This window comes from Bubalus bubalis, chromosome 2, assembly GCF_019923935.1.
Source record: "Bubalus bubalis isolate 160015118507 breed Murrah chromosome 2, NDDB_SH_1, whole genome shotgun sequence".
Taxonomy (NCBI): Eukaryota; Metazoa; Chordata; class Mammalia; order Artiodactyla; family Bovidae; genus Bubalus; species Bubalus bubalis.
Genome location: NC_059158.1, coordinates 84,869,645 through 85,158,002, shown reverse-complemented (window position 1 = coordinate 85,158,002; position 288,358 = coordinate 84,869,645). Strand labels below are relative to the sequence as shown.

General features: G+C 37.4%; 3 long non-coding RNA genes across 8 annotated transcripts; all 3 read right to left on the bottom strand.

Moving 5' to 3' along the window:
* Positions 1-142,946: 142,946 nt before the first annotated feature.
* LOC123331198 lies at positions 142,947-161,006 on the bottom strand. The gene is made up of 2 exons (XR_006547724.1): positions 160,944-161,006; positions 142,947-143,592 (listed from the first exon to the last, which is right to left on the bottom strand). It is a non-coding gene; the product is annotated as an uncharacterized LOC123331198 (long non-coding RNA).
* A 58-nt stretch (positions 161,007-161,064) lies between these two features.
* LOC123331196 lies at positions 161,065-184,654 on the bottom strand. The gene is made up of 3 exons (XR_006547718.2): positions 184,194-184,654; positions 162,226-162,313; positions 161,065-161,256 (listed from the first exon to the last, which is right to left on the bottom strand). It is a non-coding gene; the product is annotated as an uncharacterized LOC123331196 (long non-coding RNA).
* Positions 184,655-207,712: 23,058 nt separating this feature from the next.
* On the bottom strand, positions 207,713-264,894 carry LOC112582017. Of its 6 annotated transcripts, XR_006640460.1 has the most exons (7): positions 264,807-264,854; positions 243,075-243,260; positions 229,411-229,475; positions 227,504-227,601; positions 222,730-222,841; positions 208,496-208,624; positions 207,713-207,999 (listed from the first exon to the last, which is right to left on the bottom strand). It is a non-coding gene; the product is annotated as an uncharacterized LOC112582017 (long non-coding RNA). The 6 variants fall into 6 exon arrangements; XR_006547711.2 differs by lacking the exon at positions 222,730-222,841 and having other exon boundaries at positions 243,075-243,181; positions 264,807-264,894; XR_003106623.3 differs by lacking the exon at positions 222,730-222,841 and having other exon boundaries at positions 264,807-264,850.
* Positions 264,895-288,358: the final 23,464 nt, after the last annotated feature.

The window sequence follows — 288,358 nt, the reverse complement described above, 5'->3', positions numbered from 1 at the left end:
TGGCCGTGGGAGTATGTATAAATCTCAGAGATGGTGCCATGGTTTGTGTGCCCCCAGAGATAGACGCTGAGACAAGGGTTCCAGTGCAAATAGTTTATTTGGGAGGAGAAGAAACCCCATGTAGGAAGCAAGAAAAGGAGACAAAGAAGGAAAGGCAGCCCAAAAATGTTCCTTATTAAGCTGTCTACCACTGTGGGTGACTGGACTTAATCCTGTTGGGGAAAAGGGAGCCAGTGTGAAACACACACCTCAGAGTTATTCTCCCCTAAGGACTGGGGTATTTATGTATCATTGCTGTCAATCATTGGTTAAGGACTACTCCCAGAGGCTATTTCTTGGCACTTTTGCCCCAAGAGATAGAGGTAAATATGCAGGTGCTGAAAGTTGGAAGTTGAATGAGGCCATATGGGCAGGCAGGGCACCAACATTATTTACTCCAGTGGAGTTTTGATTTCCATTCACTCTGGAATGGACAGGAATTTAAGGAGAAGTTCACTAGATTTCTGAAGGTCAGAGGAGCTCCCAATGTCTCCTGAACTGCATTACTGTATTTTATTTAGTTTTAAATTCACACCCACAAAGCACTGATTTTCCTTTAAAGAAAGTCTTTACATAGATATGGCTGGGAGATAACATTATGAGAGAGTGGGTTAGATATGCATTTTCCCCTTGAATCATTCAGTTTCTAATGATTCTTTTCTAAATGTCCACTTTCTTTGTCCAAAATCCTCCAATATTGAGATGGTTTTCCTTTTGCATAGTGCCACTAAAATTAGTTTAAAACCCTTCACTCTCCAATTTTAATACATAAGCTTTAAAACGATATTTAAAGATATCTATTTTCTCTAAGAATTGCATATCTATTTGAAATGTTGTTATTTATGTCTCTATTTCTATAATTTCATAATCTGCAGTATTAAGGTTTTATTCTTCTTGGTTTTGAAAAGAAAAAAAAAATTCCAGATGTAGCCCAAACAGAAAAAATTCCTAGATTTATAAAGAAATGTAGATATCATTCCATTGTCAGCTTAACACTTTTAAACATATGCACATCCCCTTCTCCAATTGTAAGCAGCTCAAAGATTAACTGTTTAACCATCTCACATAACATCGAGTAGTCTCTGCAGGCATCATGTTTGATATGTGTAAATGTTCAATGCATACCTATAAACTGATATGTAGGAAAAAGAAAAATGATCAATGACTTCATTTATCTTGCAATGATACACTTAGGTCTGATAGAAATGTGAATAAATTCAATAATTTGGGGAATATGCATTATCTTTCTTTCAGTCACCTCTCTAGAAGTTATTAATTGTTGGTTTTCCATCTAGTGTTTCATATATCTTTTTTATTTCTAATAGTTTCAACCCCAGTATTGAATTTTCTTTGGCCTGAAAACATTTCATTCCTTTCCCAGTGAACAATGATTTCCTTTTCTTCCATCCTTTAACTTCCACAATAGAGTCTCAATACTGGGGGCCATTCCACTCTCCATGATTATGAAGACAGCTCTGTTTCTCTTCCTTCACAGTTCCACAAGGGTTGTCAACCTGCTTTCTCTCCACTTCAGGTAGAAGTTTTTCTTCTGAACCAATTATCCTCCCTATCTTTGTCCTCTGAAGAATTGGTTTTCCACTCCCAGCTATTTTCTCTCTTAGGGTAACTTTTCTGTCTGGGTCATTTTGCTTATTTCTCTACCCTCTTAAAAAGTGGATTTCTCTGCCTTAGAGAATTCTCAATTTCACATAGTATTTGACATGTTTAAAATTTATTTGATTCAGAGGGACTTTTGTTTTGCTACTATTTGAGAAGTGCAAAGCAAGTCATCAGTTCAAAAACACAGAAACATATGTTACCTAAAGAAAGAACCCACAGCTGTATTTTGCAGGTGTTACAAAAATCATCTTGTGAATTATCCATCTGGGTTTTACCTCCCCTTAACCACCAATACGGAGAAGGCAATGGCACCCCATTCCAGTACTCCTGCCTGGAAAATCCCATGGACGGAGGAGCCTGGTGCGCTGCAGACCATGGGGTCACTAAGGGTTGGACACGACTGAGCGACTTCACTTTCACTTTTCACTTTCATCCATTGGAGAAGGAAATGGCAACCCACTCCAGTGTTCTTGCCTGCAGAATCCCAGGGACGGGGAGCCTGGTGGGCTGCCGTCTATGGGGTCGCACAGAGTCGGACAGGACTGAAGCGACATAGCAGCAGCAGCAGCAACCACCAATAGCTACAAACTCTGGAAATTATTAAACACTGCAAACATTTTATCAATGATTAAGAAATGTTTCTTAGTTTAACAACCAATTTTTGTAATTTGTTGGCTATACCCTAATATTTATCTTATTAACAACAAAAGATGATTGAGTATGTACATCAAAACTGATTCTTTATGTAAATAACTCTTAACACCTAAATATTTGTCTTAAGAACTCCAATATTATGTTAGGAAAGGTTGACAGTTGTCACAAACCCATAAAAGTAGGACAGACTGCAATAGCAGCGACACCCAGAAGACAGGAAGGGACTATGCAACGGCTTTTTGATTCACCCATGAAATCATCCTTCTCATATAATTAATTAAGGAGAGAGAACCCTGGCAGTTACACAGGCAAACATATAATCTTTTTGGCCATGGGGCAGAACATGTGTTACTTGGAGGGATTCAGACTTCTCAAACAGTAGTAGTAGGTAATAGAGAATTCAAGTCAAAGCAAAAGTTTCTGAGATTGCCTAGAGGCTCTCTCCACTCATACAATGGACTTAACATTAAAACCAAGAAAACACATACAGCCGTAAATCTGGCAAGGAGAGACCTTGGCCAAGTTTTTTGTCCTGGACCACCAGGATTATTTTCCATTTAACTCATACACTTGAAGCTGCTATGGTTTCTTCATCCTTCTCAATATAGTCATTGTAATTAGAAGAGTATTCAAATCAAGATCAGTGTCAAGCCTGTACTTCAGGAGCTGAAAGCCCCTCAGATCACAGAGACTGGAAAGGGAGAGAGAGTTGGTCCTTTATACGTGATTAGGCAGTGATTAATTTTTGCTTCCCTGGTGGCTCAGTGGCAAAGAATATACCTGCCAAGCAGGAGACATAGGTTCAATCCCTAGGTCAGGAAGATAACCTGAAGAAGGAATTGGTAACCCATTCCAGTATTCTTGCCTGGGGAATCCCATGGACGGAGGAGCCTGCTGGGCTATAGTCCATGGGGTCACAAAAGAGTCGGATGCAACTTAGCCACTTAGCAGCAGCAGCAGCAGCAGTGATGGCGATGGTGACAGGAATCCAGGCCTCCTAGTGGATGACTAAGAGATATTTCTTGGTTACTGTTATGTTTTACTTCTCAAATATGTTACTATTATTTGATATGTGATAATAGATTCCAGTCCTGTCCTCCACTTCCTGCTTTCTGCACCCTTTCTGCACGGTTAGGCAGTGTTTTACTATCTTCTTCTAGCCACTCTATACCCATGTACTGTAAAATACAGAGGCATTATTCAACACTCATTGAGAGTAGAAGATTTTGCATCAATATGCAAATCTACATGAAAGATACTTGGTCGTGTCTGACTCTTTGCAACCCCATAGACTGTACAGTCAATGGAATTCTCCAGGCCAGGATACTGGAGTGGGTAGCCTTTCTCTTTTCTAGGGGATCTTCCCAACCCAGGGCTCAAACCCAGGTCTTCCACATTGCAGGCAGATTCTTTGCCAGCTTAGCCACAAGGGAAGCCCAAGAATACTAGTGTGGGTAGTTTATCCTTCTCCAGCAGATCTTCCCAACCCAGGGATCAACCTGGGATCTCCTCCATCGCAGGCAGATTCTTTACCAACTGAGCTATCAGGGAAGCTAGCAATGTTCTTAATGCCTCTAGATGAGCTCTTTCAATTTTCACAACAGTAGATACCATTTTTACCCTCACTATTTTACACAGGAAATCTAATTGGTATCTTTGTTGGTGGTTTAGTCGCTAAATTGTGTGTGACTCTTGTGACCTGTGGCCTGCCAGGCTTCTCTGTCCACGGGATTTTCCAGGCAAGAATACTGGCGTGGGTTGCCATTTCCTTCTCCAGGGTATCTTCCCAGCCCAGGGATTGAACTTGGGTCTTCTGCACTGCAGGCAGATTCTTTACTGACTGAACTACCAGGGTTACTGATTGGTACTCTTGAAGTCACAACAATAGAAGGAGTCAGAATTTGAACATAGGCAGTCTGTTTCTAGAGTCAGAACAATTAACAACTATTTCACCTAAGTAGGATGAAAACCAGGGAGAAACCATGTCACAGGAACCAGTGTAAGGAAAAGTTTCAAGAAGAAGATAATGGTCAATAGTGGCAATAGTGCTCAGGTAGGTTATGTAGGATAAGGGTGGAGATGCCTCTGTTGGATTTAAACACAGAAAAACCACATTATTGAGGATGGTTTGAGACAGTGGAGATCTGGAGTAGGGTAGTGAGGTGGGAAGATGAGTTTAATGAGAAGATACAGGACTAGGAGGCGAGGCCGTGAAAACACCAACTGTTCAATAGTCTTTCCGAAAATTGAACGCTCAAAACAAAGTGAAATGAGATGGCTATGAGAAGGAAGACACAAGTATGGTTTTTAGGTAGCAACTCCAAATCACTAAGGCACACATAGACTTAAAACTAACCGGGTTTGCAGATTTACCCAGTATAAAGCTGGGGACTGTATTGAACTGATTTTTTATGTCAGATGCCCTAAGAACCTGCTAGTTTCCTACTTTGTTCAGTAAAACACCTGGAAATGTTGCCTAAAGAGCACACCAAGAAATGTTTTTCAGTTCATTAACAAAAAAATAAATAAATAAATCTCATGCTAAGTCTAGACCTTACCTTACGTAGGCAGTATGAGAACCCAGTCCCTTCACTATTATTAACAGATGGCTTCACCTAATCTATAATAAAACAAAAACTACAACAAAGAAACTATTCAATATGAGATTATCAATTAAATAGTCCACTTTCCAAGTTAAGCTTCCAAACAAGTAAAACATATTTCTTATTTTGAAAACATCAGCTAGCTCTAGACATCTCAGAAATATATGAAAGAAAACCAGCATTCTTGGTAGCCATAAAAAAGTAAAAAGTATTGGAAAATACTGCTGCAGAGAATAGCACAAGCGTTCTGTAATGTGTTTTCATGGGACAGATGTCCTCATAAATTCTTGATAAAGAAAAAGAAAAAAAAATGATGTGATGGCAAAAGAAGAAAAAGGGATGTGTTGAAAGGGATGTGTTGTAGTGGTTCCAATGGAATAAATCAAATGTATATTCTGTGTTTGTGTGTATGTGTGTATTTTTCATGGGGTTCTCAAGGCAAGAATACTGAAGGAATTTGTTATTCCCTTCTCCAGTGGACCACATTTTGTGTATATGTATGTATATATATTTAACTCCAACAAAATTCTAGAAAATATCATTAGGAGAGTAATTATAAATATATAAATATTAATATAAGGTAGTACATAATGCTGCTAAGTCACTTCAGTCGTGTCGGACTCTGTGCGACCCCATAGACAGCATCCCACCAGGCCCCGCCTTCCCTGGGAGTCTCTAGGCAAGAACACTGGAGTGGGTTGCCATTTCCTCCTCCAATGCATGAAAGTGAAAGTGAAGTTGCTCAGTCGTGTCTGACTCTTAGCGACCCCGTGGACTGCAGCCTACCAGGCTCCTCCGACCATGGGATTTTCCAGGCAAGAGTAGTGGAGTGGGGTGCCATCACCTTCTCCATAGTACATGATAGGAGAAGGCAACGGCACCCCACTCCAGTACTCTTGCCTAGAAAATCCCATGGATGGAGGAGCCTGGTGGGCTGTAGTCCACGGGGTCGCTAGGAGTCAGACACGACTGAGCGACTTCACTTTCACTTTTCACTTTCATGCATTGGAGAAGGAAATGGCAACCCACTCCAGTGTTCTTGCCTGAAGAATCCCAGGGACGGGGAGCCTGGTGGGCTGCCATCTATGGGGTCACACAGAGTCGGACACGACTGAAGCGACTTAGCAGCAGCAGCAGCAGTACATAATAAGTACTCACTAAAGTAGGTATTATTAATTCTATAAGATAAAATTCAGTTTCAGATGGCTGAAGGTTAAAAACAATATATTTAAGAACACAAGACTTAGAAGTTCCAAGGCATAGCAAACTATCGACAAAGACTAATTTAGAAATACCACAACCAAATGTAGAAATCATAGGTTCACAGAATATTAGAGCTGGGAGGAATTTTAGGAACATTTAGCTATTTCTTTTACAGATAAAGGAATGACATAAATCTGTTAGGTTTCCTATGAATGGCCTACATGTTGAATGGAGAGCTTGCCTCCCATGACATGTGATATTTTACTAGAGAAGAAAAAAATAATGTACAGTAGATGGACAATTCATTTGTGGCTGACTTTGAATGTTTTACAGGAAACAAGAAGAACATGTTTAAATTACTTATAAGAGAAAGTGTCCTAAAGGCAAGAGCAGTTTAACAATGGAATAGCCACCCAAAGAGGTCATTGAGGAAACATCAATAAGACATTCAGAAAGAGATTAAATATATTTCTAAAGGGAATAATAAAACTGCCTGGCAATAGCGTGCATTAGGTGCAGAGGTCTGACTACAATGACCTGTCATTTTCCCCATAGTCCCGGTGTCTATGATTCACGTAAAATAATTATGACAGCAAATAGAGGTAAGGTGAATATCAAAGGGAGAAAAATCATGAGAAAAAAATCTAAAAGGACTACCAGAACTGACACAATAGCACAGAAGAAAATCTTTTTCTGGTTGAAGAGCTTACTAAGCAGCATTCTGTTGGTACTTTTTTCTGCTTCTGTCTAGAGGAGCAATGGCAAGACGCTCACCATTCTGTCAAAAGACAAGATGTTTCAGAACTGTTTCCAATCCTTAAGAGAAGCACAGGCTGCCTTCAAGTTATTATGGTCTCATCATTGAAGGGACCAAAAATATAACTTCCATAAGAACGTATAAAGAGTCAGAATAAGCATTCAGTGCATTTAGTAACTTGTGAAGGTTTATGCTGATAGCAATAATGTTATAATGCAGGATCATAAAATCAGAAAATGTTTTAGCTGTAAGAAACTTTAAAGATCTTTAAGCATAAAACCTTGTGTGATTGGAAAACCTCATTTGATTGGAAAAGAGTAGTATGGACTTACGATCAATGCTAAGGCACATTTTAGAATATAATCACACTTCTCTAGTGGCTAAGTAGTAAAGAATCTACCTGCAACGTAGGAGATCCAGGGTCAGGAAGATCCCCTGAAGGAGGAAATGGCAACCCACTCCAGTATTCTGGCCTTGAAAATTCCACAGACAGAGGAACCTGGCAGGCTATAGTCCATACGGCCACAAACAGACACGACTGAGAGGCTTAACAACAAAAAAAAAATTGGTAGTTTCTACTTTTTAATGAAAAGTAGTAAACATTCTGTCCATTGACTTTTATAGTTATGTTGTCACTTAATTCTAAATGCTTAAATTAAAAGAGCACTGAAACAAAATATCACAGAACAAATACAATTTGCTTAAATACGGAATGATTTCTTCTTGTTTTTAAACTTTTGAAAAACAGAACAGTTCTTAAGTAATATTTGTCTCTTTAAATTTTCTTGTAAAATGGGAACTTGCCACTATGGTGGTGGTGGTTTATTCATTAAATCTTGTCTGACTCTTTGCGACTTAATGAACTATAGTCCACCAGGCGCCTCTGTTCATGGGATTCTCCAGGCAAGAATACTGGAGTGGGTTGCCATTTCCTCCTCCAGGAAATCTTCCTTACCTAGGGATCAAAAACATGTATCCTGCATTGCAGGCAGTCTCCTGCATTACAGGTGGATTCTTGACTAGCTGAGCCACCAGGGAATCTTATGGTATACTCTTTTTATGTACAAAGTAGTGCACAATACTGGGAATGGACTTTCACTATTAATAAATATATGGATGGTACAGATATTGGTTCTTTGGTGAAAGAAAAACCAAATGGCAGAGGAGACTGTACCTTTATCTTCTATATTAGTTATTCTGTTATTAATTAAATAGGAGAAAAGGAAAGATATACCCATATGAAAGCAGAGTTACAAAGCATATCAAGGAGAGATAAGAAAGCCTTCCTAAGTGAAAAATGTGGGGAAAAAAATAGAGGAAAACAATAGAATGGGAAAGACTAGAGATCTCTTCAAGAAAATCAGAGATACCAAGGGAATATTTCATGTAAAGAAAGGCACAAAAAAGAACAGAAACAGGGTGGGCCTAACAAAAACAGAAGATATTAAGAAGAGTTGGCAAGAATACATAGGAGAACTATACAAAAAAGAACTAATGGCCCAGATAACCACGATGGTGTGATCACTCACCTAGAGTCAGACATCTTGGAGTGTGACGTCAAGTGGGCCTTAGGAAGGATCACTATAAACAAAGCTAGTGGAGGTGATGGAATTCAGGTTGAGCTATTTCAAATCCTAAAAGATGATGCTATGAAAGTACTGTACTCAATGTGTCAGCAAATTTGGAAAACTCAGCAGCGGCCACAGGACTGGAAAATGTCATTTTTCATTCCAGTACCAAAGAAGGGCAATGAAAAAGAATGTTCAAATTACCACACAATTGCACTCATCTCACATGCTAGCAGAATAACACTCAAAATTCTCCGAGTGAGGCATCAACAGTACGTGAACCAAGAACTTCCACATATTCAAGCTGGATTTAGAAAAGGCAGAGGAACCAGAGATCAAATTGCCAACATCTGTTGGATCATAGAAAAAGCAAGAGAATTCCAGAAAAATGTCTACTTCTGTTTCATTGACTATGCTAAAGCCTTTGACTATGTGAATCACAACACACTATGGAAAATTCTTCAAAAGATGGGAATACCAAACCATCTCACCTGCCTCTTGCAAAACCTGTGTGCAGGTCAAGAAGCAACTGTTAGAACTGGACATGGAACAATGGACTGGTTCCAAATTGGGGAAGAAGTATGTCAAGGCTGTATGTTGTCATTCTGGTTATTTAACTTATAGGCAGAGTATATCATATGAAATGCCAGGCTGGATGAAGCACAAGCTAGGATCAAAATTTCTGGGAGAAATATCAATAACCTCATATATGCAGATGACACCACTCTTATGGCAGAAAGTGAAGAACTCCATCTCATGCGAAGAGTTGACTCATTGGAAAAGACTCTGATGCTGGGAGGGATTGGGGGCAGGAGGAGAAGGGGATGACAGAGGATGAGATGGCTGGATGGCATCACTGACTTGATGGACATGAGTCTGAGTGAACTCTGGGAGTTGGTGATGGACAGGGAGGCCTGGCGTGCTGCGATTAATGGGGTCGCGAAGAGTCGGACATGACTGAGTGACTAAACTGAACTGAACTGAAAGAGCCTCTTGACAAAAGTGAAAGAGGAGAGTGAAAAAGCTGGTTTAAAACTCAACATTCAAAAAATGAAGATCATATTATCCAGTCCCATCACTCCATGACAAACAGATGGGAAAACAATGGAAACAGTGACAAATTTACTTTTGGGTCTCCAAAATCACTGCAGATGGTGACTGCAGCCATGAAAATAAAAGATACTTGCTCCTTGGGAGAAAAAAGTTGTGAGAAACCTAGATAGCATATTAAAAAGCAGAGACGTTACTTTGCCAACAAATGTCTGGATAATCAAAGCTATGGTTTTTCCAGTAGTCATGTATGCATGTGAGAGTTGGACCATAAAGAATGCTGAGCACCAAAGAATGGATGCTTTTGAACTGTGGTGTTGGAGAAGACTCTTGAGAGTCCCTTGGACTGCAAGGAGATCAAATCAGTCAATTCTAAAGGAAATAAATCCTGAATATTCATTGGAGGGACTGATGCTGAAGCTGAAGCTCCAATGCTTTGGCCAACTGGTGTGAAGAGTAGACTCATTGGAAAAGACCCTGTTGCTGGGAAAGATTGGAAACAGGAGGTTAAAGGTATGACAGAGGATAAGATGGTTGTATGGCATCACTGACGAATGGACAAGAGTTTGAGCAAGCTCCAGGAGATGGTGAAGGACATGTAAGTCTGGTGAGCTGAAGTCCATGGGGTCACAAAGAGTTGGACACAACTGAGCAACTGAACCACAACAATTAATTAAATAAATCTTAGTGAGGGTCTACTTTGATCTACTTACCAACTTAAGCAGGGAGAGTACTTTTCTGACAGAATGTGTTTTAGGATAAAATGAGAAAATAGTCATGAAAAATCAAAATAAGCCATTGTTTTGGAAAATTAGTTTCATAATGAAGATGAATACATAGCGTGCGGGAACCTAGGAGGATTGCTTTGGTCTATCTGGAGACTTTCAGAAGGAGCCACAGAGATGATTGTCTTTGATCTGGACCCCAAGCAGACAAGCTAAGTTTAGCAAGAATGTGTTAGTAGTGTTAGTGTCTCAAACAGAGAAGTCATCTTGATGAAAGACACAGCTGTTTGGAAGCACATGATGTGTTCTGGAAATGCTAGTGCCAGAATATTGCCATGCCAAATGAAGAGAAGCACGAGACAGAACCGGAGGAGTCAGGCAAAGGATGTTCCTGAAATGTAGAGGATTCCTGTGCCTACACAGCTTCCCTGGTAGTTAAGTCAGTAAAGAATTTGCCTGCAATGAAGGAGATGCAGATTCAATCCAGGGGTGGGAAAAATCCTCCTGGAGCAGGAAACTGCAACCCACTCCAATACTCTGCCTGGGAAATCCGAAGGACAGAGGAGCCTGGTCCATGGGGTTGCAAGAGTCAAACTCAACTTAGCAACTAAACCACCACCATCCTATGCTTAAAAGCATAGTGAGATGGCTGGGAGGAGGATAAATAAGCATCTTGGGCCAGGGTATAGACACACTACTTTAAGAATTTACTCAGATATTTCGTTTTTATGAATTTCAGCATGTTTGCTATTCATCTGAGGTATTTCCAGGGCACAGTGGATGGGAAGTCACGGAGTGATGGGTTGTAGAATTTATATATAGATGTTTGCACTTACTTTGGTTACAACTACTTGGATGAATCTCTTTGGAGGAGCCAAAGGGAAGCTGAGGATTGTAATTCACCTCAGCGGTACTTCACCCGCATTCTGTGACTTCACATGCACTGCAGTCAATACAGCTATGGAATCAGTACAGGCTTTTTTGATATTTCAGAGATAACTACATGAGTTGGAGTCAGCAGTAAAGCTTTTGAGTAAAACAGTTAGTCCTGTGGTCAAATCCTGGCACCTCCATTATTCTCTGAGTCCATTTTTTCCCTTTAGAAAAGAGGCTGAAATATCCTACTTTAACAGAGAAGCTGTTTGTAAGAAATGGAGAAATGTATCTGACATTTAGTAGGCAAGTGCTATTTTGATTATTTGGCCTTCCATCACACCAAGAATTAGAATGGGTTCAACCTAGTCTTATATGGCCCTCAGGACCAAGCTTGGTGACGCTGAATTTTTAAAATTGCCTTAATAGGTGGGGCTTATGCCAAGAGTCTCCTAAAGTTTGAACAGCACCTGATGTATTATTTTAAACAGTTAAAATGAAATACATATTAGATCCCCTGCTTCCCTAAGGAGCAGCCATTAGGTTTTATATTCCTACACATTAGCCTCTTGGATCAATAAACACAATAAACAATAGTGCACTTTTTCTGTTTTTTATATTCTGGCAGAAACATCTTGAAAATGCTTTGAGTGTGAATAGCTTTCTAAATAGAGCTCTCTACACTACTGTCTTTTTAATTTAATATGAAACCTATACACAAAGCTACGGAGGCAAAGAGGATTTTCACCCATTCATATGGTCAAATACGTGTGAGCATAGTAGCCCAATTACGTTGATACTTCCACATTCCTTTCTCCCTTCACACCCCCCAGGAAACATGTAATTTATAAGTAGAAATGTGAAATTTTCAATTGAGGCAAAATGCAGTGGTATGTAGAAATACTCAACTGTACTTCAGGCAGAATGAAAGGAAACCTTGATTCCAGAATTTTAACAACTGTTAACATAGTACAGGTAGGGAAAACAGACTGTGGCTTGATTGCAGCAATAACAAAACTCTAATCTTTAAATAACAGCATCAATGTAATTTCAAACAGATTAGAGGATTTGAAAACCTCCCAGAGTAAGCAGCTCGTATTTCTTTTTCTTCCCCTCCAGGGAATACTTATTTGGTATCTAAAGTTTATCTCATAATGTATTTGTTCTCATTTTTTCCAAGGTATGACCAAAACATCCATGGACAAATATAAAATAAAGTATATGTCATTAAAAAATTATTTTTACCTTCAATAATTTGGCTCTTCTGAAACAAATAACTGGAGAAACTATCCAAAAGGATTTTGTTAATTATTGTAAAGAGAAGAAAAAAATTATGTCAGGGGTGAAAACATCTACAGAGAATTTTAATTTCAAGAACTTTTTAAACCATAAAATCTCATAAGTTACATGATTCACAGTTTTCCTTTTATTAAACAGAGACTTTATAATTCTTTTATATTTTCCTGCCACTGTGATAAAGATAGTTAGCAACAGGAGAACAAATAACAATACCATGTATTTATCAATTTATCATTTTATTTCATTTTACAGTGTGTCTCCCATTATGGGAACTATAGATTTTGTATGTGGCTCTGCTTAAGACTAAGCTTTATAAGTAATATATTTTCTTATTTTAATTAAAGGAAGCAGTTGTATTATTTGTGTGGGCTGAGGCATCAAGAGGGAAGAATAGAATACATTCATCAAAGATGTTCTTACAATATGAAACCTTAAGACCCATTTTTAACCATTCTTGTTAATCGTGCTTGTGCAGTTTATAAAGATTTATGTCTTGATATGACTAGAAAAGAAGATAACAATTAGATACAAGCAGGCAGAAATATCTTAAATTTATATGTAAATTGTAAGAAAAAGTAATATAGTGATATACTGTCAATAATCTCAGAAAATTCATAAATATTCCTTTTATATTTCATAGTTAACTTGAAAAGAGTATTGCTATTTCATTATGTTTAAATTTAATTAATTTAAAAGGTAGGTTATAAACACTTGGGAGCAATTCAAATGAGTACCGGATGTGGTAGAATTTCAGTGTTGCTCTTCACTGAGGACTCAGGCACATGAGCACAGCCCGGGCCCTTCAGGGCTGCGAGGTGAGGCACTGCAGCAATCGCTAGGGGGGTGTTTTCTCCGCTCTGTGTCCTCACAGGCACTGAGGAACATCAGAAGACTTCAGCATAAACGTATCAATCCAAGTTTATATGTTTAACTTCCTCCTTTCCTCAAATACTATTGAAAAGTCTAACGAAATATAGAAATAAGAAATACAGAATTAAGGATGGCAACCAGTTTACATCTTATCAAGCAGGCAGATGAAGTAAAGTACCAACTAATAGATAACAGTTTTCATTTCAATCTTGGTGTTAAGGGTTGAATAGTTGGTTCTCAAAATGTATTTAAGTCTAACACTTAGTACCTTAGAAAGTGACAATTATTTAGAAACAGGGTCTTTAAAGAGGTAATTAAGTGAAAACAGGATATTTAGGGTAAATCCTAATCCAAAGAACAGGAAATGAAGACACAGATATAGAGGGAGGAAAGACTACTTGAAGACCCAGGGAGAAGATGGCCATCTGCAAGCCAAAGAGGGAGATCTCAAAAGAAACCAACCCTGCAGATATCTTGATTTGGACTCTTAGTCTCCAAAACTATGAGGAAATAAATTTATATTGTTTAAGCAAACCAGTCTCTGGTAGTTTCTTACAACAGTCAAAGCAAACTCATAAGCCTGGCAAAGTAAGGGCTTACCTCAAAAGTAATTGGAAGCATTTTCCAAACAAAAGTCTGGAAAACTCTCAAACATGAAGTCATATTTGAAAAGATGCTATAAACTAAGTTTGGGGTGGCAAAAAAAAAAAAGGTAGCAGAAAAATGATAGCGGAATCAAATGTTAATAGTTGAGCCGTAGACCAGTGGATGCAGCATTTGTCTTTAATATTTCACTTAATGTAAGTGAACACTAATGACTTCTGATTGAGACACAAAGAGATGAGAGAATGAGGCTAGCAGCATAATAGGTAAATTATCATAAAAAATGACTACAGAAAACCAAAATGTTCAGAACTCCACCTAACTTCTATAGCATCCTTGGTGTTGTGAGTTTCCACTGTCACCCGATGCACCTACAAAATCCAACCAGAAGGAGCTGGAGGGAATGCAGGGGAGCAGTCCCAACAGAGAACACATCAAGAAGCTTTGAGAATTTTACAAGAACTCTGTATCTTAAATGACTTCTCTCAAAGTCTATTTGGCGTAGAGAACCTGAACATTTCAGTGGAGACTTTAAGCATGGTGAGTCTGGTGGACACCCACGCTGAATGCAATAACTTCACTCATTTGCAAGTCCAAGTGGAGACTAAGCCCCAAAAGGAAAAGGAAAACCACAAAATCAGGAGCCCCTAAGAGGGAGACCAAGACACATTATTTTAAATATTCCCATAACTAATGTATACCAGAAGTAGTGGTGAGTAATAAATTCCAAGAAATATATATTTCAGTATATTTTGATTTTTTTCTAAAATTTAATTCTTAAGTTCTTACACTCTAATTCTTAGGTTCTAAATTCTTATTTATAAAGTTCACTTTAAACTTTACAAATACTTGATTGTAATCATTTTAAAAATTATTTGACTAGAAAAGATCTAAGCAACAGTGATGTACTGGAATCAGTTTATACAGTTCACAAGAATTAATTCAGCATGCTTTCCTAATTCCACATCTAGTGGTATGGATGCTTAAAGACTGAAATTTGCCATGGCAGAAATATTTGCATGAAAATCAGCAAATTCTAAAATCAGGGATTTTTTAATTCTTCCAGAGATTTACCTTTTAAGTATTTACCAGTACCTATAATTATAATAATTATAAAATGGAGTTTGCAAGTTTGAGAATGAATGATTCAATTCATCATAACAATTAAAATACAAGATGCTGAGGTTTGATTATAGTAAGAATTTCTTTCTTCCTATGAAGCTATAAAAAGTTATTGAGGAATATAGTAGAAGACATATAAAGTAGGTAGGAAGTCCAAATTTTAGAAAAGATGTAAAATCTCCCCAAAAACTATTCTGTAAATTATTGTAATTCCAATAAAATGTCTACAGTTTGGGAGGTTGATCAGTTGAAGTTTATTTAGTTCATTTGTGAAACAAAAGAAATGCTACAGTATAGACAAAAAATGTTTGGAGCAAAATGATAATAGATTTCTCTAACTGGATATTGAAATATTTTATACACTCATTTTATTAAAAGAATATGACAATGCAAAATAATGACTATATCCTTGGAACAATGTAGAGTATAGGAACTTAAATTTATTATATTAAAAATGATAGCATTTCAAATCTGTGAATGAAGGGGCACATCATTTATAAATAATATTGAAAAATTGGCAAAATTTGAGAAAAAGAGTTAGATCCTTGTTTCACATGACTCTACTACTAATATGTCAAAAAACAGGACTCATAGGTTACAATTATAAACTAACTTTGTCTTTTCTCCTTTTTCCTTTAAATGTGATCTGAAGTCTGTTGATACCTGTCTGCCCAAATTGATGACTCTTAGGGACAAGACCAAAGCTGACCCCACCTCGTATGCTTTTGTGCTGAGGGGCACAGTGAAGAAACTTTTGATTATAGGAAACACTCAGGAATCTCTGCTCTGAGAAATTGTCTCTGCTCTGGAATGCAAATCAGCCAATCGGCAGCAATTTGCCTTCATTCTAACATCAAAGAATCTATTAAACTAGTCACCTGTCCCTTAAGTTCTCCACCATGCATCAGACAATTATTATCCATCATGTCCTGAAATTTTGTAAGACAAACTGAACTTACTAAATAGTCTCCTTAAAGTAAAGGGAGACCCACCTACATCATCCCTCCCCTTAACAATGATAGTAAGATGCATGGTACACTAGGAGCTTTGTCTCAAGAATATCCATTCCTTTAATCAGCAACGTTTGACCTTTATTCTATCCTTGATGCAGTTGAGAAGTTGAAGAGTCCTGAAATCATTAGAATATAAAATTTTAGTGGCTGTATCATGTTCTGGTCCCTCTAGATACTTTAGCATAAGGTATCTATTGTATCTTCACATCTTAACGTAACTTCCAATTGTAAGATCTTCTTACACATATTTATAAAAATAAATTCAAGGTGGATTTAATATACTATGAATAATAAGAAGTATATATGAAGATATATTTATAATCTTGACTAAGAAAGGACCCTCAATGTTAAAGAATCTGCCTACCAAAACAGGACACGTAAGAGATGTGGGTTCGATCCCCAGTCAGGAAGATCCCCTGGAAAAGGGAATGGTTACCTACTCCAGGATTCTTGCTGAAAAATTCCATGGACAGAGGAGCCTAGAGGGCTATAGTCCATGGAATCACAAAAAATCAGACATGACTGGGCAACTGAGTATGCACACAAATGCACACATTAAAGGGTAGAAAAGACCTATAGATTTGAGTATATAAAAGACTACAAGGAAGGAGACATAATTTCAGTTCAGTTCAGTTGCTCAGTCATGTCCAACTCTTTGCTACCCTATGAACTGCAGCAGGCCAGGCCTCCCTGTCCATCACCAACTCCCAGAGTTCACTCAGAATCACGCCCAACAAGTTGGTGATGCCATCCAGCCATCTCATCTGCTGTCGTCCCCTTCTCCTCCTGCCCCCAATCCCTCCCAGCATCAGAGTCTTTTCCAATGAGTCAACTCTTTGCATGAGGTGGCCAAAGTACTGGAGTTTCAGCTTTAGCATCATTCCTTCCAAAGAAATCCCAGGGCTGATCTCCTTCAGAATGGACTGGTTGGATCTCCTTGCAGTCCAAGGGACTCTCAAGAGTCTTCTCCAACACCACAGTTCAAAAGCATCAATTCTTCGGCACTCAGCTTTCTTCAGTCCAACTCTCACATCCATACATGACCACTGGAAAAACCATAGCCTTGACTAGATGGACCTTTGTTGGCAAAGTAATATCTCAGCTTTTCAATATGCTATCTAGGTTGGTCATAACTTTCCTTCCACGGAGTAAGCATCTTTTAATTTCATGGCTGCAGTCACCATCTGTAGTGATTTTGGAGCCCAGAAAAATAAAGTCTGACACGGTTTCCACTGTTTCCCCATCTATGTCAAAGCCTTTGACTGTGTGGATCACAATAAACTGTGGGAAATTCTTCAAGAGATGGAATACCAAACCACCTGACCTGCCTCTTGAGAAACCTATATGCAGGTCAGGAAGCAACAGTTAGAACTGGACATGGAACAACAGACTGGTTCCAAATCGGGAAAGGAGTATGTCAAGGCTGTATATTGTCACCTGCTTATTTAGCTTACATGCAGAGTACATCATGAGAAACGCTGGACTGGAAGAAGCACAAGCTGGAATCAAGATTGCCGGGAGAAATATAAGTAACCTCAGATATGCAGATGACACCACCCTTATGGCAGAAAGTGAAGAGGAACTAAAAAAGCCTCTTGATGAAAGTGAAAGAGGAGAGTGAAAAAGTTGGCTTAAAGCTCAACATTCAGAAAACGAAGATCATGGGATCTGGTCCCACCACTTCATGAGAAATAGATGGGGAAACAGTGGAAGGAGACATAAATAAGATATTTGGCAAAACTAATACAATTATGTAAAGTTTAAAAAATAAAATAAAAAAAAAGAATATTAAAAAGAAATTACAAACTCAAAAAAACACATGCAACATATGTGACAAAGAAACGGTTAATATCCTTATTGTATAAAGATTAGCATAATACAAAATGACAAAAGGGGCATAAACTGGCAAGTCACTAAAAAAGAAATACGCATGGCCTTTAAATACATGAAAAGGTATTAATCTCATTAATAAATGAATGCAAATTAAAACAACAGTGAGGATGTTGTCTATCAGGTTGGCAAACATTACCAAGATTGATAGTTCTTCGTGTTGTTAAAGATTTGGGGCAACAAGCATTCTGCACACTGCTGATGGAATTAGTATATTTTAGCAAATTTGGGGATGGTAATCTGGATCTGGTACAATTTATCAATTTATATATGTATCAAGTTATATGATATGCACTGCCTATGCTCAGTACAGTGACGGGCACACAGACCCCCTTTCAGGACCTCATTGCCGCAGCTGCTGGGAGCACTGCTGGCAGAAAGCCTTCAGCTGTCAACAGTTTTTGGGTGTCTGAAGAGAACCACCTTGCTCAAGGGCCAGCCTCCTTCAATGGGCAGCCTGCATTCATCATCTACCTCACTCCAGCACAAGAAAACTCAAGCCATCCCAGGGCCATCCCAGTTTAAAATTTCCCTGGAAGGCCTACTGAGGTTTCCTTGAGACTGCATGGCAGCTAACTCCTCATCAGTTCTGCTTCCTTCCCTTCCAATCCACAGGCGTTGCCCCAGAAGCACTTCTTGATATACCTCCTAAATGCAATCTTATCCTAGAGAGTGCTATTGGGAGACCCAACATGCAGCACCCAGCAATTCTACAGGTAAGATTTCATCATATGGAAACAGACACAGGTTTATAAAGGTATAAGGGGCAAAATGTCCATTACATATTAGTCTATAAAAGGAAAAAAAACAAAACTAAATATCCATTAATAGGAGTGTGGTTAAATATACTATAGAAACCATACCACAAAGTTAAAAAGCCAAATATAGAATGATACACATATGGTTAAATTTTTAAATATCCCTAGAGGATATGTTTAGATATGTATTTATATACGTGTCAAAGAATTTGGAAAGATAGCACAGACTCTCAGCCTTGTTTATCCAGGTCTCCACATACTATTGATACCTCTCTGTCTGATTTTGTTGTTACTGTTAGTTACATAAAAAGCTACTAAGATAGCCAATAAACAACATAAAAACATGATCACTAAACAGATATAGGCTGAAGGTTTAGGCTTGAACCTCTTCTTGAATAAAGAACACAATATGGGCCTTCTCTAACTTTATGGCCACTGGATCGTCATGTTGCAAGTTGACAAATTATTTTGATTTTCTCAATTAAAAAGTATTTCATTAGGATAATTGTTAGCATGTCTCTAGAAACGAAATCATTTCTCATTATTTATGTACATTCACATAAATGTGGAGACAACAACTGAAAATGAAAAGGACAACAGGCTATAACTTTAAACATTTAGGTTCAAATTCTGGTTTGATCTCCAATTCAGTTTATAACTTGAAATACCTCTCTGTGTCTCCTCAAAGATGAGAAGTGAATGTGAGAATGCATGTCTTCTTCACAGCTATGAGGATCAGATGCAATGACATCTAGAAAGTTTCTTTGAAAAAAGAGGAAAGTGAGATTTTAACATAAAGGTAGAAAATAGGGCATAAGTTTTAAATTGTTTTGCCATCTTGGAGACGTGTTATCTCACCTAAGTCTTAGAGACCTATTTATATTGGGCATTCTCATACAGTTCCAGTTCCCATATAACATCTGTGAGCTCGTTTGTTTGTGCCAGATGGAGAAGTAACTACTAGGTCCATGCATGAGAGAAACAATATTTTTTCCAGGATGTATAATATGTGAGTGGGAGAGTGGTATTCTCATCCAGGCTCTGCCAATAATTCCTGATATGACCTTTACTAGTCATTTCCTTCTCTGGGCTTGTCATTTGATTAAAAATAATAGACACATGCATATATACAGACATCCATCCATCCACACATATAAGTAGTTCAGAAAATAGTGAAGGTATCAAACAATGTAATAGCTAAGCCTTCTTCCAGTTCAGAAGCACTTTCACTATGTGTTTTTTGACCTTGTTTATTGGAGAAGGCAATGGCACCCCACTCCAGTACTCTTGCCTGGAAAATCCCATGGATGGAGAAGCCTGATAGGCTGCAGTCCATGGGGTCACAAAGAGTCAGACACGACTGAGTGACTTCACTTTCACTTTTCACTTTCTTGCATTGGAGAAGGAAATGGCAACCCACTCCAGTGTTCTTGCCTGGAGAATCCCAGGGACGGGGAAGCCTGGTGGGCTGCCGTTTATGGGGTTGCACAGACTCGGACACGACTGAAGCGGCTTAGCAGCAGCAGCATCCTGCTTTTAATATTCAGTTTCTCTGAGCTTCAGCATCTTAATTAGCAAAATATGGACAAATAGTGGGAAAGGATAACCTCTGGGATCACTCTTGACTCTGACATTTAAAAACCTCTTTATGGAAAAACTGTGTCAAATGTGTGGATGTAGGTGTATGTATGTGTCTCACTTTGGCATCAAAAAAGCAAAAGAGTTCTAGAAAAACATCTACTTCTGCTTTATTGATTATGCCAATGCATTTGACTGTGTGCATCACAACAAACTGTGGAAAATTCTTTAAGAGATGGGAATAGCAGACCACCTGACCTGCCTCTTGAGAAATCTGCAGGCAGGTCAAGAAGCAACAGTTATAACTGGACATGGAACAACAGACTGGTTCCAAATCGGGAAAGGAGTACATCAAGGCTGTATATTGTCACCCTGCTTATTTAACTTATATGCAGAGTACATCATGAGAAATGCTGGGCTGGAAGACGCACAAGCTAGAATGAAGATTGCCAGGAGAAATATCAATAACCTCAGATATGCAGATGACACCACCCTTATGTCAGAAAGCGAAGAAGAACCAAAGAGCCCCTTGATGAATGTGAAAGAGGAGAGTGAAAAAGTTGGCTTAAAGCTCAACGTTCAGAAAACTAAGATCATGGCATGTGGTCCCATCACTTCATGGCAAATAGATGAGGAAACAATGGAAACAGTGAGAGACTTTATTTTCTTGGGATCCAAACCATTGCAGATGGTGACTGAAGCCATGAAATTAAAAGACACTTGCTCCTTTGAAGAAAAGTTATAACCAACCTAGACAGCATATTAAAAAGCAGAGACATTACTTTGCCAACAAAGATCCATCTAGTCAAAGCTATGGTTTTTCCATTGGTCATGTATGGATGTGAGAGTTGGACTATAAAGAAAGCTGAGCTCCAAAGAATTGATGCTTTTGAACTGTGGTGTTGGAGAAGATTCTTGAGAGTCCCTTGGATAGCAAGGAGGTCAAACCAGTCAACCCTAAAGGAAATCAGTCCTGAATATTCACTGGAAGGACTGATGGTGAAGCTGAAGCTGCAATACTTTGGCCACCAATGTGAAAAACTATCTCCTTGGAAAAGATCCTGGTGCTGGGAAAGATTGCATGCAGGAGGAGGAGGGGACTACAAAGGATGAGATGGTTGGATGGTGTCACTGACTCAATGGACATGAGTTTGAGTAGGCTCTGGGTGTTGGTGATGGACATGGAAGCCTGGCATGCTGCAGTCCATGGGGTCACAAAGCAATGGACACTACTGAGTGACTGAACTTCCTGAAGCACACTTTAGCAGTCAATCCCCAAGTGACAAACTTCAAGTAGGGAGGCACTGACTCATTCACACATTTTAATAATATTAGTATTTAATTTTGGTAAAGCAGTATAGTGAATGTAAAAGTGAACAACACAAATATCCTCTTTCCCTGAACTAACATTTAAATAGGAAAAATAAAAATTGTATGGAAAAAGTGATAGCATAAGGTAGAACCTAATAAGAAATGCATGAGAATTATAGATGAAACATTAGAAATTCAGAGTTGGGAGATGATAGTGCTCCCACCTGAGGGAGTCCTGGAAAACTTCATTAACAATATGACCTTTGAATGAAGCCTTAAATACGGGGAACAACCATTCCAAAATTCTTTGTCTACAAAGATCACAGAAAAAAATTCAAGAGCAGTATCAGAATTACTTCCTTCTACCAGCAAGTCACATACTAAGTAAGTTGCTGTTTATTACCAATTTTAGAAAGTTCTTGCCTTGTACTGATAGCAAATTAAATGAAAATCTACTGGATTTTTCCCCCTTGGATTTACATTTGAAAAGACACCATATTACATCCTAGCTGACTACTATAGAAAACCTAAATATCAATATTACTCCAAAGGTGACCTGGGGGTCTCTGAGTAGGTGCACTAATGCTACTTATTGATAATACTCTCAATAATAAAGCTATTTGGATGTGAAAGACATCAAACGTGTGAGTTTCTTTCTTGTTTTATTGCCCTAATAGACAAAAACCCCTATAGCCAATAAAGTGAATCTGCTTTTGTTCTTATTGCTTTGTCTTTGAAATTATTGCCCTTGGTATTAAAACCAATGATAGAGTAGTTATAGATGAGGGAAAACAATGGTCACTTTGGAGTGTGATGCTTACTTCCTAGAAATAAATAAGCCATTTCTAAAAAATAAAACTGACTTAACTCTGTACTAAGATCTCAGACTTAATAGCCACTCCAATTCTCTCTGACATTTAAAAATTATAAGGCACTGCAAAAAGAAATTCTTAAATGTCAGAATCCTCATAATTTCTTCAACTTTTGCTACTGAATTCTTAACTCTTTCCCCACACCCCCTGTTACCACCCCCCACTGGAGAGTACCACATATACGGTTCTGCTGGTAGCAAGGCCAGTCAGCCTGAGACCCACTTCCCATCACTGTCCTCCAGCCAGCTTCTCTGAGAGGCTCCTTCAGAATCATTTCACTGCATCATTAGACTTATGTTAACGGTGGAGTTAATGAAAGGAGAAAGGCTGAGAAACCGAGGCACCAGTTCTGTCTCCTGTGTTTCTTTTCCATTCACTTAGCAAGAGAATTCTATTTCTGACCACTGCGGTTGTGTCACACTTGCCTTTTATCGAGTGCAGGCTGAGTCAAGAGACAGCTGAAATCACATGGCAATTCTAAATGGGGAGGCAGTGGCAGGGAATTTGAAAATAATAAGATGATGAAGAAGGAAAAATCAAAGGCAAGAGGAAGACAAGAAGGGGGAAGAGGACAAGGTGGAGAGGAAGGAGCATAGAATTTATTCATATTTACAATAGGGAAGACACTCTGGAATCTTGTATAAACCATGATATCAGCACAGTGCAGATGGCATAGTAACACCTCTTTTATATACAAATAACCAGTGGCTGAGGTTCAGAGGTGTATATAACTCGCCTATAATCACATAACTAATAAGTGGGAGAACTGGGATTCAAACTCCCACACTATGTCTCCCTAAGACAGGAAGAGAGTAGCTCTAAGTAGATGTTTATGTTTAGGAAAATTTCATATAATAGTCCTCAATCTAAAAATACCAACACATTTCACATGATGTATTGAACGTCTCTCAGTATAATAACATCTTCCAGTCCATTTCTTCTAGTTTCAGTCATAACACTGAAATAAAGCAGAGACATTCTCAACTCTTTCTTAGTATTTTATGTGAAATTATTTCTTATAAATTCCAATTTTAGAGACCATAAAATAAGGGAAGGCTGCATTCACTTTTTTCTCCTATCAAATTTCAACATATATTTTCAGAGATGGTGTGCATGCCTGTGTGTGTGAGAGAGAGAGAAAGAATAATATGTACACATTACACTGCACTTCATAAATTATTATTGTTGGGCAACATCTTAGTCAATCCCCTTTTCTCAGTTCCACACTCTGAGGAATCCTGCTGATTCTGTTTTCAGGTTTGTTTTTTTTCCCAACATTTACTGACTGCCAACAAAGGAGATTTTATTTTCTACCAGTTTCCTCAATTTAGAAATATAGTAATTATCATTATGGAGAGTATTGCCTAATGTTCTAAAAAAAGGAGATTTAGAAAAGGAAACCTCATTTCCTAGTCTATCAAACCATCACATTATTATAGGAATGTTTTCTCTTAATTCTTAAAATATTGTCTAATCAAACAATGCAGAAAAACCTTGATTTGAGTGTAACCATTTATAGCAACAGAGCGATTTTGTATTGCCTTGTCAGAAGTAAACGAACTGTATTCGCTCTAAATTCTACCATGTGTACTCATTCTGATTTGGTTTAGTTGTTAGTTATAAAACTACTACTAAGCAATAAAACACAGGTCAAAATATTAAACCCTTGTTGCAAATACCGCCAAATTATAGCAAGGAAATATCAACTGAAAGCCACAATTTCTAGCATTTACTTACAAAATAAAGTTTAAATAACAGGATTCTTTTTCTTCTTGTAGCGGCTTAAGATTTTGCCTTGTTCCCATTGCTTGCCATCCAAATGAAAGGAACTGTTCCTAGAAACTTCTTTATTAAATTCCACTTGACAATAAACTATCTTCAATTATTAAATATTAACAGAGGGTTTGGGTTATATTAATTTCATCTGGCAAGGAGTTGGTGCCATATAACATTTTGTGGCTCAGATGGTAAGGAATCTGCCTGCAATGTGGGAGACCTGGGTTTGATCCCTGGTTTAGGAAGATCCCTTGGAGAAGAAAATGGCAACCCACTCCAGTAGTCTTACCTGGAGAATTCCATGGACAGAGGAGCCTGGCAGAGGCTACAGTCCATGGGGTCGCAAAGAGTCAGACACGACTGAATAACTAACACACAACCATTTGTCGCTAAAGTATAATGAAGGAGGATGAATGTTTTTAATACTTGCTCTAATTCTTCCCAATCCATTTCCTTTTAAAAATGATAGTACAGTTTTGATCTTTTTTATGATGTTTTAAGGTTCCATAGAGCTCTTAGAAATGTTCTCTGACTTGTAGTTCTACATAAGGCTATAACACTCATGTAGACCAAGACAACCAGGGACAAACTAGTGAAACAGTGAGTCACAGGGGAGAGCTTGGGCAAAACCAAGCAAGCAAAGCTAAAAAACAATGCTCTGTGGTGATTCTGTTGACTTTTTATTATTACATGACATCTCTCATTACTAAAAACTTACTCGACCAAATATTTGTTCCATTTTCCTCCTCTAATTTGACATCTCAATAGATTTATGGCTAGCATTTCTCAACATACATCATTTTTTATTGGAGTATAATTGCTTTACACTGCTGTGTTAGTTTCTACTGTATAATGAAGTGAATCAACTATATTTATACATACATCCCCTCCTTCTTGGACCTCTCTCCCATCCCACTCATTTAAGTTATCACAGAGCATCAAGCTGAGCTCCCTGGGCCATTCAGCAGCTTCCCACTAGGTATCTATTTTATACATGGTAGTGTACATATGTCAATGCTACTCTCTCGATTCGTCCTACCCTCCCCTTCCCCCAACCACCATGTCTACATGTCCCCAGGACATGGAAGCAACCTAAGTGTCCATCAACAAATGAATGGATAAAAAGGATGCGGTACATATATACAATGGAATATTATTCAGCCATAAAAAGGAACAAAATTTAGCTATTCACAGAAACATGGATGGATCTAGAGTCTGTCATACTGAGGGAAGTAAGTCAGAAAGAGAAAAACAAATGTCATACATTAATTCATATATGAAGAATCTAGAAAATGGCACTGCTGCTGCTGCTGCTAAGTCCCTTCAGTCATGTCTGACTCTGCACGACCTCATAGATGGAATCCCACCAGGCTCCTCCATCTCTGGGATTCTCCAGGCAAGAGCACTGGAGTGGGTTGCCACTTCCTTCTCCAATGCGTGAAAGTGAAGTCACTTAATCGTGTCTGACTCTTTACAACCCCATGGACTGTAGCCTACCAGGCTCCTCCATCCATGGGATTTTCTAGGCAAGAGTACTGGAGTGGGTTTTCATTTCCTTCTCCGAGAAAAATGATACAGATGAACCTATTTGCAGGGCAGGAATAGAGATGCAGATACAGAGAATCAACATACATTTTTAACAAATGGTTGAAAGAAATGTTAGCAGATGTTAACTTGAAAGTGTTTAAAGATCAAAAAAGTCTGGGGAATACTAGACTGCAGAAAGTTAAACATGTTTTTTTTCCCTCAAATCTTAGAACTTTTAGTATGATAAATATTCACTGTGAATCACAAGAAACATACAGATATGCAACATTTCTTTAATATATCTGTCCTGTGAAAATTTTTTCATACAGTATGTTTATGAGAATAATGCTTGACAGAATCCATTTTGGGAAACACTGAAATATACAACTACAAAATTACTGCTGCGTGCATCTTCACGTGAAAGGGGCAGGCAAAGGGGTGGGTAAATGAAGAGTTTGTTGCTGCTGCTGCTGCTGCTAAGTCCCTTCAGTTGTGTCCGACTCTATGCGACCCCATAGATGGCAGCCCACCAGGCTCCCCCGTCCCTGGGATTCTCCAGGCAAGAACACTGGAGTGGGTTGCCATTTCCTTTTCCAATGCATGAAAGCAAAAAGTGAAAGTGAAGTCGCTCAGTCGTGTCCGACTCAGCGACCCCATGGACTGCAGCCTATCAGGCTCCTCTGACCATGGGATTTTCCAGGCAAGAGTACTGGAGTAGCTCTTCTAATTCTGAAATAATTGGCTAGAAAGGGAAAGGAACTTGAAACCAGTCCAAGAGAAACAATTAATAGAAAAATGAGCATTTTACATGGAAATACTAACACCAACATGATGTGATATGGCATAGATGGGTTTATCTTTATTCTAACCTCATGAGGTCAAACTGGTCACAACAATTGTGGTTACAGTGTAGACTATCTCAAAAGGTGATGAAACTTCTGTCACTGTAGATATGAAATACAAATTGAATGACTATCTTAAAGCAAGTTGAGAGACAATGGGATTTTGTTTGGATGGGTAAGATACTCTAAAGAACCCTTCCAACCTTGACAGTCTATGGTTCCAAGATTGTAGTTTATAGAAATTTGAAACGTGTTAGTCAGTAGTGTCAGACTCTTTGCGACCCCATGGATTGTTGCCTGCCAGGCTCCTCTGCCCATGGAATTCTCCAGGAAAGAATACTGGAGTGGATAGCCATTCCGTTCTCCAGGGGATCTTCCTGACCCAGGGATAAAACCCAGGTCTCCTGCACTGCAGGCAGATTCCTTACAATCAGAGCCACCAGGGCAACTCACTTACAGTAATCTGTTCCTGAACAATATTACTAACCTACAATTGGTAGTACATTTTCCTCTTAGACACCCTTTAAAGAGTGTCAAAATGGATTATTTTGTTTCTTCTCCCCAAATGATTTAGTGACTCTCATAATGTGGGAGCTAGGAATGCAGCAAATAAATATTTGCGATTTATTTTTAAAATATTTGTAAATTATCCATGTGAACTTGTGAAAATTTTATGTTTTTTAAATAGCTGGTAAAACAACTTCATCTAGCACTATCATGGCCAGGTCCTAACGTTAAAGGATTCAACAGCCCACACGCTCAGCCCAGGAGCTGACAAGGAAAACAAGTTCAGTGTTAAGTGGCTGTTGTCACTGCACGACAATGTTTCTCTCCATTGCTAAGCCTATAGCATGAGTGGGAGGAATTATTACTTTATCTCCTCCAAATTAATGAAGCCTTTACTCTTTCAAGAATTGTGTTTATTCCTTACAAATACCCTATCTATTTGAGGAAGATTCAGGCTCCTAGGTCTCTCAGTCTCCCACAGTGTCCCTCACTCCAGAATCATGGGTTGACATTCATTTATTCCTTAAATCCTATATAATTTTTATCATCCTGATGTATTATTTCATTTAGTTACATAATAAGGCTTTAAAAGATAGCTTATGTACATACATATGTCAGGGGAGCCTGGCATATTGCAGTCCATGGGGTCGCAAAGAGTCGGATACAACTCAGCGACTGAACAACAGCAATATTCATATGCCCAACTATTTAAGCTCTTCTGTCATATAAGTAAGTACTAATAATGGAGGATTCCTACCAATTTTCTTCTCAGCATGATATAAATAAACAACCTGGAACTAAAAGTCAAAAGATCTCTAGGACCAATTCTTTTGCACATATATGTGAACTGCGCCTTTAACTCATGTGTCACCAAGAGTGTAATTCTCTCCAAGACATACTCTTCAAAATTTAACAAACTCTCAAGACATAAGCTTCAAACTTAACAAGTTTCCAGGAACGCCCACTTTCTAGACTATTGCTTTAAAATAATTTTATTTAAATGACAATATTCAGTTGACTATGGGTTTCATTCTTTTGTAAAATCAGTAGTGTTATTTCATCTATATCTAAATTTTCTATTAAATATATTTCTACTCAATAGAAATTATAATGAATGGGTTATACATTTGCTTCAAAATTGTCAATGTTAATCTGTCTCCATAAAGTTCATTTCTTTTCATTTATATCTAGGAAAATTCATGACATGTGTATTTGGTTTTATTTGTAGCACGGAAACCCTTAGGCTCTAATGTTGAATCTATCACCACAACCCCAAAAGGAAGAGCTAGAAAAAAGGCAGCCTGCCATACGAGGGTTATCAACACCCCCAACACACACACATACCCAATTTCTCTCTTGTTACAACAAGCAATATTCACAACATAAAGTACAAGTGTGTTGCCTGGGAATCATTGAGAAAAAAGAGAATTCCCAGATTTTGTTTCTCTATTTTATCCATTTTGTTTCATTTTAAATGAGAAATTAAAGTTAATGAAGACTGTGCATTGTTGTTTTGAACTTGATTTAAAATAGTCAATATGCACTTATTAGTCAAATGTACAAATTCAAATTAGCCAATATGCACTTATTAGTCAAATACCTTATTTATTGACAAAGTATCTACTTGGATGATTAATTCACTGTGAAAGCAAAGTGAGAATAGTGGAAAGAGTGAAAAATCTTATTGTGAATAAGATGTAACTTATTATTGTGAATATGACATAACAGTATTCACTTCTTATTGTGAGTACCTTATTAAGATTATGACATAACTTCTTAAAATGCTTGTTCAAATTAATAATAAATACATTGATCTTTAGTCACTACCAGTTGCAAACACTCAAACTTCAACCATATTTTGAGAAAGCAATAAATAAGTAATAGATTTAAACCTATATAGAGTTATAATTTTTTTGTCATACAAGTGAGATATAATTAGTTACAATAAGCATGGGTTATTTAAATTACCAGTCAATGGTTTCCTTCATTTTTTACTTAACATATTTTTGTTTCTATCATTATATATGAAAAGGAATATTTACATAAGAAATATGGTAGACTATAAATCCTGCTTTTTTCAGTAAAAAGTAGAAAAATACCTTATTTTTCATTGTTTTTGACATGATATAATGTAATCAGATGTGACTGATGCAATCTGACAAATCCAGTCACAATATGAAATGTCACAGGAAATAAAGGAAAACTACTGTCTTTATCCAAACTGAAAAGGAAAAATAAACTACTTATGAAATATAAAAACAAAGGTTTTAGAATATGAGAAAATAATATATCAGCATAGAGCTTGTTCAAATGTCTTCTATTTAGCCCTTTTGAGACATATACTATAATGGATATTAGGCTGATATCACAGGTTTTAGAAATTATTTTTTCCACCAGAAAGTATCAGAAATATCACAACCTGAAGCCCTTTTCTGTTTTTAAGCCTGTTTAAATACAACTGGGAAGCCATGATTTCTAAAGGACCTCTCATCTGTGGTGTTCATAATTCAAAGTTTGTGCTTTCTCATAGGTTCCAAGGTAATTCTAAATGAACTTCACTTCAGCTGAGCTGTTTTTCTGAGACTGTACCCTGCCTCTGAACTGTGCTAAAATAACCTTGCATTATCCTAATTAGGATTATTCACAATACACATACATACTGCAAAGGGCCATTTTCATTTTCAATTAGTTGAAAAGGATTAGTTGCAGTGATATTCATATGGTCCTGAATGCTATTATTATTAAACCCAATATTTTTTATTGCTCTTAAAATTATGCTTCTTACAGATGTAACTTAGCTAATGGAGTAAAAAGATGGTCTCTTCCTGACAAATCATTCTCTTATCACGAAAACTGTGAAAGTAACAATACATAAACGGAAGAAAATATATGTGTGGTAAAGAGGCTGTTTAATCACAAGTGATGGCAAACCTAAAATTAGTTCCAATTAGAAGAGAAATGCATGAAAACCAATCTGAACATAGCAGATAAAGGTTGGCATGAGAGATTATTAAGCAGTAGCATATAACAGGCCCCCAGGTGCAGTACTTTCTCATTATACCTATTCTTGAACAGCAATACACTGAATGTACAGTAAACCAGAAAAAAAAATACTTCAAGAAATAATTTTACACAGTGGCTACACTTCAGATGAACAAGTACATGTTTTTTGGAAGAACAACTATAACAACTTGGTTTTTACTTCCAAAATACACTGGCATGTTAATTGCTTGATCAGCCAAATGAAACTAAATGTAATTAAGACTAGTGCAGGGTTAATTTGATCCATAATTATGTTATATAAAGTAAATGAAAATTGTTTCTTTCCTAAATTGCAATTCATTAAAATTACAGATATTAAAATAAGATACTATAAAATTACATGAAGCATGTACACATTAATAGCCATTAGTAATAGCTTTATATTTCTATCTAAGCAATAGTTTATTAGAATGCCAAAAGGTGATATTTGACCACTCATATGACTAATTTTTTTTATTTTGTTTTTCTGCTCTAAGAAATTATTTTTTAATGAAGCGAAGTTTTCTAATCTTACTCTGTTTTGCCATTTTCTAGTTATTTATCATCTGCTTAAATATTTTTGGATCAATCCTCATTGAATCTTCATTAAAATACAAACACAGGTATTTAAAAATCAAAATGGCATACAGGTATGTACATTTCATTATAACGTCAAATGCATACAAGTAATTGGAAGATTATTTTTCAAAGGGCAAAGTCTGCATCTCTAATTAGAATTATAATCATATGTCTATTTATAGAACATTTTTGTCTTAACCTCATTAAAAAAGAATTGAATGTAAAAAATATTAACTGAAGGAAAAGGAACTAACATTTATTGAGTGCTTATCCTGTTTCAAGTACAATGTTTTGTGTACTTTAAAGAAGCTATTGTCACCCCCTTATGAAATTGATGTTCTTTTACTTGTAAGAGAGTTGAGATTTAGATAGATTAAGGATTTTGCCTTAAATCATCATGCCCCTTACTTGTACCATTTACTGTGAGCTGGAGAAGGATTCTGTTTCTATTAGACATGATGGCAAAACAAAGAAAAACAATCAATTTGTTGTGAAACAACATAGTGTTTTAGTTCCCACTTTAGATTCTTTTTCATGCAAGATAACTTGCTTATTTCTATGAAAATAAAAACCAGAAAGTCATAGGATTTAATCTGTGTGCCCATTCATGTGACACTAAATACAATATGGGTAAATAATCCTATCATTCCAATTCTCCAAAATTATCTAACAAAGCCTCTTTAGTAATAGAGAAGGAAATACTGATGGTTATGGATCTATCCTATTGAGTAGTAACAAATGCTTTATACAAGATTCCACACATGGAAAGACTTATTTAGACTAGGAACAGAAATGATTATTATACTGCTCAACTGGAGGAAAAAGAAAGTGGACTGGTGAAAAGGAGTGTAAGACAGTAGAAGGTGTTTCCAGATTCTACTGAAGAAGCCTGGCCTTCTAATATGTATAATGCCTTTATATTTACTTGCTTTGGGATTGAGGACAAGAGTGGTGACTTGAAGATCTGATATAATTTAAAAGGAAAACATTTACAATAGGATTTGCTTATAATACACAGCAACATCAGTGTATCTGTTAAAGACCAGAGATATTAACACCAAGTCTAGCTGAAACTTCAGTGTGCCAAAATACATTTATTTATTGCTTTGAAGCAAAGTATCTGCATACCTGATATACTCTGTTTGCAAAATAAAGTATCACTATATTACTATTAATAGTAGACTGCAAACATTAACAAATATTTCTCAGTAATTGATTGCTCTGTGCTAATAAGGACAACAATCCTTTACATTTCTGGGAAATTGTCTGCATTTCTCCTTAAGTTAAAGCCAGATTTCATCCATAAAAAAAAAAAAAAAACACCTAAAGGATAATCGTATTTAATAAGTTTCCAGAACACATTATTTACAGTAAGCATGTGTGTTTAACTAACCAAATATTTAATATTTCATGCATGAGAAATGGGCAGACATAATTGTCATTAGTATTCCAGGTGAGGCAGAACATGTGAATTTACTCAGCTCTTAAAGAACGAGTCATATGTTATTTAATATAACAAAATAGTTTATGTATATTAGAGTAAACAGTGAAATCACAATAGGAAAAAAAAATGGATTTGGTTCAGATGTTGAGCTGCTCTGTAAACCAATTATCTCTCCGGAGGGAAACTGCTCTGTCTACAACTACTTAGGCTCTAGGGCCTATTACAAACCCTGGAGTGGGCTGTTGTTGATGTTCTCAAGGGAATTTACCACGTCACACTAGAAATAGCTGACAATAATTAGAAAGCCTGCTTCTGCCAGTATTGCACACATTTTTAATACCTTCCTAAGTATTATGGGAGATAATATACAAGGTCTTTAGAATTCTAGTCATGCCACAACAAGCCCTGGAAAGGACAACTAGACAATAGCCCCAAACTGGACTGTGACAGGCTAATTATTGTGGCTTCATTATAAAACCTCTTTTTACATAGGTCACCTGGGAAGTGTAATTAAAAATGCATTATTGGTGTATTTTTTATTGAAGCAATTAAATTAAAAAGCCAAAAAAATAATTATATGAGGAGCAAATAATAATGTTGGTCAACAGCATTTATCTAAGAAAGAGAGAACACGTTAGTGGTTCATTAGCAGTAAATGTGTTAACGGGAATCTGTTTGAAAAATGAGCCATAGAACAGCTTTTAAATACGCAGATTAAAGGATTTATAATGTCAAGTTTAACACAGAAATTACAGATAGTATTACATAACCATGAGTAATAGCACCTTTAATCTGACTTAGTAAAATGATTTACATCATACTTTGTGCTGCTTCAATTGTATGTGTGTTATATGTGCTCCATCTCAGATGGATAATTTCCCTTATATTTTTTACACGCTTACAGATCTATTTTTCCTGCTTTCTAATTATGTGGCACATCTATATAATTAGATGTTAAAATATGTATTATCTAGGGGCAGGATGTTTGTCGTGGACATCCATTCTATGCAGGAATACCAGAACATGACACCGTTTATTCAGGAAAACTTTAACAAAGCCCTAAATGTATCATGTCAAATCAACCTCTTATTTCAAAACTCTCCTGGTACTTCTTTACATCATCATCATCACTCTATAATTATCATGATCACTAATAATTAATGAATGCTTTCTACCTGCCAGGAACTAAACATTGCCTACATTGTTTAGACATTTAATTCTCTGAATAACCTTCCAAGATTGGTATTTTAATCTCCATTTTTTTAATGAGGATAATCAATTAAAATGTAATCGATCTCTCTGGATATATCTATATAAATATTCTCTTCAATAGGCTACTCTAAAATTACAATTATTTTTTCCTCTGTCTTACTGGAAATCTATCATATCTTAAGTCTGTTTATTTTAACTGGATATTTTCCAAATATATAACAGAAATAGTAAGCGTATACTAAGAAAGAATCTCACAAGCAACCCTTATAGTCCCTTTGAAGAGGAAAATCAAATTCAGAGAAGTAGAGAAACATCAATTATGAAGGGCTATGGATTTCAAGATGAATAAGTGAATGAATGGATAAATGAGAACTTTGTTGTTAAAATATGGGAATTTTGATTCAATAAAAACATTTTTATGGTTTACAAAAAAACAGTTCTATTTATTTTTCCTATTAAAGCTGAGTATTGTTCTAGAGCTAGTTTTTGCCTTGTTGCTGTTGTTCAGGCACTAAGTCATGTCTAACTCTTTGCAACTCTATGAATTACATTATGCCAGGCTATCTCATGTCCGTCACTATCTCCTGGAGTTTGCTCATACTCATGTCCATTGGGTCGGTGATGCTATCCAACAATTTCAACACTGAAATTATATCTTGACATATTATGATTAGTTAAATTAACAATTTTAGGATTGTTATGTTGCATTATTTCTTTACTATGATATTATTTTTTAATATCAGTAGCACCCACTTTTGAATATCTACTGTAAATCAAGTCTCGTGCCAGGGGTTCTACATGCATTATTTCTAAGCTTTCACATATCAAAGAATCAAATTATTCTCATTTTAGACATGAGAAATTTGTAGTTCAGTTGGTCCAGTGACTTTTTCAATGCCATGTGACTGATAAATTGAAAAGCTGAGATTTGATTTCCAATCCATCTGACTCAAAATTTGTTTTTTTGCAGTCTTCAGCTTTATTGATGAAAGAATGTATAAAAGGTATCAACATAATTTTTAGTTTTTTACATGTAAATCTTCCTTAACCCAAATTTCAAATTCAAATTCATTAAAAATTCATAAAGTTCAAGTGACCAAAATGGTTTGCTGAGTAGTATATATTGATAATTGAGACTTATCAGGACAACTATAATTATTACAGATTTTGGGGTTTCTGAGGGAAAAAAACAGATGAACTAGAATTGCTATGAATTCAGTGTTAAGTATCTTTATAGTAGAGCTATTAAAAATTGGAAATCCAAAATCCATGATATGCATAACTGTTACTTTGACTATTAATAAATATTCATGTCCTCAATATTAAATACATGGGGAAGTACTGATTTATCATCTATAAAATATGATATACTAAAAACATAAAGTTTACTATGAGTACTTTTTCAACAGTTTGATAGTTTTTTATTATAGTCATGTTTTAATAATACATTTGCTGTTTACAATAGTAGCTGCTCTAAGTTTTTATGGGCCTAATTGTATGTATTGATTGTCAGAACATTATATACAAAATGAATCAAAATACACAATCTATAATTCACAAAATAGGACCTCTTTATAGAGTTTTTCCATTGAAACATCAAACTAATAGCAATGTCTTGGCATAAGATGAACTAAAAATTAAAGTCTAGGATAATGGAATGAATACAGTAATGTTAGATCTTTAAAGCATTTGGCAATAAATTGTGAGATTATAATGAAAGAGAATTAAAGGGCTTGTTCCTAAAGTAAACAGCTCTTATTTTAAGAAAATAGGTAACTGGATAATCATTGGGTGGGTGCATTCTCCAAACGGTTATCTAAACCCTCTTTAGAGCATTATTCTCCTCTTCTGTAACCCAGCTGGAGAAAGATATCATTGTTATAGATAGTCACAGATAACATAGGTGTTCAAATAGAGCACCCAATGCATCAAGCACTTTGGAAAGTTCAAAGTTGACTGTAAAAGACCAGGTTCTGAATCTCAAGGAACTGACATCAAAATTCAAACTAACATACTTGAAATATAGAAAACTCACGTTTATTTGTCTATAACATCTATCACCTCATGTATCTGTTGCCTGTGTCTAGTATAATGCTGCTGCTGCTAAGTCGCTTCAGTCATGTCCAACTTTGTGCGACCCCAGAGACGGCAGCCCACCAGGCTCCCCCGTCCCTGGGATTCTCCAGGCAAGAACACTGGAGTGGGTTGCCATTTCCTTTTCCAATGCATGAAAGTGAAACGTGAAAGTGAAGTCGCTCAGTCGTGTCCGACTCTTAGTGACCCCATAGACTGCAGCCTACCAGGCTCCTCCATCCATGGGATTTTCCAGGCAAGAGTACTGGAGTGGGGTGCCATCGCCTTCTCCCAGTATAATGCTAATGCCTTATAAATGAGTCCCAGAGGCAGTCCAGTTTACCAAACTAAATTAAAGTTACTGGAGTTAATGGAATTCTTTGTGAACCAGCCACTAACACATTGCCTTCCTTTCTTTGTTTGTTTGGAAGAGGAAGCATCATTTCTGGTCACTCCTTCAAGCCTTCTACTTAATATCTGAAACTCTTCCTTTTGATGTTAAAATTTTTAATTGGCAAAATTGCTAAAAATGTTCTCTTGACATACCAGCTCTGATTTCAAGATGTAACTAAAAGTAGGGCTACCTCAAATTTAGTACATGCTAGACACTACTGGCGGAGAAGGCAATGGCACCCCACTCCAGTACTCTTGCTTGGAAAATCCCATGGTCAGAGGAACCTGGCAGGCTGCAGTCCATGGGGTCGCTAAGAGTCAGACACGACTGAGTGACTTCACTTTCACTTTTCACTTTCATGCATTGGAGAAGGAAATGGCAACCCACTCCAGTGTTCTTGCCTGGAGAATCCCAGGGACGAGGGAGCCTGGGGGTCTGCCGTCTATGGGGTCGCACAGAGTTGGACACGACTGAAGTGACTTAGCATAGCATAGCATAGACACTACCGGCAACATGCTTTATATTGTTCAATCGCTAAGTCATGTCAAACTCTTTGTGATTCCATGGACTGTAAGCATGCTGGGTTTCCCTGTCCTTCACTGTCTCCCAGAGTTTGGTCAAATTCATGTCCACTGGGTTGGTGACGCTATCCAACCATCTCATCATCTGCTGCGCCTTTCTCCTCTGGCCTTCAATCTTTCCCAGCATCAGGGTTTTTTTCCAACATATGCCTCACTTAATCCTCAGAGTAAATATGAGGTAGATAGGGCTATTATTCCTATTTTATGAATGAAAAAAATTGAGATTCAGGAAGGTTAAATAGGGCCACACAGATCACAAGTAGTTGAGCTGGGATGCAAAATTAGGTCCATTTGACTTAAAGTCAAATGGTTTAAAACCAGCAGTTTCCAACTTTTGTGGCACCAGGGACCAATTTCATTGAAGGCAATTTTTCCAGAGACTGGGGTGGGGAGTTTGGGGTGGGTGGAGGGAGGGAGAATGATTTGGGCTCAGACAGTAAAGCGTCTGCCTACAACACAGAAGCCAGGTTTGATCCCTGGGTGGGGAAGATCCTCTGGAGAAGGAAATAGCAACCCACTCCAGTACTCATGCCTGGAAAATCCCATGGACGAAGGAGTGTGGTAGGCTACAGTCCGTGGGTTGCAAAGGGTCAGACACAACTGAGCGATTTCACTTTCTTTCACCTTTCAAAACCATTACATTTATTTTGAACTTTATTTCTATTATTATTCCACCTCAGATCATCATCATTAGATCCTGGAGGTTGGATATGGCTGCTTAAACTCTTGTTTTTTTCCATTATGTCCTACTGCCTCAACTAGACTATGAAGAAACAATCTCCTTTCTAGTTTCTTAGGTTGACATCCCCATTCAGACCCTATCCTTTAGAATCAATTTTACAGGCAATACTGATTAGAAGGAACTCATGCCTGTCCCCAGCACTGCTTTCTGTCATAAGGCAAGTGAAACATTTAATTCAAGAATTACACTGAGTCCCACACAATATCTGTGATGCCCAGACTGAAGCTAGAAGCCTATGATTTGGAGAACCTTGGTAGGTAGAAACTTAGGGGGGGTGGGGAGGAAACAACAACAACTAGAAATACCACTTTAAAGTTGCACAAGTTTCTTATCTGACAAGAGATGGAGAATTCTGGACAGATTTCTTCGGAGAAAACCACACTAAAATGGTCCTTTTAGATAAACAAATAAAAACCAAAGACCTCCTACCAAAATGGAAACTAGAAGTCCTTCAGATGCAAGAACATACATATTCTCTATATGTGAGACCAAGGAAACTTTAAAAGAAATTTCTTACCTAGGAGGCATGACAGTGTTGAGATGTCATATTATTGAATAAGATTTAAGAGAGTAAGGGCCAGAAGCCGATGGATCTGTCATCAAAAGAACATTTGTGAGACTTTATACAGAAGTAGAACTTCTAGAAGAGCGCATGGCAATCCAATCCAGTATTCTTGGTTGCAGCATCCTATGGACAGGGGAGCCTGGTGGGCTACAGTCCATAGGGTTGCAGAGTTGGATATGACTGGAGGCACTGAGCCTGCACACACACAGAATTTCTTCAAAGTACAAGATTTGAACTGAGGCACAGAATTAAGGAAATGTTTCAGTCTTCCATTCTCTGCTCCAGCACGTTGATGTTGATAGACTCTTTTGCATGGCATCTTCCTTTTTTTTTCTTTTTTAGCTATTCATTTTAAGTTTTCATGGTATAAATTCTATAACTGACAAATGATGAATATGCTTTCTTCTTAGCCTTAGTTTGCATATTTTTTTATATTATCAGGATCCTGTAATCACAATTATTTTAAAATATTATGAAGTCATTAAAACTGGGTTTTTGAGCATCTTTGGGAAGGATGGATTGAAAAAGAGAGATCAGAAGGAAAATGAACAGCTAAGATGCTATTTTGTAATATGATGATGGTTAGGACTGGGGCAACAGCTATGGCGATCAAAAGGAAGGAATATATCTGAGAGATTTTGGTCCCAGTGAGTGGGGAAATGATTTCAAATTTCCCAAAACTTCAAATGTACATCATAACTTTAATTTATTATAAACAGAAATTTAATATCTTATTTTTATTTTTTTTATTTCATTTATTTATTTTTGGTCATACCATGTAGTATGCAGGATCTTAGTTCCCCAAAAGGGATCAAACCTGTGCCCCCTGCACTGGGAGCAGGGAGTCGTAACCACTGGACCATCAGAGAATTCTCAAATGTATTTTAAAAGTTGATTCTAATATATCCACCAAGTTAAAAGAAATTTATTAAAATGATCATTTTACAAAAGAGCTTAAAAAGATTAATTAGATGATTAAAGAGAAATTAAGATATTTAAATGTTTTATGTGAAAGAGGAGAGTGAAAAAATTGACTTAAAATTCAACATTCAAAAATCTAAGATCATGGCATCCAGTTCCATCATGTCATGGCAAATAGAAGGGGATAAAAGTGGAAGTAGTGACAACCTAGACAGCATATTCAAAAGCAGAGACATTACTTTGCCAACAAAGGTTTGTCTAGTCAAGGCTATGGTTTTTCCTGTGGTCATATATGGATGTGAGAGTTGGACTGTGAAGAAGGCTGAATGCCGAAGAATTGATGCTTTTGAACTGTGGTGTTGGAGAAGACTCTTGAGAGTCCCTTGGACTGCATGCAAGGAGATCCAACCAGTCCATTCTGAAGGAGATCAGCCCTGGGATTTCTTTGGAAGGAATGATGCTGAAGCTGAAACTCCAGTACTTTGGGCACCTCATGCAGAGAGTTGACTCATTGGAAAAGACTCTGATGCTGGGAGGGATTGGGGGCAAGAGGAGAAGGGGACGACAGAGGATGAGATGGCTGGATGGCATCACTGACTCGATGGACATGAGTCTGAGTGAACTCTGGGAGTTGGTGATGGACAGGGAGGCCTGGCGTGCTGCGATTCATGGGGTCGCAAAGAGTCGGACACGACTGAGCAACTGATCTGATCTGAGTGACAGATTTTCTATTCTTGGGTGCCGTAATTGCAGAGAGTGGCTGCAGCCATAAAATTAAAAGACACTTGCTTCTTGGAAGGAAAGCTATGACAAACGTAGTTCAGTTCAGTCGCTCAGTCATGTTCAACTCTTTGTGACACCATGAACCGCAGCACACCAGGCTTCCCTGTCCATCACCAACTGCCGGGGTCTACCCAAACCCAAGTCCATTGAGTTGGTTATGTCATCCAACCATTTCATCCTCTGTCATCCCCTTCTCCTCCTGCCCTCAATCTTTCCCAGCATCAGGGTCTTTTCAGATGAGTCAATTGTTCGCATCAGGTGGCCAAAGTATTGGAGTTTCAGCTTCAACATCAGTCTTTCCAATGAACACCCAGGATTGATCTCCTTTAGGATGGACTGGTTGGATCTCCTTGCAGTCCAAGGGACTCTCAAGAGTCTTCTCCAACACCACAGTTCAAAAGCATCAATTTTTTTGTGCTCAGCTTTCTTTATAGTCCAACTCTCACAACCATATATGACTACTGGAAAAACCATAGCCTTGAGTAGACGGACCTTCGAGGACAAAGTAATGTCTCTGTTTTTTAATATGCTGTCTAGGTTGGTCATAACTTTCCTTCCAAGGAGTAAGCATCTTTTAATTTCATGGCTGAAATCATCATCTGCAGTGATTTTGGAGCCCCCAAAAATAAAGTCTGACACTTTCCACTGTTTCCCCATCTAATTGCCATGAAGTTATGGGACCAGATGCCATGATCTACGTTTTCTGAATGTTGAGCATTAAGCCAATTTTTTTCACTCTCCTCTTTCACTTTCATCAAGAGGCTCTTTAGTTCTTCACTTTCTGCCATAAGGGTGGTGTCATCTGCATATCTGAGGTTATTGGTATTTCTCCCGGCAATCTTTATTCCAGCTTGTGCTTCCTCCAGCCCAGCATTTCTCATGATGTACTCTGCATATAAGTTAAATAAGCAGGGTGACAATATACAGCCTTGACGTACTCCTTTTCCTATTTGGAACCTGTCTGTTGTTCCATGTCCAGTTTTAACTGTTGCTTCTTGACCTGCATACAGGTTTCTCAAGAGGCAGGTCAAGGCTATAATCAGATTTAAATTGTTAAAAGAATAATTTGAATTATCAAGGAGATGGTACTAGAGAAAGATGAGGCTAGAAGCAGTAAGACTAGTTAAAAGTTTATACTCAGGTCCCTATGAAAAATGTGGGCTCTATCGAAGTGGCAATTGGGGGACACACTGAGGAAATATTCAAGAAATATTCAGAAAACAGAAATGACAAGATTGGTTACATTATATATAGGTGGCAAGTAAGAGAAAGGGATTGAGAAAGGTTTCCTAGGTTTCTGACTTGACTTACCCTATGAATATATTGTCTTCTGATTTGGATAGAGAATGCAGGGAGAGGGACAGTTCTACCTAAGGGAGAACAGTGTGAAGTTTAGAGCATCTCTTGGAATGTAGGTACTCTAAATCAGCACCTCTTAAACTTGAAAATGATTCCGTGAATCATTTGAGGATATTGTTAAAAGTCAGATCCTGATTTAGAAGCTCTGTGGTAGGGGCTAAGTTTGTGCATTTCTAACAAGCTCCTACATGATGTCAACATCACTGGTTCTCAAAGTACAGTTTGAATCACAAGACTACAGCATGCTGATATTTTTCATCTAAAGTGCAAGTAAGATTCCTGCTAATGACAAGGTGAGGTTTGTGAAAGGAAGGAAGGGAGGGAGAGAAGGAGGAAGAAAGAAAATAAGAGGAGGAGGAGGAGGAGGGACATAGGTAGAGCTGAGAGAATGATGATACTGCAAGAAAAATGAGAAGAAATGTGCCCTAAGAAGAAAAGAAGCATGGATAAGTAGCAGTTTGTTAGCAACATAACCTTAGTTGCTTTTAAGTCACATCTGTGTCAAAGGATACCTATCCCTCCCCATCCAGAAAATATTATAAAGTGATTTTTTAAAATTGTTAGAATTTGCCAAAGTTTAGTATCAAAGAGCCAATGTGAACAAGAGAGACATAAAGGCTGTTCTTTTGAACCCAAAAGAACCAATTTAATGGTTAAACCATTTTAACCAATTTAATTTAAACATTATTTAACTAATGTAATGAATGTTATAGAAGGATACAGTTGGTACATTTGTAGCAAGATGGTCAATACTTCTTAAGGGTTAACACTGAAACCCAAGATAACATGAAAAAAATTTTTTTTCTGGCAAAAATAAAGAGGAATTCAAGAGATCCAAATCCATCTCCCATTCTATGGGATTTTAGTTTCTAACATTGTTTTGCTTGGTTTTCAACATTAGACTGAATTCTTACAGGCTTAGTAGTTTTTAGTGTGGTCCTGCCAGAAAGGTGGTAACCTCCATGACCTCTCCAAGTCCTTTCCAACTCTCAAATTCTATGGCTGTTTCTCCTTTTATCTGTGAAGGCTTAACTTGTCTTTTCCTATTGCATTCAACTCAACAAATGCCAAGCATACTTCGTTTTTGTAAATTTACTGTTACTCATTTTCATTCAATTATTTATTTTTTTCCATCAAATTGTTTCAAAATGTTTTCAAGCATAACTAAAAGAGAAAATAACCAAATGCCCATAAATGTATTCCATTTTAAGAAGCAACCTCTGGTCTATATACTCTCTTTCTCATCATCTAAACATAGTCATAGACAAGGAAATTACTAGGTTAATAGTAGAAAATAATCATTAACCAGGAAAAAAATCAAAGGCAAGTTATTTTTAGCATTATTTTACCTAGGTAGTTTAGTTCTATCAAATATCTGTTCTGGTGCCAAATTATGCCAAAAATTTAATTTTTACTGCTTTTATATAACATGTATATGAGTACTAAAAAGTAACTATGATTACTGAGACATTCTATGAAAGCCATAAATAATTATTTTCATTTTTCATTCAGATATCCCAAGTGTTTTAGTATTTCACAATAATTAACTCATTGATCCTTACCTACTCTGATGGTACAGGTAAATAATCTGATTAACCTTGCATTGCTGCTTTTTTTTTTAAGATAACTGTAAAATAGCTTGCAGTGCTGTTGTGTCTGGGGAAACAGGGATAATAGCCAATTTTTGATTCTTACAGTCTTCACTGAGACTATTTTACCACCAAGTCTCAGTGGATGAATTTCTGAAAAATTGACTGATATTTCTGTTTCTAGTTGTTGCAATTTTTTCTTTGTTTTTCAAAGTTTATTTTTTAGCAGACCACATCTTGCTTGCCTTCTTACCCTGTCAGCAGTATCTCTTTCATAACTTGTTCATTGGTCTTCTTTCTGGCTCACCTCATTACCAAGTTTTTCTGCTTGAACATTCTTCTGGTTGAACGCTTTCTCTTAGTATTATTATACATTGAATTCTTCCTTCATGGCAGAGTATCTTATTGTGTAATATAAAATTTTATTCCATTTTTTGGCTAATTTTACTTTAAAATTAAGTCATTTGTTCATCCCAGAGGACACTAAATTGAATACTAAAACTTCTGTTCCCTCTCTTTTTTTCTCTTGAAAAATCATTCATATACATTTCAGGATGAATCATCTTCTCCAAACCATTTGGAGAAGATATAAGACAAGATGTATCTTGAGCATAACCCACGAGCATGCTAGCAGTGCCAATTTGATTTTTTTTTTTTTAAGCCACACTTTACTAAATTTACTTTGTCAGTGAGACCTGAAAACATGCAAGGATCCCAGGGCTAGTAAGTGGTAAAGTTCAGTTCAGTTCATTTGCTCAGTCATGTCTAACTCTTTGCAACTCCATGGACTGCAGCATGCCAGGCTTCCCTGTCCATCACCAACTCTCAAAGCTTGCTCAGAATCATGTCTGTTGAGTTGGTGATGCCATCCAGCCATCTCGTCCTCTATCGTCCCCTTTTTCCTGCCTTCAATGTTTACTCTCTAATACTTTAACTACCTCTTCATATGCCAAACTCATTCACTGTTTTCTTCATAACTTCTTTTATAACACAGTCCCCGGAGAAGAATGACAAAAATTTAACTTTTTAAAGTTAAATGTTTTAATAAAATTTTAAATAAAAATTTAACTTTATTTTAGCCAAATAATTCTTTTTTTTTCATCACGTTGAAAATCAGAGCAAAACATCCCAAAGCTTTAACTATCAGTACAGTATGCTTTTGGAATGGAGTTGACAGGGATAGCAGTAAAAAAAATACTGTACAAAAATCTTAAAATAAAATTACAAAATTAAAGCTGATTCTCCATATATTTTTTCAAATTAAGGCCCACCTAGAACTGAAGATTTGGTCCCATCTGTAAACTTTAAATAAATGTGAATCTTATATATGAATCTCTTGAAGTTATCCTCTGCTTTATGCAACTTCCCTGTAAATAAACTGAATCCAGTGCTAATAGTTTTGCAGAACACTGTATAACATGGATTTAGAGTTAGGTCTATTTGTTTGTTTTTATTCTTTCATGTGTCCTTCTAGCTCAGAGAGATACTGAGGGAGTCCTTTTCTGTACATCTTCCTCACCCTCTGATAATCTTGCAAGGTAACTAGTTAAAGAAAGAAGTAGTATATGTAGCAAATATACAGCATTGGTAAATAAAATAGCCTAGCTGGGAAACTATGCTAAAAGAATAAAGACATTAAAGTACTGGGAAAGGAGGAGAATATCTAAAGGCATAAATAGCAAGATGATTGAAAAGATGATCTACTAAGTCATTGGTCCTATCTTTAATTTTAGTTTATCAAGGAAGATTTTCATACCAAAACTAAAAAATTTCTTCCATGTGTCAAGCATTTCTTCTTTGTGCATACCTGTATGCAGGTCAGGAAGCAACAGTTAGAACTGGACATGGAACAACAGACTGGTTCCAAATAGGAAATGGAGTACATCAAGGCTATATATTGTCACCCTGCTAATTTAACTTATATGCAGAGTACATCATGAGAAACGCTGGACTGGAAGAAACACAAGCTGGAATCAAGATTGCCGGGAGAAACATCAATAACCTCAGATATGCAGATGACACCACCCTTATGGCAGAAAGTGAAGAGGAACTCAAAAGCCTCTTGATGAAAGTGAAAGTGGAGAGTGAAAAAGTTGGTTTAAAGGTCAACATTCAGAAAACTAAGATCATGGCATGTGGTCCCATCACTTCATGGCAAATAGATGGGGAAACAGTGGAAACAGTGTCAGACTTTATTTTTTGGGCTCCAAAATCACTGCAGATGGTGATTGCAGCCATGAAATTAAAAGACGCTTACTCCTTGGAAATAAAGTTATGACCAACCTAGATAGCATATTGAAAAGCAGAGACATTACTTTGCCAACAAAGGTTCGTCTAGTCAAGGCTATGGTTTTTCCTGTGGTCATGTATGGATGTGAGAGTTGGACTGAAGAAAGCTGAGTGCCGAAGAATTGATGCTTTTGACCTGTGGTGCTGGAGAAGACTCTTGAGAGTCCCTTGGACTGCAAGGAGATCCAACCAGTCCATTCTGAAGATCAGCCCTGGGATTTCTTTGGAAGGAATGATGCTGAAGCTGAAACTCCAGTACTTTGGCCACCTCATGCGAAGAGTTGACTCATTGGAAAAGACTCTGATGCTGGGAGGGATGGGGGCAGGAGGAGAAGGGGACGACAGAGGATGAGATGGCTGGATGGCATCACTGACTCGATGGACATGAGTCTGAGTGAACTCCGGGAGTTGGTGATGGACAAGGAGGCCTGGTGTGCTGTAATTCATGGGGTCGCAAAGAGTCGGACACAACTGAGCAACTGAACTGAACTGAACTGATATGTTTCTCAAAATGTACCCCAAAAATCTTTCTGCCAATATAGCTAATCAAGTTCATTCCTTACTAGTCTCCTAGGAAACCACTACAACTTCAGAAATGGACAACAGAGAGTGGAAGAAAACAAAGGGGTAACCAAGTCCCCATTTTAATGTCTTAAAAAATGTGCAGTTTTGTCATTATCTAATTGCTAAAAGTTAGATATGTAAACCGATTATATGCAGACTACCTCAAAAATTCTCCTGTAAGGGAGAATATTTATTTAACTTTATCAGTTTAATTTTCACAGGAAAAAAGAAAGATGTGGAAAACTCTTGACTGACTGCTCAAATGTGAATTATAGTAGCCCTTAGTTTTCTACAAATATGTTGTGGCAGTTTTGCTTATGGTTATGTCTCTTCTCAGCAATGTTCTTTTACTTGCCACCATTCAGTAACAGTGGTAAACCATCTGCCTGCCACTGCAGGAGACACACAGATTCAATCCCTGGGCTGGGAAGATCCCCTAGAGTAGGAAATGGCAACCTGTTCCAGTATTCTTGCCTGGAAAATTCCATGAACAGAGGAGCCTGGACAGCTACAGTTCATGGGGTTGAAAAGAGTAGGATACAACTGAGCATGCACACACACCATGTACTATTCAGTACTATAAGCACTGTTTTCATTTATAAAATCCACTCTTTCAGAATTATATCTTCCAAATAGACAGTTTATTTATAGAATTATTAGTATATCCAAAACCTTATGTGCTGAATCTCTTGACTCTAAATCCATAATTCCTTCTCAATAGTTTCTCTAAATTCTCAATGGGAAGAAAAAGAACTACCCAGCACTTCCAAAGAAAAAAAAGTGAGTAACTCCCAAGTAAAATTTCAAACACATACACAAAAAATTAGAAAGTGGTTTCTCCTAAATCTCCTGTTAGGACACACAAATGGGCCTTTGATACCCACCTTCTTTTTTTTTTTTAATTTACTCTCCTCAAGCTATGGCTATTTGAGCAGTAGCCAACCAGTGTGCCATCCCCAGGCTTATTTACCAGGCCTTGAGTACTCTTGTTATCATCGAGTATCTAGTTGTTCCTGTAACATATTCTTTTTTTCAGGTAGTAATAACTGCTGTGAACTAGAGACTAGGCTGAGAGTAGACAACTGCAGAGAGGCATTAGACGGGACATTTATGCATCCTGCCACATTCTCACTGGCACGTGGTTGCGGTAACAGTAGTGGCAATCTGCTTTGACTTTCCACACCCCTACAGTAGGTGTGTCAACAAACAAGTGCCCTTTCCCTTCCTCCTAGGGAAGCAGAAGAGTACTTCTTTTATCTGTCCTACTCCAGGTACTGCCAGCAGTGGGGTGGCAACACCTCCCTACTCCACTCTGTGGCAGCAGCACCTGAAAGGTGAAGTTCTTTTGACTCTCTTGGCTCTCTTTCAGATCCCTCAATAAGAGCCAACTACCCAACTAAGCTCTTACAGTTGCAGCAGTGGCAGCAAAGGCAACTCTGGAGGCCCTCAAACTCTTTTGTCTTGCTGTCTAACCACAACAAAAATTAACAATCCTCTGAGGAACTCAATAAAAGAATTGAAAGAATTAGTAAACCTGAAGATAGAACAATAAAATTATTCATATTGAAATGTATAGGAAAATAACAACTTTCAAAAGTGAACAGAGCCTCAGTTACCTGTAAGAAAATATCAAAATGTCTAACATTCACATCATAAGAGTCCCAGAAGGAAAGGAGAAATAGATTGGCACAGAAAACATTTGAAGAAGAGTGGCTGAAAATTTCCCAAATTTAATGACAGATTCCAAATTTAGCAGACCCAAGAAACTCTGCAAACGCTAAGCCAGAAACAGTTAGACATAAATAAACAAAGAACTTAAAAGCAGTCAGAGAAAAGAATACATTACTGAGAAAAGGAATTATGATTGGAATGACTATGGATATCTCATTAGGAACCATGGAGGCCGTGAGACAATGGAACAATATTTAGAAAGTGATGAGAGGAAGAAATTGTCAATCCAGAGTTCTATATCCAATGAAAATAGCCTTCAGAAATAAAAACAAAATAAAAGAATTTTCAGGTGAGGGAAACTTATGACACTTTGTTAATAGTAGATAAGCTTTAAAAGGAATGTTAAGTTCTCCAAGTGGAAAGCAAATAACAGGAGAGGGAAACCTGAAATATGAAGATTGAAGAAAGAGAGAAAGGGTGAATCATCTAGCTAAATGAAATATATAGGGTAGTCAAACTATATTTCTTTAACCAGTGATAGTTGAACTGAAACTTTAATGAAATAAAGGTGTGAAGCCTAGAGACAGCTGAGTGGAGCACATTCTAGGCAGAGGGAATAATATGAGCAATGGACCTAGTTAGGAGTGTGTTTGAGAAACTAAAAGGAAGCCAGGGGGAAAAGTGGGAAAGGTGGTAAGAAACAAATTATAAGACGTAGCCAGGAGTTTTTCTCATTAATGTAGATTATCTGTTTGATAGGTAGAACCATTTAAGCTACTATGAGAACTTTGGATTTTATTTTAAATATAAAAATAAGCTTTTGAAAACTTTTATGTAGGGGAGGGACATAATTTAATATATACCTCTGGCTGCTACATGAAGAACAGACTGCAAAGGGGCAAGAGTGAAAGCAAAGATACCAGCTAGGAGCATTTTAGATGTTGAGGTAAGGTTCATGGCAAATCGGACTATGCTTATAACATTGGAATGATTAGTTTGGGATACATTTTGAAGACTGAGTTTGACAGAATTTAAGGATTAGACTGAGATATGGGGTGGGGGGAAAGCCCAGAGTGTTTAGTCTAAGTAATTAGGCCAAAACTACCTTAGAGGGAAAAGATTTATGGGAAGTTTATCAATATCAATAATTCAGATTTAGACATACAGGTTTGAGATACGCAGTAGATATGCAAGTGGAGATATCACTTAGGCAGATGAATACATGAGTTTGGAGTTTAAGGACTAGATCAATCCAGGGATAAAAATCTGACAATTATCACCATATTAAAAAAATTTAGAATAAATGGTAAGGTCTCCTATTCAATGACTACAAAAAGAGAACACTGAGGCTTAGGCCCTCTAATTAAGTGATTTGGGTTAGAGGAATAAAAACTTTCTATTTGTTACCAAATGTTTTCAAGATGTAAGAAAGTGGTCAATTAAAAAATCACAATAACAAATATTATATAGATATCTAAGAAGTAAGTATAAAATACTAATAAAATAGAACATAGTAAACTGCCTGAATAGAGTGAACTCTTGATTATAACAACTTCAAAAGTTACCCCACAGTATGTCCACAGATTTTTCCCTGGTAGTGCAGTGGATAGAAATTTGCCTGCCAATGCAGGGGACACAGGTTCTACTCCTGGTCCGGGAAGATTCCTCATGTCTCAGAGCAACCGGGTCTGTGTACCACAAAAACCAAGCCCATGCTCCAGGGCCTGTGAGACACAACTACTGAAGCCCGTGTGCCTAGAGCCTGTGCTCGACAACAAGAGAAGCCACCACAATGAGAAGCCCACACACCAAAACAAAGAGTAGTCCCTACTCATCACAACTAAAAAAAGCCTCACAAAGCAATGAAGACCCAGCATAGCCAAAAATAAATAAATAAATAAATAATTTTAGAAAAAAGTGTCTATATATTTTACCCACAAAATCCCAAGACGACTAATGTTCATAAGGTACTCACTGATCATAATGACCATATAAAAAGCATGGAATTCAGCACTTCTAAAAGCATTATTTAATGATCAACATAGCTCTGTAAGTTATTTCTACCTATCCAGATAACAAAATCCGACTCAGTGAGGTTAAACAACTTGCTGAACATCATATATAAGTGATATAACTAATGGCAGAGGTGAGTAGAAGTGGGGATTATAGAAAAGGAAATGAAAAGGCAATTGGGTGAAAAAGTCTACCTATGGAAGCAGGAAAGCACAGAGCAGAAAGGGATTGGGGGGTCGGGGCGAGGGCGGGGGTGGGGCAGAGTGAATAAGAGAAAGGGAAAAGGGAAAAAAGAAAAGAAGCTGACACTCCCTGGAGTTCAGAAGTACAGATTTACATGTGGTCTCGTAAAGAACACCCCTCCCAGATAGCCTGTGGTTGGTTGGTGTGGGGGTCGCTTCAGGGGTGGTGGAGGGCAACAGCGTAAGTGTCCACATGTCCAGGCTCCTGAGCACTGGGTGTGGATGTCCAAGAGTAATTGGAACAAATGTGGGCCTAGATGTTATGTAACCATCCATGAACTCCATGAACTTGCTCAGTCGTGTCCGATTCTTTGTGACCCCATGGACTGTAGCCCACCAGGCTCCTTCATCCATGGGATTTTCTAGGCAAGAATACTGGAGTGGGTTGCCATTTCCTTCTCCAGGGGATCTTCCCAACCCGGGGATCGAACCTGGTCTCCCTCATTGCGGGCAGACGCTTTACTGTCTGAGCATTAATTCCAAAGTGGAGAGTCCAGGAGAGGATTCTTGAAAAACAAAAAGGAGTAATATTATCTTTCATGAAAATTAGTTAAAAGTAATTAGTCATAAAACAGTTGTCCCCTGAGGCCTGAGGAGCAACGGGCCCTAATAAACTTGCCTGTTTCACCCTGAGGCAAACAAAACAAAAACTGTTTTGATTTTTACAAAATCAAACAAATAAATTATCAATCAAAATCTCTGTCAACTATTGAACACAACCCTTAGGAGAAGCAAATGAAACTCTGAGGATGAAAGTTAATACTAAGTCTGAATCACTACAGGGATGAAAGATATTCTATTTAGTATTTGGAATCCACTGGAAAATGTATAAAGTTCTGGGTCAAGGAAAGATAAAGATTTGGGATAAAAATCATGGTTTTCATAATCTTTTCAGAAATAAAAAAGTAATGGGAATTAATTACAGTCAATTAAGGATCCATAAATATACTCTATATTGTGAATATCATCATATTTAAGTAAAAGAAAAATAACAGTAAGGAAAAAACACAGTTTGCACATTCTAGCTTGAATTTTTTTCTTTGCTTTTTCCTGTATAAAGTAAGTGAGGCATAAAATAATACTGTGGTAAACTGCCTTATCTCAAAAAGTATAATAAAGAATATAGCAAAGTAAAGTAATACATACTGAATGATCACTAATGGTTACATTATACTTTTCATATTTAATTTACATTTCCCCCACAATTTACCTTTTTTCAGCCTTTACCATTTATAATTAATCATGTTTCTAACGAATTGAATCTCCTCAGTTATACCCAGTTTCCAAAAATGCTTGGTAACTATCCTGTTATTTTCTGAAGAAGAGGTTTTTGTAAAACAGTCAGAGATTCCTAAACATGCTTCTAATAAATGCCTTGCATCCTCAGAGATGTTTCCTGAGCTGTTGTCCAGGTTAATACTGAAGAACAGGTTTAATGATTTGTCCCTTGAGATTTTTCTGTTGGTTCCTAGGAATGTATAAAGTCTACGATAATCCCTTTATTAAATGTTTGTGGCATGCTTTGTTACTATTGATGTATTAAAAAAAAAAGGTAATTTTCCACAATTCTTACTTCTATCTACAACAACTTTTGTTAAGAAAGAGAAATATTTCATTGTATATCTATCAAGTTATAAACAGATAGTTGTTATGTCTCCAGATACCTAAACATACACAATCCAAGCACGGCCTCTCCCCTATTTAAATACACTGGATTTTGCTTCCTTGAGGAAAGAAATTTCTTGCACTAAACTTTGTAACATTAGAGTCCTACATATACTACAAATAAATCAATTTATCATAATATTTCATTTCCTAAAATGGTTTGATCTCCATTACATAATTTTCATTTCTATGTATCCAAAAATGTTCTCAATATTAGTTTGTGAGGAAGAGAAAAACAGGAATTTATGTCAACGAAACTAGACACAAAACCCAGCAGCTCATGGGAATGCAGGTGATTAATTCATGCTTTGGCACAATTCTGTGGCCATTAGGAGGCAAGGTCTGAGTTCATCGTAGCATGCTTGATGCTATGTGGCTTTGGCCAAGTTCCCTACTCAATCAAGCTTCTCTATCATGAAATGAAAGTCTATGAACTTTCTGTAAACATCACCTATGAATCTATGAGTTGCTCACTGAGAAAGGCATAGATTGTGACAGTTAGATTTATTTGGTTACCAACAAAGGCAATTGATTGGCTAGCTTACAGAGGAATGGAATTTATCAGAAAGACACTGTGCACTCCACAGAAACTATACAGTTGGACAATAAGGCCCTAAAAAGAACAAGAGAGAGAGTAGCTCCCAGGTTCCATAAGAAATAAAGAGCAACTTCTTCAAGGAGCCAGTTTTTGGGTTTTTTGTTTTGTTTTTGTTTTTCCTATCTTTGCAACATTTTCTCCTGTTAGAAGAAGAAAGAGTTCCATGGGCCTACCTGAGGATATAGGCTAGAGGGCATTGAACCCCCTTATTTAAAGTTTTCCTAAGTGGACTCATAATGATGAAGAGTATTTATTTTGAAGAGCAAGGATCTGTTATTAATTACATTAGATAAGATTAGATTGACTAGAAATTAGACTATCTCAAGGTATATTCAGTGCTTCCCAGGTGGCACTAGTGGTAAAGAACCTGCCTGCCAATGCAAGAGATATAAGAGATGCAAGTTCTGGGCTGGGAAGATCCCCTGGAGGAGGGCTCAGCAACCCACTCCAGTATTCTTGCCTGGAGAGTCCCATGGACAGAGGAGCCTGGTAGGTTACAGTCCATAGGGTTGCAAAGAATTAGACATGACAGAAGCAACTTAGACAAGCAAGGTGAATTCAGAAGTGAAGAGTTGATTCTAAAAAGCAACAGAAGAAGAAGCATCAAACATTTAGTTGGTCTTTTAGTATTATCATTGTATTAGACTTTTTATAATGTGAACACATCTTTTATGGAGCCTAGGATTAATATTACAAATGAAATTAATTTCCAAAGAGTAGAAAATAACTGACCACTTATAAGAGAAATGGTGATTCCATAGAAATTAGGCTCAAGTAGATACTTGGGTTAATAGATTTGCTTTCAATCACTGAAAATAGCCAGAGGAAACATTTAGATATATTGTATCTCCTGGATTTTTCAAACAAGTGAGAAGAATGGTGGGCTATTTTCTTCAAACAGAGGAAACTTTTTAAATTTGATGGCATACAATGCTATTTTACTCCACAAGATTCTCTTTCAAATCACCTGTAAATTCTGTGACCAGAGAACCACCATTTTGCCTCTCTCTTTCATTCATGTGTCCGTTTGTTTCCTGGTCCATTCATTGTTTTTAGCATACAAGACCCCTACTAGATATAACCCTTTATATCAAGAAAACATTAATAATAAGTACTATCTGAGCGCCTTTGTTCTTCATAAAAGGCAGCTTGGACATCTGGGATGTGTGTTAGAAACCTACCAGAGGCACTTAAGAGGCAAAGAGAAGGCAAGCTTTGCAAACAGGGAGGCTGCCTGAGGTCTACTCTACTGAAACTCACTCTGTGGGTTTCTCCACCCAACAATCACACCTAAAATCCTTAGTGGCTGATGAAACTGAAAAACCGAATCTATATGCCTTTTACATAACAGCTAAAGCCCTGATTTTTTTTTTAAAGCCTTGATTTTTGTATCTACTCCCCACTCCCAATTATCTATATTTCTAGCTTGTTTTTGCTTGAAATATAGACCAAATATTTCATAGAGCTAGTTAGCCAAGAACTGTTATGCATGTTGAACATGATAAACTGTGAGTTTTTCCTTCCCTCAGTTATGTCGGTGCCTCTTTAATTTCACTTCAAATTACTGATTTTATTATAAAAAGCTAAAAATTCAATCAAAATGTTCTTTTCAATATAATAAATAAAAAACAAGTCAGTAACCATTTTTAAAATTGTATATCTATCTCAAACTTGAAGTTTCACAGCTCTGTGGTACACTGTAAAATATTAAAATATTATATTATAAAACTTAACAATATGGAATAATCTGAATTTCTTACGGCAAAATTTTCTTTGCGTCACTGAATTTAATTAAAAGATTGTAACAAGCTTACACTTAAAAACATAGAATATGCTTACAATTATTTTCATAATGTTTAAATATCTTAAGAGTAAACAAAATAGATGACCATTTTATTTGTTTGCACGATATTTTTTAAAGTCTGGCTGACTTTTTTCCCCACAATGGATCAACTTACCACTTAGCTTTATTTTATCACAGTAATGATGAATATTTTTCATTTTAAGTACATACAATCAATAGTTAAAATAAAAGTGTTCTAATATTTAAAACTACAGAAAGAACCTCTGAACAATATTCCTCAAGAGTATAAAGGTAACAGGGTATAGGTAGTTTTTACATTTATCCTGGCATTTATAACATACACTGTTTGGATCATCAGACTAAAACATACAGTGACACCAAAGTGAAATTGCACTTTTGAAATCAAAACTAAAAGCAAAGAAGTATGAGGCAGCAGTCACAAAATACGAATAATTTTAAGTAACTTTTAACTTGGAATGGGAGCATAACTATTTACTGACAGAACATTCCAAACTGAATTGCCCCAGGGCTGAGTGCCATTACCTTTCCTGGTTTTCTTCCATCTGTCTCTCACTGTCTAGATTTTTATTTCAGACTTGTCAAATTTTCTCTTTCTCAGTAGTACACATTTTTGACAGTAGAGGGCACTTTGAATTTAGACAAAGCCCACAAAATCTCTGAATCTTCAGAGAGCTTTTGTTTGACTAGAAAGAAATAAAATGCAATTTTAGTGCACATTTAAAATGACACATTTTTAAACTATGTGATGCTAAAGTTTGTTTCTGTCATGTGAAATCAGTCTCTCAGTATATATTATTTTATAAAAATACTGTAATATGAATCTCACAAAAATATCACTGTGTCTAGAAAAGATCTGTAACACAATAAAATAACACACAAATTAGGATCAATCCATGAATGAATAAATCTTTGATTTTCTTCTAGCCAAAAGAGCCAATGAAGAACAAAACTCCACGTCCATATTAAGTGACACATCATAAACTACATCTAAATCCTAAAATTACACTGCAAAAATATAGTGTCTAAATGAAATTGGATACACAATAATTGTATTTACTCAGCTCACCACAGAAATATAAAGACTTTCTCCTTCTTCCTCTTTTTATAGCTACTTAAATAATATTCTTAACAGAATATAAGTTTTCATATAATCTAACATATCATTTTATAAAAATTCCTTAAATTTCACATTGAAAAAAGTATTTAAATGATCTGATAGTCTATTAATTAATTGTCCTTAAGAGAATTCTTTTTAGAATTTTCTAAAACAACAACATCATGTTGTTGAACTATATAAAATAATTTACCTAAATATAGTATAATTGTTTTTCTAATACAAATGAGTATCTTGATCACATTCACTTCTGTAACAAATGCAATGTTACTTGTAATTATTTTACTCCATTTCAAATAACCAAATAATAAAATGTAATGCATTTTAAAACTTCAAAATCGACAATTACTTCTTCTGTATACTTTAGTCACATAAAATAATTACCTCTTCTAATTTAAAGCACCAACTTCTTTCCCACTTAAAATATTTTAATTTCTTCATTTAATTGAAACCAATTATCTTATATGCACAGGTTGAAATTTTGAAGTTTGGCTTATTTGTCCTTCCCACTCAAAAATGCACCTACTTATGGCTAATTGTGAGGCTGGTAGCTTCCAAACTATGGGGAAATCCCCAGTTTTGCTGTACAGGCACTTACACTTTAAAAACAATTAATTTAAATCTCCAGCAAGTGAACAACTTGCCTAAACTCTTCAATTGTTACGTGACCAAGTGTATAAAGACATTGTAATTGTACAGAAGGGTTAAAGTTCATATATATGAAATACTGTAAACTTGTAGGGTAGAATTTAAAAGTCATATGGGATAGGCTTAATGAAGGCAAACAGGTTGATTATAAATGCCGAAAATGTACAGTTCGTTTTGCTTGAATATTTACTAGAGAAGAGAAATCCATACTAAAAAGGCTTATTGATTTTTTTGTTTACCTAATTAAGGAAAATAAAGTTGAATGCCTCCACTCCCCCTGACTTCCAAAAACATGAGAAAAAAAAATATATATATATAAAGATATGTCTCACATATAGGCTTGCCCTAATTTTCATGAAAGAAAGCAAATAAACAACAATTATCACTACTCTGAATGTACCACCGCACTCCCTAAGATTTATCTTTACTCCTTCCCTCATTTATTATTGCCGGTAAACTGTGTATTTGCCACTAACACGGTCTGAATAGATTTGAAACAGTAAGTGTAACAGGCTCAAATGGACGGTACCTATTATCCCTTCCCTCTTCCCTCTTGCCCTTTAATGGCCTATCACTTCATTCAATCTGTAGCTACATTTGAGTTCCTTTTACAACAAAAAAGGTCATAATGTTGTGTCTGATAATACTGAAATTGCCTCATTTGTTCATCTTTCGGTGGCTTGGAGCTGGTCACCCTCTCAAGTGATGCCTAGGTTTATCCCCATCAACTTTGAAAATTAAGGTCTTGTTTAGTCCCCGGCAATTTCACCCACCAAATGCTTTGGGGTTTGATGGGCCACCCCGCAGACAGACGCGAGAGAGGCCCAGGTCTAACTGGCTCAGGCAGCTCACGCCTGAGGCCGCAGGGACACCGACTAGAACAAATCCGGGTGTCACCGGCGTGCTCCGCGGAAAAAAGAAAGGCGGCTTTGCCAATCCCCAAGGCGAGGGAGAGGCAACCGCCGGTCAGCTGACGCTGAGAAGGCGAGAGTGAAGGAATGAGAAGAATGTGCTTGCTCAGAAGATGGAAGCGATAGGGACTCCCCACGCTGACCCCCGGCGCTGCAGCCCCGAGGAGAAGCCGGGCCTCCTCACAGCTGTTGCCACTCGGGCTGTCACTTCGGCGGCCGCTGCCTGCGCCACCAGGACGGGTTTATGCCGGTGTTGGGCCGGCCGCGGCAGCTGCTTCTGCCTTGACTGTTGCCCCTGACCCTTCTGCTGTTTCTTCCTTGATTTCGGCATCAGCTTTTCTTTTCTTCTCCCGCCCCCCACCTCCTGGCAGTACCTCTTGTAAAAGGCAGAAAATAGCCTCTACGTTTGCCAGAGAGCGGGTTGGGTACGGAAAGCTTCTGACAAAGCTGGGTTCCTGGGGCCCCTCCTGTCTTTTTCTCCCCGGCTCTGTTTAGCATTTTGTTTCCCGCAGTATCAATGCTTTGTCAGCCTTGGTCTGGGAACTAACTCCTCGCGTAGTCTCCACCTCCTCTCTGACTTTCCATGATGCTCCATCCCTCACCTCTCCAACAAGGGGAAAAAATACCAAAGGGAGAAAAGGGAAGTGAATCCTCCAAGAGAACTTCATCGTTGGCAATCCAGATTTTACTGGGATTCCTGTAAGAGCAAACGGATCTTTTCAAGTCCTGGAACAATAAAATAAAAATTAAAATGGATGAATATGGCAGGTTGGGGAGCAATTAACTGGGAATTTAAAAGAGCTCTTTTTCAGGATTTTCCTGACCTGCCCACTCAGGTTACTTCCCTTTCTAAGATCCTCTTCCCCTTTCCAGGCTAGAAGCTGGGTATAACTCAGCTCATAAAAATATGTGGCAGCAATTGGAATTTACCCTTTGACCTTCCCTCTCTCACCACCACCTCGCCTACACGCGCGCACACAGTCACACACAGAAGCTGCAATTCACTATCTAGCCCTGTTTTCACCAGATGACTGTGTCACTGTTGAAAACTCCCATTTTGCACAAGATAAAACTTCTAAGATCCTAGGATGGGACTTACTTGCAAAAGGAGTTCAAAGCTGCATTTTCTCTGGTGCGTATGTGAATGCTGAGATAGTTTGGATGAGAGAGAGAGAGAGAGAGAGAGAGAGATTATATACAGAAGTACACACACACATAAAACCCTGTCAGTAATAGCGATCTTTAACACCATTCTCTATGGAACTTGTTTTTGTGGGTCAGTTTGTATGATTATATTCAGAATTTCTTACAGGCGTTCTAGTGACTAGATTTAAAACACAGGAAGGGGCAGAAAGCTGAGTCTAAAATGTATTAGCAGAATTTTCTAGTTTTTCTTAAAACCTGTTCACCTTTCCAGATAATTTTTCCTTGCCTTTGTGCTGTGAAAGCCCTATTACCAGCTATGGAAAAAATAGCGCTAAGTGTTTTGTACAATTTCTTTTTGTGTGTGTGAAGCTTGAAAAGCCAAGAAAATGGGCAAAATACTGAATCAGGCCACCAGGGCCAGTTCAAACGCACAGAGAGACATTTTTATTGCATTATTTGAACTATTACTAAATAAAATGTTTTCTTCCTCGGAGCTTGGCTAAGTACTAATTTTCCAAAACATGAATACAACTTCTGGTGGAAAGTTAGAAATAATTTAAATGCAGGACTACACCATTGTACCCTCTCAAATTAACAATGTTCCCTTAGCCCTTCCCTACATCCTGAGTATACAGACTCACATTACATTAGGAGGGCCTGAAATGTCCAGGAAGCCTCCGAATCTAGAGGTTTGAGAATATAAGGGACAAGTTTAAACACTGTTTTCTCCGCAAATGTGGGGACTAGAAATGATAAATCAAAACAGCTTCCGGTGACTCATTACCAGGTGCCTAAGTAGTGACTAAGTGACAAGTTAAAGAAACTGCCTGACAGCAATTTAGTTTTTAACATTAAAATAATTATACTCTTCTTTTTGAAACAATTATTTTGCTCCTTTGTGTTTCCACAACATGCTGTAAACACTCACAGGCTTGAACCCACAACCCAGAACATACAATAACAACAATGCATACAAAACTACTTAAGGTCTTTACTAAGTAACTCAGCACCATTTTTCTCAAATTGGTATATAAAGCTCAAATTTTCCATAATAATTTTTCACATTTGCTAATACTATCTCTGCTTAGCACAGCATAGATGATAATTTAAAAACATCAGTCTATAGGTAACAAATTTTTCTCTGCTGTTTTTATGTGATGATTAAAGTTTAGGGGGTTTTCCTTCTTTTTAAACTCTCCATTTTGTTTGGAATTCATGGATAAAGATAAATCTGCAGATAAACCTGGATACTCTTTATCATTGTCACTAGCTTAGTGGTGGTCTGCCATTTTTATTGAAACTTGGGCACCAACTGCTGGTTAGAAATTTTTTCATGGAATTCTCTGTACTTTAAATAAACTACTACTTCAAGATCTACCATGTGTCCCTCATTCATCTTTAAGGCACAGAATCTCATGTACTTTCTGTGAGCTTTGACTTTGAAATATCTGTCTCATATGCAGTCTCTAGCACTGTCTGAACTCAATGCAGTTTTATTAATGACTTTCAGCAAATTAGGGCAGAAATATGTTTTGAAGGTTTGTGCTATGATTCATCTTAAGCAAAAAAATAAAATAAAATTCATTTTGAAAAATCAAGCCTATATTCATTTTCCACTCTTTTTGCCAAAGACTAGTTTTAAAAGGTTTCTGTGTGGGTTTCACATAATGAACATCACAGAGGAGGAAAAAATTGCTGTTCCCTTTGGCATTTCTCCTCTTAAGGTGGTCAAAAAGTACGCATCTGCTTTTCCCGTGGAGAGGGAGATAATATGATAACCTTCTGATTATATACATAAGCGGAAACTGATCAGCTTCTCTTGTGGTTCGTTTTTTAAGGGCAAGTTCCAGTTGGATTGTGCTAATGCACATATTCATGAATCTCTCCAAACAGGATTCACGGCTCTCCAGGGAACCCTTGAAGTATGCATCATTGTTTCAATGAAGTATCTTCATTATAAAACATAGGGACTATAAAAGGTGAATACCATTTGCCTCAGCCTAATGTAATCTCTGGCTTGACTTTTCTTCACTCTGATTTCTTTCCTTCCTTTCTTTTGCCTACCATCCTTCCCTTCTTTCTTTCTCTTTTTCTTCCTTTCTTTCTTCAATTTTTTTTTTAACAAACAGAAAAAAAAATGAGAAAAAGTCAAATTAGATATTAGACAAAATCAAGGAAAAGATGTGTTTGCTTTCAAAGTCAAAATTAATCTCCTTTGAAATGTTATGTAGGTAGGGGTAGGAATCTTAACTCTAAAATCCAGAAATTCTTTTATTTCTACAAATGTTTTATTTGATAAAAAGTAGCTAGCTTATGGAAATGTTTGGTCTCTGGGTGTGCATAAGTTTCTTGGAAAAAATAAGGCCAAAGGTGGAAGGTATAAAAAAAATAAGTAGGTAAACACCGTTAAAGCAGGCAAAGAGGAGAGACACTATCATCAGAACAACGTAATGAAAAAATCAGGCACACAGATTTTTCATCTCATTGGCCTTACTGTACAGGGTACAATATCTTGAACTGATCAGTCTTTTATTTGTACCAAATATAAATCTTAATGTTTCCCCCTCTTCTCTTTAGAATTCTTCCAGAGAACCTGAGATTTTAAGGAGTTCTACTAATGTCTGTGTTACAAAGAGGTCTTTATTAGAGAGGACATGAATGGAGGTCTGAGTGAGACTACAAAAGCCCTACACTGCACTCGGGTATAATGGGGTGCTTTATAGGGAAGGAACACTGTCTTTGGGGGATGAAGGACAGTTTAATACAACATCTATTGCAAGGGAACAAAGGAGTTATGTAGCTCACAAATTAGGGTATTCACATCCAGATATATTAGTGGTAGAGTGTAGACACTTGGAATTCAGTGTAAAATGATCTTGTCATCCAACAGAGCACACTGGAATGTGGCATTCCTTGGATGTAAGTTGTATGGTCATCAAAATAGATTGTACAAGTCACAAATAACTGACACTCGGTGACTCTGCAGCGATTAGCTTCCAAAGATAGTAATTCTTAGTGGCACTAAAAATAAGATGAGACATCTATGATTAAGCAGGAAATGACAAATGCAATTCAAGATACTATATATTCCAGTTGTCTTAGTCTCTCAGTGAAAATTAGTTGAGGATAATATTTTTTAAGAGGCATAAGGGGTAGAGCACATACAACGAGGAGTCCATGATTTACTGTTGCAGTTTAAGTCACCACTTCAGATGGACAGTCAAATCTCAAATCTCTATTGTTTGATATACCATGAGATGAGAAAAGGAGACAGGATTTGAACAAAAATTCAAGAACTCAGCACCATGCTACAGGAGCTCCTTCTCAAGTAGACAGGCCAACTATAGTATGCTCCCTCCTCACCACTGAAATTAGCAAGGTCATGGCTAATTCCATGTTGCTAAATCCTCTAGATTTACTTTCAATCCTTGATTTACTGTTACTGTTTTACATCTGACATTTGTATTTGACACTGTTAACCAGACACACTCTCATTCCCTTGTCTTTCCCATACTCAATCTTCATAATTTTACCCCAGACCCCTCTAGCCACTCTCTTTCACCCTGTTTCTTAGAATCCTTTGTCTTCGCCCACTCCTAAAATGGAAGTATTCCTCTTAACTCTGTCTCCAAACCTTTGTTCTGACTGTTCTAAATGTTCTACTTGGATAGTATCATCTGTTCTCTTGACTTTAATTATCTGTATAATGATGAGGCTACCCCAGCCCTGATTTCTCCTCTGAGCCCAACCTCATGAACTCACTCTTTCATTGAAAACCACCTAGACCCCGTTAAGAATCCTGAATTCACTGTTTCCAACACTGAATTCATATTGTCCTCCCCCATCTTCCATATTTAACCTATGTCTGTCTCCTGTATGCTCAGTTTAGAAAAGCATTATCACCCAAACCACTACTTACGTCAGAAAGCTATGAATCATTCCTCTCTTGTATGCTTTATTACAAATCAGTCATTAATTCCTATCCTAAATGAATGGATTTCCCTCCAGATCCATCACCATTCTCTTGGTTCAAGTCACCATGATCTATCATTATGATTATTGCAACAGACTTAATCTGTTCCTCCTTATTGGTCTCCTTACTTCTAGTTATATATATTTTCATCTAATACTTTCTCCCCATTTTCCTTTCCAAAATACAAATCTGACTATGACAAAAGTATAATGTGTTTATGAAGAGTAGAGAAAGCAGGGAAGATAGATATTACATACAGCATGATACTATGAATACCCAGTCTATTAATAAATCCTGTTGGTTCTATCATAAAAATATAATTTAAATTAGATTCTTCACATAAATTACTGCAACAGTCCCTATTTAGTCTCCCTATCTCATCTTTATTATCCTAGAGTCTATTTTTAAGAGAACACTAAGAGTAACAGTGTTACCCCTAAGTCAGATTGAGTTGTGTCTCTACTCAAAAGCCTCTAGTGATTTTCCATTTCATTCAAACTCAAGTCCAACTCTTAATGGGCTACAAGGACCTACTTGACCCAGCTACTGATTTCATGTGATTTCATCCCCCACCATTCTTTCTCTAGTTCACCACAGATTCAACATTTAGAAGCACAGAACAAGAAAATCGAGTTGACCAATGCCAGGGTAATTTGGGGACTGTATCCAGGTTCTATAATTACCTGGTTTGGAAACCTTCAGCAAATTATTTTATCCCTCTGAGCATCAGCTTCTTTATCTTTCAAAATAGAATCAAATGCCCAGTTTAAAGGGCTTTTGTGAGAAAATCAGGTATATAATAAGATGTAAGCCTGCCATTACAAAATTTTATTTTTCCCCATTTAATCACCTTCGAAAGCAATTCAAGGAGGATTTCTACTTTAAACTAGTACAACATTAATTTTTCCTGGAAACAGAGTTATGTTTATTAATTTTTAAGCCTAGTAGTTCATATAATATCTTATAGTAGACCAGATTTCAAAATGAATCTTTGTGTTACTTTATCCTTAGAAAATTCACTGAATTATCTTCACTTATCATTACAATTTAAAAACATATAAGGTACTTCCTGGAAATCCAGTGGTAAGACTCTGTGCTTCTGTTTCAGGGGATGTGGGTTTGATCCCTGGTCTGGAAACTAAAATCCCACGTTATCAGGTGCAGCCAAATAAATAAATTAAAAAAAAAACACACACACACACATAGAATCCTATTGTCTCTGATAATCTTGTTATAGTTTTCTCTTTTTTAATTTTCTAAAATATTATAATATAAGAAAAAAATGCTGACATAACATACTGAATCAATTAATTGAGCTGTATTGAAATTTCTTCAGTAGAATGCTAAATTATACCCTGGAAGAACTCAATTATTTAGGTTAAGACTTTAGAGCAATGTCATAGGTTTCATATCATACATTAAAAGAAAAAGAAGATGAGTCTGTGCTCAAATCCTAATGTCAACTTTTACTAGTTCTGCAACCTCGAGAACACTGTATAACTACTCTGAGTCTCAATTTCTTATTCCATAAAATGTGCTTAATAAATAGTAATCACCACACAGGAAAATTTTGAGAATTAAATAAGATATGCAAGTAAGACAGCTCAATGATGGTAACTAACGGTAGTAGAGGAAAGAGTAATAATCATAGTAGGATATTAGTCTCCTTACAGTAAGACTAGGATTCTGGAAAAGAATGCTGAGTTATCTTGAAAACTCTATATTATGATTGCTTTCTTCATTCTCTTAAGGGACAACCAAGTATTTCTTCACCCTTTGATTTTTATAACTTTCTTAAATTCTCACATATGATTCAAACCTAAAACGTGTTTTTGATAAAGTCAGGAAATCACCATTTGATATTGTTTCTGAAAAATCAAAGGATCACACTCAGATATCTTCAGCCAGATTCTTCTGAGGCCTAGATTCATTGTCATATGAAGAAAACAGCCATCAAGAGACTTGGTTTTAAAATATGTAGGTTTTATTTTCAGGTCTAACACTCACTAGTTGTAGGTACCTAAAACAAAAACAACAACGATGAAAAAACTAAACACACACAAATCCATTCACTGAATACCTATTAAGGGCTCTGGTGTCCACTGGGGGTAGAAGGCAGAGAAAAGGATAAATTTCATGTAGTCCCTGACTGTCACAGCCTAGTACAGTGGTAAGACATATACAAAGGTAAGTGTGTTCCTTCACTTATTTATTTTATGCAAATTTAAGAGCCTCCTGTGTATCAGACACTATTCTAGGCAATGGGGCAAGAACACTGAATAGTTAAATAAATAGACAAACAAAAATTAAGATCTCATCTATTGAGCTTATATCCCAGTGAGTAGAAATAGACAAAAACCAAAATATATAAGTATGATATATGATATGTTTTATATATATATAAATATAAGTCCTCTAGGCAAGAATGCTGGAGTGGGTTGCCATGCTCTCCCCCAGCGGATCTTTCCAACCCAGGGATCAAACCCAGGTCTCCTGCATTGCAGGCAAATTATTTCAAGTCTGAGCCACCAGGGAAGCCATGTTATATAAGTTCTACACAGAATATAGTGCAAGGAAGGAGGATGGAGGCTCAAGCCTTAAATACATTTATCTCAAGAGACCTCACTAAGATGACATTCCAGCAAAGATCTGAAGAAGGTGAGAGAAAACTCAGGCAGATATTTAGAGGAAGAGAATTCATGGAAAGAACAGCAACTACTAAGTCCTTGGGTCAAAAACACGTGTGATGAATGTGGGAAGCAGTAGAAAGTTCTTATACCCAGAGCAGAGTGAGCAAGGGGATGACATCAAAGAGATGGAAGAGAGGCAAGATTGTTCAGGGCCCTAGAGACAAGCTTGTGAACAGATGTCACTTGATATTACAGGGACAGAATGTGCTGAAGATAGAGTACAGGAAGAGAAGGGCAGAATCAGGGAGATGCAGTAGGCACTCGTGTAACAGTCAATGAGAGATGTGATATTGGAAGTTATAAGAAGCTATGACTTCCCCAGTGGTCCTGTGGCTAAGACTCCATGCTTCCAATGCGGGGGTCCTGGTTTGATCTCTGGTCAGGGAACTAGATCCCACATGCCACAACTGCAGCTAAAGATCCTGCAACTAAAAATCCTGCTCACCACAGTGAAGACTGAAGATGCTGTGTGCCACAACCAGGTGCAACCAAGATGAATTTAATAATAAATATGCTTTTTAAAAAGAAGTTATCTGATTCTGGGTAGATTTTGAAGGTAGAGCTGACTTCATTTACTGATGGATAGGAGGAGTAACTCTAATATCACATTTATCATATTACAAAATATGCAACAGTAGTCTGGGTCTCTTTTTTCTCTCTTCTCACAACCTCTAAACATGAATATACCACAGATTAATTTTGTCTGAGAGATTAGGAAAGACTGCACAGGAAAAATGGCATTTAACACTGAGTTTGTTCTTAAAGAATGACTAAAATTTCTGGCTGAGAGAAGGAAAAAATATTACAGGGTTTTGCAATTAGTAAATCAAGGAAAACTTTGACAAAGTCAGTGTCAGTGGGGGGTTGGAATATACTATACTTACAAAACATGTGAGAGTATCTGTCCATGGCCGGAGAGGAGAAAGGCAAAGAAGCATGTGCACGTGGGTGGAGTTGGGCCAGGAGCTTTTGGTTATATAATACAGAACTAAATTCAAATGACTTTATTTAAAAAGGAGTACAGGGAGGGGGATTCAGGATGGGGAACATGTGTATACCTGTGGCGGATTCATGTTGATGTATGACAAAACCAATACAATACTATAAAGTAATTAACCTCCAATTAAAATAAATAAATTTATATTTTAAATAAAAATAAAAAGGAGTGCAAACATGGCTGCATCCAGGATCAGAAAATATTTTTTAGTGTTTGCTCTATTATTCTCCATTTCTTATCTCTGCTTTCCATTATATGTTGCCTTTATTCTGCTGACAGGCTGTCTTCATGAGGGAGTAAAATGACTGCAATAACTTCAGTAAAAAGAGAAAGTTGTTTCTCCCATACTCTAATATTTCCTGTGAATGGAAGAATACCTGTCGCAAGGGAATGGGCAATAGGGTTCGTTCAACCTGCAGCCCATGTCCCATCTCTGTGCCTCACACAGACACTGTGGAATGATGGAGAGGTGACTGGTTTCCTAAGGGGAAATGGAAGTGTGGGGCACATAAAAGAACAGATAGATACTCCAGTTGGCAAAGGAGTTTAGGTCAGATAAAGGGTCTGATGAGCCCAGGAAAGAAGTTTGTATTTTATCTAAAATGCAACCAACAGATTTTAGGCTAGGAATTAACATGATAAAGTTCACATTTATAAGAATTAGTGGTAATAAGGAAAACAGATTGGGTTGGGAAGAAGCTACTCAGTGTGGTAGCTTGTATCATCGGTTCCAATTCTTCATTCTCCTCTGTATCCACTACCTTTGTCATAGGACAAAAGAAGCAGAGTATGTTTCCCCACTCCATGACTTTGAGTACAAGTCAACATGACTTGCTTTAGCAATTAAATAAACTATAAGTTGTGGGCTAATTCCCAACCTAGAACACAAGAAGCCATCAGAGTCTTTGCTTTCACTCATGTGACATTACAATTCCCATGCCTGGGCTATATTCTTGTCCTAGGAAGAGGAAGAAAGACAGGTGGAGGAGAGTCAAACTGCCCCAAAGCTTATCTCAGTCTACATCAACCAACAACCAGATGGAAAAATAAGCCAGCCGAGATCAACAAAACCCCTGAGCTCTGTCAAACATAAAGATCTGACCCATTGATCCGTGAGAATAAATTATTCCTGTTTTAAGCAACTGAATGTGGGGTAATTTGTTATAACAAAATTGTAAGTTTGGCCAAAGTTAACTGGATACTGTCAGTGCTCTGATATTGAAGACTGCTATAATAATAAGCAAGAAATAGCACGTAATAATCAAGACTGTCACAGAGGAGTTACAGAGGGGGCATCTAAGTCATGATAGACACTTAGAGAGTATCTTAGAATGATGAAAGAGTTTCTTATTTAATGATGGTATAAGTAGAGAGAACCTCTGGGGGAAATATTGGAGGTGGCAATACCCAACTTTTGAGCAAACTCCAGGAGACAGCAGAGGACAGGGGAGCCTGGATGCTGTAGTCCACTGGGTCACAAAGAGTCAGATACAACTTGGTGACTGAACAACAATACCCAACTGGTTCCTGGAACTGGGAATCTACTTTAAATGAACAGAACATAAGTGAGGCTGAAAAAATTAATAATATCACCAGGAAGAAGATGCAGAATGTGAATCAAAATCCTTGAGAGCTCCAATAATAATGAGTCATAAATATGAGAAACAGCAAAACATTGTGTTGCTGAAGTCAATGGAGAAAGCATTGGAATGCTTGATTTCCATACTCAATCATTATAGGAACATTAATTTAGTATTTAAGGTTTTTTAAATTATTTAATTGAAGGATAATTGCTTTTCAGAATTTTGTGATTTTTCTGTCATACATCAACAAGAATCAGCCATAGTTTAAAATATACATTGACAATGGAGAGCTTAGTGGCAACCTTGATGAGATTGACTTTAATACAATGAGAAAGAGGGACCAAATTGGGATTGGTTGAGTGTCAATGGAAAAAGATGGCAGGCAGTAGGAAACTTTCACAAAGTTCAGTCATGACAGGAGAAAGTTTGTTTGACATGTCCAAAAGGAACATGGTGCAACTTAATAAGAAGAAACTGAAGATAGAGAAGATGATAACCCAAAAATAAAAACATGCTTTCCAAAAACCTGTGACACCTAAATTAGACAATAATGATGAAATTACTGTGTGAAAGCAAGGCAATAACAACAATAATCAGAGTGCTGAGCATTTTACATGTATTGGGATTCGCCAGGAATGCTAGTGGTAAAGAATCTGCCTGCCAATGCAGCAGACTCAAGAGACATGGGTTTGATCCCTGGGTTGGGAAGATCCCCTAGGAAAAGAAGTAATAATTGTATTTAAATTCTAAAATAGTCCATGAGATACAAAAAATTATTATTGGTGAGAGATCTGGAGCTTAGAGACATTAAATAACTTGAAGACTCTTAAGAGTCCCTTGGACTGCAAGGAGATTCAACCAGTCCATTCTGAAGGAGATCAGTCCTGGGTGTTCATTGGAAGGACTGATGCTAAAGCTGAAACTCCAATACTTTGGCCACCTCATGTGAAGAGTTGACTCATTGGAAAAGACTCTGATGCTGGGAGGGATTGGGGGCAGGAGGAGAAGGGGACGACAGAGGATGAGATGGCTGGATGGCATCACTGACTCGATGGACGTGAGTCTGAGTGAACTCCGGGAGTTGGTGATGGACAGGGAGGCCTGGTGTCCTGAGATTCACAGGGTCGCAAAGAGTAGGACACGACTGAGCGACTGAACTGAACTGAACTAAAAGTTACATACAACAAGTAGTGGGGTGGAATTCTGGAGTCAGAATTCTCTCCTTTCTTAGCATATGAGATATGCAACTTTTTTGAAGCTTTCTAGTGACTGCTCTGTAGCTCAGATGGTAAAGAATCTGCCTGCAATGAAGAAGACCCGGATTCGATCCCTGGGTCAGAAATATCACTGAAGGAGGGAATGGCAATCCACTCCAGCATTCTTGCCTAGAGAATCCCATGGAGAGGAGACTGGCGGGCCACACAGTCCATGGGATCACCAAGAGTTGGACACGACTAAATGACTAACACTACTATTAGTGACTGCCCTAGAGTTTCTTTTTCAATGTATCTTTTTCACTAATCCAAGTATACTTTCAAACACTATACAACTTCATACATTCTACAAGTACCTTACAATAAAAAACAATCTAATTTCTACCCTGTCCTTGTATCTATACTGTCATTCATTTCACTTACACACACATATATACATATATATGCATACATCAGTTCAGTTCAGTCGCTCAGTCGTGTCAGACTCTTTGCGACCCCATGAATCCCAGCACGCCAGGCCTCCCTGTCCATCACCATCACCCGGAGTTCACTCAAACTCACGTCCATGGAGTTGGTGATGCCATCCAGCCATCTTATCCTCTGTCGTCCCCTTTTCCTACTGCCCCCAATCCCTCCCAGCATCAGTGTCTTTTCCAATGAGTCAACTCTTCGCATGAGGTGGCCAAAGCACTGGAGTTTCAGCTTTAGCATCATTCCTTCCAAAGAACACCCAGGACTGATCTCCTTTAGAATGGACTGGTTGGATCTCCTTGCAGTCCAAGGGACTCTCAAGAGTCTTCTCCAACACCACACTTCAAAAGCATCAATTCTTCGGCACTCAGCTTTCTTCAAAGTCCAACTCTCACATCCATACATGACTACTGGAAAAACCATAGCCTTGACTAGACAGACCTTTGTTGGCAAAGTAATGTCTCTGCTTTTCAATATGCTATCTAGGTTGGTCATAACTTTTCTTCCAAGGAGTAAGTGTCTTTTCATTTCATGGCTGCAGTCACCATCTGCAGTGATTTTGGAGCCCAAAAAAATAAATTCTGACACTGTTTCCACTGTTTCCCCATCTATTTCCCATGAAGTGATGGGACCGGATGCCATGATCTTCGTTTTCTGAATGTTGAGCTTTAAGCCAACTTTTTCAGTCTCCTCTTTCACTTTCATCAAGAGGCTTTTTAGTTTCTCTTCACTTTCTGCCAGAAGGGTGGTGTCATCTGCATATCTGAGGTTACTGATATTTCTCCCGGCAATCTTGATTCCAGCTTGTGCTTCTTCCAGCTGGGCGTTTCTCATGATGTACTCTGCATATAAGTTAAATAAGCAGGGTGACAATATACAGCCTTGACGAACTCCTTTTCCTATTTGGAACCAGTCTGTTATTCCATGTTCAATTCTAACTGTTGCCTCCTGACCTGCATACAGGTTTCTCAAGAGGCAGGTCAGGTGGTCTGGTATTCCCATCTCTTTCAGAATTCTCCACGGTTTATTGTGATCCGCACAATCAAAGACCTTGGCATAGTCAATAAAGCAGAAATAGATGTTTTTCTGGAACTCTCTTGCTTTTTCGATAATCCAGCGGATGTATACATACATAGACATAATTGAGACTTAATTGTCTATACAGAATTGTCACCCTGCTTATTTAACTTATATGCAAAGTACATCATGCAAAGTGCCAGGCTGGATGAAGCACAAGCTGGAATCCAGATTTCTGGGAGAAATATCAATAACCTCAGATATGCAGATTATACCACCCTAATGGCAGAAAGTGACGAGGAACTAAAGGGCCTCTTGATAAAGGTGAAAGAGAAGAGTGAAAAAGTTGGCTTAAAACTCAACAGTCGAAAAACTAAGATCATGGCATGTGGTCCCATCACTTCATGACAAATAGATGGGGAAACAATGGAAACAGTAACAGACTTCATCTTTTGGGCTCCAAAATCACTGAGGATGGTGGCTGCAGCCAGGAAATTAAAATACACTTGCTCCTTGAAAGAAAAGCTATGATAATCCTGGAGAGCATATTCAAAAGCAGAGACCTTACTTTGCCAACAAAGGTCTGTCTAGTCAAAGCTATGGTTTTTCCAGTAGTCACATATGGATGTAAGAGTTGGACCAAAAAGAAAGCTGAATGCCAAATTGATGCTTTCGAACTATAGTGTTGGAGAAGACTCTTGAGAATCCCTTGGGCAGCAAGGAGGTTAAAGCATTTTTAACCTCCTAAAGGAGGTTGATTTTCCTAAAAAATCAACCCTGAATACTCACTGGAAGAACTGATGCTGAAGCTGAAACTCCAATCTTTGGCCAACTGATGCAAAGAGCTAACTCATTGGAAAAGGCTCTGATGCTGGGAAAGATTGAAAGCAGGAGGAGAAGGGGACAACAGAGGACAAGATGGTTGCATGGCATCACCAACTCAATGGACATGAGTTTCAGCAAGCTCTGGGAGACCTGGAGGCCTGGCATGCTGCACCCCATGGGGTCGCAAAGAGTCAGACATGACTCAGTGACTGAACAACAACAATACATATTTAAAGTATACACCCATCATAAATATATATGTACATACATATATAAATAAACATACATAATAAAAGTATACATACATGTAAGAATACATAATTGAATGCACTACTGCTATTATTACTTTGAAAAAAACATATCACCTGTTAAACTAAGTATAAAAAATGTAAACTTTTATTTCACCTTCACTTTTTCCTTCTCTAGTACTTTTCCTTTCTTTATGTACATCTAAGTTTCTAACCTGTATCATCTTCCTTCTCTCTGAAAGACTTTTGATATTTCTTGGTAGTAAGGTCTACTAGCAACACATTCCTTCAACTTTTGTTTGCCTGAGGAAGTCTTTATTTTGCTTTGTTTTTAAAGGATAATTTCACAGAGTACAGAATGCCAGCTGACATTTTTTCCCCTTAATAGCCTAAATATTTCAGTCCACTTTTTCTTGCTTGCATGCTTTCTGAGAAGTTGAATGTAATTCTTTTCTTTGCTCCTCTAAAAGTCAGGTGTTTTTCCTTCTGATTTCTTTCAAGATTTTTCTTTTAGCTGTGATTTTCTGAAGTCTGAACATTACATGCCTCCTTTGCAGGTTCCTTGGGCATTTATCTTGCTTGGAGCTCTTTGAGCTTCCTGCATGTCTGGTTTTGTGTCTGACATTAACTTTGGAGAAATTTTCAGTCCTTATTGCTTCATTTATTACTTCTGTTCCTTTCTTTCTTCTCCTTCTGATATTCCCACTGCATGTATATTTCATCTTTTGTAGTTGTCCCACAGCTCTTGGATATTTTCATTTTTTTCACTTTTTTTTTCCTTTTGTTCTTTCATTTTAGAAGCTTCTACTAATACATCCTCAAGCTCAGAGACTCATTTCTCAGTGTGTCCAGTCTACTAATGAGTCCAACAAAGGCATTTCTTTATTTCTGTAACACTGTTTTTGATCTCTAGTATTCCTTCTTGATTCTTTCTTAGAATTTTCATACCTCTGCTTACACTGCCGATCTGTTCTTGCATTACTTTATCCAGTAGAGTCCTTTGCATATTAATCACCATTGTTCTAAATTTCCCCCTTGATAATAACATCTCTGGTAACCTGAGTCTGGTTCTGACTCTTGCTCTATTTCTTTAAACAGTGTGCATTTTGCCTTTTCTTATGCCTTGTAACTTTTTTTGATGACTAAGAAAGGCACTGAGGTAGACAGGCCTTTAGTAATGTGGTGGTAAGATATGAGGGGCAGGGCAAGCATTCTGTGATGTTATAATTAGGTCTCAGTCTTTTAGTGATCCTGTGACTCTGGACTGTGAACAACGGTTTCTCAGTCCTCCCCTCCCCCCAACTCCCTAGGTGGGACAAGATGGTGAGAGTGGACTGGGGTTGGGTATTTCCCTTCTCCTATCTAAAAGCATAGTGGGGGTTGGAACTGCATATTTCCTTCTCCTACACAGACGGCTAAAGCCAACTGGGATTCAGTATTTCTTGCCCTCGAGTTAGTTAGGTTCTGACAGAAGCCTAATAGTTTAGGCTATGGTAAAATATTTTCTTTTGAGGTCAGGTCTTGCTAAGAACAGAATGCTCAGATGTATTTCAATATCAAAATTCCCTCCAGAGGGAATTTTTCTCTAGTATTCACCAGAAGAGCCTGATCAAGATTGTGCAAGTAAAACTCACAAAAGTTTTGGGACTCCTCCCAGGACCAGAATTTTTAACTTTGAGACTTATCCGCTTGAAACTGCTGGCAATTCTTCAATGGGTACTCCAAGTTCTCCTACCCTGATGCTGCTTCCCAGAGAAGTTTCTGCCAAGGGATATGCTGTGATTCTCTGTGTTCATTTTTTTTTAGGGGTAGTGGTTTTCCTTGTGACCTCATTTTTCTGACAAATCTAGAAAGAGTTGTTGATTTTTCAATTTGTTCAGCTTTTTCATTGTTGGTAGGGCAGAGGGACAACTTCCACACTCCCTCAAGCTAGGACCAAACCAGATGTCAAAACTGGCTTCTAAAATAAATTTCTTAAATCTGCTGTTATTTTCATAAAGATAGAAATAGGCAAAAATATGTGCTACTGAGTTTTCATTTATATTAATTTCACCTAGATGTCTTCATATTTATTGGGTAATTGTAGATGATTTAGATTGATATTTATAGTTTTATAATGCCAAAGTCATATCACCATGGCATCATCTTTCTTTACATTTTGGCCAGGCTTTTTAGTTGCCAACAGCAGACATTTTCTCATGTTAACTTAAACTGAAAAGGAATTTATTAGAAGGGTGTGAATTAGCATAAATGAGAATCAGAAAGGTTGGAACACAGGCCTGGCAAGACTCCAAGAGACTAAAGAATAGCCAAAATCCTCTCCATCTGTTTAAGATGTCACCTAAGGATACCGAAGAACGCTCGAGGGGTCAAACCATAAATCCTCAACACCACTGGTTTTGCTATAAAAACAACTTCAGTAGGACTTATTAGCTTTGTTTCAGGTACCTAATATTTAAACTTGGGTAGGAGTGCCTGACAAGACGCACATAGGTCACTTGCCTTCCTCTCTAGGGTGTAAGAGGTGAATTATTTGCCAATATTATGAACGCCATTTACATTTGACTTTGGAAGGCACTGTGTGGTTTGTATAGCAAACTTAGCCCCTGATGATACTTACACTTAATAAGAAACATAAAGTAAAACTAGTAATTCCTTGAGCCCATTCTATTGACCAGTAGGAGAAGATAGTTCAGAGGCCTATGGGGTGTCATTAACTGTCTACATAGACATAGTCAAATACTGGTTAATCAAGGATTAAGGAGTATTTACTAAAGTAGTTTGCTGTGGTTTGGAAGGACACCTAAATTTAGTGAGAGATTTTGGCACAACTTGAAAGTCGCTTATCCTAAGCTTTTTAAAAATTATCTGAACCTGTTCGGTCAGAAAATTGGGCTGTAAATCCCATGATACTAAATATTTCTTATAAGATATCAAGAACATATATGTTTAAATTGGATTGGAAATTTTGCAGAAACAGCATTTTTTACAGTACTGCCATATTTCTGACTGACGCCTGTCCTAATCCAGGCCATGCATGCATAGCTTCATGAAATATGAAACATCAAATAAATTACCAAACTTTTTGAACTTTTAAAAATTAAAAAAAAAAAACCCAAGAGCTTAAAGTTCAAAATTCCTTTATTCAAGCCAAACTGTTCAACCTTTATCACAGCATAACAACCTATTTTAAAAACCTTAAATAAATAAGTTATCCATGTAACCTTGTCACTTCAATTTGCAGATGTTCCTTTTATCTCTGAGCTTGTATACAATATCACACTTACATCTCTGTCTCTTTCTACTATGTGCTACAGACCATATTATAACAGAGTTTCAAAACCGCCAAGCATCATGGGAAAGGTAATATTCATACAAAAAAAAAAAAAAAAAAAAAAAGCACAGGAGCTGATATCTGTTGCCTTGATGTTCACCTTCAAAAGTTCTTCAGGTGCCCTCTTTCTACTCCCAGCCCCTGTTATAGCACAGCTCTAGGATATTCGGCTAAGGAGCCATTTGAAGAATGACAAATAGTGGAAAGTGAGTTTGGGCTACAAATTAACATGCCCCCACATTAACAAAGTCTTTCTTGCATTCAGCACTTTCAACTGGGATTAAAATTAAAAGCAATTTCCAAGAGAATAAGAATTTAAAACTCCCATGTTAATTAAATGCATTTAACAATAAGAGAGTGATTTCTCCCACTAAAAAATAAGAAAATACTTGAATATTAAGAGAAACAGGAGTTGGGACCACTTTAACAAAAGGAGGAAATAGGGATAAATGAATCTAAGAACACCTAAATTTCTAAAAGAAGAGAGATTGTACATTACGACTTTCATGTAAGCTGGCTAATTAGTTATGATGCAAGTAAATAAGGTAAATCAGTAGTAGTCAGTATTCATATTGAGCATCTATTTTGTGCCAGGAGTATGTGCTATGTGATGATACTGTTCAGATGAAGGAAAAATAGTCCATAAACTCAAGAGTTCATATTTTAGTGTAGGAGGACAGAAATGGAAGCAAATGACTCAAACATATTACATTTAAAGATATACTACTATCTTTTATAGAATGTGTGAAATACTTTTTAAAGCTAAGATTATTCAGAGTCTTATATTTATTTTAATGTTTCCATAGATTTAGCCAAGTATTATTTTATTTAACATTGGAACAAAATAAAGTAATCTCAAACTCTACAAACCTGGGCTTCATGCCATGTATAGTGTTTTATTTTGTTTTTAGCCTAGAAACCAAAAGAGAAATTCTAGTTCTCACATTTCATAAATTTTTTGAGTACTGACTAGATTGTACTATCATATCCTTAAAGAACAACAACAATTTTGCTGGTAACAGACAAGTGACTTAGATAAAATCCAGTCCTTGCCTGGGAGACTCTATCAATAAAGAGAAAATGAAAGACACCAGGAAAAGGTGTGTGACTCACATTTTGGGAAAGTAGCTGTTGTTAGTTTCAATTTTCTTCAATTAGGATGGATGTTAGTGAAGATGTTAACCTCGCCATTCTGGCTTAAGTCCAGCTTGGGTAATTACATCCTGCCTACTTAAATTCTCTCTGGGTCCAAAGAGATCCTTCATTCTCACCTCACACTGTTGTGTGATGATGCTGGCATATAGCTAAATCAAGTCCACATTTAACCCTGGAAATGGCAGAGTCTCTGTGGTGAAAATATGATCCTTCTGCACAGTATCAGTATAAATTCACTTTTGGGGTAAAGGTTTTAGAACATATAATGTAATAAAGCAAAATTAGTCATATGACATCCTTAACTAAAGATACAACACAAAAATATCCAATAGAATGAAATGTCTCTGACAGGGTCTCTGCAGTAATGGGAGACTTTTTTTTTTAGCGTGCCCTAGCTGCAAATGTAAGATCATTATCATTAGATCTTTAAAATACCAACAAGCAAAATATGAAGAGATTTAAAGTCACCTTTAAATCACCCCAAAAGTTCATTCTCAATTATCTACAATCAATGTCATTCTCCTTGGCTAGAAATTGGTACCAGAGAATAAATTCTAAGAGGAAAATTTAAAAGTACAATTGATGCTGACAGTTTATCAATGGAAGTGCATTTCTAAGTCGTGCTCATCTATGCACCAAACCTCTGTTTATTTCTCTGCTCCCTCTACTTTGCACTCTTGCCACATTTTTGTAGGGACATTAGACATTGCTCAAGAGTAACCTTTCCTACAAATACTTCAGACCATTTCTGTAAGATTTCATTTGGTGATATGCATTGAGCTTCATGTACTGTGAGATGGGAAAAACTTTTACAAATGTTTGAAAGTTTCCATGGAGATCTTTTTCTGTCTGTAACACCTCTGAATAAAGCTGCTCAAAGTTTATATTGCTTAAAACCAATTTTTTAAATGACAATATATACACAAGATTATACTTATATATTATAGCTATGGTACAATTACCATATAAAGTAAATACCAATTTTAAGATATATTAAGCTAAAAATAGATAAACTGACAAGACAGAGATAACACAAAACGCTAATAGGTAATTGGACAAAGAATTATTATGGGTGATTTATAAAGGTGAAAAGAGCACAGGCAACTTATAAAAGTATTATAACAAAGGCAACTTATGAAAGTAACAAATGAGACATTTTTAATGTCATAAGAATTGCAATAAAATAACCAACATATAATATTTTTGACAAACAGTCAAAAATGGAATGCTCAATAATGATAAATATTTAATAAGCATTTTTACATTGTTGGTGAGAATGTAAATTGGTACAATACACCTGGATGATATTTATCAAGGAGTCCTATTCTCAGCAACCCTATCACTGAGAATCTATTTTAGGAAAATAATCCTTTTAACTAGATGAAGATTTATGGACAAAGGTGTTTATGTTAGTAAACCATAAAATTGCAATCAATCAACTAATAAGTAAAAGAAACACTAAATGCCCAACTCTAGTCCCCAGAGAGCTTACATCTATTTGGGTGAGAAAAACAATAAATAATAATGTGAACTGTAAATTACTTATATAGTATGTTAGATGGTGATAAGTGCTAAAGAAAGAGAAATTCAAGCAGTATAATAGAGAATGGGAGCACTTAAGAATACTACTTAAGTAGTATTAAATAGTGGAGAAGGCGATGGCACCCCACTCCAGTACTCTTGCCTGGAAAATCCCATGGACAGAGGAGCCTGGTGGGCTGCAGTCGATGGGGTCTCGAAGAGTCGCACGCGACTGAGCGACTTCCCTTTCACTTTTCACTTTCATGCATTGGAGAAGGAAATGGCAACCCACTCCAGTGTTCTTGCCTGGAGAATCCCAGGGACAGGGGAGCCTGGTGGGCTGCCATCTATGGGGTCACACAGAGTCGGACACGACTGAAGTGACTTAGCAGCAGCAGTATTAAATAGGGTAGTCAGAGTTATTCCTCACTTATAATCAGATATTTGAGCAAAGTGAGAAGGATGTATGAAAGTCTCATAAATACTCATGCAAAGAGAATTACAGGCTAAAGGCCCTAAGGTAAAAACATGCCCTGTCCTGTTTAAGGAACAACACACATACCAGAATGGTCCAAGTAGGATGAGCAAAGGAGAGAGAAGTGGTACATGAGGGTGGGGAGGCAGAAGACAGCCAGAGCATGGGTCCTTGTGAGCCACTGCAATGACTTACATTTACTTGGGATGGCATGTGAGCCCCAGACATAGGTTTTGGGCAGAGAAATGACTTGGCCTGACATGTTTTCATGGTATCAGTTTAGCTGTAGGCTTGATTTAAAAAAAAAAAAACTGACTGCCAGAATAGCAGCAGAGAGGCTTATTCAAGAAATCATTATGGTTGTACAGATAGGAGAAACTGGTGACTTGACCAAGATGTTATCAAAATGAGAAGTGATCATATTATAAGAATATTTTGAAGAAGAAATCAATAGGATTTCCTAACAAACTGTATGTGGAAGTAAGAAAAGGGAAGAGTAATAGATGATTCCAAGTTTTTTGGCCTGAGTAACTAGAGGGCATATTTGAGGTCAACTGAGCTTGCAAAGGCAGAAGAAATAGGGTTGAGAAAGAGAGATCAGGAATTCCATTTTAAGAATAGACTTAAGAATTAGACATGGACAGAGAGATGTTGAATAGGTGGTTAGATGTGAGTCCAGACCAGAGATCAAGATCAGAGATACAAATTAGTTCAGTTCAGTTCAAGCACTCAGTAGTGTCCAACTCTTTGTGACCCCATGAATCGCAGCACGCCAGGCCTCTCTGTCAATCACCATCTCCCGAAGTTTACCCAAACTCACATCCATGAAGTCGGTGATGCCATCCAGCCATCTCATCCTCTGTTGTCCCCTTCTCCTCCTGCCCCCAATCCCTCCCAGCATCAGGGTCTTTTCCAATGAGTCAACTCTTTGCATGAGGTGGTCAAAGTACTGGAGTTTCAGCTGTAGCATCATTCCTTCCAAAGAAATCCCAGGGCTGATCTCCTTTAGAATGGACTGGTTGGATCTCCTTGCAGTCCAGGGGAATACCAGACCATCTGACCTGCCTCTTGAGAAACCTATATGCAGCTCAGGAAGTAACAGTTAGAACTGGACATGGAACAACAGACTGGTTCCAAATAGGAAAAGGAGTACGTCAAGGCTGTATATTGTCACCCTGCTTATTTAACTTATATGCAGAGTATATCATGAGAAACACTGGAAGAAGCACAAGCTGGAATCCAAATTACTGGGAGAAATATCAATAACCTCAGATATGCAGATGACACCACCCTTATGGCAGAAAGTGAAGAGGAACTGAAAAGCCTCTTGATGAAAGTGAAAGAGGAGAGTGAAAAAGTTGGCTTAAAGCTCAACATTCAGAAAACTAAGATCATAGCATGTGGCACCATTACTTCATGGGAAATAGATGGGGAAACAGTGGAAACAGTGTCAGACTTTATTTTTGGGGGGCTCCAAAATCACTGCAGATGGTGACTGCAGCCATGAAATTAAAAGACGCTACTCCTTGGAAGGAAAGTTATGACCAACCTAGATAGCATATTCAAAAGCAGAGACATTACTTTGCGAACAAAGGTCCGTCTAGTCAAGGCTATGGTTTTTCCTGTGGTCATGTATGGATGTGAGAGTTGGACTATGAAGAAAGCTGAGCGCCGAAGAATTGATGCTTTTGAACTGTGGTGTTGGAGAAGACTCTTGAGAGTCCCTTGGACTGCAAGGAGATACAAATTAGGGAGTCCTCAAAAAATGGGAGATTTATTAGCATATAGATAATATACAAAATAATGACTCTGGATGAAATCACTAGAAAAGTAAATATAAATGAAGAGGAAAGAGATAGAAGGACAGAGCTTTAGGATTCTCCAATGTTAAGATTTGAGTAGAAGAAGAGGAATAAGAAAAGAGTGATCACTGAGGCAGGAAAAATAGTCTGTGAGGTAGGAAAAACAGTCTATGAGGTAGGAAAAAAATGTTTTTGAATTTGAATATGGTAAGTACATGAAAATAGAAGCACTGTATTACACAATGTTGATAATCAAGATGAAAATCAAGAATCGATCATGGCGTTTAGTAACATGGAGATCATAGGTAACTGAGATAAGGGCAGTTCTGTGAAGTGACAGGAATGAAATCTTGTTTGGACCAGGTTTAATATAATATGTAAAGAACTGCATCATTTCTATCAAAGACAGTCACATCAATAATTTTTTTTTTACTGTTTTTCTATTGTCTGTGACTGACCGTATGTGGTGGCTATTTTATTCTATTTTGTTTATTCCTATTTCAGCTATATTCAGAAAATGTATGTTTAAACTGAATAATGGCTCTATATACAACTTCATTTACCTTTTGATAGAAGCATATAAAAAGAAAATCTATCTAAATTTATGCCCTACATGGTTAGTGATTCACTGCAATTTTACTCACAAGAACTTGATATTATTATTATAAAATAAAAAATTTATATACATTTAGCTTTGCCCAAGCACAAAGCTTGAAGCACTTAACTATTCTAGTTAAGATATGCTGAAACTCTATTTCAGTTTTGAGCCTTACCTATGGATCAGCTTTGATACTAGGAGAACACTGTGTAGCTGGAGAATGTAAACTCTGTTCTTCAGAAGTGGTCCTAAATACTCATGGGTCATCAGGCCATCACAGATGGCATATGGGATGGATATGAGGCAGTTCTTTGCCAGTTTTCAAAAGTTAGCTCCCTTAGGGATGGATGGTACTCTCAACTCAAACTTACGCCATCTGACATCCTACCCAATACTTTAAATAGCTTCAGACACTTTGGCAAAGAGATCAAAAGGAGAACATGGATTCTTAAAGGCAGGGGAGAGAAACTGTTGAGGGTTGGCAGGACAAAGTAGCAAAAAATAAAAACCTGAAAGGAGATATTAAAAAGAACAAATTAAGGATACTAATTAATTTTTTAAATATTACATACTTTTCAAAATTGCATGTGACCGATCCCCTCAAAGGGGCTTCCCTCATGGCTGAGACAATAAAGAATCTGCCGGCCAATGCAGGAGACCCCGGTTCTATCCCTGGGTAGGGAAGTTCCCCTGGAGAAGGAAATGGCTCTTCACTCCAGTATTCTTGCCTGGAGAATCCCATGGACAGAGGAGCCTGTCGGGCTATGGTCCATAGGGTTGCAAAAAGTCAGACACAACTGAAGTGACTTAGCACAAAGAAACACTACAACACCAAGACAGAAAATGCAACAAGGCACAAAACAAACAAGTAAACACACCAACACACAAAGATAAAGGATTTGGGGCTAAAGGGAAACCATTCAAATCATAATTAATCTAATGACAAGTGTTACATATGCCACAAACTGTTAAATACTATAAATTATATTATTGAATCTTCATATGAATTCTGTGAGGAAGGTATTTTAAGTTTCTTACTTTTAGATGATGAAATGAAGCCTTAGAGAATTTGAGTTACTTGTCTTAAGTTCACAGTGCGAATGATTATCAAAAGCTGGGATTCCAGTCCCTGGTTGGCTGACTCCAAAGTTGATACTGTTAACCACCTAGACATTAACTTGCATAAAGTGTACATCATAAAGTCTCATACAATTAAAAGGAGTTTATGTTTGGAATCAGAGTCCCAGTGGCCAAAGAAAATAATAAACCACATTACAAGATGTTCAGATGAAATAAATAAAACTTATTCTTAGGAAAAGTAAAATCTTCACTCTCCTACCCCCACAGCCACATATACATCTTCATTTATTCCTGAAAAGGATATGTAAAATGTAGTGGATTCTATCCTCAACGATATCCTATAATAAATATAATACCAAGTTTTGTGTAGTTTTTGTTCATCGAGTTTCTCAATACAAGTTGATGCAAAAATCCAAAATAGACCTATATATAGAAAACTATAAAACACTGGTGAAACAAATCAAAGAGGACACTAACAGATGGAGAAATATACCATGTTCATGGATTGGAAGAATCAATATAGTGAAAATGAGTATACTACCCAAAGCAATCTATAGATTCAATGCAATCCCTATCAAGCTACCAACAGCATTCTTCACAGAGCTAGAACAAATAATTTCACAATTTGTATGGAAATACAAAAAACCTCGAATAGCCAAAGCGATCTTGAGAAAGAAGAATGGAACTGGAGGAATCAACCTACCTGACTTCAGGCTCTACTACAAAGCCACAGTTATCAAGACAGTATGGTACTGGCACAAAGACAGGAATATAGATCAATGGAACAAAATAGAAAGCCCAGAGATAAATCCACGCACATATGGCCACCTTATCTTTGACAAAGGAGGCAAGAATATACAATGGATTAAAGACAATCTCTTTAACAAGTGGTGCTGGGAACTCTGGTCAACCACTTGTAAAAGAATGAAACCAGAACACTTTCTAACACCATACACAAAAATAAACTCTAAATGGATTAAAGATCTAAACGTTAAGACCAGAAACTATAAAACTCCTAGAGGAGAACATAGGCAAAACACTCTCTGACATACATCACAGCAGGATCCTCTATGACCCACCTCCCAGAATATTGGAAATAAAAGCAAAAATAAACAAATGGGACCTAATTAACCTTAAAAGCTTCTGCACATCAAAGGAAACTATTAGCAAGGTGAAAAGACAGCCTTCAGAATGGGAGAAGATAATAGCAAATGAAGCAACTGACAAACAACTAATCTCGAGAATATACAAGCAACTCCTACAGCTCAACTCCAGAAAAATAAATGACCCAATCAAAAAATGGGCCAAAGAACTAAATAGACATTTCTCCAAAGAAGACATACAGATGGCTAACAAACACATGAAAAGATGCTCAACATCACTCATTACCAGAGAAATGCAAATCAAAACCACTATGAGGTACCATTTCACACCAGTCAGAATGGCTGTGATCCAAAAGTCTACAAGTAATAAATGCTGGAGAGGGTGTGGAGAAAAGGGAACCCTCTTCCACTGTTGGTGGGAATGCAAACTAGTACAGCCACTATGGAGAACAGTGTGGAGATTCCTTAAAAAACTGGAAATAGAACTGCCTTATGATCCAGCAATCCCACTGCTGGGCATACACACTGAGGAAACCAGAAGGGAAAGAGACACGTGTACCCCAATGTTCATCGCAGCACTGTTTATAATAGCCAGGACATGGAAGCAACCTAGATGTCCATCAGCAGATGAATGGATAAGAAAGCAGTGGTACATATACACAATGGAGTATTACTCAGCCATTAAAAAGAATACATTTGAATCAGTTCTAATGAGGTGGATGAAACTGGAGCCTATTATACAGAGTGAAGTAAGCCAGAAAGAAAAACACCAATACAGTATACTAACGCATATATATGGAATTTAGAAAGATGGTAACAATAACCCTGTGTACGAGACAGCAAAAGAGACACTGATGTATAGAACAGTCTTATGGACTCTGTGGGAGAGGGAGAGGGTGGGAAGATTTGGGAGAATGGCATTGAAACATGTAAAATATCATGTATGAAACAAGTTACCAGTCCAGGTTCGATGCACGATACTGGATGCTTGGGGCTGGTGCACTGGGACGACCCAGAGGGATGGTATGGGGAGGGAGGAGGGAGGAGGGTTCAGGATGGGGAACACATGTATACCTGTGGCAGATTCATTCTGATATTTGGCAAAACTAATACAATTATGTAAAGTTTAAAAATAAAATAAAATTTAAAAATTAAAAAAAAAAATAAAAAGAGCTAACAATGCAAAAAAAAAAAAAAAAGAATTCTTTAATTGGATTTCAGGTTATGGAAGAAGTAGGAAAGGAATGCAAGCCAGTTGGGCAGCTCTCTGATGGTCTGCTAGATACAAAGTTAACATTGAGAGTATTTAGGATATCTCGGTGGATGGTTCTCAACTGGTGACAGACTACATCACTTGTCTGCTTCATCATCTGCTTGCCCCCTACAAGATACAAGTATCTCAGGAGGGAAGCATGAATTATGAGGCATATTCAAAATTATTACTTAACATTCACAGTATTAAATAATATTATTATTAGAATGCAATATCACCAAAGTAAAGCACAACTTATTGACTGGAAGAAATATACAGAAAATAATTATATTCAATAGATAAGCCTTTAAGATTCTAGGAAAGTATGAGACTTTTATGTTTATGAAGCAGGAGCATAGGTTTAAAAAGGTTGGGAAACACTGATTTTGATGACTTCAGACCACATATTCTTTGCACAGCACTCACTGTAGCAAATCTGAGATGAAATCTTGAAATTGTGTGTTACTGATTAAGAGCAGATACATAAGCTTTAATAATGAAATGAGCTGAAAATAAAGTTTCCATCCTCTCATAACAATTCATAAGTCTAAATACGACCTTAATCTAATCAGATAGTCCCACTTCCACATAGAACTAGGCCACAGGAAAGTTTTTGTAAAATAAACAAACAAAATTATCTTTTCCAAATAGTCCTAAGTCCACTTTATAGACAAGCAGCTATTTGCACTCTTACATATCTCCTCCTTCAAGATTAACATTCTGAGAACAGTTGTATTTAGAGAGTAGTTCTGTTGATCATCATTTGGGAGCATGATCACGTAAAGAATAATCAATTTTATAAGATTTTTGTAAGAATTTAGTAGCAGCTAAGGTCTTGTTGTCACTTGTGAACACATGCTCTTTCTTAACCCTTCCTTAAACAGAAATTATTCTAAACCAAACTATCTTCACTCTGTTTTGAAGACAATGTGGTTTGCCCTTCTACACGGTACACAGAAAGAAAACTGGCAAATTTGAGGCCAACTTGATGAAGATCAGATAATTTCAAAGAAATTTGTTTTATGTATCTTCATAGACATGGGCCTAAAATAAACAAAAAATAAACTTAAAATAAAGAGAAAGTTTAATAATAGCATTAGCTTAGAATAACATTAGCTTAGTCTCTTAAAATCTATGGCAATAGATTTGTTTCTTGGTTCTAATTGTGGTAAATAGACAGTTGCCATGTACCTATAAACACTTGAAAAAAATCAAACAAAAGAATGCTTAGAAGTTAAATAATTTCAGCTCTAACTCTGTTTTCACAAGCTGTATATTTCCAGCCCAGAATCAGAAGGCCAATTTTCTCTCTCTACACTCCAGTCTTGCTTTCAATCTTCATCCATGGTTCCTAAGCCCAAAGCTTAGTCTGTTTTCCCGGTGGGATGTTACTGTTTCCCTTCCATCAGAGAAAATTATATAAGAAAACCCCCAGGGTGAATGGTTAGGTGAGTATTGCTGAACAACAAGGTCTCCCGGATCCTACGTGTTTCAGTGGCACTCTCAGCCTTTAGCACTTGCTCCTGCTAGCCACACACACCAACAGCTCCCTGTGATTTCACAGCTCCACCAAAGAATGGCAGCTTTTTACAGAATCCTGAATAGCTACAGGAATCCTTCACTACCTAAAATCAACTCTAGCCTCCCTTAACAATTTCAGAGCTAATGCTCAAATTTTATTTAATGAATGAAGTTTTAACAAGCTTTTATGCTCTCCCAAAAACTCCAAGGAAAACATCAATGTTGTATAGTTTTCTGTAGAAATAAGGTCATAGTACTTTTGATGTGTGGAAGCCTTTGACCATATGGATCACAACAAACTGTGGACAATTCTTGAAGAGATGGGAATAACAGACCACTTTACCTGCCTCCTGAGAAATCTGTATGCAGGTCAAGAATCAACAGTTAGAACCAGACATGGAACAATGGACTAGCTCAAAATTGGAAAAGGAGTACATCAAGGCTGTATATTGTCACCCTACTTATTTAACTTATATGCAGAGTACATCATGCAAAATGCTGGACTGAATGAACCTCAAGCTTGAATCAAGATTGATAGGAGGAATATCAGAAACTTCAGATATGCAGATGACACCACCCTTATGGCAGAAAGTGAAGAGGAACTAAAGCATCTCTTGATGAAGGTGAATGAGAGTGAAAAAACTGGCTTAAAACTCAACATTCAGAAAACTAAGATCATGGCATCTGGTCCCATCACTTTATAGCAAATAGATGGGAAAATAATGAAACAGTGACAGACTTTATTTTCTTGGGCTTCAAAATCACTGCAGATTGTGACTGCAGCCATGAAATTATAAGATGCTTGCTCCTTAGAAGAAAAGCTATGACAAAACTAAATAGTCTACTGAAAAGCAGACATCACTTTGCTGACAAAGGTCCATATAGTCACACCTATGCTTTCTCCAGTAGTCACGTACAGATGTAAGAGTTGGACCATAAAGAAGGCTGAGAGCCAAAGATTTAACACTTTAGAACTGGGGTGTCGGAGAAGATGCTTGAGAGTCCCTTGGACTGCAAGGAGATCAAAGCAGTCAATCCTAAAATAAATCAACCCTGAATATTCATTGGGACTGAATCAGAAGGAATGATGCTGAAGCTGAATCTCCAATACTTTGTCCACTTATGTGAAGAGCCGACTCATTGCAAAAGAGCCTGATGCTGGGAAATATTGAGGGCAGGAGAAGGGGGGCAACAGAGGATGAGATGGTTGGATGGCATTATCAACTCAATGGACATGAATTTGAGCAAACTCTGGAAGATGGTGAGGGACAGGAAGTCTGGCATGCTGCAGTCCATGGGGTCGCAAAGAGTTGGACACTACTGAGTGACTGAATAACAAAAAGAACTTTTGATATATAAAATGAACATGAGTTTCTATCAACTACAGTGTCACATTTCTAGCTATTTTCCTGGACCTGTTGCTGCTGCAGCTGCTATTGTTGTTTCAGACAGACTAAACTGACATTTCTGTATCTCCCTCCTGGCAATGATCAAATACAAGTATCTAAAGCAGATATTTCTTTTGTCTTGCCAGTTGTAAATTAAGACTGCGAAATACCCCTGAGCCAATTATAGCTGAATAACCTAAAGGTAAAACTATATTTACTCTACACACACACACACACACACACACACAATTTCCTTACTAAATAAAATTTCTCCTTTTTGTACCTCATGAGTTTGTAACATAAGCTTAATTCTGACATCAATATCAAATTTATTCTACTTGCCTTTTTACCCCAATGCAGTGTTCTCAAGGTCCATTTAACATTTTGCATTACGTTATGATTTAGGACCATGACTCAAAAATATATATTACCTATTAGCACTTGCACACTTCCCAGATTTTAGAAGAAACCAAATCATACTATGATTTATTATAGCATAGTACGGTTCCAAATAGGAAAATGAGTATGTCAAAGCTGTATATTGTCACCTGCTTATTCAACTTATATGCAGAGTACATCATGAGAAATGCTGGGCTGGATGAAGCACAAGCTGGATTCAGGATTGCCAGGAGAAATATCAATAACCTCAGATATGCAGATGACACCACCCTTATGGCAGAAAGTGAAGAGGAACTAAAGAGCCTCTTGATGAAAGTGAAAGAGGACAGTGAAAAAGTTGGCTTAAAGTTCAACATTTAGAAAGCTAAGATCATGGCATCCGGTCCCATCACTTCATGGGAAATAGATGGGGAAACAGTGGAAACAGTGACAGACTTTATTTTCTGGGGCTCCAAAATCACTGCAGATGGTGATTGCAGCCATTAAATTAAAAAGACGCTTACTCCTTGGAAGGAAAGTTATGACCAACCTAGACAGCATATTCAAAAGCAGAGACATTACTTTGCCAACAAAGGTCCATCTAGTCAAGACTATTGTTTTTCCAGTAGTCATGTATGGATGTAAGAGTTGGACTATAAAGAACTGAGCACAGAAGAATTGATGCTTTAGAACTGTGGTGTTGGAGAAGACTCTTGAGACTCCCTTGGACTGCAAGAAGATCCAACCAGTCCATCCTAAAGGAGATCAGTCCTGGGTGTTCATTGGAAGGACTGATGTTGAAACTGAAACTCCAATATTTTGGCCACCTGATGTGAAGAGCTGACTCATTTGAAAAGACCCTGATATTGGGAAAGATTGAAGGCAGAAGGAGAAGGGGAGGACAGAGGATGCGATGGTTATATGGCATCATCAACTCAATGGACATGAGTTTGGGTAAACTCCGGGAGTTGGTGACGGACAGGGAGGCCTGGCGTGCTGCGGTTCATGGGGTCACAAAGAGTCAAACACGACTGAGTGACTGAATTGAACTGACGATGCCAATGAGATCAGAAGAAAGCTGAAAAATCAACTGAGAAAATCATTTTCTTAGGGAGTTTTTTATACCTCTGTGTTGAGTGATTACAATCCTTTCTCTTCATTTCAGACTCTAGTCACTGACTGTGCCAGCAGGAAAAAGGCAAGAATCAGTATGCAGAGGTGCCATTCACCTCAGCAGTCATCACCAGAATATATCATTCTTCAAAGTGTTTCATCTGTGGCCAGCCACCTCTGCTATCAATGCACCAAATTCATGATAAGTAACCCCATTGGATTCTGCTAGTGTAGAATTTAGAAAAAGAGGAGAGATATAAACTGATATGCTAATGAAAGCATTAAAGTCATTTAATAATTTAAGAACACACTGCATTATTATCAGCAAGAATGCTGGCAGTTTTATTCCATCACATGGAATATTCCATGACATGGCAGAGTCAGTTCTTCTCTTCCCATTCTGGTGTGTGCCTTCTAGGAAAGATCTAACTCGTTGTTCAAGGTCCTGCTCTCGAACAGGTTCTCTTCTTTCAGCTTTCTTTGAGGACCAGTTGTCTCACAGTTATCCAGATGAAATGAATTGCTTCCTCTTTTGTATTCAGACAATACATTACACAAACCTTAATTTACAGCATTTTCTACATTAAATTATATCCTGCCACCCACACATATCAACAGCTTCCCATGTTTCGGAAGCTTCCTACCATGTAGCATGTCTGCAGAAAAGGAGAGCTTTTGTTCTTCCCTAGTAGGCCATGAGGACAGTATTCTGTCTCATTATCTTGAAATCTTCATTGCCATGTGTTATGCTTAGTACAGAGTAGGAGCTAAGTAAACATTTGTTTCAACTTTTTCTCTTGCTAGTTCTGCTTATAAGAAAAATGATTGCCTTGTATGAACTGTATTATTTATTCAGTGTGTTCCAAAACTATGATACTATATACACTAAGTGATAACAGGAATAATGAAGAAAGAAAAAACTAGTTAATGTTCAAAACATAATGGCTTATTAAAAGATCCATAAAACTATGGATGCTTTGCTAGTTGTCCTGTATTATACTGACTTTCTAGTTTCATTTATTCATTTTATAAGAAATATAAACAAATGCTCACCAATTTATAAAGCAATTGAGTGAGATCTGAGTTCAATTCCAAAAATGTTTAACTAAATGGGTTTATATGCTTACATTCTATTTTTAAAACAGTATCAACTATTGATGTCAACATCATATTATTGGTATATTATATAGCTATGATTACATACAAGTAATTACATATGTAAATAATACTGGTAAAATGTAAATAACACTGGTAAACTAGCAGATATAGAACATACATCAAGCAAAACAATTGGAATCACTAGTACATTAAAACCAGAAGAAAAAATACACATGATTGTCACCTATAGTATTTTTTGAGAGAATTGTTCAGCACAGCAACTTTTCTACTAGGTTCATTCTTAAGGTTCTTTTAGTCACTGAAAAAGAGAGTACAAGATGGAAGTTCTTCTAAAGTACCAAGAATTATCTGTGGCATATATGCCCCCATTAGATCCTGCAAGATGACTAGATGAGTTACTAACAGTTCAAAGTCGTGAACCAAGAGAGGAAGTGCTTCTGCCAATGTAACATGAACTGAAACTTTGAAGTCTATATTATAAAATTCTGAAATTCTTCACTCTACCAATTATAAAGAAGTCCTTAAGATAAGACTCTGAAGACATACTAGAGTAGAATTTAAGACTAACTTCACTTCTCTACAGACTTTATTGTATTTCAGTTCATGATAATTCATGTATATTCACACGTATGTGTGTGTAATAATGCATTTAAACATGTAATATGTACATAATAGCCTATTTGCTATTCCAATCTTTTTTATCCAAAGTAACAACCTATAACTCCTGTGCAAACTGCCAAATTCTGCTAAATAAGCAATATCTACATGTATATCAATCTTTTTAAATATTTTCAATTACAGAAAATAATATAGCCAGTGTACAGGTGGTAAAGAATCACCTGCCAATGCAGGAGATGTGGGTTTGATCCCTGGGTCAGGATGATCCCCTGGAGAAGGGAATGGCAACCAGTATTCTTGCCTGGAGAACTCCCATGGACAGAGGAGCCAAGTAACTACAGTTGATGGCGTTGCAAAGAGTTGGGCACAATTGAGCAGACATGACTGACTGAATATTTCAAAATAGTATATGCTCTTAATCCTACTGACTCCACACAACTGTCACTTTTGTATCAGTTTTTCAGGTTTTTAACACTTGTGTATGTTGGCATAATCATAATCATTGTATGACGGTGAAATCTTTCATTTTTCCTTTACTTATTTACTTAACTACTTCACTATTTGGCTATACAGTTTATAAAAGTATTCGTTCCGCTACAATTTTTTCATTTCACTTTTTCCATTTGCCCCAAAAGTGTACACCAGTTTTGTAATCAATGAATAGAGAAAGGTATAAAAAAGAAAGGAAAAATCCCTTCAAATTCCACAATATGAACACAAGTAACCACAAATGGAATTTTGCTGAATAACTATAACAGTTTATGATTCAGTACAAAAATATACTTATCAACATATAGGAAGTACATAATTCAAGTAAACAAATTCCTTCTATATATGCTCCTTGGCAGCCCACTTCTCTCAACAAGATTTTGTAAAGGTTTTACCATATCAGTGTATATCTTTTTATACATTTCATAATTTACATAGCTGATGATTACATAAAAATCTTTAAGCACGCTCCCCCACTGAATCTTATATTCATGTATATTTATACCTTTGTCTAAGTATTTCCTCCAGATAAATTCCTACTTGGGAATATCTATTTAAAGAATACAAATTGCCCTTTGCAATACAAATATGACATTGACTTATTCAGGTAGGTCTATATTTTAAAATATGTCCCATAAGAATTTTTAACTTCTTCCTCAAAACCATGCCATAGCAAATACTTGTATAGGGACCCTGCCAAGCCCATCACCCCTCTGGAGAAAGTGAGGAAGTGATGCTTTCTGCAGGAAGTTGCTGTGACTCTTACATGCACTGAGGAGACATGCTACCCAGGACCACCCACTGAGAAGAGAGATTAGAGCATAAATCAAAAGGATGCACTCAGCAGCTGGGCCTGAAGAAGGACAACAAAGTTTGCTAAGTCTTAGGAAGAAACAGTCTGATGAAAAAGAGAGTAGCTAAGGAAAACCACTTTAGACAGGTTGATCAGAGAAGACCTCTCTGAGGAAGTGACATTGAGCTAAGTCCTCTATCACCCGAGTCAAGTTCTGTCTGTTCCAGGACAAGAACAAAGCAAACAAGTACAAAGTTCTGGAGCTGAGAAAAAAGCGAAAGTCCAGTGAGTATGGGGTGAGTTGCATGAGATGAAATTAGAGATGAGATCATAGAGAGAAATTTGGATTTTATTCTAAAAGCTGCAGATTGCCACTGAATAAATCTGATTATGTGAAGGGTGTGGGGATGGGGATATGAGGGTGTGTATGTGTGACAAAAACCAGCTTTAGAGTTCTAAAAACTCACTGGTTGCTTTGTAGAAAATGTTTTATGGTGAACAAAAATGAAAGCAGAGGAATCATTTAAGCAGTTCTAGGTGTAAAGAGTTGTTATGCTTTAGATTACGGGGTGGCAGCAGAAATAGAGAGAAGAGCCTGGTTTCTGCAAGATTTTCTGAGTGATCATAGGTTTTTATCCCTCTGAAGCTTTTAAAACTCACAAACAACAGAATAGTATAATTTTTAAAGCTCAGAATCTTAAGATTTTTACGGAAGGTATCAGAGGCTTAGAACATCAAGGAAAGCAGATGTTATTGTACATAGTAGAATTCTGGACTAACTCATGAAAATTAAACGAAGGTGTCATATGGGAAAAATGCAAGGGGATTATGGCCTTTAAAAGCCATGAAATAAAATAAGTAAAACATTTTCATTCTCCAGAAATATTGCGTATGCATGTTTGTGATATTATGCACTGCAGTATTCCCGCAGTACCTTTTTTTGCAGGCAAAAATCATTAACATGTTATCAATGTGTCCTCTAAAATAGGACACTGTCACTACTATGCATATTACTTATTGCTTAAACACTGCGCTTGCTACCAAAGAAAACTGGAATCCTAATCACAATAATTCTGACCATTTAAAGCAATGGGCAAAAAATGTCACTCAAAATTGTGACCTCATTACTGGAGATTTTGCTCCCAAGTTCAAGGGAAGTTGGGGCTGTGTGGACTAATTTTAAATTAACAAGCAGGATGACAGGACATCTTTCTAGAGGTTTTAGATTGGCAGAGAGGAGGCAAAGGATGAAAGTTAACATTATTTAGCCCTATTTTAGAAGGTATATCAAACTCAGTTACTCAGGGCTGATTATACAGTCAAATAACCAGTGTCTTGGCTTCTCTCCTTTCTAAATTCTAAAATGAAAGCATTTCACTAGTCTTTAAAATCCTGGTTTGGACTTCATATTGATGTCTGAGTGCCCTTTCAGTTGAGATGAACAGAGCTCATTCTAGTCACTTAAATACATTAGGAACTTGTTTTAATGATACACAAAGTAATATCAAGAAGTTCCACCATGTTGCCAGGCTTTAAGAAGACAGGACTATGTTCGGGGTCCAAACATAGCTTTAGTGGGATGGCAAATTCCAAGAATATAATTCCAACATGTATAATTATTCCAAAAATGTACAAGTATTCCTGAGAAGCAGGTACCCTTGATTTTTACTTTAACATTCTGAAAATATGCCTTGTATATGCCTCCATTATGTTTACAAATACATCCACTACCAGTTGATTATTTCTTATATTTGGCTACGATTTTAGAAAAAGAGAAAACTGGGCTGGTTGATGGCCATTTTACATTTCTGGGCAGAATTTACATTCAAGGACAAATCACAGATGCTTAGGGTTAGGAATCTACTCTCCCAGTTATCCCTGTTACCAGGCCTATGGGATAAAGCCCAAAAAGAACTACAAGAACTATTCCTTCAGTGAAGACTGTGGCCAAGTGATAGTTACAAAACTGTGGCATATGTGAAAATAACCCAAAGACCTTAATTCAGATGTGAATTCCTACAGTCATCAAATTTTCCTCTTCTTTAGTAGTTTTGCCTGGGTATCCACCAGTCTTCCTTCCAGATAAGGGCAGCCCTTATAGCTCAAATAAGAGAACTTACAATCAACTATAGGAAACAGCTGTATTTGCAGGTCAAAATAGTTTAATATCAACAGTTGCATATGGTTCAACATAACTAGAGGGTTAGAAGGTACTATCTGCCTTTATAAAGTTTCTTTTTAGCTGTTCAGTTACCTCTGATTCATCTTAATTCTTAGTCTCCATTTGCGCCATAGTCCTGTTACTTTGAATATTTCTCCTTAACACTGAAACTCTATACATATACAAACACATAGATATAAACTTTCTACCCATTTAATTTTTGAAAATGTAGCCCCACCCCCAAATTCTTTAAAGAATACACTTCCTGATTCTAAGCATTTATTATTATTCATCACAATGCATTTTTTGAATGTATGTACATTGCTTTATACAATGTACACTGCTTTATATAATCTTCCCTGTTGGCTCAGACGGTAAAGCATCTGCCTACAATGCAGGAGACCTGGGCTCAATCCCTGAGTCGGGAAGATCTCCTGGAGAAGGAAATGGCAACTCACTCCAGTATTCTTGCCTGGCAAATCCCATGGACGGAGGAACCTGGTTAGGCTACAGTCCATGGGGTCGCGAAGAGTCGGACACAACTGAACGACTTCACTCACTTCACTCACGTTGCTTTATACGTTCTGCCTCAGTCTTCAGTGATTTTTGTGTGCATGCAGTCTGAGTTGCCATCATATTTTAAATCCTTTTTAAAGGCAGGAACTCATTTACTACCATTTTTGCCACAATCAGTTCTCTTCACTTCTCCTTGTTCTCAGAAGTATGCCTGTTCTGGATGACTCATTTTGGGGTTGACTGAGGCTTCTCAGGTGGTACAATAGTAAACAATCTGCCTGCCAATGCACGAGTCACAGAAGATTCAGGTTCAATTCCTGGGTCTGAAAGAGCCCCTGGAGAAGGGAATGACTACCCACTCCAGTATTCTTGCCTGGAAAATTCCACGGACAGAGGAGCCCGGTGGGCTACAGTCTATGGGATCACAAAGGATAGGACACAACTGAGCATGCAGGCAGGCCAAGGCCTGAAAAATTAAAAAGCAATTGTATTTTCAGCATTATAAATGTATACTTTGTAAACATTTATATACTTTTCTATTTATTAGAAACTATTGTAAAAGATTTGGAGAGAGAAGAGATTGTAAAACTCATATCTATGTTTTCCTTATTGTATTTGATGATTTTATATAGTTTTATAATGACACTGTAATGAGGATTAGCTATACTGGGAGATTTATTATTCATGATTAACCTTTCAAATATTATTTTAAAATCAGTAGGATTTGGTAGATGGTGAAGCTTTCAGAACCTCACCATTTTAGATGATACAGGATTTCTCAAAAATGTTTTATAACTTAAAAATACAATCAGCCTGTGGTTAAACTGTGTAGCTCTGAGAAGTAGATTGGACCTTTCCAGTATCTACCTGGAAATTACTGAAAATTTTCTAATAATATTTTCTAAAAATGTGTTCAGCTACTCCTGCATAATGATTTATGACTAAAGATTATATTATAGACAATTTTGAGGATATTTTGAGCCTATGATAATTTCATTTTGCAGACTAGTGCTTAAGAAAAAATACACAGTTAAGTAAACTGTATCAATCTGATGGGAAAAAAATATTCTTTCCAACATGAGATCATCTCTTTTTAAGAGGCGCTCAGCTTTCTTATTAAATTTTTAGATAAATAATGATGTTAATGCAAATATTTAAGAGCTGTCTAATCATTTGGCAAGAAGAGATTCCCACATGGAAACAAGCCATTGAAAATAGGCCATGCCTTCAGTTAACACTGTGTCATTTTCCCAAGTGCTCTTAATAAATATTATTTGTTGATAATGGTTTATGAAGTCAACAATATGGATAGTTTTAAAAATACTGGAGATTCTTATTCGATGATCACAGAATGCTGCCTGCATCATTTTGAAGAACTGGCCATTAGTTCTGTGATTCCTCAATGCGTCATTCCCCTTCTTGACCTCAGTTTCTTTTTAACATTGTTGGCCTTGTTAGCATACTTAACCTTGAGTTTCAGGGACAATGAATAATACTGGAAGTGTATAACCAAGAGGTGAGAAGGGCCACTGTGTAAATGAAAGAATGTATGTTTTGTATATTATAGTACAAGTCAGACCAAGGCAAAGCAGTGGATTTAACAGAAGGCAGATTTCAGTTGGAGAGAGGAAAGGACCTTATAATAGTTCAAGATAATGAAGACCAAATTGCTTCTCCAAGCACATTCTCCCCTCACTGGTATGTTTCAGGAAGAACTGTACTCTCGAGGATGGTATGAAAAGAAATCTTGCATTAGTAGGGAGTTTGCACCACTGGATGATTCCTAATGTCCCTTCTACAGAAGCACTTATAAATCTAGGAAAAGCTAGCCACAACAATGTACTTTATTGCTAAAAATATCTCCCAATAAACTCATTATGTCTTTCAAATTTTACCTTTAATCTCAAATCTTAAATTCATAAAATTGGCATAATCTTGGTATTTTTCTTTCATGCATAAAGTTAAAAAGTATCTGAATGTAACATTAGTCCCTTGAACTTGAGAAACAAATTAAAAGTTTTGACTTTTGAGTCAGGAAGACCAAATCCTACTCAGATTTCCAAAGTATTTAGCTTCTGAGCTTTGGTTTCCTCATCAGGAAAGTGGGAATAAAATGGCTAATAATTGTATCCTGACAGACATCACATATTATGCTAGCAAAGATAAGACACTTTGGAGATACAGACACTTCTCTAAGACTTGCCATGATATACAGACTGGTAAGTCTTGAGTTTTCCATCTGATTAAAATTTCTGCTGATGTAAAACACAACATAAAGACACCAAGAAAAATAACACACCTTATAGATGGTCTTCCAATCTGCTTAAGAGCATTGCTAAAGCCAAAATCTTCATCTTATCAATGTGGGCATTAGGTTAGTCACATTTTTTTTCATGGTATTGTTTATTCTTGTCTGTTATTGGTTTCTAAGCAAAAAAAAAAAAAAAAAAAAAAAAAAAAAGGAGTTTCCTCCAAGAGGATGAATTAGCTTTTTTTAAGAAAACATGTCACTCAAGTCATTCAAATAAATCTTCAGCATCTGAGAAACTCCTTAAGAATTGTGCTTTTATCCTTGACTTTGGGAATCAAATATCATCAGAGATGCTGTAGAAATTGGGCTCTAGTAACAAACACTAAAATCTACTAGATTTGAAATATGGCCCAGATTCTTTTAGGGCCAGGAATAAACAGACAACTTGGGCCTGTGGAAAGCCAGATTTGTGCCAACTTCGACATCTGGATCTCCTTAGGTAGGCTACACTGGGTTTCTGTCACTAGGGCCAATGCTAAGGCCATCCTTAGACACAGCAGCCACTTCAGAGTCAACCTTTGGAAACCAACTACAGATCATTTCTTCAGGTGGAAAATATGAAGAAAATTTCAGAGGTGTGATTATCCATGCCTGACCCTTAAAAACAAATAGAATTATTTATACAGAAGAGACTAGATATATTTATAAAATGTATCTTATGTGTCTTGAACAAGTTACACTTGGTCACTTGATATAGTGACAGTAATAAGAGAGACAGAATTTAGGGTCAAGTCAAAATTGACAATTGTTGAAGCCTAAAACCCATCATCTTATTAATCTATGCTATAATTACTGGTTTATCTTCTTTCCTTGCACCATGTTATCAAGTCCTCCTATGGAGAGAAAATATTATTCCCTGAATCTGTCAAATATTTGAGATTTACAAGACACTTTGAGAATGTGCTAATATAACAAAAATAGCAATAAAAAAATGAAAATTGGTAGGTAGCTGATACCCTTTAATGGTTCCATGAAAATAATTATAAGCAACTTTTAGTTTTAAGTACAACTTTAATTATATTTCTTCATATAGAGCATACTGACAGTTTTATACTGATTTATTGGCTTATCAGTACTTATTATTGAATTTAACAAATAGCCAGGAAGCCTGAATCTAAAGATAACTATTGCACAACCAAAAGGACCCTGGATTTGGAGACAAGAATCTGAGATCTGATCCCAATTTCCCTACTGAATCGGTGGATGACAACGGAAACTGATTTCAGCTCTCTGAGCCTCAGTTTCCATATTTGTAAAACAGAGAAAATCATTCTTTCCTTGTTAATCACATACAGTCACTGTGAGAATTGGATGATATACTGGATAAGAAATCATGCTGAATGCCTCAACGAATCATTATCTCTATTTAGCCCTAGACTAGGAATCATTCTTTGCAATTAAAGCAAACCATTTTCTTCACAGTAGCTAGAATCATGTCATAGTATTTTTGAGAATGTTGACTTTAGCTATTAGAAAATAGCTACATTTATAGCATTGACTAATTGAAATAACACAGCAAAAAAAAACCAACAAACGTGTTAATGAAATTCTTCCATTTTCTCTCACCCCTAGGAGATGCAAAATATTAGAAACTGTCATTGTCCTCACATCTCCACAACAAACATACTGTTTGAACTGAAACAGTGCTTTTTAAACAGCAAAAATTGACATGATCTCTTAAATAAACTACTATTATGATCAATAATGGCTATGAAAATCTTTGACTGAAAAGCTAAGCAAGAACTTTACAATGGACAGATAACACTAATAATATGTATGTAAATCCAATGAACAATCTAAATATTCCAAAAAGAGACATAATAGATGTCATATGATACCATGGAAAACAAACACCACTTTTATAGCTTCCTTGCAAAAATTCAATCCTGAGTCTGGTCAAAATGGGATAACAAATGATGTTAAACACCACCACAGAAATGCAATCAGCAAAATCCAGCACATAGGAAATTCTTTCATAAATAAATAGCAATAGAGTGAGAGGAAACTATTCATTTGAATATCTTGTGTTCATCATTCAGTTGTGTCTGATTCCTGGCTACCCCATGAACTGTAGCCTATCAGGCTCCTCTGTCCATGGAATTTTCTGGGCAAGAATACTGGAGTGGGTTGCCATTTCAAGAAACAAATGCAATACTGGAAACGTGTTTGGGGTCTGAGCTGAACAAACAAAATGTAAAATATATATATACACACACACACATACACACACATGTATGTATATATATATGACAATAAGGGAAATTTGTACAATGTATATTTATGTATGCTAAGAATTATTTTAACTATTTTAGATATGATGATGCTCTATCTTATATAAAAGCATTCTTACATTTTAAGGATACAGACTGCAATATTTATGGATGAAACAATATTATGCTCGGAGCTTTCTTCAATATATTCCAATGACAACAGCAGACAGTGAGAATCTTACCCCATGCAGCAAGTAGAACTAGAATCAATGAACAGTTATATTATGTGTTTTATACACATACATATAATGCTCTCAATAATATAATTAGAAGAATATACATAGGATTGCATGAATTCTCAATTACTGGATGTGTTCCTAAATATAGAGTAACACAAGATACTACAAATCTCTTATAATGACACTAAGTAACAAATTCATTTTCCAAAGATGAGAGACTACATCAGTTCAGTTCAGGTCAGTTCAGTCGCACAATCATGTCCGACTCTTTGCAACCCCATGAATCACAGCACGTTAGGCTTCATTGTCCACCACCAACTGCCCGAGTCTACCCAAACCCATGTCCATTGAGTCGGTTATACCATCCAACCATCTCACCTTCTGTTGTCCCTTCTCCTCCTGCCCTCAGTCTTTCCAGGCATCAGGGCCTTTTCAAATAGGTCAGTTCTTTGCATCACGTGGCCAAAGTACTGGAGTTTCAGCTTCAACATCAGTCCTTCCAATGAACACCCAGGACTGATCTTCTTTAGGATGGACTAGTTGGATCTCCTTGCAGTCCAAGGGACTCTCAGAGTCTTCTCCAACACCACAGTTCAAAAGCATCAATTCTTCAGCACTCAGCTTTCTTTTTAGTCCAACTCTCACATCCATATATGACCACTGGAAAAACCACAGCCTTGACTAGATGGATCTTTGCTGTCAAAGTAATATTTCTGCTGTTTAATATGCTGTGCAGGTCGGTCATAACTTTCCTTCCAAGGAGTAAACATCTTTTAATTTCATAGCTGCAATCACCATCTGCAGTGATTTTGGAGCCCAAAACATAAAGTCAGCCACTGTTTCCACCGTTTCCCCATCTATTTGCAATGAAGTGATGGGACCAGATGCCATGATCTTCGTTTTCTGAATGTTGAGCTTTAAGTCAACTTTTTCACTCTCCTCTTTCACTTTCATCAAGAGGCTCTTTAGTTCTTCTTCACTTACTGCCATAAGGGTGGTATCATCTGTATATCTGAGGTTATTGATATTTCTCCCGGCAATCTTGATTCCAGCTTGTGCTTCTTCCAGCCCAGCGTTTCTCATGATGTACTCTGCATATAAGTTAAATAAGCAGGGTGACAATATACAGCCTTGATGTACTCCTTTTCCTATTTGGAACCAGTCTGTTGTTCCATGTCCAGTTCTAACTGTTGCTTCCTGACCTGTATACAGGTTTCTCAAGAGGCCAATCAGGTGGTCAGGTATTCCCATCTCTTTCAGAATTTTCCACAGTTTATTGTGATCCACACAGTCAAAGGCTTTGGCATAGTCAATAAAGCAGAAATAGATGTTTTTCTGGAACTGCCTTGCTTTTTCAATGATCCAGCAGATGTTGGCTATTTTATCTCTGGTTCCTCTGCCTTTTCTAAAATCAGTTTGAACATCTGGAAGCTCACAGTTCACGTATTGCTAAAGTCTGGCTTGGAGAATTTTGAGCATTACTTTACTAGCGTGTGAGATGAGTGCAATTATGCGGTAGTTTGAGCATTCTTCAGCATTGCCTTTCTTTGGGACTGGAATGAAAACTGACCTTTCCTAGTCTGTGGCCACTGCTGAGTTCTCCAAATTTGCTGACATATTGAGTACAGCACTTTCACAGCATCATCTTTCAGGATTTGAAATAGCTCAACTGGAATTCCATCACCTTCACTAGCTTTGTTCATAGTGATGCTTCCTAAGACCCACCTAGGTTCGCATCCGGGATGTCTGGCTCTAGGTAAGAGTGAGTGATCACACCATCGTGATTATCTGGGTCATGAAGATCTTTTATGTACAGTTCTTCTGTGTATTCTTGCCATCTCTTCTTAATATCGTCTGCTTCTGTTAGGTCCATACCATTTCTGTCCTTTATCGAGCCCATCTTTGCATGAAATGTTCCCTTAGTATCTCTAATTTTCTTGAAGAGATCTCTAGTCTTTCCCATTCTGTTGTTTTCCTCTATTTCTTTGCACTAATTCCTGAGGAAACCTTTCTTATCTCTCCTTGCTATTCTTTGGAACTCTGCATTCAAATGGGTATATCTTTCCTTTTCTCCTTTGCTTTTCACTTCTCTTCTTTTCACAGCTATTTGTAAGGCCTCCTCAGACAGCCATTTTGCTTTTTTGTATTTCTTCTTCTTGGATGGTCTTAATCCCTGTCTCCTGTTCAACGTCACGAATCTCTGACCATAGTTCATCAGGCACTCTGTCTATCAGATCTAGTCCCTTAAATCTATTTCTCACTTCCACTGTATAGTCATAAGGGATTTTATTTAGGTCATACCTGAATGGTCTAGTGGTTTTGCCCACTTTCTTCAATTTAAGTCTGAATTTAGCAATAAGGAGTTCATGATCTGAGCCACAGTCAGCTCCTGGTCTTGTTTCTGCTGACTGTATAGAGCTTCTCCATCTTTGGCTGCAAAGAATATAATCAATCTCATTTCAGTGTTGACCATCTGGTGATCTCCATGTGTAGAGTCTTCTCTTGTGTTGTTGGTAGAAGGTGTTTGCTATGACCAGTTGTTTCTCTTGGCAGAACTCTATTAGCCTTTGCACTGCTTCATTCTGTACTCTAAGGCAAAATATGCCTGTTAGTCCAGGTGTTTCTTGACTTCCTACTTTTGCATTCCAGTCACCTATAATAAAAAGGACATCTTTTTTGGGTGTTAGTTCTAGAAGGTCTTGTAGGTCTTTATAGAACCATTCAACTTCAGCTTCTTCAGCACTTCTGGTCAGGGCATAGACTTGGATTACCATGATATTGAATGGTTTGCCTTGGAAACAAACAGAGATCATTCTGTTGTTTTTGAGATTGCACCCAAGTACTGCATTTCAGACTCCTTTGTTGACTATGATGGCTACTCCATTTCTTCTAAGGGATTCCTGCCCACAGTAGTAGATATGATGGTCATCTGAGTTAAATTCACGCATTCCAATCCATCTTAGTTCGCTGATTCCTAGAATGTCGATGTTCACTCTTGCCATCTCCTGTTTGGCCACTTCCAATTTGCCTTGATTCATGGACCTAACATTCCAGGTTCCTATGCAATATTGCTCTTTACAGCATCAAACCTTGCTTCTATCACCAGTCCCATCCACAACTGTGTGTTGTTTTTGCTTTGGCTCCATCCCTTCATTCTCCACTGATTTCCAGTTGAATATTGGGCACCTACCAACCTGGCAGGAGTGGCGGTTGCCACGGTGCAGGAGCAGCCAAGAAGAGCTACCTCACAACCAAGGTCAGGGGCGGCAGCCAAGAGGAGCTACCCCACGTCCAGGGTAAGGAGCAGTGGCTGCGCTTTGCTGGAGCAGCCATGAAGAGATACCCCACGCCCAAGGTAAGAGAAACCCAAGTAAGACGGTAGGCACTGAGAGAGGGCATCAGAGGGCAGACAGACTGAAACCACAATCACAGACAACTAGCCAATCTTATCACATGGACCACAGCCTTGTCTAACTCAATGAAACTAAGCCATGCCCTGTGGGGCCACCCAAGACGAATGGGTTATGGTGGAGAGGTCTGACAGAATGTGGTCCACTGGAGAAGGGAATGGCAAACCACTTCAGTATTCTTGCCTTGAGAACCCCTTGAACAGTATGAAAAGGCATAAAGATAGGACACTGAAAGATGAACTCCCCAGGTTGGTAGGAGAGAGTACATAGTTCTTGGAATAAAACTTCACACCTTTTAGAATGGCTATCACCAAAAAGATAAGAGATAACAAATGCTGGTGAGGATGTGGCCAAAAGGGAACCCTTGTGCACTGTTGGTGGGGAGGTAAATTGGTCCAGTCATTATGGAAACTAATGTGGAGATGCCTCAAAATATTAAAAATAGAGCTACCATGTGATCCAACAATTCCACTTCTTGGTATATATCTGAAGGAAATGAAATCACTGTTCCGAAAACATATCTGCACCCACATGTTCACTGTGGCGTTATTTACAATATTTAAAACCTGGAAAAAATCTAAGTATCCACATATGGATAAATGGATAAAGAAAATGCAAAATACATATATACACACACACACACACACACACACACACACACACACACACATGTGTGGATACACACACAATGGAATATTCTTCAGCCATTAAAAAAGACACAAAGGAAAATCTGCCAATTGTAATAACATGGATGGACCTTGAGGATATTATGCTAAGAGAAATAAGTCAAAGAAAGACAAATTATATATGTTCTCACTAACATGTGGAATCTAAAGAAAACTCAGAAAAACAGATCTGAATGTAATCATATGATTTATTAATATGTACTAATTTACATATTAATAATTGCTGTGTTTTTTTCTGTATTAATTTTTATACTTAAAAAGCTCAATCTGTTTCCAATGGAAAAACATTTCAGAACTGAAATTTAGAGTTTTAAATGTCAAGGTGGTCAAGATCACAAATGCCAGGTTTGGCTAACTGTCAAAAATTTTTCCTCTCTGTTAGAACTCAGCAGGTACTTGTGAGTGCATTGTTATTGCTACTAGAAGGTTTGGGGAATTAAAATAATTATTCTTAAAAAAAGCTAATGTAGAGTTTCTACATTTTAGAACACTGAAAAGGAAAAAAGATGAGCTATCCATTCCTCATGTTAAGAGTTGCTGCTTAACTAACAGCAGTGAAGAGTGCTCTTAAATCTTCTACAGTAAAGTAGTCCCTTCCATGTTCTGGGAAACAATAAAAGTAACGGTTTTCTTAACTTCCTTTAAACACACACACACATACACACACAGCTAATGAATGGCTATTTTAAAGTCAAAACATAAACACCAAATGCTAGGACTAGTCAATTTCTCAGGTGTATCTTGCAATCCATCTGTACCATATGTTAGAATCACTTAATATACCTTAGAAGTCTGTCTAAACCCTTAGGGAACCATAGTTACTTTTTTCTTGGAACTTTCTGTTTATCACAATATCACAATCAAAGAAAGGAATTTGTCCTCTATAGAACAGGGGATAATAGTCACCATAAGAAGTCATTCTGTAACATTTCACTCTTTGTCTTTGAGAATATTTCGATTTTCTTACATATCAGAAAGTAAAGTGTTCCTTTGGATTCTCACTTTTACCAGGCTCAAACAACTTCAAGTAAATCTGTGACTTAAGTAAAATTTATGTGCATAAAGACCACTCAATTCTCAGAAACTTGTCTTAGGTTATCAAAGTCTTCTCAATGCCAAATAGTGGTCAAAATGTATACAACCCAAAATATTTCTCTACTTCAATGGAGTTACTTAATAACCCCATTTATTTCTTTCCTGTATTTCCTGAAAATCTATCTTCTATTTCTACTAGAACAAGTTTTGCAGGTTTAAAGTCTAAAAGCTAAAATTCAAAAAAAATAAAGAAAACCAAAAGCAATCTATTTTCATTATTCTGCAACAAAATTAACTGGATTAATGCACATGACAAGAAAGTGTTACAGTAGAAGTCCAAGCCATAGTGTCAGGGGCATAAATTCTGAGTATACTTTGCAACCTTTATTGTTTTATTTATGTAATTACCTGAAAATATAAAATCTAGAACATTAATGATGAATAATTTTTTTTGGTAGAATCCAGCCAGTTACCAAGCAAAATGGTTAAATTCATTAAAGATATACATCATGAGAAAGGAGAAAAGCCAATGAAGAGTTTTAAGACCAGTAAGCAAGCCCTCTATTCTGACCACAGTATCTGGTGTGATCACAGGCGTGACATTCAGAGACCTAGGTGGGGTTCTCTCTGAGCACATTATTTAAAACACAAAGCTTGATCTGAGTCAGCTAAGCTGACACATAGCTTACAGAGGGTACACCTTTCAGTTTCTCAATGTTCAGTTACTGCAATGGAAGAAAAGTGCTGCTTCTATGAACTGTAACTGACATTAATTGTATGTGTCTGTATTTCATCTTCACTGGGGGAAAAAAACCTGTCAGAATATAAGAATTCATGAAGAGGAAATATTTACTGTATTATTCTTCGGTAGCCTTTTATACTTTCAGAATGTTACAAAGCAGACAAAAACGAGTCATTGTCCAGAGATCACAGAGTAACAAAGGGGAACAAACCTTTCAGAAGTGCTAATATTTCAGAGATTGTTTGCTGCATGTAAATTGACAAAAGAAAAGTAATCTGAATTATCCTCCAATTAAAAAAAAAAAAGTAATCTGAGTTTCACTTTCTCAAACCTTAGTATACTGTTAACTATAGTAAGGGGAACTAGACTTATCTGTTAGAAAAAAAAAAAGTAAATAAAAATGCCCTACATCTGAATCAGAGGAATATAAGTTTACTTTTAACCTCTTCCCAGAAATGGATATTAAATTTGGGCAATCCTGTGTAGTGTTTCAGCCAGTATAGATTAATATTAGAAAAAGTAAACAAAGCCTTGCTCTCTTCAAATATGCAGAGAACATTTCCTTTAAAGAAGTGTGGATATACTGCACTTACCAAACTCAGAGACTTAAGGGATTAGAAGTGGCCTTAGAATTTGTCTAGTCTCATCCCCTGCTTCAATTAACTATTGGCTTCATAGGTGGGACAATGGAGGCCCAGAGAGCATCCTGGACTAAGCCAAGGTCTTAAAGCAGTGACTGCTGCTGCTGCTAAGTCGCTTCAGTCGTGTCCGACTCTGCGACCCCAGAGACGGCAGCCCACCAGGCTTCCCCGTCCCTGGGATTCTCCAGGCAAGAACACTGGAGTGGGTTGCCATTTCCTTCTCCAGTGCATGAAAGTGAAAAGTGAAAGTGAAGTCGCTCAGTCGTGTCTGACTCTTCGCGACCCCATGGACTGCAGCCTACCAGGCTCTTCCATCCATGGGAAGGTGGTATTAAAATTGAACTATGACAATGTGTGTGTCCCCAGAGTTTCCTCTTTTAATGAGTACAACACACTGTTGCTGATATCTTGATATTAAACTCTGAAAACTTATTTTAAACTTCACTGTAAACTCAGTACATTCTTTCAAAATGTTCATATAACTTCCCACAGTTGCCCTTTTCTTATCTTTGGAACAGCACAATAAACTTTAGATGTTGGAAAACACAGACGCTATATCCATCAGCAGACAGTAAGGCAGAATTGTGTTCCTTCCTCCTCATTATGAAAGTTTTGTTGTTTCTACATTTACACAACATAGGCATAAATCTTTAACAAATATTTTCCCAAAATCTGAAATCATACTTACTGAACAGCTGAAATAATCACAATAAAGCTTTGCTGATTTTTAAAAATTGTGAGATGTCCCCCCAGTTCCACTCCAGTATTCTTGCCTGGAGAATCCCATGGACAGAGGAGCCTGACAGGCTACAGTTCATGGGGTCACAAAGAGTCAGACATGACTGAGCAACTCACACACACACACATAACATAATTATTTTCAGTGATAAGGAACAACATTGTTCCTAATCAAAATTTACAAAATGAAGGTAGAATTCACTCCAAAGGAACATGTTTTGTAGACCTGGGATATATGGAATTTATTTTTCCAAAAGGCAGTGACCTCATTGAAAATAGGACTGAAGTAGACTTAATGTGCTTATGTAAAAATAGCAGATACATATTCAGGCTTTATCTATTCATGTTGAGATATACTGAGAACCTGGAGAAGATTATAGAAGGAAAAAAAAAAACCACATATGGGGGCTACAAGAGAATTACAAGAGGTAGGGTTATTTGACCTGAAAAAGGAATAAAATATGATTCTACATGGGCCTCAGCAACTACATGGAGGTCTTCATTATTGAGAGAACATACCTTTTTAAAGCTCTAAAGAAGATCAAAGACAAATAAAAGAGATTAGATTTGTTAATAGAATTTTTAATGAGACCACGAAGAGATTGTAGAATTCCTGCTATATTAGTCCACATCCTCCAAGGAACAAACAACATGACAAAATTAGATGTTCAAGAGATTTATTGGGAAACACACATATGAAAGATAAGAAGAAGCCCAAGCGGGAGTAGGTATGGTAAACTTGCAGGGCGTGATGCAGGTCTGAGAGCTGGAAAAGGACAGAGGGAAGAAAGCAGAACTGAATAGGAAAAGCACAGTTCTGAGAAAGTTTGGGCCAGGCTTAGAGTCCCAGAAAAAGGACTGCCTTCATAGGCCTGCCTCATTTCCTGGATAGCCTGCTGCTAGTACTCCCCACACTGGCTGGGAGAAGCCCAGGAAGAATGCAGCTTTAATCTGAACATTTAGGTAGATCAGAAGGTGTGACCACTGGAAAATGTCTACCAACTATGTCCCTAGCAGCAGCTTCTCCTGAGGGAAGATCTGAGCCAGTTCACCTGAACTGTCTCCACAGGGACTTAACAGATCACAGTCATCAGTAAAGTTATAATTATTCTAATTTTAAAATGCCAGGGATTGAGGAAGTGAAAGTAATAACCATTGGTTAACCCTTCCATCACATTCAATTTTGTTTTCAACATTTATTTGGCAAATGTTTAAACAAAAAGGTACCAAATTTTAAACTGAATTATTCAATCTCAGTCTTATGTTTCATAAACTAAAAACATTTGGTTCATTTTATGTTAAGTAAGCATTTCACAAGAGCTGGTAGATTGAATTAAAATAAATTTTAATTCTTTTTTGAAGATAGATCACAGCATATTGCCTTTTATTCTTCTAGACTGAATTAAAGCACATTGCTTTATGTGCTACAGCAGTTTTAAATGTATTTAAAGTGTTTTTTTTTTAAAATTAGAATTATGTGCAATAGTCTAACAGTTTAAGTTTAAAGGAGGCAATTAGCTGGTTACAACTGAAACTACCATCCCCTATTTAAAATAATGAGGTCTGACAGTTATGGAATCTGAATTATTCATTGATAACTAGCTTTTCCTCATCTGCAAACCACGGCTAACATTAATAACAGAGGTGTAAGTGTGATAACCAAAGAGTCTGACATTAAGAACACACATGAAAAGTGCTAAATTCTTATTTAATTAAAAAGGATCACGATAGCAATATTTTTCCTGAGAGAAAATCATTAGGCAAAATGTGTTTCCTCATATGCTTTATCTTTCCCTTTTCTGATGTAGATTTTGCATAAGGAAATAATTGTTTTTGATTGCATACAACAAAATAATTTCCTACTTAGGTACTGTCAGTAAAATATAAGGAAACATAAACATTTCTAATTGTTAAATATTGAAGATAATCATTTTAGAATTCTAGTTCTCTTGTAATCCCTAGAATCAAGTAAATCATATATTCCAACTTCCTAATTGAAAGAGAAAACTAGACCATAATAAATTACATGCAAAAAGGCAAATAACTCAATTGATGATCATTTAATCGAAGTGAATGCTGTGATTACCATGAACCAATTTACTTATTGGCAGTGTAGTACAAAACTCATGGAATAAATCAAGTTGTTGTCCCCATAATTTTGCAACAAAGAAAGAAAACTTGCAAGAGGTCACTAAGCATAAATCCTTATTGTCCTTTACAGTCAAAGTGCTCTAACTAGAGGAACGACTACCCTCGTATGAATGTATGCATGCGCAAAACTAAAAGGCATGACTACAAACTGTCCCTTTGTATACTGAAAGCAAGGTTTGCAAAAAAAAAGTAAACAAGCAAAACTATAAAACCTATCCCCTGGTTTGTTACCCTGGTGGCCCTATGTACCTCTCAACGTTGGGACAAAATGAGAAATTCAATTTCTAATTTCCCCATGCTCATACTTAGGTTGTCTATAGCCTACAATAATAAGATTGACTATATGACCCACTAAACTCAGGATAGCACTGGCTTATGCCTGTTGTTTCACTGTAATTATTAAAAACATATATACAGTGATCCTGTTTATCTCCAAATTATCCTGATTTGGCCATCCTATTAATAATAGTAATAATCATCCCACTTATTGAGGACTTACTATAAGGCAGGCCCTGAGCTTGGGGCATGTATTACTGTTATCTGCAATTCACATTTTAAGAAAACTGAACTTCTGAGAGGTCAAGTAACTTGCCCATTTAGGTTGAATGTCACTTTTGCCACCCTGAAAAAAAAATAATGCTCTTATTCATTACAGTAGATTCCTGTTGCTCTTCAATTCATGAAAATTCACGCCATGTTATAGAAAATTGTAAAATGACAGACACACATACATCTTATATTGGAAAAGACTCTGATGCTGGGAAAGACAGAAGGCAAATGAGAAGGGAGTGGCAGATGATGAGATGCTTAGATAGCATCTAACATGAATTTGAGCAAACTCCAGGAGACAGTGAAGGACAGGGAAGCCTGGCATGCTGCAGTCCGTGGGTTTGCAAAGAGTCGGACACAACTTATTGACTGAACATCAACAAAATACATCTCATATGTGCCCTGACATCAGAAAGCCAAAGAGTTTTATAAAGCATGAGTGGCAAAATAATTTCAGGCTGAGAAATTTACACAAAGAAAAATATACATCCATATAGATGAAGTAAGATAGCACAGCCAGCTAATAGTGCCAGAAAATTCCATATGTTTCAAGTTTTCTCCCTGGTATTCCTCAGCAGCACAACCTAGAGAAAGAATAAGTGACTCTTGTTAAGACTGGAGTGTCCCAGGAGTCCAAGTAAAGGATATCCCAAAATGGGCTTTCAGATATGTCTCCGTTACTGGATTTATGGCTCAGTGCCTATGCATTTGTAACACAGTGGTCTTTTAGTAAGACTTTCAAAAGGAGGATTTGAAAAATGGCTTTTTTTATTAGTGCAGATATATATGCCATAACCTGATTTTTTTCCAGTACAGATGTCAGTGACAGTATACCTATCATGCTCTGCAGATTGTGTCATTGGTCAAGAAAGGAGAGAAACCCCAATATAATGATTAATAATCAATGTGTCTGGCCTTTAAGCCCACCCAGAGGAGAAATGAAACACTGATACAGAATCTCTCCCTGAAGGAAGAAAAACACTGAGGGTGGAAAAAGAGGGCAGGATGAGCTACCCTTAGAGGAATATAAATAGTGGAGCTGTCGAGTGTTGGGTTCTGCTTGGTTTGGTCTAAAATGTTGTAAGTGAATGATACATGAAGTTTACATCATAGTTTCTTTTTGTAATAAAACCATTAATATAAAATAAAGCAAGTAAAATATAAGAATATCATTTTAGCGGGTTTTTTTTTTTTTTTTCTTTTGACAGCTGCCCTGATGTGTCCCTTTTTTTCCCAGCTGAGCAGCACAGCTTGAAAACAGATAAAGGAAGATTTGACCATTGTGCCTATTACTAATGATATCTGGGCAGGGAATTATTGCAGTTTATTCCCAGACTAGAGTCTAGTGAGGCTATCTCTTTAAAAACACTAATCTGTATGCTTGCTGTTGCCTATCTCCTTAATTTTTAACTCTTTTCTCCTCTCCTTCTCTCTCTGTTTTCCCCTGCTGACTACATTTGTCCCCTAAAAGAAAATCTGGCAGAGGTATCTGAAACTCCAATATACAACTGCACTGATTATTTTATGCTAATGAATGAACTATCTAGCAATATAATATTTCACTTTTTGTGCCCTCCTGGTGGGAGCATAAGATAAATTCTGGAGTATCTTTAATTAACTAAAGGAAGCAGAAAGAAATCTCTGTGGATTAATAATATTTATGGCCCTAAAATGAATAAAATAACAGATGAGGGTGGGAGGGGGCAACTAAATGGTAGACAAATCTTAGAGAGTTAATTAAAACAAAACTCATGCTTATTTTGGCCTTTTTATCTGCATATGGTTCTCATGGCAGGGAACAATAAATAGAGAATTCTAAATGTTCTCATTCTTCCTCCAAGCCTAGTTAGTCTAAATATACCACCCTCCTACACACCTCTTGCTCCCAACCTCCACGGCCATCCCACACACATATTCTGTACATAACTACTCAGACGTGGCCCTCACACCTTCTCACAAAACTCCAGACTTTGTTCACATTGATGGTGGAAAAGCTCCTCAGGCAGGTGCCCTCCCTCAGTATCCGCTTGATTTGCAGACTGAAATGAATTACTCAAAATAAATGAAGCTTCGTCCATGCTAACAGCCTAACTGCTTTGTTCCCAACCATGGAGGGAGACTATCATTGAAGATTCTTTAGAAAGAACAAAATTAACTCACAGAATTTGTTTGACTCTAGTTATTTTCCCAAAAGGTATAGTGAGAACCACGCTATTATCAACAAAACTGGTTATCAGAAAAAAAAAAAACTTTAAAAGATTGAATAGAATGCATGGTTGACAGCGGTCAACTAATCTGAGGCTGATAAAAGAAGAAACAGGGAATGGGTCAAAGACACGCAGATTGGATTGGCCTAGATATCTGGTCTGCAGTAGACACTCAAGTCTTGAAGACAAATGAACAGCATCTTCTTATTTTAACTATATAGGAAAGAAAAAGAAACAGACAAGTTTGGGATAAGACTTGTATCTCTTAATGGGATTGTAAATTAATTTCTATTTCATTCTCAATATTTTTATATTTTAAAAAATTTATACAAGATAAATTACTCCCACAATGACTACTGCTGCTAGCAGTATAAACACAGTAAAAGGATATATCAATATAACTACAACATTGTTGCATATAACTAAGTAACAGGTTCAAGAAATATCCAAGCCCAGTGCCGAAAGAGAAACCTGGAGCCCCTTACCTGGAAATTAAAATAATGCCTTCTTTAAAAAAGAGTTTTGACATCTTCATAGTCTGCTATAATAGTTCATCCTATAGACTAGTTAAAATGCCATGATAATTGATAATCCTTCAGCAAAAAGCTAAATACATCTAGATCATTTTCTAGGCTCAGTATTAGAGGGAGGTCACTCTGACATCATCTTCAAATAACTATGATTCTTCCTGAGCAAAATCTCATATTTTCCACATTAGTTCCAGCTTCTACTCTACAGGGTGGAATGTCAGTGAATCCATAGCTGTGTGAAGCAGCTAGCACTTCTTGCTGCCAGGTTACACCAAAGACAAGTGGAAGTTCCAGGCTTAAATAATTGGTTCTCAAGTTTATAATAAGCATAGTTTAGTATTAGTCGCCCAGTTGTGTCCCACTATTTGCAACCTCAGGGACTGTAGCATGCCTCTGTCCCATGGAATTCTCCAGGCAAGAATACTGGAGTGGGTTGCCATTTTCCCTTCTCCAGGGATCTTCTCGACCCAGGGATCAAACCCAGGTCTCTTGCATTGCAGGCAGATTCTTTACCATCTGAGCCACCAGAGAAGCCTGCTAATAAGCATATCTTTCTTCATTTTACCAGGGGCATATGATCTCCACTGGGGAAAGCTGGGGCTGCCAAGTAAGGTTGTGCAAGTTGTGCACACAAGTACTGAGGCAAGGAGGAATACGTGGAACTGGAGTCCAGCTCAGACCAACCCAAAAACCTTTGTGCCCTGGCTTGAGACTACATCATTTGGGAAGAAAGGTCTTTTAGTATTTCAACCACCCAGAATGAGTGCCTTTTTGTAAATTTATCCTCAAAGAGGGAAGCTTTTATAAATTCACAAAAAGGTGCTATATGCGCTAGCAGTGACCATGAGGGAAGCTCGGTTTGACAGCCTCTTCGTTGTTCAATTTCAAACATCCCCCAAGATTTTGAATCTTTGAACTCACTGTTGCAACTTCCCTGACCTATGTCCCATGCCCTTCAGGCTCTATTTGGAAATAAAATCTGAAAAATAATTCAGACTAAATATTAATGGTTAAGATTATAATGTGTTTGTCTTTCTAGAAAGCATTTTCACATTTTAACTGATGGCTCTGACTTCTTTCTAGAGTCACAGGAGACTATGACAGGAAGTCTACCTACTTAAGGGCACAGCTGGTCCCTCCAGCTCTTCTTTGTACTTCAACGATATACTTTATACATTCTTTAAATTTGATCCAGGGTCTATGCACTCAAAAAATGTGGAGGTTGTACAAAATCATTGGCTCAAGATATAAGAAAATGAAGAAGTCAATATCCGACTATATAGAAAGAGACTTAAAAAAAATCTCAGCTCAGATCCTGAACACTTATAACCTGTGTTATTTTAGTCATGTCACCTCACTTACTTGAACAATATAGGATTATTTTGAAGAATAAATTAGACATTTAAGGCAAAATGGCAGAAAAACAGCATGCACACAAATACAATGTGTAAAACTGGAAGCTGAAAAATTCATAGCTTTATGGATCTGGTACTACATATACTACCAGCATACAAATAAGCCAAAGATGAGTTCATCAGATTGGGTAATTTTAATAGAAAAATGCAATCAATAACACAAGGGTAGTGACTTTTTAAATTTGTCTTTGAATTTATTCATAGTACTTCTGTGTTAAGATGAAAATTAAAGACTATGGGCATAGATGTGTTTGAAACATCACCAACCATACCAGCCTTACCATGGCAAAATATTTCTTTAACATTAGAATTCCTTCTTGGCCTCTCCCCTCATGGGACTTGTTCTTTCACTGGAATTACTCATTTTAATTGAGAATTATAAAACCACATAGGGGGTATCATCATGCTGAGATGAAAATGACTGAAGTTTTTATAGACTTCTTTTGTGTGGTAGCATGATGATGGCAAGCTCTAGCTTAATTTAATAGATAAAACAGTTCTATTTCTTAAATACAGAAAACAGATGAAATAATGTTTGCTTTTCACAGCCCAGGTCTAAATAATTATATTCCTAATTTTCATCTTCCACTAAAACATTCACAGAATCTTTCATCAATAAAGTGTGCCATTTCTTAACATTATTGTAACTGATTTTTAAACTGTTTCTATTAACTTCAGGAAAACACACTCCCACTCATAGTTCCTTTGAGTGTCTTAATATCCTAAAATTTTCCATGATTCCATAGCCAAATTGTACTGTGAAAACCCTGCCCTATAAACAAAACATAAAGTCAGTGAAATGTGTAAAGGAAAAGGTTAGTGGTATAACAAGATCAGTTTGTAACAAAATATTTAAACTCAGACTGGGAATTCCCTGGTGGCTCAGATAGTAAAGCATCTGCCTACAATGCGGAGACCCAGGTTCAATCCCTGAGTTGGGAAGATCCCCTGGAGAAGGAAATGGCAACCCACTCCAGTACTCTTGCCTGGAAAATCCCATGGACAGAAGAGCCTGGTAAGCTACAGTCCATGTGGCCGCAAAGAGTCAGACACAACTGAATGATTTCATTTTCATTCTATACAAAATAAAAACATTAACAATTATATCTTAAAATTAATCCTGCACATAGCATGACTTTGCCCAAAATGAGACAGCAAAAGGAGTATTTTTTTAAAAATTACTAGGTATCGATACTAAGATTCTAGAATTGCAGACATTTTTAAAAACTGTAACATTAGAAAGAGCTATGGAAATGATGTGATTCATATGTTTTCCTCTTAAAGATAAGGAATCTGAGCTCCAAGGGTCTAAGTATTTTGCCCCAGATCAAAAAAAGATTAGAGTCTGAGCCAGAGGAACCTGGTTTCCTGATTCCTATTTGAAGTTTCCTCAGAACACTGTGAAGCTACTGGATCTGGATTCTACTGGAGGAAGGCAAATGGAAGGACATGTTGATGGAAGCTGAAGTTAGAGAAGGACAAGGAAGAAGCCTGCAGGAAAGTAAGAAGGAGCAAGTGCGTCTGCACAGAAATCCATCTTCCCGACTTTCCTCACATGGACCTCTCTCAGTCTCCTTGCATTTGTTTTTCTAGTCTTTGTTCCTTTTAAAAAAAAAACGCCTTCTTATGACTTTGGAAGAAGTCCCATTCACATTAATTTCTCATTTGTCAAATGGTCCATCTTCTTTAAAATCATTTCCAAAATGTTAGCTTTCATTGGAAACCTACTATCATAATAAAAATAACTGACATTTATCGAACAGTCGACCTGTGCTCCCAAGTGAAGAACAAAGATTGATGGCCACCTATAACTGTCACAACTCCTCCTCACAGGCTGCGTACGTAGCATGACTGTATTCCACTTGGAATGCTTACTGTTCTAAGAAGTGTGGAGGCTGCAGTTACAGAGTCTGAGATGAAGTCCTATCAAGACTCTGCATCTTAATAGCCATGCTTCATTAAGCAATTTACTCTTGGCTTTAATTTCCTCATTTATGAAATGGGTTAATAGTATCTCATTGATTAAAGGAAGTGATACTTTTAAAGCATTTAGAACTTTTCCTTGTAAGCCTCTGGTAAGTTTAGATATTATTATTAGTTTATCTTTAGTTATTTAACTAAATTCCGCTTCTAGACAGAAAGCTCATTGAAAGCAAGGACCATGTGTGACTCATGTTGAGTGCTTTTCTCAAAAGAGGTGTTAATTTGAATGCAGTCCCTGTGATAGAGATACACACTCGACATATTGCCTCTTCCTGGGCACACAGCTTAATTATAGTCCCCAGCCCTTTGTACCAAGGTGAAGCCATGAATTGGATCTCACTAATGAACTAGGAGCTGCAGTGACTTGTCTCTTCCAGGATGATTAAGTTAACAATGGCTGTGCCTTAGCCATTCTTTCTGTCTTCCTGATTGGGGGTTGGATGTTGAATTTCATGCATTGGAGATAGTGGAACAACTATCAGCTAGGCTCTCTAAATAGCTACATGGAGCAAGCTACCATCTCTAACCTGCACTGAACCATAACGTGAGAAAGGAGAAAAAAGTCTTTGACTTGTTAAGTACACTTATATTTTGCAATTGCTTGTTACAGAAATTAGCCTGCTCTGGTGAGTAAAGTCCCTGTCAGTCAGACATCTCTGAAGAACATGGAAGACAACAGGAAACAACCACTGAGAAATGGGTTAGTTGCTTTCAGTTTCCCCTGCAGCACTTCTCTCTGAAAATTTTCCTCCCAGAATCACAAGAAATTATTTAAACCCTTTAATATATTTTTCTTATTAAGTGTCCATATCAAAGACTTTTTAATGGCTTAAAAACCATTGGATTGTGGAATAAACTCATATTTTCTTTATTTTCATAGCTTATTTTAGATACTGGGTAAATGTTAAGTAAACAGTGAATTGAAGTAAGAAGTTTAAGGCAGAGTTTTTCTGTCTGACTTAGTTCAGTTCAGTTCAGACGCTCAGTCATGTCTGACTGTTTGCGACCCCATGGACTGCAGCATGCCAGGCTTCCAGGTCCCTGTTCAGTTCCCTGTCTGACTTAACTGAATCTTAAAAAAGACCTGTAAATCAAACCATCATGCTCTACACCTTAAACTTATACAATGCTGCATGTCAATTATATCTCAATAAAACTGGAAAACAAAATATTTAAAAATAATAAAATAAAAATAAATGTTTGGTACAATTCATCAGGGGAGGAAAAGATATCACATTCAGCTGCTTAAAAAATAAAATTAACCATGGTACTTTGTTATATAAAAACCTACAAGAGTTCTCATTTGACAACCTTCTGTCCTAGCATCTAAGGCTCCTTATCTAGCCCCACTTTATCTCAGTCTAGGGTATCATGGTTAAAAACTCAAAGACTGGGAACTGATTTCTCAGATTTTAATCCTGGCTCTGCCAGCACTGTGTGCATGATCTTGAGCAAGTTATATAGCTTCTTCAAGCCTCATCTGCAAAAATGGAAATGTCTCATAAAGTTTTTAAGAGGTTTAAATGGATTAATATATATGCTCTTAGAACAGCATCTGACACAGTATGATCAGTCATATTAATTTTTGTTGTGATTACACATCATTGTATAATCAAATTTTATACTATAATTTATGCTCAAGGGACTGTACTGGTTATGTAGGAGAATCAATAACAACAAAAAGAGTTTTGTCCATTAGAATTTGTCAGGTCAAGTAAAAAAATCTTAAGCTGGAAAAAATATTAGTTTTAGTAGGTTCATGATATATGTTTAATTTAACTGAAAATGTTAAAGAAAGGCATACATTATGTTTTAAATATGTTCTTTGAAAACAAGCTTCATACCAAAACCCCTTTTCATAAAAATTTTATTAAGTTTTTCTTGTTTTTAAACTATATACTCAGCATTTTTCCCAGAGGGAAAAATAATTTTTATCTTTAGAGATTTAAAAATGTTTAATATTAGAAATCATATTTCAGATAATAAAAGTAAATATCAATTAGCCATATTGAAAATGTGAAACTTCCTAAAGCTTGTTAATGTTGCTAAGTGTACTTGTTAGATATGCAAACAAAAAATAAACTGTATCATTTTTTGTTCCACAAAGATTATCTTCAATTGTGAGTTTTTAGAGCTCTGTTCATTCTGAGATTAAATATGCAAATAAGAGCTTTCCCATATTTTATTCCCTTACGATTTTTTAATAAAAGATTAACTTCTGCTATGAGCACTTTTGTGTTTTTTAACTTAAAATATCCTTCTCCTAATTTTACTTTACTATTTCTGGTTCTATCACCTTGAATCAGACCCTTCTCTTGCTGTTTTTCCAACCTTTCAAAAGCTTGTAGACAATGATGGAGGTAGGGAGAATGCCAGCAAACACAGTTCCAAGACCTCTTTGCCCCACCAGCCCGTAACTCATTTAACAGTATACAAATGATTTAACAATAATACCAGCCGAGTTCCCACAGGAAATCATTTCCATTCCCACCACTGCTTGCAGATGGAGGTCATGTTTCCCTCTCTCCTTAGTCACTGCTCAGCCAAACTATTCATATTTACATAATGCTCCCTGTAGTATCAGGTAAACTTTTTGAAATCAGAGCAGTTTGGAGAGTTGTATATCCAGGAAGGGTTGTGGACGGGAGGACTGAAGAGATCCTGCGCCAGGGCATGGATATTTTTTATTTGCTCTGTCCTGGAATATTCTCCATTTTCTCTTCCATATCCACTCCTACCTTTATCCATTCTTCTTTGTGCCCTTGGAGGCTAACTTGTATGGCCTTGTTCTCTGATTTTCTGTCGGGTTTGATCAAACCGAGGCACTGAGGAGATCAGAGGGCAAGAAGAAACTGGAGCTAGAGTATTTATAATTACTGGTTTTCTCTCTGCTGTGCCTCAGATTGGCAAAGAGTATATTCCTACACTGACAGCCACAGTTTATTTCTGAAGGCCATCGCTTACATCTACAAATTTCTAGAAACAGTTTTTTCTCCTTCCCTCTTTAGGCTTTCGTTTGTTAACATTTCTCTTACCATTGCTAGTCCCAGGGTGATTCACTCTCCCCTAGTCTCCCTTAATATTACCTACTTCTTTGAAAATAGTGCCTTTGCTGAAGTCTCTTCTATTGCCCTTTATAAGTGTTCTCTCCTTTGCTTACTGGGACACAGGCTGATACTGCCCTAAACCTGGATTATACAGATAATATCAGGTGGGCTCAACCAGGTTCAAACTAGTGCTATCTAGATGGTATCTAAATAACCAGAAAAGAATGACTTTATTTTTTTCTGAAAATTCAGTAACATTTGTGTTATTGGAAATCCAGAATTACGGATGAATTTAAGGCAAGATTGCTCAGAAAAAAAAAAATTGATTAGAAGTCTATTAACTTCAAAGCTCCTCAGGGAACTTATCATTTCTTTCATGTATTAAACTTCTTAGTCCTCTCATATATCAGCAAATACCTCCATCTGATGAGACCAGCACATGGTACAATGAAAGTGATACTGATCTGGGAGCCAGAAACCCTTGTTTCAGGACCAGCTTTTCACTGATAAATTATTTGACCTTGGACAAGTCACTTAATTTTCCTAACTTCAGCACTTTTTTCAGTCTTCAATAGGACAAAGCTATAATTCATGGCCTTTCAGTTCCCGCTCCATCTTTAACGTAGGCACAGTCCTCTTGACAGTAAAATCCACTGGTGAAGTACTGGCCTGATCATGTGTGCCAAATCCTAAAGTCCATACTTTAACGTGGCCTATAAACCACTCTGCATCCTCATGAGTTATAGTCAATGAGAGAGGAGGGAACCTGCCCTGCGAAATGTGCACTGATGTCTTAGCTTAAACAGGATTTTCTACCTGACCTCTCAAACTCTGTGGCTGATGGGGTGGTGTCTGTGAGCTGAAATTTAAATGTGAATCAGGACTCCTTCCTGACCTAGAAAGGATGGACAAACACTAACGTATCATTATTTGATGCCTATTCTCTAGATAAACAGCTTCTATATCTGATGTGATCACACTGTATTATTTCCCTAATAGGCTAAGCCTTTTCACAACTCTGTAGTTTTGAAAATACTATCCCCTCTGCCCAGAATATTTATGTTTCAGTTTTCTAATTTCTCCTTTATCTTCAAAACCTCATTGAAATATTAACTCTTATGTGAACCATTTTCTTGCACTCCCAATTTTCTCTCCGCTCCTCCTGCCTTTACTATGACTTTATATTCCCTTATGTTTCTCCCTTTACCTATTGCAGTCCAGTTCAGTCGCTCAGTCGTGTCCAACTCTATGGACCCCATGGACTGCAGCATGCCAGGCCTCCTTGTCCATCACCAACTCCCAGAGCTTGCTCAAATTCTTGTCCCTCAAGTCAGTGATACCATCCAACCATCTCATCCTCTGTCGTCCCCTTCTCCTCCTGCCATCAATCTTTCCCAGCATCAGGGTCTTTTCAAATGAGTCAGTTCTTCCCATCAGGTAGCCAAAGTAGTGGAGTTACAGCTCCAGCATCAGTCCTTCCTTCCAAAGAATATTCAGGGTTGATTTCCTTTAGGATTGATTGGTTTTTATCTCCATGAAGTCCAAGGGACTCTCATGAGTCTTCTCCAACAACAGAATTCGAAAACATCAATTCTTTGGCACTCAGCCTTCTTTATGTTCCAACTATCACATCTATACATGACTACTGGAAAAAACATAGCTTTGGCTCTAAAGATCCTTATTGGCAAAGTGATGTCTCTGCTTTTTAATATGCTGTCTAGGTTTTTCATAGCTTTCCTCCCAAGGAGCAAGCGTCTTTCAATTTCATGGCTGCAGTCACGGTCCACCATGATTTTGGAGCCCAAGAAAATAAATTCTATCACAGCTCCCACTTTTTCCCCTTCTATATGCCATGAAGTGATGGGCCCAGATGCCATGATCTTAGTTTTTTGAACATTGAGTTTTAAGCCAGCTTTTTCACTTACCTCTTTCACCCTCATCAAGAAGCTATTTATTTAGTTCCTCTTCACTTTCAGCCATTAGAGTGGTATCATCTGCATATCTGAGGTTGTTGATATTCCTCTCAGGATTCTTGATACCAGCTTGAGATTCGTCCAGTCTGGCATTTCACATGATATACTCTGCATATGCTTCCCTGGTGGCTCAGTGGTAAAGAATTCCCCTGCCAATGCAGGAGACTCATGCTCGATCCTGGGTCAGGAAGATCCCCGGAGAAGGAAATGGCAACTTACTCCAGTATTCTTGCCTGGGAAATCCCACGGACAGAAGACCCAGGTGGGGTACAGCCCATGGGGTCTCAAAAGAGTTGGACATGACTTAATGACTAAACAACAACTCTGCACTTGAGTTAAATAAGCAGGGTGACAATATGCAGCCTTGACGTACTCCTTTCCCAATTTGAAACCATTCTGTTGTTCCATGTTCGGTTCTGACTGTTGCTTCTTGACCTGCATACAGGTTTCTCAGGAGGCAGGTAAGGTGGTCTGGTATTCCATCTCTTTAAGAATTTTCCACAGTCTGTGGATCCACACAGTCAAAGGCTTTAGCATAGTTGATGAAGCAGAGGTAGATGTTTTTCTGGAACTCCCTGGCTTTCTCCACGATCCAACAGATGTTAGCAATTTGATCTCTGGTTCCTCTGCCTCTTTAAAATGAAGCTTGTACATCTGAAATTTCACAGTTAACATACTACAGAAGCCTAGCTTAAAGGATTTTGAGCATAACCTTGTTAGCATGTGAAATGAGCACAACTGTTCAATAGTTTGAACATTCTTTTGCATCCTCCTTCTTTGGGATTGGAATGAAACTGACATCCTCCAGTCCTGGGCCACTGCTAGGTTTTCCAAATTTGCTGACATATTGAGTGCAGCACTTTAACAGCATCATGATTTAGTATTTTAAGTAGTTTAGTTGGAATTCCATCATGTCCACTAGCTTTGTTCATAGAGTTACTTCCTAAGACCCATTTGACTTCACTCTCAAGGATGTCTGGCTCTAGGTGAGTGAGCACACCATCGTAGTTATCCTGATCATTAAGACTATTTTTGTATAGTTCTGTGTATTCTTGCCACCACTTCTTAATCTCTTCTGCTTCCGTGGCAAAGGAGCTTGTATAACTCAATGAAGCCATGAGCCATGCCATTCAGGACCACCAAGACAGAGAGGTCAAGGTGAAGAGTTCTGATAAAATGTGGTCTACTGGAACAGGAAATGATAACTAACTCCAGTATTCTTGCTTGGAAAACCCCATGGACATTATGATAATGCTAAAAGATATGATGCTGAAAGATGAGCTGCCTTGATCAGAAGGTGTCCAATATGCTACTGGGGAATAGCAGAGGGCAATTACTGTGTCCCCTTAGACCTCAAGAAAAAACACAGAATAAAAATCTGTGCTTTGAGTCATCAAACATTTTAATGAAGAAATGAATGAAAAAATAAAACATATTTCTACTGTTAGAGCTGCAAGATAAACTTGCTTTGACTTCCTTTTAAAACCAGTGACTCTTCCTTTGTATAAAGAAAGTGAAAGCGTTAGTCACTCAGTCGTATCCAATTCTTTGGGACCCCATGGACTGTAGCCTGCCAGGCTCCTCTGTCCATGGGAATCTCCAGACAAGAATACTGCAGTGGGTAGCCTTTCCCTCTCCAGGGAATCTTCTCAACCCAGGGATCAAACCCAAGTCTCCATCATTGTAGGCAGATTATTTGCCAACTGAGCCACCAGGCAAGCTCCTTCCTTAGTATGAATCCACCCTAAAGCCAACACACAACTCTCCTGACCAAGAGCAACAACAGCAATAAAACAACTACAAAGTGTAAGATGACCTAAAGTCCTTAGCAGCAGAAGAGAGCTGTGAAAGAAAGCTTTGAAAGAAAGCTGTGCTGTCAATAGACACAGAGCTAGGAATAAGAGAATAAGAGGAAAAGTTTATTTAGTGGTGGTGGTGGTGATGGGGTTGTTGTTCTTACTATTTTCCCAAAGCCTTTTCAAAGCTGAACGTTATGGCCTAAACTAGAGTGCAAAATAAGTCAGCATACAGCTCTCATGACCTCTGCAAAATTTTTACTAGGGTATGTTGTTGCAGTTTCTCTGGTGCAAAATACTCACAAAGTCAGTTTTATTATGGACTTATATGTTCTTAGCTCTAGGAACAAAAATAGTTTTAAGACACATTTGCTGTCCTTGTCTCTGAGGACTCCTTAATCTGGATTGGGGAATTTACCCATAAACCACTTACTCATCTGTATAAATAACTACAAGCATATTTGGAGGAAGAGAAGGAAAGTAGAGTGAGATCTGACAAGAAGAAAATAAAATCAACACAGGGAGATACACAAATACACATCCTAAGGTATAGTAAGAGATATGGCCAGAGATGCGATTTAGAAAAAGGGAGTTGTGGAATGATGTTGGGAAGGTCTCTGAGACACCCAGGAATCATTGACAAAAGATTTGCTCTATGCTAGGAATTTGTGATTCAAGAATGAAAAAATCCCCCAATGCATTAGAAAAGAGCACAAAGGAAACAACTTTACTACTTTTCTTGCTTCTGTTTTTTTTTTATGGATCTTGTGACTAAACCTGATTCCTTCAAACAGCCATTCACTCTGCTCTTAATCCCTGTCCTTATCAATGCATCCTTTTAACCTAACCCTCTTCACTTGACTTCACTATTAGTCATGTAGTCATCATCTATTGCCTACTTGAATGGAAGTTTTAAATCAAATAAATTGTGAGTATTTATGTCTTCCACTCCCCTGGGAGATACTACTTTATGTTTTGAGGAGGATAAACCCAAACCATTCACTGACACATTAATTTATTAGCTTGTGAGGTCTTCAAGAGTAGGAAATCAAGTTTTTAGTTTAATAATGTACCAGCTAGGGAAATTCTAAAATCTAAGCTTAGAATTTTTCAGTGGCTGAATAGTCTTTGCTAAGGTCAAAAAGAATTTCAGATTGGATCATTTAAATATTAAGTATTTTTAATAAGGTATATACTAGGTGTATAAAGAATTTCAAAGTATATTTGTAATTGGTATACTGTAAAGCTTTTTGAACTGTTTTATCCATTCATTACTTATGTTTTATTGCTGTTATTGCCATTATGTATTTGTAGAAGGGCAGAATAACACTTAAGTCTACTATTGCTACTCGTCTAACTACATATAGTCACCATAAGATATGATAGTTACAGCTTTGCAGTCTTTTTTCTTTCTTTCAACGTTTCAGGAATATTTTAAGACCATCAGAAGAAATCAGCCTTACACTGTGCTCAAATTTTTGCTTTATATTTTATTTTCCTATAGTACTGCATGACTTGAAGAAGCTAAAAATTGTCAGAATATTGTCAGGGGCAAAGCATGCAAAAACCAATCTAGTTTTACCAACCCTATTAGCTTTTCCACTTTCCATGCAAAAATTATTTCTGTCAATATTTTAATTTCAACTAGATGGGGTGGAAGGAATGAGTGACATCTAAGCAGATGGTTGTCAGAAAATTGATGACTGCATACAGTAGTGTGATTAAGAATTAGGGAATAAATATATGCAGCTAGTTGTAAATACCTAGCATCTACATACATCCCCTTAAAGAACTCAATCTTAAGAATTATATTTGATTAATAGAAACATATTTTGATAATATATTTTAATAATTACTAAAGTGTTACATAAATATTGGCTATGCTTTAAAGGTCCAATAAAAAATTTAGTTTAGGTAGACATAAATATGACCTTAAAATCATTATTCAGCTTTCTTATTAACTTTCTAAACACCTTGAAAGGTGTGTGTCAGCTGCTCAAATAGAAAGAAGTATAATTAGAATCATACAAATTATTTGCCTGTGGTTATTAGGGTCAGAGAGGACCACCCCAAATCAGTACACTTTATACCATACTGCATCCTTAAATCAATACACAATTTCGCTCTTTTTGAATAGCTTGGTTTTATGGGCTAAATGTGGACAAGGAATGCCTATGCAGAGACTTTCAAACTTTTTGATCATGATCTATCTTCTGAGTTGAACTGGGGCCCAAACAGACATTAAACTCCTAGTTCCCAAGTGTTCCTGAATGTGGATTTATTTGGAAATAAGGTCTCCGCAGATGAGTTAAGAAGTCATTAGAGTGGACCTGAACACAACATGACTATGTCATTATGAAAAGGAGAAATCTGCATACAGAAAGAGAAATCCATATATAGAGAATGCTGTACGAATATGAAGGCAGAGATCTGGGTGCTGTGTCTATAAGCCGAGGAACACTAAAGGTTGCCAGGAAACCAATAGTAAATAGGAGAGAGGCATGGAATAGATTCTCCCTCACAACCCTCAGAAGAAACCAATCCTGCTGAAATCTCCATCTAAGATTTCTAGCCTCAGAACTGTAAGACAATACATTGCTGTTGCTTAAGTCCTCTAGTTAGTGGTACTTTGTTACGGCAGCTCTCACAAAATTTTACAACCCACAATCAGAAAGGCACTGAGAGCCACAACAGCCACACCTATACACAATGTAAAGCTCTCACAAAACAGTGTTTGCCAGTACTCTGTGTGATGTACTCTGATGCTTTCTAATCTACATATTTTTAATTTTTTTCTGGTAAAAACTCATAAAATTGATTTTTCACATTGGAAAATAATAGCCTAATAGGGAGAGCAATATTTAGCTCCTATACATTGGGTCACTTTTATTTGTTGTAACTGAATAAGATTTGAGATAACATTTTATAAGGACATGGTTCATTTCAGTCGCTCAGTCGTGTCTGACTCTTTGTAACCCCATGAATCGCAGCACGCCAGGCCTCCCTGTCCATCACCAACTCCCGGAGTTCACTCAGACTCATGTCCATCGAGTCGGTGATGCCATCCAGCCATCTCATCCTCTGTCATCCCCTTCTCTTCCTGCCCACAATCCCTCCCAGCATCAGGGTCTTTTCCAATGAGTCAACTCTTTGCATGAGGTGGCCAAAGTACTAGAGTTTCAGCTTTAGCATCAGTCTTTCCAATGAACACCCAGGACTGATCTCCTTTAGAATGGACTGGTTGGATCTCCTTGCAGTCCAAGGGACTCTCAAGAGTCTTCTCCAACACCACAGTTCAAAAGCATCAATTCTTGGGCTCTCAGCTTTCTTCACAGTCCAACTCTCAGATCCATACATGACCACTGGAAAAACAATAGCCTTGACTAGACGGACCTTTGTTGGCAAAGTAATGTCTCTACTTTTCAATATGCTATCTAGGTTGGTCATAACTTTCCTTCCAAGGAGTAAGTGTCTTTTAATTTCATGGGCTGCAGTCACCATCTGCAGTGATTTTGGAGCCCCACAAAAAAAAGTCTGACACTGTTTTCACTCTTTCCCCATCTATTTCCCATGAAGTAATGGGACCACATGTCATGATCTTCGTTTTCTGAATGTTGAGCTTTAAGCCAACTTTTTCACTCTCCTCTTTCACTTTCATCAAGAGGCTTTTCAGTTCCTCTTCACTCTCTGCCATAAGGGTGGTGTCATCTGCATATCTAAGGTTATTGATATTTCTCCCGGCAATCTTGCTTCCAGCTTGTGCTTCTTCCAGCCCAGCGTTTCTCATGATGTACTCTGCATAGAAGTTAAATAAGCAGGGTGACAATATACAGCCTTGATGTACTCCTTTTCCTACTTGGAACCAGTCTGTTATTCCATGTCCAGTTCTAACTGTTGCTTCCTGACCTGCATAGGTTTCTCAAGAGGCAGGTCAGGTGGTCTGGTATTCCCATCTCTTTCAGACACCACTAATGGAAAACAATATCAAGTCTAAAAAACATGACAAAAATTATTTACAGGAGATCTTTATTATCATCACTACAAACTCTAGGTGAGTAGAATTCTGAAGAGTCTTCAAGTATTTTACTGACCTCAGCTACCATCCAAAGAATAATTCCATTTGGCAAAACTAATACAATTTTGTAAAGTTTAAAAATAAAATAAAAATTAAAAAAAAAAAAAAAAAACCAAAGAATAATTCCTACCCCAGTCACATTCTGGTTGCAGTTTATCTTGAACAATGTTGAACAGGTTTAAGTAGGAGAAAATCTGTGACCAATGGTTAAATCACTAATCAAATTTTAATAATCTCTAAATGAGAGGTGGTCTTACTCTTTAGCTCACAACTAAAAAAGGCATTTTCTCACTGGAACCCCTACTTATGAATTACCAACACTCTGTGTCCTTATATCTATCATTTTCCTTTTCAATCCTTTTTGCTTTTTAAATTCTTTATGAGTTCTCTTATCTCACACTGGTCAAATTTTTGATTTCTCCTTCATGCTGCTGCTGCTGCTGCTGCTGCTAAGTCGCTTCAGTCGTTTCTGACTCCATGCGACCCCATAGACGGCAGCCCACCAGGCTCCCCCGTCGCTGGGATTCTCTAGGCAAGAATACTGGAGTGGGTTGCCATTTCCTTCTCCACTCCTTCATGCCAGTATACCTCAATCTTAGTATACCTTAATTTCATTGTTTCTATATCTGCTTCCTTGTCTTTTCTTGATAGGGCTTCTATCTTTCCTTCCTCATCTTTCTCTGGGTTTTTACTGCTTTATCTGTCTCTAATTTACATTGATACACAGGGATTGTATAAGGTAAACTAAAATTAATAACATATCTTGATTGTAACATTAAGAAATTGAATTTCATTTTTTTATTTAATGCATTTTTAAAATGTAAATAGTTGCTTTTCATATGTAGTCGTCCCAATGGCCAGTAGCTCTTGATAAGGGAAAAAATAAAAAGGTTCTTATCCCTCCTTAAAAAACAACCCCTCTTTGTAAGTGGTTTCAAAAGTGTTGGTTTGTATATTGTTAACTTATTTAACAGAGAAGGGGAGTTTAAGAGAAACTTTAAAACTAAAGTGATGGGAATTAATGCCAATGAAATATCAACAGAAATAGAAAAGGAAATTCTAATACTTTAATTATAGTCAACGGAAAATTGATTTTCAAAATCTGATTTCTCATACATTTTTAAAACAGATACATAAAGAATCTTGCAACATTTCAAGTATAAAGATTTGCTAGTGGACAATTTAATATCACTCAAAAATATGGTCAAGATGACTCTAAGGAAGCTACACTTTTATCGGGCAAAATTGCTTATTGTGTTTCTTTTGCATCTCTGAGAATAATTCACCCAGTTCTAGCCTTCACTCTTATGTTCCCCTAAACCCTGTTCTCTCCTCTTCTCCAAACCCTAAATCCCCTAAATACACCAAGCCCTTTTCTGTTACTTCCAAATTCCTCTCTCTTTTAATATAGCACATTAAAATAATCATCCTCTGAAGACTCAGAAAGCAATCCATAAAGACAGATTTAGAACATTATTCAGATTTAAGGATTTCACCACTTAGGTTTAAATAGGGGAAATGTACAATACTATATTCTCACTTTCCACAGGAATCTCAAACAAAAGAAATCTAGTTAAAAATATTCTTGAACTAAATTCTACCATCTTGCCACCACAAACCTCCCATATCTACCGTAATCCATCTGTGAGAAAAGAGAAAGTCAGTTATGTTATTGTTTCTTATACTGAGGTCCATATATACATTTGTTTTCTTAGGAGTCTGGAAAAAAACCTATGTGTTTTTCGAAAGGAATCTTTAGGGAGAGGGATTGTGGCAGGTTGAATTAACTTGCCCATGTTTCTACCGCTCACAGATTTCACATTCTAACCATATAACTTTTAGTTTCTCTCTCGCATACACAGACATAGTGCATTTCCTATACTCTTGACTTTTGGCTCAGCTATATGACTTACTTCACCTTTGGAATACTAGCAGAAGCAAGGCAAGAAGTCATCTAAAAGGGGCTTGTGCTTTCCCTGTCAGATGCTGCCCTCTCAGTCAGTGTGGACTACAGAAAGAACACACGTGGAGCATACGCATACTGAAGCCAGGTAAGTACACTTGAAGTCTTTTAGCCCAGCACAGTCTAGCTCAGCCAGGCCCTAGTCAGCCACCAGAAATCTGAGCAAGCCCCCCTGAGATCCTGAGGATGGATGAGAAAAAAAAGCAGTTGTTATTTTGTATGCTACTGAGATTCTGTGTTGATTGAGATTTTTTGTTAATAACTGACTTACCCTATGCAAGAGTAAAAGAAGTTCAAGAATTTTAAGGTCATCACAGTAACTATAAAGTGGTAAAGGTACTAATTTATGTTAGAGGCTAAAAAGGCAAATATATGTGTCTCAATTTTTAAGTAATTACTCTAATGTTAATAAAAGGGTAAACATGATAAATTGATGGGTTGGGATAAAATAACAATGCATGATTAGTCAGAAAAATAAAAGTGAGAAAAAAAGAATAAAGAACAGGTGGGAAATAGAAGACAATAGGTATAAACCCTTAAGTGTAAACAAACTACTTCAATTAAAATACTAATATTGTTTGACAAGTTAAAAAGTTAAACTCAAACTCAGAGTCCTTACTCAACTTTAGTAAGAACACAGAAAGAAAACTCAACTTTAATAAGGATATAGGAAAATTAAATATAAAATGATGGAAAAAAGATTTATCATGTTCAAACTGACTGAAAGCAAGCTATTGATGATACATTAATATCATACAGAAGAAATTTTAAGAAAGTAAGTATTAGCAGAACTAGGGAGAAATTTTTAATAAAGGTAAAGGAGCTAATCACCCAGGAATATATAACTATTCTGAATTTATATGCCTCCAATAACATCTCATCTCACAATTTATAAAGAAATTGACAAAACTAAATAGAAAAATCCACAGTTATAGCAAAAGATAACCATATTTACAATGACAAAATAAGCACCCCAAAATTTATCTATAAAAATATAGATCTATAAAATCTATAAAAATCTGGATCTGAAAAACATGATTAATAACTTTAATCTATTTTACATGTATAGATCACTGAATCCAACAGAGTATATATTATTGTCAAGTGAATAGTGATAGAAATGAATATATACAATAAGAAATGAAAATCACAATCCAACTTTATTATAATATAGAGGCAAAAATCCTAAATAAAAAATCCTAAATCAAATCCAGTGACACATAAGAACATAATGTATCACAACCAATTAGATTTATTTCAGGGATATAAAAAATAAAATGTACTACACTAAGTAAATGAATAGCATAAGGGAAAACAGTCAAGATGGTGGAGAAGAAAGACCCTCAGCTCATGAGCACAAAGAAATCACAACAATCTGCAAAACAACCATCATTGAAAAAGTCTGAAACCTATCAGAGAAGATCTTCTACAACTAAAGACATAAGGAAGAAATGAAAACAAGACTGGTAGGAGGAGTGGACTCACCATATAAGCAGATCCCATAATCCTCAGATGCACAATCCACAAATTGGAGAATAATTATATTACAGAGGTTCTCCCACCACAGTGAGAACGTTGAGCCCCATGTCAGGACCCCAGTCTGCAGGTCCAGCACTAGGAATAGGAGCCCCCAGACCATTTCACTTTGAAGGCCAGTGGGGCTTAATTGCAGGAGCCCCACAGGACTGGGGGAAATAGAGATTGCCCTCAAAGACACATGCAAAATCTTATTCACACCAGAACCAAGGGTGGTGTTTTAGTTGCTAAGTCGTGTCCGACTCTACGACCTCATGGACTGTAGCCTGCAGGCTTCTCTGTCCATGGGATTTTCCAGGCAAGAATATTGGAGTGCATTGTGATTTCCTTCTCCAGGGAATCTTCCCAACCCAGGGATTGAACCCAGGTCTCCTGCATTATGGTACGATTCTTTACCAACTGAGCTACAAGGGAAGCTGAGCCACCTGGGAAGCCCCAGGACAAAGAGGAAAAGCAGTAATTTCATAACAGACTAGGCCAGACCTTCCTGCTCATCTTGGAAGGTCCCCTGGGGAGGCAGGGAGCAGCTGTGGCTCTCTCTGGGGACAAAGATGCTGGTGGTGAACACATCTGGGAGTATTCATCTGCATCTCTCGTGGGGGCAGATATCATGCTTGGGTCATTAGCCCCAAGACTTGGCCCCATCCAACAGCCTCTAGGCTCCAGTGCTGGAATGCCTCAGGCTAAAGAACTGAGTGGGAACACATGCAGACCTATCAGCAGATAGACTGCCCAACAATTTCCTTATCCCACAAGTGCCACTAGATACATCTCTAGAAATGGCCCTGTCTGCCAGAGGGCCGAGACCTATCTTCATCCACTAGTGGGCAGGCACCAGCCCCTCCTGCCAGAAAGCCTGCAGAAACCTCTAGAGTAACTTTGTCCAAGACAGCACAGACACCAGAGACAAGAAAACAGTGTTCCCACAACCTATATACAGAATTCACAAATGCAGGTTAGATACTACTCTGGGACCAGCTGGCCTTGGCACTTGGATGAAAATAAAAGAGTGCACTGTTGGAATATATAGGACATCTCTTACAGAGGGCTACTTCTCCAGGGTGAGAAAACGTAACTAATCTACCACATACCTAAAAATAGCAATTTAGACAAAACAAGATGACAGAGGAATATATTACACAAGAAGGAACAAGATAAAACCCCAGAAGAAGAACTGGCAATAGGAGACAAGAAATCTACCTGAGAAAGAGTTTAGAGTAATGATCAAAAAGATGATCAAAGAACTTGGGATAAGAATGGAGGCACAGGGCAAGAAATTATAATTTTTTAACAAAGAATTAGAAACTATGGAAAATAAACAAACATAATTGATGAATATAACAACTGAAATGAAAAATACACTAGAAGATAACAATAGTAGACATTATTAGTCATAATAACAACTGTATATCACCTTTAGAGTGAATATATAATTTGTGATATTTCCATGTAATGAGAATAAACATATACTGATGCACTTAGCAACATAAGTTAATCTTATAAACACAAACCAGACACAAATTCCATTCACAGAAATTGCATTCACAGAAAGTTTTAAAACAGGCAAACTAGTCAATGGTAATTAGGAGAATAGTGAAGAAGAAAGCCTGCGGGAACTCACTTATGTCCTATTTCTTGATATATGGTAGTTACAAGATATTTTTATGAAAAATTGTATGCAAAACATACAATTTACCCTTTTGCAGTAATACTATAAATGTTTACTTTAAAAATAAGAATTTTAAATATAAATCTATCAATTACTGATTTTTGATAATTTTTGATAATAAATTACATATCAAGAAACCACTCATCTTCACTTCTGCCCATACCAACTGACCAGACACAGTTAAACAAATCTAGAAGTGTTGCAGGAAGGGGGACACCTTCCAGGGCCCAAAACTGGGCTCTTGTCTAACACTCAGAAATGAATTGTCAGAGGAGACACATGAGCTGACAAAGCAAGAGATTTTATTGGGAAAGGGCACCCAGGTGGAGAGCAGTAGGGTAAGGGAACTCAGGAGAACAGCTCTGCCACGTGGCTCACAGTCTCCGGTTTTATGGTGATGGGTTAGTTTCCAGGTTGTCTTTAGCCAATCATTCTGACTCAGAGTCCTTCCTGGTGGTGCACGCCTTGTTCAGCCAAGATGGATGCCAGAGAGAAGGATTCTGGGAGGTGGTTGGGCATGTGGTATCTCCTTTGACCTTTCCTGAACTCTTCCGGTTGGTGGTAGCTTATTAGTTCTGTGTTCCTTACCAGGATCTCCTGTCATAAAACAGCTCATGCAAATGGTTACTATGGTGTCTGGCCAGGGTGGGCGGTTTCAGTCAGTGTGCTTCCCCTAACAGAAGCAGTGTTTAATATTTGTTGAAGGTTTCTATATGCTGGGATAAATGCATCCCATGAATTAGCACAGAAATTCCTCAAACTATGCTATGAATAAATATACTTATCTTAATTTTAGAGATGGCCAAACTGTGGTTTAAAGCAACTACATAAATTACTCAAGGTTATAAAGTCCCAGGCATGTCAACACAATACAATTGTCTTTGCTTAATGTTCAATCCCTTGATCCTCACAGACTCCCTTTCTATGAGAGCACTTGACCTGGAGTAAATAGGGACGTGAAGTATTGCAAAAGATAAGAGTTCCTAGTCCTGGTAAGAGACTGGGGGAAGGGGAGAGGGATGCTTTTGCACTAATCGCATCTAGAGTCCAGGGGTAAAGATGACCAGGTGTGGACAGGAGCCTCCATCTGGGTCCTTCTATTTATTTGCCTCCTGAGTTTTCCAAGTGGATGAACATTAGAGTCACAATTTTGTCCTTCTGCATAACTAAACCATATATAAGATACACTTCAGTTCTAACACTATGGTTCTTCAATTCTTAGAAATGTCATAAGTGTGAGAGATGCTAAAACATTTTTCCTGAGCAAGAGAGTAAACAAATACTGCTATGAGAGTGTTGGATTCAATATTTTCTGAAGTTTCTCCCTGTGGTGAAGAATTGATGTGCTGTGAGTAGCAAAATCGTTTCAGGGATGCACATCTTCAATGCTGTCTCAATCTCAAGGTTCAAGGATTTACACATGCTGATTCATAGAGGCCCTTGCTAGAGACTTTGTCAAAGTAGCATAGATTTGGAATACAAACTAATGGCAATATTATAGAATAAGACAGGTAAAAAATGGACTGCCGTCCCTTCTTCAATAGAGTAAATCGGTAAATCTTTAATATCACAAGGGATGTTATAATTCCCCCAAATACCATCTCATTGTGGGCCTAAATCTAATTTCCTTTCTATTTTCAAATTATAGACACTGATGAAATAAAATGAGCAAGAGGGTACATGAGATATTTTACTTAGAAGAGAACTAAAATAGTATCAATAATTTTATACTACAAATGTTCTTTAACAGTGTGGAAGTAGTTTGCTAAGAAAGAGAATGTCATTTAGAACCAATTCGTACTTGACACCATTCTAGGAACTCCTGCAAAGAAACAAATGCCTTTGGGAAAAAAGGTTGGACTGAAGAACATAGATTGAAATGAATAGGATTTAGCACAATTTTGAAGGTAGAAAATAAAATGGAAGTATCCAATCTTGACAAAATATATGAGAGTCTACAATTAATTTTTTGCATTTTCAAATTCATACGGTGATAGTAACTATGGTGCTTGATATTTAAAATGATAATTTTAAGTTCTTAAAAAGTAGATAATGCTAACTAACACTTTTGCTGTTTATTTCACAGAACTGAAAAGCCAAACTAAAACAGGTGTGGAATTCACCTTGTTAAGACTGAAGCTGAATTTGAGATATTAAAAGAAGTTGCAGAGTTTATTAAAAATAAAAAAAAATCAGGCATTGAAATATGTCCCAATGAGAAACAGGGCCATAGTCCAAACATGTTGAGAAGTAAAAAAAAAAAAAAAAAGTAATTCTGTGAAGATACTGAATGTTTCCCATATATTATTCTGCTATTGTGGTATTATAATTAGATAACATTTTTAGTTAATGGAAAAAATTAATTCTAAGAAATAAAACAGCTTCTTATAGATTCTTCATAAACAGTATCTATCTCATCAGATTGATAAGGTTAAAAAGAAAATTTATACAAAGTGTTTAACACCTTGCAAGGCATATAGTTAGGCACTAAACAAACCTTAAATTCATTATTAAGATCTTATTTGTTTCATCACAGCATGGATTTAAGAGTAAATAAGCAAAACATGTAAAGCAGTGTATATTTAAATCTTTAAAATACAAATGCCATTTTATTATGGAAACTATTTATATTTTATTTGATAGAGTTAAATATCATGGAGTACAATTCAGACTCTTTGAAGCAATGTTTTTAAAGAACAGGTGTCATAATTACTGAAGGAATACATTTATTGAGAAACTACTATGTGCAGTATTTTTTGCCAGATGCTGCTTTAAAACTCAAACTTTAGGCTCTGAAAGTCATTGCTATTTAGAATGTCACTTAACTCAGAATTTTATTGAGGTCTTCCATGAAAACATGTTTCTTCAATATTTTTTTAACCATCACCCTTCATGATGACTGAATTTAGGAAGGAAATTCTCATTTTAAACAGTGTGTTTTTACAGCAACTTATCAAACAGTGGCCTTTAGTGGTTGCTCTGTGACAGTCATTCTATTAAAATCTTGATGTAAACAAGTGGAGAAGGTGAACTAGAAGTGCAGATATTTGCACAGCATTACTGTCAGGTAAAATTTTTTTTTAAATAGGTTTTATGAACCCATTACTTGCAGTCAAGGCTTTTGACTGCAGCATCTGAAATCATTTAAGGAGACAATATGTTTTGTCAAAACATACTGCTGGGAGTCAGTGTGTAGCTTCTTTTATGTAATTCAATTTAGTCCTGTTGTTTGCATGAAAGAGAAGTTCTAGCTGGGCAGCCATAGTGAGCCAGTAAAAGTGACAATATGGTGCACATCAGAGGCAATTAAAATTAAATGCTTTTAGTCTTACATTTTATTTCTTAATAAATGGGCAATTGCGTGTACCTGGAGACAGGATAAATTAAGTAGATACCAGGCATCTTTGCTAGCTCTGTCCATCAAACATAAATTTATTTTTGAATTCTATATCAGATGAAGGAAAACCCTAAGTAAGTATTCTTTCCAAAAATATGTCTGAAAAACGGGGCCCCTATGCCATCAGCGGGAGTTATCTTGACATAGGTAGGATCTAGTTTAGAAACAACAAACAATGGGATAAGATAAAGAAGAAAGAAGATATATTTAGAGCTCAGTCTGATACTAGTGGAAATGTTAAATTATGGTAGATATATAATCAGTACAAAATTATAGTGGGTAAGTAATCCAGAATCCTTGAGTTTCCAATGCAAACTTCTCTTTCTAGCAAAGTATGAAGTTTCAAAAATACATATGTTCTTTAAATTAATATGACTGGACAGAAGTGTGAGGATATGAATAAACTTTGATTATTTCGATCCAACTTATTAAACAATTTATACAAGATTTTATCAAATACCTATTATTCACCAAGCACTTTACTTGGATCTGAGAATGAACGCAAAATTAGATGTGAAATTCCTGCCCTCAAGCAATGCATAGTCTGGTGGGACAGAAAGGCTTGTAAATGAATAAATGCAACAGAAGATTAAAGTATTACAGAAACAGCATTAAAATTTACTATAGAGATTCAAAGTAGCTGTTTCTCTCTTAAAGGCATTGTAGAAGAGATTGTTCAGAGTTCAGGACATGTATCGCAGCTTGGGTAGAGAAGACATTGCTGGAAGAAGGTTCCAAGCAGTAGACATGTAAAACAGTATAAAAAGTTGGGGGAAAAGAGAAGTAGCATGAGGGCGGGGGTGGAGATTTGGGAACTATGATATTTACGATTATGTGTTTACAAGAGATAATTCAGGAGGTCTTGCAGAGACCAGATCATGCTAAAGAGAATATGGAGTCACTGATGAAAGCAGAGAAGAAAAATCAGATTTGCATATTAGAAACATTAGTTTAGCAACAACGCAAAGAATTAAAGCAAAATATAATCAATAGCAATAATTCAGCTGTCATTCATCATAATTATAGGACTAAGGCCTGGACTAAGTAAGTAGAAAGTAGGGACAGAGAAGAAGGTAGAAAAGAGACATATAGAGAAGAGACATTCTGCTGACATAGAACTGACTGCACCAGTGGAAGCTGACATCAAAGAATTTCACTGGTGGTGGCCACTGTTTGGAGTTTCGGTGATCAAGTGGGTGGTGGCATTCTTTACTACAATTGTGTGAATAACGGTAATAACAACTAACCCTGAGAGCTTAGACATTCACATCTCTTTGATTTTTATAATATCTAAATAAAGCAGGCACAATTACTATCTGTCTTAGTGTAAAAAAAAAAAAACAAAACAAAACCATGAGGCTTAGACTGTTTACTAACTTGCCCAGAATCTCTCAGATAGTATGTGATAGAAGCTACACTCGAACCCAGAAAAGCTTGACTCAAAAGTAAGTTATTCTAGGTATTATTATATATCAAAGAAAATGAGCAGGGGTTATTTTTGACACACTGGTTTGAGATGCCTGTTGAGATATTTTGTAGGCAGGTGAATCGAAAAGTCTGGAGTTCTCAGCATGTGACTGATAGTTGAAGCTACAGAGTGTATATACAAAAAACAGAGAAGAGAATTGCAGACAGAAGTCAAGTATTTTATATTTAAATGGCAGGGAGAAGATAATGAACATCTAAAGGAGTCTGAGAGACTAAGAGGAGGAGAAGAAAATAGAGTCTTGGTGATCAATTCCACTTTATACTGTGCTCATGTTCATGCGTGTCTGCATGCTAAGTTGCTTCAGTCATGTCCGACTCTTTGTGACTCTATGGGCTGTAGCCCACTAGGCTCCTCTGTCCATGGAATTCTCTGGGTTTCCAGTATTTTCCAGGAATACTGGAGTTCCAGGGGATCTTCCCAACCCAAGGATCGAACCTGTATTCTCCTGCGGCTCCAGCGCTGCAGGCAGATTCTTTACCTCTGAGCTGTTGGGTAAGTCCCATTCACATCCATACATGTTTGCAAATCTTGCCAGTTGTTTAAGACCTAAGGAAAATGTTACCTCCTCCAAGAGGTTCTTTCTGATATTCCTCTTCATCATTAATCTTTTTCCTGAACTCTTTATACTAATTTTCATAATTTTTACCACTTTCTGTCCTTGCAATGTATTGATATATACATTATTTCCATCCACCTATAGTTTTACTTAAGACGACGTTAATCTTTTTCAGCTTGTATCCCCCCATAATATATTTAGGTGGTCAGTGGCAATTAGTTGAGGGTATGGATTAATGGATACTCTTGTCAAAATGTTAATAAAATTATTGGCATCAAGGAATCTATTGGAAGAACAGAATAACAACCAGCAGACATGATGTTAATCCCAACAATAAAACACAAATGCATATGCAACAAATCACTAAAAAATTCCTATCATCGCATTTCACACATGATATTATGAGATTCACTCATGATATTATTATTACAGAAAAAAACTTAAGCTATCAAAGTGCAGGAATGGTGCAAATATAACAGCAGACTCAAAAAGTCAGTCAACCAGACAGAGAGGGGAAATCCTTGAAGTCTTTAATACCATGAGTGATACAGTAAGTTGAGACCTTAAAAGGTAGTCGGTAACTTACAATTTTGAAAAATCTTATATTTCTTACTTTAAATTTCAATTTTTTCATTTGCCAGTTGTGTGACCTTGGTCAAATTATTTAATACACTGAAGGTTACCTATTCTTTAAAATTAGGAAAATAAATTATAATTTATACAAATGTTAGGCTGAAATTTCAGTATATATCAAACACTTAGCATAATGGGGTTCATTCAACAAATCATTCAACTAATTACTGTTGTTGCTGCTGCTGTGTTTGTTGCTAATAAGTGTTCAGGGAGATGCAATTAGAACAAACCCAAATATTTCCTACTTTACCCAGAAGATTATAGACTACTATAATCCATTATCATTAAGATGTGGTATTAAACAAAGGAAACAGAAAGATTTTAGAAGAGATGTGACAGACATCATAATCCAGAGATGAAGTTAAGTGTACACCCAGGGAGGATGTCATGCCCTCCCGGGAATACTGGGTATTTCCAATTAATACCAACAAGAAGGGAATAGCAGAGGATGAGATGGTTAGATGGCATCACCAACTCAAGGACATGAATTTGAGCAAACTCCAGGAGATAATGAAGGACAGGGAAGCCTGGCAGTCCATGGGGTCGCAGAGAGCTGGACATGACTTAGCAACTGAACAACAAGCATAGAATGCTGGACTAGTAGACCATGTGGTCAACTCTTTCTAATAAATATTTAAGTAAGAGCTATGCTATTGGTTTAATTGTATTTCTAAAACACCAATGTAAGTAAATAATTTTGTGAAAAAAAGAGAATAAATTCTTCTGTATAGAAGAACTGCAAATAATTGGGTTAGACACTCTGTCCTTAGAAGGTAGAACATAATTGCTTCTCTCAATAAGTGCAGGCTGTACAAAGTAATTTTCCAAAGAGAACAGTGTGAGAATGAAGGGGAAAAAACAGTAGGTTTACCGTGAAGAAACCTGACAAATACTACCTCAGCCAAGTGACCAAGGGTAACATCAATGCTGGGAGCTCACATATACTTTTGATATATGTGAAGATAATTTTACTTTATCTCAGTGGTCTTCTCCCCTAAATCTCACAGATCCAGTCTAATCATGATGAAAATATCAGAAAAATCTCAACTGAGGGGCATTCTACAAAACTACCTGATCAATAATCCTCAACACTGTCAGGGTCATTAAAAACAAGGAATGTCCGAGAGACCGTCACAACCCAGGGGAGCCTACAGAGATGGGAGGACTAAATGTTATGTGTGTCCTACATGGGATGGTGAAAGAGAAAAAGGACACTAAGGGGAAACTGAGGAAATCGGAATGCAGTGTGAACTTTTCAAATGCTGAAAACACTGAGCATCAGTATTGGCTCATTCATTGTGACAAATGTACCATACTTACGTAAGATGTCAATAATAGGGAAAATGCAGTGTGGGGTCGATAAGAACTCTCTGTACTCCTTCACAATAATTTTGTATATATTAAACTGTTCTAAAATAAAATTTTATTTTAAAAACTAAGAATCTCTGTAGAAAGTATGGACTTTGGTTAATAATAATGTACCAGTATTGGTTTATTATATTGGTTTACTAATATAAGATGTTGATAACATAGGAAACAACATGTAGGTCACACAGGAACTTTCTGTATCATCTTGCAACTTTTCTGTAAATCTAAAACCATCTTAATATAAAGTTTTACTTTTTAAAATATAAGTGTAATAACATTTTAATTAAGATGTTTTATTTTTCACTTTTCTCAATTATTTCGAGAGGTATATTCTACTCGGATATATCAGATTTTATGACCGTATATCTTTACAATTTTTTGAAAGGTGGAGAAAATTCCCAAAATTCTACAATTCACATGCATATTTAATAAAATATTTTTATTCCTTGCTGTATAGATCTATAAAACAGGATAGTCAATTCAAGTAGATCACCACAGCTGATTTGAAACAAGAACATAAGTCTTAAAAAAAGATAATATTTTCTTTTTTTTTTTTTTTAAAAAGATAATATTTCCACACAATTACAGAAAGGTCACTTTCTCATTCACAATTTCTAGGTTCAACTACACTGTCTATGTCATACATCATAATATTGAGATGCGTTAAGTGAGGATTTCTGTTTAGGATGCCAGAAACTGAAGAAATACCAAAGTCACTTATCCTTTTTTGTCTTTTCTCCCACTTGCATGTTTATTATTGTACTTTTTAAATGGTTTAGCCTTGACATGTCTAGTACTCTTGCCTGGAAACTCCCATGGACAGAGGAGCCTGGTAGGCTGCGGTCCATGGGGTAGCTAGGAGTCAGACACGACTGAGCAACTTCACTTTCACTTTTCACTTTTCATGCATTGGAGAAGGAAATGGCAACCCACTCCAGGGTCCTTGCCTGGAGAATCCCAGTCCGGGGGAGCCTGGTGGGCTGTCGTCTATGGGGTCACACAGAGTCAGACACGACTGAAGCAACATAGCAGCAGCAGCAGCCTTAACATGAGAACCCTGAGGGTTGTTTTTTTTTAATGGTGTCTCTAAGCATCGGATGTGAAGCATGTGTGTCCGCTTTGGACAAGAATTTCATAACTCCATATCACAAGCTGCCAATACAACCTTGGCATTGAAACTTGTCAGACTATAGTCTCTGTGTGTTCCATACCACAGAGAAGTACCTAGTGTCTAAAAGAATATGAATAAAAAGAAAAAACAGTACTAAAGAAAAAAAAATTATTCCTATAACAACTATAGCTAACTATGTCAGTGAGATTTAAAAAAAAAATCATTTTCAATGAAATGTTATTTTTCTCTGTTTTACTGAGTGTACCAAATGTCCAAAAAATTAAATCAGAATAAATCTTGTTTTCAGTAGCCATTACTACTTTTATGGTAGCCTGACAAAATGATTATTTTTGCATGGCATCTTTCTCAGTTCAAGGATTGATCTCTAAGGAAAGGTATCAGGCAAAGATAGATAATGGATAGATGGATAGATAGATGATAAAAGATTCAGTTCAGTCACTCAGTTGTGTCTTACTCTTTGTGACCCCATGGACTGCAGCACACCAGGCCTCCCGGTCCATCATCAACTCCTTAGTTTACTCAAACTCATGCCCATTGAGTCGGTGATGCCATCCAACCATCTCATCCTCTGTTGTCCCCTTCTTCTCCTGCATTCAATCTTTCCCAGCATCAGGGTATTTTCAAATAAATCAGTTATTCACATCATGTGGCCAAAGTATTGGAGTTTCAGCTTCAACACGTATATATTACACATATAACACAAACACTTGAATACAGAAATAGTATATTCTGCATATATTTGTAGCTTTCAGAATATCTGGGCCTCCCTGGTAACTCAGGTGGTAAAGAATCTGCTTGCAAAGCGGGACACCCAGGTTCAATCTCTGGGTTGGGAAGATACCCTGGAGCAGGGAATGGCAATCTGCCCCAGTACTCTTGCCTGGAGAATTCCATGGACAGAGGAGCCTGGTGGGCTACAGTCCATGGTGTTCGCAAAGAGTCAGGCATGACGGAGAGACGACACTTTTACTTCTTTCGGAATATCTATATTCTGCTTCATCAGAAGCCCATTTAGGGTCTCTGTGGTTTCAAGGACACATAGGTGATCTAACTTAAGCCAAGCAAAGCATTTTATCTCTGTGACCACATTAACTGACTCAGGGCAGTCAGCAACTTAAACTGGCTCATTCATGAAGACAATCAGGACTTCTCTAAGAAATACTGCCTATGACTCAGCAATCCCACTGCTGGGCATACACACCGAGGAAACCAGAATTGAAAGAGACACGTGTACCCCAATGTTCATCGCAGCACTGTTTATAATAGCCAGGACATGGAAGCAACCTAGATGTCCATCAGCAGATGAATGGATAAGAAAGCTGTGGTACATATACACAATGGAGTATTCAGTTCAGTTCAGTTCAGTCGCTCAGTCGTGTCCGACTCTTCACAACCCCATGAATTGCAGCACACCAGGCCTCCCTGTCCATCACCAACTCCCAGAGTTCACTCAGACTCATGTCCATCGAGTCAGTGATGCCATCCAGCCATCTCATCCTCTGTCGTCCCCTTCTCCTCCTGCCCCCAATCCCTCCCAGCATCAGAGTCTTTTCCAATGAGTCAACTCTTCGCATGAGGTGGCCAAAGTACTAGAGTTTCAGCCTCAGCATCATTCCCTCCAAAGAAATCCCAGGGCTGATCTCCTTGCAGTCCAAGGGACTCTCAAGAGTCTTCTCCAACACCACAGTTCAAAAGCATCAATTCTTCTGCGCTCAGCCTTCTTCACAGTCCAACTCTCACATCCATACATGACCACAGGAAAAACCATAGCCTTGACTAGACGGATCTTTGTTGGCAAAGTAATATCTCTGCTTTTGAATATGCTATCTAGGTTGGTCATAACTTTCCTTCCAAGGTGTATTACTCAGCCATTAAAAAGAATACATTTGAATCAGTTCTAATGAGGTGGATGAAACTGAAGCCGATTATACAGAGTGAAGTAAGCCAGAAAGAAAAACACCAATACAGTATACTAACGCATATATATGGAATTTAGAAAGATGGTAATGATAACCCTGTATGCAAGACAGCAAAAGAGACACAGATGTATAGAACAGTCTTTTGGACTCTGTGGGAGAGGGAGAGGGTGGGATGATTTGGGAGAATGGCATTGAAACATGTATAATATCATATATGAAACGAATCGCCAGTCCAGGTTCGATGCACGATACTGGATGCTTGGGGGTGGTGCACTGGGATGATCCAGAGGGATGGTACGGGGAGGGAGGCGGGAGGGGGGTTCAGGATGGGGAACACGTGTACACCCGTGGCAGATTCATGTTGATGTATGACAAAACCAATACAATATTGTAAAGTAATTAACCTCCAATTAAAATAAATAAATTTATATTAAAAAAAAAAAAAAGAAATACTGAGACCAACACACTCTTTTCCTTGCTGAATGGGAGTAAGGAAGCATTTTCCTTTTATGTGACTGGCATCCATCTTGGGAAAACAGAGTCTTGAAACTGAAGGAAACTGAGTTCTTAGTGACATCATAGAATCAATAAATCAAGCCTTGCCTGAAGCAACTGCTATTTCTAGTTCTTTTAGTTATGTGAACCAGTAAATTATTTTTCCTCTTGCCAGCAGTTTAGGTTAGGGTGATACTTGCAACTAAAGGCATCCTAAATAATATACTATTCTTGAATTAAGGAAAAAAAGTGGGGTTAGTTTAGGTCAACTGTCAGGAACACACTCTTTTAGCCCAACTGCCAGGCTTCAAATCTCTGGTCTGTGATACATTAGTTGTCTAAACTAAGTTTAGTTTACTTTACCTTTATGGATCAGTTTCCTCATCTGAATAAAGGAGGTAATAAGAGTACCATTTTATAAGGTGTTTATGAGGTTTAAAAGAATCAATGCATGTAGAATATAGTATGTGCTACCGACACAAAGTATGTGCTCAGTAAGAGTTTGCTATTATTATTAAATAATAAGCTAATGCAATTTGACAAAAACAAGACAAGTTTATTATATATTCCATGAAGTCTAAATTTACAGATGGTCTGATGTAATTGTAGGAAATGAATGGCATAAAAGAATAATAGACATGATTTAATTTCACTCCCTAGAAAATCGTGTAAGTTAAAACAACATGAACCAAACCCTCCTGGGATCAAACCTATTTCGACTTTTCAACTTCATAAAGCAACGCACTAATTCTTTCAAAGTACATGATTATATTTTAGAAATTTGTATTTTGTCAACTGTCTGAATATACTAATTTTTAGCAACTTGAATCAAATTAATTAGTTGTTCCAAGACATTTTAAGTCATATTGGTATTCAAATTTGCTTACAGGACAGAAAGAATACCTGGTGATCATGACGTTGTTTCCAGAACATAAAACAAAAAACATACTAAACTTAAAAAGTCATAATTCTAAAACTGTCTAAAATAAGCTACAATATAAACAAGCAATACCAAGTATCAAACATTTGAGAAAACTAGCAGGGGAAAAACTAAAATTGATAAAACTCTAAGCAGTAAGCTAACTAATACTTTCTAGAAACTGAGGAAAAAATGCCTTTATTTTATTTTAGTGACAAGACCCACCAAGCTCTGCTTAAAACACACCAGGAGCATAGTTTTAAAAAAGAGCAGAGACAAAACTATACACTTAATACAATTCTTTACACACAGAGGGCACATAACAAATGTTTTTGATTGGATGACTGGGAGAATCTGGTTTAACATTTATTCTTCACCTAACCGCTGCAGCTTACAAAGTACCCACAGAGATGTTACACTTTCAAATATTACACATGGCCCACTGAGTACAATTGTGCTGTGCCCTTTCAAAATATCTTCCATTATGATCTTCTATCAATGCTGAATGAAATATTAAAGTGAAGTATGCATGCAGTGATTAGTGATCTTGCCTTTCATTTCCTGAAGATTTGGGAGTGATTTGACTGCTTGCACCAATCCAAAAGTGGGATTAGCTATTACAGCCTGAAAGAAATCAGTATACAATATCCTAACAGCATTTTCAGCATGTCTTCTGAATAGGAACAAATCCACATCATTGTATTTATAGAAGATAATAATTTTGTGATGTACTATACATTTAGTATCTCAGATCCTGTGCTTAATACTATAATAAAAGAAAATCTGTGAACAATGAACAAGCTCAGTATCTTCGATGTGTTTGTTTCTGACAGATGATGCTTAGCCTCATGATAACTGGTGGACATTCATATAAAACTGAAATAAGTTCACAGTAAATTTTACAGAAGATTGCAGACTTTCAATTTTTGCTTTTTGTTGTTTTACACTAGCATAGGAACCTTTTGCTTTTGTTGTTTCCCACTATCACAGGAAACTATGAAACCAGGTGTATACTTATCAGAAGATAATAGTTATCTCATTGATGTCAACAATGGTCAGGGTGAAAATGTAATGTGTAGATCCAAAATCAAGTTGTTTAGCAACATACCTCAACACAGATAAATGATAAGTATTTCCATAGCACATGGAAGAGGTATGAAGATATGGGAAAGCAAAACATCTATGGTTGAATTTGAAATTACTATTGTCACTAAATTAACTGAAAATCTTAAATGTAAATTACAATGGTTAGCAAAACGGTGTGGAAAACTATTCCTTCTTAAAGACTCCTACATGTGCACTTAGCTACCAAATTTAAAATTAAGGCTAAAATATTTATTATAACACAGTAGAGGCTGCATTTGGAGAAGGCATTGGCCACCCACTCTAATACTCTTGCCTGGAAAATCCCATGGACAGAGGAGCCTGGTGGGCTGCAGTCCATGGGGTCCCTAAGAGTCGGACACGACTGAGCGACTTCACTTTCACTTTTCCCTTTCATGCGTTGGAGAAGGAAATGGCAACCCACTCCAGTGTTCTTGCCTGGAGAATCCCAGGGATGGCAGAGCCTGGTGGGCTGCCATCTATGGGGTCGCACAGAATTGGACACGACTGAAGCGACTTAGCATAGGCTGCATTATGGGAGTAAGAACCTTTCAACTGCAAGTTAAGAAGCACGTAAGATGCAAATAAGCTTTTTATGTTGCAGGTATTGTGGAATTTATTTTATTTGCGTCAAAAAGTGGGCAAAGAAATGGCCCTTTGACATATCTAAACCAAGTCAACAAAGAATTGTTTAAAGTTTAAGGATTTCAGTAGACAAGTTAGTAAGGAAACTCTACAATATGTTTAAAAAGCAGAGTATAAATGCCCTGAAATTCCTAGATTTTTAAATAAAATAAACTTCCATTCTGTGAGTGTGTTTTAGGGGGGTCAAAATTAAACAAATGCATTTCTTGAAGTCACAAATAACAATTTCAAGATGGACAAGTATTAGAATCTGTAAGTTTGCAGAGGTTGCAACAGCAGTTGGCAGCTCCATGTAAAGCTGGTCACAAAAGCCTTGTTCATGCCTTGTATTTTATTTCATTCAAGTTGGAATTTATGGTAAGGTCTTTGCACTAGTGCATTTTCCACAAACTGACAACGTGGGAGGTTAAGGATGACAAACAAGTGGTAGGTGGGCCCCACTTAGCCCGTGCTCACCAGTGAAAGCCAGGTTCAGACTGCATTGCGCTCCCTGGGACCTGCTTCTCGATCCTCAGCACAAGACTCCAGGCAGCCGCTCAGCATGAGCGGAATGTCGCTTACCATCCTCACAGTGGCTGGAAATCTGCTGTGATAAGAAATTATTTAGAAAGCTTAGTTGAACTATATTGACACAATTAAGGTAATCCTTTGTCAGTTTTCTGGGCCCAGATTCAGAGGAGACAAGCACTTCTCTGTAGGATGTGTCATTGTCAAATAGTAATTACTAGTATTCCAGGGGAAGCATGCTCAGAACAGGTTCAGGAATAGGAAAGACTTCAAATCTCATCAAACTCAATCCCCTCTATTTTCCAAATAAGGGAACTGAAGACTACAGAAATGAAATGACTTGCACAATGAAACCCACAGGCAAGGAAGATAGAACACAAGACTCCTTCCAGCCAAGCCCTTGAGTTTTTACATAATATAGCCTCTGAATTAATATATATATAGATAGACAATTTCTCCTTCCCAGTGTATTGTGAGTGAAAGCCAGAGACTGAGAAGGATGAGAGGAGAGACAGAGAGAGAGAGAGGGAGAGAGAGAGAGAGGGGAAGAAAAGGGGAGAAAGAGATACAGGAAGAAAAGGGGAAAACGAAAAAGGATAGGACTTTGTTTGAGGTACTTAACTACCCACTGATGAGTTGAAGTCACATCAGTAGGGTTCAATTATTTGACAATAGCAGACAGAAAGAAACTGTGTTGTTGTTGTTTAGTCACTCAGTGGTGTCTGACTGTCTTGCAACCCCATGGACTATAGCCCACCAGGCTCCTTTGTCCATGAGATTTCCCAGGAAAGAATCCTGGAGTGGGTTGTTACTTCCTTCTTCAGGGCACAAAGCCCAAAAGAAACTGTACCTAATAACAAATCCAATCCTCTTGATACCTAAATTTCCTTAGCTAAGGTGTGATGACCATGGGTGTCATAGTGGGTGGTGACTGCACTGGAGCACATCTGCCTTTCCACAGATCTGGAAAGAGTTAAAATGCAGACATTTCAAGGTGAGTTTCTCTCTCAGACTTAAAAAGTCAGAAGATTTGAAAGCTAATAGCTATGGTATTAGGACTATGATAGATGATCCTCTTTCAGACACCTTTCTTTTCTACTGACAAGTTGTGGTTAAAAATTAAAGTAAAAAGAGGTCTTCTTTTTTGCTGCACATTTTTAATAGACCTGAAGCCAAAATAAGTCAGACTAAATTATGGGAGTAAATGACCTCCCAGGAAGTATTAGACCAAGTTCCAAAGTACTGTAAAGACTTTGATCTTTTCAGCTTCACAGACTGAAATTCAAAATCTGTATTTAATTTTAGATTGCATTTACCAACTTTAAAATTTTCTTTCCAAAACAATATATCATTTTTAAAGATAGGACACCTTTAACTTGTATTTCCTAAAACTGCTGACTGTCATTTCTTTATTCTTTCACTCTATAAAAACAGATATAGGTATAATTAATTACCAGAAGTATTTGGAGTTGGGTGCTATAATGGATAAATCGCTGACCTTCACTTAAAAGACAGCACTTTAAACTCAACCTTAGCTCCTAAGTGAAATGATTCTGATCCAAAATGAAACTTTCAGTTCACAGCTGAGAAAGAAGCTTGAATAGAGGAAAAAAGAAGACTAAAAAGAGACAAGGCTTTATAATCCCTGCTCTTTGTTGTTGTTGTTGTTTGTTTTGGATAACTATATCTTATCCTCAATGCATCTTTTAGCAGGTTGCAAACAGGTGCACTCATTTTCAATACAAGCCTTTCTCTAGTTCCACAGATGCCTTACTTGAGCAGCTTTCAACAATAATGCAGGCGCATTAACACCTGTAAATCATTCCACATTCTCTAACAGAGACAGCCCACTCCTGGCAGGTAAAGTGAATCTCTTGTTGGATCTTTTCTATAGATGCTGACTACAAGTGTCTTCATTACCATGCTTGTAAAGATTAATGCTGCATTGGCTAAGGTAAAAAACAAAAATGAGTATACAATAATAGTTCGATTTCATAGCTAAGGCTTGCCAAAATTTAACTGTCATCTGTTAATTCAGTTTTAAGCCTGATTGATGTGGTAGAGATCAACAAAAACAAGAAGTAATAAAGTCAATGTGTACAACCAAGGATTCAAATTATTCAGGTTGTGAAGCATGTGGGATATATGGGAACTGATACAATGAAATTTACATTTACTACCACTGCTCTAAAGTATTCGCATGGCTTTGATCTAAGTTTGACAAGCACTGCACTTGGTTTTCAGATACTGTACAAAAAATTGTGTATCCTTCTCATATTTACCAAACTTATTTTCTATTTCCCTTGATCAGTCTTCCAGGTTCCAATATGGCCTTAGGGAAATCACATTATCTTTCTATGCCTGTTTCCATGACTACAAAGTCAAGGGAATAAATTTTGGTCTACCCACCCCAGGTAGAATTGATGGCAGGGTGAGACAAGCGAGGAACCAAAGGCACAAAATTTAAGGAGGCACTCACTCCCAGGATCATGCAAATATAGGGACATTCAATTGCAGGGTTGAAACTCTCATGAACGAGTACACACTCAGTCATGTCCGATTCCTTGTGACCCTATGGACTCAGGCCTGCCAGGCTCCTCTGCCCAGACTGTATAGGCAAGAAATGCTGAAGTGGGTTGCCATTTCCTTCTCCAAGGGATCTTCCTGACCCAGGAATCAAACCGGCCTCTCCTGCATTGTCAGGTAGATTCTTTACCACTGTGCCATCTGGGAAGCCCCCTTAAGAGTACCTCCTTAAATTTTATGCCCTTGTTGCCTCATTAACTTCACTCAAGTCTCAGCCCTGCTCACAAAGTTGGTATAAAGTTTCCCAACAGATCAGTTTGAGCTTTGAAGAGCATGAAGGATTAGAAGCCACGTGCTATTGATAGTACCGATCACAGTAAGTTTTAGAGCACAATATATCCCTACCACAATGAAACAAGGAGTTAGAATATATTAGTTTCTTTCCTTTTAATCAACACCTTCAAGGGAATCATAATAATTTCTCATAAAAATTTTGGCCAGAATTTTGGAAATGGGTTTTGAGAAAACATTTAATTTACTAACAGACTCTGTTTTGGTTAAATTTGCAAGGTCAAAAATAAAAATAAAGTTTTCTATCTCTTTTGCACCTCTCTGTTTCTGCTCACCTTAAGCTTTTTCATGAGTAAAAGTCCTTGAACTAATGTCAAATAGGAAAAGTGTGTGTGCATATAAACATCACATTAAAACTTAAAACAATTAAGAACAAAGAGAAATTCGTAAAAGTAGGTTTATAAAAATGACAGTACTTGCAAAGGAATAGTAAGAAAAATATTCCACTTTCAACATAAACAAGGAAATCCATCAAAAAAGAAATGACATATTTAAAACATTAAAATTTTAAAAAAATCAACATCAAATGAATCTCTAAAAGTCTCACTCTGGTTGCAGAATCATTTTCATTTTTATAGGTATGAAAATATTCTCTTTTGATGAAATATTTCATATCAAATTTTTTATTTTTTCTTACTTTTTGCTTTCCTATGAGTTGTGAATATTGTAATGAGTGCTTAGTCTGATGATACTAATGTATATTGTATTATTTTAGCACAGCTATAGTGTTATTGCTAAAAAACACAATGCTGTGTCATATACTTTGATAACAAAATAATTCACACTCCACTGTGCCTTTATGCATGACATTCAGAGGTCACATTTTCTTTTGCCACGGTGGCTCTCCATTAGTGTAAGAAGACAAAGTGTTGCAGTTCAGCAAAGTGTTTGGCTCCCAGAACTCAGATGAGTTAAAACTGCGATGTGCCGTGCACTTAGCAGCAATGCAGAGAGATGAGAGCAGCATAGACAGTCTCTGTCACAGTGACTGCCTAACTGCTGTTTGCTGCGAAAGCAGCCAGAGAAAACACACAATGAATGAGTGTGACTACTTTTCAATAAAACTTTATGAACATAAATTTTAAATTTTACAGTTTTCACATATCTAAGTGCTACTTCTTTTGATTTTTTAAAAACCATTTACAAGTGTAAAAACCAATCTGAGCCTGTACCTGCATGCTAAGTTGCTCCAGTGAGTCCGACTCTATGCGACTCTATGGACTATAGCCCACCAGGCTCCTCAATCCATGGGATTTTCCAGGCAAAAATACTGGAGTGCATTGACATGTCCTCCTCCAGAGGATTTTCCCGACCTGGGGATTGAACTCACATCTGCCTGTGTGTCCTGAATTGCAGCTGGATTCTTTACCCACTGAGCTACCTGGGAAGCCCACAAGTCATTAAGAAAAAAAAAAAAAAAATCAGGCATTGGGCAGAATTTTGCCCATGGGGCAGTTTTCCAACTCCTACTTTAAATAATGATAAAAGATGTTGGAGCTTTAAAATATATTCAGAAATAAGACAGATAAATGGAGTTAAATGTCTTAACATGAAAGTAGCTCAGTTTTGCCTGATTCTTTGCGATCCCAAGGAATTCTCCAGGCCAGAACATTGGAGTGTTTCCCTTTCCCTTCTCCAGAGGATCTTCCCAACCCAGAGATCAAACCCAGGTCTCCCGCATTGCAGGTGGATTCTTTACCACCTGAGCCACAAGGGAAGTCCTTAAAGCCCTTGTATTTTCTAACAAGTGGAAAAAGTAATGATTTAAGGTAGAGTCCATCTATGGGGTCACACAGAGTCGGACACAACTGAAGCCACTTAGCAGCAGCAGCAGCTAGTAAGTTAAGTGTGTACATTATAACCTCTTAAATAACTACTAAAATATCAATATATTAATGCATAAATAAAAAGGTAACAGAGCAGGGAAATGTAAAGAAAAAAGAAAAAATAGGATAAATAGCAAATAATACTTCAGTGGTAGATTTAAGCTTCTCAACATCCATAATAACTTTGAATTAAAATGGACAATATATACATACATTAAAATCCAAGATATGAGACTAAACATGAAATTGAAGACAACTATATGTTGCTGACATCTTTTTCACATAAGGAAATAGGTTGAAAGTAAAAAAAGAATAAATGCTGGTACACATATATTAGCAAAGTAGATTTCAAGTCAACCAGTATAACTAGAGACTAAGAAAAATTTCATAACAGGGTCAGTTCAATGTAAAGATAAAACAATCTTAATTTTGCAAGCATTAACATAAAAGGCTCGATATGCATAAAGCAAAACTGTACACAGCTTAAAGGAAGAAAAATCTCTGAAGTTTAAATTAAAGATTTATTCTCTGTATAGAACAAGCAAACAAAAAATTAACACATAGAAGCTTTCCAAAATGACAGAAATACAATTTTTTTCCATGCTTACTTAAAACATTTAAGAAATTGACATTGTTATGGAACATAAAACAATTGTAACAATTGTAAACAATTTTACTATGAGGATAATGAAATAAAGCTTGATATAAATTATAACACACTACTAAGAAATCCCCCCAGATTAAGTAATTAGGAAGTAAAATAGTAAATAACTCATGGGTCAAAGAAATCACTATGGAAATTAAATATATATATATTTATTTATTTCTACTAATTGAAATTAGATATTCAGTTCAGTTCAGTCACTCAGTTGGGTCCAATTCTTTGTGACCCCATGGAATGCAGCAAGCCAGGCTTCCCTGTCCATCACCAGTTCCCAGAGCTTGCTTAAACTCATCCATTGAGTCAGTGATGCCATCCAATCATCTCCTCTGTTGTCCCTTCTCCTCCTGCCTTCAATCTTTCCCAGCATCAGGGTCTTTTCCAATGAGTCAGTTCTTCGCATCAGGTGGTCAAAGTATTGGTTTCAGCTTCCAGCATCAGTCCTTCCAATAAATATTCAGGACTGATTTCCTTTAGGACTGACTAGTTTGATCTCCTTGCAGTCCAAGGGACTCTCAAGAGTCTTCTCCAACACCAGTTTGAAAGCATCAATTCTTCGGCACTCAGCTTTCCTTATAGATACATATCTAATGACATATATTAGAAAGCTGAATTCTCAAAATATGTGGGATATAGATGAAATTTTACTTACATAAAATCTATCATCTTAAATGGATATTGTAAAAGAAGAAAGGTACAAAATAAATGATCTGAAAATGACTCTCAATAAGCCAGGGAAAAGCAGTTAAATAAACAAAAAGTAAGTGGGCTTTCCTGGTAGCTCAGTTGGTAAAGAATCTGCCTTCAGTGCAGAAGACTGGGTTTGATCCCTGGGTCAGGAAGATCCCCTGGAGAAGGAAATGGCAACCAAATCCAGTATCCTGGCCTGGAAAATCCCAAGGACAGAGAAGTCTGGCAGGTTGCAGTCCAAGGGGTTGCAAAGAGTCAGGCACAACTGAGCAACTAACACTATAAATAAAAAGCAAATAATAATAATAAAACTGCTGCTGCTGCTGCGTCGCTTCAGTCATGTCCGACTCTGTGCGACCCCATAGATGGCAGCCCACCAGGCTCCCCCGTCCCTGGGATTCTCCAGGCAAGAACACTGGAGTGGGTTGCCATTGCCTTCTCCAATGCATGAAAGTGAAGTCGCTCAGTCACGTTCGACTCTCCGCGACCCCATGGACTGCAGCCTACCAGGCTCCTCCATCCATGGGACTTCCCAGGCAAGAGTACCGGAGTGGGGTGCCATTGCCTTCTCCAAATAATAAAACTAGTAAACATTAAACAGAAAAGTGTGCAATAGCAAATTCAATAAAGCCAGAGATTTGCTATTTTAAAAAAAATAGTAACATTGGTAAACTCCAAGAAAGAATAATAAAAAGTGCAAAATTCACTGATCACTCACTGCTGTTACTGGTTTGTTTTTATCATACTAGACACTTAATGAAAAATAGATGAAATGAGAAAAAAAATGGGGAAAATCACTTTTAGTACAGGTTGATGACTAATGCAGGATTATCCAGCCTAAGAATTTTAAGGTAACATTTGTCTAGGGGAAATGACTTCACAAAAAACATTCCTGGTGAATATTTGTTTTTTTTTTAATTGTGTGTTATCATATTGAATTTATTTTTCCCAGAGCAAAGAAACTGGGTCTATCAGTTCCTACTGACAATATATTAGTGATAAGTCTCAATTTACTCTCAACGTTTAAACTTTAAAAATCCAAAAAGTTGGAGATTCTCAGTGGAGCTATCCATTATATCTTGAATTAATTAGGTTTTGATTTTCAAGGATCACAAATGTGTAAACTGTGAACATATTTGATCTCATTTGCCAATAGGAAGACAGAGTTTTCTCATCAAAATATAAAGGAAAAAAAATAAATTCCATCATTACTCCTATTTGTTTTTGTATTTCTGAAAAAAAAAAAAAAAAGGATGGGGGTAATGAATTAACAGACCTTCAGTTCAGTTCAGTTCAGTCACTCAGTCGTGTCTGACTCTTTGTGACCCCATGGACTGCAGCACACCAGGCCTCTGTGTCCATCACCAATTCCCTAGTTTACTCAAACTCATGTCCATTGAGTCGGTGATGCCATCCAACCATCTCATCCTCTGTCGTCCCCTTCTCCTCCTGCCTTCAATCTTTCCCAGGATCAGGGTCTTTGCAAATGAGTCAGCTCTTCGCATCAGATAGCCAAAGTATTGGAGTTTCAGCTTCAACAACAGTCCTTCCAATGAACACCCAGGAGTCTTCTACAACACCACAGTTCAAAAGCATCAATTCTTCAGCGCTCAGCTTTCTTCACAGTCCAACTCTCACATCCATACATGACCACAGGAAAAACCATAGCCTTGACTACACGGACATTTGTTGACAAAGTAATGTCTCTGCTTTTGAATATGCTGTCTAGGTTAGTCATAACTTTCCTTCCTAGGAGCAAGTGTCTTTTAATTTCATGGCTGCAATCACCATCTGCAGTGATTTTGGAGCCCCCGAAAATAAAGTCAGCCATTGTTTCCACTATTTCTCCATCTATTTGCCATGAAATGATGGGACCGGATATCATGATATTTGTTTTCTGAATGCTGAGCTTTCAGCCAATTTTTTCACTCTCCTCTTTCACTTTCATCAACAGGCTCTTTAGTTCTTCTTCACTTTCTGCCATAAGGGTGGTGTCATCTGTGTATCTGAGGTTATTGATATTTCTCCTGGCAATCTTGATTCCAGCTTGTGCTTCCTCCTGCCCAGCATGTCTCACGATGTACTCTGCATATAAGTTAAATAAGCACGGTGGCAATATACAGCCTTGACATACTCCTTTCCCGATTTGGAACCAGTCTGTTGTTCCATGTCCAGTTCTAACTGTTGCTTCCTGACAAGCACACAGATTTCTCAGGAGACAGGTCAGGTGGTCTGGTATTCCTATCTCTTTCAGAATTTTCTACAGTTTGTTGTGATCCACACAGTCAAAGGCTTTGGTATAGTCAATAAGGCAGAAATAGATGTTTTTCTGGAACTCTCTTGCTTTTTTGATGATCCAACGGATGTTGGCAATTTGATCTCTGGTTCTTCTGCCTTTTCTAAATCCAGCTTGAACATCTGGAGGTTCACAGTTCATGTATTGTTGAAGCCTGGCTTGGAGAATTTTGAGCATTACTTTATCAGTGTGTGAGATGAGTGCAATTGTGCAGTTTTTGAACATTCTTTGGCATTGCCTTTCTTTGGAATTGGAATGAAATCTGACCTTTTCCAGTCCTGTGGCCACTGCTGAGTTTTCCAAATTTGCTGGCATATTGAGTGCAGCATTTTGCAGGATCATCTTTTAGGGTTTGAAATATCTCAACTGGAATTCCATCACCTCCACTAGTTTTGTTCGTAGTGAAGCTTCCTAAGGCCCACTTGACTTCACATTCCAAGATGTCTGGCTCTAGGTGAGTGATCACACCATCGTGATTATCTTGGTCATGAAGATCTTTTTTATACAGTTCTTCTGTGTATTCTTGTCACCTCTTCTTAGTATCATCTGCTTCTGTTAGGTCCATACCATTTCTGTCCTTTATTGAGCCCATATTTGCATGAAATGTTCCCTTGGTATCTCTAATTTTTTTGAAGAAATCTCTAGTCTTTCCCATTCTGTTGTTTTCCTCTATATCTTTGCACTGATTGCTGAGGAAGGCTTTCTTATCTCTCCTTGCTATTCTTTGGAACTCTGCATTCAAATGGGTATATCTTTCCTTGTCTCCTTTGCCTTTCATTTCTCTTCTTTTCACAGCTATTTTTAAGGCCTCCTCAGACAGCCATTTTTGTTTTTTGCATTTCTTTTCCTTGGGGATGATCTTACTTCCACTGTATATTCATTAGGGATTTGATTTAGGTCATACCTGAATGGTCTAGTGGTTTTCCCTAATTTCTTCAACTTAAGTCTGAATTTGGCTATAAGGAGTTCATGATCTGAGACACAGTCAGCTCCTGGTCTTGTTTTTGCTGACTGTATAGAGCTTCTCCATTTTGGCTACAATGAATACAGTCAATCTGATTTTGGTGTTGACCATCTGGTGATGTCCATGTGTAGAGTCTTCTCTTGTGTTGTTGGAAGAGGGTGTTTGCTATGACCAGTGCATTCTCTTGGTAAAACTCTGTTAGCCTTTGCCCTGCTTCATTCTGTACTCCAAGGCCAAATTTGACTGCTACTCCAGGTGTTTCTTGACTTCCTACTTTTGCATTTCAGTCCCCTATAATGAAAAGGACTTCTTTTTTTGGTGATAGTTCTAGAAGGTCTCGTAGGTCTTCAAAGAACCTTTCAACTTCAGCTTCTCCAGCATTACTTGTCAGGGCATAGACTTGGATGACCATATTGAATGGTTTGCCTTGTAAACGAACAGAGATCATTCTGTCATTTTTGAGACTGCATCCAAGGACTGCATCTCGGACTCTTTAGTTGACTATGATGGCTACTCCATTTCTTCTAAGGGTTTCTTGCCCACAGTATTAGATATAATGGTCATCTGAGTTAAATTCACCCATTTCAGTCCATTTTAGTTCACTGATTCCTAAAATGTAAATGCTCACTCTTGCTATCTCCTGTTTGACCACTTCCAATTTGCCTTGATTCATGGACCTAACATTCCAGGTTCCTATGCAATATTGCTCTTTACAGAATCAGATCTTGCTTCCATCACCAGTCACATCCACAACTGAGTATTGTTTTTGTTTTGGCTCCATCTCTTCATTCTTTCTGGAGTTAACAGACCTTATCTCCTTTTAACTCTGTTGAGGATGCCCATACTATGTGGACCTTGTAAATGATGTGAAGAAAATCTCAGTCTACATAAATTTATAGGTAACTCATTTTTTCCAGATTATTTGTTATCACATCAAAACTAAAATACTGGGTATTGTGATATAGTAATTAGAATTTCTATATTTATATCTTAAAGCCATCTTATAATTCTTTTTTCTTACAGGATTTTCTTTGTCAGACATTCTATGCTTTAGCATTGGGAATTAACATTACAATTTATAAAAATGAACAGTGTTCAAAGATACTCTACAATGGAACTTCCCTACTTTTGTTCTGAATTATTAGGATTATTTTCTCTGTATAGAAAACTAGAAAGTAAACATATTTAATGAGAAGGAGGAGGAAGGGGGGAGAATAAATAAAGGAAGCAGAGAGAAAGAGAGAAAGAAAGTAGATGGGAAGAAGGGAGGGAGAATAGGAGGAAGAAAGAAGGAAAGGAAGAAAGGGAGTGAGGAAAATTAGGAAAGAGGGAGAGCGAGAACTGTATTTTTTTCTTGGAGGATAGGTCAATTAAACTTACAGGTCAGTTGAACTTATTCTGACCCTAATAGTGATGAAGGGACTTGTAAAGGCTTTTAACAGAGTGAGCAATGAGATTCAAACTGTGAAAATGCAACTCTGGCTATGAAGATAAATCGGACTGGAGGTGGCCAATGAAAGCAGCTAAGAGTAGTTAAAAAAAAGTCCCAGTCAGAAAACATATTAATAAAAACCTGGCCTGATATGGTAAATAAAGAAGGAGATAGATTCAAAATAGTGATTTATTGTGAAATTCACTCAGTCGTGTTCCACTCTTCAAGACCTCGTGGACTACAGAGTCCATGGAATTCTCCAGGCCAGAATACTGCAGTGGGCAGCCTTTCCCCTCTCCAGGTGATCTTCCCAACCCAGGAATTGAACCCAGGTCTCCCATGTTGCAGGCAGATTCTTTACCAGCTGAGCCTCAAGGGAAGACCAAGAATTAAACTTATATCAAACATATACTATGTGAATAATGTACAAAACACTATCCATATCACTGTTTTCTGATTGTCCTGGCTTCTTATTGGCCAAATTCAATTCAATATCTAGCTGTATTATAAATATTTTAAACTTTCTCTGTATCTATGTCACTCATGTTTCACTGCACTATTCCAAATCCTGTCTGCTATCTTCACTTAAGCAGACAAATGCCACCTCAAACTCAACAAGTCTCCAATTTCATATTTAACAACTACCACTTCTACCCAATAATCAGTTGGTAGCCAGGTCACTCTTATAAACATCCAAGTTTAAAATCCTGAAGTCCTCTTTTAGCCCTTGATATCTTAATGTTGTCAAATTCACTATTAAATATTTTTTATTGTAAATATCTCATACTTTTATCTTTTTCTCTCAGTCCTCATCGCCATGCCATCATGTTCTTACTCAATGATCTAATACATGGCTGCTGTCCTGATTTTAGCCTTCAAGTTGGCCCCCCAGTGATCTTCAGCTGATATTCACACCTTCGTGTAACTCCTTCAACATATTATCAAAATTGTTCTTACTGCTAAGTCACTTAAGTCGTGTCCGACTCTGTGCAACCCCATAGACGGCAGCCCACCAGGCTCCCCCATCCCTGGGATTCTCCAGGCTAGAACACTGGAGTGGGTTGCCATTTCCTTCTCCAATGCAGGAAAGTGAAAAAGGAAAGTGAAGTCGCTCAGTTGTGCCCGACTCGTATTGACCCCATGGACTGCAGCCTACCAGGCTCCTCCATCTATGGGATTTTCCAGGCAAGAGTACTGGAGTGGGGTGCCATTGCCTTCTCCAAAGTTGGTCTTAAGACCAGTACAATAAGGAAGAAAAGAAAGTATGTAACTTTCCGTATTACATTATAAAAAGACTGCAGCTTCCTTCTTGAGGATACTCTACTTTCTCTCTCTTATTTTCTCTCTTATTCTAGAATCACTCACTTTGATGGAAACCATCTGCTAGGCTGTAAGAACACTCAGGAAGCCTATATAGAAGTCTGTGTTAAGTAATGGAGGTCTTTAACCAACAGCTAATGAGAAACTAGGAGAAGGCAATGGCACCCCACTCCAGTACTCTTGCCTGGAAAATCCCATGGACGGAGGAGCCTGGTAGGCTGCAGTCCATGGGGTCGATACGAGTCGGGCACAACTGAGCGACTTCACTTTCACTTTTCACTTTCCTGCACTGGGGAAGGAAATGGTAATCCACTCCAGTGTTCTTGCCTGGAGAATCCCAGGGATGGAGGAGCCTGGTGGGCTTCTGTCTATGGGGTCACACAGAGTCGGACATGACTGAAGTGACTTAGCAGCAGCAGCAGCAATGAGAAACTAAAGCCTGCCAACAGCTACATGACAAAACTTAGAAGTAGACTTAAGCCCTGGCAGACCTGCAGACCTATCTTGACATTTTGTGAAATAACTTGAGCCTGAACCCTCAAGCTAAAATACTCCCAAATTTCTGGTCTTATAAAACTGTAAAATAATAAATATTTAATATTCTAAGCTGCTAAATTTGGAGGGGGGGTTATTACACAGCAATAGATAATGAATATAATCTCAATTTTATATATGCTTGTTGTCTTGTTATGCTTGAGTCCAGATTTCTCTGCTTACATTCCAGGCCTTTTTATTATCTGATTTCATCCCTTCTAATGTAGACCCCTGAACAATCAAAGTTTCTCTGAACTTAATTGCTTGAACCAGTGTTCCCTTTGCTTATGTTTTTCCACCTTCCTGAATATCTTTTATCTTTCCTTATCCATCTTCAAGGACCACATCATGCATAATTATCTCCAGAAAACCTTTTTTGATATCTCTGTCCTGTGCATTGATTTCTTCTATGGAGTTAACTGAGTTTTGCTCTAATTATTTCATGTAAGTTGGCTGTTCAGAGTTCATTACTTTAAATCCATTCCCCAGCCCTCACCACCTTCACAATATCCACTTCCTTCTCATTCAGTTTCTAGATAACCACTAATTAAATGGATGTTTAATCCTATCACCATTCATTTTCTGAAACGTTTGTCCCAACAAAATTTGATCACAATAGCATTTTGAAACCAATGGTTATTTCTTGTGATCCTTACACTGATGTTATTATAATCTCATGTAATTGTACAAGTGCTTAGAAATGTTATTCATATCTTAGAATAAAGAAAAGAGGTCAGTAGATTGAAAGTATACAAATGAAATTTGCACAAGATATAGTCAAATAGCTTTCATCATATTAGGCAATTTGAAACAGTGACAAACAGAAAAATATTTTAATTCAAGTACTGATGTTTATAGTCATGCTTTAATATTTAGGTCAAGGAAAATCTAGAAGAAAAGTAAAAAATAAATGGGTGAACTAATAAGATAACTATCATGAAGTGACCATATGATTTTAATCTCACTCTTAGGAAGTTATTTCTTTCTCTGAAATTAGAAACTTTGCCTTATTAAAACAGTCAATCATCATTTAACCACCCTTTCCTTATTTTTAATCCATGCTTGGTGTCTAAGTGTGGTGTCAGTGGACTTATATAACAAGAAGAGGAAAATGCAGATTCTTTTTTAATGGAACTGTTTTGTTAATTTGTGACTGACTTTTTATGTTAAGGTCTCATTTTTAAAATTGTTTCATGTTAGTGCAGTATATATACACTACTGCATTTGTATATTGCAGATACAAAATCCTAAAATAATAAAAGGAGGAAGAGATTTGTATTTCTCCAAATTTGAAGAAGGATTCAGAGTAGTAAATGAGGAATTTTCTATCAAGGACACTCTCCCAAGGGACTCTGGTAGATTTTGAAGTTCTAAAATCTAATGCAAAAACAAAAATAAATAAATAAAATCTAATGCAAACTATCCAGTGTCTTAAAATAATTTTTTTAATAATGAAACCTACATAGAACTGTGATTTTGAAATCAAACTAAGCTTTTCCTTTTAAGCCTTTATAAATAAAATTATATTAAGGGGAGCTTTGTTTCAGGCTAATTATCAAGTAACTTTATTCTAAGAGACAATATCCAACATCATTTTTCAGGGAAATAGCCTCTAAATCCATAAAGAGTTTTGAAATTTCTAATAAATAAATAAAACTACAGCACAAAAACCCTGGAAATTCCAGGTGATTTTAGGAAAAGTCTAGAAGCAACTAAAGAATCTCCGTAACAGTCTGAAATGTCACCTATTCAAAGTGAATTTTCTCCTGAGCATCCTCAGAGATTTTATGCTCAAAGATCAGATAGGGATGCTTTTGGTGAAATGAAACTTCAGGGAGACAAGATAAATTTAGAATCAATTTTACAAAAGCTAGATAGTTGTTGCTGGAAGGATACACTTACCATTCATTTATTAATTCAAAAAAATTTTTACAAAGGGTCTACTCTGGGCCAATACCTGCCTCTATTCTCTAGGAACTCACTATACAAATACCGTATGTATGTATGTATATAATGTATATATTTCTCACTTTAGTACATTCAAGGTAGGAGCCAGATACCACGGGGTACAGAAGGCTGAGTATTTAATGCTATCTGAAGGCACAGGATGAGATGGCTGGATGGCATCACTGACTCGATGGATGTGAGTCTGAGTGAACTCCAGGAGTTGGTGATGGACAGGGAGGCCTGGCGTGCTGCGATTCACGGAGTCGCAAAGAGTCGGACACGGCTGAGCGACTGAACTGAACTGAACTGAAGACACAGGATAGGGCTGAAAGGAGGCTTGCTAGAGAAGATAACAATTGAGCTGAGTAGTGAAGAATAAGAAACAATTTCCCAGGTGGACAAGAGGTGAGAGGAGAGTGTTCAGAAAAGAGAAACAGTATGATCAAAGGCAGAGAAGCAAGCAATCCCATGGTTCCTTTCCAGGAATGGGAGTAACTAATCCAGATTGAGGCACAGAGTACAGTGTGGACAATGCAGGGAGTAGGGTTGGATGGCTGGTCTGGGGCCAACCATCAAGGGAAACATTTGCCATACAGAGACTTCTGACCCTAAGAGTGACAAAGAGGCTTGTAAAGGCTTTTAACCGAGTGAGCAATGAGATTTGTACTGTGAGACTGCAACTCTGGCTATGAAGATAAATTGGACTGGAGGTAACCAATGAAAGCAGCTAAGAGTAGTAAAAATAGTCCCAGTCAAAATTATATTAATAAAAACCTGGCCTGATATGGTAAATAAAGAAGATAGATTCAAAATAGAGATTTAATGTGAAAGTTGCTCAGTTGTGTCTGACTCTTTGTGAGGCCATGGACTGTATGGTTCATGGAATTCTCCAGGCCAGAATACTGGAGTGGGTAGCCTTTCCCTTCTCCAGGGTATCTTCCCAATCCAGGGATTGAACCTAAGTCTCCCACATTGCAGGTGGATTCTTTTCCAAGTGAGCCACAGGGAAGCCCAAGAGTATTGGAGTGGATAGCCTAACCCTTCTCCAGCTGATCTTCCTGACCCAGGAATTGAACCAGGGTCTCCTGCATTGCAGGTGGATTCCTAACCAACTGAGCTATCAGGGAAACCCAAAAAAGAGATTTATTAAGGAAACATAATTACAACTTACTGACCAACTAGGAGCTTCCCAGGTGGCTCAGTGGTAAAGAATCTGCCTGCAAAGTAGGAGATGTGGGTTCAATACCTGGATCGAGAAGATCCCCTGGAAGAGAGCACAGCAACTCCAGTATTTTTGCCTGGAGAATTCCATGAACAGAATTCCATGGGGTCACAAAGAGTTGGACACGACTGAAGCATCTTAACACACACACGGAGGGACCAATTGGATATATAGAGTTAGTAACTCTAGTATGAACTCCCACATTTCTGAGTTGGATACCAAGGTAAAGGTTACTATTCTGAACCAGGTTATGGTAGATAAAGGACAAGGAACTAGTTTTCACACTGTTCTCTTGATATATTTTACAGTCTATTGAAAATAGCCAGTGGATTATTAGATATTTAACTTAGGAGGAAATGGCAACCCACTCCAGTGTTCTTGCCTGGAGAATCCCAGGGACTGCGGGGCCTGGTGGGCTGCCGTCTATGGGGTCACACAGAGTCGGACACGACTGAAGCGACGCAGCAGCAGCAGCAAGAAAGAAGCCCGAGTTCAAGCTATAGATTTGGGTGACACTGATCATTTGAGCAGCTGATCAAATGCTGGACAGACTGACTAGACTATAGATGGAGACACTGACATGAATTTGATTCAATCAGTAGTAGATCATGAGAAGGTTCGGTGGTGAGATGGGACTGTAGAACATTAGAAGGAAGGTGAAGGTAGGAAGTACACTAAGGAGTGAGCAGAAAAACTAAAATAGAAATAATCATTCTTTCAAGAATGGGTATCACCCCCAGTAGTCATGTATGGATGTGAGGATTGGTCCATAAAGAACACTGAGTATCGAAAACTTGATGCTTTTTAATTGTAATGCTAGAGAAGACTCTAGAGAGTCCCTTGGACTGCAAGGAGATCAAACCAGTCCATCCTAAAGGAAATCAACCTTAAATATTCATTGGAAGGACTGATGTTGAAGCTGAAGCTCCAATACTTGAGCTATCCTATACAAACAGCCAACTCCTTGGAAAAGACCCTGATGCTGGGAAAGACTGAGGGCAGGAGGAGAAGGAGGCGACAGAGGATTAGATGGTTAGATAGCATCACTGACTCAATGGACATGAATTTGAGCAAGCTCCGGGAGATAGTGAAAGACAGAGTAGTCTGGCATGCTGTAGTCTAAGGAGTCACAAAGTGACTTAGTGACTGAACAATAACACCACCACCAAGAAGTTTAGCTGTGAAGGGAAAGAGGTAGATAAGCTCCTAGAGAGACAGCATATAGAAAGGGACATCCACTATTTGACAATGTTTATAGGCTGAATTGAAAGGTGCCAACAAAACTTATAGCTCATAATTACTATTTTCTTTTGAGGGAATGAAACAAAATTACAAATATTTTCAGGAGCTGACATTATAGCTACTCAACTGCCCAACTGCCAGTCATTACCCAAGTTTAATATTTGGCTGCCATCTTACGAATATCTCCTAGTCATTTATTTACCACAAGAACCATACAACTCAAAATTATGATTTATAAATTTTAGAAGAGAATAATCTTATTGATTCTGTGTCTATTCAAAATCTCCACTAGAATTCATTTTTCTTAGAAGTTTCTCCATCTCTTCCACAGATACAGGGGCCAAATGATACACTTCTCATTAAATTACCAAGGGGTAACAGTTGAGGCTGGAAATGGCAACCCACTCCAGTGTTCTTACCTGGGGAATCCCAGAGACGGCGGTGGAGCCTGGTGGGCTGCTGTCTATGGGGTTGCACGGAGTCGGACACAACGGAGCGTCTTCACTTTCACTTTTCACTTTCATGCATTGAAGAAGGATATGGCAACCCACTCCAGTGTTCTTGCCTGGAGAATCCCAGTGATGGAGGAGCCTGTTGGGCTGCTTCTATGGAGTTGCAGAGTCACACATGACTGAAGCGACTTAGCAGCAGCAGCAGCAACAGTTGAGGGAGGTAGTAGGGATGACAAAACGGTTCTTCAGTTTCTCAGATTATGAACAGCAGCAGGAGAATCTAACATTTTACCCCAGGGGAAGGGGAAAAGAAAGATGAGGAAAAGAAAGAAGGAAAGGGACAGGAGAGTAGAATGATAAAGATACTTTTTTTTTTTCCAACTCATGTATTTTCTCTAGTGTTCCAGAAATAATTAAATTAATAAAAAGAAACTTTGATAAACATTCTCTTTATCTGAGACATACTGTTTGATTTGGGATAAAGATAACTATCCTGAAATTTATATTTCAAAGAGAAACGTGAGTACCTAAAGACAAATATTTTATGTAAGTGTATAATGATTAAATCCTGAAAATGAAAATTTTGAATACTTAAGTTAGTGAAATTTAAGAAAAAAATATTTAAAATTTGTTTCAGCTTTCAACTTTTTAGGAATCTTCTAGTGCTCCTGAATCAAACTTTTTATCTAACTGTAAAAGTTTATTTACATGTATTTTACAGAAAGTTTGAGATACCTGTAAAGAAAGGGGAAGATATTTAAGTGATAAATTGTTTGCATTTTAATTGAAAGGAAAAGAAACCATCAAATGTGTTAAGGTTAAAAAAATTAGATCAAGTTACAATCAAAGAATCCCTCATCCCTTCCACAGGTGCTGTTTGTGTGAACATCTACTCACTGGCATTGATAATACAAGGGTCTGGTTGCCCCTGTTGCATGAATGTATTGTCTGTGTTTTCCATTAGCATTAATGGGTGTTACATATGCAAAGGAAGAGAAGAACAGACTCCATCTATGATTAATAACAACAATGCTTCCCACTCTGGTGTAAGCTTCCTAGGAAAGCATATTTTATCATCCAGTTCAACAAACTGGATTCCTTCCACTGGACAGGTAGAGATATAGTGTATCTACATAAAAGAGAGAGTTAAAAAAAAAAAAAAAATTGCAAAGGTGGAACTAAATCTCCAAGACCTGGTTGTTAGAGACCTTGTCAATAGTTCAGATTTGTGTAACAACATTAGACTTACTAAATTGCGCCCTCCAGGTTCCGAGGCACTGAGTATCTTCTGCACTCATCAATTAATACTCCCGGCTAGTGTTTTGTTTTTCTTTCCCCTTGGGAAATGGGAGGGTGGACAGAGAAAAGAATGTATATTCAGCCCTTGGTAACTTCAATTAGTTGCCAACCAAAGATTTTATCCTAGTAGCGAAACCAGGAGGAAAAAAATCTTTTAAATTAATTTGAAGATGCCTACATTTCTAGAATGGCATTGCTTTAACACAGCTATGCAAATGAGTCCAATTTAGCATCTTGTATTCAGCTGGAAACCATTGCTAAATGATCAGGATAGCCAGTCACAGATATTAAAATGAATTATATCTAATCTGAATTTTAGTCACGCTACATTAACTAATAGAAAGTTATTAACATTTCAAGAGAAAAAAAGCTTTTGCCTGCAAAATTAACAGTGGCTGAGATGTGACCTGTGAGCCATGAAGCCTGATCACTGTAATGACAGTGTAATGGCATATTTACATTAAAATCTCTGCAGCTAATATGGGATTCAGAATTGGACGGTAAGTCGAGGATTATTTAGTCTGGCCTGTTGGCCTTTCTCTAAGTAGTTTTTTTTTTTTTTTTTTTTTAACTTCAATACAAATCTGAAACTTTTCATTTCATGACTATTTATGTGACCAGTTTCTACAGCTCAGTCTATCCATCTTTATAGGACTAATTTTTGCTTTCATTTTCTCTCTTGCTTGTTTTGTACATGTTTTTATACGTATAGCTGTGTTTCTTTCTCTCCTTGTCCTTTTTTCCTTCTTACTTCTGCCCGTTGGTTTCATGGACTTTAGGAAATTGAGGCTTAATTGCAAACCAGTGGAGGAAAGGGGAGCAACTTCTTTTTCATTTTTATTATGACTTGGTTTCAAAAATTTGACCACTTTGATTTTTTTTAATTTTATGCTAGCAAAACACACACTGGAGAAGGCATTTCTGCAACAAGCACTGGTTTAAATGAGTAACAATACAACTATCCTTATTAATCTCTAGAAATATGGAAGGCATTCAGGTTATCAGATTGTTTTTTCTATAGTCAGTTTAAAGGTTAAAGATTCAACAATAGCACTCATTTACCTTGTAGATTTAAGTCATTGCTTTTCTTTTTTTCATTGAGGTGAATAAAAAAAGATTACAAATAGAATAATAGGAAGAATATTAACAATAAGAAGAATCAAACTGAACATTAATTTTGCAATTTTATAAGTGTTTGGACTTGAAAGAACCTTTGTTTGTTAAAGAAATCATCTAGAGAATGCCATAAAATCTAGATTAGAGAGACATAAATTCATAAGTTCTCAAATATGTCATCTGTAGACTAGTTTATTTTTTAACCTGTCAAATTTGCAAATATTGAACTCTAAACAAAACTTTGATAATGAAATATAATAAAGAGGCATTTATCTTTTCTAAAAGGACAGAGAACAAAAGACAAATAATAGGTTCTTTTAACGCAGTTAATGTTCGACACAGATATTTTGCTACAATTCTGCTTCAAAAATGAATTCAATCCATTCTTCTCCAATCATAACAAACAAAGCAGATACATATTTCTAAACTGTAACTTCTAATAATTTAGTATTTTATTGCCTTTTCCATTTTCAAAGAGGATGTTGTCAAATATCCCTTTGCCTCTCTTGAATTTTTAAGTCTTCTAAAAGAGGGCTTTATCTGAAGGCAAATTATCCTGTTTACACTATGAATTTGCACACAAATGTATTTCAGCACAGACATGTGTCAGTTATAAAGGACGTCATGATAAAAATGTCACCTCAGTTCCATTTCCCAATTAGAAAAAGAGTATCAATACAGTGACATTGGTTTGACTAACATGAATTTACGCAAACGTCTGCTAGGCTAATATCTATAATAACTACAGACAATGCATTTGTAGTAAAATCAAACCTTCACTCTATTTCTTAGATCTTTATTAGAGTACAGGCATATTATAAATGTTGACTGAAGAAATAACTAGAAATTTGATCTGATATAATGTGACACAAATGAAGTTATACAGTTTGAACTTTATTTGATATTTCTGAATGCAGTGTCATATTTTGAATTTTTTAATTAAAAAAAAAGTCCTAAGTTAAAATAAACTAACAACTAGTGTTAGTTGTTAATTTTTCTTCTAAAACCCATTTGTCTCTCCCGATTCACCAATGACAATGGATGCTTCTGTTTTTAGGGAATATATAGAATCTACACAGCTTTGACTATAAACATTAATCATATAAAAGCTTGCTGGTTAAACTGAATCACAGGATGTCAACAAAAGAACAATATTTCCATTCTGGATACTTGGTAACACCCTAAATATGACAAGGCTTATGTTGTATTAGGTATTTATTTTCTAATATGTTAGACATGCGATCATGTTCTTAAAATTAGCAGTATAAATGCTTGGAAAACAAGACATCGAGTCTTATTTAATAACAAATAGGCCATAAATATGGCCTATTTGTTATGCAGTTTACAAAATGGTCAATTATAAAATTCAGAATAGATTTCCTGCACACAAACTTCTTGGCTGTACTATTAAAACTAACTGGAGGTTCCAACATCCAGACTTCGATTTGTTGTTCTTAGAAGCAACAGGGTACACTGCTAAAATCCCTTTTCCTTTCATAATTTTGTGATTTCATTTTGAAAGGAAGAATAAATTATATATTTATAAATGGGTCCAGGAGATAGGAGGCTGGTGACCTCTGAGAATATTGGTGGTTTAGGGGTGAAAATGACAAAAATACCTCCTTACATTCTTGACCAAAAGCATCATCCGTATCACTTTTTTTCTTTCCAAAATAGTATGTGGTGGGCTTAGGGACATGGAAAGAATACACTGATTTTCATCTCTTCTTTCTGTCTTAGGTTTTCTTGCCTGCTATCCATTTGGTTTATGGATTGACAGTTCTGATAAGCAAATACTGTTAAAACACATAGGATAGTTGTTTTTAAACAGAGGTTACGCAAGTCTAATAATTTATTTAAGTGTAGTCATTAAATCATTTAAACAAAAATCTATCCTTCTGCTGTTTTACTCAGTTTTCTCAACAAATTCTGAGCCTGTGAAGATAATGCTGAAGTAACTATTAATACAAATAAACATAACAATTTTTTTCTGAAAACTCTTGCACACATATAAAAAGACTAGACTGAAATATTAATACAATATGGTATATATAATAAATAATATACATATATGTGCGAGTGTGCTCAGTCACTTGGTCATGTTCGACTCATGGTGGCTCAATGGACTGTAGCCCACCAGGTTCCTCTGCCCAAGGGATTCTCCAAGCAAGAATACTGAAATGGGATGCATTTCTTACTCCAGGGGATCTTCCTGACCCAGGGATCAAACCTACGTCTCTTGCATCTCCTGTATTGGCAGGTGGATACCAGGTACACAAACACACAAACACAGACACGCACATCTGTTAACTCATTATTGAAACAGAGGCAACAGGCTGCAGTTGTTTAGAGCACAGAGCCTAAAGCCAGATTCCAAACCAAAGTTCTTGGCTCTGCCATTGTTCCAGCTGTGTGACTTCAGAAACAGCTAGTAGATTTCCATCTCCTCATTTATCAATGACAAGTTTTACCAATTTCATAAAGATTTTTGAGAATCAAATACTTTGGTAGTATGAACCACTTATAATAGTGCCTAGTTTATATTAAGTGCTCAATAAATACTCTCTATGATATTAAGTATTACTGTTGTTACCATTATTAATTACATCACCATCTACAAGAAACAGAAGACAGAAGCACAGGTAAAGTTTAAATAATTCATATCTATCATTAGACACTTTGGTTTACAAATAAAAGCATAGGTTGCTGCTGCTGCTGCTAAGTCACCTCAGTCGTGTCCAACTCTGTGTGACCCCATAGACGGCAGCCCACTAGGCTCCTCTGTCCCTGGGATTCTCCAGGCAAGAACACTGGAGTAGGTTGCCATTTCCTTCTCCAATGCATGAAAATGAAAAGTGAAAGTGAAGTCGCTCAGTCGTGCCCGACTCTTAGCGACCCCATGGACTGGAGCCTACCAGGCTCCTCCGTCCATGGGACTCTCCAGGCAAGAGTACTGGAGTCGGGTGCCGTTGCCTTCTCCAAAGCATAGGTTGTTGCTGCTGCTGCTGCTAAGTCACTTCAGTCGTGTCCGACTCTGTGCGACCCCACAGACGGCAGCCCACCAGGCCCCGCCATCCCTGAGATTCTCCAGGCAAGAACACTTATGTAGGGCCAAATAACAGATACATGTGTTTCTAAGCAAGAAAGAAGGAACTCCTCTCTGTGACCCCATAAACTGTAGCCCACCAGGATCCTCTGTCTATGGGATTTTCCAGGCAAGAATACTGGAGTGGGTTGCCATTTCCTTCTCTAGGGGTTCTTCCCAACCAGGGATCAAACCTGTGCCTCCTGCACTGCAGACAGATTCTTTACCCACTGAGCCACTGGATATAATTTTAAGGGTATAACCAAAGTTTTCTTATTCACATTTGCCTCTCTATCAGCAATTCATGTCAGCAATTCATTTAAGCTTCTGGGACTCCATTTCCTCTCCTATAAAATGAAGAGATTGAAGAAGATGATTTTTAAACTCTTCCTGATCTCATTGTTATTCTTTGTTATTATTCAGTAACAACTTACATTTTTAAAGATAAAGCAAAGTTTTAAAATCCTTATATATAAATGTCTGAAATATGACATCTATTCCTTAGCTTGCACTTTTCTTTCTTGAGCTTTAGCAGAGAAAAATATAAGAGTAATAGTAGGGCATATTTCCTCTGCCACCCTCTTCTCCTTTTGCCTCCAATCTTTCCCAGCATCAGGTGGCAGAGTGTGAGATGGTTAGAGAGAAACACCAACTCAATAGACATGAACTTGAGCAAACCTCAGGAGATAGTAGAGGATTGGGAAGCCTGGTGCTATAGCCCATGAAGTCACAGAGAGTCTAACATGAATTAATGACTGAATAACAACAGGGGTTACATAAAGAGAAAATGATCAGATTTACAGAACAGGGGGAACATTATTTTAATGTGGAGATGAGGGCCCCTAAACAAAAACTACACATACATCACATCAACTCCAAGGACTGACAAGCATTCTAGGGTATGTAGAAATCTCCAAGCCAACTTATCAAAGAAAAAAGACATCAAGCAAAAAACAAGTTTTCTGTGATCTTGAAATCCCACTCCTGGGCATATATCCAGAGAAAAATGAGATCCTAGAGGACACATGCACCCCAGTGCTCACTGCAGCACCGTTCACAGTAGCCAAGACACGGATGCGCCCTAAATGTCCACTGACAGAGGCATGGATAAAGACGATGTGGTGCAATATACACCAAGGAGTATTACTCAGCCATTTAAAAGAATGAAATAATGCCATCTGCAGCAACATGGATGGACCTAGAGATTGTCATATTAAATTAAATTAGTCAGAGAAAGAAAGAGAAATATTATATGATATCACTTACATGTGAAACCTAATAAAAATGATACAAAGGAACCCATTTACAAAGCAGAAATAGACTCACAGACTTAGAGAATGAACATAATTATCAGGGCGGAAGGGTGCAGGGGAGGGATAGTTAGGGAGTTTGGAATTGATATATACACACTGCTATATTTTAAGCGGATAACCAAAAAGGGCCTATTGTATAGCACAGGAATTCTGCTCAATATTATGTAATAATCTAAATAAGAAAAGAATTTGAAAACGAATATATACATATACACATATAACTTAATCACTTTGTTGTAAGCCTGAAACTAACACAACACTGTTAATCAACTATATTCTAATATAAAGTCTAAAATGAATAAATAGATAAAATTTTTTAAAAAATAAGATAACCCACTGTGATTCTGAGAATCACAATAATGTCTTTCTGGCTGGAGCAAAACATTGAAACCAACAGAAGAAGAAACCAAGATCTTTTTCAGGATCAAACTCAGTTGTGAAGTATATACAATGGAATATTACTCATCCATAAAAAAGAATAAAACAATGCCATTTGAAGTAACCTGGCTGGACCTAGAGATTCCCATACTGAGTGAAGTCAGTCAGAAAGAGAAAAGATAAATACCATATGATATCACTTACATGTGGAATCTTTAAAAAGGCTACAAATGAACTTATCTACAAAACCGAAATAGAGTTACAGATATAGAAAATAAACTCACAGTTAGCAGGGGGTAAGAGGGGAGTGATAACTCAGAAGATTGGGACTGACACATATATGGTACTATATATAAAATAGGTTAACTAATAAGGACTTACCATACAGCATAGGGAACTCTACTCATACTCTGTAGCGGCCTATATGAGAAGAGAATCTTAAGAATGGATTTATGTATTTGTATAACAGATTCACTTTGCTGTATACCCGAAACTAGAACAATATTGTAAATCAGTTATGCCCAATAGTTTTTTTTTTTTAATTGAATTAAATTAGAAAAAGAACTTAGTTGTGGAAAGTGTATTGCAACAAGAGTAGGAGGAGAAAACATCCTGTGTTTTTGGTGAAGATACAAAAATCATGCCTGTATGAAGCAGGCCTCATGGTGTAGATAAGTCTGATTATCTAAATCATTTGAATTTTTTCATTCTCTTACTTTTAAGAACATGACCAAAGAAGAACATGGAAGAGCATATGCATTTGTGACCACAGCTAAATATATGTCTTATCCTTTCCAGACACAGAACTTCTTAAAAGGCAGGAACCTATACCTTGCAGAAAAGTGAAGCATATCAAATGACAGCAGTCTAGTGGTTAATTAAGCTGGATGTCATGCCAGCTTGGGTTTGAATTTGGCTATATTTCCTACCTGTGTAGACAAGTCATCCTTTCCCTCAAAGAAACATTTCCTCATCAACAAAATGGAAATAATAATAGGTCTGTTGTGACCTAATACTTATGAAAGCCTTACAGTATCTGGCAACGAGTATTGATTAGGAAGAATGGTGGCAGTAATATTAAACATTTTAAAATATGCAGCATTTCATCTTGGGTACAAAAATATGGGTAGAATAGTCCTTCGATTTACTGGGAAAAGCAGTCACATCACTTGTTTGCATTTACAAATGGCCTTAGGAAAATCTTCACTCACTCAAAATTATCTTGACTTGCTGAAATGGGGGGAATAAAATCAACAGGATGAAATTTATCAGAGATAAATATAAGTACTAAACAGGAGATTATTACAGGTGAGACTTGAGACTTCTCTTCACGTGAAAAGAACATGACAATAGGATAAGGCAGTAAACATAGATGTATTAATGAAGATACAGCATCCAGATTAAGGAGATTAACATCTTAACCACTGAGGAATGAATGAAGTCTGAGGAAGATGTAGGCAGGAAAGAAGAAAAGAAATAATAAATGTGCAACACTTCATTATTATCCCTCTATAGTCAAAACGGTATCATATTCAAGAGGTAGTCCACTAATTCTGTACCTTTCTAGAGGCCATAACTTGAATCAAAAGAATGAAGAGGAGGCAGATGTTGCCACATGTAAATTTATTAGTCAAGGTTTAGACTAAACTGCTTCAACGAAGAAACTTTGAAATACAGTGGTGATGGAAGGAGATGGAATGGTCCATGGTAGGAAGGTGATCTAGACAGGTAGGAAAAAAAAATCTACTCTATGATTTATCCAGGTATTTAAATGGGAAAATCAGCCAGTCATCTCCAACATATGGCTCCATCCTTAAGTCTAAAGCTGCCTCTGCAGTTGTTGCCACAGATATTCAGGACAAGTAGTCTTGTCTATAAACAGATGACCTGCAAGTTCCACAAATTACTTTAGCTCACATCCTGCCAGCCCAAACTTAGTTGCACAGCCACATTTAAATCAAATGCCTTACAATTATACAGGGAAAGTGACAAATAGATTCAAGGGATTAGATCTGATAGAGTGCCTGAAGAACTATGGACAGAGGTTCGTGACACTGTACAAGAGGCAGAGATCAAGACCATCCCCAAGAAAAAGAAATGCCAAAAAGGCAAAATGGCTGTCTGAGGAGGCCTTACAAATAGCTGAGAAAAGAAGAGAAGCTAAAGGCAAAGGAGAAAAGGAAAGATAAACTCATTTGAATGCAGAGTTCCAAAGAATAGCAACGAGAGATAAGAAAGCCTTCCTCAGCGATCAGTGCAAAGAAATAGAGGAAAACAATAGAATGGGAAAGACTAGAGATCTCTTCAAGAAACTAGAGACACCAAGGGGACATTTCATACAAAGATGGGCACAATAAAAGACACAACGGTATGGACCTAACAGAAGCAGAAGATATTAAGAAGAGGTGACAAGAATACACAGAAAAACTATACAAAAGAGATCTTCATGACCCAGATAACCACAATGATGTGATCGAGTGATCTAGAGCCAGATAGCCTGGAATGTGAGGTCATCACTATGAACAAAGCTAATGGAGGTGATGGAATTCCCGTTGAGCTATTTAAAATCCTAAAAGATGATGCTGTCAAAGTGCTACACTCAATAAGGCCAGCAAATTAGGAAAACGCAGCAGTGGCCACAGGACTGGAAAAGGTCAGTTGTCATTCCAATCCCAAAGAAAGGCAATGCCAAAGAATGCTCGAATTACCACACAATAGCATTAATCTCACACGCTAGCAAACTAATTCTCAAAATTCTCCAAGCCAGGCTTCAACAGTATGTGAACCGTGAACTTCCAGGTGTTCAAGCTGGATTTAGAAAAGATAAAGGAACCAGAGATCAAATAGCCAACATTCACTGGATCACTAAAAAAACAAGAAAGTTTCAGAAAACCATCTACTTCTGCTTTATTGACTACACCAAAGCTTTTGACTGTGTGGATCACAACAAACTGTAGAATATTCTTAAAGAGATGGGAATACCAGACCACCTGATCTGCCTCCTGAGAAATCTGTACGCAGGTCAAGAAGCAACAGTTAGAATTGGACATGGAACAACAGACTGGTTCCAAATTGAGAAGGAGTACGTCAAGGCTGTATATTGTCACCCTGCTTATGTAACTTATATGCAGAGTACATCATGAGAAATGCTGGACTGGATGAAGCATAAGGTGGAATCAAGATTGCTAGGAGAAATATCAATAACCTCAGATATGCAAATGACACCACCCGTATGGCAGAAAGCAACGAAGAACTAAAGAGCCTGTTGATGAAAGTGAAAGAGGAGAGTGAAATAGCTGGTTTAAAACTCAACATTCAGAAAACTAAGATCATGGGATCCAGTGCCATCATCATGCCGAATAGATGGGGAAACAATGGAAACAGTGACAGACTTTCTTTTCTTGGACTCCAAAATCACTGCAGATGGTGACTACAGCCATGAAATTAAAAGATGCTTGCTCCTTGGAAGAAAAGCTATATGACCAACCTAGACAGCTTATTAAAAAGCAGAGACATTACTTTGCCAACAAAGGTCCTTTTCGTCAAAGCTGTGGTTTTTCCAGTAGTCATGTATGAATATGAGAGTTGGACAATAAAGAAAACTGAGCACTGAAGAACAGATGCTTTTGAACTGTGGTTTTGGAGAAGACTCTTGAGAGTCTCTTGGGCGGCAAGGAGAGCCAACCAGTCCATCCTAAAGGAAATCAGTCCTGAATATTCATTGGAAGGACTGATGCTAAAGCTGAAACTCCAATACTTTGGCCACCTGATGTGAAGAGCTGACTCATTTGAAAAGACCCTGATGCTGCGAAAGATTGAAGGCAGGAGGAGAAGGGGACGACAGAGGATGAGATGGTTGGATGGCATCATCGATTCAATGGATATGAGTTTGAGTAAGCTCTGGGAGTTGGTGATAGACAGGGAGGCCTGGCGTGCTGTAGTCCATAGGGTTGCAAAGAGTCGGACATGACTGAGCAACTGAACTGAATTGATCTCACTGTTAGAGAAGTCGAGAAATGTGGTCCCCAGATTCATCAGCATAAAACAGCCCAAAGTCAATCTGTTGGGGTGGGAGGGAGGTGTGAACATTAATTAAAGAGAGAAGTGGAGAATAAACACAAAGAAGGGAGAAGTTAGAAGTTTCTGCCACAGAATCATATAAACATTATAGCCAATCAGTATTAGAATTATCACTCTTATGAACCTACTGCACTTTCTTAGTATTCAGAGTTAGTCACAGTTACAATAGAAAATATTCCGGAATTCAATAGTGGATGACACTATATGGTAAATGTGGTTCCTTCTAACCCTGACATTTTGTCATTTTAAAATGGCCTTTCAACAAGTCTCTGCTTAACACACTGTTGGATGGAATTTGAAAGTGACTACTCTATGCCCTGACGTCTCATTCCACTTCTTGTATCATTAGGGTAAATGGCTATATTCTTAACTTCTGTCAGTGCAGATACTATATTTCATTCATCATAATTTAAAGGGGTACCTAGTTTTAAAATAAACATAAATGAAATGTTAGTCAAGTCTCAGACCTCAACTCAGCCATAACTCATAGTATTATTCATCTAATATTTATTTTTTCAGAAAGTTAGTAAAAAAAAAATGGTAGAAAGTTAATAGATAATTTTGTAGCACATATTCAGGTTAAAAATATATAGCTACTGCTTTCTTTAACTATTAATTTATATGAGTTATACTAAGGATTTATTATAAATGTCTGTTATAAACCGATATTAGAGAAAGGCGAAAGTTTCTCCAAATGAAATTATTCACCTTTGGTGGCAGCGGGGGAGGGGGTAATATGTGAAGGAAAAAAATTAAAACTTAATCCTGGCTGATTTTTCTGAAGTTGTGACTTTATGACAAAGATGTAATTTAAGTCAACAAAATGGAGGCAGAGGGAGGAAATCGGTCAATTTGTCAGTTTCATTCTACTGCTTACTTTTTTCAAACTTTGACCTAACTGTCCCACAAAGATATAGTCTCAGAAGGCTTCCTTTATAATTGAAAGTTAAACTTGAATTAAAACTATGCAGTGTCTATAAGACATCTCCGTGGGTATTACAGAAGGTGGAAGATGCCTCCCCAAAAGCAATGACTTGTTCAGTTTAGAAAAGGCTGGAATCACAGTTTCACCCAGACCTTCAGTCATTTTCATGCAGTATACAAATGCACAATCTTCTGCAGCACTGAATCATTTTTTGGGGGGCTGAGCAAAGAATTAAATAACATGTAAAGCTTTTCTTCAAAGGGTTCATGTTGTTTCTAATAGAGTACATTACCATCCTCAGATAAGATAGTAAATTGGGTAAATAAATATGATTTATCTGGATTCACTTTTCAAAATAATAGTAAATCCAATGAGAATTTCAGAATAACTCAAGAGTAGGTTCTTTATTTCATTCAGTAGTTAGGGGGATCTTTACTCTCACTCAGGCTTTATTTTTATAAAAATCACATAAGTGCTCATGAAATTGAAACTCTGATAAATATTGGGAGACTTACCCTTAGTGACTATTTTGATTATTATCTCTCAATAAAAAGTAATTTACTCATGTAAACCCTTACCTGTCTTACACTGACAGACTGTACTGAGAGATGAATTAGATACATTTATGATTGAATTTCAAAAGCTACAAAACATGTATTTATGTATATGCATACATATGCACAACAGTAATTTATTTCTCTTTAGAATACGTAATGTTAGGGAAAATTTATTATTCAAATCCAGACTCTGAGTTGAGTAATCTAAAAAGGACTTACTTCTAAATAACGAGACAAGTATTTGGAATTAAAATTAAATATTTTTCAGAATTTTTCAATCTGGCTGCAAATTAACACATTCATTTTTCCATTGTTCAAGTAAAAATGATTGAAGTGCTCATGAAAAATCGTGCTTCATGTGTGATTAAACTGATTTATTTCTATCTCTAATTCCATTTACTTTAATAAAATGCTAACATTATAGGAGCGATCAAGGCTTAAGATGCTGACAGGAAGTTTAGTTTTCTAGTAAAATCATGGGATTGGAGCCCATGCTTGTCTACACCATGATCACTGGCATTTACAGGAAGGAATTTGTGCAATGGGCAGGAAGATTATTGCTAACGCTTTCCAGAGATCATGAGGCTTGCATTTAACAAACATAACTTTATACTTTCCAAGGCCAACCCCTAGCTAGGAGTCAGGATATAGCCCCTTGGCAATTAGGCTGGGGACACGGGTTATTGACTGACGTACCATGAAATACCACCAGACCCTAGAAGGAGAGCTCACTGCAGAATGTGCTAACTGACACTTAATTGAGACAGTAAGATCTCCATGGCAAATTGTAATATGTAATTTATGCCATTCATGTATCTGCTGCAAACACTCTAATAAAATAAATTATTTTCTAGCACAGAGAAAAATCACAAACTGCTAAACCTAGAAAAGTACGGGATTTATCTCTACCTACAGCCTTTGGAGTTTTGTTCCTTAGTCTTGCTTAAAAATCTTTATGACCAGTATTTGACTTCCATTCAATATTTAAAGTGCATACTGAATTTTTTTTTTTTAGTATTTTCCTTGGAAGACTTAGCCTGATAGCTCTTTCTCCACAAGAATGCTTAAATGATTGACACCCGACTTGCAAGTGGAAGTGGGTAATCGAAGTGTCTACAGAGCTCCTTTGTATTTGCTTCCTACCCCACACCAACTCTTCTAATTCAGTAATTAATATCTTCTCCTGGTAACTTAGGAACAGCAAAGGAAATTTACAGATGTGGCCATATTACCTTGTATCAAAACTCCCACTCTGATGTATTCTTTTTTTTTTTTTTTTTGGCATTGCCACCTGGCGAACCTGGGACCCCTGCAATGGAAGCACAGAGTCTTACCCACTGGACCACCAGGGAAGTCCCCACTCTGATGAATTCTTAAGATTATTTCTCACTTCTTATGGTGGAAGGAGGAAGTTTTCATGTGAAGTTCCTTCACCCTCTCTCTCTATCTTGTGGGCAGATTCAGAGAAACAGCCAGGGTCACACAATTGAATAGCAGTCAGATTCCTCTCAGCACGATAGAGCAGAACCCTTCCCAAGTACTGAGCTCAGAGGAGTTGACAGAATCACATTGAGCTTGTCTGAAGAGAAAAATTCACACCACTCCAGGATTCACCTTAATGCCCAAGCTCTCACTAACCAGGCCCCAGACCACAGACCTTTCCCTCTTTCTTCCTTTCTTATCAAGCTTTGCTACTGTATCTTATACACCATTTAGGTTCTGATATTAGGTTTGTTGACATCAAAAATTAATTCACACTACAGTGTTAGGAATTCACCATAGTTTAAAAGTTTTATCTTTCCCCAGGGACATCAACATTTCCAGGAAGACTTCCAGGAATGCAGTTTCCCAGTTGTCAGAGTGAATGTCTAATGGTAGGAATTTCAACCAACCAATAACACAGGATGCCAGGAGTGATAGTTCGGTGACTTCCACTCCCTATATCATAGTACACATAATAGTTTTATTTAGTGAGCTCCATCCCAGATACTACACTAGGTATATATGGAAAAGGACCTCATTAAACAACTTCCTCTGCCTACTTGTAAGGTTGATGCACACCCAGCAGAATACAGACAATATTTGGTTCTAACTAGACTATAAGCTTTGCCTAAGCTGAGAAATTTAAGAATCATTTCACAAAAGTACTGTGTGTGCCAATTATTGCCTAAGCTTGAACTAGTTTCTGACGACTCAAAAGTGAATTATACAAGACATGAAATTTAAGGATTTCATTGTCCCATAAGATATAGCTCAGAGTCAAAATATACAATATATGTATTATTACAAGGCAAGCTATGGAACTAGTCAACACAACCTCCCTTAGAACTCATCCTGCACTAGTGAAGTTTCCAGTTTACTTGTCTACTCCCTGCCTATCCCCTGATACCCTTGTGGGACAAGACTGTATCTTACCCATCTTTGTAATTTACTTACCTAACTTCAGGATACAAAACACATTAGATAAGATAGGCAGGTGTAGATAGAGAAACTGACCCTCAGAGATGTTGAGGGTTTAGTCACAATGAAAAACTAGTAAGATCAGAAATGGATTCAAATCTAGGTCCTTTAGCTCTAGGTGACATGCTCTTACCTTAACATTATTCATCTGTTGACATTCCTTTCAGGAATCAACCTGATGGTAATGTACAGCTAAGCATGAATGCTAAGCATATACACCTACAGTCCTTTCTAGTAATCTACAGATCACCTGCATGTAAATTACCTGCTTGTGGCTTATCTGTTAGAAATGACTGCTATCAGAGTGGTTTCCACCTGCCAGTGCCATAAATACAGCTCTGCACCTTCTCCCCTGATTACTGCCTGCACAGGAAATGCAGACCACAAAGATTCTAATATTAGCATGCTGCTGCTGCTGCTAGGTCGCTTCAGTCATGTCTGACTCTGTGCAACCCCATAGACGGCAGCCCACTAGGCTCCCCCATCCCTGGGATTCTCCAGGCAAGAACACTGGAGTGGGTTGCCATTTCCTTCTCCAATGCATGAAAGTGAAAAGTGAAAGTGAAGTCGCTCAGTCGTGTCCGACTCTGGCGACCCCATGGACTACAGCCCACCAGACCCTCCGTCCATGGGATTTTCCAGGCTGAAGTACTGGAGTGGGGTGCCATTGCCTTCTCCGAATATTAGCATAGGAGCAATATAATTTAAATAACAAATCTGATGCAACCCACCCATTGCCAATTGACAAAATTTAATATAAATGGTTCTTAAGAGATGTATATCCCTGCATTAATACAGATAATTAATTATTAATATCCTTGCATTAATTACAGATTAATTTAGAGTTTATTATAATACTTAACTTTGTTGTAATTTACATTAAGAGATTCTGTGTTCAGTAGGGGTATTTAAGAATATTGATATGTTCTTTCCTCTCTGAAGCTGCCCACCTCCAGGACACACTGTATAACCTTCACTCTTGGAGGCCCCAAAACTCATGTAATCTTAGAAGGTATATCTGGGAAATGCAGCCCTCTCTATTCAAATTGCCATGACACCTTTCCATGGAAAGACTTGCTAGAGACCTGCCAATAGTAAAGCTCCCAGGTGAGCAATAGCATCTTTCCACATACAGGGAGCAAATTCAGAGTTGTCACAAGTGGCCATTTAACCAGGAAATGATTCTCTAGACATCACTTGTGTGATTTATTTTTCAACATCGGAGTTCTCAGGTATGATTGCAAAAGACCACCCACAATGAAGTTATAAAATTAAACACACACACACAGAGAACTAAGACTCTGGTGATTTAAACAAAATTTTTTTGGTTCCTTCTTGCACCAAGCTTTTTCCTATTCCATCCAGATGGAGAGGACCACAGAGCAACCTGAGGCAGCGGTGTCGCCAGCCCAGTGCTGCTCTGAGGACCGCAGGGAGAGTTTTCATGAAGACTTAAATAGATACAAAGTCTTTTGTGCCTTCAGAATAAAAAGTCCAGCATACTTGACAATGAACCTGTCATTTTAAACTTTCAGGGTTTTAATTTTATATATAATAGAGTTTGAAAATGAACCTATCATATAGTTTTGCTCAGAATTCAGACTTATATTATGTACTCCTACTGCTGCTGCTATGTCACTTCGGTCGTGTCCGACTCTATGTGACCCCATGGACGGCAGCCCATCAGGCTCCGCTGTCCCTGGGATTCTCCAGGCAAGAACACTGGAGTGGGTTGCCATTTCCTTCTCCAATGCAGGAAAGTGAAAAGTGAAAGTGAAGTTGCTCAGTCGTGTCCAGCTCTTAGCGACACCATGGACTGGAGCCTACCAGGCTCCTCCGTCCATGGGATTTTCCAGGCGAGAGTACTGGAATGGGGTGCCATTGCCTTCTCCATGTACTCCTACAGATGCCCTAAAATGTACTCAAGTGGCAGGGTGTGATGACATATACTAAAGTAGCAATCCTAATTGCTATCTGCATTGCACAAACTACTTTAGCAAACTACTACAGGAAACCCTTTCATTCAGCGCTAAAGACAAGCAGCTAAACATATATAGTAGCCCAGCTAGTTAGTTATCATCTTGTTCTCACTGAGAAGAGACAGTTATCTCAAGACAAGTATATACAAACTTGGGGTGGAGGGAAAGGAAAAAAGTGAACAGATATTCAAGGTTTTCTAAGACTATTTAAGATGAGATAATTGCACTCCTATTACCTGGTTCTGAAGATTACATCGCAAAGACTAAATAACTTTATGTGTGTGTATGTGTATAAAATCACATACAGCAAGTGTAGTCATTAATTGGGAGAACAGAATGAATGGAGTATCTGACCACGAAAAAGACAAGATAAAAAAACATTAATCAAACAGCATTCGATCTCCATTTACATCAACTTCCTGAAGAAGCACCTCCAAAACTAATATGTTAGCAATATAAACAAAATCATAATTAAAGAGATAAATTTATCTCTATTTTTAATGTAACATTCGCTCCACTGATGAAACTCTTTTTCTCCATTTGATATTTGAAGAAAAGATCCAATGTGTCATTTCAAAAGTTTGGTTTGGCTTTGCCACATTGCAGTTATCCAAGCCAACAGATTCAGCACAGCTTACCATTTTAATGTAATGATATACCACTGCTTCTGGACCCAGCAATAAGAGGAACATCCAAAAACAGGCATAAAACACCCATGAAGAAATGACAGAGCTTGAAGTCAGCTTGAATAATATCTGAACCATAAATTCTTGCAAGCGGAGGGAGAAAAAAGAGAAATGGAGAAGCAAGAAGGAGGGGAAAAGAGCAGATGAGTGGCTCATTCTACCCACCTCCAGCACTGAATTCAGGAGCTTTATGCACTTTCCCATTTCTTACTGACAGGACTCCAGGTATATATCAACTGACCCACAATCATGGATGCATTAGAAGCTCTGCCTCCACTGTATTGAGAGGGCAGAGTGTGCCCAGTTTGGTACTCATGCATTTTGCATTCTGGCTACAAAGTACATGTATGTGCACAGTTGTGTATAATGGATAATGGTGCCTGTTTTGCAGCATCCACATTGGCTTTCTTCAAACTTCATTTTCCTTCCCCAGATATCTGCTGCCTGTCTTCGTTCCTGCAGAATGTCACCATTTGATGGGAACTCTGTAAATCTATATTTAGTGCCACGGATGCACCCTTTCCTCCTAACACCCTCAAGATGGCTGAGATCAGCACTTGTGTCAATAGTTTCCAGGTTTGAACTCTGGGGAACTAGGCTACCTCTGGAATTTTCATCATAGATGAATAAAGCTTGAGGAACACCACAAAACCCATCCTTTCTGATTAGCACATCCAGCTAAAAAATTCTAGTATCTTTGACCACTTCTTTCCTTTTTGTCAATATTTAAATTGGGATTTAGGATGGGTATGTTGCCAAAAGTCTGGAATTCTTAAAACTAAAAAACAGAAAATATATAATATGATGATACACCACCTTACACATTCAAGGAAAAAAAATGCCTTCAGAAGGTCAAATGCAACATTTCCATTGGCATGCCTGGGTGGTGTCCTTTGTACCACTATATATATAATGTGCTCTGAGGGGCTTTCATCCCCTCTCCAGACTGTAAACACCTTGGCAGCTGAAATCATACACAGCATCCAGAACATGGGAGGTTTTCTATAAATGTCTACAGAATTCATTGGCAACATCAGCAGCTTCTTTAAATATTGGGAGTTTGACTCCCCTTTCTTCTGTTTATTATTTTCACTTGGGAATATCTAAGAAGATTTACCTTTCCAGCCCAAGAACTAGATGAGCATCAGGGAAGAAAAATCATTAGTGAGGTAAGAGAATTCTATAAACAATTCCATGCCCTTGAGTTTGAACCCTCCAGGTTCCTATAAGTAGGCAGCTTTTTAGGAGCAGGCTACCCCTATTTTGACCTTTAAGGTCATTTTTAATATTAACCACTATGGCAGACATTAAGAAGATCCAAGAAGCACAAAGTGTCAGCAGAGTTAAGCAGAGGAACTCCTTGTACCCAAGATGAACTTTCTCTATACTATATTTGTATATTGGATTTATCTCAAAGCTAAGCTAGATATGGGGGCAATGAGGTATCTGAACAATTATTACTTGGTGAGAGAAAGGTGGAGTAATTATAAACAAGCAGAAGAAAATCCAGGTTTTAAATTGCCTTTAAGTGTAGTTTGAAATTGTGTAGTTAGTACCCTGTGGTCAGCACAGCTTTCTGGAATGCAGCATATCTGTGAGCAGAAACTTCTCTGTAACTTATATTCTGGATATTTGCATGTTTTATTTTTAATATAGTACTCTGGAAAGAGTTCTGAAAGGCATAAGAAGGCTTAAATAATGCTATACAGTGAAAGACTAGATGGCAATTAGAATGTCCAAGTGTGTTATTTTTGCTTTAAAAAGAAACATCAGAAATACGGTTTCTGTAATGATCTCATTTTCTGAAAGGAATCCGATTGCAGACAGAGAAGCTTTCATAGAAGCTAGGGATGTATAGCTTGAGAAACATTGATTTAAAGTGAATACTTAGAATCACATTAACCATTGTTCTGCTGTAAATACCTAATTAATTATTGATAAACACCCCGATGTCACGATCAGGTTCAATACCCAGGGCTCACAAGCCTGGTTTTTTTGGTGACCTTCTACATCAATAGCTATTCAAATGTTCAGGTGGCTTCCATTTCAGGTTTTATTTATTTTGGTTTACATTTTTTCCCCTCATAATAGAGCACAAGGTCATTCCCACCTGCATTGTTCCACAAAGGTTACCCAGCACACATTAGAAGCATGTGGCCCATGAGCCAAATATAGCATATGGCTGTGTTTGTTTTGGCTTCCAGATGTTTAATAGATTTCTTTAGATGTGGATATGTTTTCCTGTTTGCAAGAGTTCTCACCACTCCCTAATGCTTTTACCCACATATCTACAATTAACTTCTTAGTCTCTAAAGACATTTGATTGGGAAGCCCTAGCCTAGCTAGCTAGAGTCTAAGCTTTCCTGATGCAAGAAATATTCTTTATTCCATGCTATTCCTCTCCACATTGTTCTCATATTTCTCTTGACTGATTTGATTTAGCACTAAAATTTCACAAACATTCATTCATTGTTTGTTGAGCTTCTTTTAGATGTCCAGGACTAACCTGGGCATTGTGCAACAGTGTCTACTGGTGATGCGTCATGCCCACACTCACAGAGCTTTCATTCTTGATGGGGATGAGAGTGCATATGGACAAAAAATAAATACTTTTAGGTGATGAGAAATATGATGTAAAGAAAAATGAAGCAGAGGAAGAAGATTGAGAATGACATGTGGATGCTATTTTCAACCGGGTGTTAGGAACATTCTCTCTGTCAAGGTGACATCTTAGCACACACCTGAATCAAGTTGTAGGATGAACCACAGGCAGATCTGTGGGAAGAACTTCCCAAGCAGAGGTCTCCTCTTAGAGAGAGTGTTGCCTTCTTAGAGGTAAGAGTGCTAACTCTGGAATAACTCTTGGTTTCCTCGGTTGATTATAGAAGAAAATCACCAGTGGTTTTTTACTTAATTTTGTATTTTTTACATTTAGTTTTTTTTTTAATGAAGTGAAAAATAAGTCAGTAATTTTCAAACTCTTCCTTCACTATTACAACTTGACTTGATGCTTCTGTTATCACCGAAACAAGGATAATAGAAATTTACTAAAGGAAAGTGTCTATTGAAAAAACTGATTTTAGAAAACTCTCTCACTAAAAATTGCAAGGTTACTTCAAACAGCAGCAATAATGACTAACAAACAATGGCATAATTATGCAAAAAGAATCATATTCCTTTGGCGAGTACCTTTTAAATAATAGAAAGAAATGAACACTCTACCTTTTTAAAGAAAGAGTAAGTAGTGGCTGTAAATGAGTAATTAAAGAAGCATAATCTTTGTGTTTTAAGATAGCAAAAATTTCTAAAGAGATCTGAAAAATCTTTTCTTACTTTTGAATAATAAAAAAACTAAAGCTCTGAGGGATTAAGTGGCTTGTCTAAGGACAAAGAATCATTTATTGGTCAAGCTAGAATCTGAACCCAAGGTTCCTAATTTTTACTGATACTCTTACAACTGTATATATTTCATTCCATTAATGAAGTTAAAAAATCAAAAACTACTATTAAGACTTGTTATCTTCTATGTTGTGAGCTAACACATAATGACTGCAATGAGTTTGATATTTTCTCAGTGTATCCGCTATGCCCTCCACTCCTTGACTACAGGAATGTGAAAGCATGTTCTATCAGGAAGGCTAATTTTTACCTCTCTGTATCAAACACCCCAAGCCCCAGTTTCTGGTTGTGAAGGGAAAGATTAGTTTAGGAGTTTCACAGATACTTTAGAAAGGCATTAGTGCAGCCTCTTGGATCAGAAAAAACAGATGTCTAAGTAACAACACTCAATAGAGTCTAAATCCTGTTCTGGGTCTTTGCAGATGGTGATCATGCGGAAAAGGAACCCAAGTTAGCTGGCTCAGTTTATGCAGAATCACTGGTTGCTAAGTCCACTCTGATCTCCATCTTGTGTATGTTTAATATGTCAATTTACTGCAGAAATAGTCATTCATTATTTCTTTGCTCATATTCTTACTTTTAAGTGAAAAAAACATATCTATGAAATATCTTATAAATAAATTAGTTGAAAACTGTTACAAAACATCAATATATAATAATTTTAAAGAGTTCTTTAAGTTAATTTGATTTTCAAGATTAACCTAAACCGTCGGACACAACTGAGCGACTTCACTTTATTTTTTCACTTTCATGCATTGGAGAAGGAAATGGCAACCCACTCCAGTGTTCTTGCCTGGAGAATCCCAGGAACGGGGGAGCCTGGTGGGCTGACATCTATGGGGTCACACAGAGTCGGACACAACTGAAGCGACTTAGCAGCAGCAGCAGCAAAGTTACCTACTTACTTTTTTGCTGACACCTAAAATTAAATTATTGATCATTAAAAATCCCTATCACTGGTAAGATACTATTTAAAAACGCTATGTATTTTACTGTCAGCATAATAGCATGATATTCTTTGCAAACTTCCTATTAATAACATAAAATGTTCAAATCATTAGTTTCAATATCTATATAGTAAACTCACAGAAATGTATCAGTTGTGAATCCCAGTATAGGTTCAGCTTAGTTCATTGGATACATATTGAGTTTCTATTATGTGCTGCTGCTGCTGCTAAGTCACATCTGTTGTGTCTGACTCTGTGCGACCCCACAGACAGCAGCCCACTGGGCTCCCCTGTCCCTGGGATTCTCCAGGCAAGAACACTGGAGTGGGTTGCCATTTCCTTCTCCTCTATTATGTGCTAAGAATATTAATAAAATAGATAATAAAAATACTATCTATTTTATATTAGATATAATATAGATAAATAATATATATCTATATTATAATAAAAATATTATAGAAATGATCCCTGAACTCAAAGAAGTTAGATTTGACTTAGCGTTTCAGTTAGATGTCAGAGGCCTGATAATTTTTTATTTGTTTATATTTTATTTAGATTATAGTGAATCTCCCACCCAAAACTAATCCAACAGCACAGGCCTTATGCTTTAGGTATATGCTATGCACCTGTATCGGAGAAGGCGATGGCACCCCACTCCAGTACTCTTGCCTGGAAAATCCCATGGACGGAGGAGCCTGGTAGGCTGCAGTCCATGGGGTTGCTACAAGTCGGACATGACTGAGCGACTTCACTTTCACTTTTCACTTTTGTGCATTGGAGAAGGAAATGGCAACCCATTCCAGTGTTCTTGCCTGGAGAATCCCAGGGACAGAGGAGCCTGGTGGCTTGCTGTCTATGGGGTCGCACACAGTCAGACATGACTGAAGCGACTTAGCAGCAGCAGCAGCATGGACTTGTATAATCCCATTCATTTGAAGAAAGTGGGACATGCTACATTCTGAAAAGAACACATGGAGAGAAGTTTTGGCTTACATATAATAGGCTTTCAATAAAATCCTGATTGACCAGCAACTCAGTTCTTCTGTTCCAACTTGGTAACCAAGGAAGACATCTCTTACAGTGAAACATTTTAAGAATATCAGGAATCTCCATGGTGTACCCCTCTGACATAACAGGGGTTCCAAAAATCCAGTGCTACAGAAGAGATGAGAAAAGTAACAGGATTCAGGGAAGTTTCTAGCAGCAGTGAAATCAAAAGTGTTTGGCAATTGTATATATGAGCCATTTGAAATCAGACATTGTTAATTCGGGAATGGTCTGAATACATATTATGCAAATATTCACATGGGTTCATATTAAGTTTTAGTGCATACCCTTTATCCTCTGTAAATATTGGAGAAGCAAAACACGGCAACTTGATTTATTCTAGAAACTAAATAGAAAAAACAATCATTTCTTTCTCAGTTTCTGAAGGAAAGCATTGCAACATATACAGAAGTTTTAGATTAAATAAACAGCTTAGTGTTGAATATATTTTTAAAAAGGAAAAAGAAAAAAAACCTTTAAGATACGATAGTCTTTAAACTGAAATACTGGATGGAGAGATGAAATATCCAGTAGTGTTTTTTTGTCCTAAAGAACTTTCTTTTAAAGAATTTGTGGTCTGGGGAAGAGTATATAATTCATCACTGCCAAATAATTGCTTTACTTTGTTAAAAATCTATATATCTTTATTTTGATATTTCTAAATAATAAAATCAAAAAGAAATATACTCAAGCAAAAAACCTATATAATTTTTCTAAATATAATAATGGCTTATGGAGTGTGAGTTGTAGCAAATATCCTGAAATTTTAGGTCAGTGATATAAATATTCAATTAAAATTTTAATAATGAGACATGGCCTAAATGTATCCTGCAAGGACACCAGATGTTTGAACACAGACAAAAATTCAGATATATATTTAAAATATTAACTCAAATGTAATATGAAGTGATATAAAATACTAAAACTTCTGAGAGTATACAGTCCAGCTCCTTTACTTTAAAAGTGAAGAAACAGAAAGCCAGGTAATTTCTTTCACTCACTTTCACAAGACTGCATAGTTTACTAGCAGAAGAGAACTCAGCTTTTGCTGATGCTTACCGGTAAACTGTGCTACCTCTAATTAGCGTACTGAGTTTTTAAATAACAGGCTACTGATTAGCCTGTACCTTATTAAAAATGAGAACATTTTTAGACTTTTCCAAAAAGAATGTTTTAAGTAAAATGGGTATCTGCAGTTAAGAACAAGAAACTGCCAGAAAAAGGCAGGAAGAGGAGAGAAACATTTAATCTGCTTCAATATTTTGACTAATTCTGGATATCTCAATAATTCAGCATTTTGTCACTCAATTTAGACATTCAGTCCATGATGCTAAATCCAGTTAGAAACAACAATGATCTGTGAGAAGAAAAGCCTCAATATTCAAGACAGTATGTTTTTATGTATCTAGCAAACATTGTAGAAAAGAAGCTAATTCTGATACAGGTAGATTGAATTAAGTCCACAGAGGTTAGCAATTGAAAGGAAAATGAATTACCATATTTTGGAGTTGTATACAGTCGGCAGCCCTGGAATTTGTAGCCACAACAAAGACCACAAATGTACAAGGAAGAAAAGGAACAGCGTTAGATAGCATCTACCAAACCGGCCCTATTGCAATTGATTCCGTTTCTAGCTTCTCTCTGACCCCACTGTTACCCTCAAATCCCACTCAGCTTCCATGCCGAGTTTTTTATTCTGCTGCTGTTTTCTCTCTACATAGCTTCTTTCCAAACCACCATCCATGCTCCACTCATCAACCACCGCTTTAGAAAGCTTCAGGCTGGATGGCCAGGCTCGAAGTGCTGGCAGGTGGTGTAGCTGTTAGCCAGCCTTGTGTATCACAGGAGATCTGATGCTATCAAATTCCTTTTCCCCCAAAGACTAAAGAGAGCAAGCCTCTGTGAGCATGCAGGAGGGGGATGAAAACAGTTTGTCTCCTGAGCAGCCAGCCTTTGTCATATTACAAATGAAATCACTTCGGAAATTTAGAGAATTAATATCATAATGAAGACGGGAGTACCCATTAGGGTGGTCTAATGTTGCTCTGGAGAAATGTGATGGATGCCCAGTGGCTGCAAGCCCTTATTTGCAGAGAGTCACCTCTGCAGTTGCCATTATTAAGAAGATGTCTGAAGCAGAGGATCAGACACAACCATTGCAAGATGAGATAGTGTTTGACTGGTTTCCAGGGAACCGAAGGATACAAGCTTAGTTGTACCTGTCACTATGGCTCCCAGCATTTTCCCCCCTTAATGTCTTTTTTAGCTGTAGGAAGTTTCTCTTTAAAGATTCAGTGCTTCCCTAATGGCATAAAGTGAGTAATGGAAAGCATATAAAAATGTTACCTAGATTACAAATGGATTCGGTCTATTTTAAGGCAATGTGTGCTAGTCCTAAAGAATGATTTTATTTAGATTTACTTTTCTCTTCAAAATAAATTTAGCCAAACACTGAAATGAACACACCACTGGCATTTGCATGTTCATTTAGCCTTCTATGTTAAATATCTCTTGCTTTCCGTGGCAAGATACATGCCTACTCAAAAGCTGATCTGCCTTTGATGTTCCTTTCTGTACTAAAGCCTAGAATATGGTACTTTCAGGAATTATTGCAAAATGTAATTGAATCATCCTTTCTCTCTTGTACCGCTTGCCAGTGACATCAGTATACATAATAGGAAATGGGAAATTTCCAAAACCCCACATCTATTCCAGATTAGATAAAAAGGAAGAAATTTCTCTGAGAAACATTTGGAATGTTGTAAAAGAAGGGAAAGGCTAAATAGTTCCTGGACAGTAAAACCATGTACCTACTTTTTCCCCACTTCACAACTAGTCCTTTTGTCTCTCAGATCGGAACTTTCACTATTTACATTTCTTGTTACTATGCCTCCCATCCACTGAGTAATATCCCTGCTCAGCCATATTTTTCTTCCAATGTCTGTCCCTTTTCAAGATGATTTATAGAGTAGTTCATTCTCTTGATGAAGTCAAATGCAATTTTTTATTTGAGGCTGCTATAAGGATACAAACACCCAGATTTTGGAAATCTTGGTCAATTACAAATGGGAACAACTCAGAAATTATTCCCAGTTCTTTTCCCATTAAGAAAAAAAAAAAAAAAGCTGAACTTGTTTATTTACTAGTTAGGGATTAAACTTGGACTGTCATAGGACTTGGTTCAGTGAACGTCCTGGTTCTTTCTGTTGGGCTACCTTTGATTTCCTGTTCTCTTCTATATTCAAAACCTTTCAGGAAAGCCAACCAAAAGGGTCAATAAAATCTCTTCCATGGAAAATGGTGAACCAAAACCAAGGTTCACCAAAAAGATGAGCTAACTACTTTCTGAGCTGTCTCTGGTCCCTTTTGAAGTGGACACAAATAACTTTATTCATAAATTGTTATTACCTTTTGAAAACAGTAAATTCTACTCACTCTCCAAATACAAAAGGCTGCTGATTATCCATAGGCATACCTTGCATATCCATTTGGTACTCATTATATTTCAAATTTGTACTTCATCACCTATCTTATGTCTTTAACCTTATCACATATCCAAGTCATTTTCCCCTAGCTAGATTTTGGTCTCCCTAAAAGCAATAAATATTTGTCATTATAGTACTGAGTCCAATATTAGGTGTATTGTGAGGACTCCATAAATATTTGCTAAATGAAATAAAACTGATATAAGCGGTAAATGCTATGAACTCTCTAAAACTCAATGTAAATAAACAAATCCCCCATGAGGAAGGGAAGGTATATGGTCACTCCTCTGTATTGTCTTACATTTCTTTCCAAGCTGTGACATGCACAGTCTAATAATAAAGAAATGCATCCTCCACAACACAAGTGAAAATGTCCTAATGAAAGTAATGTACCCCACCAGCATACAGACCCTGAGAACAACAAATGTGATCTTGGCCAGAGTAGAATCTAATGAAAACAATCACATTAAACATAGCTCTTCCCTGCTCAGTGCTCAGTAAGTGAGCAGCAGGCTTTCTCTGTCTAGCTTACAGAAAACAGGAGGTAGCAGTTTGCAAGGAGCAGCGTTTTAATGTGATTGGACTATAACAGACAATCTATTTACAGCATGCTCTGGGGAGCTTATAAACAAATGTTGAGTAATTTCAGCCAGCAGTAATTACCCTTGCAGCTGACAAGGATAGCATGAGACTTTCTCCTTCACCTTCAGCCCAGTCCAGAAGGCAGTGTACACAATGCCACTTCTAATTATTTCTGCATTTCTATGGCTAAAGACCAAAGTGTGTTATTAGAGAACATTTTAGAAGCTTTTAAAAAGCTTATTTATTAGGACAATTAAAAGTCATCACTATGACAGCAAATAAAAGGTTCTGTTCTCAGGAATGCAGTATCAAATGAGCTTCTGCCCACTTACCTTTAAGGCAATGTGGACTTGTTTTGTGCTGTCTATTGTTAAGAGCCAGAGACTGAAGCTTGGTAATAAAAAGAAATAGTATCTGGAATGCATTTGGTTTAATTCTGAGATATGCCTTTTGCTCTTAACAATTTCCAAGCAACGTAGAGCATATAACTGAAGTTATTTCTCAAAAAGCAAAGAATTTGGAAATGTGTGTTGCTTGATTACAGATGCTGTTGGAGATAAAATATACATAGTCATACTATCTCCCTTCTTCTACCTCTCACCAGAGGCACTAGATTACCCTGACTGGTTAAAAAGGTTTTATCTGGAGGGGTCACTTATATTGCATCAGTGTGACATAAGGAAGATGTTAAAAATTCAGAGATCTAAAAATAAACCTTTGGCAGAGAGGCTTCTAACAGAGTACTGAAGGAGTAAAACAATTATGCAGAGCAATCACCCTGAGCGTTTGTAATTAACAATCAAATTACTTCCCAGAAGTGTCCAACAAGAGAACTTTTGTTGAACATTTCTATACATGCCAAACTACCCCAAAGTAATTGGGGAATCAGTGAACTGTGGTGTGTGCCAGTTCTCCAACACCACGGCCAGTTTGGCGTTCACTGAGCTTCTGTCCGCCTGGGTAGGTTCTGTTCAGACCCCTAGGATAGGAATTGACAGCAGATATCTAATCCCGCAAAGTATATTATTTACATTTTTTGATATGTTACGTTACATTACATCCTGACATGTTGTGTTTCGTCAACAACGGGTAGAATGTTGCATAACTTCATGTGACATGATGACAGATTCTCTCGCTCTTCCTCTCTCTCTCACACCACACACACACACACCACAAAACTTTTAGAAGCTCTGTCTGAGGGCATACATTTGAATTTGGCCCTAAAAGGATCCTAGAGGCTTTGTGATGATGACCAAAGCCATGGGTCTTTCATGACAATAATATCATGGTGCCCTGCACAGCGACGCCTAAGCTTATTCAATGTCTATGTTGCCACATGTTTGGAAAGATTTTTAAATGTGTCATTAAGATATACAATGGACCACACAAGCAGTTTCTGAATAAAAAACAATATGCTGAAAATTAGCCTCCTTGAAAGAAATGTTTGAAAAACAAATTTGAGTTTAACCACACACCATCACATGCACATCCCTGCCATTGCTCTGCTCTCATTGCTGAGATGTGGTTGGCAGATGGACAATAATTTGTCCTTGTTCTTTAGACTGGCAGGTGTCACTTTGGCCAGTGTGGGATGTGAGTGACAGATATTTTACAGACTTAAAAATGAGAATGCAGAAATCCAAGAGTACCTCTGGGATTTCCCTGGTCATTTGTGGGCAACACAAGGGCAGGGAAGGCCTCTGTGCTAGCACAGGACTGCTGGTTGCTGCCGCTGCTGCCGATTCAGAGCATTTTGAATACTATTTCTATTAGCAAGGGTATGCTTCTTCTTTGATGGAAGCATGCAGAAAGCTGCTCTTTAGGCTGTCCACTGTATATCATAAACTGCTCTAATTGTTTTCCTGTGCTTTAGTCAGAAATCTGGTAAAAACTGATTTCAAGGCAAAATTGCTTACAGACAGCACTTTGGAACATGCAGGTATTCATACACATTAATATAATTTAACAAAAAGCTGAAAGTTTGTTTCCCTCCTCCATCTAAAAGTGTCAAATTACTTTAGTTTTACTAAAAAAAAAAAAAAAAAAGAAAAGAAAAAACTTTTTAGAGGATATTTAAGGGATGATAATGGTAAATAATAACACACATAATGTAACACAAAAACAAGAGTATGTCTCTTTTCTACCTGGATATAATTGGGAATTTATTTTAGGGGGGTTGATCTAATTTTTATATATTAAAATTAAAGGGAAATTAAACATTTAAATTGCAACGTAATAAGAAAACAAGCTATAAATCTTCATGTATATCTAAGCTATATTTTAAGCATGGAATTTTAGGCTCACCTTTCTCAATGAGGTAAGAAAAATTGTTTAAAAATACAATTATCCAAATACAATAATATATAAATATATGAGGGTTATAAGAATAAACTACGTAATAAGTAAATTATGCAGTGTTTGAGGGTTACAAGAATAATGGCTAAAATCAGCAAAAAGTCTAAAGACTTTACAAACAAAATATTCTCCAAAATTTATAGGAATAAAGTTAAAACAGAAAGATAAAAATTATTTTTTAAATATGATTTTAAACTATTAAGGTACTTATTTTTTAAAAAAAAATACTATTTTTGATGATAAGATTCCAAAGAAAGGAATTTCTCCTAAGTTTGAGTCATCCCTGAAATTTACATACCATAAACACAATACTAGATTTGTGCTTTTTGTTAAGATAATACCAGCTATACTAAGATACACCACTGTTCATTAAATGTGTAGAACTCAGGGAATTTACCCAAACCAATTTGATGTAGAGAGGATGCATTTTTAAAAATCAAAGTTCTTAGTCCAATTGCTTAAAAGAACAATTATATACAATGATACACAACAACATGAAAACTAACTTTTAGTTACAGGGATAGTTTTCTGATTTCATTTTGCATTAATTTCCTCCAGACCACTGCTGAAATATTACCTTGCAAAATTAAAATGGAAACCATATGCTGATCAGGGAAAACAATGTCAGAGCATATTTCAACATTCACAGAAAGAGTTAACACTGAAACTATCTCCAAAGAGAAAGAAGATATGTTGACTCAGATTGATGTTCGAATATGTTGTTTAATGTCATTTGCCAAATGTTGTTTCATTTTTAAAGCAATTACTTATGTTAAATAAACTGAAGCATGCATGCAAGCAGCATGATATGAAATTAGCACTTTACTGCAACTTCAGGAACAAAAATAAGACTTTTTCCCCCATGAATAAATAAAACTTCTCCATGAAAAATAAAAACATACTGAAAAATAACATACAGTCCCAATTAATTTTTTTTTCTCTACTTACTAATGCAAAGATAAATTGTTCTTCTTTGGAAATCAAATATTTTCCTAACCACCGTGTTTCTTTAATTAAACGGTATTCTTTATAGTGATCAAATATAATTAGCAGTAACAAGTATTTAATGAAAACAAACTGCTACTTCCAAACCTTTACTATATGTTTTGTGTAAATTCCACAGATGCTCCAAGGATCACTGTTTTCATCACAAGTACAAAAGCAAGCCCCTCCCCCCACTCTACCCATCCCTATTCGCCAGTGGTGTTTAAAACAACAGTAAAAACAACAACCAAAACTTCTGTAATTCCAAGGACTTTAATTCACATTAAATCTTTCTGCTCCACTCAAGGCATTTCTTCCAAAGAAGCGTAACACTTAGCATATTCAACACTTCAAATATTTCATCAATTTCTTGTTCAAAAATCCCATTTGATATCTTCATATAATGAAGCATTACTCTGGTATCTTTATTAGTAAGTGACCAAAATAAGAATAAAAGTGCCCATGCTAGACCCATTGACAGCTAGGTGCTATACTAAGTCTTCTGTAGTTAATTGTGAGTGAAAGGGGGTTTGGTTTTGCAGCCTCATAAAACTTTTCCCACATGGCTGAATCCACGGTCAGAAGACGTTAGGCAACATTAACTGCCTGCACGTTTCTGTGAGGCTCTCGAGGAACAGCTTGGCACTGGGGCTCCAATGCTGAGAACCTTGGGACATAAGACATCAGCGCCTACCTTTCATCTTTGCTGAGATTTGGAGTGGGTTCAGACCATAGAGGCTTCTTAATTCTTACTAATTCATTTGCTTTCCTGATTCACTTGGCTTGGGATAACCTGAGAATGCTAATGAACCTGCAAGGGGAGCTCTTAGTCCCTTGCCTTTGAATGTGCTCGGCATGGATCGAGGGCTTTCTGTGAATCTTGCAAGAGGAAAAGAATCTTATTAGCACTGATTGCTAGTCATGAGGTTTCCTCTAAAATTTGCTATTGTGTTTTAACTCTTGCTTGCTTTCTGCTGACTAACGGGGGAGAAAAGTTAGATTATTTATACAAATGATATGTGATGGATATTTCTGGAAGCTGGGGGGATGTGTTTGCGGTAAGATTTAAATCAAACCCTAGCTACTAACTTTTGGTTGGTGTCCAACAAGCAACAGCGTTTCATACTCATTTCTGTAACTGATGCTAAGTTCTTTTTTCCCATAGATAAACACACTCCTGTACCAGGGAGGGAGAGTTGTCCAAAGAAACATCCAAAGCCTCTTTAAAAAAAAGGAACTATTTTAAGATTTAATTTACACTGGAGTTCTCAAGTTCAGAGGCATTTCCTGTGGTTTTGGAATTCTGTTGAATTGGCACTTTTGCTTTTACAATTAGTGTGCTGTGGACCTTTAACTTCTACCTAGGTAAGAATTTGTGTTTGAGATGTAAAAGTCAATAAATGAACTGGGCAAAGTGGTGTCTTTTAGCGAAGCAATAAAAAGGGCAATTTGGGTCTACCAGTCTAGCCAAAGGTGATCATTCTTTAGATCTTGGGATACCAAATTACCGACCAAATTAAATTACTCCCTTGTTCGGTTGTAACTGTGGTTTCACATGTTTAGTCTTCACATGTTCATCCACAGACTTCCCATGCACATGCTAATCAAAGCTATATTCAGCAGCTGTGATGAAATACATGCACCAAGGGGCAGAAGAGGGCTTGACTCAAGAATCAGAAAGGGACCTTGGTGGCAGAGCAGAGTGCTAACGCACTCTGCTACTTTACAAGAGGTGTGTAACCTCTGATGTCATGTGCTTATCCCCCATCTGGGGACTCTCTCATCATGATTTTAAATTTTCTCCACATTCTGAGTGACCGGTGCAACCCACGACATCCATATGTGATGTTAGCAAGTGAGTAGCATGGGCTCAGGCCACAAAACTAAGCCATAAATCATTGCCGCGTTTAGAACATACAGAATACCAGAATGCTAGAGCAGAGAAGAGCATAGAGCTCATCCAATCCCACTCCCAGGGATTTAAAGGTGACAAAACTTAGGACCAAGAAGGTTGGAAGACTTGTCTAAGGTTAAACAGCAGTTTAGCGATACAGCTAAGAAGAGAATTCAGGGTTTAGATACCGAGTCCAATACTCTGTGTAAGACTGAGTACAATGAGCACTAGAATTTCCATACAACTGTTCTGACGTTACAGTGAGCATGTTCAAGGGCTTACAGCTAAGGAGAGTATTTTAGCAGTAAGCTGTCCTTTCAAGCTCACCGCTGCTCTTCTCCCTCCACTTCCTCTTTCCTGAAACCATTAGCTCTGCTTCCATTTTGACTCTTTCCAAGGACACCCCCTTTGAAGTCTTCCTGGCCAGAGAGTGTCTCCACTTAAGTTGATGAATCAGAGATCAAATTTCCACCCACATGCTATCTTCATATCACACAATGCCCCTCTCTCTTTGGGATTCTCCTTATTTTTGACCAAACTGGGCAAACCTTTACTAAAATAAAATTTATTTACCATTTATTTCTAAATCCATGAAATCACTCAATCAGTGCATAAAATCTGTCACTTGACATTTTATTTTATATTGGAGTATGACTGAAAGCCTTTCAACTTGAGAAACAATTATGAAAAACACATAAATGCTTCCATCAAGGGAACAAGGTCATTTCAAAGAATACAGAACAATGATTAAGAGCTGTCAAACCTGGGCTTAAATCCCTAGCCCCTATCCTCACTATGACCTTGAGTAAGGTATTTAAACTCATTAAACCTCAATTTTCTCTTCTATAATATTTAAGGCTTATGGAGTCCTTCAGAATGCCTAGCACATAATAGTCTCTCAACAAATGTTAGCTATCAGTATTGTTATTACTGCTTTCATGTTATTATTATTAGTGGCCTTGTTATTCTATTGGTATAAATAATATTAAGGGTTTCCCAGGTGGCACCAGTGGTAAAGAACCCACCAGCCAACGCAGGAGACATAAGAGACATGAGTTTGATCCCTGGGTCGGGAAGATCCCCTGGAGGAGGGCATGGCAACCCATTCCAATACGCTTGCCTGGAGAATCGCATGGACAGAGGAGTGTAGAGAGCTATACTCTATAAGGTTGGAAAGAGGACATGACCAAAGTGTATGCACACTCCAGTAGGGAATAAACAAAGGAGTAATATTGATTAAAAAAACACTCATGTCTGGAGCAGTGCAAAGCTAAAGTAACTGAGGACTGAATGGACTGGGGGGCTGTCTTAGAGAAACAGGAGGGAAATAAATATGAAAAGCTAATTTAAGGCTCCAATCTGAGAGACTGAAAGTGATGACATTACTTGTCACACCCTGAAGGGGTGAATCTCGGAAGCAGGTTCTAATGAAGTGACTTTGATAACTGTGGATTTGTGTCAGATGAGGGCAACAGAGAGCCATCCAGACAGGCAACTCCGGAGGCCTGGAAGACCATGAATTTGGTTTGATAACCCCTAGGGGAAGCAGCAAAGCTAATTAATGCTGATGTGAGAGCCAATAATGAACCCTAACCAGCACCAAGAATTTCTATTGGGTCCAGAAGAAAGTCAAGGGTAGAAGCTGAGGAAAAGCTAACTCATCAAGCAAGAAAAAGAAGAAGGCTTAAAACAGAGCTAGAGTGGTGTCAGGAGAGGTAACAGCAGCCCCACATATAGAGATTCCCCCAGAAAATCTTGTCTGTGACCCTTGAGAGGCAGCAGACCAAGAACTTCCAAAGACCTGGCAGCTGTCTCTGGCCTCTGTGAAGGCCCTGATGACTCTGAAACAAAAAGAGAATTTTAGAAGAAACATTTGGGGTGGTGGTCATGGGGAGAGAAAACATGGTGTGTGCTTCAATATTCATAATGAAGTAGGAGTGGGAGCTTCCAGAAGAAAGGACCAGCCAAGAAAATAAGTATGACCCAAACTTAGAAATTCGAGAAATTATTTAGAAGGGTCAAAGAAACTAATATTTATTGAGCATCACTGTGCTGCTCCTTCTCACTTAATCCTGTTTATCCTATGAAGAAGGTACTGTCATTCCTACTTTTGAGATGCAAGAACTGAGGTTACAAGAAGTGAAGAAATGTGTCCAAGTTCATATAACCTCAAAATGGAGGTCCCATAGAATCAGAATTGTTATCTGCCTCATATCAAAGCTCTTTCCACCCAACCCTGCCACTCAAAATTGAAGAAATGAGAATGCACAAGTTCTCTGAGGGACCAAAAAAAAAAAAGAGGCAAGAGTCAAAGAAGTCAAGTAGTGTTTAACGCTACAGTGATTTCAGGAATTAGGACTGATAACACGCTGTTGGGTTTGGCAATTAGGAAGACACTGGTGACCTTGGGAAAAGGAATTCCTGTAAAGTGATGAGGCCAGACGCCAAACTGTCAGTGAGGGGGGTGGTGAGGGAATGATGGCCGCAATAGTAAATTTCCCTTCGGAGAAACTTGGCAGTAAAGTAGTAACTCCAGAGTACCACAGGCTGGAGACACCTTTTTGTTTCGTTAGGGAAGATGCAAAAATATTTGTGGACAGTGGTGACAGAGCCACTAGAAATCAATGTTCATTCAGAAAAATAAGGGCATAATTACAAAATGCAGTTATGCAGAAGGAAAAGGAAATCTCTCCCTGGTAAAACTTTACTTAAATGGTAAAAAAAAAAAAAAAAGAAAGAAAGAAAGAAAGGAAAGAGAGCTAAAATTATATAGACTTACTGAAGTGGTATAAAGGACACAAGTATAGAGGTATTTGTGATATCTCTATACAGAGATATAAGTTTGAGTGAGACAGAAAATAGGAAAATGTGTCAGATACCTTTGATCAGTCAAGCAAAAGACAAAAGTATTTGCTGTAAATAAGATGTCTTGAAGTAAATCTGGTGGCCCAACAACTATGGATGAATAAATAAATGACATGGGAGAAAATCTAGACACACACTTTGGTTAGTATCAGAAGGAACAGGATTCACCAAATAAAATCTCATTATAAAGTGAACTTGAGTCCTGAACAACTCTATGTGTGTTCAAAGTTGACAGGTCAGAGGTGTTACAAGCCAACCTTTCTAGGGCTATCACAGTCCACCTTGGAAAATGCATCCTGTTGCAGCCCTAGTTGAAGAGAGACACACTGATTGCACAAACAGCATTAATCTGGCCTCTGTGAGATGCAGTGCTTAATATGTTGCATTGAAACCAAGACAGATAAAATCGTTTGTAGCCACATTCTCTGTCCACCATAAACAGAGTAAATGGCCAGTACATTGCTCTCATAGGCAGAATATAGCAGATTTTGTCCTGATGCCTAAACTCCATCATTTAAAACAGAAGCCCACAGGTAAATCTAAACTTATCAAAGAGGAAAATAAGTTTTGCAGGACTCACATTGTGGACATTAAAAACAAAGCTTGCCTTGAATCAATAGATTTGACAACTCCCTTTGCAAGGACAGGAAAACCCGGCTAATATATCAACCTAGTTATTCAAAGAGATGAGGCAGAATAAGGAAGAGAGGGGGTGGGATCCTGCTGCCTTTTTCTTTTACCCTCAAAAATCTATGACAAATCAACTTCCCTTTATTGATAAAGTATTATCTAACAACTTGGTCAACATCCAAAGTACATACTTGAACAAGATAAGAGGTTAAAAATGACCTTTTTTATCAGTCTTAACACTGAGTTACTTGAATTCTGAAATTCAAATCTAATTTCAAGAAAGGTAAAAAAAAAAAAAAAAAAAGACTTTCTCAGGACGGATGTCATTTATTACTTTTTCTCAGTACTCATGCAATCTGAGGTTAAGATTCTGTTAGCCTGACATTCTAGAAACATCCATGAATTCAAACTTTTCAATAAAGCACTTCTATAGAGGCACATGTTGATTTAGAAAGTGTCCACATGACAGTGAAACAACCAATCAATTCAGCGGGAAAAAAAATCAATCAATTCAATAAAAACATCAAACAGGCTGTTTGCTGTCATGAAGATCAAACTGCTGTTTGACAGAACTTTTACTTTGTAATCAATGGTATTGATGTCCACAAAACAGCCCATGTTCACTGTATGAAAGAGGAACCAAGTTGCTATTTGTGAAGTTATTTCAAGAGCAAAAATGAAAACCTCAACATCAGGCCAGAATTTTAACTTCCATTTTGCAGCTCTTCCCATCATGTGTAATTTCTTTCTTATTAACCTTCTTCAAAAGGAATTAGGTTTTGTGATGGGTGTCATTTATTATGCAGCAAGATATAGCTCAGGTAATGTCATCATATTGAAAAGCATCTTATATGTTTATCTTTAAAAGAAAGGTAGTAGATTTTCACCTTCCTTTCTTTAATGTGCCATTCTTTGTCTTTCTTGGCTGATATCTCTAGAATTTGTAACACATACATCATTATCTAACTGCCAACTGTTTTCAGAGGAGCTGTTGCTTTAAGCTCATTATTTCTTCCAATTGGAGAATCTGCAAAGCCTCTTTCTACCACACACAGCAGTCAGCATGGTACACGTGTACAGAGAACGGTCGAGTTTGTCCTGCAGAGACTCTTTGTACCCAGCTTTGCCCGTGAACAACAGCATGTAATGAGCAGCAAATGCATACTCATGCCTCTTAAAGGTGTAGAGTGAAACCATTAAAAAACACCAAAATAAAGACCGTATTCCATAAATAAGCTGTTAGTACAACCACACAGTTCCACAGGTTTCCTACTTAACCTAAGAGTTTGGGGATTATCATGACTCTGATTAGTTTCCTCAAAACTTCCTTGAAGTCGAGTACAGTTGATTGGGCAGCTGCCTTTCAAGAAGGGTTACATGAACTACACTTTGGGAGATTTCCAACTGAATCTGAGAGTGAATGATGAAAAAACCAACATTCAGATTGGATGGAAAGTAGGTGAAGACTCTATGAATTTTATTAAAGTTCTGTGCAATCATATCCACAGGCACTGAGCTACAATTGGAGAAAAAGATGTGTGTGCCATCACTTCTCTCTAACTCATTATTTAACAACCTAAGTTAACAGACAGAGATGCTTCAGAGTTTCAGAATATGATTTTCAGTTGTTTTTTGTTTGTTTTTTTTAAGACTGAGTGGGGCTTGGAAGTACTGAAAATGTAAAATTTACTATCTGTCCTGATCTCTAGAGTCTGTTTGGGGACATGAGATAATGGGAAGTAGATCTACAAATAACTGCTAGGTAACCAAAATAAAGCGTTTCCCGCCACCTCCTTTTCTTACAACATAGGTCAAAGCAAACATACCTAACACTCCACCATGATCAAACCTGGTCTTGTACATTATGTACTTTTATTGTTTTCATTAAAACAAACAAACAAAAAAGGCAAGAGAATTAGTTATTTCAGTTATAAATCTGAGTTACAGAAACACGAAAGTCATAGTTGCTCCCTTTTCACAATTTTTCCCATGGCTAAAATCAGCAAGGCTTTAATGAGGTCTAAAAGACAAAGACGTATTGTCGCTGGCTCCTGCCATGCTAACACTCAAGTGTACCACCATTAGTGATCCAGCATCATTCTGATCTTTAGGTATTGATAACAATCCTTGGTGATGACATGAGTAGATCAAAATCATCTGTTACCATGAGAAATATGAATCTGTACCCTAGGACTTTACCAAGGCTATTAAGAAAATCTGACATGAAAAAACAAAGGTATAATACCCTAGAGCCATCAGGTGTTAAATATCCCAAAGGACAATCAGAAAACAACTATTTTTAAGCTCCCAGCAGGGCTATAAGCTAATAGTTATATAAATACACTGCAGACCTGAAAGATGGAAGCTGTTCTAAAGTTTCAGAGTTTGTCACAATATACCATTCTATTTTAAAAAATAGACCAGAGGAAGATGCTCTTCTTTCGAAGACATTTCAGTGCTGCTTTACACACAAATTTCTTTGTGGATTCTATTTATCTTCTGGCCAATTCTTTTGAAGTCCAAAAGTAAGGACTGTCCCAATTTCCTAAGTCTCTTACGAAAGAAAGAATAAGCTGTAGTAGCTCAGTCACTAAATGTCATGTTGCTATGAAATTTAAAGGCCATGGACCAACTAAAAGTTATGATTATAGAAAATACCACCAATGAAACATCTCAGTAATGAGCAGCTGAAGGTGTGTTGGAAAAGTCCTTATAAATATGAGGCCATTAAGACAATGCCTATCTTTCATATTTTTAATTAAAAATTTTGCTAATTTTAGATTAGATAATTGTAGATTCACATGCAGTTATAAGAAATAGCATAGACACATACTTTGCCCAGTTTTCCTCACTGGCAACATCTTGCAAAACTATAGTACAAAACCACCATCAGGAAATTAACATTGATACAATCCACCAGTCCTGTCCAGACTTCTCCAGTTTAACTTACACTCATTTATATGTCACTTTATATTTTAAAGATTTCAATATTCCAACATAAGAATTATTTTTATTAAACTTTGTTAAAGTATGTGATGGGTGGGTGCCATTTGGTGCCTGAATTTAAAGTTAACTATCTCCCTTGGTTCTTTGTACGTCTGATCAAATTTAACTTTAAGAACGGATTTGCTGCATAACAGTGATGGTAGTATAGTCCAAGACAAATGTTAAACAAGAAGACATAAAAGCTTGCAAATAACATGGCTTACTTTTCCCCCAAAAACCGGGTGCTTTGAAGAAAACTAAAATAATCTTTAGGCTCACTCCTAAAGGGTTGACTTGTCATTATTTTACTGAGTGCCCTTTGGGTATATAGTTCTATATGAGTGAAAGGAAAGAGTTTTACAGTTAGAGACAAAAGTGGAGGGCCCAAAGTCCTGAATTCTTGGCTGAATCCTATTGGAAACCTCCTGAATATAATCCCCAAATGGCAACTTTGATATTCTCTCCATTTTCAATATAGGGGACTGAAATGCAAAAGTAAGTAGTCAAGAAACACCTGGAATAACAGGCAAATTTGGCCTTAAAGTACAGAATGAAGAGGGCAAAGGCTAGGAGAATTTTGCCAAGAGAATGCACTGGTCATAGGAGACACCCTCTTCCAACAACACAAGAGAACATTCTACACATGGACATCACCAGATGGCTAATACCGAAATCAGAATGACTATATTCTTTGCAGCCAAAGATAGAGAAGCTCTATACAGTCAGCAAAAACAATACTGGGAGCCGACTAGGGCTCAGATCATGAACTCCTTATTGCCAAATGCAGACTTAAATTGAAGAAAGTAGGGAAAACCACGAGCCCATTCAGGTATGACCTGAATCAAATCCCTTCTGATTATACAGTGGAAGTAGCAAATAGATTTAAGGGACTAGATCTGATAAAGTGTCTGATGAACTATGGGCAGAGGTTCGTGACATTGTACAGGAGACAGGGATCAAGACCATCCCCAAAAAAATAAATGCAAAAAAAGCAAAATGGCTGTCTGAGGAGGCCTTACAAATAGCTGTGAAAAGGAGAGAAGCAAAAAGTAAAGGAGAGAAGGAAAGGTATACCCATCTGAATGCAGAGTTCCAAAAAATAGCAAGGAGAGATAAAGCCTTCCTCAGTGATCAATGCAAAGAAATAGAGAAAAACAATAGAATGGGAAAAACTAGAGATCTCTTCAAGAAAATTACAGATACCAAGGGAACATTTCATGCAAAGATGGGCACAATAAAGGACAGAAATGGTATGGACCTAACAGAAGCAGAAGATATTAAGAAGAGGTGGCAAGAATACACAGAAGAATTTTTCAAAAAAGATCTTCATGACCCAGATAAGCACGATGGTGTGATCACTCACCTAGAGCCAGACATCCTGGAATGTGAAGTCAAGTGGGCCTTAGGAAGCATCACTATGAACAAAGCTAGTGGAGGTGATGGAATTCCAGTTGAGTTATTTCATATCCTAAAAGATGATGCTGTGAAAGTGCTGCACTCAATATGCCAGCAAATTTGGAAAACTCAGCAGTGGCCACAGGACTGGAAAAGGTCAGTTTTCATTCCAATCCCAAAGAAAGGCAATGCCAAAGAATGCTCAAACTACCGCACAATTGCACTCATCTCACATGCTAGTAAAGTAATGCTCAAAATTCTCCGAGCCAGGCTTCAGCAATATGTGAACCGTGAACTTCCAGATGTTCAAGCTGGTTTTAGAAAAACCAGAGGAACCAGAAAAAGCAGAGGAACCAGAGATCAAATTGCCAACATCCGTTGGATCATTGAAAAAGCAAGAGAGTTCCAGAAAAACATCTATTTCTGGTTTATTGACTATGCCAAAGCCTTTGACTGTGTGGATCACAACAAACTGTGGAAAATTTTGAAGGAGATGGGCATACCAGACCACCTGACCTGCCTCTTGAGAAACCTGTATGCAGGTCAGGAAGCAACACTTAGAACTGGACATGGAACAACAGACTGGTTCCAAATCGGGAAAGGAGTACGTCAAGGCTGTATACTCTCACCCTATTTATTTATTTTATATGCAGAGTACATCATGAGAAACACTGGGCTGGATGAAGCACAAGGTGGAATCAAGACTTCTGGGAGAAATATCAATAACCTCAGATATGCAGATGACACCACCCACATGGCAGAAAAAAGAACTAAAGAACCTCTTGATGAAAGTGAAAGGGGAGAGTGAAAAAGTTGGCTTAAAGCTCAACATTCAGAAAACTAAGATCATGGAATCCAGTGCCATCACTTCATGGCAAATAGATGGGGAAACAGTGACAGACTTTATTTTGGGAGGCTCCAAAATCACTGCAGATGGTGACTGCAGCCATGAAATTAAAAGACGCTTACTCCTTGGAAGGAAAGTTATGACCAACTAGACAGCATATTAAAAGGCAGAGACATTACTTTGCCAACAAAGGTCCGTCTCGTCAACCCTATGCTTTTTCCAGTAGTCATGTATGGATGTGAGAGTTGAACTATAAAGAAAGCTGAGCATCAAAGAATTGATGTTTTTGAACTGTGGTATTGGAGAAGACTCTTGAGAGTCCCTTGGACTGAAAGGGGAGCCAACCAGTCCATCCTAAAGGAGAAGATCAGTCCTGGGTATTAACTGGAAGGACTGATGTTTTAGCCAAAATTCCAATACTTTGGCCAGCTGATGTGAAGAACTGATTCATTTGAAAAGACCCTGATGCTGGGAAAGTTTGAAGGTGGGAGGAGAAGGGGACAACAAAGGATGAGATGGTTGGATGGCATCACCGACTCAATGGACATGAATTTGGGTAAACTCTGGGAGTTGGTGATGGACAGGGAGGCCTGGCGTGCTGCAGTCCACGGAGTTGCAAAGAGTCGGTTACAACTGAGTGACTGAACTGAACTGTTTCTCCACTTGTGAGTTAAAAACTGTGCAGTGTAATAAAGCAGAAAGTATTGACACAGTAAAATTGAAAAAAAAAATCATTCAGTTTTTTTCCTCTGCTTTTAGAGTATTTGGGGCTTCCCTGGTGGCTCAGATGGTAAAGAATCCACCTGCAATGCAGGAGACCTGGGTTCGATCCCTGGGTCGGGAAGATCTCCTGAAGAAGGGAATGGCTACCCACTCTAGTATTCTGGCCTGGAGAATTCCATGAACAGAGGAGCCGGGCCAGCTACAGTCCACGGGGTTGCAAAGAGTCGGATATGACTGAGCTACTTTTACTTTCACTTTAGAACATTGTGTTCTCAGTCGTAACAGTAGCATAATCTAACATTGATGTATTCACTATATACCATGTTCTGTGTTTAGCCTGGTTTATGCACTACCTACTTTCATTACTACCACACCCCAAAGTAATCAAAGAATTGGAGACTTGTCATTTCCCCCATTTCACAGATGACAAAACAGAGGCCTGGATCATTTAACTTACTGAAGGTCATGCAACTGGTAATTGGCAAAGCGGGGTTTTGAATTCGTTTCTTACCACAATGTTCATAACTTGCTCTTACCCATTACATTATAATGCTTTCCCTTCTATTGTCCATGTGTTCTCTCCTACATTGGGTCAAAAGAAAAAAATAACTTCCAGGAGCTATTGTGTTTTGACAACAGTCACTGAGATTTCTCTGCATTGTCGAAGTACTACACAATGATCTGAAATAACAAATACTACAAGAAGAAATGCCCCTCATCCATTCCACTTCTACCCGAACAGGAAGACTAAAGCAAAACAAACAACAACAAAAACATGAAAATTAACTTTCTCAAGAGTAACTCTGATAATTCACAATTTTAGAGCAAAGTAGCAGTTAGGACTTCCTTGGTGGTTCAGCAGTAACGAATCCATCTGCCAATGCAGGAGACACAAGAGATATAGGATCAATCCCTGGGTCAGGAAGATCCCCTGGAGAAGAAAATGGCAACCCACTCCAGTATTCTTGCCTAGGAAATCCCATAGACAGAGAAGCCTGGCAGGCTACAGTCCATGGAGTCCCAAGAGTTGGACACAACTCAGTACTAAACAACAACAGTTACAGTACTAGTTTGAAAAAAAGAAAAACCTAGTGGGTAGTAAGTCATTTGCTCATCACTTGATAACCAGCAGCAAGAGGGAAAGTAGAGTCTTTTCCCAGGAAAAGACCAGAGGGTAACTAAATAGTAGGCACATGTATATCCTATGCTTTAATCCAGAAGCACTGAATTTATGAGTTCTCAGAGGCCTTTTAAAAGGTGGAAGAAGAATCCAGGGCTGGTTTCAGAGGACACTGTGCAAAGAACAAAGTCCTGGAAGGCATCAAATCAAGGGATCCCACCCCTGTAAGAGGTGGTAATAAGTCTCAGGAGATGCCCGCAGCACCAAATGGATCTCTCAGGGCACATACATAAAATACCTTCATTCCTAAAGGCATCAATATTTCTGCCTAAAGAGCCTTCATTATAAAAGAAAGTAAGCAAGTACACTTCTGTCAGACTCACAGACTGGCTGCCTGCAGCCTGCAATCCTGAGAACGAGGAGTCCGTTCAGCGCACACTGTTTGATGAGTAACTCAGCAGCAAACTGAACCTTGTGGCGGAGCCTGCTGGTGTGCACGCCCCATCGTACAGAGAGACAGATGGAGGTGATGAGCTGGGGATGGCTTCCAGTGCAGATGGGGTGTGGGAAAGGTGGCTTGTTAATAACACTGCTGCTCTAAGCAACTTGCTGTCAGCAGTCAAAGTTTCAGGATCATGGACTTGTGGCTTCTTGAAAATTGCTGCAGGGCTGACATAATTCCTAGTGTAATTCCTGATGTAGTTCCATAAAAAAAAAAAGAAAAGTCTCATAACACTCCAAAGGGCTATAGTAAGGCCAGTGATATGAAGTGACTGACATTTGATGAAATCTTCTAGTCTTGCAGTATTCACAACTGTTCAAGATTTTTAGAGTTGATATTCATGTTAACCACACCTTTATTTATTTATTTATTTTTGTAGCAAAAGCAAACAATCAACCCCAAACCACTTTCTTTTTTGAGATCTTTTTGTAAAAGGATTGTCAATGCATGCTACATCGATGTGAGAACAATCAAGTATGTGGCTCACTATAGAAAGAGTTCATTTTCAGACAAGGTATCAGGCCAGAGCACTGAAATTTCTGCAATGGGTCAGGTGATCTTTACTAAAAATATGATTAATGCAAAACCAAATAGGAAGATTAATTTGAGCATTGTTGGAATTTGACAATGTAATTACACACTAGGTTTTTTCCTCTCACACTAACACAAATTATCATAAAATGATGATTTTCTTTTCTTTTCAAAAGCTACAAATCCTAATAAACATTATAAATGTATTCCTGGGATAAGCCATATTGAATAAATGTCCTACTGAGACATTTCTTTCTAAGTTCAGAATTGACACTATATGACAACAAGTCTTAACTAATTTATTGATCCTACAAAACAGACAAAGTTTAATCATTCAACATGGAGCTTTGTCAAAAATTAGAGGCTGATATGCAGATATTGATAAATTATAAAATGCATTTCATAGTTTCCCTTTTTCTAACACCACTTTCTTTCTACCACTGTAAACTCTAACAGATGGATAATGCAAAGAGTGCTGGATGGGGCTCCACTTACATCCCTAATAGGAAAACCCTAGTTTCTCAGAGGTTGATGCTAGGTAAAAACAATGATAAACCTTGTATTTTTGGTGAAGTGTTCATATAGGCCAGCCACACATTAACACTGAAACATAGTTTTCTTACCCAATGAGTCAGTCTTTTGAAAATACTATTGTATTATCTAAACCTGTCATCATTATGCTGTTTTTTAAAAAATGATTAAGAAGAAAATGTAGAGTCCAAAATTCACAGAGAAAAATGCTATCAATTCAACTAGATAGTTGAATGTGAACTAAATCATGAGATGAAATTAAAAGCCACAATATATACGAATGGACATTCGCTTACTTGAAAACCATCTTAGCCCAGAGAATGTTAGCTCTAGTAGACCCAGAAGAACATGGCTGCTGCTAAAGCTAGAGAAGACAGACATCTACCTGATTTGATTGCTGTAAACATATTTTATTTCCTACCTTCCTTGATCCCTATTATAATCAACAGACATGATTCAGTTTAAATGGGTTCTGGACTCTGAGTTTCAGACCCTCTTCTATCACATAATGTACATATCTAATGAGTTTTTCAAGCTCCAGGAGTTTCAGTAAATCATATTTACATAGTTTTGGGGATCACTGGGAGAGCAAAGTGAGATAATAGATACCACACACCTTTGATATCCATAAAGAACTATGTATATAAAGATTGCTTATTATAATTAATATCAAGATTTAGGATTAAAGCATTTGACCCAGTAAAAGGCTATTCTGTGCATAAATATGCATGATAGTAGTAACTCTTCATTTGGTTAGTATCAATGGCGGTAATTCATTAGAATCTGTAGGAATGATGCCATCTGATTAAACTAATGCTGGCTGAACACATCCTATGTACTGGGTTTTATGGGAGGCCAGTTAACTTACACCCTGGAGAAGGAAATGGCAGCCCACTTCAGTATTCTTGCCTGGAAAATCCCATGCATGGAGGAGCCTGGTGTAGGTTAAAGTCCATGGGGTCACAAAGAGTGGGACACGACTGAGCAACTTCACTTTCATTTTCAGTTAACTTATAGATGGCACTTATCCCAAACTAGTACCATCAACCCCAACTTACAGATCAAAATACCAAGGTTCTGAGAGGCTCAGTGTTTGCTCAAGGCTACCTAACTCTTAGATTATAACAGAAATTTTCTATAGCTAGAAGCATCACCAGAAAGAAAGAAAATTATACTGGATACCTAAAAAGCCAAGTTACATGTTCCAATCAGTTTGAGTACTAAGGTGACAATGAAACTGAATATTTTAAAACTGGTTCTTTTTTGCATTAAGTGTAGGACATAAGAGAGAAATATTGCTTCCATCCCTGTCTCTCCCTAAAAATCAATGTTGTTACACAAAGCCACCTACTATGAACTAGCTGGGGATAACCAGAGGGGGGTAAAACTCTATAGACTGTAGTCATGCTGTATCCTAGATAACTGTTGGGAGTGGTTGCAGCCAGAGTTTGTGGGGTCTATGTGAAATGCTTCAGAAGCAAAGGACCAGCAATCACAAGTTTAAAAAAAAAAAAAACAAACTTAAATAAACATGACCTATTAGGGCATTTTATCAAGCTGTAAGATAAATAGACTCCTCTTTTCAAAGAAAAAAATGTTGATACATTTTTCTCTTTCACTTAATCTCTGATTGCCTTTCAGGTGATGGGGGGAAGGGATGAAGTTGGAAGTGAGAGCAAAGTGATGAAGGAAAGCAGCCGGAGTCTGTCTCTCAGACATTGCTGCTAATCTGCTCCCTGCTGCCAGCCCTGTCACTCGGCAGTCTCCTAGGGGCTGAGCAAGTATTACAGAGAACCAGGAAAGGGAGCCGCGGAGGGGAAAAGGAGAAGAGAGAGGGAAGAAATGGACATGGCTGGGGGAAAAGGAAGCACTAAAATCTTGTTTATAATAGACAAACGTGTACTTCCCCAAAGCCCTTAGTCAAGTTTCCGTTCAGTGTCAATCTCTTTTCATGTGTTAATGTAGATAGATACCTATTTACCTACCTACCTACCTTCCAACTGGCTATGCATTTATAAATTATAAGTGACTTCTCATGGAGAGCATTTGAGTTTATTTTTTAATTCATATTTCAGCATTTCATCCACAACTAGCTAGGTATACATACATAAATAGGGTCACATACTCTAGATGATAAATGAATCAGATAAATCTACTTATAAATAGTTATTGATTTGCTGCTCTTGGCAATATTGCCACTATTGCCACTTCACACAGTAGACCCAGATGATCTATTTTGCTTCGGGACCTTCAGTTTGGCTGTAAGACAATGAAAATGATGTGTTGCTAGAAGGTAGCCCGTTAGGTTTTTGTCCTAAAGACGCTGAAAAATAGGAGATGAACAAGTAGGTGAGCTAGAATCATTCTCGTTTGCTCATTCCCAGTTAATCTGCAAGACTCTTTGCTGGGATAAATCATCTGACAGGAGTCTTTACTATGGAAGAACAGCCCAGCAGGTAATACACACAGTCAGTAAGCTGCCAGCTTGTTGACAGCCGGTGTGGTGGATTTCATACTCTATGGGGATGTCAGCTTCTAGGGAGTTCAAACAGAAGCCCTAGTGAAGACAAACTCCAAGACAGTAATTTTGCCTGTCAGGAATGCATGCCAGCCAGATTTAGCAGTGGCCTGACATGTCCAGACTCTAAAGAATATTTTGAAAGGACAGGAAAATCACCTAGGATCCCTTTGCTAGCCATTCCCAGCCATCAGAAACCACAGCCTTAAATTCAAGAAGGTCTCAGTAGGAGAACCAAGGGTCATAGGAAGAGATATTTCCATGTGGCAGGGGCAGACGGTCTACCTGGAACTCCACTCACTTCCAGAGTGCTGTCTTCATTTTAAATCAGAATCCTTCTATCCTCAGAGTGCTTCTTATGGCAGGTAAATCCACTGCACTGCACCTCACAACACCTTCCACTGTGTATTTTTATATCATGTATAGGTTTCTAGAATTAAAAAAAAAAAAAAAAAAGGCTAGCAATGAATAAGAAAAGTCTTCTCAATAAGACAGATTTTTTTCCCTGCATGAAAGCCTATGTTTATGTCACAAATACACAATATATTTTTACTTTCCCTCAGTGCCTGGATCTTATTAGAGAGAAAAGCGGAAGGCATTTAAATTGTTTAATTATAAAAAGCAGTTACTAATCAAAAATGTGAAGGATCTCACTCTAGAGTTACTACTGACTTGAAATTTCTACTTTACAATGATTAACAAATAAGAATACTTCTTCAAACAGCATTAACTTGGATTTCTTTTCCTTCATAAAGAGAAATGTCAAATGGATGGCAACTTAGCAGATTGTCCTAGACTCTTAATATAGACTATCTGCCTTAGTCAAATCAACCAAGCTTTGTGAATATGATCCATGTACTTAAACAGGGAGATAATTTTCTAACAGAAACTGCAACATATTGCCTGCAATTCTTATAAGGCATTGATGATATATCTATAAAGGGATTTTTTTTATAAGTTGATTTCAGGTAGATCGAAAAATCATAGGCAGAAGATAGATTAGTTAGATTGATAAAGATACTAAGTAGATATTGATTAAGATATAGAAAAAACTAGATATAAAGTGATAAATATTCCTCACATTTTACTCTTATGTGCCATTAGCACATAAAGGTCCTATATTTGAATCTGGAACCAGCAAGTGAGAATGTTCTTAACCTCAGCCCTAAACACCAGTATTTCATACTCATCTTTGAACTACCCACCCTGGCTTGCCTTATGAGGCATCAGCAATATCATATATTCTCATTCTAATCTGGCCTTGTTTAGAATCAGAACTCCCTGGAGGATAATAAGCAATTGCCCTAAGATGATGGTGGGGGTACGGGTTCGGGTATAGGGCCCAGGGGGATGTGGGGAGGGAGGAAGACAAGGCAAAAATATCTCAGTGCTCCAGGAATTCCATCAAGTGGCCCTACTTCAGGGCAGAGGTATGCTAATCTTGATCCTACCTGAACAACAACTCCTAAACTGTTCTATTTGCTCAGCACTACCTTTGCATTTACTTAGTATCAATATTTTATTCATATATTTATTTTTAATGATTGTTCCATTGTTCTTTAGTTGTATGGAGTCAGTCTTCGCTTGTAAACTCTTACAGGTAAGAGAATATGTTAGTCTCACCCTAACTGACCCCCATCCCATCTTTCAATTCTGAATGTAAAGAATAAGCACTTAATCATACTGTTTATTTATGGGTTTAGTAAAACACTTTACTATCATTTTGAAGCATATAATATTCTTCTACCTTATGTAAGTTCCTATGCTGTACAGCTCTATTTATTTATCTACAGGGTTATAAACCCTTCCAGAAATAAAATGTTTAGTAAGATATCTGATAATAGCAAGGTCCCAATATATATTAATTAGCCTTTTGAGACAGTATCCAGAAGGGTAGGTTCAGAGGCTTCAGGTTCTATCATCCTCACATTAAAAGCTCCACTATAACGCTTTGCTGTTTGTGCGTAGACAAGTCACTTGGTACATCTACAGGTAATATTACATTCTCCATAGCTTTTGACACGGACTAATTCATGTGAAACACTTAATACGGTTCTGGTTGTATGACACAAACTTTAAAAAAAAAATACTATCATCCCAATAGTTTGTGTCAGGCCATTTAATATTGACTCTCCTTCTGGAGGGGAAAAGGCAATGGCACCCCACTCCAGTACTGTTGCCCGGAAAATCCCATGGATGGAGGAGCCTGGTAGGCTGTAGTCCATGGGGTCGCTTAGAGTCAGACACGACTGAGCGACTTCACTTTCACTTTCTACTTTCATGCATTGGAGAAGGAAATGGCAACCCACTCCAGTGTTCTTGCCTGGAGAATCCCAGGGACGGAGAAGCCTGGTAGGCTGCAGTCCATGGGGTCGCACAGAGTCGGACACGACTGAAGCGACTTGGCAGCAGGCAGCTCCTTCTGGAGACTTCTGGAACTTTTTCAGTTACAACCTAGGCTTTTTTCTCTCCTGTTTCTGTGTCCATCCAATCTGATTCTTCTGCACACATTTCTCTTTCTCCCCTTGATCCTTTAAATGTGGAGATTCTCTAAATTTCTGATCTCAAAACATTTTTTTCCCCTCAATACCTTCTAGATTTAGACCACTTCTTGCACTCTTAAAGGCTGCATTTCTACATCATCATGTATAACCCTGCTTCATATATCTCAGAGGGAAAAAAAAGCTTTAGGTCAGAAATACCTCCATCTTTTGCTTTCAATCTTTCCCAGCATCAGGGTCTTTTTTAATGAGTTAGCTCTTCACATCAGGTGGCCAGAAGTATCGGAAGGCAAAGGGAGAAGAGGGTAGCAGAGGATGAGGTGGTAAGATAGCATCATGGACTCAATGGAGATGAATTTGTGCAAACTCTGGGAGATAGAAAAGGACAGGGAAGCCTGGCAGGTTACAGTCTATGGGCTCACAAAGAGTCAAACACAACTTAGTGAATGAACACCACCACCAGCACCCTCCCCCTATCAATCTCTAAGCCCACCTGCATCTGCCCTGTCCTTATTTTAACACTCCTGTACAACATAGGTATGTATCTTTCCTATAAAAAAACAAAGACCCATTCCTCCACCTTTACAGATCTCATCAGTTTCAGCCTTCTCCAGGGCTTTGTACATCTGTTTTCATCTCCTGTTCTATTTAATCTTTCCCTTTCTACCAAATTTTTTCCCTAGGCGTTGAAATATGTTTTATGGTTCTTCCATTTAAAACAAAATACAACAAGCAGCTTCCCTTTTCTCTACATCTCCTTCCAGCACATGCTTTATATATATATATATATATATATGGTTTTTGTTTTTTTTTCTCTTTTAAAATTAAACTTCTGGAAGGCATTGCCTGTTTGCGTTTCCTCCACTTCCTCATCTCCCATTCACTCTTCAGCTCAATCCAGCCTGACTTTGGATCCCATAGACCAAAACAAACTTCATTTAGGTCACCTGTGATACCCATGATGCTATCTAATGGACACTGGTCTGCACTTATCTTTCCTGACTTATTAGAAACATAAGTAAAATACTGGCCTACATAGCTTGTTTCCACGACACTGGACTCTCTTGGCTCATCTCAGACTCTTCTACATAATTTTAACTCCACTTTGACTAGTGTCACCTTACCTTCTACCCTATCTGTAAATGTTGATGTGCCTCAAGTGTGGGCTCAGATCTGTCTCCTCACTCTTCTACCTTGTCCCAGCAATATCATCAACTGGTATGTCTTTAAATACCTTCTGTGTGCTAGATATTTCTGTATCTCTGTAACTGCCTACACCTTGTATTCTGAGCTCAAAAAACTGCATAAGCCATCTACACATTATCTCCAGTCAGAATTATTATAGGTACCTTAAACTTACATTTTCAAAAACTGGGCTCTATTTTTAAGTTTTTCCAGCCTAGGACGATGGCATTCCCATCTACTCAATTATTCTCGAAAGAAATCCACTTTCATACCTCCTTCTCTCTTACTTTCTATCTATGATTCATCACCAAGTCTCCCAACTCTACCTCTACTTCTCCTTTACACAACTACCATCCAATCCAATCCCTGTCATCTCTCACTGGTATTATTTTTTTTCTTTATAGTTTTTGGTGATGCCGCCACAGCTTGTGGGATCTTAGTTATCAACCAGGAATTGAACCTGGGCCCTCCGCAGTAACAACGCAGAGTCCTAACAACTGGAATACCAGACAATTTCCTCTCACTGGTATTACTGATATAAGCTCTTAATTAAACCATCTCCTTTTTTGATCTCCATTATCTACCTCACCTTTGAGAAAGCACACACACACACACACAATACAAATCTTAAAAGTCATCTATAATTTGCCACTATCTTAAATCCTAAAATCCTTAGCATGGTCTAAAAAGCCTTGTATGATCTAGTCTTTCACTCCCTTTACAATTTCATCTCCGAGTTTATCTCCCTTTTATTCTCTAACCTTCAGCTCCTCTCAGATTCTCTGAGTTCCATGAATACTTACAACTTTCTCTTAGCTCAGCATTTCCATACATGCTGTTCCTTCTGCCTGAACTATATATCCAGCATCCTTAGCCCAGGTAAGTCTCTTTTTCTTCAGGTTTCTATATAAACATCTTCAGAAAAATCTTTCAATTTCCCATAATTAAAGTCAGATCTCTGCTATAATGCCTAATTCTATCATTAACTTTTTCTTCATAGAACCAGCAACCATTGAAATTATATGTCAGTTTGTACAATATCTGTCTTCCATGGTAAGATCCATGGAGACAGAGACCATGTCTATTTGTTTACCACCATTTCTGTAATGCAGAATTAGGCAGGTAGTGGGTACTCAATGTATGTTTTGATTGAATGACTATTCAAATGTCTAGAATCTCTGTCTAGCCTTAATCCCACTTCTGAAAATCAAATCTTCATTTCCAAATGCCTACTTGACATATCCACAGAAATAAAAACACCTTAACTTAGCAAGTTAGCAAACAAACATATCATCTGTCCCCTCTCAACCTGCTCCCTGCATTCCCTATCTTTGTTATTGGCATTCATCACCTTCTTCCATTTTGAAATCTGCAAGTCATTTTTATTTCCTCTCTTTCTCTCTTGATAGCCATTTAATTGCCCAAGTCATTCACTTCTTCCTCTGTGGCATTTCTGAGATTTCTCCTTCTACTTTCATTTCTACTGCTAACTTTCCATTCAGGCCTTTACCATCATTCTCTTAGACTCACTGAATGGCCTTTCTGCTTCCAGTATTTCATTTAGTCACTTCACTTTCTACATTGGAAAGACTGAGATAGCATAATGGTTAAGGAACACAGATTCTGAAGACATTATGCCTGGACAAAAATCTGGCTCTGTTTTTTCCTAACTCTACCATTATCAAATTGCTTAACCTTCCTGTGTCTCATTGTAAAAGGAGGCTAATAATATTAACTGCATAAGGAACTATGGTGAGGGTTAACTGAGTTAACATACATTACACATGCTCAATCTTGATTCCAGCTTGTGCTTCCTCCAGCCCAGCATTTCTCATGATGTACTCTGCATATAAGTTAAATAAGCAGGGTGACAATATACAGCCTTGACATACTTCTTTTCCGATTTGGAACCAGTCCGTTGTTCCATGTCCAGTTCGAACTGTTGCTTCCTGACCTACATACAGGTTTCTCAAGAGGGAGGTCAGGTGGTCTGGTATTCCCATCTCTTTCAGAATTTTCCAGTTTACTGTGATCCACACAGTCAAAGGCTTTGGCATAGTCAATAGCGCAGAAATAGATGTTTTTCCGGAACACTCTTGCTTTTTCGATGATCCAGTGGATGTTGGCTATTTGATCTCTGGTTCCTCTGCTTTTTCTGGTTCCTCTGGTTTTTCTAAAACCAGCTTGAACATCTGGAAGTTCACGGTTCACATATTGCTGAAGCCTGGCTCGGAGAATTTTGAGCATTACTTTACTAGCGTGTGAAATGAGTGCAATTGTGTGGTAGTTTGAGCATTCTTTGGCATTGCCTTTCTTTGGGATTGGAATGAAAACTGACCTTTTCCAGTCCTGCGGCCACTGCTGAATTTTCCAAATTTGACTGAACTAACACATGCCCATCAATACCTGACACTTACTACTGCGAAGTCACTTCAGTCCTGTCTGACTCTAAGCGACCCCATAGACGGCAGCCCACCAGGCTCCCCCATCCCTGGGATTCTCCAGGCAAGAACACTGGAGTGGGTTGCCATTTCCTTCTCCAACGCATGAAAGTGAAGTCACTCAGTCGTGTCCGACCCTCAGCGACCCCATGGACTGCAGCCTTCCAGGCTCTTCCGTCCATGGGATTTTCCAGGCAAGAGTACTGGAGTGGGGTGCCACTGCCTTCTCAACACTTACTAAGCACTCCATAAATGCTAGCTGCTGCTGCTAAGTCACTTCTGTCGTGTCCAACTCTGTGCGACCCCACAGACGGCAGCCCACCAGGCTCCTCCATTCCTGGGATTCTCCAGGCAAGAACACTGGAGTGCTATCTTACTGTTAAGACTAATATTCTAAAAATTCAGACTAAATCATGTCACTCCCCATCCATGCCTCCCCAGTGCCAACAGAACAATACTTGAACTCCTTCCTATTTAAGACATTCAACAGTTTGAACTCAACCTATCTTTACCACTACCTAGTTCAATTTTTCTCAATTCATAAATTCTAAAAATACCATATTAATTCAGTGTCCCTAATTACAACATTTACTTTTACGTTTCCATGCCTTTGATTATTATATTTTCAACTTGGGAGACCTATTCCACATCTTAAAGACTTACACATTCAATGTCAAGGCTATTTCTGTGAGGGTATCCCTGTGTCTCTTCAGTTCAGTTGCTCAGTCATGTCTGACTGTTTGCGACCCTATGGACTGTAGCATGCCAGGCTTCCCTGTTCATCACCAGCTCCCAGAGCTTGTTCAAACTTATGCCTATCAAGTTGGTGATACCATCCAACCATCTCATCCTCTGTTGTCCCCTTCTCTTCCTGCCTTCAATCTTTCCCAGCATCAGGGTCTTTTCAAATGAGTCAGTTCTTCGCATCAGGTTGCCACAGCCTCAACATCAGTCCTTACAATGAATATTCAGGACTGATTTCCTTTAGGATTAACTGGTTTGATCTCCTTGCAGTCCAAACAACTCTCAAGGGTCTTCTCCAACACCACAGTTCCAAAGCATCAGTTCTTTGGCACTCAGCTTTCTGTATGGTCCAACTCTCACACCCACACATGACTACTGGAAAAGCCACAGCTGTGACTGGACAGACTTTTGTCAGCAAAGCAATGTCTCTCTTAGTCAGAATTAATTACTTTTTATTGTGTCTCCCCTAGCACTTGTGCCTCTATTTAGCACTTATTTTGGTTTGCTTTACATTATATTCATTTCAGTCCTTTCTGCTTCCTTACCTCACCCCCTTACCAACCACCCCTAATGATACAATAAGCCTGAAAGCTCTACGACATAGCAACCACGTCTTAAGCAATCATACAATATTGGTAGTGCTATCTGGCAAGTTTACCAGAGAAAAGCAGATACTCAACAGCTATTTGCTCAGTTTAACTGAAAAGGAATTGAGTAGTTAGATTTGATAAAAAATAAGACACTTTCCCTTTTCAGAGACACTACCTAGACAGCATAATGATAGACCAGCATTTATTACTGACATTATTGCCAACTATTTAATCATGTATTGGTGAAAAAACAGTATTTTAAATGTTTTGTTGATATAAACTATTATTGGAAATTCCTTGGCAGTCCAGTGGTTAGGGCTCCATGCTTCTACTGCAGGGGGTGCGAGTTTGATCCCTGGTTGAAGAACTAAGATCCTGCACACAATACAGCATGGCCAAAGGAAAAAATACATATATACGTATATTAAAAATATATGCATATATTTATATATCTATTTGTGTGATGGTTTAGTTGCTAAGTCATGCTTTACTCTTTGAGACCTCATGGACTGTAGCCCACCAGACTCATCTGTCCATGGGATTTTCCAGGCAAGAATACTGGAGTGGGTTGTCATTTCATTCTCCAGGGGGATCTTCCCCATCCAGGGATTGAACCTGGGTCTCCTGCATTGCAGGTGGATTCATTACTAACTGACCCGCTAGGGAAGGTGCTATATTGGCGTATATAAATAAGCTAAATATACATAATTTATATAATTATATATAAATTATAAGTATATAATATATATATTATATAGTAATACATACATACTCTATTTTAATATTTCTCTCTGTGTGTATATATATATACACTTATATACATATATATATATATATACTTTCTATTTTAAGATAAATTATCTTACATTATGTATATTTATCTTATCAGTAAACTATTTCCCAATAATAAAAACCAGGGATATGATAACCATCATTCAAGCATTTTATATTATAAAGGTTGACAAAGCATTCTTAAGCCTTCTTTTTTCCAAAATAAAAAAGAATGCTTTGTTCACTCTCCTACATAATCCCTCCGTTTGCCAAATTTCAGAACAGTGAGAAGTTTGAATTTTTTTCTTTACAGTGAAATTATTAACCTGAGGAAATGTAATATCTTCAGGCGATAGTAATGGGATTCTGAACAAAAACTTGAAATTGCCTAGAGATGTAGTGTCACTTAACTAGAAGTTTTTACTTCCCCCTTTCCAAACTGCAACCTGCCTCTGTATGGAGCAGGATTTTTGTCTTTTTGGCAACATCTTTGACCAAATTTGAATCTAAGCATCCGGTGCTCTTTTAAAATAGTTCAGTAAGGCCATAAAAGACAATTGTGCTGACCAGTCCTCCTGTTCCAATACCTACAATGCTTGATTTTTAGACCCAGTATCAGTCAAGTCAGGGTATCTCCTGGCTAGGATCTCATCTCATTATTTTTTCAATTCATATTGGATCCACTGTTAAGCTATTTTCAGTCATACACATTGACCTAGATTCTCCCACAGTGTAAGCTACTCCCCAGGAGTATGCTAGGTACTTGAGGAAACTGCATTAACACTTTCAGGTATGATATGATAACTGGTTTTCTGGTGACTAAAATGAGCTACCTCCCAGGATATTAAAAGATACCTTCATATACTAAAGTGTCTGCTGTGCAAACCAGGGGAACTCAGAAACTAGGAGAAACTATTCACTAAATAGAAGGAAGGCAAATATTTAGATAATAGATTTTTTAAGTCTTCTAACAGAAATTACAGCGAACATTTATCAGTTAGAGCTTCATTACATAAAAGTCTCTGATCCAATACTAAAGTCAGCACAAAATTAAAGTCCTATTTTGAAGATCATAAATGATAACTTCCCCATGTAAGTGTCCTCCCTATCAGTCTCTGCCACCACCACCAAAGGGTATTCTGAAATCTTTTAAAGGTGCTTCTTTACTTTTTTTTTAATTGAACCTTAAAAGTAGACATATATTCATCTTTTTAACCACATTATTAATTAGTAGAGACACCCAACACAAACTAGCTTCAGCACAAGCAGCTGATTGTTGTTGGCTCTCCTAACTAAAAAATTCAGGGATAGGTGTTAGAATGGAGTCAGGGGATCAAATACCAGCCAGCTCATTTCAATTTCTCCACTCTTACTTCGCTTCTTCACCTCTAAGCTCCCCTTCTGAATTTGGCTTCATTCTCTGGTAGATTCTTTCTTCATAAAGGTGGCCCTTTTATAGCCCCAGGCATATCAGCTTAGCAAATCAGCAAAAAACAATGGTTTAGTAAAAGTCCCAGCAATGAATCTGTCAACTGGCTAGAGTCTTTTTACCTTCAATATTTCGCCCAGTTTGTCTTCTACACTGGATAGACAGAAAGGAGTAAAGCATAGTGGCTAGGAGCATGTGCTCAGGGTCTTTACGGGTGATTAAAAACCCAGCTCTGCCCCTTCTTGACTGTGTGACTTTTGTCAGTCCCTGAATGAGTAACTGCAGCCAGAAGACTCTAGACTGCCTGCATTATGTCCCCACCCCTGGGCAGGCACAGTAGAAGTGAGATCCATTCCTTCTAGTCTGAGATAAGTAAAGAGAAAAAAAAAAAAAAATCAAGCAGCTGTTGTAAGAAAATGAGTAGGCAAAAACTACAGACATCTATTTAAACCACTGTGGACAACTAACACGCATCTTAGGGTTAAATACAAAATGAACACTAACAGAGTCGGCACCCACATTGTTTTCTCATTCTGTATTGTTGTTGCTTGTTTACAAGTGTATCTCTCTCAATAAACCCTGAGCCTCTCAAGGTCAGAAGTTGTTTCTAGTGAGGCAAGGAGTATCTAGTAAGAGGAGAGATTTAGTAGATGTCTGCTGAATATGGGAAAAGTGGCTCCAACTTCAAACGACTTTCAATAATACATTTACAAATACTTGCACGTTTCATTTTACTCCCAAGAATTAGGCAGCAATAGTTACTTAGAAGACGACTACAGAATTCAGTAGGATTTAATGGGCTTCCTATTGTTAAAAAAAAAAAAAAAAAAAGTACTGATGGATACCAATATCTTTGATGTTTACTGCCTGTTGTATAGTACTTGAAAAAATACCGGTTAGGGGACAGAGATGAATTAGAACTTGAATTAAGCTAAGGTTGTTGATGGTTCAAATTTATTACCATCAAAAAACCTGTTTACTTACGTTTTTGAAATATGCCTGTGGGTTTAGCCCTGTGCTTAAAAGCTAAGCTCTCTTCTCTCTTCATTAGAATCTCTTCTAGGCAGGAACAGAGGTGTACACAGAGGTCCATGGTTAGACTCGCACTCATTTTTGGTGGCACCCAATTTTTATGGCTCCAAAATAAATTTGCTGTCTAGGATTATCAATTCATTTTACAGCTTAACTTCTTTTTAAACATGGCCACACAGAAGCTTCAATAAATATCTGGCTTGGAAACAGGCAAGACAGGAGCAAAATGTTCTCTTATGGTGGTATATAAACTCCTCCAAGCCTTGAAGAGGTTATTTGCTAAACGTCTAAAAGAGTTAATGATCTTCCAAAAGGGAATAAAGATCAAACTCGGTGTCCTCCAAGCGGCACTAATGGCCCAGTACACTAAATCTTTTACTCTTCTCTAAGTGACTTCAGTCTCTTTCTTTTTCCCTATTGAGACTAAAACCCCACCTCTTTAAAAAGGATAAAGGATGAAACTACTTTACATTGCATTAAAACCATATGCTGCCCAGGAAATTCAACATTAGCAGGCAGTAAATTACACTTTTAATCCGTTTGTTGTTCCTGGATGTTGCCACAAACATACTGCAGTATGTAATACCGCTTAGGGGCTGGATAACCTATCCATGTCTTTTGGAAAACGTGTTGTATTAATGATGGACTTCCATGTTAACTCAATCCCGACCCCTCAAGCTGGTTTAAATCATAGCACATCATTTTTAAGTATAAGCAATAAGTGCTTTGGTGCAAATTAATTTTGATTCCTCCATTTTGGAAAGTGAAATTAAAGAGATTTTTTTTTTTAGCCTAATCTCAACTACCTATTAAAGTTGTGTATATAAATAAGCCAGGTTATCTTTTTCCTTGTGAGAAATGCTGTTTTATCTAACAGCTGCTCTCCTAGCAGTTCAGTACCACACCACTCTAAATTAGGACACTTTATCTTAAGGCTTCATAATCTTACACGACTATAATTGGAAAGTTTATAAAAAAAAAAATCCTGCTTTGTAAGCTTGGCAGCTGAGATAGAAGGAGGGAATGAGAAGGGCTACAGCAGAATTACACCATCACCGCTAGCCTGACTCCGCTTGACAGAGCCGTTTAATATTTTGACAAGACAAAATATAAAGCAGCATTTTATTCTGTAGAGACTTCACTAGACACAAGCATGGAAGTGCCTGTGATCAATAAAGTTTGCGGTGGAGAGTGATTTATTTACAGCAGGGTATTATGTAGAGAAAGAGCTGTGATATTTCCACAGGCTTTGACGGCATAATGGGCCCCTCTCAATCCTTACATGGAAGGGTTAGATTGTCATGGTTGCTCAGGCAGTATTCAAACGTTATCTGATCAGCCTTAAAGACTTCAGAACGAGACAGATGATTAGTTACCCTAAACGATCCTCATCATGCAGAAATTGATGATTTAATATAGTCAATGACAGACGATTCCATTTGTACTAGATAAAGTGTCTGCGGTTTGTATCAATCATAATAGAGTTATTATTGAGCATAAAAGAAAAGCATGTTTAATATCATTAATTCCAGATATGTCGCTTTCCACATCTGGCATTCATCCATAGACCAGAACCACTCCAGGCTATCATTCCTGCCACTATGCTGGTGACTCCAGTGTTTTTTGTAATTTCAAAATGTTTTTCAGCACCTCCAGCTAAGCGCAATAACAGTTTACAGATTACCTATGTCATCACATTTTGACAAACTTCTCAATCTGATGTGACCTTCATCTTTAGCCATCTGCTTGCCTTTGTTCCTGCTCTTTTTTGATAAACCTCTACAGCTTAAAGCTGTAGTAGTTTGTTCCATACACTGTACTTCTAGGTCAACACTTCACCTGTGTAAATCCAGAAACGCAGACTGCAGTGTAAAGATGGTGACCTGGGTTCAAGTCCCCAGGTACCTGACCTTCCCTCACCCCTTTAGTTATATTTTTCATCATTCACGTCAATTTCATTTTGATTGTATGGAGGGGAAAGCACACAATCAGAAAAAAAGGAAGTACAAGTGGGAGTTGGGGGGAAGGAAGAGAGAAAAAAGATTAATTACTACACCTGAGAAGTTATAAAAGATAGGAAAAAATGTCATTCCTAAATTTGCCTTCTCTGCAAATAACAATGGGAAAGCCATATAATGAAGGAAGAGACACAAACTTTCTAGAGAACAAAATTATGATTACCTAAATTAAATGTGTTTCTTATTTTAAATACTTTAACTTCCAAGTGATATCTTGAAATAACAACAAAAAGTTCAGCTTCAAATATTGCATATCAACTTGTTAGGGAGGAAAAAACTCAGTTAAAACAAAGAAAAGAAACCTCTCAGATTTAAATTACCTCTACTCACAAATGTTTTTGCAGTTCTCTAGGTTGTAAAAGACACTAGGGGTCTCTTTTTTCTTTTCATAATAAGAGCTAATTTGGAGGTGATTTTTATGTATTTATTCAACAAATACTTATTGAGCACCTACTACGTGCCAGACACGGTTTAGGCACTGGGAATATAAGAAGAACAAAAAAGACAAAATCTCTGTCCTCATAAAGCTCACATTATAATGTTAATTGCTAATAAAAGGGATTGTGAGAAGTTAATTGTTAAAGAACATTTTCAAAGGTTAAGAACAGGATCAAAACAAACCTCAGGGAAGATAAAAATCAAGATCTCCCACTACCTTCAGAGGTGTTGTTTAGTTGCTAAGCCATGTCCGACTCTTTGCAACCCCATGGACTATAGCCCACCAAGCTCCTCTGTCAGTGGGATTTCCCAAGCAAGAATACTGAAGTTGGTTGCCATTTCCTTCTTCAGGGGATCTTCCCAACTCACGGATCAAACCTGTATCTCCTACTTGGCAGATTCTTTTTTATTGAGCCACCTGGGAAGCCTCAGAGGTGTTAGGTGTTAGGCATATGTACACTGGGAAACAAATAAATTTCATCATTCATAGATTAATTTAGCCTAACTAATTTTCAGTTAAGACTTCCCAGGGGGCGCTAGTGGTAATGAATCTGCCTGCCAATGCAGGAGACAAATAAGCCATGAGTTAGATCCCTGGGTCAGGAAGATCCCCTGGAGGAGGGCATGGCAACCCACTCCAGTATTCTTGTCTGAAGAATCTCACGGACAAAGGAACCTGGCAGGCTACAGTCCATAGGTTTGCAAAGAGCTGGACACAACTGAAATGACTTAGCATGTATGTACCCAATTATCAATACTAATATATTTGTTTCCTTTCACTTTGCTTGATGGGGTAGAGTAAAAGAGAGTAATACTTCTTCAGGGGCAAAGAGTAAGTTTTCAACTTTAGCTCCCATTGACTTATAATTATGCTTTAGCTATCAATGCCTCAACATAACTAGTTTTCCATGACAAAGTCCAAAATCTTCTCCATATATGATTACTCCTTGTTAATTATAGAGGCAACTAAAAGGTTACATAAGTACACATATATTAATAGCTTTCTAATTATTTTGTTGAAAACTGTTGATGACATTTAAGGTGTAAATATTAAAGTATTCAGAGCAATAACTTAGCAGATTAGCCAAATCACATTTAAGTACACAAATTTTATGAAAGACCCTCTATAGTAGTAAAATACTCAGATTTCTAGTATTGAAGCCAGGCTCCAAAATTTTCTGACTATTCAGCAAACTCCAAACCTCAGGTTTCTTGTTTTCAAAGTAGGACAAAAATATCTGCTTCACCTTGTTGCAAAAGGCTACCTTAGGAGTGATTTTTAAAAGTCAACTATTTTGCAATACAAAAAACCTGAGGTATGATCTAGTCAAACTCTTCCATTTCATTAATGAGAAAATAAAGGCCCAGAAAACTTAAGAGACTTACTCCAGGTCAGTCAACTTAATATCAGAACCGAGATTAAATCATTGTTCTCAATTTCTTGTCCAGTGATCTTTCTTCTCCTCCATGAGATAATGTACTAAAAATGCTTTGAAAGCTATGACATGCATAAAGAATATGGTATTATAATGATGGAGCAATATGATGTGATCTTTCTACGCCTTTTGTATTTGTCAAAAAGACATTCCTGAATATCTTACAATGGATTTTACTAAGAATTAAAAGAAAATTTATGCAAGACACATTAGATTTCTGATAACAATGATTTCACATCTTGCATAAAATTTTATATGCAGATAAGACTAATGAATGTCCATCAACAGTCATCATTAATAGATCATGCCATGTTTGATACTTTAGTTCTCTAACAATTTATTCAATTGTCACTACCAACATCATATTGATTGAACCTTATAAAATAATAAATCATGGTTTTATTTTATTTCTATGACTAAAGTTAGGTTTCTAATATCTTTTTGATAATCTAACATTCTCAAAGTAGACAGCAGAAGCCAGTAAACAAACACACTGTTATTTGAGAAAGACTTTCTGTTCATTGATGGGTTTAGCCTTGACACTAAAATGTATATAGAGAAAGTGTCAGTCAACTTTTGACATGCAAAATGTTTGTGTCAAACTCACACAAAGCAGGATCAGAAAGCAAGTGACCATAAAGTCACCTAAAGCTAAAAACCAAAAGCTTTCTGAATCAGGGCCTAAGAAGAGCAATCTCTGGTCCTACTTCAAGCTCATTACTGATTTTACTTTGACCATTAATCCATTCATTGGTCCTCAGCATATTTTAGATGGCTATGCCTATTCTCTTGCTCCAAAATCATTGTGTTGACAATTGCTAATTTATAAAGTAATCAGAAACAAAGAGATTTTAACTATATAATTGTAGATTTGCATGTAAAAGGAAAATGGAATCTATATGGTATTAATAAAATCAAGGCTGTGGTCCTCCATTTCAGTTCAATCTAAAAGGCTAAAAGACACTTGCTCCATGGAAGAAAAATTATGACAAACCTAGACAGCATATTAAAAAGCAGAGACATCACTTTGCTGACAAAGGTCCATATAGTCAAAACTATGGCTTTTCCAGTAGTCATGCATGGATGTGAGACTTGGACCATAAAGAAGGCTGAGTGCTGAAGAATCGATGCTTTTAAATTATGGTGCTGGAGAAGACTGTTGAGAGTCCCTTGGACAACAGGGAGATCAAACAAGTCAATCCTAAAGGAAATCAAACCTGAATATTCATTGAAAGGACTGATGCTGAAGGTGAAGCTCCAGTAATTTGGCCACCTGATGCAAAGAGCTGACTCATTGGAAAAGACCCTGATGCTGGAAAAGACCCTGAGGCTGGGAAAGACTGAGGGCAGGAGGAGAAGGGGACAAAAGAAGATAAGATGGTTGGATGGCATCACCAACTCGACAGACAGGAATCTGAGCAAATTCCAGAAGATAGTGAAGGACAGGGAAGCCTCGCATGCTGCAGTCCATGGGATCACAAAGAGCCAGACACAACTGAGTGACTGAACAACAACCATCACTTTGAATTTGGTCAGAGGCATAGATATTCAACTTAGAACTAAAATTATGCAAGGAGTTAATGTGATGCAAAAGAAGGAAACTGAAAAGAGTTTGCCAATCAATTTTCCACTTCTGAACAACAATCATTGTAAGTAGCAAATAATTTTTCAAATAGAAAAATAAAGAATATCAGTTTGGATAACTTTTCTCATTTCTCTTTTAAAGACAACAATGCTATTCTAAAATATATTAAGTTTCTTATCTGCAGTTACAGGCCAGCAGGAAACCTGAAGCTCTAAGCTTTAGAAATTTCTCTTGGCACATACAATTTAAAAAATTAGGGCTAATTTTAAAATTTGCTATTTTATCAATAAATATTTTCTTGTATATGGATGCAAGGCATTTTATTAATCTATACTTATTTTCCTCTCATTTCTGTACCTTTGTTTATGATATACCTTCATCCTGGAATTTCTTTCCTTTTCATCTTCTCCTATAAAAACACTACATTTCCTCTAGTGCCAACTAAAAGTTAAATTTAACCACAAATCTTGCTCTGTTTCAGGCTTAAAAAAAAAAAAAAATTCCTAAAGCTACTGTGGTCTGCACTGTATCCTCCAGGAAAATGCATTATTCACTAAACACATATTTAGTGCCTGGCCTAAACAAAATTTGTGTTAGGCTCCAAGACTATTAAGAGGACGACACATGAGACAGTATTCCACCTTATGGAATAAAAGAGGAAACTATGCATCTGGTTAACTCAGAAGAAATGTTTTACATATTATCTCATTAAATCTTCATGGCATGTCAGTAAGGTAAAATTATTATCCTATATCTCACTTATACCATCAGTGAGAAAACTGAAGCCTTAGGAGATTGGGTTACTAACCCAAAGATTTCAGAGACTGATTGCCTCCTAATCATTCTCAGTTTATAAATCTCATCCCCACAACCACAATGATGCCCTAGTTCTCTGAGAATTTGGGCATTACTTTTTAAACTCTTTTTCAATCTATGACTTGCTGGGAAAAAAACATACAGTATATTCACTAAAATCTTTATTGATTCATTGCAGAATATGAGTTCAATTCAAATCTTAGTGAAAAATCTAATTTTTAAAAAATAGATATCACAGTTGGAGTGCTTTTCTGTATTATTAAAAAGGGTATTAAAATCATTTAATGGTCTAATTAGGACTCTCATAAGGCTGAAGGAAAATGAAACAGATAAAAAACTCAAAAAGCAAAATATTAACAAATCCTAGCTTCTTTCCACTATGATAAAGCTATAGAAATATACAACTGTAAGTTCATTTTAGAATTTTGCAAATTTAAGAGGTCAAATTCACAGACACCTTATCTTAACTAAAAACCAAAAAATAATCAAAATATTCTCAACTTTTCAAGCAACATGCATTTCAATTAAAATAGCAACTTAAGAGTGTGTGTGTGCCTGTTATGTCACTGCAGTCATGTCCAACTCTTTGTGATTCTATGGACCATCGCCTGTTCAAGCTGGATTTTAAAAAGGCAGAGGAACCAGAGATCAAATTGCCAACATCTGCTGGATCATTGAAAAAGCAAGAGAGTTCCAGAAAAACATCTACTTCTGCTCTATTGATTATGTCAAAGCCTTTGACTGTGTGGATCACAATAAACTGTGGAAAATTTTGAAAAAGATGGGAATACCAGACCAACTGACCTGCCTCCTGAGAGATCTGTATGAGGGTCAAGAAGCAACAGTTAGAATTGGACATGGAACAACAGACTGGTTTCAAATCGGGAAAGGAGTACATTGAGGTTGTATATTGTCACCCTGCTACTTTAACTTATATGCAGAGTACATCATGAGAAATGCTGAGCTGGATAAAGCACAAGCTGGAATCAAGATTGCCAGGAGAAATATCAATAACCTCAGATATGCAGATGACACCACACTTTTGGCAGAAAGTGCAGAAGAACTAAAGAACCTCTTGGTGAAAAAGTTGGCTTAAAACTCAACATTCCGAAAACTAAGGTCATGGCATCTTTCCCCATCACTTCATGGCAAATAGATGGGGAAACAGTGGAAACAGTAACAAGCCTTATTTTGGGGGGCTCCAAAAATCACTGCAGATGGTGACTGCGGACATGAAATTAAAAGACAGTTGCTTCTTGGAAGAAAAGTTATGACCAATCTAAAGAGCTTATTAAAAAGCAGAGACATTGCCAACAAAGGTCCATCTTATCAAAGCTATGGTTTTTCCAGTAGTCATTTATGGATGTGAGAGTTGGACTATAAAGAAAGCTGAGCACTGAAGAATTGATGCTTTTGAACTGTGGTGTTGGAGAAGACCCTTGAGAGTCCCTTGGACAGCAAGGAGATCCAACCAATCCATCCTAAAGGAAATCAACCCTGAATATTCATTGGAAGGACTGATGCTGATGCTGAAACTCCAATACTTTGGCCACTTGTTGCAAAGAGCTGACTCATTTGAAGAGACCCTGATGCTGGGAAAGATTGAAGGTGGGAGGAGAAGGGGATAACAGAGGATGAGATGGTTGGATGGCATTACTGACTCACTGGGCATGAGTTTGATTAAACTCCGGGAGTTGGTGTTGGACAGGGAGGCCTGGCATGTTGTAGTCCATGGGGTTGCAAAGAGTCGGACACAACTGAGTGACTGAACTGAAGAACTGGACCATAGCCTGCCAGGTTCCTCTGTCCATGGAATTCTCTAGGCAAGAATACTGCAATGGATTGCCATGCCCATCTCCAGGGGGTTTTCTGGACCCAGGGATCGAATTCATGCCTCTTCCATCTCCTGCATTGGCAGGTGGGTTCTTTACCACTAGCAGCACCTGGGAAGCCAAGAGTATGTATGTGCACTATCTTAAAGAAAACCAGGCAATCACCAAAGGCAAAATGTTGCCTTCAGATCACTATGAATAATCTGGACTCAGATTCTGTCCTTTCTTTAAAGAAAAAAAAAAAAAACCCTCATTTAAGATAAACAAGAGAAAGGCAAATTTGAAATATGGCTCATTATCCATGATACTTTTTACTATATATATATTTTCACATATTCACATACATATTGTAGGGAACAAAAACATCAGATGCCGTTGGAATGTTACAATAACATTATATGAATTTGAAGATAAAATTCCAAAGGGAAAAGGAAAACTGTGGGAATGAAATCTCAAGTGTTAAAATACAGTTAGGAAATACTTCTACAAACCATTTCATATTCTTAGAAATTAAAGTTTTATTCTTGCTTGGTTTCTGTATATGTCAGGATTAAATATTTGTGTTTCATGGTGGATAGAAACTTCACATCTGTAAAATAATAAAGTAAAAAATTAGAAGTATAAGTACGTAAAATTTGAAAGAATATATTATTAATTATCTGCATACTAGAAATGTCATTTAGAAAATATTTAATCTCAAGTAGCCTATTTATCCCTGACACTCAGTACCCTATGCACCTATTTCTCTTTTGTCAGGATCGACATGCATGTGAAAGGCTCTAAACGGCCAGGTGCTATGGCAAAGAATTACACACATGCCCCCCTGGCCTGTCCCCCTGAGGAATGTGGATATAGTGACTAAGCTGCCAGGGCTTAGGCTGCCTCAGTTCAACTCCTGGCCCTACCGCTCAGTAGCTACTTGACTTAGTATGGATTACTCAATTTCTCTGGACCTCAGCTCCATGATCTTAAAATAAAGCCAAGTAATTCATGTCTTATGAGCATGCCATAAATATCAAATGAGATAATGCATATAAAACACTTAGTACAATGCCAGGCACATAAATAATGGTCAGGAAATATTAGCTATTATAACTACTATTATTAGCCAATAGGAGCTTGTCAGGAAAACCAACGTGCCGTTAAGAGTTTAAGTTGTTCAATAGCAAGGTCATGTCTTAACTAGTTTTGTGTTTTTGATGCACTAGTGAATGTGGATTGAATGACAGGCTGAATGTGTAAGTGAAAACCAATAAATACAAACATGTATTAGATATACATATTTATGTATATATATATATACACACACACACATATACATGGTATAAGACATAAGATATTATATATACATAAGATCTTCGGCAAAATTATCAATCAAGTAGATTTAGCCAACTCATCAATTAAGTGGAGATAATAAGCAAATCAAACAAATATTTGACTGAATTGGCCCACTGACTGACTAAATTCTTATAGGTTCATTCTTGTGGTTCGGAATATTCGAGACCCACGAACATTTAAGGAAAAGAAACACAAAGTCAGTTGAGAAAGTAAAGTGAAGAGTTTCAGTCTTACGTAGAGCAAACATAAGTATACAGAAGCTGAAGAAAGGGGTACACAGCATATTTTTACATCGGTGGGAGCAGGGAGGTTGCAGAGTATGAACAAAGGGGGTTTAGGCAAAAAATGCAAAGTAGAGGAGGCAAAGGGTCTGAAAGTAGAAACTCACTTTCTTTCATAAGAATAGCATTAGAAAAATAGATACACTATCTTGGAGAAATTACACCAAGCATTGCAACACCATGCAAAATAAATGCTGAGGTAGCCAAGTACTTGTCCCTAGAAAGGAATCCCTCCACTTTGAGCCTTACTGAAATCATTATTGCATTCAAGACACACACACGTGAAAACATGCATGCAAGCACACATGTGTATACACACACACACACACACACACACAGTCCTTGTCTCTTGGTTGCCTAAACTAGAATTTCATTCTTAAAAGTTCTGAAACCATAAATTTCAATATAAACAAACAACAAACAGTGACAACAACAACAAATCTAACAATCTTTAAAACAATCTCTGTATCTGGAATATACAAATTAGTTTCAGACAAAAATCTGTGTTCCTAATTGCAGCTCTGGCACAGGTCTGATTGTAGTGACGACTACCACTCACTCATTGCATTAATTTTTCCAGGGTCAGCTAGCCAATGACCCACCATCACAGATAATTCCACTTCTATGAATTTGCTTCTTGTCACAGTCATATCAAAGGAAAAGAAAAATGAGTTAACGGCCAGCACTTAAGGGTTGTTGAAGTGGCAGAAGGTTCAGTTCCTTTAAAACAATGACTCTTGCTTGACGTTGTATGATTGCAAGGTAAAATACTGTCTTACCTGAAAGAGCCTTTGTCTATGCCAAAAGGAAATAGTGTGTCTATTCCTGCAAGTGAAATATGGATCTGCAATTTTATGAGAAAATATGTCATTAGTCATCAAATATATTCGGAGTATATTTTTTAAATTATTTCTATTCTGTCTTACAAAAGATATTAGGGACACTGCCCTCTCTAGTTTTCGGTCTCTGGCTCTTTCTCTTTCTCTCTCTTACCCACAAACACACACACACATACACATGACATACACATGCCAAAATGATGCTCTACAGTTGGAATTCTGGTATCCCAACCTTGGTGCTCTTGAATCTGCAATGTGTTTGAAGGAGAGGTGTTACATTCTTCACAGTGAAGGGCAAGATTGAATCACTGGAATGTAGTCGGTCTACCAGACTGAAGTACCACTTATCACAACACAGTTCTATCAAGATGGATATGTGTAGAAAACAGAGGCAACAAGACACTACAAGAGCTGATGTATACTCGTGAGGCTAAGCAGAAAAGGTAAAAGAAACACTCTAAGGAGTTACCTGGAAAATAACATCTAGGAGGACATCCTGGATACCTAGGCCTTTATAATATGAATCTTACCACACCAAACTTTGAAGTCAACATGGAAAAAAGAACACAGAGTGAGTATATCTGCAGGAAGGCTCTAGTTATGAGCGAAAACTTCTGAAGGCAGTCCAGGTCTCAAGATCTGTTGTGACCCATCCTGCAAGATTTCTGTTCTCAATCACTTGTCAGTGTCATCCTCTGTGATAAAAATTAGCAATGTGTGTCATCATATTTGACCAAATCATGATTAGTTTGAGGAAAATCACTAGCAAGTATAAAGAAAAATATAAGAAACAAAATTCAGAAATCTAAATAATAGGCATTGAAAAAAATACTTTTTCAAATGGTTTGCTCCTCGAATGAATAAAAACAAACTCCATATTTTCATTTGCAATTAAACAAGTTAGACTTCTGGCTTTAATCTATCTTCCACCAACTTAAGGCTGTATCATAAAATTAATGGGTCCAGAGAGGCTCTATATTGGGCTCTGCAGTAGAACTCACAGTCATTCCTGCTGCTGGCTGCTAAGTCGCCTCAGTCGTGTCCGACTCTGTGCGACCCCATAGACGGAAGCCCAGCAGGCTACCCTGTCCCTGGGATTTTCCAGGCAAGAACACTGGAGTGGGTTGCCATTTCCTTCTCCAATGCATCAAAGTGAAAAGTGAAAGTGAAGTCGCTCAGTTGTGTCCGACTCTTAGGGGCCCCATGGACTGCAGCCTACCAGGCTCCTCCGTCCACCGGATTTCCCAGGCAAGAGTACTGGAGTGGGGCACCACTGCCTTCTCTGCACAGTCATTCCTACTTGAACTCAATCCACTTCAACTATTTCACTGTACCAGTTCCTCCTTTATCCTCTATCTCACACACACACACAAAATCACTATACCAACTGGCTATCTCTCACCATATGTTAAGATGACTGACTCATACCATCAATTATAGACTTCTTTTTGATCATTCACAAATGCCCAAGTACTGTAAGTCTTCAGATTTTGATCATTTCCAGCACCAGTTTGATCTATCCCACACTAAATTCTCCAATCATTGTTGAAATTTTTCATTATCGCTTCCCAATACAGGGCTTACATCTGTCATAACAGGTACACTCCATGCGTTAGTTCAATAAATAAATGGGTAACTCTTACTTTCTAATTATATATTCACTCTATTTTTTACTCATTCAAAATAACTTGAAAAGCATGTTCACAACTCTACACTGATTCACTATGCCCAACTGCTAATAATGACTCCATCTCAGTTCCTGTCTTTAATCCTGATGATCATAAAGTTCACAAGGCTGGTACTCATACAAATGGCCTCTGTCAGTATGACATAAGATCTAAATGAGGGACTTGGGGCTTTTGGAAATTACATCTGTGAATTATCCAGGATAAAGGTAGTATGTATGTGGCAGGTAATATGGTCAGAATATATACTCATTGGCATGTAGAAACCATTCAAGTGAACCAGATACAGGCTTAAGGAGTCCACAATTAAAAAACTTGGAAGAACTTTAAAGCAAACAGTCGGAAGAACATGGCTGACAGTTCAGAGCTATTAATACAAATATTCTATAAAAAAAAGTCAGCTATTATCCTTCACTGATGTTTCTTCACATTGTATTCCATGCTGCACCAAAGATTAATAAGTATCACTTCATTTATTTTCAACATGTTTAAACATTTCACTTCATTGATGAGCTATCACAAACATCAGGCCTTGGTAGGAAACACTGGTAAGTGTAGAGGCACAGAATTGTACAATTAAAATAGAAAGATAATATGTGTGTGTCATACTCACTAATCGTAATGAGTATATCAGTGACAATTTTGAAGAGGAGTGATTGTTTCCTAAAACCAGCTCACTCCAACTATACGGACAGGAAAAATTCTTTGGTACTTTGTAGAAAACAGTATGTGCAGAAGTTTAGCTATACTGCAGGGCTAATGTTAATTGGCTTTTAAATGGTAAGGTGGTTTGCAACATACTGTAACACAAAAACTCTCTGCCTTAGTGGAATTTTTACTTCTAATCTTGATGGTTCTAGAACAGAGTCTGTGGCTTCTCCCTTTTTACCCACTCCTCCCCCCCGCAACCCCGCGCACACACACAAATACATACCCTAACATCCCCAATTTCCATAATCTTTTAAAACCAAAGCCATAGGTCAGGTTAGTTCAATACCTGCAGAGAGAACTCTGAATGACATTTAAGTCAACCTTGGAAATAGCCAGTCATCTCTTTGCTTAGAATGAATACCAAGAATGTCAATTTCACTTATTTTTAAGTAACAGTGCAGGCACTGGCAAGATAAAAGGTTGATGATGTTGTGTTTTTGTTTTTTGCTGCTATTGCTATTTCTTTTTAGGAGTTTTGTTTTGAGTTTTGATTGTGTGGGATTTATTTACAAGCTGCTAAATGGAGGTTAAAGACTCAAAAACATAATACTAGTTTTGAGTTTATAAAATCCTGCTGACCCCTGATAGCATAGAAAATTCCATATACTACAAGGTCAATTTCTTGAACTGTTGACAAATCTATTATTTAATTAATTCCTAATAATTAATTGTTTCCACATACTAGTCTTAGTTATCCAAAAGAACTGTCAATTCTGGTCATAAGGCAAAATTTTATTTTTTTATGGGAGAGACAGAGAAGGTAATAATTACAATGTAATGTGATAGAACCTATAATGTATTAATAAAGAGAAATTAAAGGAACTGTGCAGAGGGCTGCCTGACAAGAACTGTGACCCTATATCAACGGATGCAGCCAGCTCATGTTGATCCCTCAGGGAGGACGCTGAAGCCGTAAGTAGCCAGAGTTTTGTCTCCTTTTTCTCTCTCCTGCCCTACTTGTGCTTGTCAAGTGGCAGCTCAACCAGAAGCTGGAGAGCAAGAAAGCAATTGTGGCTGTCCAAGTAGGTCCACCTTCCAGAGCACAAAGCAGGTGCTTATGGGTGGAAAGTAGATCTTGAAATATAAAGGAAAGATAGCCAACACAGACATAGGCTTGAGGGTATGAGTGTAGTTTTGCACATGACAAGAGGCATATGTTTATAGGATATTCAGATGGGGATAGAAAGTCAGGGTCTGGAGTTCAGGAGGAAGATTTGTGCTAAACAAATGGATTTAGACCTAATAAACTACAGGTAGTTGAAACCATGAGAGTAGATGTACTAACTAATGAAGGGTAAAAAAAAATAAGAGCCAAAGGAAGAATCCTGAATAACCCTAACAAGGAAACAGTGCACAAATAATACAAAAGGCAACTAGGTGAAAAAAGAACCAGGGGATCAAATTATCATGAAGTACTGGGAAGAAATGGTCAAAATGGGTAAATGCAGTGCAGAGTTCAGATAAAATAAGGACTGCAAAATGCTCATGCAATTTAGTAATGAGATCACTGGTAACCTCAGTGAAGACAGTTTCATTGGAGAAGTGAGGATATAAGCCTACGGCAGTAGAAGAAGCCTAGTGTCCTGGCAATTGATCGAAATTAGAGCCCAAACTTAATTGCATCATTGGGAGGTACAATCCCAAGGCAGCAAGACTGAGGGAAAAAAAGAATACAAAGCAGGCAAGAAAGAAAGCAAATACAGAGTGCATTATAAACAGTCTACAGATTTTTGAGAAATCCATCTGGCCAGCTGCTTGGTATCTGGATAAGCCATATGCAACCACCCACAGTGTGGGATAGTCTAATGGAAGGGGGGGAAAAAAAGAGAAATTCATCTTCTGGATCTTCTCTATCCCATGCTCCATCTCCTGCTACACAGCCCTTCAGGGCAGTCACTGCCGCACAGCTTTGCATCTGAGTCCTAAGTTGTAGAAGAAACCAGAGCATTGTGGAGCTAGTCAGCTTAGATCTTGGCACTGGAACAACTGGAACTCTTTCCTATGATCCAGGCCATGCCAGTAGTGCCGAGCTCCCATTCTCAGGGATTCCCGACAGATAGTAGGTGAGGAGGCAACTTAGGATACAGAAGTTCTCCACTGAGCAAGCAGCCAAGAACCTAGGAGGCAGCAGGGCCAAACAAATCTGGAGAGGTACAGAAAGTGATTGGAATACAGGTAGAAAGTGAAATCTGATAGCGCAGACAGCTCCTTCAGGAAAAGTGAGAAGAGTTGGGTAAAAGGTAAAGAGGAGTCCAACAGGAGTTTGACTTAGCGGGAAAAGCACAGAGTATAGCCAGATAGCTTGGGTTTAAATTCTTGCTCAACTTCTCACTATCTGTGTAATCTTTAACAATTCATTTGACTTTTCTCTGCCTCAGGGTCTCTACCCATAAAACACAGAAATAATACCTACTCCATAAGGCTGTTATGTGTTACTTATATAAAAGATTTAGAACTGTGTCCAGCACATACTGGGCATTATTTTAATGTTTGATAAGGATTAAAAGAGGATTCTTTTGTTTCACAGACAATTGAACATATTTTCATGCTGAGGGAAGAAAAGAGAATTTTAAGGGAAACTGAATATACAGGACAGATAAGGAATTACTGATGGAAAAAGCTATCAGAAAGGATAAGATTTCTTAGTTAAGTACAAGAATTAGTGCATAATAGGCACTTACTGACTATATTCTTGCTGAATGATTAGAAATAAGTATTAAATCAAATAAAGTAATTATGTATGGCTTGTGTGTGTGCTTGTTTGGTTGTGTCTGACTCTTTGCAGCCCCATATATAGCCTGCTGAACTCCTCTGCCCATTGAATTTTCCAGGCAAGAATACTAGAGTTGGGCACCATTTCCTACTCCAGGGATCTTTCCAGACCCAAGAATCAAACCCACTTCTCTTGCGTCTCCTGCATTGGCAGGGGGATTCTTTACCACTAGTGCCACCTGAGAAGCTCATACGTATGGTTTACATAAGCAATATTGTAATATTTACTAGTCTAATTTTTTAAAGAGCCTCTTGATGAGGGTCAAAGAGGAGAGTGAAAAAGCTGGCTTAAAACTAAATATTCAAAACACTAAGATCATGGCATCTTGTCCCATCATTTCACGGCAAAAAGATGGGGAAAAAGTGGAAACGTGGACAACTTTATTTTCTTAGGCTCCAAAATCACTGCAGATGGTCAATGCAGCCATGGAATTGAAAGATGCTAGCTCCTTGGAAGAAAAGCTATGACCAACCTAAATAGCATATTAAAAAGCAGAGACATCACTTTGCTGACAAAGGTCCATACAGTCAAAATGATGGTTTTTCCAGCAGTCATGTACATATGTGAGAATTGGACCATAAAGAAGGTTGAATGCCAAAAGAATCAATACTTTTGAATTGTGATGCTGGATTATGAAGACTCTTGAAAGTCCCTTGGACAGCAAGGAGAGCAAACCAGTCAATCCTAAAAGAAATCAACCCTGAATATTTATTGGAAGGACTGAAGTTGAAGTTCCAATACTTTGGCCACCTGATGTGAAGAGCCAACTCATTGGAAAAGACTATGATGCTGGGAAAGATTGAAGGCAGGAGGAGAAGGGGGCAACAGAAGAGAAGTTGGATGGCATCATTGACTCGATGCACATGAATTTGAGCCAACTCTAGAAGATAGTGAAGGACAGGAAAGCCTGGTGTGCTGCAGTTCATGGGATCATGAAGAGTTAGACATGACTTAGTGACTGAATAATATCAATTACTTTTTAAATGTTATATAATAATGGAATTCACTGTACACTTTAAAAGCCTGGAATAAATATTGCTTAGTGAATGAAGAATGAAGCAATGATTAGATGAAAGTTAATATTTACTACTCTGTCTATTCAGTTGCTACCTTTTCCAGCCCAATCTGTACTATAACCTTAAGTCTTAAATTCTTAAATTAATCCAGAGCAAGGGAGGCAGAGTATTATGTGAGCTCAGATTCATCAGCCATTAGAGCCTGGAATTAATTTTATGGTATGTGATGAGCCTGCATTACATACTAAGCATTCATGTATTTGTCATATTATATACAGCTTTTCTATGAGGCAGTCATGTTCCCTAGTCTGTGTGCCTAGGCATCAGCCTTAAGTTTACTATTCAGAGCTCCAATTATCTTCCAGAATTAAAGTTCAGGCCTTAACTTCAGCCCATGTACTCAAGTCTTTGGTTGCCTTCCTATCTTTTGTCAGAGTAGGAAAGGCTGGACTCTGTCCCTTGACTCCATCCAATGGTTTAGTTCCCTCTCCTGATGACTGACAATGCCCAAACACAATGCTTCTCCCAAACTGGCTGCATGGCCATTACCTTAATTTCTTTCCAACTGGATAATGGATGAGTTGAGCCTACACTATCTCAGGTTCACCAGGTTTCTCTGGAAATTGTAATACTAGACTGTTGTTTCCTTTCTCTGAAGCTGCCACTAAAATCAGATCATTTCACCCAGCCCTTGATCTTTGTCGTTTTCTCTCCCAGCTTCCTTTTCCTCCCCACTGGCCTATTTTTGCAGTGGAGATTCCAACAAACCTGATGATCAAGCCTGTTTCAGGTAAAGCAAGTCCATTCAAAGCATGATTTTCTGTTTCTCCCAAAGATAATGTGAAAATGACAGTTTGTCAACTCATGTTTGTATGCTTTCTTGTAGAAGTACTGTTTATGATCCTAAAAGGCATGCAATGTAAAATCATATATTAGCTTCAATGGGCTACACTTATCAATTCAATAAGTTAAAAAATGGGCAACATTTTTAACACTCCACAATCCCACAACTCTTCCTTTAATACCAAGGTGAACACCAACCAAGTTCTCAAGTTTTTTCTGTGGACAGCCTTCTGATTTCAGAGGCAATTTAATACATTGGAAAGTACAAGGGCTTTGTAATCAAACAGCCATGAGTTCAAATCCTATCTGTGAAAACTACTTTGCGTCACTTGGGACAAGTTACTTAGGATCTGAGCCTCACTTTCTTCAGTTGTAAAAAGAGGGTTGATAATAACTGCCACAGAAAGTTGTTTGAAGGATAAATGAGATCACAGATCAAAAGCACTCAATCCAGTGCCTGGCACTCAGGGAAAGGTAATTCCCTCCCTTTTCTTTCCTTTCTCCTGGTAATATGAACTAAAGATCAAACAGACTTCAGTATTACTCACAATCAGTTCTATTCCTGAAGATATCCTACAATTTTTATAAGCCGCCCCAATATCAGAACTATGACTATCAAAGCTTAATTGTCTGAGTTTTTGTCCATGTGTAGATTAAGCAAATTTGACCAATTCCATAAATTGGAAGCATTTTAAAGCATTTTAAAAACAGAAGCTTATTTATTTAATCATTCTACAGCTTCTGGTCATTCTGAGTGAGCAATCAGCCGTATTGTTATGGCACAATTTTGCTGCTGTGAACACAGGGCATATATGTGTAAGGTCCCCTTACAACTGTGGGGTTTTACATTCCCTTTCCCCAGAATTGGGTCTGTTTAATCGCCTCAACCAAAAACCTAAAACTTGAAAATTTTTTCTTGAATGCATCGAATGGTCAGGACTTTTTTCAACTACCAGGAAAAAATCACATGCATTTCTTTACATGATCATTGAACAAATGGATGTGTCTGGTAGCTTCAAAACAGTGCATGAATTGATCCTCTTTGTGCATCAGGACAAACTCCGTATCACTGCAGTTCTAGGCCTCAGGTATCTCTATTAAATTCTATGTCACCATCCAAGCCACCAAATTCATGACTTATACTTCCTAAATTTTATATTTGCTTCAGCTCCTATGGAAACTTGCTCCCCAGATTCTTTGAGATGCCACTTATTGATAAACGTAGTCTACATTCCCTCCTCTTGGACTCTATAAATATTTGATCCATGGAGCCTGGTGTAAATGTCTCCAGCAGGTTTCATTTTCCAATTTTCTTGGGACACTTGTTCTTGACACCCATCCAACATGCTGTGGGGAAGCCCAGGTGTCTCATGGAGAGGTCAACAGGCAGAGGAACCAAAAGCCAGAATCAGCTTGGCAGCCATGTTAACAAACCATCTTAGAAGCAGGTCCCTAACCTCTTTCAAGCTTCCCCAGTTGTCCCTGCTGAGCCTTGCCAAAATTTTAGATTCAAAGGCACAATAAATGATTACTATTCTTTTCGACACTAACTTTTGAAGTGGTCTATTGTACCAAAATAGATACCTGGAACAATCCCCAGAGGTTAGACTCTCCACAGAGAGGAGCTCAGATAATATTGGGAATGTAATCAATGGGCTATAATCATTTATCTTTAAAAGGGTAATGGCCCTCAGCTTTCTACAGAGTTTCTACCTCTGCACTTCTTCCCTCTGCCGTTACCTCTCCGATTTCCTCTACTGTCTTTCCCTTTCAATCTTACATTCCTGGTCTCATCATAGCTCTTTATATATACAAACGAGACACCCAAATCAAGAACTTTGTATTACTGTCCCTCTAAACCCTCTTTGCTCAGATACCCTCTCAGATAATCTCCTTTGACTCTCAGCTCAAATGTCACTCTCTCAGTGAGAACTACGGTATTTAAACTTCATATTCACTTTTACCAGATGACTCATTATCTCTTCTATTTTGCTATAATTCTTTTTTCATAACATTCATTAACTTACCTATTATTTATTTCTCCATCAGTAAAATGTAAATTGAATGAGGACAACGATTTTTGAGGGGTTTTTTCCCCTTTTTGTTCACCAATGTATTCCCAACAACATGGGAATATTGTATTTGGTATTCAATAAATATTTAATGATTGAATATAGAGATCAGTTATTGCTATTCAGCTTCCCAGGTGGCTCAGAGGTAAAGAATCTGCCTGCCAATGCAGTAGACACAAGAGATATGGGTTCTATTCCTGGATCAGGAAGATCCACTGGAGGAGGAAATGGCAACCTGCTCCAGTATTCTTGTCTGGGAAATTCCATGGCCAGAGGAGCCTGGCAGCTACAATCCATGGGGTCACAAAGAGTTAGACACAGTTAAGCGACTGAGCACATATGAACTCAGAGTAACTACTTAATATTCTCCTTACTTCAAGTCGAGTGCCCCCCAAATGAAGCAGCTACTCCTACCCATGAGTCTTCTTATATGGCCCCCTTTGAAGGTCTTAAATGATCATTGTTTACCTCTCAACTATAGGGAGGCAGAAGGACAGTGATCACATACAAACTTTATTGGATGATTTTTCTATTCTCCTCACAGGGTTTGAAGTCCTCCGACACAAGCTAAGCCACTCTATTCTGTTTCTCTACACTGGCTCAGTCAGGATGCTACTGTTATTCTGCACCACAGCTGTCCAAAGACTGAAACATAAAGCAGGAAAACTGGTATTTGGCACCACCTCAGCATCCTTTGAGCTTCCCAGGTGGCACTAGTGGTAAAGAACCTGCTTACCAATGCAGGAGACTTAGGAGACGTGAGTTTGATCCATAAGTCAGGAATATCCCCTAGAGGAAGGCATGCCAACCCACTCCAGTATTCTTGCCTAGAGAACCCCATGGACAGAGGAGCCTGGTGGGCTCCAGTCCAGGGGTCACAAAGAGTCAGACAGGACTGAAGCAGCCTAGCACGTCAGCATCTTTACACTTGCTCTCTCATACGTGGAAACTAGGCTTTTCTTAGCACGCACAGTCTAGATTCTCTGCCTCGTAAAATAAATTTTAATTTTTATCTTCTTCCCACCTATATCGGTCTCCTCTAAGATATTAATGACTGATCGCAAGTTAATGTGTTAGCTACTAGAGGAAAATCTAAATTTTAACTGGGGCTTTCTAAAAGAGCAATGATTTTTAAAAAAAAAAAAAAAGAACAAATAAATTTTAATAGGAAATTTCACACAATGATACTTGGAATGATACTTGCAAGCAGGGTTCTTTCTAGTAGCCTTCAAAAAAGAAAAAAATCAGGCCATGTAGCAACGGTCATCCCCCTTTCCCTTTATACAACAGCTTACCTAGCAGTCAACGGGCACTGTGTATCTAGACATACAGATACATCCTTCTGCCTAAGGAACCCCTCAGGAGCTTAGGGGTTTTGAGGCTGAGTGGGCTCCTGAGACCCTTCTGGAAGTCACACTACTTGGGCTATTAAGGTGACCCTTGATGTACTAGAATATACTGCTCACTCAAAAAGGAAGACTTGCAGGGTTTGTAGGAACCTCTAGGATCCACAAAATAATAGATGTGCATGCAGTACCCATTTCAACTAAATCCTTTCATAGTTCATAGGAGAATTTTGCATGCTGAAAATCACTTACTCAGCCTAAGAGTTTAATTATTCATTTGGTTCTGAGCTGCACCAGGAATGCAGCAAAGGCTCAACTAAGACAGACTCTGAGCAAGGAAAGTGCCCCCATCAGTGTTTCTAGGTCTTTTCATAAGAACAGATGCCAGCAGAGGACCTGCAGCATTCATGGTGTGGGGCCCATGTGAAAGGCTGAAGATCTCGCTAGTATTTTATCATGAATAGCTGTTGTCCATAAACTCAAATTCTTGAAATAGAAGGGAAGAGAGGCAGAACTTTTTATGAAGCTAAGACACTAGGCCAAGGACATGTGACTAACTCTATCACATGTCTTCTCTGGCTTCTCTTGACTTTTTGAAGGGCTATGTTCACTTCTTTGGGTCTGATTCAGGCTGCCAAATAGTAATGCTTTGCAATCCTTAGCTGAGTAGCAGTTGACAGATGTCACAGAATCAGCTCAAAATTACAAGATGAAAAAAATTATGTATTATGATGTTAGTTATTAATAGAAGCAGTAGATTAATAACTAACATTGTCTCTAAAACAAGACCTGTTCTTTCTGTAAATTGATCCAAGCTCTAATGTCCACATCTCATTTTTTAAAATGAGATCAAAGTAGATATTGGGAGACTTTTAGGTGCCAGACTGTATACTTTAACCTTCCTAACACAAATAAAGGAGCCCCATTTTACAGATGAGGAAACTGACCAAATTATCTGCCTGCTAGTAAATGGGAGAACAAGAATCTAGGTCTGTCTCCTGTGCCCAGTATTTACCACTGCACCAAGGTATAATAAAAGTATTAGTCACTCAGTTGTGTCCGACTCTTTGAGACCCCATGGACTGTAGCTCGCCAAACTCCTCTGTTCATGGAATTCTCGAGGTAAGAATACTGGAGTGGGTTGCCATTTCCTTTTCCAGGATATCTTCCTGACCCAGGGACTGAACCCAGGTCTCCTGCATTGCAAGTAGATTCTTTACTGTCTGAGCCATCAGGGAAGCCCAAGGTATAATATTACACCATCTTTATTTCTAAGCCCATGGAAGTTTAGAAGTTAAATACTAGCAGATATTTACCCTCAACAACGAAGTCAAACATGTCTGTCATTGTTGTTCAGTCGCTAAGTTGTGTCTGACTCTTTGCAACCCCATGGATGCCAGGCTTCCCTGTCCTTCACTATCTCCAAGTTTAACTCTTCCTATATATCCAAGCATGTAACCCCCCTCACCAAAGAACACTCAAAACTTCAGCCTGTCTAGATGTCCATCGGCAGTTCAAAGGCCTGCTACCTAAAAAGGATTTTGATCATTTCCTGGAGTTGTAAGACCCAGTTCCTGATATCTGCTCCCTCATCTTAACCCTTGAATCCAAAGTCATTTCTGCATTAATCTTAGCAAGGTGCCTTGAGTCTGAAAGGATCATTCTATTGGGGTTCTTTAATCCAGTGGGACATATAACAGATATATCCCTTTAAATACAACCTGTATGCTGATGATTCACATTTATACTTCTCTTCAGCCTATTCTGAGTTCCAGAATTATAGTATTCACTACCTCCACAATATCTCCATTTGGACATGCACGAGGCATCTCAACATAGTATGGCCAGTACAAGAACCCCTGATTCCATACAAGGTCTCCATCTAAATACCTGCAATTTTGATGTCTCTTTTTTCCTATCATCCCGTATCCAATCCATCAATATGTCCTATCATTACCTACCATTTCTTACCAATGCAGCTGCTAAAACTAAATTCCAAGCCAATATCATCAATAGCCTGAATTAATTCTTAATGGGTCCCCATACCTTGTACCCTACAATTCACTTCCTACACAGCACTTTCTAAAATATAAATTATATTAGTCTTATGCTTAGATACCTCTCATGAATTCCCATCATGTATACAATAAAACAAAAACACGACACTGTCTATGAGGTCATAATGATCTTGGTCCCACTCACTTCTCCAATTCTATCTCCCTATACTTTCTAAGTCCTTCTGCTCTCTTGAGAAGTCCAAAAGTGTTCTTCTCTCAGTGCCTTTTCACTTGCTATTCCCCAACTCAAAGGAACTGCCCTCCTTAAAGAGACCTTCTCTGCTACCTCAGGGAAAGCACCCCTTCACTTCTGTCATTCTCCATCACTTTACCACCATTTTATCTGATTGGAGGCACTTTCAGCAAGCAGACTTGGCTTCATTATTCATTTATGTGTTTATTATCTCCTCTGTTAGAATATATTAATATGTTCCTTTAAAACAGAGGCATGACTATTGTTCTCTGCTGAATTTTCTGTGCCTAGATCAGTGCCTTCCGTGTGTCAGACACTCAGCAGGTAACTGTTTATTGACTCTTGGATGGATGATTCCAGAAAAAGAGGTATCAGACTCTAGAGAAACACTGACAGAAGGAACACCAACACGAGAGACTGCTACTTGCCTTGACTTCAAGTAAAGAATGTATACTTCGTATTCCTCTGGTATCAAAGGTCAGCATTCTTTCTCACAACTAGCACAGATTGAGTAAAAGTCAGTGACTGCTCTATTTTCCTAAGTAATAGTTTCTAAGAAGTATCAGCCCCTGAGAATCAATTTATTGAGTTTTGCCTCTAGATCTTGATAGAATTAGGCCTGTGTCACCATTTCATGGGAGAGAAGTCCTCTCAGAAAAAGTAGTCTTATTTATGGAGCCAGTCCCAGTCCCACCACAGGTCTCCAAACAATTCCTCAGATTGCAGCCTGGGTCAGCAACCACTGTTCCTGAATGCCATGTGAATTCTCTGACTCTTGAAACTTGGGAATGAGATATCAGAGATGACCCTAAACAACCCACTAAATATGAAGTGATCCTTAGGTTTTTCATGGTCTCTCCTGTAGGCAGCTACCAACACTACAGGACACAGCTCCTGAAGACACTCACCTCCCCAGCATCTCTGCTAGATGTTCCACACCAGCCTGTGAGGATCCCGGAGCAGCACAGTAAGCTTGGTGGCTTCCCTGCTGAGGGCCAGGCAGGTGATATGAAACCTGCAATTGAAGAAACGATTCCACTTCTGCAGATTAGAGGCAGTGGAGTTTTACCTCTAATTTTCTTTCATCCATTATTCTGTTAATTAAATGATTTATAGTTTTCAGTGGAAAGCAGAACAGGACTGTTGGATAAGCAATTGGGTATCTGACACCTATGTGATCTTGGTCAAGTCACCCAGCCCCCTCATACTTCAGTTCTGTCACCAGCTCTGTTTCTTGTTCATAGTGACAGTAAATGCTAGTCTTTGCTTTGTCTGAGAGATGGGCCTCCTGTGCTCCATAAGTATTAATTTGATGGTCATTATCACCTCCCAGTCTTGGTTTCTCTGTTACTATGAAGTTGCTAATATTTGCTACCAGATGGTATTTTCAAAATAACTTGGATAGAAACTGCTACTGAAATGCTAATGATTACCTAGCTTATTCCAGAGGACCAATTCATAACTCAGGGTAAAATCAGAAGATAGCTGAAGTACCCTGGGGGAGGTGAAGAACAAAAATCTCATGGCCTAATATATAAGGGACTGAGCAGCTTAACTGTTACCATTTGTATACAAGAAAGCACAATGACAACAATATGTTTTTCTTTTTTTTTTTGCCATGCCACAAAGCTCGTGGCATTTTAGTTCCCCAACCAGAGGTCCAACCCAGGTCCTCAGGAGTGAGAGTTCAGAGCCCTAACCACTGGAATATCAGTGAATTTCCCAACAATACGTATTTTTTAAACTACCAGTTTCTGATTATTAATATTAAAAGTAAATATTTCTGTGGGAAAAACCACTATGAATGAAAACATAAACCACTGCCAGTTTGGTCCTCAGAGCAGAGCATCAGCACCCTCTGAGAGATCTGGGGCCACCAGCCCAGACCTTCTTAATCAAAATTATCTAGGTTGGCCCAGTGATTTTAACTGAGTTCTCCAGATGATTCTTACACACACTAAAATTCAAGAAGCACTTGAACACCAGCATCACGTATAATAGCACAGGGATCTCAAACTCAAATGCTTATAGAGGCAAAGCCAGTAATAAATAGTGACTCAGCCTGGTTTGAACTAACTGGAAAGCGCAGGTCCCATTTAAAGGAAACAGCTACCATGCAGCTTTGGCTGATGCTGTTATCTGGAAATGTGAGTCCATCAGCGTCAAATTTCCTAATAGTTCAAAGGAGGCCACACATCTAAAATTTCAAGTAAAAACTGTATCCTGAAATGCTATCAAATAATGAAAAATTTTAACCAATACTCAGGTAGAACAAAAGTTCTGGTCTGAGTATGTATAGGATATTTGAGGAATAGCCTAGAAGTCTGCGGGTAATTCACATGAGACAAACAGGAGATGAAGCAGGGAGAAGAAGAAGATAAGAGAAAGAAGATTAGAAGCTATAGAGCCTTGTAGGTAAGAAAGGATTCAGATTTTTCTCTGATGCAATGAGAAGCATTGGAGAGCTATGAACAGATATATGGTATAATATAATTTGTATTTATAAAGATTACTCTTATTACTGTTTTTCAGTGGCAAGGCCAGGACCAGCACTAGATCTCCAGCATCTCATTGCAAGAAAACCTATAGTTGTATTCATGAAAAATTCAATCATTTGATGTTATACACCTCAGCATTAGGTCTGGACAGAAACTATTAATATTAATATAGTGGATTCCTGGAAACTGTCTCTCTAGTTTGTCATGAGCACCTCCAATGATGCCCTGAAATATTCAAGGTGGCCAGTTCTATTTTCAGACTCCTCTAATCCTTGGAACTAAACCTGAGTCTCCTTTTCTTTTGCTTACCACGTGGCCAGTGTTGCTCTAGAATTCAGATCTAGGAAAAGTCAAATCTATGTTCCACATGATAATGCTCCATTTTTTACTCAGGTTCATTCAACTTTTCCAATTTAATATGATTTTATGTTTCCTCTCAAAGTTCTTTTTAAAGGGAATGCCAAAATTTAAGGACAAATGCCCTGTCAAGTCAGGTCATCACAGAATGAACGAGAATATAGTCAGGATATTATGGTCTTGTCTTATTATGCTATTTACTCCTATTATGCCTGTTGTTGAGCCTCCCTTGTGGTTCAGCTGGTAAAGAATCTGCCTGCAATGTGGGAGACCTGGGTTAGATCCCTGGGTTGGGAAGATCCCCTGGAGAAGGGAAAGGCTACCCACTCCAGTATTCTGGCTTAGAGAATTGGCAAAGAGTCAGACACCACTGAGCAACTTTCACTTTCACTTCATGCCTGTTGTTAAATTAATTTCTTAAGTACTTTTTCTTTCAACATCCAGAAATTATACAGTAGGTTTTTTAATGCAAGTGTAGGATTATACATTAACTCCAGTTACATTTATTAGAGCAATGTTGCCAGCTATAAATTCATTTTGATGTGATTGCTGCCCAAAGTATTTGTATTATTCCTAGTTTTGCAATATCTACAATTGTGATAAGCATACCGTTTGTGTCTTTTAGTCATTCTTATAGTGTTGAATAAGACAAAGGCCACTGACAGGTTTGGGAAATCCTTTAACCTCATTAAGTCACACTACTGTCCTGTAGCCACAACAGACATTATTTATTTACTGTAGCAATCTTCTGTACAGAACTTGGGCCTGGTTTTAAAGTCCTAAACACAGCACTCTTAGTAGCCACTAATCAATGATATTTAGCGCTTGAGATGGCAATAATTTGACGTCCTGAGCTCAGAACAAAGCACAGTGGCATGCTTCAGGTTCACACCTATCATGTTTGCTATGGCATGCTATTAAACTTACTTTGCATTGTGCACTAAGTCTTCTCTTGTCAAGTTCAAAAGTACTAAAAAAATAATCATTTTTAAAGTTTCACAAAACATGTTTTGTCTGCTGAAATTTTTTAAATGGAGACTCACCAAACTTCACCAGGTGCCATTTCCTCAGGCTGTCTCCCTCTCCGGTCCATTCTCTCCATCACCAGCAATTATCTACTTTCACTCATCATCCATTCCATTCAATAAACACATTTTGTGTGTGAGCTCTATTTTCAGGGGATTCAGGTTGTGAATCCCCTGTCTGAAGGACAGACACACATAAACTTCATTACAATGGAGCATGGACTAAAGGATGGTTTTCTTTAAATCTTCATAACAAGACCATCTAATCAGGCACAAAGGAGATAAGAGTTCACAAGGAGCTTCTTGGAGACAGTTTGTGTGTGGATGGGTGGGTGTGCATGCGCGTGCTCAGTTGTGTCAGACTCTTTGCAATCCCATGGACTGAAGCCTGCCAGCCTCCCCTGTTGATGGAATTTTCCAGGCAAAAATACTGGAGTGGGTTGCCATTTCCTTCTCCTGGGGATCTTCCTGACCCAGGGATCTAACCTGCATCTCTTGCATCTCCTGAATTGCTGGGTGGGTTCTTTATTAGCTGAGCCACAAGGGAAGCCTTATGAGTGGAGATAAATTCAGTGGGTGTAGGAAAACTGAGAAAGGCATAAAGGAAAAATAGGGTAAGAAAACAGTATGGACTGGTAATACTGCCTGAAAAAGTACTAAGGGATAAATGTTGGTAGGCCTGGGTCAGAAATGGAAAGTCTGCATGAATCTCTTGAACTATTACCATTCAGCAGCTGAAAGAATGTAAGCAAGGAATGACACAATCAGGTCTGAATTTCAGATGAATCACTGAAAGCAATGCTGTAAATATAACAAATGAGGCAAGACTAAAAACAGTAACTTAAAGATAATTTCAGTAGTCCAGGGAAAAGATGAGTGTCTGAATCAAGACAGTGGGGGTACATAGGTTAAAAAAAAAGAGAGAAAGATTAGAGAAAAATATAGAAGTATATATAATGTAATACAACTTGCTGAGTGATTTGATATAGAGAAGCAAACACAGAAGCATTAAGCATAGTTGTTTCTGTATGAACAACTTGGATAAATGGTATGGTCACCAACTCAAAAAGAAAACAAGGAAAGAAGTTAGGAACAAATTGGACCATGTTTAATTTAAGATGTGTGGGGACATCCCAAGTGGGCATGTCTTGCAAATAGACTGCTTTTTCTTTTTTTTTTAATTGAAGGATATTTGCTTTACAGAATTTTGTGGTTTTCTGTCATACATCAACAAGAATCAGCCATAGGTACACCCATGTCCCCTCCCTCACGAACCTCCCTTGCATCCCCTCCCTATCCCACCCTTCAACTTTTTAGTCTCCTTAGTGCGAAGGAGAGATCAGGACTAGAGATTACTTGGTTAGTTCTTCCCAGTGGAATTTAGGATAATGTCAGACCTAGTTTATCATTCCAAGTCTTCTCTTAACACTGCATACCTCCATTTACAGATACTAGGCTCTTAATCATGTCAATATGTTTTATTCCACAGCCTTGCATCTTTCTACAATGTTAGAACTGCTTTTCCCTTTGAACTCCTATACACAAGCATATCATACATACAGGGTGAGGTAATGGTCCAAGTTCATTTTACATATGGCTATTAAATTTCCCTAGAACCATGTGTTGAATAAAACTTAATTTTCCTATTAAATTATATTGTCAACACTATAGACAATCAATTGACCATAAATAAAAAGCTTTATCTCTGACCTTTCAATTCTGTTTCATTGTCTCACTGATCTCATAGCAAGATGATATTTCCTCGATACTATAATTTAGAATAAAGTTAGAAATTAGATGGAAAAGGAAATGGCAACCCACTCCGATATTCTTGTCTAGAGAATCCCGTGGATAGAGGAGCCTGGTGGGCTGCTGTCCATAGGGTTGCACACAGTCGAACACTACTGAAGCGACTTAGCATGCATTCATGCATGCATTGGAGAAGGAAATGGCAACCCACTCCAGTATTTTTGCCTGGAGAATCCAAGGGACAGAGGAACCTGGTGGGCTACCATCTCTGGGATCACACAGATTTGGACACAACTGAAGTGACTTAGCAGCAGCAGCAGAAATTAGATAACATACAAGGCTTCCAACTTGTCTTTCTCAAAATTGTTTTGGCTATCCTAGGTCCTCTGAATTTCCACATAAATTTCAGAATCAGCTTGTCAGCTTCTAAAAATGACAAATCTGTTCAATTTGTCTAATGCTTGGTTTGGTGAATATATTCCCTCTTTATTTTCTGATTTAGTTAGAGTCTTTTTTTTGCTTTGTCAGTCCCAGTTCAGTTGCTCAGTTGTGTCCAACTCTTTGGGACCGCATGGACTGCAGCACGCCAGGCTCTCTGTCGATCAACTCCCAGAGCTTACCTAAACTCATGTTTATCGATTCAGTGATGCCATCCAACCATCTCATCCTCTGTCATCCCCTTCTCATCCTGCCTTCAATCTTTCCCAGCATCAGGGTCTTTTCAAATGAGTCAGTTCTTTGTATCAGGTGACCAAAGTACTGGAGTTTCAGCTTCAGCATCAGTCCTTCCAATGAATATTCGGGACTGATTTCCTTTAGGATGGACTGGTTGGATCTCCTTGCAGTCCAAGGGACTCTCAAGAGTCTTCTCTAACACCACAGTTCAAAAGCATCAGTTCTTCGGTGCTCAGCTTTCTTTATAGTCCAACTCTCACATCCATACATGACTACTGGAAAAACCACAGCTTTGACTAGACGGACCTTTGTTGTCAGTCTACCTAAAGGTATATCAACTTTGCTGAACTTTTCAAATAACCAACTTGGTTTTTTTTGGACCACACCACACTGCATAACAGATTTCATTTTCCTGCCAGGGATTGAACCTGTGCCCCCTGCAGGGGCAGCCTGAAGTCTTAACTACCCAAAGAATCAACTTTTAATTTCACTCATTTTCTCTATAAAATAATACATAATAAAAAAATATTATTGATTTTCACTCTGATCTTTATTATATTTTTCCTAATAATTACCTTCTGTTCATTTTACCCTCCTTTTCTATTTCCTAAGGTGGAAGCTTAGGTTATTGATTTGAGGCCTTTGTTAACGATATAGACATTTAAAACTATAATTTTTCTCTAAGCACTGTTTTACCTATGTTTCCTACACTGTGATATGCTGTTTCTATTTTTATTCAACATGTTTTCTAAATTTTCTTCTGATTTCTTCTTTGGCCTATAGGTTATTTAGAACTGTGTCACTTACTTTGCAAATACTTGGAATTTTCCTAAAAATTATTTTTCTTGATGACTTCTTAAATTTAATTCCATTATGGTCATATAACATACTTTGAATGAAGTCTATCTTTTAAAATATACTGAAAAAGGCTTTTGTGGTCGAGTATACGGTCTATCCTGGAAAAAAAAATCCTGTGTGCACTTGGAAATATGTATTCTGCTATATTGAAAGATATGTTCAAAATTTATCAGGTCAGTTAAGTATATAGAAGTGTTCATGACTTCTATATCCTTGCTGAGTTCAAATTTTCTATATCCTTGCTGATAACCTGTCTAGTTGTTCTACAGTTTTTTAGAGTAGCTGGGGAATTAAACACCAGGTTGAAATTTCCAACCATAATTTGTTCATTGTTTTCTTTTTTCTTCAATTTTGTCAGATTTGGCTTAATGTATTTGGGGCTTCTGTTGATAGGTGTGTTTATAGTTATAATGGTTATTTGTATGTTTCTGATATTGGCCCTATTATCATGAAATGTCCTTCTCATATTTCTTCTCTTAAATTCTATTTTTGTTTGATGTTAATATAGCTACTCCATCTCTGTTATGATTACTGTTTGTATGTATCTTTTCCCATATCTTACTATCAACATATTTATCTCTCTGTAACTTGAGTCTCTTATACAGCATATAGTTGATTCTTGCATTATTGTTTAGTCTGACAATCTCTTACTCTGATTGGAATGTTTAAGCTGTAACTATTTAATTACTGATATAGTAGGATTTATATTTGTCACTTCACTATTAGTTTTTTAATAATGTAATAACTTCATCCTTTTCTGCTTCCTTGTGTTAAATATACTATTATAATTTTAATTCCTCTATTAAATTTTTAATGATATTTTCTCAGTGTTGCTCTAGGAATTGCAACATGCATCTTAATTTATCAAAATCTATTTTAACATTGGCTTAATTCTAGTAAAATATAGCAACATGTTCCTGTATGGTTCCATTTCCTCCTACCTTTTTATGTGCTATTTTTATCACATCTAGATATGTTACAAACCAACAGAGTGTTATAAGTATTGCTTTAAAAATCATATTCTTTAGATAAAACAAGAAGAGAAAAAAATATATTGCTTTTTTTAAAAAACATTTACCTGTATACTTTCCAGCACTATTTATTTTTTCATGTAGATTCAAGTTACTCTGGTTTTATAATTCTCTTCACCTGAAGAAATTCCTTAAAGAATCTACCAGCCAATGTAGGAGACATGAGTTTGATCCCTGGGTTGGAAAGGTCTCCTGGATAAGGAAATGGCAACGCACTCCAGTATTCTTGCCAGAGAATCCCATGGACAGAGGAGCCTGGCGGGCTACAGTCCATGGGACTACAAACAGCTGGACACAACTTGGTGACTGAGTAACAGCAGTAAATCTCTAAGGTAGGCCTACTGGCAACACACTCATTTTTCCTTTCAACACTTTAGACGTGTCACTACACTACCTTTTTGCTTCCAGTTGTTCAGATGAGAAATCAGCCATTATCTGGCCATGTTCTCTTACAGGCTTTCAAGATTTTCTCTCCGGCATTGGATTTCAATACTTGATTATGACAGGTCGTGAATCTCTGTCTTTATCTCATTTGGAATACACTGGGATTCTTGATCCTGTATGTAGTTTAACAACAAATTTGAGAAGATTTTTGACCATTATTCTTCAGATATGTTTCCTATATTTCTTTTTCCTCTCTTATGGGAGGTGGGACTCAGTCATGCATATGTTGGCATATCTGATGTTATCCTACAGATCTCTAAGGTGCTAATCATTTTTCTTTAACCTTTTTCTATATTTTCTTAACTGGATTATTTATACTGATCTGTCACGCGAGTGTATGTTCCTCGGTTCTTTGTCTCGTCACAACAAAGATTTGGAGCGACGGACATTAAAGCCCTTGGCGCATCACAGCTCTTGGGTCTTGGACAAACCGTGCTACAGCTCTTAAGCAAATCAGTGTTACAGCTCTATTTTATTTATAAGATAGCAGGAGAATCCAAGACTGGAAGAGAAGAGAGTGGAGGAGTGCGTGGGGAGGGAGAAAGAGAGAGCGAGCGAGCGCACAGGCGCACGCGCACGCGCAGGAGAGAGAGTCCCAGAGAGAGCGCTTTGGCTCCTCCTTTTATATGTTTTTTCCTCCACCTGGGCCTGCCCTATGCAAATTGGGCTTAGCCAGCAGTGCTGTTTGTTCTGCCTCAAGTTTTCACTCTGGTCCTCGGACCTTCCTTTGACCTTCCTTGTCTTTTAGCCACCGCCATTTTGGACTCCATTTCCCTATTCTACCTACCTAACATACCCATCATCTACTGATCTATCTTCAAGTTCTCTGGTTCTTTCTTCTGCCATCTTATATCTGCTATTGATTTTATCTAGTCGATTTCCCCTTCCATTACTGTACTTTTCAACTTTAGAACTTCTGTTTATTTTTTTTTCTATTTCTGTATTAAGATTTCCTATATTATGCATCTTTCTCATATTTTCCTTCAATTATTTAAACATGATTTCCTTTAATTATATGAAATATTTACAATTGCTGCTTTGAAATCTTTGTTCAAGATCTAGGTCCTCAGAGACAGTCTATTGACTTGTTGTTGTTATTGTCCCTCAGTGTGGGTCACACTTTTCTCTGCATGGTTCTTTATTTATTTATGTTTATTAAAAGGTAGATATTTTAGATTACATATTGTAGCAACACTGGATGATATATTTCCCCTGAGAACTATTGTTCTGAATTTTTTTTTTTTTCATTTTTGTAGTTTATTTTAGTATCTAGTCAGGAATTAATCTGTGGGAGCTGTTTCCCTCCTAGTGTGTGGCTACCAATGTCTTTGTTCAGTATATTTTATACTAGTCTTAATTTTTAAACCTGAAGTCCAGTGGGTCACCCCATGTATATCTGTGTAGTAGTCATCCAATGACTAGACAGAGGTGTTCAAACTCCTCAGATCAATACAGCTTCCCCCTTGTGTGTTGGTAAAGGGTCAAGCTGAGCTAGTTTTCAAGTAAAGGAACCAGGTGTTTGACTTATCTCTGGGTCACATTTACATTCTATATCCTTAGTCTAGAAACTCAGTCTTTTTCCTGTTGCTCAATTCTAGTTTTCCTGTCTCAAATTCTGCTACATATTAAAGTCTAAGGGCTAGTCCTGTTCTTGAACTTATTATCTAACCTTGTATTCATTCCCTGCTGCACCCTGACACTGGATGCTTCACCTAGATAACCACCTCCTAGCCATCAGTAATCTCTTCTGATACTGGGTTTTCTCTCTTATGCATATCACTTTATGGTTTAGCCTGTGTCATAAGCAACTAACCTTCCACCCTAGGTGAATAAGGTCAATAAAGAGAAAATTTCAGAGAGACCATAGTTTATTTATCATGGTATTTCTTATGCCTGTTACAGTGTGGTGTTTTGCTTTTTACAATCACCTAATAAGTGTGGCATTACATTAAGCAAAATCACTACAATTGTTTTCCCTAATTATCTCCTTAAACCCCATGTAAATTTTTTCATTTCCCAAATCTTAAGGATGTTTTGTAATTTCTGAGCTTATTTTTTATATGCTGCTTATCAATCAGAGAAAGGCAATCTAAGAGTGGTATTAAAAACTTCTTCATATATGCACACATCAGTTCAGTTCAGTTCAGTCGCTCAGTTGTGTCCAACTCTTTGCGACCCCATGAATCACAGCACGCCAGGCCTCCCTGTCCATCACCAACTCCCAGAGTTCACTCAAACTCATGGCCATCGAGTCGGTGATGCCATCCAGCCACATACACATTTACAAATTTATGTTAAGAACTTTATAGAATTAAAATATCATCATTAAAGAATCTCTTTCTGTTTTAGCAATGGGTTTGGCCCGAGTAAGTAACCATCATGACAGCCATACTCTCTCACAAAGATACACATGAAATAATGATTCTTTACTGGAATAATATGCATATTAATTAGTTCCTACAGCACTTGAGAAACTTCTGTTCTCACCACTAAGGTCAGAAAATGCATCTGCCTTAGCAGCACAGTTAAAAATCCTGAAGCAAGTTGGGGTCACATAGAAGACTGGGCAACTCTAAGGAAGGGCAAAACCAGAGAGAAGAACTTTTCACAGCCCTGAAATGATGCCATGTGATCTAATCAAGGCACTATATTTTTGGCATCCTAATCCCTATTATCCACAATTAGAATGGACAGTTCTATTCAATTAGCACATGGCCAGGATGGCTTTGAATTTAGTATTGAAAATATAGGCATGCCACATTAACATTGAAATAATCAAATAAGAAGTCTCAAGGGAATTTACAATTTTTCTTAACAACTGGTACCAAGCTATGAATAATATAATATAATATAATAATATAAGAAATTTGCCTAAAGAGTTTTGAACTTGAGTTATGATTTACTCTAAGGTAAAATGCCAAAATTACCTCGTTTGTCTGAAAACTGCCTATCAGCTTTTAGATTTTAAAGGTTAAGGACACCCTCAATATAAAAACCTCCATGCCAAATCAACAAAGGGTTTGTCTTTCATTTTTATATTACAGAAAAACATGCTGATATTCTCCACAGTAAGATACTCTCACTTACTAATCTCTGATTTCTAAAAGTATAAACTTGACCTAGTGAAATATACAGATACAGAACCTAATCTGAAACATTGAGTTAATCCCAAAGAGTTAAATTATGTATTTGAGTCCAGTGAAATATTAAATTGTCCTAGTATATTAAAATGTCATAATAATAATAATACACTCAAGGCAAATTGGAGAAGGCAATGGCACCCCACTCCAGTACTCTTGCCTGGAAACTCCCATCAGTGGAGGAGCCTGGTAGGCTGCAGTCCATGGGGTCGTGAAGAGTCAGACACAACTGAGTGACTTCACTTTCACTTTCATGCATTGGAGAAGAAAATGGCAACCCACTCCAGTGTTCTTGCCTGGAGAATCCCAGGGATGGCGGAGCCTGGTAGGCTGCCATCTATGGGGTCGCACAGAGTCAGACACAACTGAAGCAACTCAGCAGCAGCAGCAAGGCAAATAATTTCAAATAATTCTAGAGTGTGGCAAAGGTTGGTGGGAAGATAAATTCATATATTTGGAGAAGATACACAAACTGGTTTTGAATGTTAAGGTAACAGTTTCTTGATCAAATCCACTATAGACACACTTCACTTAGGAATGACCTAGATGATTCTTTAGTGTAAGGAAAGAATATCATCATTTATCATACCTGTAAGCTAAAGAAAAGAATATATTTCCAAAACATCACATATATGTTGAAAGGAAGCATATATGTAGGAAGCACATATATGTAGAGAAGAAGCAAAATGGCCAAATGTGGCAGGTACCCTTACACCATGGGGCTAGAGATCTGAGTTACACTTGTTTTGCCACATCTAACTTTGGGAAAGTTAATTTGACTGTGTTTCAATGTCTTCATCTGAACACAAGATTATCAGTATCAGATGATCTAACAGAGGTTCCAAAATGGCAACCTGTTGTGTGGATCTGGCCAGTAGATATATTTGGTTCATATTGGTGTTTTTATACAACAACAGGATTTTCAACTAAAATTTTTCACATAAAACTTTTTTCTTCTTTTAACAAAAATCTTTCCCAAGACTGTTGAAATCACCATATGGCAACACTTTGCTTGAGCTGTAAAGTGACTGCCCTCTACAGATGTAAGCTCCCTTTAGCTGGTTTCAGTTCTTCTCTTCAGGTTCTTTTTTTTTTTTTCTTTTAATTTATTATTTTTTATCTTCTTATAAATCTTATAAAAATTATTTATATTTTCTAATTTATTATTTATTAATTTATTATTTTTATAAAGGTAAAGTTGTTACAGAACATTAGTCAGTTTCTTCTGTTCAACATTATAATTCAATCTCTGTATATACTACAAAGTGAACGCCACAATAAGTCTAGATACCACGTCACCATAATAATTGATCCCTTTCACCATTCCACCCACCTACCTCTACTCTTTAGCCTTGAACAGTCATCTGCACCCACCCAGCACATTTTACTTATTTACTATATCTGCTTAGCCTTGTAGGCATTTGAGATTGTGATCTCTAATTCATTAGGTCCCTTCAAGCTCTAAGATTTTGTGACTCTTCTTATTAATAAAAATACTTTAGCCTGTAATTTCCTAGAACGGTTAAGTTTCTACTTAGACAAAACCAGAGAGAGTGGAAAAGAGAATGGTTGCACTCTAGGGAACAGATACATTCAAGGAAAACAGGAGGATGGAGTATCGCTCATTTGGATAGTAGACTTAGACCATCAGGGCAAAACATGATTTCCCTGGGAAATGTGGACATAGGGAAAATGTCACAGCTTGGACAAGAAAGTGCAAAAATAATTTTAGAAATGGAATCAAGGAAGAAAATAATCCTTTGTTTTAACAAATGCCCTTTTGAAGCCAGACAAGGTGCTAGTCTCAAATTATTACTTGATTTGTTAAACCTCATGAGCCGCTAGGTATCTTCCCTATTGTAAGGATGAGAAAATGTAGGCTCATAAAGATTAAGTAACTTGCCCGAGGGCACACAACTAGTAACTGTCAGAGGCCGAATTTGAATCAAACTCTAGAGCCACACATCACCAGACATGGGGAGAATGAACATACCTTGTTCGATTTGCAAGAATATGACCAAGTTCTGCAGTTTTATTAAAGATGCCCTGTCCAAGAAGCATAAATATGTAAAACTTGGACCCTAAATCAATTACCTTGTCACCAAATCTTCCACAAATTTTTTAAAATAAATAAAACAAATGCAAAAGCACAAAAACAAAAGCACATCAAGAAGAGCAAATGCTAATGCTAACACTAAGTCGCTTCAGTCTGTCCAACTCTGTGCGACCCCATAGACGGCAGCCCACCAGGCTCCTCTGTCCCTGGGATTCTCCCGGCAAGAACACTGGAGTGGGTTGCCATTTCCTTCTCCAATGCATGAAAGAGAAAAGTGAAAGTGAAGTCGCTCAGTCGTGTCCGACTCTTAGAGACCCCATAGACTGCAGCCTACCAGGTTCCTCCGTCCATGGGATTTTCCAGGCAAGAGTACTGGAGTGGGGTGCCATTGCCTTCTCTGAAATAAAATAAATGCAAAAGCACAAAAACAAAAGCATATCAAGAAGAGCAAAAGGCGTATCTAACTGACCAGGCTAAGAGGCTGCCAGAACATTACTCTGCTGACAAAGGTCCGTATAGTCAAAGCTATAGTTTATACAGTAGTCATGTATGGATGTGACAGTTGGACTATAAAGAAAGCTGAACTTCAAAAAATTGATTCTTTTGAACTGTGGTGTTGGAGAAGACTCTTTGAGAGTCCTTTAGACTGCAGAAAGATAAAACCAGTCAATCCTAAAAGAAATCAGTCCTGAATATTCTTTGGAAGGACTGATGCTGAAGCTCCAATTCTTTGACCACCTGATTCAAAGAACAGACTCATTGGAAAAGACCCTGATGTTGGGGAAGATTGAAGGCAGGAAGAGAAGGGGACAACAGAAAGATGAGATGGTTGGATGGCATCACCATCTCAATGGACATGAGTTTGAGCAAGCTCCGGGAGTTGGTGATGGACAGGGAAGCCTGCCGTGCTGCAGTCCATGGGATTGCAGAGAGTCAGACATGACTGAGCGACAGAACTGAAATCAATTAACAACTGAGAATTGGAATACCTTCCCCTAAATTATAATAGTATCACATAATCAACTATATCATTGAGCCTAAAATATCTTTTTTTTTTTAAGCCTAAAATATCTTAAGGTCATTCATTCACCTTGAAAAATTTAGATGTTACTATTTCTGAAAGTAAATATAAGTCAAAAGACATACCTTTTGGCAATTTTAAAATATCAGGAAGAATTTTGTGAATACTTACTAAGAACTTATCTAGTCTTATTTCAATCATTTCATGGATGTTCATGTGAATGCCTATTTAGTCATATTCTGTTTTCACAAAATTGACATTATGACAAGGTTTTATTAAAGTATGAACTGGTAAAAATTTTCATTAGACATAATAAAATGTGAATACTCAGCTTTTCTGAATTTCATAGAGTACTGGGGGCAATATATGTTATATTGTGTGCCATAGGTCCCTTGATCTCTTTTGAAAAAAGAGGAACTCTAATTAAATATGAGATCAAAGAAAGACAAATATTATACAAAAACTGCCTTTCAATTTTTGAAATATGGTTGTGTTCCTTTAAGGTTCATTGTATTCCTTTATAGTGAAAGTGAAAGTTGCTCAGTCCTGTGCGACTCTTTGCAACCCCATGGACTATACAGTCCACGGAATTCTCCAGGCCAGAATACTGAATTCCTCCAGGGGATCTTCCCAAACCCAAGCATTGAACCCAGGTTTCCCGCATTGCAAGCAGATTCTCTACCAGCTGAGCCACAAGGGAAGCCCAAGAATACTGGAGTGGGTAGTTTATCCCTTCTCCAGTGGATCTTCCCAATCCAGGAATCAAACTGGGGTCTCCTGCACTGCAGGCAGATTCTTTACCAACTGAGCTATCAGGGATGCCCTGGTATGGTCATCACTAATTGCAATAAGATTTCAGAAAAGTAATTCTTCATATTTATTCAGTCATGTTTCTTTCTTATCATGTTATGCTGTTTCAGTAGTCCATATACTCCTAAAAAATACTCACTGAATTAGACAGCTGTACAAAGATCATACACAATGAATTTTTTTCTGCATTTTAAAGATGAGGAGTATAAGAAACATTTATTTATGATCCAAATTTAAATCATTTTTGCTTTTAAAACAAGGCCAAATAGCAAAGCCTCTTCTACTGCTTGTGCTCTATAGTATAACATCTCTTGATTACTCTGACAGAGTTCCAGTCACAGGTTGTGAGTCAGAAAGAGGTTTTTCAATGTCCAGCAGCTAAATGTGTCAGCCATGACATTTCTGAAAGTTCTATTTTTATATACAGAGAGAAGGAAAAAATCACTTCTTTGTATCTGTCCCTTGCAAAATTCTCAGTTTAACTCCAGCTTTAGATATGTACAGTAGTGAATGCATTCTTAGTTAACACGACAAGCGACTGACATTTTTAAACTGGAATAATGCATGTAATGAAAAAATAATCTATACAAGTTTGTTCCTTCTGCATTCTTATTCCCTCTTTTGGTCATAAAGACTGTTAAAATGCAGTTGAAATAATACAAAATGAAATTCAAATCTCACTATTGTCCTAATCCTTTTTTTCTACTCTTATATAGCTTATCTAAAAATATTGAAATGTAACTTGCTTGAGTTATAATATTATGTGAATTAAGAGTCAGCATTGTTTGGAAGCTCCTTTTAATTGGTCTACAGGGAGGTTTTCTGTATATATTAAAATGATTGTATGTCTGAATTATAACAAACCTACCTTTAAACTTCCTTTGTGTTTAAACATGTATTAGAGGCAAACCATTTTAATACTTCTTGGAGCAGGCTTTATTGCTAAAATTATTGGTTTGGCAATCCTGGCATAAATGGAAATTTCTGATTGGCTGTCATATCAATGTCAGTGGAGCCAGGAAGTGCATGGCTCTGGCTGTTTTCCTTATTTTTATTTATAAATTCTGTTTCATAACAGCAATACGATGCTTCAGGCCTTGCAGTTCTAGGGGATTATTGCACTTGTCAGGTGGTAAAAATCACTGGCCCCTCTGCCTTGTGCCTCAGAACACCACTAGAGGCAGGTAATCACTGAGAAATGCAATTCCTAGAATTTCTTAATATTTTATAAAGAAGTATTTAACTTTTAAAATAAATGATCTATTTTGAAGGTTAGAAGTGTCATAAGAGTATTCAACCACTAGCTAAGAAATGAACAAAACTTAGGTCATAGAGGCAGAGAGAAATGGCCAAGCAGTGACCATCTTTCAGTAAGTCCAAAAGGATATATAAATCTAGAATAAAGTATATTTTAGATGTCAATTGAGAAGCTGGGCTATGAATAGTCAACATTTGTATATTAATATATTGTCTTACCATAATATTCTAAGTTTGTTTTCATCCTTACAAATAAATATTAATATATTTATATACAAAAGCATGATATAGATTGCAAGTATAAGTACATGAAAGTCATACTTGAAAAAGTGTAATTTAGTTACACTGAAGGAAAGGATACACACTATTTTTTCCTACTGCTGCTGCGGCTGCTGCTAAGTCGCTTCAGTCTGTGCGACCCCATAGATGGCAGCCCACCAGGCTCCCCCGTCCCTGGGATTCTGCAGGCAAGAATACTGGAGTGGGTTGCCATTGCCTTCTCCAACGCATGAAAGGGAAAAGTGAAAGGGAAGTCATTCAGTCGTGCCTGACTCTTTGCGACCCCATGGACTGCAGCCCACCAGGCTCCTCCGTCCATGGGATTTGCCAGGCAAGAGTACTGGAGTGGGGTGCCATTGCCTTCCCCTACTAAAAAAAGTCCTACCTTATATAATTAGAAAAATACTTAGAAAAAAAAAAAAAACTTGAAAAGTATACTCTTGAAAATATAAGCAGGCTGATTTCTCTAATAAATGAAATGCAAAATTCAGACACAAAGTATACAACAGTGGATAGATTGAAAAATGAAGATTAAATTTCTATTTGCAAGTGATTGTTTGGAAGTAAATTTCTGTATTTTATCAATTGTTCTAAATAACAATGTAAGCCAAAGGAGACCAAATTATCTTTCCAGGGAAAGAATACCAAAGTTTTTCTTGGAAAAGAGCCAGTTTTAGGTAGGGGGTGTTTATGGCCTGGGGAGTTACTGTAGCAATAGAAAAAGATTAATAATTTGCACATGTTAGATTCTTGGAAGGCAGGATACAGCTGTAAAGAATTAACCCCTCTTGAGAGATGTAAAAACACAGAGCAGCTGAGAGGAGACCTATTGGGAGGGACTAAAAACTATTCAGGCTACAGATGTCCTCAAAGTGAAGCAGAAAAAGTACTTTTGGGAACCAACATGCCTTTGTCTTTGCTTATAAATGGGCAGATAACTTTGTAAAAAAAATTAGACAAAAGGAGCAAATTGTGTCCAATTAAAATGTATTATTGAAATATTAAGCAAGCACTATAATGAATTGCTTAAAGAAATGAGTCCTACATTGCTTTACTCAAGGATGTCCTAAAATAAAAGCCACTCTGTTAAAAGAAAGTGTGTATATCTGTGTTGCTGCTGCTCTGTATCTCTAACTATCTGAAAGGTCGCTTTATTGAGTAACAAAAGACTTTTTTGGAATACACAAACCTATAAAAGAAATAAGCAATCAAATGAAGATGTTTTTTCAATGGCTAAATGAGAGGTCCAAATGCTATTTTAACTGAAATTGGTGGTTGATTTTTGCTTCTTGGGAGAGAAAAGTGGCTGCTATACTTCAGTGAAAGAGCCTAACATAACTTTATAAAGATTTAAAAACACAGGTGTAAAGAGTGATGATACTACCGAAAACATAAAATCTCCTCAAAGTGACTCTCAATCATCATTCCAATTTCAATGGCGCCTCAAGCAGAGATGGAAGAAATACACACCGGACTTAATGTATAATTCAGTACCTTGGTGTTTCCTTCAAAATACTTTGTCAGTGGTTCTCAAAGTGTGGTCTTGGATCCCCTGGGGGTCCCTAAGACTCTTTCATGGGCCTTACAAGGTCAAACTTATTTTCGTAATAATACTAAGACATTGCTTTTTTCACTTTCATTGTCTCATGAGAGTTCACGTGGACTTTTCAGAGGCTACATGACATGTGATGACATCATCACCCTGGTGGTTAATGGAATATGCACGCATGGGTACTCTTCTATTTAAGGGGATTTTCTAGGTAAACTCCTTGGGGTCATTAATAATTTTGTATAAAGTAGTCTGGAGACCAAAAGTTTGAAAGGCATTAAATATGGTCACCTGACCTACCTCACAATAACATCCTTGCTTGTATCTTTGATATTGCAATGCTTTCTACATAGTGTTAAACACATTGCAGTTGCTATTATTATGATTAAAGAGGGAACATACTTGTTATATGTACATTTCAAACTCTGTTCCTAGCAGCAGAGCCTTTAACAATCAACAAAAGAAAGTTGTGTCATCAGCTTATCTACTTACAGATAAAAAGTAGAGCTGTGTCCAAGGGAAGAAGAAACACAGACCCGCCTATGGGGCTGCCTCCAAAAACTCTGCCAGAGTTTCTTGAATTCCTACTGAGACACTGCAAAAACTACCTGTTAGATTTTCCAGACACACAGCACAGACACACACACATATATATGGTGTCTGCGTTGTTCTACACATAATATTTGATTTCAATAACAATCTGGTGAGGTATAAGAAATAGATGTTACCCCACAATAAATACAAAGAAATAGGAAATACAAAGATGGGAAATAAACTGTCCCAGGTCACACACTAGTAAGAGATACAGCCAAGACTTACACCAACGCCTTCCGATTCCATGTCCAGAGACCTTATCTCTATACCATTCTAGCTCTACTTGGCACTTTAAACTGCTCATAAACTTAAGCTCAATTTTTATAAGTATTATATATTTAGCTTTCTTCTTCCCTAAGAATGGAGAGAGAAGAGACCCCTGTACTCATTCTGAGTTTTCCTCAAGAATTATCTTCTAAAACTCTACCTTGGCGAGCACCTCAGTGAAGATAAGAGTCACTAGGGAGATTTCTGTTAACCTTGTTCCCCAAATAGTAAATCAGCAAATAAATATGAGAGGAGGAAGGGAGGGAGTAATCATTCAGAACAGATATATTTCAAGAGGACACTGATTCTGCTTACACTCTCCCTCTTTTTTTTTTTTTTTTTTTAGCCTAATCCAGTCTCCCAATCCTTTAGTGAGCATAAAAGCTGAGAGAGAGGTATTAAGAATTTAAATTCTTCATATATTATAGTATGAAGAATTTTAATTCATATATTATACACACATGAGGTGTTTAAAAGGTGTATTTTAATTGAAGAGTACTCGCCTTACACCCTTATTTCAGGTAAGTAAACAAACAACGGAACAAACAGCTTTCTAAGGTCATAGAGGCAACAGCTAAACAAAGTTAACAATTAATAAGGCAAATCTATAGAACATATGATTTAATTGCTATATCGTTTTTACCTCTCATTAGGCCATTGTTACTAGACCAACTTTCCCTGTTCTACCAATTCTTCTTCATTCCTCAACCTCCAACAATGGTACCCCAACTTTTATCTGCAGCTCAGTCATGTGTTTTGTGGGGAACAGGACTTCAGCAGGAGTATGAACTTTCTGAGGAATAGGTCAGTCTCCTACTGAGTTGGAATTCTCAACCTTCTTGGGGTTGCCTGGCCCAGATATTTTGTGCTAGATCGAGAATTCAACATGGTCATTATTTCAGACTTCAGAGGAACATTCAAAAGCAGGTCTGATCTGTCTAAAGCCACATTAAAAGCTCCTGAATACCATTTCTATTAACCAGTGTATTTCGAATAATTTTTCACTAAAAATAGCACCACATACAAATCAAGTAAAAGAAGTATTTGTCAAGCTGTGTTAGTTAATAGTAACTCTAATATAAAGACTACAGAATGTTCAGAGAAAACGAATCTAATGATTTAACACAATCCTATGTTTAAGTAACACAATCTTTTGCACACCAAATTATTCTACTGTTTAAAACAGCATTTTATCACACAAAATAGAAAAATATTTGACTTCCTAATATTTGTAATCACTTTGGTGTATCTAATGTACTGTTAAAAAATAAACAGGCACATTAAAAATTTTAAGTTATTTTAAGCAAAAATTGATACTCATCAGGCAGCATCCAGTCTAGCACGCAGAAAAGAACTCTGAGGAGCTGAACAAAATGAAAAACTTTTATAGGCAGATTGGAGCAAGAACAAGGAAGTTATACTCGACCAAAAAGCCAGGTTGTTTATTGCAAGGTTCCTTTCCTTCAGGGATGACAGGATCTATCAGGCAGATTACCTAACGAGTGGTCACATGTGATTCCTGATTGACTGATTTAGGATTCCTTTCTGGGAGAGTCAAAACTGTAATTAAGTCTCAGCTTGATGAGGTAAGGCTTAGAACAACTGACTCCATCTGGGGCTTGTTGTCTTATTTTAAATAGTACACAGGGCCTTTGCCAGGTGGGTGAAATTTATTACACCATTTTACAAATACTAATAATAGACACCAGAGAAGGCGATGGCACCCCACTCCAGTACTCTTGCCTGGAAAATCCCATGGATGGAGGAGCCTGGTGGGCTGCAATCCATGGGGTCGCTAAGGGTCGGACACGACTGAGCAACTTCACTTTCACTTTTCACTTTCATGCGTTGGAGAAGGAAATGGCAACCCACTCCAGTGTTCTTGTCTGGAGAATCCCAGGGATGGGGGAGTCTGGTGGGTTGCCGTCTATGGGGTCGCACAGAGTCGGACACGACTGAAGCGACTTAGCAGCAGCAGCAATAATAGACACAGAAGTTAAGTAATATTCCTGGAGCCATATCCCAACCACTGGTACTACTGAAACTGAAAGTTGTTTTTTGTGTTTTGTTTTGTTTTGTTTTTGCTTTCCAGTTAGGTTCTTAAACTTCCAGGTTACTTTGAGATTCTTTTACTATCACAAATGTCTTATCCTACCCAAAGCATTGTTTATTGAATATCTACAATGAACCAGGGAATTTTACATGTTATCTCACTAAAACCTCACATACCACCCTGCTAAAAAATGATTATTGGTGAGTCCACTGAAGTTCAGAGATGTTAAGTAATTTGCCGGACTTGAATACAAATGAATCAAGGTCCTAGTCCCAGGTTTAAGAACCTACCTTTCACTACCTTGTTCCACTTTCTTCCACTATAAGTTGTAAAGAAAAACATTTCTGCAAACAATCAAATATAATAACCCACAAAGGCTAATATATCCCAAGACAACTTAACAATTTATTTTTAAGGGAAAAAATAAAATGACAATTTTTTTCCAGTAGACTTTTAATTTCTTAAATCTGAAGGCTATAATAGCTTAATTTTTAAAGTAATGTTACTAGAAAAAATGAGAAGTGATTAAGAAAAATTCATTTTAAAGCAGGAATCAAAATTTAGCAAATTATATTGATCTCTAACTATGTTAGCATTATGCCAAGTCCTAGCCTCATGGAGCTTACTTTCTAGAGTATTTTGATACAGAATAAGGGGATTCAGAAATAAGGGGATACAAACAAGAAAAAGAAAAGAGTAAAGAAAAGTTAACTACAAACACCTGCAGTTCAAGTAGGGATGAAGAAATAACAAACAAGAGGATACAAACAAGAAAAAAGAGTAAAGAAAAGTTAACTACAAACACTTTCAGTTAAAGTAGGGATGAAGAACCACAAGGCAGCAAAAAAAACTCCATCAGGCTGTTTTACAAAACACTTTCAAATTATTTTAAGTCACAGACAATTGAAACTTGCTGATTTTCACTAAGGAAGAATAAGGTTTAGTTTCAGAAAAGACTGTTGTATCTGTTTCTTTACCTTAGGGCAGTCTTCAGCCCAACGGGAACATCGCGAGAAAAGTCCAGGCCCATAGAAACCCCTTAGTAGCTTCCATTCTTTTCTCTGATTGGTTCCTTCCCCAGACAGGAAGTCCCGCTCTCTGCCTGAGGCTTGTGATTTGTTAAGGATGGCCTAATTGTGGTTATAGCTTAATGCCAGGTTTATCGGTTTTTAGATTTTCAATTAACTAGTCTGTTTATGCTAACGACTTTATTATCCTGATGGTATGTGCGTGTGGAGCCTTTTTAGTGGTTTAAAGGAAGAAGAAATGACTGTCCCCTTGGCAGGCCACCACCATCAATTGTCCAGCCCTGTGGAGCTTGCTCACCGGAAAAGTCAGGGTTTGGGGACAGAATTCTGTTGGAGCTAGATGAGTGAAATACCCTATTGCCATTGTGACAGCAAGGTTTGGAAGGAATTTGTTTTATATGATATTAAGGCAATAGGGCCAGATTTTAGCTCACTAGTAACAAAGTAGCTGAAGTAGTCCCAAAGTAAACACATTCACTTTAATAAAAAAGACTGAAACGTTCACCTACAAATACCCTCTTCAGTTAAGCGCTTCCGACCGAGGAGGACCTGGAAGTCTGTTTATTTTTAGTCTGTTGACTAAGCAACAACGCATCAGACATTTTTGCTAGGGAAAAATCTTTGTCTACTGGACTACTTTAATCTTTTTTTTAATCGGGGATTGGAGAAAGACTTAACTCAGTTACACCACTTGTTAGCTTTTGTAATTACTGCTCAAGAGAAGCTAAGTTGCTTGCTTGTAGCTCTTGGGCTGCTTGGGGTGGGGGCGGTTGTTTTTAGAGTCCCCTTGAGATAATGCTTCTTCTGGGTCAGTCAGAAGAAACAATCTGCAACAACGGCAGTGCCCAGAGTGACACTTCTCGAGGGGCCTAGATTCAGCTGTCAGTCACCTTCAGCCCAGAGCCATCAAATCCATTTACACAAAAGCTGGTTATCACAAACCTTTTGAAAAGCTAAGTAAAGAGGAGATTTACCCATCCCTGAATCTTCGTTCTTTTTTCTTTGATTCCCTCATTTCTCCTATCTTTCCTTTTTTTTCCCCCCTAACTACCTCTGAGAACTTCTGGGATTTTCCCCCTTCTTTTGTTCCACCCTAGAGCTTACACTATTGTTATCTTAAAGCTTAAGCTTAAGCTTGAATATAATTCTCCAGATATACAGAAATAAATACCATACTCTTGAATGAAAATTTTTAATTCTAATAAGTATGTTTGTCTCCAAAAGCATAGGCTTTTCTGGGGGTTGAGAAAGGATTGTTTAATGTTACAATGTTGAAAAAAGTTCTGTGAGTATTTTAAATATTTCTTTCAGCATGTTTGGCTGCGCATGTACATTTGTTCATCCCTTCCTATTGTATACATACATTTTTGTTTTTGTAATTTTTTGCACTAAAGGGACTATAATGTAAAAGCTTGAATCAGCTTGCAACTGAAATGATCCTCAACAACCTATACAAATAAAAAAAATTGTGTAAATATTACTGAATTTCAAATATAACAGTTCTTTCTGTGAATTCTATAACTTTGTAATTATAAGGAATGGATTTCCTTTCACCAAGAAAAGGAGAAATTATGGTCATGCTGTAGAAGTTCTGATTTTCTCTGTGTAATGGTATTATTATAAACATTTAATTTAACAAATTGAAAGACAGTTTTAATTAGTGAAAAGTATAAATAAAATGCTACATTAAAATGCAAGTTTATTTTGTTGATGTGTGTATGGTTGGCAGAATTAGACTAATAAACTATTGACTAGTATTTAAAAAAAAGGCTTGAAGGAGCATTTGTAATTAGTTTGTCAATTATAAGAAATGTGGGGCTTTCCTAGTGGCTCAGAAGGTAAAGAATCCACCTGCAATGCAGGAGACCTTGGTTCAGTCTCTGGGTTGTGCAGATCCCGTGGAGAAGGGAATGGCTACCCACTCTAGTATACTTGCCTGGAGAATTCTGTGGACAGAGGAGCCTTTTACATTATAGTCCCTTTAGTTCAAAGAATTGCAAAAATAAAAAGCTATGTAATACAATAGGAAGGGATGTACAAACATACATGCACAACCAAACAGATGCTGAAAGAAATACTTAAATACTACAGTCCATGGGGTTGCAAAGAGTTGGACATGACTGAGTGACTAACATTATATAAGAAATTTAGTGTAGTGGCTATGGAAAGAAACATCAGATAGCCTGGGCTTCATAGAAGTGTTAGGCCTGGAAAGAAGACCAGGCCAAGGAAAAGCATACTTAGAGCCAAAAGACACTTCATAAACAAGATATTTCACATACAATGCAAACTATGTCACTAATACCAGTACTAACATTACCAGTAGCACATGAAATAACCCAAGTTAATTCAGACACTCATCTGGCCCTAATCTCCTAGTCACTACCAAAAGGGCATGAACTATTTCACTGAAAAATAATTGTATGTTTCATTTATTCATTCAACATTATTTCCTGAGCATTACTACTACTTGATAGGATATAATAGTGCAAGGATCTTAAGTAACTTACCATGTGGTGGAAGGAACTAACAGTAACAGGTTTTGATCAAAATAGATTATCTTCAAGTAGACATTGAAGTCTTATTTGAAAAGTTAATTTTTTTCATTAAGACTGTATAACAATGTTCACTGTGTCCCAGGAACACTGTTAGGGTTTAAGGACAAAAAATGAGTAAAGTAGGGACTGAGTCCCAAGATAGCTTCCTACTTGCCTAACTTAGCATAGGCCACTGTTATCTCTTCAGGAACCTGGGCCTGGATCTTGCTGAACACTTAGACTTCTTTGTATGTGCCCATTTTGCTCACATGACATTCTCAACGCATGAGTTTTGGGGGTTTTGTTATTTGCTCTCAGTTGTTGAAACATGTCAGCTCTTTTTCTCCTCAGGGCCTTTGGGATGCTTGTGCTTCAAGTTTGTAAAATTTTATCATGTGGTTCACCGCTGAACTTACTGTGAGGACAGTAGAAGCAAGTTATTAGCTTTTATGGTTGAATGTTACCTCTGATAGGCAACTTTGATCTCTTAATCCACTAGACTCTGATAACTTTGTACTAAATATATAAAATAAACTCTTCATCCTGTCACTCATTTGTTTGATAGATTTACTAATTTTTTTTCTATGCCACTATCGTTACCACAATTGTGTATTTCAATGCAGTTATACAAATGTGAAAAATTGTTTTGTCTAAATATTAATGAAATCCCAATATAACAGTTCTTTCTGTGAGTTCTGTAACTTTGTAATTATAAGAACTGACTTCCTTTCAGTGAAAAAAGGAGAGAATGGTCATGCTCTATAAATTCAGATCATTTCTGTGTACTCTCTAGATTATGTAGTATTCATTTCCTGAGACTGTTTTGACAAATTGCCACAAACCAGGTGGCTTAAAACAACAGAAATTTATCCTCTCAGTGTTCAGAAGCCTGAAATCAAGGTCAGCCATGCTTCTCTATAGGCTTTGGGAGAGAATCCATTCCATGCCTCCCACCTAACTTTTTGTGGTTGCTTGCAACCACTTTTCACTTTCATGCATTGGAGAAGGAAATGGCAACCCACTCCAGTGTTCTTGCCTGGAGAATCTCAGGGACAGGGGAGCCTGGTGGGCTGCCATCTATGGGGTCGCACAGAGTCAGACACGACTGAAGTGACTTAGCAGCAGCAGCAACCCTTGGCATTCCTTGATTGGTAGCCATACCTCTCTAACCTTTGCTTATTTATTTTTGCCTTCTCTTCTTCTGCCCTATTTCTTCTCCTCTGAGTGTTTCTTTTAAGGACATATTATGGATTTAGGACCAACCTAGATAATCCCAAAGAAAGGCAATCCTAAAGAAAGGCAATGCCAAAGAATGCTCAAACTACTGTACAGTTGTACTCATCTCACATGCAAGCAAAGTAATGCTCAAAATTCTCCAATCTAGTCTTCAACACTACGTGAACCGAGAACTTCCAGATGTTCAAGCTGGATCTAGAAGAGACAGAGGAACAAGAGATCAAATTGCCAATATCCACTGGATCATAGAAAAAGCAAGAGAATTCCAGAAAAAAAGGTCTACTTCTGCTTCATTGACTATGCAAAATTGACTGTGTGGATCACAACAAACTGTGAAAAATTCTAAAAGAGACGGGAATACCAGACCACATGACCTGGCTCCTGAGAAAGTTGTATGCAGGTCAAGAAGCAACAGTCAGAACCAGACATGGAACAACAGACTGATTCCAAATTGGGAAAGGAGCACATCAAGGCTGTATAGTGTCACCTTGCATATTTAACTTATCTGAAGTTAAATATGCGAAATGCTGGACTCGATGAAGCATAAGCTGGAATCAACATTGCAGGGAGAAATATCAATAATCTCAAATAATGCACATGATACCACTTTAATGGTAGAAAGCAAAGAGGAACTAAAGGGCTTCTTGAGGAGCTGAAAGAGGAGAGTGAAAAAGCTTGTTTAAACTCAACATTCAGAAAACTAAGATCATGGCAAACAGTCCCAGCACTTCATGGTAAATAGATGGGGAAACAGTGGAAACAGTGACAGACTTTATTTTCTTGGGCTCCAAAATCACTGCAGATGGTGATTGCAGCCATGAAATTAAAAGATGTTTGCTTCTTGGAAGAAGAGCTGTGACCAACCTAGACAGCATATTAAAAAGCAGAGACATTACTTTGCCAACAAAGGTCCATCTATTCATAGCTATGGTTTTTCCAGTAGTCATGTACAGATGTGAGAGTTGAACTATAAGAAAGCTGAGCACCGAAGAATTGATGCTTTTGAAATGTGGTGTTGGAGAAGACTGTTGAGAGTCTCTTGGACAGCAAGGAGATCCAACCAGTCAACCTAAAGGAAATCAGTCCTGAATATTCATTGGAAGGACTGAGGCTGAAACTGAAGCTCCAATACTTTGGCCACCTAGTGGCAAAAAACTGACTCATTTTCTGAGAGAGAGGGAGAGGGTGGGAAGATTTGGGAGAATGGCATTGAAACATGTAAAATATCATGTATGAAACGAGTTGCCAGTCCAGGTTCGATGCACGATACTGGATGCTTGAGGCTGGTGCACTGGGACGACCCAGAGGGATGGAATGGGGAGGGAGGAGGGAGGAGGGTTCAGGATGGGGAACACATGTATACCTGTGGCAGATTCATTTTGATATTTGGCAAAACTAATACAATTATGTAAAATTTTAAAAATAAAATTAAATTAAAAAAAAAATCTAAAAAAAAAAAAAAAGAAAAGACCCTGATGCTGGGAAAGACTGAAGACAGGAGAAAGGGACGACAGAGGATGCGATTATTGGATGGCATCACCAACTTGATGCACATGAGTTTGAGCAAGCTCTGAAAGTTGGTGATGGACAGGGAAGACTGGCATACTGCAGTCCATGGGGTCGCAAAGAGTCAGACACGACTGAGAGACTGAACTGACTAGCTAATCTAGATGTTGTCCTTGAGAACCTTAATTTAATTACATTTGTAAAATATCTTTTTTCCAAGTATAATAGCATTTACAGTTTCTAGGAATTCGATATGGACATGTCTTTTGGGGTATCTTCATTTAATCCAATATATATGGGAACTTATTCATTTGCTATTTTATATTTTTCATATGTTTTCCTTTCAAAAACAAATTATTCATGGTGCTTAATACAACTTGAATGATTAATATGTATATATACTCAACATTTAGCTTTAAAATAGTATTTAATCTATCAGATTTATGATTAAGAATTTTTATAAAATTTTGATGACCTGGTTCTAGGATTGTAAGAATTTTATTGAGGAAAATATTTGGTTCACATTGTGTGTAGGAAATTATATATCCTTTTTCATTATCATAGGCTCATTTTCATAATCTTAGAGGAAGAGGCTGAGGTAATGACTATCAAAATCAACCATATGTTATAATCATTTATTTGAAGTATTGAAAAATAATTAATGGTTTGATAGGAGAAAAGATACTTTAGAGAGACATATACATTACAGTTAACAATAATTGGGGAAATTAGCAAATTGAGCATCCAGTATGGTTATTTATTTATTTTTTGAATTTCTTATACTTACAGGTAGCCTTACTTATAAAAGATTAGAAAGACAAATAAATATGTTTTTTCTTGTGCACATATATATAATCATTATGAGTCATATAGAAATAGACTCTTGTGTTTGTTAGCTGAAATATTCACAGATTACAGCTGAGTGTTTCTGAAATTACATTTTTTCTTTATTCTTTTTTAAAAAATTACATTTAATGAATATTATCTTCTTTTGGAAGTGTACTTGGAAGTTAGCAACTAGAGTGAAGGAAGAATATTAGGTAAGGAAACTATGGTTTAGAGAATGACATTTTGAGAAAAGGAAAATAGCATTAGAAACAAAAGTGTAATGGACTTCAAAACAGCTATATTATACATGAAAAATGTATAAAAATGTGTAAAAATACTGGAAAATAGTAATTAAATGGAAAAAATTCAAAATCTAATGCACTGTTTTGTTTGATTAGGAAATAAAAGATAATTTGTATTTTTAACTAAACTCTATAGGAAATTATGATCATCTCAACATGAAACATTGTACAAAGCCATAGCAGTCCATAGTTTACACAAACCTTTTCATGGATTGGCTGGGAGCTATTTGACCTAGCCAGAGAGTTTTTATGTCTTGGATTTTCATTTTTAAAATGGAAGACTATCTGTCATCCATGATTTTTGTGTTTATAATGAAAAAAAAAATGTTAATTTTTCCATCTGGTAGCAAACCAGGCACTTAGGGAGGCATATTAACTCTATCACAGCAGTAGCCAATTCACCAAATCACACTTAAGTTGCCTCAACTAGTTTTTCTTTCCGTGATCTCCAACCCTCCAGTATTTGAGTTATTAATATACTGGCAAGGAATGATCAAATCACAGCTGAACTGTGTAAGGGAATTCTGGGAAATGGATTGAGTTGAGAAAGATTTTCTATTTAACAAGGATTCCTCATTCCAGATTGCTTTTAAAAGGAGAAACAGATGATAAAGAATGTTAGAAACTGATGAGAGCAAAAAAGGAAAATAGAAGATTATGTATAATGATGTGTATGTAGAGTGTGTGTGTGTCTGTCTGTGTTAACTTGAAAATCTTTGACACAGGAGTGAGTGAAAACACAGTGATATGTTGGAATCTATTTTGCAGTCTCAGCTATATTGTTTCAGTCTATTCCTTGTAACCATTTCCAGCTCTCTCTTTTTCTCACACCACACCAGGATTTACTCAATGTCATTTCCAAAAGTAACACCTCAAAAAACACTTTCAGAAACAGTTTCTCAATTCCAGGATACTGATACTTTTAGCAGCCAGAAAAGAATTTTTGATAATCATTTCAAAGACCATGAAAATAGCATGAACCCTTTTCCCCCCAAAACAAATTGTACACATTAACACAGATGAAAAAAAAATGGTAAAAATCAAGCATAAAGGCTAGAAATAGTCAATGCTTCACCATTTATGTTTGAATGTATCTGAATTTTATCTGAAAAACTTGATTTTTCTTTCAGTTATTTTTGGAACAGTTAAGATGTATTGAGATTCTTTTGTAGATGGCAAGGTTTTATTTGGAAAGCTAGAATAAATGTTTTCTTTTACAAAAATTCACTTTATTTACTTGGCCAGTGAAGTCTACTCCTTCCAAGGTTTGCTTTTACTTTTTAAAATATTTGTTCCTAGATTCTTAAAAAATCTAGAAAGGAAAATAAACTTGTTGAGGAATATAGTTTACTTTTTTTTTTTTTTTAGTGAAAGGGTGGTACTATTTCCATTTAAAAAAAATAAAATATATTGCAAATGAGGGAATCTGTTTTCTATTGCATGTGTAATGTACATAAATACATATATATGTAGCTATATGTGTTATTATCTTTATTTCCTTATTTTCAAAGAGAGATATGTATCATGTATAGTTTAATGATCCAGACCATTATTATAGCCCATAAGTATGGAAAAATCATGAAAAATCTTTCACATTAGATTGAAAGTAAAACTCAGGTCTGAGATCTTAACCATTTAAAACCTTGAAATCTCATAAATTAAGCATCATTGAGCCTGGTCCCATCCTTCATAACAGCTCTCCAGAGAAAAGCCTAAAAGCCGGGGCACTCTAAGATGAGCTGTGATGATTCAGTAGGTGGCACAATTTTCACTGAGTCAGTACTGAACTGATGCCCCAGCATGGTACAAGGGGGCACTGCGCTGCTGGAGGTGTCGTCTAATGGATGAGGGTAAAACCAAGGTCTTGACCACCAGCAGTTATTAAAAATCCCATGGCACTTTTCAAAAGAGTAAAGATGATGTTAAACCCTGTGTCCTGGCTAATTTCCAAATTGGGCAATTATATTCTGCCTACTTAAAATTTCTCTGTAATTTTAGTTGGATAATATATTCCCCATCTTCTGCCCTATGCTTTTGCTATTTCCAGTTTAGAGGTGGATGCATTTCTGTGGTGAGGGAAGTGATGCTTCTTTGAAATATGTCTTGCAAGGTCTGAGATCAGAGAATGAAGGTACAACATCCATCTATCAGAACAGGTGCCACATTAGTTTGTTTCTCTTGTGATTAGGCTGAGTATAAGAAAATTGCCAAATAAGTGTCTTTAAAAATAGCCTCGTCAGGTAGTCAGAGGTGCTATGCTTGCAAAGGTTTCCAAGATAGATATTTTAATTCTATTAAGTTGTGACTAAGAAATGAGGCTTCTCTTGAAGTGAATATATTATGTAAATACTAACAATTTAAGCATAAAATTATAGACATTTAATAGGAATAATTAAATTTTCCAACATTTGCCTAGCAAGGCCTATCATAGTCACTCTAAAACATTAGTTACCATATCATTTTTCACTTATATTAGAATTCTCTCCAGACCAATATTTGTTAAGAGAGAAGGTCACAGTTGGGGAACAAATGGAATGCATATCTTTAAAAATAAAAATAATAAGATAATTGTTGGTTAGCATGCCTTGGATTTGGATAAAACATACAAAAAACATTCCTAAGGAAAAAACCAATAGTGGGCTGTGTAAGGCCAGACCCACACTTCCAAACTGTGTTTCCAGTTTCACACAATACTCCTATAAAAAAATGTATAGTAGGAATTTAGTCTCATAGATGGCAACATTTACATTTATCCTATTTAGATGCTTGCCTATAAAATGATAAAAACTATCAACAACTCATTTTTCTTAAGTACAAAATATTTTTCTGCAAAAAACAAAGATCAATCTAATTTCTTAGAGAAACTTCAGAAGTACTTTCCTATGTTAACTTTTTGGAACAAAATCTTTCCAAGTAGTCTTAAAATGCTGTGTTTCTTTTTTTTCTTTCTTTTTCTTTCTTTCTTTTTTTTTTAGGTTTCTATTTCTAACAATTTTAAATTATTACAAAGACTTTTCCAACTAACTTCAAGTTATTCTACTTTACGGATATATTATAAACTTATTTTGTGTTCATTAATATTAAAGTTAATACCAGAGAATGCTTCAAAGCAAAAGAAAATTTTGGCAGCATGAAGAGACAGAACTAAATACCATAGTAAATAAACATAGTAATGCTGTGGTTGCCTAATAAAGAAATCACTTGAATAGGAAACATCATTTATGGAATTTGAACTTGCCTTCAGCAGAAAATATTATGTTTTTAGCCTAGCTTTGACAAGTACAACAGTTTTGAGGAACAGTAAGAGTTCACTTTGTAATAGGAGAAGTAGTCACTCTGATCACTTTGTCTTTTTAGTATGCAGCCCAGAGGATTCAGAAAAAGATTACATTTACCATAATTAACATATATGTAAATGGAGATCATGGCTATGAATGATAAATTTTCATAGCAATTTAAATCTTGTACAAATTAATCAACCATACAGACACTTGATTAATGAAAGGCAGTGTCACTTTAAAATGCAACATGTTAATATATATTACTGTTATCACAGATCAAAGAATCTTTAAATGTAAACCAATTAGAACAAAGTTCAATCTACATTTTTTAACAAATTTAATTCCCTTGTAATTATGATCATAACTGAAAAATTATGTCATTCCACTTTATATTTATTTACTAATTTTAGTGAAAAGTTGTAGAAATGAATTTTGGGTGCTTCGTCATAGAGACTGAATTCCTAAAATATAGGATTACAGAACAGAACAGTGAATGCAAAAAACAATTACAAATTGGATGAAAAATATTTTTTCCCATGTCAGGCCAAATTTAAAAGTATTCTTCTAATTTCCCATTTTTGCTCTCACTAAGGGAATTATATTAAAGAGATTACTAAATGACTGATATTCTCACTCAGTACAATGTTTGAGATGAGATTTTACTGAGAGCTATTTTTCTTGGTCTTTGAGGGATTAAAAGGAAAACTCTTGCAGACTTGAATTTATTGAGGATAGTTTCTATTTTCATGGTGAAAATGAATTCCTAATTTCCAGAAAAAAATCTTTTTTAAAAAATATAAAATTTACAGTTAATAGATAAACACATCTTCAAAATTTAAGGTCTGAAAAGAAATAGAAAGTTCCTGTATAATTATGTTTTCTGCAAGCAGAAATTAGGCATAAAAAGAAACAGGCTGCTTGGCAAAGTCAATATAATTCTATTTTACAAGGGAAACCCTACAATTGGTCTTTAACTTTTATCAGTAAATTGGAAGCCAAAGTTGTTGCCAAATTTACCACTTTAATCAGTACATCACAAAATGTACTGTTGATAAAGAATTGATACAATAAATCAAGAAAGAATCCTGTACTAGATGGAAGGATGAAAGCAAGGTGACATTGAGTTCTGTGCTAAACTCCTAATAGCAAACTATGTTCACTATGCTTAATAATTATTGGGCATTTTCTATGTGCCATATGCTGTATTAAGAACTTGGCACTTTAAAATACACATTTGTGATTTCATTATTAAATCATTTAATCCTGATAACACCCCTATAGAAAAGAATTATTACTTCCCTGAAATAAGTGAAATTGGAATTTTGATCTTAGTTCTCAAGGCAAAGTTTATGTTCTTTAAATGCTATGCCATACTGCCTCTCCCTGACTGTGTGACATTGTTTATCATTATCTTTATATCTAGCCTCTTAAACAGTCTCATTAGAGCTATAATGCTGCTGCTGTTGGTATAGGAGCTCACTGTGAGAACCACTGCTAATGCACAACAAATTCTATAAAAAGTTTAAATAGGACTACAATATCATGAATAAAGCTTAACCCAGTCTGTTGGAACTGTAATAAAACCTGCCTTTCATACATTTCATTCCTTTCCTGGAATATGAGGAAAATAGATGAATAGATAGATAAAATATTACAAAACCCATTTAGTCATTAAATGAGCATTTACTTCGTAGCCAGGATCTGCACTAAATGCTAGGAATACAACAGTAAGCCAGGCTCCTATGCCCAGGAGTATACAGTATAGTGAGAAAGGCACAAAAGTAAAATGCCAATTATAAGACTTAGTGATAAAAGACGCTTACTCCTTGCAAGGAAAGTTATGACCAAACTAGATAGCATATTCAAAAGCAGAGACATTACTTTGCCAACAAAGGTCCGTCTAGTCAAGGCTATGGTTTTTCCTGTGGTCATGTATGGATGTGAGAGTTGGACTGTGAAAAAGCTGAGCGCCATAGAATTGATGCTTTTGAACTGTGGTGCTGGAGAAGACTCTTGAGAGTCCCTTGGACTGCAAGGAGATCCAACCAGTCCATTCTGAAGGAGATCAGCCCTGGGATTTCTTTGGAAGGAATGATGCTAAAGCTGAAACTCCAGTACTTTGGCCACCTCATGCGAAGAGTTGACTCATTGGAAAAGACTCTGACGCTGGGAGGGATTGGGGGCAGGAGGAGAAGGGCATGACAGAAGATGAGATGGCTGGATGGCATCACTGACTCGATGGACGTGAGTCTGAGTGAAATCTGGGAGTTGGTGATGGACAGGGAGGCCTGGCATGCTGCGATTCATGGGGTCGCAAAGAGTTAGACACGACTGAGCGACTGAACTGAACTGAAGGGTTAATTCATGTTGCTGTGGGAGTGCCTAAGACAACCCTCAGTGATGGAAAAAATAGTTAAACTCTAAACTTAAGCAGTTTTGTACAGCATAGTAAAGTGGGAATTCTAGGGAAGTCAATGCTTCAGTGTCAGTCATTAAAGGTGTGACTTTAAGAAAAAACCTTCAGGCAAGGCAAAGATTGCAAGGATCATAGGCACCTCCCAGTTGTAGACTATATAGGCTTTATGAATATTATAGAAAGAAATGATGATCATTATGTTAAAGTCACAGAAAACCCTTAAATAAAAGCAGTTTAAACAATTTTCTCTCACATTCATTTAAGATTAAAGCAGCATGTCAAAGATGTATACTGTCACCCTACTTATTTAATTTATATGCAGAGTACATCACGCAAAATGCCCGGCTGGATGAAGCACAAGCTGGAATCAAGATTGCCGGGAGAAATATCAGTAACCTCAGATACCCAAATGACACCACCCTTATGGCAGAGAGCAAAGAACACCTAAAGAGACTCTTGATGAACATGAAAGAGGACAGTGAAAAAGTTGGCTTAAAACAACATTCAGAAAACTAAGATCATGGCATCTGGTTCCATCACTTCATGGCAAATAGATGGGGAAACAATGGAAACAGTGACGGACTTTATTTTGGGGGGCTCCAAAATCAGTGCAGATGGTGAGTGAGGCCAGTAAATTAAAGAACACTTGCTCTTTGGAAGAAAAGCTATGACCAACCTAGACAGCATATTAAAAAGCAGAGACATTCCTTTGCCAACAAAGGTCCATCTAGTCAAAGCTATGGATTTTACAGTAGTCAGATATGGATGTGAGAGTTGGACTATAAAGAAAGCTGAGCACCGAAGAATTGATGCTTTTGAACTGTGATGTTGGAGAAGACTCTTGAGAGTCTCTTGGACTGCAAGGAGATTCAGCCGGTCCATCCTAAAGGAAATCAGTCCTGAGTATTCATTGGAAGGACTGATGCTGAAGCTGAAACTCCAATACTTTGATGTGAAGAGCTGACTCACTTGAAAAGACCCTAATGCTGGGAAAGATTGAAGGCAGGAGGAGAAGGGATTGACAGAGGATGAGATGGTTGGATGGCATTACTGACTCACTGGACATGAGTTTGAGTAAGCTGTGGCAGTTGGTGATGGACAGGGAAGCCTGGTGTGCTGCAGTCCATGGGGTCTCAAAGAGTTGGACACAACTAAGCCACTGAACTGACTGACTGAAAGGAGTCCAGTGCTGCTTTAGCAGTTCCATAAAATCATAAAAGAAGCAAGCTCCTTCCTTCCAGCACAAATACTTCACCACTCCTAGGATGTGGTCATTAATCTCATAGTCTAAGATTGAAAAATCTAGCTTTCATATCTGTCTTCCAGGCAAGAAAATAAAAAGGAAGAAAGGAAAAAAGACTCAACCCACTTTTGTTTTTAAGGAGACTCTCCTGATGTACCCCTGAACACTTTCACATATATACATATTGCTTGTTTGTTGTTGTTATTTTTAGTCACTAAATCGTGTCAGATGCTTTGCAACTGTGTGGACTGCAGCCGGCAAGTCCATGGGATTTCCCAGGAGCCCCATGTCCAGGCTTGTGGCTCAGCTGGTAAAGAATCTGCCTGCAATGGGGGACACCTGGGTTCGATCCCTGGGTTGGGAAGATCTCCTGGAGAAGGGAATGGCTACCCACTCCTGTAGTCTGGCCTGGAGGATTCCATGGACTGTATAGTCCATGGGGTCACAAAGAGTCGGACACGACTGAGTGACTTTCACTTTCACATGTCCAGGCTCCTTTGTCCATGGGATTTCCAAGGCAAGAATACTAAAGTAGTTTGACATTTCCTCCTCCAGGGTATCTTCCCAACCCAGGGATCTAACCTATATCTCCTGCATTGGCAGGCAGATTCTTTACCACTAAGCCACCAGGGAAGCCCATATATCTCTACCAGAACTAAATCAAATGACCATACATGTAGCAGCAAATGAAGCTAAGAAATGTAGTCACTTAGATGACTGACCAACGTACTCACCTAAAACATGGTGTCTGTCACAGTCAGGATTTTCCTTTCTTAGCTCATAGAGGTGGCAATCACTATAAATAGAGAAAAACAATGTTTGCTTTTTTTCTGCCTTAACCTTCCCAAGATACTCATTCCTTTTGAGCAGATTGAAATCTTTGCCACCTTATCTGTTTTGAAGGTAGGGCATAGAATCTCACTGCTTTCTGATTCTGAGATATAATCTGTAAACATAAGATATCTCTTAATTATAAATTGAGTCTTGGGTGTGTGTGAAAAATAATATTTACATAGAATTCTTAAGATTAAAAAAACTAAATGCTCCCTTTTCATGACTCCTAAATCAAATTATTAAAATTGTAATGGTAGTATAAACATGAAAGATGATAATTAAGTCATTTAGTCATTCATTTATCTGTTTTTTCATTCTACAAATACATACTGGGACAACCCAGAGGGATGGAATGGGGAGGGAGGAGGGAGGAGGGTTCGGGATGGGGAGCGCATGTATACCTGTGGCGGATTCATTTTGATATTTGGCAAAACTAATACAGTTATGTAAAGTTTAAAAATAAAATAAAATTAAAAAAAAAAAAAAAACAAATACATACTGAAAGTACCAGACTGTGTTCTAAGTGCTGAGAACATAAAAATTAGCAATACAATTGTATGTTATGGCGAATACATTCTAATGAGAGAAAAAAGATAGTAAACAAGTAAATATATATAAACATTATAATTTCATATATTTTAAGTGATCTTATGAGCTGAATTATATCCCCCCAAAATTCACATGTTGCATCCCTAACTGCAGTACCTCAGAATGTGATTGTATTTGGAGACTGAGCCTTTAAAGAGGTAGTTACATTAAAATGAGGCCCTTAGAGTGGACCTTAATCCAGTCTGATTGGTATCCTCATAAGAAGAGGAGATGAGGACGCGCATAGCAACAGCATGCTCCTGCGTGTGCATGGAAGGGTGACTATGTGAAGAGGCAGCGAGAGGGTGGCCATCTGCAAGTCAAAGACAGAGGCCCTAGAGAAAACCAACTATGTTTGGACTTGCAGCCTCAAGAACAGTAAGAAAATAAATTTCTGTTACTTAAGCCACCTGATCTGTTGTGTTTATTATGGCAACCCCAGCAAACTAATATATGTGCTAAAATGAAAATAAAATAGTAACTGGGAGATTATTTACATTGGTGGTCAAAGAAAGAAACTTTTTTTAAGTTATAGTTGATTCACAGTATTATGTCAATTTCAGCCAAATAGTATGATTCATATATATAGATAGATATTCATACATTATTTTCCAGATTCTCTTCCATTATAAGTTTTTATAAGATATTGAATATAGTTTCTTGTGCTGCACAGTAAGTCCTTGTTGTTCATCTGTGTCACATGCAGAAGTGTATATCTGTTAATCCCTCCTAATTTATACCTCTTCTACCTTTCCCCTTTGGTAACCATAGGTTTATTTTCTATGTCTGCTTCTATTTCATAAATTCATATTATTTTTTTATTTTCTTTAATTAGTTTTTAGATTTCACATATTACAGATATCAAATAATATTTGTCTTTGACTTGCTTTACTTAGTATGATCATCTCTAGGTTCATCCACTTTACTAAAATGTCATTATTTTATTATCTTTTTATGACTAATATTCCATTTTGTGTGTGTGTGTGTATGTGTACCTTCTTTATCCATCCATCAGTTGACAGGCATTTAGGTTGCTTCTATGTCTTGGCTATTGTCAATAAGGCTGCTATGGACATTGGGGTACATGTATCTTTTCAAATTAGAGATTTCATCTTTTCAGTATATATACCCAGGAGTAGGATTGTTGGATCATATGGTAACTCTATTTTTAGTTTTTTAAGGAACCTTCATACTCTTCCATACTACTACACCAGTTTACATTTCTGCCAACAGTGTAGGAAGTTCCTTTTTTCTCCACACCCTCTCTTGCATTTACTATTTGAGACTGTTTGATGATGGCTATTCTGACCAGTGTGAGGTAATACCTCATTGTAGTTTTGATTTGCATTTCTCTGATAATTAGCGATTTTGAGCATCTTTACATGTGTGTGTTGGCCATTTGCATGCCCTCTTTGGAGAAATGTCTCTTTAGGTCTTCTGCCCATTTTTTGATTGTTGTTTGTTTCTTTGATATTGGGTTGTATGACCTGTGTGTATATTTTAGAAATTAAGCGCTGCTCAGTTGCATCATTTCCAAGTATTTTCTCTTATTCTTTATGTTGTCTTTTTGAGGTTTTTTGGTTTGTTTGTTTTTAATAATTTGCCTTGCTGTGCAAAAGCTTATAAGTTTGATTAGGTCCCACTTGTCTATTTTTTATATATATCAACTTTTAAACTGAGACTGAAATGATGCAAAAGAATCAATCATATAAATATCTGAGGATGTATTAATGTGTTCCTAGAAGAAGAAACATCTAATGCAATGACCCTTTCGTCATAAACAAAATAAGCAAAAAGCCAAATAGGCACGTATTAATTTTCATCATCAAAAAATTGTTTGCTCAGTGACTCAGTTCATGGTGCTATGGAAGCCTTGTGGAGCACAAATAGAAAGTGATATAGTAGGCCATTAGTAATGGTACAGTTACTATTTCATTGCACATACTTGTCATTGACTATATAGTGTCTAAATAACTTTACAGTTTCAGTTACAAAGTTAAATTTATTTGCTATTAGCCAAATATTCACTTTACTCTACAACCACTAATACACTAATCTTATACAAATAGATTTTGACTATAGAATTGAACTCTTTCAGATATGATAGAAAAAAAAAAATAGAGCTTGGTTCTAATTCAGACTTATCTTCTTAAATGAGCCTTTTACAAAATAGTCATTTGATACCTAAGAATACAAGATATTGAATAGTTTCATGTTTTTTCCAGAATGCAGTAAAAATGATTATCATTGTTTTTGTATTCTTTTTTGCCAAATAATCAACTTGAATTTCACATCATGACTTTTTAAAAGACTGTCATATTATGTAAGAGCATCTTTCTCAGTTCTTCCTACCATTTTGTTACTAATGCTTCCAACTCAAATTCTAGAATTCTTTACAGATAAAAAATAATAAGACAATGCTTTACACTTTATCGGAATTGACAAGCTTCTTATTGTATGGTGACAGACTTAAGCAAAAGAAAACAAGCTGTAATTTAGTCAGTATTAATGTAAACAAGCATCTTATTTAGAAAGGAATAAAAAGAGCTACAGGGAATGCATTTGTTAACATGAGAAAAAAGTTGCAAAAGCCAAATTCAGCGTACCTGAATATTCCTGATTAGTAACAAAACTCCTAAATGGGAGGGAGAAAAGGCTTATATTAGATGACTTGGCCACAGCACTTTAATGATTAAGAGCAATTTTGTAAATGTGACACATAGGCTAGAAAATTTTATATGTTTTATGTATTTTTTAACATTTTCACTGTTATATGTTTTTATATATTTTTCCTGTTACCTCAAAGGGAACATTTCTAACTTATACCTCATAGTGCTTTATAAAAAAAATTAAAATAACAACTCTAAGCAGCATTAGCTCAATTTAAATCCCATTTAGTGGTCCCAGTATAGTTTTTATATCATGCATAAAAAGCCATCATAATTTGCATCCGATCAACTATTCCCTTAACTCTAGAGAGCTATCATGCCACTCCTAGAGTAGGTCTCTAGGGTTGAAACCTGTTCTATCACTCCTACGCTAGATCTATTTGGTAGTAAAATCAGGGTTACTAGCCTGGTGCCCCTTACCTGGGAAAAAAACTCTGTATTAACCCTGTCTTCCCTCTTCTCAGAAAACTGATAATAAATTGTGTCCTTTTACTCTACTTTTTTTAATTTCTGGCATTCCAGAATTTGTTAGACTTGTCTCGCCAGCTCTTTCCTGGAAATAAGAGAGTTGGCATGCTGTTTTAATATTCTAATTTTTTGGAATTTATCTGCTTTGAGCAGTTTCTCTTTTTCAGTCAATATTTTTAAAATTACCAGCAGCTATCTCTCAACACATTCCTACAAATACCATCTCTCTCCATCTGTTTTATTTCTAAGTCTTTTCTTTTCTTCTTTACCAGTCCAACTATTTCACCTGTAAATGGACTCAATAATCTTGCTCTCTCTCTCTCTTTTTAGAGTTACCTTCTAAGGTATTTCCATGTCTTTAACTTAACATTATAGTAGCTTTGCTGACTTAACCAAAATTATGCTGGAAATCAAAAGCTTTGCAAAATATCAACAATACCAGTGAATCAGAGAAGTTTTATGGGATCAAGTCTGAGTTATTTAATGATATTGGGCATCTGATAACCTTAGCAATAAAACCTTATTTTTAGTTCTTTCTGCTCAGTATTTACTCACAAGCATAATATTAACTTTTAAAGTTTTGATATTTAAAGTATTGAAATGAAAACATAGAAACATTACTTATTTAAAAAGTCTCTGCAAGATTCTAATCATCTAGCTGGAGTGAATTATAGTATTTCCCCATTTGTTCCCTGATGTCTTATGGGATTCAGAAAACATGACTGCTATCTTTCACTGAGGGAGACCAATAGAATCCATCATCTGACTCTGCCACTTAAGACCCATCAGACCAATTATAATATAAAATAATTATATTTTATTTCTCTATTACTAACTCTGCCATTGTTGTACCTGTTCTTAATGAAGGAGATTTCCCACCCAAAATATTGACATGTGCTGTGAAGAATACTTTCAATTACACTGACAACAAGTCCTCTGACTACACTTTAGGAGAGGATTTTTTTTAATGTATTTTCAATGTATCCTCACAAGTGAAACCCAGTCTTCAGAAATTGTAATATCAGAGCTTAAAATATATGAATAAATTTTCCAGAAATCCACCTTTATCTACATATAGAATAATAATAAGGTCATTTGTGGCCCAGATTTACTTCTCCAACATGGTTATATTTAAAAACTCAATGGGAAGGCATCTAAAACCTTGTACAGCAATCTTTGATTTCAACCAAGAAAACCTAAAAGTCTGTGTTAGAACTATTAAGATGAATATAACTGAAGACACTGGACTGAGATTCTTGCCAATTTACAACAAACAGTTTAACACTATAGATGCACGTATAGGCACGTATAATTGTTCTGTAAATAGCAATCCATCCTTGTTAAGAAAGATGTTTTCTAATAAATGTTAGATTTAATAGGAAATTTATTCTTTCATTTGACATTTGTCCCCTTAAGGATCTAGCGGAAAGCTAGCTTAATACTAATGCAAAAACTTAAGCTTTGACTATTCAATATGGCTGATAAATGATTCTCTTAAATTATTTCACTTTAAAATTTCCATAAAACTCAAATAAACTTAGATTATTTGCTTGTATTAATATTTAATATTTGGATCCACTTTATACATTTATGTTTGTTTTTGAGAAATACTGTAACTTATTAAGAATTCTAACATAAGAGGGATGATCTGCAATTAAATCATATTTCTTAAGAATTGATTGTTACCATTTCTGACAACTTTTTCCAAAACTGGCATGTCTATATGCTTATAGCATTAGGATAAGTCTCAGTTTCCATGAAGAACTGTATTGTCAATCTATTAACTTTGACAATGGGAGGCAAGAATATGCAATGTAGAAAAGACAAATCTCTTTGACAAGTGGTGCTGGGAAAACTGGTCAACCACTTGCAAAAGAATGAAACTAGAACACTTTCTAACACCATACACAAAAATAAACTCAAAATGGATTAAAGATCTAAATGTAACAACAGAAACTATAAAACTCCTAGAGGAAAACATAGGCAAAACACTCTCTGACATAAATCATAGCAGGATCCTCTATGACCCACCTCCCAGACTGATGGAAATAAAGGCAAAAATAAACAAATGGGACCTACTTAAACTTAAAAGCTTTTCCACAACGAAGGAAACTATAAGCAAGGTGAAAAGACAGCCTTCAGAATGAGAGAAAATAATAGCAAATGAAGCAACTGACAAAGAATTAATCTCAAAAATATACAAGCATGGGAGAATGGCATTGAAACATGTATAATATCATGTATGAAACAAGTCGCCAGTCCAGGTTCTTTGCATGATACTGGATGCTTGGGGCTGGTGCACTGGGATGACCCAGAGGGAGGGTATGGGGAGGGAGGAGGGAGGAGGGTTCAGGATGGGGAACACAGGTATACCTGTGGCGGACTCATTTTGATATTTGGAAAAACTAATACAATATTGTAAAGTTTAAAAATAAAATAAAATTAAAAAAAAAAAGAAGAAAAAATATATATACAAGCAGTTCCTGCAGCTCAATTCCAGAAAAATAAATGACTCAGTCAAAAAATGGGCCAAAGAACTAAACAAACATTTCTCCAAAGAAGACATACAGATGGCTAACAAACACATGAAAAGATGCTCAATGTCACTCATTATCAGAGAAATGCAAATCAAAACCACAATGAGGTACCATCTCACGCCAGTCAGAATGGCTGCTGTCAAAAAAATCTACAAACAATAAATGCTGGAGAGGGTGTGGAGAAAAGGGAACCCTCTTACACTGTTGGTGGGAATGCAAACTAGTACAGCTACTATGGAGAACAGTGTGGAGATTCATTTAAAAACTGGAAATAGAACTGCCATACAACCCAGCAATCCCACTGCTGGGCATACACACTGAGGAAACCAGAATTGAAAGAGACACGTGTACCCCAATGTTCATCGCAGCACTGTTTATAATAGCCAGGACATGGAAGCAACCTAGATGTCCATCGGCAGATGAATGGAAAAGAAAGCTGTGGTACATATACACAATGAAATGTTACTCAGCTATTAAAAAGAATACATTTGAATCAGTTCTAATGAGGTGGATGAAACTGGAGCCTATTATACAGAGTGAAGTAAGCCAGAAAGAAAAACACCAATACGGTATATTAACGTAAATATATGGAATTTAGAAAGATGGTAACGATGACCCTATATGCGAGACAGCAAAAGAGACACAGATGTAAAGACTGTACTGTTGGACTCTGTGGGAGAAAGCGAGAGTGGGATGATTTGAGAGAATAGCATTGAAACATGTATATTACCATATGTGAAATAGATCACTAGACCAGGTTCGATGCATGAGACAGTGCTCAGAGCTGGTGCACTGTGATGACCCTGAGGGATGGGATGGGAAGGGAGGTGGGAGGACGGTTTAGGATGGGGAACACATGTACCATGGCTGATCATGTCAATGTATGGCAAAAACCACTACAATTGTCAAGTAATTAGCCTCCATTTAAAATAAATAAAAAATCTATTAACTTTGATAATGAAATATTATTCAGTCATGAGAAAGAAGGAAATCTTGCCTTTTGCAGCAACATGGATGGACCTTAAGTGCATTATGATATGTGAAATTAGTAAAACAGAGAAATATATGTACTGTATAATATCATCTATATATGGAATCTATAAAAGCTAAGCTTTTACAGAAACAGAGAGTAGAATGGTGGTTACCAGGGACTAAGTGGGGAAAATGGAGAGATGTTGATCAAACAGCACAGCTTAGTTTTACAGTGAGTATGTTCTAGGCATCTGATGTACAATATTGTGATTATAATTAACAATAGTGAAGGTTGAGAGATCTTCTCACACATACCAAAAAGGTAATTATGTGAGGCGATGAGGTTATTAACTAACTCTGCTGTGATAATCATTTCAAGATAATATGTAAGTATCAAATAAACATATTGCATACCTTAAACATGGGGCTTCCCTGGTGGCTCAAAATGATAAAGAATCTGCCTGCTAGGTGGGAGACCCTGGTTTGATTCTTGGGTTGGGAAGGTCCTCTGAAGAAGGGATAGGCAACCCACTCCAGCATTCTTGGGCTTCCTTGGTGGCTCAGATGGTAAAGAAACCACCTGCAATGAGGGAAATCTGGATTTGATCCCTGGGTTGGGAAGATCCCCTGGAGGAGGGCATGGCAAGCCACTCCAGTATTCTTACCTTGGAGAATCCCATGGACAGAGGAGCCTGGTGGGTTACAGTCCATAGCATTGCAAACATTCGGACATGACTGAGAGATAGCACATACCTTACACTTAAAAAATGTTATACATCAATTACATCTCAGTAAAGCTGGGGAAAAAAATCTAGTAACTTTGTGTGAAAAATTGAGATCAATGGCTTTTGAGATGTTTGTAGATATTCAGTTGAGATGATTGTAGATATTCAGTGAGTATGAAAGTATTTTAAAAAGTAAGAAGCTACTTTGGGGGATTTGAAGTCATTGTTTCATCTTTGGAGGTCACTGGAAAGGTTTCAAAAATACTCTGAATTTGTTAATAGAAAACAAGTAAAAATCATGCTTAATAGCATTAACCATAATAGCCAATATTTAGTTGTAATTTCATTTAAACAAATATAGGTGGTGGTTTAATCGCTAAACCACTATGTCTGACTCTTGCCACCTCATGGACTCTAGACTGCCAGGCTCCTCTGTACATGGGTTTCTCCAGGCAAGAATACTGGAGAGGGTTGCCCTTCCCTTCTTCAGGGGATCGTCCCAACCCAGGAATTGAACCCAAGTCTCCTGCATTGCAGGCAGATTCTTTACCAACTGAGCTACGAGGGAAATCCTAAACAAATGTATACGCACATCTATTACATATATTACTTAGTGTTATGCTAAGGATCTGGGGAAATCAAAGAAGTGAATGAGAAATGGTCCTGGCTTTCAAGATAATTTCAAGATAGTAATAAAGACAGGCATTTGTTGTTGTTCAGTCACTTAGTCGTGTCTGACTGTCACCCCGTGGACTGCAGCACACCAGGCTTCCTTGTCTTTCACTATCTCCCAGAGTTTGCTCAAACTCACATCCATAGAATCAGTGATGCCATTCAACCATCTTATCCTCTGTCATCCCCTTCTCCTGCTTTCAATCTTTCCGAGCATCAGGGTCTTTTCCAGTGAGTCGGCTCTTTGCATCAGGTGGCCAAAGTATTGGAGCTTCCACTTTAGCATCAGTCTTTCCAGTGAATACTCAGAGTTGATTTCCTTTAGGATTGACTGGTTTGATCTCCTTGCTCTCCAAGGGACTCTGAAGAGTCTTCTCCAGCACCACAGTTCAAAAGCATCAATTCTTCAGCATATTGCTAACTATAATTCAAGGGAGAATAAAGAATAGTCAAAGTTCATTATGGTCAAAGAGGAGGAGCAATTAAGTCTAAGACAATTAAGGAATACTTTATAAAGGAAATACTACCTAAGTTTACCTTTGAAAGATGAATGAAAACTTAAATTGAAACAAAGGAAAATTCCAAGATAGAAGAAGAAGCAGTGTAATGTGGAGATAAGAGTGTGCTTGATGAATTTGAGATATGAAGATGCAAGTGGTAAAGACCTGAATAATTAAAGATGGAGAC